Below are 288,358 nucleotides of genomic sequence, written 5' to 3'. Positions count from 1 at the left end.
CTTACTCTTGTACTGTGGCATTCAAGACACAGGACTTCGCTAGGAAATTCTTCCCTCCAGGGATGTATGCAGGAAGGCGAACTGATTAAAATACTGTGCCAATTGAAATTGTTTGGGAGAGTTTCTGAGGGGTCCTAAGGGCCTCCAGATTTTTGTGCTCAGTCCAGACTTAAAAGGGAGCACTTGGCTCCCTTTTAGGAAGTGCTGCCAGGTTAACAGTGCCCAACAGACTGCAAATGCCTCTTTTATTACACCGCCCGCTGTGTCGGTGAGTTTCCTGGAGGTGTAGGCATATGGTTGGAGGTTCCTTTTTTGTTCCTCTGCAGGATGGCCCACACAACTACATTACTGGTGTCTGCCTGAATGACAAATGGTTCCTTGGGGTTAGGGTGCTTTAGGACCAGTTCCTCCATGAATAACCATTTTAGCTTCTCAAATGCTCCCTGGCACTCCACGGTCCACTCTAATGGCTGGCTGGGTCATGGTTTGGCCCCCACTTTCCATGTCTTTAGCAGTTCAGTGATCGGCAGGGCTGTTTTGGCGAAAGAGGGGATGAACTGCTGGTAGAAGTTTGCGAACCCCAAAAAGTTTTGCAGTTCCTTGTGAGTTTGAGGGGGTTGCCACTCCAGGATGGCTTTGACTTTTCCTGGGTCCATTTCTACCCCCTCGCTTGATACTTGATAGCCTAGATCAGTGATGGCTAACTTTCTTGTCATTGCATACCAAAAGCGGGGGGAATGATGGAGGGTCCAGCGCATGCCCACACCCATAATTCTATGCACCCTGTCCCCCATGCATGTATGTGCTCCCCCCTGCTCTCCCCCCGCTTTTGGCACGCGATGGCACGGTGGGCCTGGTAGGCCTGTATTTTGGTCTCCCCAGGCTCCAGAGCAGCCTGGGGAGGGCAAAAATGGCCTTCCCCCCTCCCCCCCCCCGGAGGCCCTCAGGAGGCTGGAAATGGCCCGTTTAAGCGGCTCATTTAAATAGCTAATCCCCGTCTTTGGGGATTAGCTAGGTCCTTGGCAGTTGCTCTGATGCACCTCTCAGGAACTTGTTTCCTTTAGTTTCCGTTTGGTGCTGGACAGCTCCTTCCTCCTGGCTGCTTTGAGGAGGGAGATGGCCTCTTTTTAACCTAATTTTCCTCTCTCCCCTTTCCCACCAGATAGTCGGGACCCACTTGTCTAGCCAGGACAATCCCAGAATTACTGCCTTTGTCATTTTGGAGACTATTACAAATTGGATGATCTCTCAATGTTGGCCCATCTCTAACCACACTGGCTCAGTAAGGTGCATTACAAGGGAACCTCCCATCAGTGATTCATCGACCTGCTCGAACCTCATGGTTTGGGGCAGTTTCCTTGCTTGGATCCCTAGATTCAGCACCATCGGTAGGCTGATTAGGAACATAGTGCAGCCTAAGTCTATTAAGGTGTCCACCACTCCCTGAATTCCTGACTTGGCACAACTTTAGCGGGGATGGCAAAAGGCTGGATGGCTTCATTTACCATTTGGGTTGCCTTCAACCTTATCATCGCTGTCATAAGAGGCAGGCTGCTGGTCCCTCTTGGCTGGAGTTCCCACTCCCTTGCTGGAAGGGGAAAAGACATCGATGGCCTGACACACCAAACTTTACTTAGCCACCCTTCCATGCTGGCTTTTTTGGCTTTGACAATGTAGCCGGGGTCGCTTTTGGCTGGGGTGTGGGTGCCAGGCATCCAGCAGTTCAATGGCCCTGTTGGCTGCATCTGAAGCACTTGATGGGGTCTCAGGCCAGAGCAGGAGGGTCAGTGAGTGGAGTAGCAACAGGTCAGCGACTTGCATCCACTTGGGCTTTGATTCAGATGTGCTGCGCTTCTTGCACTGCTTAAGCTCGAGGTCCATCACTATGGCCATCCAGTACCAGTCATGAATCCGCTCAGGGACTCCCCAGTAAACGCAGGCTTGTAGTAGCTCTTGGTTCCGGCTCTCCTTAAAATAGTAGACTAGCAGTCGGTCTGGTCACTCTCTGAGTTTGCCAGCCACTCAGTGGAACTCCCAATCCTTTGCTGATTGGCCCCTCTGATTTTGGCTTCAGCTTGCAGGGCTTGAGATTCATCTTTAAATCTGGCTCTCAGGTCCCCCATGAAGGCTTCGACTTTCCCCAATTCTGGTGCATCTTCGTTGTGGAGTTTCATCACCCACTCTGCAGATTCCCCTTCTAGATTAGCATTCATGATATTCACCATTGCCAGGTCCAGTGGGTAGGCTAGGGCATAGTGGTCTAGATGGGCCCATACCTGGTTAAGGAAGAACGCCAACTTCTCCGGGTCATAATCAAATATGACTTTCATTGGAGGTGGGTCTTCTGCTGGCAGCGGAGGAGCGGATGCCCATTGTCCAGGGAACCAGCCAGGCCCCGGATAGTGTTCTGCCCCAGCTACGGACCTCAAAGAACGCAGCACACACAAACTCTATACAAAGCTTATTTTACTCAAATAACTCAGTCTTTATCAATCAAAGGCTGTTAATAAACTGTCTTAACAGCTGCACAGGCTGCTGACGCAGCACCACACCAACCTCCTCGTTGTCAGAATCAGCTACAATCTGCACAGGCCGCTCATGGGCCACAACAGATAGTAAGGCCACGGTGGATACCCATGACATCCAGGAGAAGGCTGAGGTTGTCCTGCTGGACTTGCTGCTCATTGCTGCCGGGAAGGCTCTGTCTTCGACTTGGTCTTGCCCCACTGGCTATGGTGGCAGGCTGGCTGCTTGGGCTGCCTGGGTTGCTCTTGGGCTCTGGCAGGTTAAAAGCGGCTGAGCTGCCCAAGCTGCTGTCACCACGGACAACCCGGCTCGGCACATCAGTTCCACTCCTTGGATCCGCATGTGGTTGAACATCTCCCTCAGCCATTCTACTGATGGGCTGTGAAGAGCGGTCAGATACTTCCATTCCCTGTGTTCATCCCACACAGCGGTCCTCTTCACCTTCCATCTCAGGACGAGAGTGGCTGGCTATCAAGGGGATCTCAGGGGAAACTCCACTTCAGCAGCCTTTGGCACACACTTGCATCCAGCCTCCCCCTCAGCTCGGTAGAGGTCCTTGGTGGCTAGGACATCCTCTCTTCTCACTGGCCCCTCAGTCCTTTCCATATGACCCTCTGTTTGGCTGCCAGTGGGAGGGCCACTTTGCTGGAGTGGCTTGCCTGCTGCATGGCTGCAGCAGAGGCAGAGCAAGGGTTAGTGGTCGCTCCCCCTGTCTTTTTTTATCTCCAATCTTTTCTGAGTCTTTTTCATTCCTCCCGTGTTGTCGGATGGGTGGCCTGGGGCAAGTTTAAGAGAATTGGTTTAATGTCAAAGCTCCAACTAGTGAACTCAAGCAAACCAGAACTCTGAGACTGAGCTTCTTTTCAAAGGTCTTCTTTGTTGAGTACATTGCATTGGCACAGCTTCAAAGGAAAACCAATTCTAAATTCTTCCTACGGTTTCAGTATAATTAAACTAGGAAATAACCCCATCCCCAAGTGTCACAGCTCACTCTGGCCAATTAGGTTAATTGGCAGGCTCTCCAGGCAGTCCTTCCTCAACCTTATCCATTGCCAGTAGAGATGACCTTGGTTCTCACGAGAAAGCTCTCTGTTGTGTCTAGTAATGCATTCCAACCTCCTTCCCCACTTCCCTTTCTGTGTGACAACTGAGAAACAGAAAAATGTCTGCTGCTAGGTTGGGTTTGAAGTTGACACTCATCTAATTTGGTTTTCAATGCGTTTTCAAGCAAATGTTTTTCCTTGGTACTCATTTTTCTCCTGGTACTCAATGCACAAGGTAGAACTTGCTGACATCGGCTGTTTCATGACTTGCTACTCCTTTTGGTTGAAATAAAGGGTCATGTGGTAAGTCATGGCTTGTTTGGTACTTGTTTTTAGTACTCATCGTACCTCCTGGAATTAATCCCAGATGAGTACTGAAGTACCACTGTATTTTGTTGCAGTCTAAGAATGAGCTCAGATTTTTTTTTCCAATAGAAAAATGTATATATGAAAGAGAACATGATAACTTTCCACTTGGATATTGTGAATATTTTTTGACTTAGAGTTTTGAGAAATATTAAAGAAGTGTTTAGTTGTATAAATCTATTCATTAATTTTGAGACAATATATTAAAGTTTTAAATATATTATTTAACTTTGCATTAAATTAAACAATCATGACAACTGGGATAGAAACCCAATAAATATATAGATAGTCTTAGCAAATCTTCTGTAATGAAAAATAATATTTTACATATTGTTTTAAAAAATCAAATTATTTTTTTTTATTGTAAAAGTTTTACAATTACATTTTCACCCCATTTTCGCCCCCCTAACCCACCCCAAACTCCCCAACCCCCCCTCCCTAATCCCCCTTAACCCTCCCCTCCCCCCCGGACTTCCATAAAATGTACCCCATCATTATCCCCTTTATGTAAAAAAACCTTGAGCTCTGAACCCCCCCAACCCCCATATCATTTTTCATCTTCACATAGTTCAAATATTTCTATCTTAATATAATATAATATAATACTATCAATAAAAAGCTATTTGATACTTCCTAGTTTGATATTTGTTCTGCACATAATCTATCCACTTTTTCCATTCACATTCATAAGTCTCTTGTGAGCGGTCTTTTAAATATGCTGAAATCTTCGCCATCTCAGCGAAACTGGCCATCTTCAAAATCCATTCTTGAACAGTAGGCAAAGCTTCATTTTTCCAATATTTACCTATCAACAATCTCGCTGCTGTAATCATATACAAAATCAACTTTGTTTCGTCCACTGTAAAACCCTTAGCTATACCCAATAGAAACAATTGTGGAGAAAATTGAATTTTTTTCTTCAAAACATTCTGCATGACCCACCAAATTTTTATCCAAAAAGCCTTAACTTTCTTACAGGTCCACCAAATATGATAATATGTAGCATCTGTACAATCACACCTCCAACATTTTGGCTGAACATTAGGGTACATACACGACAATTTCTTAGGGTCTAGATGCCATCTATAAAACATTTTGTAAAAATTTTCCCTCAAATTCTGCGACTGTGTAAATTTAACATTCTGAACCCAAATTTTTTCCCATGTTTCCAACATCACTGGTTCTTCAAAATTTTGTGCCCACTTAATCATACAGTCTTTAACTAGTTCAGTTTCTGAGTCCCTTTCTAACAAAACATTATAAAGTCTTTTAATATGCATTGGACCTTTCTCTTTTATATGTCTAACCAGTTCTTCCTCATGCAACATAATACCAATTTTTTGGTCCTCTTTCCATCTCAATTGTAGTTGATTATATTGAAACCAAGTTAAATTAATCCCTTCGTCCAACAGTGTCCGTAATGTCTTCAACTGCCATCTGCCCGCATCTGTAAAAAGAACCTCTTTGTATAAACCCCCCCCGAGTGACATTATATTTGTATTCCACATAATATGACCAAGATCCAGCCATAGCGGTATTTTATAATCCCATTTGAATCGGTGCTTCTTCCAAACTCTCATCAAAGAATCTCTAAGTATATGGCTTTTGAATACTTTATCCACTTTGTTATCATAGAATAAATAAGCATGCCATCCAAATTCAAGATCAAAACTTTCTATATTCAGTATTCCAGTCTTTTTCCTTCCAAACCAATCACTTGCTAAAGTCAAAGCTGCTGCTTCATAATATAACTGTAGGTTTGGAAGTTTAAGACCTCCCCTTTCTGGAACATCTTGCATGATTTTCAATTTCACTCTCGGTTTTTTCTCGTTCCAGACAAACTTATTCACTCCAGTTTGCCAGACTTTCAATTGTTTATCACTTTTAAGCACCGGAATCATTTGAAACAAAAAAAGAAATCTTGGCAAAATGTTCATCTTAACTGCTGCTATTCTCCCAAGTAAAGACAGCTGCAGTTTTTTCCACATCTCCATATCTTTCTGTACAACTCGCCACAGTACTTCGTAGTTATTTTGAAACAATTTAATGTTTGATTCTGCAACCTGAACTCCTAGATATTTAACCTTTGGTACAATCTCAAAACCTGCCTTGTTTTGAAATTCATGTCGTCGATCTTGTGTCATATTTTTAACTATCATCTTAGTTTTTTTCTGATTCAATCTAAAACCTGATACTGTACCATAATCTTGTATAATGTCTTTCATCTGGATTATTGATTCCATCGGCTGTGTTAGGGTAACAACCAGATCATCTGCAAATGCCCTTATTCTGTAATCCTCTTGCCTTATCACTATACCTTTCAAGTTATTCGAATCCCGTATTGTGTTCAACAAGACTTCTAGTGTTAAAATAAATAACAATGGGGATAACGGACAGCCTTGTCTGGTCCCTTTTTCAATATTAAACTCTGATGTCAAACTTCCATTAATAATAATCTGTGCCTTTTGTTCTTGGTAAATTGCTGAGACCGCCTGTATAAATTGGTCTCCAAATCCCATTTTTCTTAAAGTCTTTAGTAGAAAATTCCAGTCCACTCTATCAAAGGCCTTCTCCGCATCCAAGAAAACCAGCACTGCAGAGATCTGTTTATTCTTCTCAAGATATTCCAATAAATCTATAACTTGCCTTACATTGTCCTTCATGTATCTGCCCTCTATAAATCCCGCTTGGTCATCGTGAATCACCTCTTGGATTACTGGCATCAATCTGTTGGCTAATACTTTTGCATAAATTTTATAGTCATTATTTAAAAGAGATATTGGTCTATAATTTTCCGGTTTTTTAGGACCTACTTGTTCTTTTGGTATCAAAGTAATATATGCTGATTTCCATGATGGGGGTATTTTACCCCCTTGTTGTATATTGCAAAATAAATCTCTAAGTTGTTCCACCATTTCTGCTTGTAAAGTTTTATAATACACTGCAGTCAATCCATCTGTTCCAGGAGCTTTAGCTGTTTTCAATTGTTTAATTGCTGCGATTATTTCCTCAACTGTTATAGGATAGTTCATTCTTTCTTTTTGTTGGCTAGTAATTTTTGAGACTCTTTTCTCTTCTAGATATTTTTCTATAAGTCCATTCTGTATATCATCTTTAGCATATAATTTAGTGTAGTAGTCTACGAAGACTTCTTTAATCAGTTTTTGTTGAGAAATTTCTTTCCCTCCAATATCAATACTCTCAATAGTCCGTATACTCTGCTTCTTCCTTAAGGTGTAGGCCAACCATCTTCCCGGTTTATTAACATTACAAAACGTATTATGTTTCGCATATTGTAAGTTTGTTGCAGCTTGCTCCGCCAAGAGCATTTGAAATTGATCTTTCAAAAGTTTTATAGCACCAGATATTCTTTCATCTGTTGGGTTTTTAATGAGTAGCTGTTCCTTATTCTTTATTTCTACTTCCAATTCGAATCTTTTCTTTTGTCGATTCTGTTTGTGTTTAGAGTTCATATAAATGAGTACCCCTCTCATATACGCTTTACTCGCATCCCATACAATTTCAATTGGGGTGCCCTTATTCAAGTTCATCTCAAAAAATTCTTTCATCTGTTTTTTAAGTTCTGTTATGTTTTTTTCATATCTAAACAAATTTTCATTTAATCTCCATGACCTTCTCTCAGTCTTTCCCATCTCAATTTCTATCCATACAGAACTATGATCAGTTAAAGTTCTTGGAAATATCTTTGTTCTTTTTGTTTTAACAAGTAAATCGTCTGATAACAAGATAAAGTCAATCCTGGAAAAAGATCTATGTCTATCAGAGAAAAAAGTATAGTCCAATTCTTTTGGGTTATAAATTCTCCAGATATCTTTTAATTCCAAATCTTCTTTCATATCAAAAAAAGTCTGTGGTAGTCTGATCCTTACTTTCGCCAAACTCTTTTTATCTAGTTTAGAATCAATTACTCCATTCCAATCTCCCATTATTAAAATAGATCTGTAATCCCATTGCAATATTTTATTATGTAAAGTCTTATAAAAATGATCCTGTTGTTGGTTCGGAGCATAAATTCCAGTCAGAAGAATTTGACCGTTTGCTGTATGCAATTCAATTGCGATAAACCTACCACCTTCATCTGCTTCTATAATTTTAGCAGACAATCTTTTATTTACATAAATAACCACACCATTCTTTTTTTCCGAAGTTGAAGCTATAAAATGTGTTCCCAATTTAGAGTTTATCAGGTATTTATGATCTTGAGTTCGAATATGAGTTTCTTGTAGACAAATTATATCATTATTAAATTGTCTCAGATATGTAAATAACTTCTTCCTTTTTTGTGGTGAATTTAATCCGTTAACATTCCAAGATAAAAGCCTAATTGTCATCTTGACCTTTCTGAAGCGATGAGCTGCCTTGCCTCGCTTCTTCTGAGGTCTTCGGCCTTGCTCCCCCCATGGCTTCACTTTGTGTGGTGCTTTTAGCTCCCCTTTTATGTTGACTTTCTTGTTGTTGTTTTTCTTTTATTTGCTTGGAAATTGCACGAGTTATACGCTGGTCCTTAACTTCAGGCATCCGAGCTAGATCCAAAGCAGCATCTCTTGTTGACAAAATTGGTGAAGATTCTAACAGGGATTCCTCCATAAGGCCTCCTCCTCCAACAGCTCCCTGCATTTCCACTAATTCCATCTGCTTGGACTGTTGTTTCCTCTCATGCTGAGATTGCTTTTCCTTATCACTTTTTGTCTCCAACATTGTAGATGTACGTGGGGATGATGATCTTTCTTTAAGAATATTATAATAAAAATATTCCGCCTTCTGGAAAGTATTCAATCGGTGGCTCTTTCCATTATATTTCAAAATTATACCAGTTGGGGTATCCCACCGGAATGGTATTTCTTGCTTTTGCAATTCATTCACTAGAAACCTATATTCTTTTTGATCTTTTAACATCTTAGGTGGTAATTCCTTGTAGATTCCAATTTGAGCTCCCTCCACTTGCACAGAGGAAAGAAAGGATCTTTGCAAAATATCATTTCTTATTCTTCTGTCAGTAAAATATATCACCACATCTCTGGGCAATTTTCTTTGTCTAGCCACCCATGAATTCACTCTGTAAATTTTGTCTATTTTATAGACCACATCTGCTGGATCAATTTTTAACAATACAGCCAGGGCATCAGAACAAATCTGTCTCAAATCTTGCCTATCATTCTCTTTTATTCCTCGAAGCCTAATAGCAAATTCCATGGATCGAAACTGTATCATTGTAATTTCATTTTCAACTCTCTGCACTTTATTATCCACATCAACAATTTTAAAATCAGTATCCTTCATTTTAACATTAACTTCTGATTTGAATTCTTCCAGTTTGGAATCCACTTTGGTAATGGTTTCTGCCAAATCAGAAACCACATTTGACAATTTGTCAGACACCTTGTCATAATTCTCTTTCATTGCCTCTTTAAATTCATTAATTTCTTTCTTCATTTCCTGTTGTGATTTTTGAAATTTATCATCCAGAGCCTGGGTAATAAAGTCTTTCAAACTTTGAACATCAAAATCCTTTCCCTCACTCTGCTGACTGGGAGGGGGCTGCTGTTCCGGTTTGTGAGTGGGAGATCCCTCCCCTGCAGCCTTTCCTTCCTGTTTCTTTGAAGCCATTCTGCCACGTAAATTAACTTTTCTGAAAAAAGGAAGTCTTTTTTTTTCCCTTTGCACCTCCACAAAGTCCTTTGAAAAAGTCCCCCAGATTTGATCAAATTAGAAATTAAATAAGCTGAAGCAAGCTCAGGTTTATTTTAAAAAGGAATTTTTCTTCCACTCTTCTCTGTTCGCTTGCTACAAGCAGTGCTACAATGTAGCTTATTGAAATAGCTTTACGAGATCACTCTCCCTTTCAGCTCGTTAACACTGGAACGGCGCCATTTTTTCAAGCCGTTTCCGCTCGCTCTAACTTTTCCCAAATCAGAAGTTCAAAAACAAAGAAATACTTGCAGTTTCTTGGTTTAGGGGTTGAGGTTGTGTTATAGCAAAATTATTTTCCAATCAATTTAAATGTTTGCTGCAGCCGGCTTGCTCTGACAAGCAGAGTCGTCCCACGCCGTCCGGAGTCTCTGCAAGTTGAAAGGGAGCCACGCCCGTTTCCTCCCCAGTAGCAGACTTCTGGGGGTTCACGGGGGCTCGACCTGCCTCTTGCTTCCCTCTTCTCCTCAAATCCTCAGGATTTTGGAGTTTTCAAGCCGCTCCCCTCACTCGGAGCGGCTCTACAGGCGGCGGGGCTGGCGGTCCTTCAAAAGCGACCGTCTTCGCCTGTGGCAGACAAATCCGGAAGTCAAAAATCAAATTATTTTCATTATGCCTCTAATAATTTAAAATCTAAGGGAGAATTTTTATAAAATGTTTTATAGATGGCATTTAGTCCCAAAAAAATTAGTTTAGTTTAGTTTAGTTTATTTGATTTGTATACCGCCCTACTCCCGAAGGACTCAGGGCGGTGAACAGCCAAACAATAAAATACATAGATACAAAAAATTTAAAAACCAGATAAAATCAAATTAAATCATTTTGGCCCAGTACCCCAAACACCCCAATAATTTAAAAGCAGATTAAAATTTACATATTAAAAAGAGGGAAGAGATTAGGCCAAGCCCGCCTGGTGGAATAAAAAGGTCTTCATTAGCCTGTATGTATCCAAATTTACAACCTAAGTGTTGGTGATGTGAGTGTAAAGATGCTACATATTTTCATATATGGTGGGCATGTAAAAAAATTAAGGCTTTTTGGATAAAAATATGGTGGATTATTCAAAACATTTTAAAGAAAAACATTAAATTTACACCACAGTTCTTTTTGTTGGGAATAGTCATGGATTGTACTGTAATAGAGACTAAGTTGGTTTTGAACTTAATAATGGCTGCCAGGTTACTGGTGGCACAGTACTGGAAGAAGGAAGATCCACCCACCATTGAGGAATGGACATTAAAAGTTGTGCATTTGGCAGAAATGGCGAAAATTTCATCATATCTTAAAGACCATTCAAATGAAAGATATATATCGGAATGAAGAAGATGGATCGATTACATACAGAAGAAGTATGCAAATAAGAAGATTCATATAGCATATGAATGAAGTAACTTTAAGTAGTTTATGTTTGTTTTTTGAATTATAAGGAGTTAAGGATCTAGGGAGAAATATGAAATGTAACAATTTGTTAGCATCTTCTAGCTTTTGATTTGTGAATGCTATACCCTGTGCTTGTTCTGGGAAGTCTAGGGAGGGGGGTGGGGGGGAAGGAGGGAAAGGGGGGGGAAAGGGGAGGGAGGGGTTGAGGGGGGAAGGGTGGGGGGGGTGAAAATGTTTGTATTTTCTACAAAACTTTTTAATAAAAAAAAATAATTTAAAATGTATTTAAGTACCTCTATTTGAATTATATCAGATTTACTTTTGAATATACACATTTAGAATTGTAGTATTAGTTATGCTATACCATTATAGAGAATTCCTGCGAGCACGTGACCAAGATGGCGCCACCTCCCTGAGTTCCGATGCTGATGGGGGTGATTTCGGGCCATCTGAGGTCTTCGGGGGCTGTGCAGGTTGTCCTCACCCCCTGTCTGAGCTTCCCGCCGGCCAGCTGAGAGCTTTTCCGCTCTCCAGAATACCATGGCTGGGATGGGGCCGGCATTTTTTCCATGCCGCGAGGATGTCGGAACCAACGACGGTGTGATCAGAGACACCAACGGGGGCCGGATTATTACAGCTTGCGATCTTTTTGATGAGAGCGATGGCTGGGTTGCAGGCAGCACTGTGATGGTGACGACGGCTACGTCGACAGAGGGGAGGTCCTTGTCGCAGCCCTGGGAGTCTCCGGATACTTTTGGAGCCTCCATGGCAAGATCTCAGCACCAAGGACAGCGGCAGTGGTAACGGCCACAGAGGAGTGCTGCGCTGACCATTGGGCAACATTTTGAAAGCCAGCAGCAGCCTTGGCAGCCCTTAACAGATGCTGCAGGGATACCTTTTATAGTTCACCATCACAGAATCCCCCCTGGACTGCTATGAAGGGGCGGTTCTCATAATGACCTGTGATCCATATAAAGACCAGTTGAGATTTTTTTAAAAAAAAACATGACCTGGAGGACTTGGAAGGGCGAGCGGATGATTGTGAACGATAACCCCGGCCGCCTCATGTTATACCTCCCCCCTGGTCTGGTCTCAGAACACACATCGATCACTAACCACCTAACTTATTATCCCACAGCAAATAACATCTTCCTTGTATTCCATTGCTAATCCATCTCACCTTCCATCAACATCACCACCATCAGGATTCTATAGACCGGCCCTATACTCTATCAACTCTTTCAGTTGGACGGAGAGTTAACATCTAAGATGCGGTTGTTGCAGGAGTCAGTACATTGCTCTATTCACCACCAGAAGGATCGGCACATCAGATTCCATGGCCAGTTATACTCTAGCCAGCCATCATGAGAGGGTGGCCTTGGTCACTATTTCCCTGGTGCTCGTAAATGCTATAAGACTCCTCCTACTGTTGTGACTATAAGCTTACTCTACCAACACCTAGATCTACATCTTCCTTCTCTCCAGGACCTTCAGAATTTATGTCATCTTCTTGGCCATCCTAACATCACCCCTTGGCCCACTGGATGTACTCAGCGGCCGAGCTTCTTGCTCTGTGAGACTCTCCCCTCTCGCAGACCTGGCCCTCCACACTATCGAGGGCCTACCTTGATGATGGATTTTGCAATCCTAAGAGGTGGCATGTTGCAAAGAGGGGGTTGAGGATCTTTTTATCTAATTTCTTATCCAAAATTTTAAAGGTTTCTAAAAGAGGGGTAGGTGGGAGCGGGGTAGGTCATGTGGATTTGGGGGGCAACCCACAGAGGGAGAGCTTAGAGGACGACTTTTCAAAAGGGAGGCCAGATCCGGCACAAAGTTACATCATTGGAAGTGCGGAGCATACTTATATGGAAGAGGGCTGTTCCATCAAGGTCATGGTTGGGAGGGGCAGATATGGTGGGATCGGGGCCACATCATGTTAGGGGGGTACGCATCCGCTGTCTTCAAATGGTGGCACGCTCTGACCCCCAAGGTTCTTCTTGTTCCCTGGGTTGCTCAGAGTCTCAGGGCCCGAGCCTTAGGCTGATGTTATGCAACGTCAAGTCCGCGGTCAATAAAGCCCCCCTCATTTGTGAACTAATTCAGGGGGGAAAGCAGACCTGGCGGGTATTACAGAGACCTGGTTGGGCCATGAAGGGGGGGTCCCCCTTGTAGAGATGTGCCCACCAGGTTTCCGTGCATTCCATCAGCCAAGGGCACAGGGTAGGAGTGGAGGGGTGGCGATTATTATAAAGGAGAGTCTTGACCCTAGAGAGACCACTGTTCCTCAGACAGCCGGATGTGAGTCCCTCCTCGTGAAGTGGGGTCATGGGTTACAGATGGGCCTGCTGATTACGTACCTGGCTCCCTGCCACGTAGCAGCAGCCCTGCCTGAGCTCCTCAACGTAATAGCCAGGGTGGCGGTTGAGACTCCTAGGCTTCTGGTCATGGGAGATTTCAACCTGCCATCCATCGGTGAAACGTCTGAGGCATCTCGGGAGTTCATGGCTTCCATGATGGCCAGAGACGTGACCCAGTTAGTTCATGGCCCTATTCACACGGGGGGGGGGGCACACTCTGGACTTGGTCCGCATCTGACCAGTGGTTGAATGGCCTAGATATAGGGGATATAGTCATCGAACCCTTGTCATGGTCAGACCGTTCTCTCCTTAGGCTTGACTTTCTGGCCACTACACCACACTGCAGGGAGGTGGAACCGATTAAGTGGTTCTGCCCCAGGCACCTGATGGATCCTGACAGATTCCAGATGGAGCTTGGGCCATTTCCTGAGACTCTAGCTCACAACTTGACTGAAGACTTGGCGGCAGCCTGGGATAGGATGGCCACTGGTGCTTTGGATCGGGTTGTGCCTTTGCGGCCTCTGACCTGGCGTCGAAATCACCCAGCTCCTTGGTTTTCCGAGGAGCTGAGGGAAATGAAGCGCCGGAAAAGATGCCTGGAGAGCCAGTCGTTCCAAATCTGACTGAACACTGATGAGGTCTCATATTAAGACGTACTTAGTGGCGATGGCAGTGGCAAAATATAACTATTTTTCCGCTCTTTTTGCATCGGCAGAAAATCGCCCAGCCGCCTTGTTTAGGGTAACCTAAAGGTCGAGCTGAGGATTTTGCACAATATCTGCATGATAAAATCACTCAAATTCGGGAAGGTTTGGACTCTAACTGGGTGGGTTCAGACAGGGTGATAGAGGCAGGTCTTGAAGATGTTATTTGGGATGGGTTTGACCCTGTGATCCCTGAAGACGTGGACAGATTACTGGAGAAGTTGAATGCGACCACATGTTTATTGGACCCATGCCCCTCCTGGTTAGTACAGACTTCCCGAGAGGTCACACAAGGCTGGCTCCAGAGAATTATAAACGCTTCTTTGAGTGAGGGTTTTTTGCCTTCTGCCCTGAAAGAGGCGGTTGTGAGGCCTCTCCTCAAGAAGCCCTCTCTGGACCTGGCTGTGTTAGCAAACTACCGTCCAGTCTCCAACCTTCGCTTTTTGGCAAAGGTTGTTGAGAGTGTGGTAGCACAGCAACTCCCGCAGTATCTGGATGAAACTCTCTACCTAGATCCGTTCCAGTCCGGCTTCAGGCCTGGGTACAGCACTGAAACGGCATTGGTCGCATTGGTTGATGATCTCTGGAGAGCCCGGGATAGGGGTTGCTCCTCTATCCTGGTCCTATTAGATCTCTCAGCGGCTTTTGACACCATCGACCATGGTATCTTGCTGCACCGACTGGAGGGGCGGGAGTGGGAGGCACTATTCTATGATGGTTCTCTTCCTATCTCTCTGACCGGTCTCCATCTGTGTTGACAGGAAGGGTGAGGTCGACTTCAAGACACCTTATTTGCGGGGTGGCACAAGGGTCAGTCCTTTCGCCTCTTCTGTTCAACATTTATGTGAAGCCACTGGGTGAGCTCATCTGTGGTTTTGGGGTAGAGTGCCATCTTTACGCTGATGATACTCAGCTGTACATCTCCACCCCAGACCACCCCAATGATGCCCTTGCAGTGATGTCCCGGTGCCTCGAAGCCATGCGGATCTGGATGGGGAGAAATAGGCTCCAACTCAATCCTTCCAAGACCGAGTGGCTGTGGCTGCCAGCGTCCTGATATAGCCAGCTGATACCATCGTTGACTATTGGGGGCGAGTCATTGGCCCCCACAGAGAAGGCTCGCAACTTGGGTGTCCTCTTGGACACGCGGCTGTCTTTAGAAGAGCACATGACGGCCGTGGCCAGGGGAGCTTTCTATCAGGTTCGCCTGATTCACCAGTTGCGCCCCTTTCTAGATCGGGACTCTTTATGCACAGTCACTCATGTCCTCGTCACTTCCCGACTGGACTACTGTAATGCTCTCTACATGGGGCTACCCTTGAGGTGCACCCGGAGGCTCCAACTGGTCCAGAATGCAGCCGCATGGGTGATTATGGGAGCGACATGGCGCTCACATGTAACACCTCTCCTACGCGAGCTGCACTGGCTCCCGGTGGTCTTCTGAGTGCGCTTCAAGGTGTTGGTTCTTACCTTAAAGTGCTCCATGTCTTAGGACCTGGGTACCTACGAGACCACCTTCTGCAACCGATAACCTCCCACCAACCAGTACGCTCCCACAGAGTGGGCTCCTCAGGGTGCCGTCAGTAAAGCAATGTCGGCTGGTGGTTCCCAGGAGGAGAGCCTTCTCTGTGGGGGCATCTGCCCTATGGAACAGGATACCCCAAGGGATACGAATGATCCCAGATCTCCATACTTTCCGTTGTGCCTTGAAGACCTTTCAAGCCGGACTGGCATAAAGTTTCAGTTTATCTAAATTCTACACTGAGGATCTTAATTGATGAGCCAAATCGGTTTAATTATTTTAAATTATTTTTATTTCACATTATATGTATGTTATTCTGACTGTTCACCGCCCTGAGTCTTTCAAGAGAAGGGTGGTATAAAAATTAAATAAATAAATAAATAAATAAATAAATAAATAAATAAATAAATAAATAAATAAATAAATAAATAAATAAAATTAGTTATGCTGTTGTACAAAATTCAGTGAAACTAGTATATATTTATTTAAGCCTGTAGAAGAATTACTTTTGTCCAATTTTAACAGGATGAGGATGCAAATCTGCTGCTATTTTAGACCATGCTAACAAAAGTTATTCTGGCTAGAAACTGAGGCCTTAGCATTTTTTTTTTCCTTAATATGGGTCTGTGGTTTTTGTAACTGGTTCTACTGAATCCAGAGTTGTATTCATTCTCAGTGCTCCTTGATTGAATAATGCTGCTGGGAAATAATCTAATATAAAAAAATCCAAGTTTAATTTGATCTTTGGTTGTGTAGCCAATAGCCAAGTTTTAAAAACTCTTGTTAATTGATGCTATTCAATTCTTATTTGATCAATTACCTTTTAACAAATTGAAAAAGTTGTTATATGTTGGGTTCCAACCCAATACACTCTTTTTTTTAGAAACATACAGTACCTCATTTGGAACTGTGAGTTTTAGTTTGAACTAAATATAATAGATAAATTGATTTCTTTTAAAAGTACATAACAAATCTTCAAGTGGAAATCCAATTAATTCAAATAAATTAACTTGGAGTAAAAATAGTTCAAAGTATAAAAACGACTGACAACTTAATCCTAATGTGTAGTAGCAGATTTAGTTATAGATACTAATAAATCTAGAAATCAAATCAGTTTAGTATAGATTTTGAGATACACCATCTCCTTTTGAAAATTTTGAGTGGTTTCTGTTTGAAAAATAGTGGGTCACAAGTAGAGGTGAAAAGGGGAGGGTTTCAAAAGCATTTGGTCTTTAATGGAGGCACTGTTGTAGTGAAGCAGTGTGCAGAAATAATTATGATTAGACTTGGTCAATCAAGCTACAAAATCAGTTCTGGCCTCCTCCTATTCATGTTTAAAGAATGGGAGAAGTATCATTATTCCAAGCAAACATTTAGACATTTTCTATAAAAAGCTGATTTTTGATCATGCAGTTGAGTTTATTTATATTCTAGATATTATCAAATGTAAAAAAGATAAAATTAATTACTAGAAATCTGGATTCAAAGAAGAAATAATGTGTTAATTGGGGCAAGTAATGTTATTTATAAAAATTAAATGCCTATTAATTTCAGAAGAATTAGGTACACAATTTTATCCAGTGAGCCTAATGATACTGAGATGCTTAATATTGAGGTGCTTTATAATTAATTAAAAATACATATATAATTCAGCATCATATTGGCAGGTGCTATCAAATGTTGCTATTTTTTTTTTAAAAAGTCCTATTATATTTAGGAAAAAAGCAAACAAACAAACCCCAAACTGAACATATAAATATTTGAAGTATGTTTGATGTTGCCATTAATTATTAACTGAAACCCAACTTTACTAATATCTACAATGGCCATAGTTAACAAAGCAGATTAAAGATATTTCTTGTGTAAAATCATCTGCCTGTGCTTATTGTTAGCTTTCCAAACAATAAATACACTTTGAAGTAGATTATGTTAATATAGGGTAACATAGTGAATGAGCTTTTGTGAAGATTCAGAATATGAAGTGGGCTTGAAAGGAACAATTTGAGCATGCCAAATGTAATGGAAACGTTTTTTTGAGTTGATTTTTCTAGAATTCACATTCTGTTCTGTGACAGCAAAGTTACATTGTTTTTATAGATGTCATATTTTTCCATGGAGGGAAGTTTGAAAGGCATAATTGTTCTTGACCAAATGTGTCAAGGCAATGGCTTCAAAAGCAAAAAAAAAAAAAAAAAAAAAAGCAAAAATTATAAAACTGGGGCATCAACTTTGTATTTAAATGTGGTCATTTTTTCTTACTCATTCTGACTTCAGAGCATTTTCATTTTCCTGTGCTAAAAGGCTCCTTTGTCTCTAAACAGATTATTTCTAGATTTCCCATCATTTTTTTTTTTTTTTATCAGAATGAAGTTTGTGGCTAATTGTCAAATACTACAATAATTAGCTAGGTCAAAATAAAACAGTTCTTTAAGTTTTTTTTAAAACAGAAGTAAAAAAAATCAGAGGGGAACTTTTAGAGTTAACTAACTTCATATTTACACATTTCATAGTTATATAGATAATAGTTTTTGTAACAAGTTAAAATTAAACAGATCTAGTTTTGGAGACAGCTCAGCAGGTTTTCTTGCTTTTAAATACAGGGAAACATTTAACCCCCATTTTATTGCTATAGAGCTCTTGCTGATCACAGTGAAACTTGGGAGGTCCAGAGAGGATGCAGTTGACCATTTAAAAACAGCCTGTTTTGTACAACTTCCTAATGCAGACTAGCAGCAATTGGTTTCAGAAGCATAGAGCTTTCTCTATATATGAATTCTTTTGAAGACATCAACTGCAACTGCAGTCTGATATTCTGCTTATTAGTTTGTGCTGATTTTCTTCCAGCTCATCAACCTTGGTAAGTCTGCTGATGCAGAATTTGCAAAAATGTGAAAATAAATCAATTGACTGCAATACATTTACTATTTTTTCAGATTTGCTTATAAGAACCTTCTATTTTAATAAACCTTAACAGTAATAATGTATGGCCACAAAACTTATTTGTAAGTTTTCTGTTGTTTTTTTATGCAAAATGTTGTATATTGTTCTCTGATTTTGACTGTAACTGAAAAGGAAGAAATGAGGAAATATTGCAATTTTGATTGTTGTCCCTATCTCGTGTGTGTGTGTGTGTGTGTGTGTGTGTGTGTGAGCGCGCGCGCACGTGCAAAGATTTTAGGCAAGTAACCATTTTATTCTGTTGTAAGTTTGTTTAAAAATATTATGCATCTGGAAAGATATGCTGTTTTATCTGATTTAAGAAATGAAGCAATATATATACAAGAAATAAAACAATTCCTTTTTGCTTTTCTTACTAAAACCTCAATTTAAAAAGGCAGTATCACTTTGCTATATATTAAAAAAAATAACAGTAATAAATAACAAAGTGCAATATTATGAGAGTTTTATGCTCTTTTTAACCCAAACAAATGCACAAAGTGCCAGAGCATGCATTTATAACATTAGAGCAATTGAAATCTTAGTATATAGTGAAGCATTTTTAATTCAAATGGAAGAGATTTCCACAGAACTTGGCAGGTGGAACAGGGAACCATTTTTTTAGGCTGCAAATATATAAGGCTAGCAGAGTTCCCATTGGTGTTTTAGAACTAGTGAGATTGAACAGGTATACTTCTATCAAATATTATAACTTATAATATAAAAATGGAAAAATCAAACTAACCATTTTCTCTGCCATTGGCTACTCTGGTGATAAAGATGATTTCTTGGTAAAATTTCTTACACACTATAGATTTCTTACACACTATCTTTAAAAAAATAGTGTTAGCCATCTTTGCTTATGCAAGCCAAAATAAAATAAAAGTTTTTTTATTTTAATTTATTGTATGATTAGGGAAACTAACGCTCAGTAAGATGTATCTGTTCTTTGACTTTTCAAAAAAGATGTTGAATTTTAGAATATTATGACTAAAATTATGTATTTATCTTTGTTGATTACTTCAGTTGATTTGGTTTCAGTTTCAAACATAAAGATGCTCTTATATTATCTACTCCTAAAATATTTAGCTATAATTTTAAGTTAGGCAACAACTAAATGTAGTTTTCTTGCATACTCTAAACATGCTGCTTTTTTTAAATAAATAGCATTCTCAGATTGATCATGAAGATAATATCAGGAGTAGGTTATTTATTTTTAGGCTTATGATAAATATTGTTCCAACATTAGTTTCTGAAAGACATACATGTTCACAAATTTTTAGTCGACAGACTTATAGCTTTGTTCCTATGAGCATGTAACAACATTCAGTTAAAATATACAGGTTTTGACATTTTGTGGTTAGAGTTTAATTCATCATCATCACCATCATTTTAGCCATTGTCTATCCACTGCAGGATGAAGGCCTCTTCCACATGTTTCCAACCTATATGGTCTTGAGCTTTCTTTTGCCAGTTGGGCCTGCAATACTTGCTGATATCATTGATTCATCTTGTTTTAGGTCTCTTTCGTGGACGTTTTTTATCAAGTAGGAACCATTCTATGACTGCCTTGGTCCAGCTGCCATCAGTTCTTCTTGCTATGTGACCAGTTCATTTCCATTTCAATTCTTTTACTGTCTTGATGATATCATATACCTTCATTTGTTCTCTAATCCATGTGCAGGTCTTTCTATCTTGTCTTGTAATTCCAAACATATATCTTTCCACGGCTCTTTGCGATACTCATAGCTTTTGTATCTATTGTGACGTTAGTGTCCATATGTTAGAGCATATGTTAGAGCAGGTAGCAAATACTGATTGAAAAATTTTCTCTTTAGGCATAGGTTTAGATTTAGATTTTAGATTTTATTACACTTCTATATCGCCCTTCTCCCAAAGAACTCAGGGCAGTGTACAGCCATCTTAAAACACATATACAATTACAAAATTTAAAAACAATTTAAAAACAAATATATAAAAATTTGGCCCACAAAATTAAAAGCTAACAGACACCCAATTTAAAATTCCTATTAGGCCAGTCCGGCTTGTTGGAATAAAAGAGTCTTCAGGGTGCGGCGAAAGGTACTCAGGTCGGGGATCATATGAACATCTAGGGGCAGCTTATTCCAGAGGGCTGATGCCCCCACAGAGAAGGCTCTCCCCCTGGGTGTCGCCAGTCGACATTGTTTGGCAGACGGCACCCTGAGGAGCCCCTCTCTGTGGGAGCGTATTGGCTGGTGGGAGGCTATCGGTGGCAGAAGGCGATCTCGTATATACCCCGGTCCTAAGCCATGGAGCGCTTTAAAGGTGGTAACCAACACCTTGAATTGCACCCAGAAGACCACCGGGAGCCAGTGCAGCTTGTGCAGGAGAGGTGTTACATGGGTGTGCCATGTCGCCCCCATAATCACCCGCGCAGCCGCATTCTGGACCAGTTGGAGCCTCCAAGTGCTCTTCAAGGGGAGCCCCATGTAGAGAGTGTCCCAGACGTGATGAGTGACCGTGCGCAGTGCATCCCAATCCAGAAAGGGACACAACTGGAGTATCAGGCGAACCTGATAAAAAGCTCCCCTGGCCACGGCCGTCATATGATCTTCCAAAGACAGCCGTGCATCCAGGAGAACACCCAAGTTGCGAACCCTCTCTAAGGGGGCCAAGATCTTGCCCCCAATAGTCAGCGATGGAACCAGCTGACTATACCGGGACACCGGGAACCACAGCCACTCGGTCTTGGAAGAGTTGAGTCTGAGCTTGTTTCTCCCTATCCAGATCTGCATGGCTTCCAGGCACCAGGACATCACGTCAAGGGCATCATTGGGCTGGTCCGGGGTGGAGATGTACAGCTGGGTGTCATCAGCATACTGGTGGAACTTCACCCCGAAACCACGGATGATCTCACCCAGCGGCTTCACATAAATGTTGAACAGAAGGGGCAAGAGGACTGACCCTTGCGGTGCCTCGAGATCGACCTCTGTCCCCCGCCAACACAAACTGCGTATGGTCGGAGAGGAAGAAGGAGAACCACCGCAACATGGTGGCCCCCACTCCCAACCTCCAATCCTCCTAGCTCTTTTTCAGGTTTTTAACGCTAAATGGTTCTCCTGTTTAGAAAATAACATCATCTACAAATCTTAAGTGATTTAAATAGGTGCCATTGATTTTTATTCCATCTTTTGCCCAGTCTACTTTGTGAAATACTTTTCAAGGCAGGCTGAGAAAAAAGATAGGTAATATTATTATCACCTCATTCTATGTTGATTTCCACTTTAAGATAAGGCAAATTGTCACCATTGTTTTTTCATATATTGATTGTAGTAAGTTTATGTAAGCAGTGTCTATGCCTTGGTTGAGCAATGCATTAATTATTCTGGAATACTGAGTCAAATGCCTTTTCATAGTCAATGAAAGCCATGCACAGAGGGTATTTGCGGGACCGCCTTCTGCCGCCGATAGCCTCCCACCGACCAGTACGCTCCCACAGAGAGGGACTCCTCAGGGTGCCGTCGGCCAGGCAATGTCGGCTGGCGACCCCCAGGGGGAGGGCCTTCTCTGTGGCAGCTCCTGCCCTCTGGAACGATTTGCCCCCGGAGATAAGAAGGATATCGGATCTCCGGGTCTTTCGCCGTGCCCTGAAAACTCTTCTTTTCCAGCAAGCAGGGCTGGCGTGAACCCCACCCCCTTTTTTAGTTTTTAATTGTTTTAATTGTTTAGTTTTAATTTGTTAATGGGTTTTAATTCGCATTGTTTTAATTCGAGCCAAAGTATATAATTCTTTTAATTAATTTTAAATTTTGTATTGTTATGTATTTTAGTTCTGGCTGTGCACCGCCCTGAGTCTACTAGGAGAAGGGCAGTATATAAATTGAATAAAATAAATAAATGATGTACTTGTTGTGCCTTTCAATGACTTGCTGAACAACATGGATGTGATCCATTGTGCTGTAGCCACTTCTGAACCTTGCTTGCTCCTTTGGGTGTGCATCATTTAATATTCTCAATATTCTTTTTGCTATTATCTTGGTGAAATCCTTGTGGATGACTGAAAGAAGGCTTATTGGGTAATAGTTCTTTAAATAATCTTGGCCCCTTTCTTGTATATAAGAATCACTTCAGCATTTTTCCATGCATCAGGTTTTTTTCTTTTCTGAGGCATTATGAGTATAGTTTTGCTAGTATCTTGTGTAAATTGTGACCACCAGCTTTTGGCATTTCAGTCATAATACAATAATTTCCTGAAGCTTTTCCATTTTTCAGTTTAATTACTTAGCTAAATATCTCCAGTAAATAAAATAGAGAACCAACATAGTATCTCCCTTAATATAAAATATATTGGCTGTTTGCTATGGATATTTTAGTTCATTATACATTATATACAAGTAGTCCTTAATTTACAACTGAGTAGGGCCAGAAAATTTGTCATTAAGTGAAGCATCATATGACTGCACTCAATTTTGTGATCTTTGTTACCAGAATTATCACTACAGTTAAGTGAGAAATCACCATTAAGTGAGAAGTCACATGACTTGTGACTTTCCACTCCAGCTTCCCAATGGACTTTGCTTGTTGGAAACTGGCTAGGAAGATCACCAATAATGATCACGATTGTGGGATGCTGCAATAATCATCATAAAGGGGTGAATGTTACCAACCACCCAAATCATGATCATGTGACTGTAGGGTTGTAAGTATGAGAACTGGTCATAAGTATCTTTTCACCAAAAGAATGGTTATAAGACAAGGACTACGTGTGGTTTTTTTTACCATTCTGCTGCTTTCCTTAATTTCATTCATTCCATAGATTAAAATAGCTAAACTACCATAGAAAATTATTGGCTAAAATGTCGATTCAGATTTTATTGAATTCATTGCTGAATATATGAGCCTTACCAGTACCAGTACCTTACCAGTATCATCCAGATAAAATCAATTACACATTCAGTATGAATGCTTTCAAGAGAAAAAAGCATATTATTTAATGTGAATAAAACCTGGAAACAACGATGGCAGTAAAGTATATGCAGATAATATTATGTCTATTGATGTCACATGAGAAGATACATGATCATGGAAAATACAGATAGTCCTCGTCTTAGAACCACAACTGACCCAAAATTTCTGTTGCTAACTGAGATATTTGTTAAGTGAATGTTGCCACATTTTACAACCTTTCTTGCCAATGTTGTTAAGTGAATCACTGCTGTTGTTAAGTTAGTGACAAGATTATTAAGTGTAACTGGCTTCCCCATTGATTTTCTTGTCAGAAGGTTGTAAAACTTGATCATGTGACCCTGGGACACTGCAGTCATCATAAATTTGAGTCAATTGCCAAGCATCCAAATTTTGATCACATAACCATGGGGATGGTGCAACAGTCATAAGTGTGAAAATTGTCATAAGTCACTTTTTTCAGTGCTTTTGTAACTTTGAAAGGTCACTAAATGAACTGTTGTAAGTCAAGGACTACCTGTAGTATGTAAAGTACTTGTTCTCATAGTTATCCATACTGTTACTATGAAGGCCTTTAGGGGAATGTCATTTGAGTAATGCTGGCAGTAACAGAATTTATCCTATCAGTTATCATGTGCTAAATACTCCCAGTATAATAATACCTAATTAGGGCTTTACAGTAATCTGTTGAAAATATTGCATTAGGAATAGTTTTGCTAACTGGGACAGGTATATCATAATCAGGGAAGCACCAAAGCCAAGAGAACATAGTTCTCTTTCTGTGTAGTTTTCTTGTCAATATAGTATAAATAGTTGTCCTTATCTTCCTCTGGAAAGTTTTCAGTTTTCAGTACTCTAATTTTGGTATTCTGTTGAAGTTTCCCATCCTGCATATCTATTGCACCTAGATATCAGCCAGATGCTTCCACCTACTAAGACTAGCTTAATTATATTTTATTCAGTAAACCACAACTGGCTGATTGCATACAGCAGAATAACTATTAGGCTATAAGGGTGGGCTTATACAGCATATTAAACCATGACCAACAAGCCATATTGAATATTATAAGAGTGAGTTATTTTGATAATTTACTCCAGCATGTGTATCTTCATGCCTGATCCTGGGAGTTTTCCTTCTGAATAGTAAGTTTTAATGCAAATAAATCGTATAGTCTTAAATGTTTTAAGAACATAAACATTAAGAGTGGGAAAACCATTGTAACTCTTCACATTATTATTTTCTTTCAGATCCAGTTGCTTCTTGAAAACCAATACAAAATAGAGGATAAATTCCTTAATGCAAGAGCTTAAAGAAAGGTACACCTGTAGTATTTTAATTTTATCACAAGTGTGGATAGTTACTGGGGGATAATTTATAAATGAAATACAGTGAATTGAAAAATTACAGATTTGATGACATAGATGATATCTGAAATCACTACTAGTAAAATTCTGAACTTGAACTTACAATGAGATTAGCATCCCTGTGTGTATGTAAGTTAGTATTGACCTTCATATTATTATAAAATTATCAGCTGCTTATTCAATTACCGTATTTGTGATTTGGAAATATTTGTGCAGCAGAATAGAACAGTCATTCAGAATAGCATTATTGTCTCATAGCAATGGTGGGTTGCTACCGGTTCACTCCGGTTCAGGTGAACCGATAGCAGTGGCGGCGGGAGGCTCTGCCCACCTGCCCGGACATCATTAAATATGATCTGCACATGGGCAGAAGGTTCTGCACATGCGCAGACAGGAGACGCACACCAACCAGTAGTAAAGGTAAGTGAAACCCACCCCTGTCTCATAGATATAGGAAATATGGTTTTCTTCATGTTATCATGGTATCTGTGTAATTCTATTATATAAGAGCAGAGGAAACTTTTGTCAGAAAAAGTCTATAATGAAAAAGGAGAGAGAAATATAAGAAATTGTCTGATCTGGCTTCTTAGTATGATCACTCTTGTAAACAGTGTGATTCAGCTTCAAATCCATTATCAACATTAATGTGGTTACTGTTTTTGTTGATCTCTAGGGTCTGGCAGACAAATTCTTTATGCAGATTAGTTAAACAAGATAATAAAATTATTCAAAATATGCAGTTAAGATATGCCATTCCTCTTGAAATTTGCCTCAAAATAATATAAAATAACACTATGGTAAATGGAAAAAGAGCAGATATTAAGCAAGTTATGAAGATAAATACTTTTAAATAAAATAAACTTTTTAAAATATATTAAACACATCCCATAGCACTTTGTTAGCGTCAAGAGTTATTTACCCCTTAACTTTTAACTACTGCAGTATCTGCCACATGAGACTACCCTGGTATGAATGTGCTATTTGGGTTGCTAACTATTGTGTAACACAGGAATTACATGAGGCCATGTTGAAAGATCAGCAATTAGTTACCCCTTGCTTCTTAAGCACAATTTAGGGTGCTGTGTTAATCTGCAAGTAATTTAGTATTTACGATCTGAGAGACACTCCCTTATAATGAATCTTTTCCAGACTAAAAATTTACAGAGGATATTTCCTATATCATTCCAAAGTTATTGAATAGATTCACTTGTAGTTGCATTTAGCTCATTGTCTCTACCTTTCAAAGAACAAAGAATCTTTACTGTTGTTAGGAATTTGCATTTTCCTATTAGGAGGAGTATGAAAACCGATTTTCTCATATTGCTCTTTGGTTTGTGACTACATTGTAAGAGATATGACATGAACATTCATATAGAGTAAAAGTGCCCCAACAGCATCTTATCTTAGTGGCCCTCAAAGCTATTAAAACATACAGAAGTTACAAGAAATTTGAATATCTCCTCCAAATGTTCAAGGAATATTTGAAGATGGTTGTGAAAGTCTCCCACATCCACACATTCTGTATTTGTGAACAAAGGTTCTTCTTGTGTACTTAAGTGTAGGAGGTAATTCTGATCTGTAAATGTTCACACACACACACACACACACACACATGTGTACACAATGTGTGTACACACTCATACACACATGTACAAATAATTTATAAAGCAAGGCCAAATATCTGGATAGATCTATACTTTAATTTTTTTATATATAGTAAACTTGGACAAGGGGTCTGAATTTCTTGTTACTTCTTGTTTCATAAACAAGCATTTATAAGAGACTAATGACAACGAGTTTAAGATTTTATACATTCCAAGGCAAATTACACTACCTTTTCATCACATGTGATAACTAGAAGATTGGCTCTTGAGTTGGAAAGGAACTATTTGCTTTGTCAGTATAGTTCAGATAGGCATCTTACTTCTTAGAGAGCTGAAGTGGCAAGAAAAGAAAAGTCTTGAATATTGATTTGTGATAATATTCTCATCACATGAATTACCAGCTCAGCTGAGTTGTTTTCAAATGTTGTATTTTTATGTTGTATCTTTATTTATGCAGTTCTGTAAAATTAAGTTAGTTACAAAATTCATTGTTCTTTGTGTTCATGTGCATCAAACATATTATTCAAAAGATGAGTTTTTGTGGGACATACTCTCTACTTCACATTCCCACACTGAGAATTACATGAAATACATTAATTTCTTTTACTGCCACTACAGCAATTTGAATCTTTTTGTGGGTATTGTTGAAGAATTCTTTTAAGTCTATGGCTTCAAGATCAGTCTTTAAAAATGCACTGATTGTGTGAATAGTCTCCTTGCAACAGAGGAACACTCTGTGTCTCTTTTGTTCAGGCAAGGGCCTTCAGATTGAGTCTTGACATTTATTGTCAGAATTATACGCCATTAGCACCTGGAAGCTTGAGGTTCACTTTGGGAGCAGGCATTTCACACTAATAAATAATTGCTTCTTGTACTCAATTCTGAAGCCAAGCTCTTAAAAGCCTTTGTTTGGCTTCTATTCTGGGCCATTTTTTAATATAGCCAATGTTACTGCACTTCAAAAGAATGTGGCAACTTAAAGTAGTTTGGACTGCATACTCAGAGCAGATAAAGGAATCTGTTATTGCTACTGACCATTGATTCCAAACCACCCTTAACACTAGGTAGATCTGCTCCAATATTAAGTTTTAAAATAAATAAAATCTAAACACTTATCTATCATGCTAATTAATCAGAAGTATCTGATGTCTGTAGTATTATCTGTATCAATCTTCATCCTTGGTCGGGAAAGGCAGCAGCTCCTAACTCTGACCAGGGAGAACGGCTGTAAGGAGCTCTCCCAAAAGCAAATTAGGTTTTTCTTTTTAACGTTTTAAAGTATTTTTATATTTTTAACTCACTTTTAATCTATTTTTAATCTATACCGGACTCTTACAAAGCACATATAGTGTGGCTACTGTTTGTTTTAGACATATTTTAACAACACTACAACCTGCATTCCTGGCCTAGGCTACTCCTGTGACTCCTCCTTGCAAGGCCTGAAATTCGGATTACCGGATTTGTTGACAAACCTCACTGGAGGCCCCTAACTTCGGAGGGGATTTTGAGCTGTTTGTTTTTGGAACGAGTATAGTAAGGAACTGGCTGCAGATGTTCCCGGTAGGCCTGCCTTTAATGAAACCTTATCAGCTTTTTAGTCTCCTTCCCCCACATATTTCCCTGTGAAATAATTTAAACAATTTAAACATTTCTGAAAATAGATGATAGCAAAGAAGTAGGAGTAAAAGACAAGCCGTTGTTTGGAAAGGAGATTGGTTTTTACCTCTGTGGTGCCTCGGCTGAGACCATCATTAAGGCCTACCTTAACTACGATTGCCGAGGGAGGATAAATTATTGCGATATTTAATTTCGCTGGGAGATACTGGATCAACTATCTACCAGAATGGGAAAGAAAAGTAAGAGGCAGAGAGCTTGCTCTCTCTCCCCAAAATCTATGACAGAACTTAATTACTCCAAGCCTCTTAAACAGCTTAAATTGGATGACTTTATGGAGAGGTGTAATCCAGAACCCCAATCTGAACTTCGAACTTTGTCTCTGTCGACTGTATCATTGGGAGAGGGAGATACAGAAGGGGATTTTTCTTCCCGGATTTCAGATTCAAACTCGCCTGCTAGAATGGGTGATTTTTCAAGCTCTATCCCCTCTCCTACTTCTAGCTGCTTAAAAGAAGTTCCGACATATTCAGACCTCAGAGAGATGGTCTGTACTCAGAGTATGTTAACTGCGCACACAGTAGATTCAATATATGACTTACTGACATTGATCAAAAGAGACATCGAGAGGATCTTCCAATTCTTAAATGGCCCTCACTCTGCAGCTAAGGAGAATGAGATTGCACACCGTCCTGACGCGCGGAGAGAGTGGGAGGGTGTAAGACCTCAACCCAAACAACAAAGCATTGCAAGTACTGATGCTAACCCTCATCAAGGAAGAAGGTTGTTAAAGAAACAAATCGCTTTAAGGATAAGGAAAATCTGGACTTCCGCTGGCTCCGCGAGCCTCGAAAGACGTTCCTTTGAGAGCGTCTGCTCCCTGGTTCCGTTAAAGCCCCAGAACAGCCGACAAACGCTGTCTGGAGGCTTGAAATTCTCTCCCCGGGCAAAGGGGAGAGAGAAGAGCAGGCAGGTGGAGGTAGAACCCCCCCGAACGCCCTAGGAAAAATCCTGGGGTGCGAAGGGTGCGCGCTCCCTAAAAGCCTGTCAAGCCGCTCCAGACCAGGGACGTCTCTGCTAATTATAATTAGCGGAATTAGAAGCCGCGACCAATCTTGCTGAATGGAAATGAGGGAATTAACATCTTGAACTAACAGCAGGCGGAACGAGCAAGGAGAAATCAGACTGCAAGTATTTTTTACCTAACTCCAATGCCTAGAGCCTCCTTCGGAAGTAATCACTTAGTACTTTGCAACAATATGGCGATTGAAGCTTGAAAGGGCGGGGGAAACAGAAAGTTACAGGAAAAGTTTCGTTTTGCTGGCAGCCCTTCGCTTGGAAAAAAAAAAGCTTTTGTGCTGACAGAAGGAGGATTTTAAACGTTAATTAACATTGGGAAATCTTTTGAGGAACTCTTCTTTTTGACTCTGATTAAATATAAAGACTAATTTCAAACTGGAAATGGCCTCAAAGTCTGTAAAAACTGTTCCTACTAAAGGAACTGGGAGTGCTGGTAGCTCCCCAGCTCATATTCCTAGATTACAAGTTCCTGCTCCTCCAGCGGATCCACAGACCTTAACGTTGGAGATGTTGCAACAAGCTCTCCAAATCACCCAAAATAAAATTGTTGATGTAATTGATGAAAAAATTAAGGAAACTAATGAAAAAATTAAGGAAACTAATGAAAAGATACAGGCTGTGTCAGATGAGATTGCAATTCGCAATCAGGGGATTAGGGATGATATATTAATGGCATTTAAGTGTCTGGCAGGCAATATTGAGATGGTGGATGACAGAGTTGAGGAAATTAAACAATCTTCTGAAATTTTGGATAGTAAAATAGGAGAAGCTCAAAACAGAATTCAAAGGGCTGAAGACGATGTAATAATGGTACAATACAGAGATATGGAATTTGCTTTAAGATTCAGAGGGGTGAAGGAGAATAAACAAGAGAATTTGAGAGAAATGATGTCTGAGGCATTGGCACCGCTGGTGGGGGAGTCCAAAAATGATCTGGGCTGGCAGATGGACAAGCTGTACTGCGTTAATTCCTGGATTGCTAGACAGAAACATCTACCAAGAGACATTGTGATATATTTTACTACAAGGAGAGTACGCAACGAAATTTTACAGGCTACTTTTAAAAACAAGCTTCGGGTGGAAGGCCAGGAAGTAATGACAATGAAAGAAATCCCCCCTAAGATCTTGAGAGCTAGAAGGGAGTATGCCTTTCTGGTGGATGAACTGAGAAAACGTCAGATACAGTACAGATGGGAGGTGCCAACTGGACTAGTGGTGACTTATTCAGGAGAGAGATATCGGCTTAACACAATTTGGAAAGCAAGAGATTTTCATACTAATGTATTAAAGGCTGGCACACCCAAATCAACTAAATCACCAGAAGGCAAAAGAAAGAAAGAAGTAATGGAAGCTGAGACAGAAGAGCTCTTGACAGTAGTTCAGGGGGGAGCTTTGGCTGATCAAGAAGAAATTCAAATTCAAATGGCTACTCAAGAGTTGGCGCTGATTGATTTCTCGCAGTTACCAAAGGATCAAAGACAGACCAGATCAGTGACAGCTAGACTCAAGGAAGAATTAAGACAGCAACAATCCCAGATGGCAACTCAAGAAATGATTCAAGATACTACTAGAACAGGAGCAGTGGGGGGAGCAAGACCTAAAACTCAAATGAGATCAGAGCATCAGGACTTGCTTCAGAGGCTCCAAAGGCCCAGAGATGGGAACTAGATTTTTGACTTGGAACGTTAATGGCTTGAATTCTCCACAGAAAAGAAGAAAAATATTTCACTATCTTAAGCAATTTAAGAATGAAGTAATTTGCTTACAAGAGACTCATATAAGAATACAAGATCAAAAATATCTGATTAATGCAAGACTTGGTACATCTTACATAGCAGCAGCACCAGAAAAGAAAAATGGTATAGTTATATATTTGAAAAGAGACTTAGTTGCTAAATTAATTGAAGCAGACGATCAAGGAAGATTTTTAGCGATAGAACTTTTAGTAAAAGGAGAAAAAATACTTGTAATCGGAGTTTATGCCCCGAATCAACAACAAGAAAACTTTTATAATTTACTACACTCAAAATTGACACACTGGGCATATAAAACTTGTATCCTGTTAGGCGATTGGAATGGTGTTTTGGATGTTAAAAAAGACAAGATGGGACCTAAACAAAATGTGTCAACAAGAGCAAAATTGCCCAAAGCGTTTTGGGAAATGATGGATGACTGGGAGTTGAGAGATATCTGGCGTGAAAGAAACCTGGAAGAAAAAGATTTTACTTTTTTTTCAGATAGACATCAATCCTTTTCAAGGATTGATTTCATATTAATTACTAACGATCTTTTATCTAGGGTGAAAAATACGAAGATTTGTTCAAGAACATTGACAGATCATAGTCCAGTTTGGCTGGAATTGGAGTATGAGAAAGGGCCTAGGAGGTCCTGGAGGTTAAATGATAATTTGTTTAGGTACAAAGAAAATGTAAAAGAGTGTAAAAAATTTATGAAAGAATTTTTTGTTATGAATATGCAAAAGGACACATCGATGGAAATGGTATGGGATGCAAGTAAGGCATATATGCGAGGAATTTTGATATATTTGAATAATAAATATAGAAAGAAACGGGGGACAAAAAGAAAAGAATTAGAAGATGAGATTAGTAAACAGGAACGGGCTTTAGTAGCTAATCCAACAGATAAGAAAATTAAAGAGGCAATCAATTTATTGAAAGGTCAATTTAATATGTTAATAGCAGATCAAGTGGCAACTAATCTAAGATATGCAAAACATAATACTTTTTACAATGCCAATAAACCAGGCAGGTGGTTAGCATATTTGTTAAGGAAAAAGCAAAAATCAAGGACAATAGAGAGAATAAAATATAAGGGTAAAGAGGTTTATGAGCAACAATTGATTAAAAAATCTTTTTTAGAGTTTTATTCGAGGCTGTATACTGGTGATAAAATTAAAGATATAGATATAGATAGATATTTGCAGAAAGAGAATATTTATACAATTTCAAATGAGCAGAGGGATAGTTTAAATCAATCGATAACTTCTGAGGAAATTGCGTTAGCAATTAAGCAGCTGAAAGTGGGTAAAGCTCCTGGGACGGACGGTTTGATGGCTATTTACTATAAAACCTTACAGGAGGAAATGATAGAACCGCTGAAAGAATTATTTAACAATATACAACAGGGAAGAGAGGTACCTCCAACTTGGAAGACAGCATTTATTTTGTTGATCCCAAAAGAAGGGCATGACGATACAGATCCTAAAAATTATAGGCCAATTTCATTATTAAATATAGACTATAAGATATTTGCAAAAATTTTGGCAAATAGATTAATGACAGTCATGCAGCAAATGATTCACCATGATCAAACTGGTTTTATAAATGGTAGACAAATGAAGGGTAATGTAAGGCAAATTGTTAACTTATTAGAGTATTTGGGAAGGAACAACCAGGTCCCCGCAGTGCTTGTGTTCTTGGATGCTGAGAAAGCCTTTGATAGATTGAATTGGCAATTTTTATTAAAATTAATAGAAAGGATGCAATTTGGAGAACAATTTGTACAATCTATTAAGGCAATATATCAAAAACAAACAGCGCAAATAATAGTTAATGGTGGTTTAACAGATGTTTTTAACATAGAAAAAGGAACAAGGCAAGGCTGTCCTTTGTCCCCGTTATTGTTTATTTTGACGCTGGAAATTTTATTAAACAAGATACGCGAGATGAATACAATTAAGGGAATTAAAATTAGACAGCATGAATACAAGGTACGAGCATTTGCGGATGACCTGGTTGTTACCTTAACCCAACCGGTACAATCGATTACAGCCTTGATGGATATAACCTGCTTATATGGACAAGTATCTGGTTTTAAAATAAATGCAGCTAAAACAAAAATAATAGCTAAAAATATGGTTAGGAGCCAAAAAGAAGAGATAGAAAAGTTAACAGGATTTGAAGTAGTTAAGAAGGTTAAATATCTGGGGGTCTATATTATGACTGCAAATACGAAATTATATCAGTATAACTATGAACCATTATGGCACAAAATACAGAAAGAGTTGGACAACTGGAAAAAATTACAACTGTCTTTGCTGGGAAGGATAGCTGCTGTAAAAATGAATGTTTTACCAAAATTTCTATTTCTTTTCCAAATGATACCTATACTTAAAAAAGATGAGAACTTAAAGGAATGGCAGAAGGGCATAAATAAATTTGTGTGGGCAGGGAAGAAACCACGAGTCAAACAAAAGATATTGCAAGATACTAGAGAAAGAGGTGGTCTTAAGATGCCCAATTTAAGATTGTATTATGAAGCTGCTGCCCTCTCAGCAATCACAGATTGGATAAACTTAACGGAGGAAAAGATATTGAATATTGAAGGATATGGTTTGGTTTATGGCTGGCATGCTTACTTAGTGTATGATAAGAAAGTAGATAAGACTTTTAAAAGTCATATATTAAGAAATGCTCTATTGCGTGTCTAGAAAAAGTATAAATATAAACTAAATGATAGGTTACCAATATGGACAGTACCCAGACACGCGATAGAGAATATAAATTTAGAGCAAAAGCAAGATAAGATTACATATAAGGAACTCCTTTATAAGGAAGGAGTCAGACTACAGTTAAAATCCATGGAACAATTAAAAGAAGAAGGGATTATTAAGACTTGGTTTCAATATGGACAGCTGCTGGCCAGATGGAGAGAAGATCAAAAAATTGGTATTTTGCAGCAGGATGAGAATCTGATAAAGCAAATAAGAGATGAAGGTCAAATGCACATAAAAAGGTTGTACAATGCATTATTGGAAATAGATTCAGAAACAGACTTAGTCAAGGATTGTATGATAAAATGGGCACAAAATGTAGGTGAACCAATAATGATGGAAACATGGGAAAAGATATGGGTTAGAAATGTAAGATTTACACAAGCACAAAATTTAAGGGAGAATTTTTACAAAATGTTTTATAGATGGCATTTAGACCCCAAAAAATTAGCTTGTATGTATCCAAATTTACAACCCAAGTGTTGGCGATGTGAGTGTGAAGACGCTACATATTTTCATATATGGTGGACATGTAAAAAGATTAAGGCTTTTTGGATAAAAATATGGTGGATTATTCAAAATATTTTGAAGAAAAAAATTAAATTTACACCACAGTTTTTTCTGTTGGGAATAGTTACGGATTGTACTGTAATAGAGACTAAGCTGGTTTTGAACTTAATAACAGCTGCCAGGTTACTGGTGGCACAGTACTGGAAGAAGGAAGATCCACCTACTATTGAGGAATGGACATTAAAAGTTGTGCATTTGGCGGAAATGGCAAAAATTTCATCATACCTTAAAGACCATTCAAATGAGAGATATATATCGGAATGGAGAAAATGGATTGATTACATACAGAAGAAGTATCCGAATAAGAAGATTCATATAGCTTATGAATGAAATAATATTAAGTAGTTTATGTTTGTTTTTTCTGAGTTATAAGGAGTTAAGGACCTAGGGAGAATATGAAATGTAATAATTTGTTAGCACATTTTAGTTTTTGGTTTGTGAATGCTATACCCTGTGCTCGTTCTGGGAAGTCTAGGGAGGGGGATGGGGGGAGGGAGGGGAAGGGAGGGTGGGAAGGGGAGGGGGGTTGAGGGGGGAAGGGTGGGGGGTGAAAATGTTTGTATTTTTCATAAAACTTTTCAATAAAAAAAAAAGAAAAAAAAATAAGGATAAGGAAAATCCCATGCAATAGAGGACAATGGACTTCAAAGGAAAGGATAACCCTCTCACTTGCACAGCTATTGAAATCTGATCCTTTATTAATAGATCTACTCAGATATGAAAAACTTCCCCAGCATAGCAATTGTGTTCGACTAATACTGCATTTTGACAGCAATACTATACCGAACGTTGTAATGAAAAGAAAAGGATCCCTGCTCAGATTTGAAGTCATTCCTACAAGAGTCTTCTTGAGTGGGCCTATTAAACCGCTTTTACAAGGACTTAACCAAACATCAAAAATGGTACCTAAGAACCACTCTGCTACCTCCAGGGTCTTTCCTCCAGAATCTGGAGAAACTATGGAGGCAGGCCAGATCAGGGAGGTCCCACATATGAAGGCAAGCACCGACAAATCAGAGGATGTTATAATCAGCGAATTTGTCTCCTTGTCTCCAAAGAAGCAAAGGTCGATGTTAATTGAATTTGATTTATTAAGATCTTCGCTAGCAGAAGCCTGTAGTTCAACGAGAAGGCTATCCAAGTCGGAAGAACGGGGAAAGCATGTGCAGACAAGGCCTAAAGTCGTTAAGTCCGTCCAGCAGGATAGAAGGGAAGGCAAAAGTCTTTTCAAAGAAACAAAGACCATGAACGTAGTGGCAGAAGTTCACCCTCCCCCAACAGTGCAACTGCCCTCACCTGTTTCATCTTCCTTAAGAACGGAGGAGGCACTTCCGCAACAAACAGAGGCCACTTTTGACTCCTTTGGCACTCCAGAGTAGGCGGTGGTAGTAATTCCGGAAGAGACACAAGGAGTAGTGCCTCGGGGTGACTGACTAGACAACAAATGGCCAACAACCAGGGTATCTTATATCCCTAGCCTTTCCCTCCTGTCCTGGAATATAGCGGGCTGGAAAGGCATTGCAAACCGGATGGATTTTATAAAATTGATTTCAACACATCATCTCATCCTCCTTCAAGAAACCTGGCTGACTACTAATGATCCACAGATCAGCTTACCGGGTTTTGCCTCATGGCATAAACCGGCAGGCAAAGTCAATTTAAGAGGGAGGGCAATTGGGGGCTTAACCACGTTGGTCAAAAGGGATACGGGATGGAAGGGTGAAGAAATTTCTTTAGATCCTCAATTCCAATATATTCTGCCTATTAGATGTATGTCAGGGGGATGGACTTAATCTTAATTAATGTATATATCGCTCCATTTTCATTCCACCTTCTAGGAAGGGATTTGTGGGATGAATTAGATTCAGTATTAGCTACCTTAAAGGGACGCTTTCCCCAAGCAAAAATTATATTAGCTGGAGATACTAATGCAAGACTAGGTCCCTCAATGAAGAGCTATGCTAACCAAGGCCTGGTACCAACTGGTTATTTTTATAATGAGTTCACTTGGTCCTCAATGGACAAGAGGACCAATAAATATGCCCAGAGGTTAATTTCCCTGCTGTTTATGAATGATATGCAAGTACTTAGTGGCTCGAGTGATGAGTATATATATCCCTATACTTTCTCGTCCAACAAAACCTCAACCTCTATCGATTATATCTGCACTTCCTCTAGTTTGGTACACCATTTTTCAGAAGTAAGAGCTATATTTAGAGAGGAAAGTGACCACTTTCCCATCACGGCTCTGGTTTCACTCTCTTCAGAAGTTAGGCCTCATTCAAGAGAGGAAATTGACACCTTAGCAAACGCCCGGGTTTATAACTATAAAAGATTGTATTGGCACAGACTTGATGTCAAATCTGTCACCACTTATTTGGGCTCAGACGAAGCCAGACACCTAGCAAGGGAAATCTCCCAATCTAAGCCCGGAGACAACACCCCAATGCCAGTTTATACAGAACTAACTTCTACTCTTAGGAACTTAATGATCCAGAACAATAGAAAAGTAGATGGGATCTCTAGAAAGTAGTTTGATGATGATTGCCATAACTTGAGGTCAAATCTAAGAGCTGCAGTTAAAAAAGTTAACCGATCCTGGCTTCCGGTTTTGCTTCTGTTGCTGTCAGACGGTCCCTTGGGACCGCCAGCCCCGTCGCCTGTAAAGAGCCGCCTTTACAGCTGAAAGGTGGCTCGAAAAACTCCATTTCCATAAGGAAATGTGAGATAGGGCAGGTAGAGCCCTCTGCGAAGTCCCAAGAGTTTTTGTTTTACTCTTGAGGACGAAGCAGGATGAGGCTCCCTATTTTCTTCGCCACTGCTCCGGGCTTCGGGAGAACTCTGCTTTTTGCAGAGCCAGGCAATGAGACCAAGCCTTTCAATGAAAATCAACAGATTGTTTAATTAAAGAGGATGAGATCTGGACTTGGGACCCTAAATCGCAAGTATTTTTAATGATTTATAAGCGATCTTAAAAGTGAAGGAAAAAAAAGTTTAAAATGGCGACCGCTGAAGCTTGAGAAGAAGAAAGCCGAAAGCGAAAGTCCTTCCGTCTGAATAGTTTAACAAGCTACAAAGTAGCAGAATAAACAGCGCTGGCTAGAATTGAGAAGAAAAATTTCTATTTTATGTTTCTTTCCTCTTGGAGATTTGATATTGACTTTGTTTGGAGAGAAGTCTTCTTTCTTTAAAAAGAGTTTGTCTGTGTGGCAGGATGGCGTTAAAATTAACAAAGCCGGACAAACAAGCAGCGGGGGGGGGGGTTCCCCCATTTACAAACTATGTGAACAAGTTTCGAACTTGCAGACTCAGAAGAATGGCTTTAACCTAAAAGAATTTGTTCTGGAGGAGATGGCAAGACATGACGAGATTGTGAACCAGAATCTTGAAAAATTCAGGCAGGAAATTAAAGAATTGATACAACTAAAATATGATAATTTGCAACGAAAGATTGTAACAGTGACTAATGCTTTTTCAGAAATAGTTATAAAGATGGATAAAAATATCAAGTTATTAGAGACTAAAATGGAGGAAGTTGATGATAAGATTTATAATTTGGATAATAAAATACAAAGAATTGAAAATGATTTGATAAATATTCAAGATAATAGCTCAGAAGTAAAGTCTAAAAAGGAAGCTGATCACAAGACTTACAATGCAGAAAATATAAAACAAGGGATTGAAAAAGAAGTTACAATGATGCAATACAGGCTCACGGAATTTGCGGTTAGAATGAGAGGCTTACAGGAAAATAATAGAGATGATTTAAGAAAAATATCTGCTGAAGTTCTGGCTGGGATTTTAAAGGTTCATCCTGAGGAGGTATCTTGTAAGATTGACAAGGCCTATAGAGTAAATTCTTGGATTGCAAAGCAAAGGCAATTGCCTAGAGATGTGGTGATTTACTTTACAGATAAAGGAATAAGAAATGATATTGTGCAAAAATCCTTTAATTCTACTCTACAACTGAATGGAAGAAAGATCTGGATATATAAAGAGTTGCCGCCCAAGATGTTAAAAGACAGAAAGAAATTTTGATTTTTGGTGACTGAGCTAAAGAAACAAAACATCTCATTCAGGTGGGATGCTCCAGTTGGTATATCTCCTTGAGATATCAAGGAGAAAGATATCAACTAAATACTGTTGAAAAAGCGGAAGAATTTTACTATAAGATTCTCAAAATGGGTTCAACATCTCCATGTATAATACATGAGTGGAATAAAGAAAAGCAAAATCAACAAGAGATAGAAATTCAGGATAAGCAGATGGAGGTGGAAGTAATGGAAAAACAACAAGTTACAGAGGTCTTTGGAGATGAGCCGCTTCTGGATTCTCCTTCAGAAGTCTCAGCTGGACTATTTACAAATACAAGAGAGGCGGCTTTGGATTCTAATGTGATGACTTATCAAGTTACAGACCAGCATGGAAATCAATCAGTTGATATACAACTCATAGAAAAGAAACCAGAATGGAGATTTAAGCCACAAAAGCAAAACCAACAAGATTAAGTTATAGATCAGCATGGAAACCAAACAGTTGATATACAACTTATAGAAAGGAAACCAGGATGGAGATCTAACCCACAAAAAGTCAAGAAAAGAAGAAGCAGGTCCTACAAAAATAAAAACTTTTAGACTAAACAACAGTGTAATGCCAGTTATCTAAGAGATGATTGAATACATGAAAATATAGCTGAGGCAAAGTATTGGTTTATATTATCTTGAGGAGAGTGACAGACCTCTGCAGTGCTGTACTTTTGGGATGTGAAAATGGCCTTAAACTGAATGGATTGGAACTATCTATTTTGGATTCTTTGATAAATGTATTACATTTATGCTGAGCTACAAGGCAAGAGAGTTATGGGATTGGGGCACGCAGAAGATCTGGTTGTTACCCTATTACGGTGGTTGGAATTAACAATTTAGATGAAAGACATTACAATAGATACTATATGGAATACAAATATAAAGTCACTCGGGTGGTTTTTTTATATATGAAGACATCTACTATTGATGGGGGCAGATGGTAATTGAAGATACCGAATATACTGTGGGAATTAGGATGTGATGTTACCCTAACATGGGTGATGGAGTTAACAATCCAGCTGAAAGACATTACAGAAGATATCATATGGATTACAAACTTAAAGTCATTTGAGGATTTTATTTATATAAGGGAATACTTCTTAGTGGTGTGGGCAGAAGAATAAAGATATTAAAAATTATTATGTATGGTAGTCCTGTAGGAAAGTGGGTGGAGACAGGTTAGCTTATTAATTGTTTAGTTTAAGAAAAGGGATATTATGTTTAGATATGAATACATGTAAAAGATTTGAGTTAAGAGATATATGTATGGGGGTGGAGGAAATGGGCAGACTATGAGTTGAATAAATGTCAAATTAGGATTTATTATATAGTTTTATAGTTGAAGGCTGCTTTGAAATGTTATACTAATATATATAAAAGATTTGAATTAAGAGATATATGTATGGGGAGGAGGAAAAGGGTAGATTATGAGTAGAAATTGCTAAACTGGGGGATATAATAATATTATTATGCTAAATTAGGAGTTATTATATAATGTTACAGTTGAATGTTATTTTGAAATGTATAGTATAAGGGGGATATAATAATATTATTAGAAAGAAAGGGTCAGCGTATGGGGGGTGGAGTTAAGGGATGGTAAAGTATTATATAATCTGTTATGAATTTGGGTTTTATTTTGTAGAAGCCACAGGGGGAGGGGAGGGGGGGGGTTAGGGAGGAGGGGGGGAAAAAGGGGGAAAAATTTGTATTTGAAAAACTTTTTCAATAAAAAAAAGTTAACAGGATGGTGATTATTCAAATATGGTTCAACTCAGGAGAGCATACAAATCCCTACTGAAAAACAAGAAAAGTAGCTATAACACCAGGATGTGGAAAGAGGTAGAAATGGCAGCGAAATCCCAATTCCCTACGATCTTTTGGCATAAGATAGCCGGTATATTAAAACAACGTTCCCCATTTATGGACACTGATATATCACCAGTAAAATGGGAGAAGCACTATCTTGCTTTATTTGATGGTAACAATACAACAAATGTCTTGCAATTGGATATCCTCCAGCAAGAATTAAGGAAATGTCCGGAATGGACACCAGTTACCCCTACCGAAGTTAAGCATATAATTCAATCCTTAAAGGCCGGGAAGGCCCCTGGAGAGGACTTGTTGCCTCCTGAACTCTTTAGGTCCAACATTGACTTTTGGGTACTGGTGCTGGTAGCACTGTTTACTTATATCGATAAAGTAGGGATAATCCCTGAAGGGTGGAGGTTAGCTATAGTTTTTCCAATTTTTAAGAAAGGTGACAGAGCTGCCCCATCCAACTACCGACCCATCAGTCTTCTTAATATAATTTCAAAAATGTATACGAAACATCTCCTAAATAAAATAGAGGACTGGTGCTTGGATAAGGAAATTCTGGCAAATGAGCAGGCAGGTTTTAGATCAGGTAGGTCTACCATAGACAATTGTTTTGTCCTTTCCCACTTAATTAATAAATACAAGACCCAGGGGAAAAAGCTGTATACCGCCTTTATTGACCTTACTGCTGCTTTTGATTCTATAGATAGGAACCACTTGTGGAGGAAACTACAAGTTATGGGGATGGACCCCAGACTTATTTTGTTGATCAGGATTCTCTATACTAATACGGCAATTAGAGTCAGATATGCAGCAAATGGGGCCTCAACAAACAGCATACCGACAACTAGAGGAGTGAGGCAGGGCTGCCTGCTGGGCCCTACTCTTTTTAACCTTTATATAAATGATATCCCAGTGCAGCTGGATGATCTCCTGATGCACAGCCCCCAAATAGGCTCTAGATTTATTAACATATTAATGTATGCTGATGACTTAGTGTTGTTTTCTAGAACCCAAATAGGAATGAGGAGACTTCTTGACAAGCTCACACGTTACTGTACTGCAAACCACTTGACTATAAATGTAGCTAAATCAAAAGTTTTAGTCTTTGGCAATAAGAATAAAAAGCACAATTGGCAGATTAATGACACAAAAATTGAGCAAGTTACCCAATATACTTATCTTGGAATTGTTTTTTCCAGTGTAGGACGTTGGACTCCGCACCATCAATACCTTTCTCAAAAGGAGAAAGGAGCAAGCCTTGTATCCAAATTAAGTAAACAAATCCAACCAACCTCCATTTTACCTCTTCGTAAAGTCTTTCAGGCTAAACTTGTTCTGATCATGCTCTATGGTGCTGAAATTTGGGGTCTTACAGAGGCCCCCATATTAGAGAGAACTCAAAATAATTTGTTAAGGAGGATGCTTGGGGTAAACAATTCCACTTCAGCTGCAGCCGTCAGAGCTGAATTGGGACATTTCTCACTGTACACCTATACAATCACTAGGGCGGTAGCCTACTGGCTAAAAATGACCCAGATGGATGCCAGCAGACTCCCTAAAATATGTCTAGAGGAACAGTAGATTTCAAATCCTCAAAGGTATTCCTGGCTAACCCGGCTGTCAGAAATATTGAACCGATATGGCGTAGGGTTCCTGTTGTGTGACACACTGAACCAAGTTAAACAACGGATTAAAGATATACATGGGCAAATGGACATGGCAACCCTTTCAACTAATCATTCCCTTAAACTGCTGACAGCAGTTAAAACAACTTTCACTCTGGAAAAGTATTTACATTTAGAAATGCCATCAGTGGAGAGACAGTTATTTGTTTAGATTCGAACTTCTAGATACCAACGTTAGATTCGGCCGTTATCGGAAAATCCCGTATGACAAAAGAATATGCATATGTGGGGTAAACGTCGTGGAGGACACGGCGCATATAATATTCGAATGTAGTCTCTATCAAGAAGTAAGAAAACAATATCTGTCCCCAATTATAAATAAATTTCCCCACTGGAATATAAGCCAAAAATTAGCATTTCTGTTGAGGGCTGACTCTCCTCCCCTGGTAAGAGCGATCACTCGATACCTTAAAAGAATGACGGCAATACGAGCCAGTTATATCAAAAAAAATTTATCAATTGTAGGGAAGATGAGCTCAGTTAGAGAGGAGCTATCCTATTTGGGTTATCTAGTCTTGGCAACTTAGCTATTGAAATTTGATATTGTAAAATTTTAATGTCATCTATCATATATTTTTAGATTGCTATTTTTGTAACTGTTTTATTTTTTTCCCTTTTTCTTTTCTGTTTTGTTTGAAAAGGCCTTCGGGCTATTCAATAAACTATACTATACTATACTATACTCATCCTTGGTCCCCCAACTTTTTTTTTTATCCTATTCAGTGTCCCAGGTTATAAATGCAGGCTCAGTTTGAAATTGAAAATTGAAATTATTTGTATTCTTAGTCCCACCATCTTTCTTACATGGAGTTGCTGATATATAATGAGCTTGGTATTTCTCTTTGCTTCTCATACCTTTTCCTTTGGCTTTAAAAAAAGCCGCTTGTTATTGTGTTATTGTCACATCAAATCTATCAAGCTACAGCATACGTTTGGTCCAAAGTCACGGTACTCCCTGAAAAACAGCATTGAAAAGAACAAATGAATGAGAAATTTAGAAGCAAACCAAGGTCAGTTCCAGAAACATTTTGAAGCAAGGAATTAGGCAAATTACATCCTCACTGACCAATATTATTCCAGGAACTTTGCCATACCCAGGTTGCTTCCTAAATATGAGAAGTTCGTGACTTCTCCCCAAGTATAGCTTGTGCTAATGAGACTTATTTCTTGATTAAACTTGCTGCATTGTACTGTCCAACAAAACAATAGGTCCTGCATTTTCTTCTAACATTTTATCTTCATATGACGAAGTTACTGAGGGCTGACTGAAGTGAAAAAGTTCTGTGAAGTTCTGTGCCACACTTTTCTGTGCCCGGGAAGAGAAGATGCGGTCTATTGTTGGTGATACTCTTAGTGACTATCTGTCAATCATCCTGACAATTTTTAGTCTTTCCAAAGCTTGAATAGGCAACTTTATTTTCTATACTGTTTCTTTATCTATGAAATTAGTGTTGCTCCCAAGTCTGGAAGAGCAGAAAGTTCAACCTTCTGCCTGAAGTCTAAAGTAACACTAACAGGATAATTCAGTATGTTTGCCTGCAGTCACCTGAGCATTTATCACATGGTGGAAATCCTCCTTTTGGAACTCCTGAGCGGGGGCCCAGAAAAATTTCCTTATTATGCTGCTTCAAAGTAAGCTGGTTACTTGTGGGCTACGTGCTCTGTTGATTTACAAGTTCTGCATCTAATTACTGTGTCCAACATTAGCGCTTTTACTGGGAATTCCCTTGTTATGTGTCCAGAGGCCCTGTAGTAAAATCACAGTCCTCGATCCCTTCTTTGCTTCTCTACTGAATCTCTTAGCTGCTCTGATTTGCATGGGTTCTTCCACACTAGATTCTGAGAAGACTATTGGGCAGGATGGTATGAGGGAACATAGGCTATAGGTTCTTTTTCCTTACCCTTTTCTTCCTGTCTTAACTCTTCTAGGGGCATCTATTATTACACAACATTGGTACAGCTCTTTCAGAGATTTGGGGGTACCATGCCTCACCAGCTTGTCTCTTAGGTCTTCACCCAGCCCCTTTTGAAACTAGACTATTTGTGCTAAGATAGTCCTCCCTACATTGCCAGCTTCCCAACCTCTAAATTGTGATTTTCTGTATGGGTTCCCAGAAGTATCCTTTGAATTTATATGTGAAGTTCTGATCATTGTCTAGCATCAGTTTGTTCCCCTCAATGAACTGCATTGCTCACTTGGCAGCTTCTTCCTCTAGCAAATTCAGCAGAAAAGTCACTTTAGTAAAGTTGGTGGGAATTTCCATTGCCACCATAAAGATTTCATATTAAACAGTGAATGTCTGGAATTGATCCTGACCCTCTCCAAACTTCTCTCTTGAGCTCTCTCATGGTAATGTGGAAGGGTTGGCTGAATCATAATTTGTTGCGCTGCAGGTTGGGGGAAATTGTGCCACGTTGTAGTAGTAGTTGTATTAGTGCCTTCTGAAAATTGGTTATTGGTTGTGATAGATAATGCCCATGGAGGAGGAGCTGAGTGGTGGACTACAGTGGAACAGCAGTTTCCCAGGAAAGAAGTATAACTATTCTTCTGAGCATGCGCGAAGATGGCGGCTCGTAGGTGAAGCTCCGATGCCTGTTGAGGACACTCGGGGGGCCGAATATCAGCTGTTGGCCCCGGCCCAGCAAGAGGAATGTGTGGGCGGCCTGTTGCGAGCTCTTGAGTTCCCCCGAACGATCGGCGTGGCCGGCTGAAGCCAAAAAATGCCGCGAGGTTATGGCAGTGAACGGGAGGCTGGAGCAAGGTCGGGGCGCCGCCAGTTTGCCTTGGCGCCCCCCCAGTGGTGGCCGGAGCAGGGAGGGGTGTGGGGAGACAGCGGCTCATTGGAGCGTCGCTGGACACCCCCCCCAGAAAAGCACCCTGAAATGGCTCCCGGCTGTCAGCAGCGGCGGTGACGGTTGGAGCGGCGGCTGCGGCGGCTGGGGATGAAACGACGGAAGCTGGGGTGGTGCTGGGTGGAACGGCGCTACCCTGGCTGTTTTCAGACCGACTTTAGACTTTTTTACCAGCGTCGGTTATTTACTGCAGAGGGGAGGAAGGGAAGAACGCAGTCTGATTGGTTGCTGACTCCTGAAGACCCCTGAAGACCGGGGACTTAAAGGGGATTAGAAGACCTTATGGAGACTGGGGGTTTGGCAAAGTTGGGTGACTGGCCTGCCTCCTCCTGGTCTGTATCCATTTTTCCCTTTCCTGCTGCGGCCTGGTTATGGGCGTGGTTGGGGCTGTGGCCATTTGATCTGGACCTTATCTGCACCGGCATTGGACTGCATTTGGACTTATTGGACCCCTGACCTGACCTGACTATAATTGACCCCCGGTTTCCAGCTATATCATCAGTCCCAGTCACATTTATAATGCCTTGCTGTGAGGAGAGGCTTAAGCCTGGGTGTGGTCACCGAGGGAGTCACCTTGCTGTTACTGCCACCGAATTAGACCTGTCGATACCAGCCGCCGTGAGAGGGTGGCTTGGTCATTGCTTTTCGGGGCATCGGCTTGAGACTCCTCCACTGACATGAGAGGACAGTGGAGCACCGGATTTGATCTGCGCCGAAATGGTGGACTGTCTCTCCTGGACCTTTAAATGCACCATCATTGAATCCTTAGCCTTATTCCATTTCCCCAGGCGGACTTGTAGGAAAGTATTCACCGGCTAAGCTCTTTGCCTTGCGAGACTCCCCCCTCTCGCAAGCCTGGCCTTCCACCCTACGGAAGGCCTACCTCGATGAAGGGCTTTGGAACCCAGAGAGGTGGCATGTCGCGAAGAGGGGGTTGAGGGGTTTTTTATATAAAGTTTTAGCGAATTTCTTAAGGGGTTCCGGGGGGGGAAGGGTTGGATCAGAAGTAGGGCCGTGGGTATGGGGGATAACCCACTAAGGGGAAGGCTGGATATGGCTGTGGAGCACGGCACGGGGGGTGGGGGGCCTGGGGTCGAGGCGGGGCTAAAGTTCATCCAGATAAAGTTTTTACCATCAGTACTGTGGGTGGGAGGGGTAGATATGGCGGGAGTAGGGGGCCACATCATGTTAGGGGAGCACGCGCCCGCTGTCTTGAGCGGTGGCACGCTCCAGCCCCCAAAGCTCCACTCGTTCTCCAGGTTGCACAGATCCTCAGGGCCCTGGCCTCCGTCTGATGTTATGCAATGCCAGGTCTGTAGTAAATAAAGCCCCCCTCATTTGTGATCTTGTTCAGGAGGGGGGAGCGGACCTGGCAGGTATTACGGAAACCTGGTTGGGCCAAGAGGGGGGGGTCCCTCTCGTTGAAATGTGCCCACCAGGTTTCCGCAATTCCATCGGCCGAGGTTGCAGGGTAGGGGCGGGGGGGATAGCGGTTATTATTAATGAAGGTCTGAGACCGAGGGAGGCCACTGTTTCTCAGACAGCCGGCTGTGAATCCCTCCTTGTGAAATGGGGTCACGGGGTTCAGATGGGTTTGCTGATCACGTACCTGGCTCCCTGCCGTGTGGCAGCAGCCCTACTCAAGCTACTCGGCGTCATCGCCGCGGTGGTGGTTGAGACCCCTAGGCTTATGGTCATGGGGGACTTCAACTTGCCGTCCGTGGGTGAGGCATCTGAGGTGGCTTGGAAGTTCATGGCTTCCATGACAGCCATGGACCTGACCCAGTTAATTCATGGCCCTACCCACATGGGGGAAACACGCTGGATCTGGTTTTTGTCTCTGGACAGTGGTTGAGTGATCTTGAGATAGGGGATATAGTTACCGAGCCCTTGTCATGGTCAGATCACTCTCTCCTTCGTCTTGACCTTCGAACCGCTGCACCCCGCCGCAGGGAGGCGGAGCCGGTAAGATGGTTCCGCCCCAGGCACCTGATGGAACCTGATATGTTCCAGATGGAGCTTGGGTCATTTCCAGAGGCTCTGGCACACGCCTCGGCTGGAGACCTAGTGGCCGCCTGGGATAGGGCGGCTGCTGGAGCTCTGGACTGGGTCGTGCCTTTGCGGCCTCTGACCCGGCGCCGATCTCATTTGGCTCCTTGTTTTACTGAGGAGCTAAGGGAGTTGAAGCCCGGAAAAAACACCTAGAGAGTAGTTGGAGGGCCAGTCTTTCTGAATCGGACCGGACACTGGTAAGATCTCATATTAGGAATTACCTAGTGGCGATAAAAGCAGTGAAATGTAGCTATTTTGCTGCTCTTATTGTGTCATCAGATAACTGCCCGGCCGCCCTGTTTAGGGTGACCTGCTCCCTGCTCCACCAGGAAGTGCGGGACGACCCCTTGGAGGGTAGAGCCGAGGATTTTGTTCAGTATCTGTATGACAAAATCACTCAGATCCGGGAAGATTTGGACTCCGACTGGGTAGTCGCAGGGGGAGGGACTGGAGCAGGTCTTGAGAATGTTATCTGGGATGAGTTTGATCCTGTGACCCCTGAGGACGTGGACAGGATTCTGGGTAGACTGAACGCGACCACTTGTTTATTGGACCCGTGCCCCTCCTGGTTAGTGCTGGCTTCCCGGGAGGTGACGCGAGGCTGGCTCCAGGGGATTATAAATGCTTCGTTGGGTGAGGTTGGCTTCGCCGCCGCCTTGAAAGAGGCGGTGGTGAGGCCTCTCCTCAAGAAGCCTTCCCTGGACCCAGCAGTGTTGTCTAATTATCGTCCGGTCTTCAACCTTTGTTTTGTGGTGAAGGTTGTTGAGAGTGTGGTTGCGCGACAGCTCCCCCAGCACCTGGATGAAACGACGTATCTGGATCCGTTCCAGTCGGGCTTCAGGCCTGGGTACAGCATGGAAACGGCATTGGTCGCGTTGGTCGATGATCTCTGGAGGGCTTGGGACAGAGGTTGCTCCTCTGTCCTAGTCCTATTAAATCTCTCAGCGGCTTTTGATACCATCGACCATGGTATCATGCTGCACCAGCTGGAAGAGTTAGTGGTGGGGGGCACTGTTCTACGGTGGTTCTCCTTCTTTCTCTCTGACCGGTTGCAGTCTGTGTTGGCAGGGGGGCAGAGGTCGACCCCAAGGCCCCTTGTATGTGGGGTGCCACAAGGGTCGGTCCTCTCACCCCTTCTGTTCAACATTTATGTAAAGCCGCTGGGCAAGATCATCCGTGGTTTTGGGGTGAAGTTCCATCAGTACACTGATGATACTCAGTTGTACATCTCCACCCCGGACCACCCCAACGATGCCCTTGAAGTGATGTCCCGGTGTCAGGAGACTGTGCGGATCTGGATGGGGAGGAACAGGCTCAGGCTCAACCCATCCAAGACCGAATGGCTGTGGTTTCCGACATCCCGATATAGTCAGTTGACGCCATCGCTGACTATTGGGGGCAAATCACTGCCCCCCACGGAGAGGGCTCACAACTTGGGTGTCCTCCTGGATTCACGGCTATCTTTAGAAGAGCACTTGATGGCCATGACCGGGAGGATTCGCCTGATTCGCCAGTTGCGTCCCTTTCTGGATCGGGACTCCCTACACACAGTCGCTTATGCCCTCGTCACCTCCCGCCTGGACTATTGTAATGCTCTCTACATGGGGCTCCCCTTGAGGAGCACACGGAGGCTCCAACTGGCGCAGAGTGCGGCCGCGTGGGTGGTTATGGGAGCAACATGGCGCTCCCGTGTAACACCTCTCCTGCGTGAGCTGCACTGGCTCCCAGTGGTCTTCCGGGTGCGCTTCAAGGTTTTGGTTACCACCTTTAAAGCGCTCCATGTCTTAGGACCTGGTTATTTACGGGACCGCCTACTACCACAAATAGCCTCCCACCGGCCGGTACGCTCTCATAGAGAGGGGCTCCTCCGGGTGCCATCAGCCAAGCAGTGTCGACTGGTGGCCCGCAGGGGGAGGGCCTTCTCTGTGGGGGCACCCACTATCTCGAACGAGCTCCCCCCGGAGATACGGAAGATCCCAGATCTGTGCACTTTCCGCCGTGCTCTTAAGACCCTCTTATTCCAGCAAGCCGGCCTGGCCTAATTTTTCTCCCCTTTCTTTTAAATTTTAAATTGAAATTTTAATTTGTTTTAAATTTATTGGGATTTTAATTGTCGTGGGCTAAATTATTTAATTTGGTTTTAAATTGTTTTTAACTTTTGTATTTCTGTATTTTATCCTGTGCCTGTTCACCGCCCTGAGTCCTTCAGGAGTAGGGCGGTATACAAATTTAATAAAACTAAACTAAACTAAAAACTAAGTAATCCCCTATGTACAAACATTCATTTACCGAATTCGAAGAACGAATTTTTCAGAAAGGGTATTTATGTTAGAAATTCAAAACTGCGATCCAAAAGAGACCTCTGTAGCCATGAGACTTGAATTCAGTCACTGCTGCAGTGGTGGCCATTTTTAACTCTGTGACTTGCCTATGCCATTTGGGGTTATGATATGCAATTTCCTGAAGCTGGCAGTATTTTTGTTTTGTTTTTTGTTCCTGGTCACATGGCCAAACAAGAACAAAAATAAACTTGGCACTGCACTGGCTGCAAAAATCAGTGATTTGCAGCCAGTGCAGTGCCAAGTTTGTTTTTGTTCTTTTGGGTGCTGCATGGGCTTGAGGACTAGTGCCATAATTGAGTGCTAGAATTGCTTCTATACGTATTTTAACATATTCTTTTTTGTTATTCTATAGTACTGTACTGTTTGTTTGTAAGCACTTTAGGAAATGCTCTGCTTTTTAAGTACTATACTTTGCAAACTATTGTGTTTGTAACTACAGTACTTTGCAAAGATAAAGTTTGTTTGCATTTGCCTTGAAACTGCTTATAGAAATGCTAGCCAGCATCTACATAAAGCATTCTATAATGTTGTGTTTCCTTGCTTTTATTTTGGAGATTAGTGTATATTACTATAGTTTGTAGGTTTTAAATTTAAATTGCCTCCAGAAGTTGTGGGTGCCCCATCACTGGAAGCCTTTAAGAAGAGACTGGATAGGCATTTATCAGAAATACTCTCTTATGAGAGCAGTGGGTTAGACTAGATGACTTCAAGGTCCCTTCCATCTTTGTTGCTGTTGCAAGCCAAGAGTTCTGTAAATCCCTCCTCCATCTCCCTCTGGGTGCCCGGCTGGAGACTCTTAAACTAATTAGTGGCAAGTGGTTTTTTTTTAAGCAACTGCAGTTGGAGAGTTCTGTAAATTATCACCCCACCCCCCTCTGGGCAGCTGTCTGAAGACACTTGAGCTGACTACCAGCAAATAGGGTTTTTCTTTTCAAAGCAACTGCAATTAGAGAGTTCTGTGAGCCTGCTTGGAGGCAATTTAGTTCCTCAGCAGAAGGCTGAACCGGAAATAACTGATGGGTGACTGGCGGGAAAGCCTCTCAGTTAAGTTAATAATGCCAGTGATCAGTTAATGAATCGGAGGAAATAATAAGTCAGATCTTAATTCATTTAATGAGCCATTTGATTCAATTAATTAATTTGATTTTAAAAATTTGTAAAATTGATTCATTTGATGAGTTTTTTTTACTTACAAACCTAATGGGCAGGCTCCATTAGGTTTGTACCTCGAGGACTACCTGTACATTTCAGAAAGGGGAAGGAAACAAGATTGCACAACCAGAACTGGATAGAAGACAGAGAAAGAAAGTGAAGATAGCCACTCCCTAGAATTTCCAAAGGTATATCTGTAGGTTAGAAGTAGCAAGAATTTAATCTGACAATATTCTGTCTGCTATATGTAAGCAAATGAAGAACTGAACTCTGGTTAAATTGTTCCATGTTCTTCTTGGGCTTAGCCTGACAGCAGTCCATCCACTTGATGTTGTGTTGCAATAACATTGCTGCCAGATGCTTGGTAGATACCAGAATTCCTTGAGGATCAGAGGCCATTACTGAAACTGCTTTCCTTGGAAAAAAATATGGGACTTGCAGGATTGATGTAAGCCTTATCAGGTAGACCAGATGGGAAACATGACAGATACCATATTTTTCGGAGTATAACACGCACCGGAGTATAAGACGCACCTACTTTTTTTGTTTTGTTTTGTTTTATAAAAAGTTTTTTTTTTATTTTTTAGACAAACACATGCAAACATACAATGTATTTTCTTTGAACAGAGTATTTGGCTGGTTCACACATTTAAACTGTGTTTAGTCATTTCAATTAAATTTACAATTTCTATATTTCCTTTTTGCCATATTTATTCCTCATCTATTTTTTTAAAAAAACCAATATTACCCTTCATCTTCATCTCTAATCTTAATCAATTTTTCCCTTCTATTCTATATTATACCCCTTCCCATTGTCATCTATTTTTATATCCATCCTCACATTGGTTAATTATGTAATATTACAATTACATAATTCAACATTTTAATATAACTCAATTAGTTATATAACTATCTTTTTTTGTATATTAATCATGAACATGAATATTCCAATTATTTCCATGCAATCCAATTTCTTACAAATCAATTATATTTACCAATAATAATAAACCAAATAATTTCCCCCATATATTCCTCCAAACCATAATTTAACCATTTCTGCTTTCAACACAATATACAATTAATAGTATCTCAATTATTACAATGCCCTAGTTAAATAGAGCTTTCCCCTTATGTTACTCATTTTCACATCTTAAACTCTTCCAATAACCCAAATAGTTTTGCCCATATAATCCTCCAAATCACAACTTAATCATTTCTACTTTCATCACAATATATAATTAAAAATATTTCAATTGTTACAATTTCCCTAATTAAATTTAAAAATGTTCCAACTGTTATCCAAGCTACAACTTAATCCTTTTTACTTTCATCACCATATACCATTAAAGGTATTTCAATTGTTACAGATTCATATTTCTAAAAAAAATTAAAAAAAAACAACTTATCATTGTCTAGATTTCAAAAATACAAAGACAAATATTCCAATTATTATTCATTTCATTTTTACAGTCATGATTTCCCATTTATTTCTTACTATTATTCATATTTCAATTCTAAATATGTATAACATCTTTCTCTTTCATTTCTTTTTTTCCCTTCCCATTATTATTTTTGCCTTTTTCTTTTTCCTTTTTTCCTTTTGTATTTTAAAACCTTGAACTCTCCTCTTTTGCCCTAAATTTCACATTGTTTGCACCTATCTTTTTTGGTGAGGAAAAAGAAGAAAACGAAATCTCCCTCTGCCTCTGCCTAATTTTTCCTCGTTGCAGCAAACAGCAAACAGCCTGCTTTACTTTCAGTTTCACTTTCAGCATAGCTTGATTAGCACAAGGGAAAAAAAATCTGCTCCAGCAATTTACTTACTGTTTTGCCCTGCGCAAAACAGCTGAGAGCAAATCAGCTGAGAGTCGGGAGGCCGATCTAATCAACTTGTGCTAATTAGCCTATGCTGAAGCTGAAAGGAGCTGTTTTTTCTTGCTGTTTGCTTGCAAGGAGGTAACTGCTGCGAGGCAGAGGCCAAAGGGTGGGGGCCAGTGGGTGCATGGGGCTACATTTGGTGTATAAGACGCACCTAAATTTTCAGCCCCTTTTTGGGCTATGACTGGGTTGCCGACAATGCTGCGGCGGTGGCGGCGACTACGTTGGCGGCGAGGCGGTCCTTTTGGAGGCACTGGAAGTCTCCTGACACATTTAGAGCCTCCATGACGAGATTACAACACTCAGAGCAGCGGCAGTGGTGGCAGCGACGGAGGAGTCCTCCTGATCTGTCCCCGTACCCACACACACACCCACACAGCCAGTCGAGGGTTAAGGAAACACTTTGGAACGCACCCAGGTCTTATCTCCGACTTGGCAGCGATAGACACACCGTCTGCCAAGGGTCTTTATTTTCACAAACAGACAGATAAGATACGAACGTTCAAGAAAGTCCAAACAGAAATAATATTCCTCCCAGCAGTTCCGGACGAGGCTTTAGTGACTCCAAGGTTTTGCTTTGTTCGTCACAAGGATCCTTTGACCACTACCCTCTATTATATAGTCTCTGGGGTGTGGTCCAGTGACTCAGTTCTAATCCCTAGCACGCCTCCCAAGCTGCTGCAAACGTTTATCACGCCTTCGGAGGCGTGCGTCCAGGAATGATGTTTCATTATCACTTTGACTCGAATCAGCTGTTTCCTCTCCCTCAGCCGGCACTTGAAACAATGCCAGAGGGGAGGGGCCTGGAGAGGGAGGCCTGGCTGACTCCTCTTCCTCATGCTCGGAGCTTTCTTCCTCCGATGGGACAGGCTCAGAGGGCGGGGCCACAACACTATCCCCCACCGCAGGGCCCTTCCCCCGGGTCTGACGGTCGGGATGGGGTCGGGACGGGAACTGTTCGTGGAAAGCCCGCACCAGGTCAGGGGCCTGAACGGCAGATGCGTCCACCCAGGTGAAATCCTCGGGCCCGTACCCCTTCCAGGCAATGAGGTATTGGAAGCGCCCCTTCAGCCAACGGGAGTCCCGGATACTGTCCACCTCGTACGTCGAGGCATCGTCCTCGTCGGCTGCGGCTGGGGGGGCAGGCGTCGGCGGGCGGCGGAGATGGCTCGCGGGGGCCTCAGGGACCAGGAGGGACCGATGAAAAACAGGGTGGAGCCGCATGGAGCGGGGTAGAGTCAACCGGTAGTCCACCGGATTGATGACCGCCTCGATAGGGAAGGGACCGATAAAGCGTTGGGCCAGTTTCCTCACCAGCCGGTCCGTGGGGAGGTGTTTCGTGGACAACCACACCCGATCTCCTACTTCCAGCGGTGGCGTCGCCCGGCGGGCACGATCGGCGAACCGTTTATAATCCTCTTTCGCCCGGATCAGCTGCCGCCGCACCAGTTGCTGCACTGCCTGCAGCTCCGAGAGGAAGTCCCGGGTCTCGGGAACAGGGGAGTCCATGATGGTCAACGGGAAAAGCCGTGGATGGTATCCGACGTTGGCATGGAACGGGGTCATCTGGGTGGAGGTGCGTTGGGAGTTATTAAAAGCGAACTCCGCCAGGGGAAGGTACTCGGCCCAGTTGTCCTGCTGCTGGTTGACAAAACAGCGGAGGTACTGCTCCAGTATGCCGATGACCTTCTCCGTGCCCCCGTCAGTCTCCGGATGGTGCGACGATGACAGGCACACCTGCACCTCCAGCGCGGCCATCAGGCTTTTCCAGAAGCGAGCCGTGAACTGGGCCCCGCGGTCCGAAACCACCCGGTCCGGCAGGCCGTGGAGGCGGAAGATATGTTGCAGGAACAGGCGAGCCGTGGTGCGGGCCGAGGGCAGGCCGCGGCACGGGATGAAATGTGCCATCTTCGTGAGCGCATCCACCACCACGAGGACGGTCGTGTACGTAGCGGACAGGGGCAGGTCTGTCAGGAAGTCCATGGAGATGGCTCCCCAAGGTCTCTCCGGTGTCGGTAGCGGCTGGAGGAGTCCGGGAGGGGGGCCGGACGCGGCTTTGGCCTGTCGGCACGTCACACAGGACGTCACGTAGGCGTGCACGTCGTGCCGTACCCGAGGCCACCAAAAAGTCCGCGTCACCAGGTTCAAAGTCTTAAAGAAGCCGAAGTGCCCCGCCGCAGGGTTGTCATGACACTGGTTCATGACGAGGGCTCGGAGCGGACTCGTGGGCACGTACAGCCGACCCCGATGTCTGAGCAAGCCCTCCTCCACGGTCCATGGGGACGCGGGGCCGACGTCCGCTCTCCGCTGCTGCGACCAGTCGTCCCGTCGCTGCGCTTCCAGCACCCGAGCCCGCAGGTCCACCGGTTCCTGGACCGCGGCCAAGGAGTCCGCTGGCAGCACCGTCCGGGGGGGAAGGGAGTCCTTGGGGCAAAAGTATTCCGGCTTACGGGATAGCGCGTCCGCCCTCTGGTTGAGGTTGCTCGGAATGTAGGTGACGTGGAAGTTGAACCGGGCGAAAAACAACGACCACCGGATCTGCCGCTGGTTCAACTTCCGTGCCGTGGTGAGGTGCTCCAGGTTCTGATGGTCCGTCCGCACCTCCACCTGGTGTCGGGCCCCCTCGAGGTGATGTCGCCAAGCCTCGAACGCGGCCTTGATGGCCAGCAACTCCTTTTCCCAGATGGTGTAGTTGCGCTCGGAAGGGTTGAGTTTCCGGGAGTAGTATGCGCAGGGAAAAAGAGTGCCGCCATCCACCAGAGCCTGTAGCAGCACCGCCCCAATCGCCACGTTGGACGCGTCCGTCTCCACCACGAACGGACGGTGTGGATTGGGGTGCCTCAGGACTGGCTCCGTGAGGAAGGCCTGCTTGAGGACCTCGAAGGCCTGCTGCTGCGGGGGCCCCCACTGGAACGGGACCTTCTTCCGAAGGAGCTGGGTCAACGGCAAGGTCAGGGTGGCGAAGCCCGGGATGAAGGTCCGATAGTAGTTGGCGAATCCCAACAGACGCTGGACGTCCTTCACCCGACGCGGGGGTTCCCAACTGCGCAAGGCCTCCACCTTGTGCGGGTCCATCGCGATGCCCTCGGGGGTGATGATGTGCCCGAGGAACTCTATGGAAGTCTGGAAGAAGTAGCATTTCTCCAACTTCGCATAGAGCTGGTGCTCCCGCAGGCGCTGCAGGACCTGGCGGACATGCTGGAGGTGACTTTCCGGGGTCCGGGAATAGATCAAAATGTCATCCAAGTAGATCACCACGAACCGATCCAGCATGTCCCGGAACACATCGTTCATCAAGTGCTGGAAGACCGCGGGGGCGTTGGTCAACCCGAACGGCATGACGGTATACTCGAAGTGTCCGTACCGCGTGCCGAACGCCGTCTTCCACTCGTCCCCCTCTCTCACGCGCACCAGGTTGTAAGCCCCTCGGAGATCGAGCTTAGTGAAGATCGAGGCCTCCCGCAACCTCTCCATCAGCTCCGGGATCAGCGGCAGGGGGTAGCGATTTCACACTGTGATGGCGTTCAAGCGCCGGTAGTCGCAACACAGGCGCAAGTCCCCCGTCTTCTTTTTAACGAAGAGGACCGGGGCCGAGAGCGGGGAGGTCGAAGGCCGGATGAACCCACGGGCCAGGTTCTTTTCCAGAAAGTCCCGTAAGGCGGCCAGCTCGGGCTCCGACATGGAGTACAGGCGTCCCGAGGGCAGGGGCGCGTTGGGCATTAGGTCCACCGCACAGTCGTAGGGTCGGTGCGGGGGCAAGCGGTCCGCCTCCTTCTCGCTGAACACGTCGGCGAAGGGCGTCAGCTCCGGAGGCAAGGAGACGTTTGGGGCAGAGATGTCCTGGCCGGCGCAGGTGTGGCGAAGGTGGTCGACACACTGCAGGCTCGGGAACGAGATGGCGTTTCTCGACCACGCCACCTGAGGGTCGTGCGCCCGAAGCCAGGCCATCCCCAGGACCAAGGGAAAGTGCAGATCCGCCGTTACGTAAAACTGGATCGCCTCCTCGTGGTTTCCAATGGCGAGGCGCAAGGGCTGGGTAGCGGTTTTGATGGGTCCCGCCACGAGTTCCCACCCATCTATAGTTTCAACCCTCAACGGAGGGTCCACTGGAACCAAGGGGACTTTGTAATGGGCCACAGAGGCCTGGTCCATAAAGTTCGTGGTGGCCCCCGAGTCCACCAGCGCGTGCGCCTGGAGCCCCTCCGACCGGTTAGCCAACAACACCCGGGTGTTCAAAATCAGGTGCCGAGGGGGCTCACAGTCCACAGCCGCCGACTCCGGCGGGGCATGGTCACGTGCCTGACCCAGAGTTTCCCCTAGGCCAGGCCTGGCCCGTTTCCCGGCAGGTCACGCCGAGACTCCGGAACAGGCTTGAGCGGTCCACTCCGCTTCCGGGGACACGAGGCGGCAAAATGTCCCGCCTCGCCGCAATAGAGGCACAACCCCCCTTGACGTCTCCGCATCCGCTCCTGGGCCGTCAGTTGAGGTCTGGCTGCTCCGAGCTCCATAGGCTCCTCAGCCGTCGCCACAAAACGCTGTGCGGTCCGGAGCGCTGTCGGTGCGAAACGCGGGGGTGCCGACGCTGTCGATGGTTCCGGAAGAGCCCGACGGGGCCGTCGCCGTTGCAAGCGGGCGTCGATGCGCAGGCATTGGGTCACCAGCGCGTCGAGGGTCGGTGGCGCCTCCACACGAACCAGCTCGTCCTGCATCTCGTCAGAAAGGCCGTCCTGGAAAGCGTCCATCAGCGCCACCTCATTCCAAGCCGAATCCTGGCCTAGCAGTCGGAACTCTGCAATATAGTCCTGCAGGGGGCGCTTGCCTTGGCGGAGGTCCTTGATGCGCCTCGCTGCCGTCTGCACCCGGAGGGGGTCCTCAAACATGGTGCGCAGGTGTTGTAAAAAGCCCTGAAAGTCCAGGAGCAAGGGGCTATCTTGCAACAACAGGGGCGTGGCCCATCGGGCGGCAGTGCCCGAGAGGGAGCTGATAACAAATGCCACCCGAGCCTGGTCATCCGGAAAATCCTCCGGCCTCATTGCCATAAACAGTTGGCATTGTCCCAAGAAGGCCGGAAACATCTCCTGCTGCCCAGAAAACCTATCTGGCACATTCACTGGGCATCTCGGACGGGGAGGGGGAGGAGGTGGAGCTGCAGGAGCATTTCCCAAAGCAAGTTGGGCAGTTAGCTGTGCTACTTGCTGTTGCAGAAGCTGATTGGCCTCCAGCATCTGCTGTATCTGCTGCTGCAGCTGTTGGTCCATCGTGGGTTAACGATGGAGTATGGGGTGACGAACAAGATGATCTGTCCCCGTACCCACACACACACCCACACAGCCAGTCGAGGGTTAAGGAAACACTTTGGAACGCACCCAGGTCTTATCTCCGACTTGGCAGCGATAGACACACCGTCTGCCAAGGGTCTTTATTTTCACAAACAGACAGATAAGATACGAACGTTCAAGAAAGTCCAAACAGAAATAATATTCCTCCCAGCAGTTCCGGACGAGGCTTTAGTGACTCCAAGGTTTTGCTTTGTTCATCACAAGGATCCTTTGACCACTACCCTCTATTATATAGTCTCTGGGGTGTGGTCCAGTGACTCAGTTCTAATCCCTAGCACGCCTCCCAAGCTGCTGCAAACGTTTATCACGCCTTCGGAGGCGTGCGTCCAGGAATGATGTTTCATTATCACTTTGACTCGAATCAGCTGTTTCCTCTCCCTCAGCCGGCACTTGAAACAATGCCAGAGGGGAGGGGCCTGGAGAGGGAGGCCTGGCTGACTCCTCTTCCTCATGCTCGGAGCTTTCTTCCTCCGATGGGACAGGCTCAGAAGGCGGGGCCACAACACCTCCACTGACCTTTGGGCAACATTTTGAAAACCAGTAGCAGCCTTGGCAGCCCTGGATACATGCTGCTGGGATATCTTTCTATCTGTCTATACTTTTTTTTTAATTTGATTTATATGCCGCCCTTCTCCGGAGACTCAGGGCGGCTTACAATGCGCTAAGCAATAGCCTTCATCCTTTTGTATATTTAAAGTCAGCTTATTGCCCCCACAACTGGGTCCTCAATTTACCTACCTTAGAAAGGATGGAAGGCTGAGTCAACCTTGAGCCTGGCGAGATTCGAACCTGCAGTAATTGCAGGCAGCTGGTCTTAATAACAGGGTGCTTTAGACCACTGTACTACCGAGGCTCTATAATTTACCATCACTGAACCCCCCGGACTGTTACAGGATACTTGGTTTTACTTGAAGGGGCGGTTCCCATAATGACCTGTGATCCATATAAAGACCAGTTAAAGTTGGGGCGGGGTGGGAAAACAAAACACGACCCTGAAAATTTGAAACGGCACGCGGACGATTGTGGAATTGTAATCCCGGCCGCCTCATATTACACACACACCCTGGTCTGGTTTTAGAAGAGTCATCGATCACTGACCATCTAACTGATTATCCCACAGCAAATTACATCTTCCTTGTATTCCATTGCTAATCCATCTCATCTTCTCATAACATCACCACCAGCAGGATCCTATAGACCGGCCCTATACTCTATCAACTTTTTCAGTCGGACGGAGAGTTAATAGCTAGGATACGGATATTGCAGGAGTCGGTACATTGCTCTATTCACCACCCGAAAGATTAGCATATCAGATTCCATGGCCAGTTATACTCTAGCCAGCCACTGTAAGAGGATGGCCTTGGACATTATTTCCTTGGTGTTCTTAAATAACATAAGACTCCTTCTTCTGTTATGAGAGGACAATAGAGCTTACTCTACCAACATCTAGATCTACATCTTCCTTCTCTCCAGGACCTTCAGAACTTATGTCATCTTCTTGGCCATTCTAAGATCACCCCTTGGTCACTGGATGTACTCAGCGGCTGAGCTTCTTGCTCTGCGAGACTCCCCCCTCTCGCAGACCTGGTCCTCCACACTATCGAGAGCCTATCTTGATGACGGATTTTGGAATCCCGAGAGGTGGCATGTTGCAAAGAGGGGGTTGAGGGTCTTTTCATCTAATTTCCTATCCAAAATTTTAAAAATTTCTAAAAGGCGGGTAGGTGGGAGCGGGGTGGGTCATGTGGATTTGGGGGACAACCCACAGAGGGAGGGGTTAGAAGATGATTTTTTTAAAGAGGAGGCCAGATCCGGCACAGAGTTATACCATAGGATGTGCAGAGCTGGGAATGGAGGGGCTTAATACTTGTATGGAAAGGGGTTGCTCCATCAAGGTCATGGTTGGGAGGGGCAGGTATGGTGGGAGCAGGGGGCCACATAATGTTAGGGGGGTACGCACCCGCTGTCTTCAAGTGGTGGCATGCTCCGACCCCCAAGGCTCTTCTCGTTCCCTGGGTTGCTCAGAATCTCAGGGCCCGAGCCTTAGGCTGATGTTATGCAATGTCAGGTCCTCGGCTAATAAAGCCCCCATCATTTGTGAACTAATTCAGGAGGGGAAAGCAGACCTGGCGGGTATTACAGAGACCTGGTTGGGCCATGAAGGGGGGGTCCCCCTCGTAGAGATGTGCCCACCAGGTTTCCATGCATTCCATCAGCCAAGGGCACAGGGTAGGAGTGGAGGGGTGGCGATTATTATAAAGGAGAGTCTTGACCCTAGAGAGACCACTGTTCCTCAGACAGCCAGATGTGAGTCCCTCCTCGTGAAGTGGGGTCATGGGTTACAGATGGGCCTGCTGATTAAGTACCTGGCTCCCTGCCACGTAGCAGCAGCCCTGCCTGAGCTCCTCAACGTAATAGCCGGGGTGGCGGTTGAGACTCCTAGGCTTCTGGTCATGGGAGATTTCAACCTGCCGTCCATCGGTGAAACGTCTGAGGCAGCTCGGGAGTTCATGGCTTCCATGACGGCCATGGACCTGACCCGTGGCCCAGTGCCCTGCCTTCATTACTCATAATGCTTTGAACAACTCGGCAAATGTTCCCTATGAGCTGCTTTAACTGCTCTGACTGCTTTGATGTATATGGGCTGACCTCCGTTGAAGCCTTACCCATATGATTTGTTTCTAACCAGAGGACCCTATAAACCAGGGATTGTTTTAATCTACTATCAGAACGTTAACCTGCTTTGGGCCTTATTACTACCCAATATCCTCCACCAAGAGATCAACTGGCTGCCCTGATATGAGTCCACACAAACGTCGTTGTTCCTTGCCCCCGAGGGACCCCTGTGTGGAGACCTCCCTTGAAAACACAATGCCTAAGATCAAAAAGACTGACATCATGAAATTGAACCAAGATTCAAACATATCAATTACTTCCTTGGACGAATTCTTCCAAAATTTAATATCTCTGGAGTCTCTGCCCACCACTCCTTTGGAAGAATCGGAATCCCCGGCTGCCTCACTCTGCAACACACCTTCTTTGCTGGACTGTCCGACACCACCAGATGCTAGTTCTGTCTTGCCCTGTTTCACTGCTTTGCCGTCCCCTATCGACTCAGTTCAGCCCTCAGATATCTGGCTTTTGCAACAGTTCTGTCTCCATCTGGCCGACTCTATTACCCTTTTGACATCCTCTGTTGGAGTGCTGGAGGGCAAAGTGGAATCCCTTAGTAAGACGGCCTCAGCATCACATTCATGTAGAACCAACAGACATGCACTGGGCCCGTCCCGAATGGATAGCCATCTCCCTCCACGACTGACTCTGTTAGTGAATCTCCAATTGCTCTCAGCCAACCTATGTCTGAACCTGGCCCATTCTCACTTTAACAAGCAAGACTGGACCAACCGTAAAACCATATTAGACACATTGAGGCTCTTATCCAATTCTCACATCCTGAACAATGAGCTGCTTTCTATGGAATGGCTTCCTAGCACATCCCACCACAAACGCCTGATTCTCAAATTCAGCTCATCCAAGCCCCCCTTGCTTTTATGTGGTCTTCGCAACCATCTGACCCACTTTGGAGTCTTCCCTCACAGATGCTTTATAAATACCCATCTATCCTCCCTTGGGAGGAAGCCGATCAACGTGGACACTTGTCGTCAGATGGGGACAGAGTGCAAGGACCTTCATACGGAAGCTGGTAGCCTTTTGAGGGATTCAACTACCAGTTCCACAAATCCGCTGGCGACCCAGCAACAACAGGAGGACGACCTCCGGACTAGAAATCTTGCGCTCCCAGATCAATCCCTCTCTATCTCTGATTCTGAAGGCCTATCAGGACTCGGCCCCTTATCTCTGACCACTTGTTCCCCTTCTGCTTCGAGAATCTCGCCTCCCGAAATGCCACACTCTCAGTCCCCGCAACTGGCTGGTTTGATCTTTCAGACTCCTCAGGCTCCCCCTCTTTCCCTGTCTATCATCATCACCAAATCACATAACGGCTGCATTTCTTTTGATGACAACAACACCATATAGTTGTCTCCCCCGACAGTTCTACCGGTACGACATTCAAGCCACTACCGAGATCAGGACGACAACCTCAGTCCAAATCTGGCTTCCCTTCAGAATTCTCCAAGAACTAATAATGATCCTAAAACTAAGCAAGGAAACCAAGGCAAGATAACAGATTTTTTCGGTCTAACTGTCCCCCGGTCCCCCCACCAGCCCCCTATTGCTTCTAAATGACAGTCAAAGATCCACTCTCCAACTCTTCTTGGTCCATCATGAGTTGGAACATCGTAGGGCAGGCGTCCAAAAAAGCCGACCCGGACTTTTTGAACTACCTCAAAAACTTTCAAATTCTCATATTTCAGGAAACGTGGGAGGTCAACGACATTTTGCTATGTGGTTTTGAAATCATATCCCTGCCAGCCCGTCCCTCACTGCTTGGTGGTCGTTCAAAGGGCGGCCTTGCAACAGGTATCTCCCTGAATTTGCACGCAAACGTGGCTCTTGTGGACTCTCTTCCCCCTTATGCCCAGGCAAATTTGATATTCGTCGGGAAGCTCTCGCTCCTGGTGTTTAATGTCCTCCCAGGGGCTCTCACCGGGACTTGGATGAGCTGTGGGCCGGACTGGAAGACTTTCTCGTTACCATCATACTTAGATTCCCTCATTCTCTGGTTCTTCTGGTGGGGGATCTAAACGCCCGCATTGTGGGGATTGGGAAACCCTAGTTGCCTCTCGCTGGTGTACAGGCCCGGCCACAGATGACCATCCCCTGGATACCCTGAAAGGGAGAGTTTCCAAGGATCGGAAAGTTGACAAAGCGGGGACCTGTCTAGCTCTCCTTACCGTCAAACTAGATCTCTTCCCCCTTAATGGCAGATGTGCCCCGGATGTCCCTGGGGAATTTACCCACTTGGCCAAAAATGGCAACAGCACAATAGACTATACTTTGGTTTCGAGAGCCTTTTTGCCATACATTTCTTCCTTCAAAGTAGACAGGATTTTCAGTGACCACCTTCCTCTCATTACGGTTGCACGGCTATATAGACCTCAAGGCCATCCTGCTCACGTTGTCTCAATAGACTCTAATCCTAGAGGCTCCCCGATGTTGCCGAAATGGTCAAAGTCTCTGGCCCTTTTCCACGCACGCTTTTATCATCAAGAAGGAGCCAATACCTTGTCAGCCTTAATCGGCACCAAGGCCACACCTGATGTGCTACTGACCACCTTCACTGAGTGTCTAAGCGGTCTTATAGACTCTTTTCAGTCCCCCACCCTTATCCCTGGTAAAGTTTCCCGGAGGAAGGGAGCCCCTTGGTTTAACTCACAGTGCAAACAAGCCAGGAACCATATGAAATTTATATATTCTGCCCACAAATGAACAGGTTCATCGATGCCCCCCCCCACTTATTTCGAGGCCAAGAAAGCGTACAAGCTAGCCCTTTCAAGAGCTAAGCAAGACTGGCACCGGCTAAGGTGGAACGCATTACTAGAGGCCGTGAAATCCAGCAACCCTTGAGATTTCTGGAGTCTGTTAAACAGGAGGCCAACTAGTAGGCTCACTCACTCCATCTCTGCCACTACATGGGAACTCTTTCTACGTCGAGTCTTTTACGACACTGACGTGCCAGTTTCTTCGATCTCAGGCTCTCTTCCTAACCACCTTCCCAAATGGCCTCCTGTCAAACCATCCACGATTGCCAAGCTAATCAGACAACTCAAACTTCGAAAAGCCCCCGTCCCGGATCTCATCCCAGCCGAAGCCATCTTAGCCCATAAGGACTGGTGGATCCCGGTTCTTACCGAGGTATTCAATGCGATCAACCAAACGGGACTTATCCCCAAGCTCTGGAAGGATGCCATAATCATCCCAAGAAAGGCGCCCACTCCAATCCTGGCAACTTCCGTAACATCAGTCTTCTTTAAATTTTGGGGAAACTCTATGCCCACTATCTCCTGTCCAAACTGGAGTGCTGGGCTGAAGAGGCCGACCTGCTCAGTTATGAGCAGGCGGGGTTCCATCCAGACCACTCTACAATTGACCATGCTTTGATCCTCCACCATCTTGCCGTAAAATATTCTACCCCCAGGAAGGGTCGTCTCTGCATTGCCCTTATAGATCTAAAGGCTGCCTTCGACAGCATCCCTAGAGCTAAGTTGTGGGCCAAACTTTCCGCCTGGGGTATTAACAAAAGATTACTCTGGTTTATCTCCCAATTGCACGATGGAACAGAAGCAAAAGTACACCTTACCCCGCAGGGGGATCTTTCTAATGCTATCCCAGTTAACAAGGGTGTTAGGCAGGGGTGTATACTGGCACCCTTTCTCTTTAATTTATATATCAGTGACTGGAGAAAGGCACTTTCGGATCACATGGTCTACATCCATGCCCCTAGATTAGCTGATTATAGATGTCCGCTCCTGCTCTACACTGACGATGCCGCAATATTTCATTTTCCCGGGTGGACCTATGTAGAGCCTTAAAAATCCTTTGTGCTTATTGCTCTGCTAACCAACTGCATATAAACCACTCTAAGTCTAAAATCATGGTTTTTGCAAGAAGCAGGAAAATTTATCATTGGAACCTTGATGGCATCCCAGTGGAACAGGTCCACAGATTTCAATATCTAGGTATCCTCTTTCAATCCAATACCAAGTGGCCTGCGCAGGTTAAGTCTCTCTGTAATAAGGCTAAGATTTCCACCCATGCTCTCGTGCACTTTTTTCATACTGAGGGAGCTCATCACATCCCCTCAGCAATAAAAGTCTACAGGGCAAAGGTGATAGCTGCTATCACCTATGGCACCCCCCTATGGGTCCAATCCAACATCTCCTCTCTTGAGTCTGTCCACAGCCAGTTCCTACGCCATTTGATGGGAGTCCCTCCCTGCATAAGTAACGCCGCAATTCGTTTGGAACTGGGCATATCCTCACTTGGTACAATCTTGTGAAAACGTGCAATTGGCTATTGGTTGTCCCTGTGGAATAGACTTCCAGGCTATTACCTAGGCCAATGCCTATGGCGGGACCCTTTTCATAGTCCCTGGGCCCATAATATCCATACAAAACTTTTGAAGATCGGGATTTCCCCCATTGAAGCTTTTACTTTAGGCCCTGATACTGCCAAATCGTTGATTTTTCAATGGCTGGATGACATTGATAGACAATTAAATCTGGCAAATGGATCGGGAACATGCTCACCGTTTTCCCTTGGTATTGTTCCCTTGCCTCACCCTCCACCTTATCTCTCCATGTTACACTCTATCAAACATAGGCTCGCATTTATGAAGGCACGATTTAACATGATCCCCTCAAGTGTCCTCAACAGTAGGCTCTCGGGGGGAGTAAAATCCATCTATTGTACATGTGATGGCCGATCCCCGGAATCTCTGTTCCACATTACATTTGTATGTCCCCACTACCGAGACATAAGATCAAGATTCATTTCTCCTATTTCCCAGAGATTCCCTGGTCCACCTGATCTGTTCAGCCTTTATTTCCTACTCCAGGACACAGACCCCAATATAACTCCAAAGGTGGCAAATTTTTTTGCTGCAGTCATGGCTGAAAAAAAACAGGGGAAGAGATGGGTAACCCCTACGGTAGAGGATCACTAGTATTGTTAGTACAGAGTGTATCTAAGGCAGTTGATGGTGTACTGTCACATGATCTATCTATATTTGTAAAATTATACTCCCCTTCTGTGTGTATTTTAATTTGGTCTTTGACTGCAATAAAAGCTTACTTACTTACATGGACCTGACCCAGTTAGTTCATGGCCCTACTCACACGGGGGGACACACTCTGGACTTGGTCCACATTTGACCAGTGGTTGAATGGCCTAGATATAGGGGATATAGTCATCGAACCCTTGTCATGGTCAGACCATTCTCTCCATAGGCTTGACTTTCTGTCTGCTACACCCCACTGCAGGAGGCGGAACCGATTAAGTGGTTCCGCCCCAGGCACCTGATGGATCCTGATAGATTCCAGATGAAGCTTGGGCCATTTCCTGAGACTCTAGCTCACAACTCGATTGAAGACCTGGCGGCAGCCTGGGATAGGATGGACACTGGTGCTTTGGATCGGGTTGTGCCTTTGGGGCCTCTGACCTGGCGTCGAAGTCACCCGGCTCCTTGGTTTTCTGAGGAGCTGAGGGAAATGAAGCACCGGAAAAGATGCCTGGAGAGTAGTTGGAGAGCCAGTCGTTCCGAATCTGACCAAACACTGGTGAGGTCCTATATTAAGACCTACTTAGTGGTGATAGCAGCAGCAAAATATAACTATTTTTCTGCTATTATTGCATCGGCAGATAATTGCCCAGCTGCCTTTTTTAGGGTGACTCGCTCCCTCCTCCACCTGGGAGCACGGGAAGACCCCTTACAAGGTCGAGCTGAGGATTTTGCACAATATCTGCATGATAAAATCGCTCAAATTCGGGAAGGCTTAGACTCTGACTGGGTAGGTTCAGACAGAGTGATGGAGGCGGGTCTTGAGGATGTTATTTGGGATGAGTTTGACCCTGTGACCCCTGAAGACGTGGACAGGTTACTGGGGAAGTTGAACGCGACCACATGTTTATTGGACCCTCCTGGTTGGTACTGGCTTCCCGAGAGGTTACACAAGGCTGGCTCCAGAGGATTATAAATGCTTCTCTGAGTGAGGGTTTCTTGCCTTCTGCTTTGAAAGAGGTGGTGGTGAGGCCCCTCCTCAAGGAGCCCTCTCTGGACCCAGCTGTTCTAGCAAACTACCGTCCTGTCTCCAACCTTCGCTTTGTGGCTAAGGTTGTTGAGAGTGTGGTGGCACAGCAACTCCTGCAGTACCTGGATGAAACTGTCTATCTAGATCCATTCCAGCCTGGCTTCAGGCCTGGTTACAGCACTGAAACGGCATTGGTCACATTGGATGATGATCTCTGGAGAGCTCGAGATAGGGGCTGCTCCTCTATCCTGGTTCTATTAGATCTCTCAGCGGCTTTTGACACTCTCGACCATGGTATCTTGCTGCGCCGACTGGAGGGGCTGGGAGTGGGAGGCACTGTTCTACAGTGGTTCTCCTCCTATCTCTCCGACCGGTCGCAGTCTGTGTTGGCAGGAGGGCAGAGGTCAACTTCAAGACACCTTATTTGTGGGGTGCCGCAGGGGTCGGTCCTTTCACCTCTTCTGTTCAACATTTATGTGAAGCCGCTGGGTGAGCTTATCCATGGTTTTGGGGCGCAATGCCATCTTTACGCTGATGATACTCAGCTGTACATCTCCACTCCAGACCACCCCAATGATGCCCTTGCAGTGATGTCCCAGTGCCTGGAGGCCGTGCGGATCTGGATGGGGAGAAGCAGGCTCTGACTCAACCCTTCCAAGGCCGAGTGGCTGTGGCTGCCGGCGTCCCAATATAGCCAGCTGATACCATCGTTGACTATTGGGGGCGAGACATTGGCCCCCATGGAGAGGGCTCGCAACTTGGGTGTCCTCCTGGACACGCGGCTGTCTTTAGAAGAGCATATGACAGTTGTGGCCAGGGGAGCTTTCTATCAGGTTCGCCTGATTCGCCAGTTGCGACCCTTTCTAGATCGGAACTCCTTATGCACAGTCACTCATGCCCTTGTCACTTCTCAACTGGACTACTGTAATGCTTTCTACATGGGGCTCCCCTTGAGGTGGTTCCCAGGGGGAGAGCCTTCTCTGTGGGGGCACCTACCCTTTGGAACAGGATACCCCCAGGGATACGAATGATCCCAGATCTCCATACTTTCCGGCGTGCACTTAAGACCTTTCTGTTTCACCAAGCCGGGCTGGCATAAATTGTTTTCTAATTGTCTAAATTTTATGCTGAAGATCTTAACTTAACTGATGAGCCAAATTGGCTTAATTATTTTAAATTGCTTTTATTTCACATTTTTATATGTATGTTATTTTGACTGTTCACCGCCCTGAGTCCTGCGGGAGAAGGGCGGTATAAAAATTAAATAAATAAAATAAAATAAATAAAATAAAAAGGTGTGTCTTATACTCCAAAAAATACAGTAATTTTGTTTTATTGTAAAGCTGCATTAATACTGGGTTAAGCTGGGTTAAAAAAATTTTTTTAATTGGTGAATTTTATGGGTAACGGGGTTTTAAATTGGAGAAGCCTAAGATAATTTAATTTTGTTTTAATGTATTTTAATATTTGTATTGTGTGTTTTTAATTTTGGCTGTTCACCGCCCCGAGTCCTTCGGGAGAGGGGGCGGTATAAAAATTTAATAAATAAATAAATAAATAAATAAATAAATAAATAAATAAATAAATAAATAAATACAATGTTGAAACTCTAGAAAGAGTGCAGAAGAGAGCAACAAATATGACTAGGGAACTCGAGGCTAAAATTTACGAAGAACAGTTGCAGGAATTCGGTATTTAATTTAATGAACAGAAGGACTAAGTATGACATGATAGCAGTGTTCCAATCTCTAAGGGACTGCCACAAAGAAGAGGGAGCTGTTTCTCCAAAACAGCTGAAGGCAGGACAAGAACCAGTGGATGGAAACTAAGCAAGGAGAGAACCAACCAGAACTAAGGATAAATTTCTTAATAGTTAGAATGATTAATCAGTGGAATGACTTGCCTCTAGAAGTTGTGGGGGTTCCAATGCTGGAGGCTTTTAAGAGGCGATTGGACAATCATTTGTCTGAAATAGTATAGAGTTTTCTGCTTGAGCAAGGAATTGGACTAGAAGACCTCCAAGGTCACTTCTAACTCTATTATTCTGTTAAGTCTGAAAGTACAATTCACCTGCCTATACAGCCTGAGAAACCAGAGTGGGTTGCTTCTGACCACTTGCCTCACCTCCTGTTCAGTTGTAGGCTGTTTATTTTTATTTATTTTATTAGTCATATTTCTATGCCGCCCACTCTCCAAGGACTCTGGGCGGTTTACACCAAAGTCAGTATACTAAATAGCATATTGCCCCTTAACAATCTGGGTCCTCATTTTACCCACCTCGGAAGGATGGAAGGCTGAGTCAACCTTGAGCCGGTGAGATTTGATCCGCTGATCTGCTGAACTAGCAGTCAGCTGAAGTAGCTGCAGTACTGCACTCTTAACCACTGCGCCACCTCGGCTCTTGCAATAATTTTGTCTCTTATCTGACCATTCCCTAGGAGGCATCTCTTTGTTCTATCTCCCAAGGTCTTTCTCACATGTCCTCACATAACACCACATAATCATGTCCTATACTTAGTCAAATTCATAGTGGAATTTACAACTCCTGCGCTTTAGCCATCTGTCATTTTATCTGAATATTCCCCATTACTAAGGGTTATGTAGGTTATATATATATGAGGACACATATTCTGGGAAATGTAAATAGTGTGTGTGTGTATGTGCGCACACACAAACTTTAGCTAACAAGCTATATTTACCAGAATATGTATACCGTTAGAGAATGTTTAAAACTAAGCAAATTCATGACTACTTGACTTGGCAATTTCATCTGACATTAGTAACTTTACTTTTTACTAGCTCAGTGTTTTGTTTTGTGTTTGCATTGTATGTGGTCTAATAACATTGAAGAGCTTTGGTGTTCTATGAGAATGTTGACTGGCAGCAGTTTTTAAAGCCTGCTGAAATAATGGATAGTGCCAAGGTAACAAAAGGATAAATACTCAAATAATGATACTGGGTTGTTTCCAAAATGATGGCCATTTGTGTAGTTTTCACAATTTTGGGATGAATTATTTGTTATTCAACTTTTTAATATTTTGTATTCAGGAAACATTTTCAGCATAGTATAATGCAATACTAACTTGAAGTTTTCCGTTAGAACACTCATTAGAATACAAAGTATTATGTATAGACTTAGATGACTAAAAACTTAATATGTATCTTCTGTCAAAACAAATATTTAAAATAAATGTACAATTTAAAGACAAAGTACATAAATGCTTAATGAACTAAAATGTATGAAAAGACCTATTCCATTGATAAGAATTAAGAAACTGTATGTTAATACTAAGTAGGATTTCAACGTATTTCATTGTCTCTTATTCACATTTTATCTTGGAAATGCAAGATGTGTATCTTAAACTTTTTTTTAATTTAGGTAAGTATCATAAATTTAACAGTCTAGAAAACAGAAATAAATAATTAATATGTAACAAAGCATAACATTTATATTATTTTATAATCGGGAAGGAAAAAGAAACTAAACAAAACTTCATCTGTAACATTCTCACAGAGGAACCAGAATAAAGAGTTTTCAGAGAAAAAACATCCTACAGAGTTTCTGTAAATCCTGGAACATACAGTACAGTACTGGATGATCTCTCTATGTAATCCTGACATTAAATGAACTTTCCATACCAAAATTAATTCTTTCCTAGATGCATACACAAAAAAGTAATCCTATACGGCTTTTCAGTAACACCAAAGAGCTAATTGAAAATGACTACCTATTTGATGTGCTGCCATGAATGGTGTCTTTCACTGCAGCAGCATAAAAATACGATAGACCAATCAATAAATAAAATTGTATAAATTAGTTGATGCTTTATATATTTTTTCAGTTGTAGAAGTTATGCATATTGTATGCAATTGTTCTGCATATTGTAGAGTATATTGTTTAGTGACCTTTACAGAAAAATAATGTATAATTATAATTTTCTTTATTTAGCAAATAAAAACTGAAAGTAAAACAACTTATTATGTTGCAACTTATTCCATTACAGTACAATGGCTTATACTGGAAGGGGCAATGTCAGCCCCAGTACAGGTAGGCTTCAACTTACAACCACAATTGAGCCCAAAATTTTATGTTGCTAAGTGAGAAATTTGTTAAGTAAGTTTTGCCCCATTTTATGATTTTTCTTGCCACATTTGTTAATTGAATCATTGCAGTTGTTAAATTAGTAATACAGTTGTTAAGTGAATCTGGTTTCCCCATTGACTTTACCTGTCAAAAGGTTGCAAAAAGTGTTCACATGACCCCGGGACACTGCAACCATCATAAATGTGAGTCAATTGTCAGGCATCCAAATGTAAATCACATGACCATGGGGGTGCTGCAACAGTCATAAGTGTGAAAAATTGTTACTTTTTTTCAGTGCTGTTGTAACTTCGAACAATCTCTAAGCAAACTGTTGTACGTTGAGGACTACCTTTATTTTGGATTGCCTTTGCTCTTCATAGCTATCCTTGCAGGTAAGGCTGCACTACCCAGCGTTTTATAGACTAAACATGATAGTCCTCATGTCTCCACTCAGCATTCAGTGACATCTAAACAATATCAACTCATATTCCTGCTTTAGTAAATCTCTGATCTCAGGATCCCAATGATATTCATGCTTTCCCTTTCCAGATAATTACTTCATAAATGCGCCTTCTTTTCCTATTTTTGAACAACTTCTTTTTACAATTTAATATCTACTTTTCTTCTACTTTCAAATCTGGCTGAAATTCCGAACATTTTTAAAAATATTAATCTCCTCAGCGTGCATTTACAATGGGGATTTTATAATTGTCTATTAGAAGAAGCCTTTACTGAGTTCTGCTTTCTGAATTAAATACATTGATTTCCTATAAAATTCTTGTTCTAGAATCAGCTTGCATAAAGATTTTATGAATCCAAAACTGAAAACAGATCTTACTGAGGAAATATGTGGCTGTTCAGAAATATTAGTGGTACAATACATTTTCAAATAGATAGTCAGTTTTGTGTAGTGATTAAAGCATCAAGCTGGAAATCAGAAGATCTTGAGTTCTAGTCCCACCTGAGGCATGAAGTTACCTGGGTGATCTTGGGCCAGTCACTTTCTCTCAACCCTACAAAGGAAACAAATTTCTCCAGACAGTATCTGAGGATCCGACACAATTGAGGCAGTGGTGGGTTGCTCCTGGTTCGCACCAGTTCGCAAGAACCAGTAGTAAAAATTTTTAGTACTTCAGAGAACTGGTAATAACATTGGTTGGCCACGCTCCCGAACCAGTCCCCGGCCTGGTCGCTGCTCGCTTACAGTGCCCACCTCATCAGAGGCTCTTTTTTTATTATTTTAAAGGTATTTTTTCTACAACCTCTTCGGCTGAAAAAATGCTTTTAAAAGTTAAAAAAAAAGCCTCTGATGATCGCGCAGCTCAGCTGGGATCTCAGAAGCTTCTAAAAAGTCCAAAGAGGTTGTAGGGGAAAAAAATGCCTTTAAAAGCCTCTGGCAATCCCAGCTGACTTGCCTGATCGTCAGAAGCTTCTAAAACAGCAGTTCTCAACCTGTGGGTCGCGACCCCTTTGGGGGTCAAACAACCCTTTCACAGGGGTCGCCTAAGACCATCAGAAAACACATATTTTCGATGGTCTTAGGAACTGAGACACTGCTCATCTATCTGTCTCAGATCAGCTGGCCTTAACATTTTAGTGCACATGGTACCGGCCATGCCGTCATTGCCTGCATGCAGCCCTGGGACTCCACCCTTTGCCAGCCAGGAGCGCTGCCGCCAGTCGCCCCCGTGCACCCGGCTGCCTGCCTGCCTCATCACCGCCACCATGAGGAAAGGTCCTGAAGTTGCACTGCCTGGGATCCATGTGAGCTGCTGCAGGGAGAGGCCAGGTATGGCTGGCTGGATGCTGCCCGGAGCTGAGCTCGAGGCTGGCAGGAGGAGGAACGTTAGCTCTTAGCTGGCTTGAATTGTCTGCTGCCGCAGCCTGCCACCATCCCCTCTCCACTGCCAGTTGCTCCTGCCACTGCCAGGGAAGCGGCTGTGTGAGAACCGCTGCTGCTAAGGGCGAGGGGGCGGTGGTGGCAAGGATGGGCAGTCCGGGGCTTCCTTGTCTCTTTGCCCGAGCAGACTTCTGGCATAGCCCCAGGCCTCCGGAGGGAAGGAGGGAAGCCCTGGACTGCTGCTCCTGCTGCCGCCACCCCCTTGCAAGAGCAGTTCTTGTGCTGCCGCTTCTCCAGCAGCTCAGGAGCAACTGCTGGGGCAGAGAGCGGGGCAGGCTGTGGTGGCAGACCGTTCTCGCCGGGTAACAGACAGGCTGTTCCTGGAGCAGGCAGGAGAAGGAGAAGCCACCAGCGGGGAGGTGAGCTGCCCCAGGAGGACTGGAGGAGAACGCAGCTCCTCATTCATGGAGATCTATCAGCAGAGAAGTGGTCACAGAAAGCGGTAAGAAATGCATGAGCCAGGAAGTGGTCATGCTTCCTGGCAGGAGAGGGTTGCACGTTCACTCCAGCAAAGATTTGTGCAACCCTCTCCGGCCAGGGAGCATGACCGCTTCCTGGCCAATGCACCTCTTACTGCGCCCACTTCCCCACTGGTAGATCTCCATGAGTGAGAAGCTGCACTCTCCTCAGGTCCTCCTGGGGCGGCTCAACTCCCCGCTGGCAACTTCTCCTTCTCCTGGCTGCTCCAGGAGCAGCCTGAGACTCTGCTTGCCTTGGCAAAGTGCTTCATCATTGCAGCGCAGGGGACACGCACTGCGCCAGGGGATCCGTGCAGCTACTATCCCACCTCTCGGCCATGCCGCGAGGCTCGAACTCAAGGAGGAGAAGATGGAGGAAGAGGGGGTGGGAAGTCTAAACTGCAGCTACCTTGAGCAAGCCACAGCGCTATTATGTAGGGCTCCGAGTGGTTGGAGAAGTGGCAGAAACAGCAGCCAGGGTTGCGCTTTCAGCGGGTAAGCAACGCTACCTCTGCCGCGAGGAACTTTGGAGAGAGAGGGCGAGGGCAGGCTGTGGCCATTCTCGCCAGCTAAGAGACAGGCTGTTCCCACAGCCTGCCCCTGCCCTCTCTCTCCAAAGTTCCTCACGGCAGAGGCAGTGTTGCTTACCCGCTGAAAGCGCAGCCCTGAGTGCTGTTTCTGCCTCTTCTCCAACCACTCGGAGCCCTGCATAATAGTGCTGCGGCTTGCTCGAAGTAGTTTGGACTTCCCCCACCCCCCTCTTCCTCCTTGAGTTGGAGCCTTGCAGCGTGACCGAAGCTGAGAAGGGGTGGGATAGTAGCTGCACGGATCCCCCGGCGCCGCCAGTGTCCCCTGCCCTGCAATAATGAAGCGCTTTGCCAAGGAAAGAAGAGTCTCTCGGCCAGGCGGGAGGCGAGATCTGGCATCGCAGGCATCGGAGACTGTGACAGCCTGGCAAACCCATTCTCTCTTGGCTGCTTGGAAAAAACAGCGAGAAAGCAGAGGATGAGGAAGTTGGGAAGCCATGAAACAGGATTGAGGGAAGGGAGGGATCGGATAATTCAAGCAGTATATTGGTCTTTCCATACAATGGAAGGAGCAGCAGACTGGGGCTTCAATCCCTTCCCCCGGAGGCCTGGGCCTCTCTCGGCACACTCAGCCTTGTATGCGTGTTTTCCTTCTGCTTCGGAAAATATGATACCCCCCTTTTCTAGCAGCTGCTAAGTCATGTCCCAAAGTTGCTTTTTTTCCCCAAGAGGCAACTGGAGTTTCTTGTTTTTTCTTTGAAGACGTTTTGGCTTCTCATCCACCAAGAAACTCCGACTAGAGATGGTGGGGAATGGAAGGATTTATATTCATTGCAAGGCCTCAAAACCAGAGCTGTGTTCATAGATGACACAAGAAGGATGGGTTGTTATACAAACTGTGCCATATTATCCCCTGCAAAAATCTCTATTGACTAATAATATGCTGAGTAATAGGTTCTTTCAGATAATAATGGGGGACAATATAAATAAGGTAAGCAGAAAAATTATGAGCAACTCACTCCTACCAATGCATGCTGACCTTCCTCATTTATTACATATAGTTTTTGTGATTAATCACTATGCTTTAATTATATTCAATTTGTAACAATGAAAATACATCCTGCATATCAGATATTTACATTACAATTCATAACAGTAGCAAAATTACAGTTATGAAGTAGCAACGAAAATAATTTTATGGTTGGGGGTCACCACAACATGAGGAACTGTATTAAAGGTCACGGCATTAGGAAGGTTGAGAACTACTGTTCTAAAAGCATTTTAGGGAAAAAATGCCTTTAAAAGCCTCTGGCGATCCCAGCTGATTTGCCTGATCGTCAGAGGCTTCTAAAAGCATTTTTTTCTGCAACCTCTTAAGTTTGTAGAAAAAATGCTTTTAAAAGTAAAACAAAAAAAAGTTGGCCATGCCCACCCAGTTACATTGCCCCCCACAAGCCATGCCCACAAAATAAGCCACGCCCACAGAACCAGTAGTAAAAATTTTTAGAACCCACCACTGAATTGAAGAGAAGAAGAAAGATCAAATTTGTATTGGATTGAAATGTTGCCTGGCAGGACTTCCAGTTTGTTGCTCGTCGCTGCCAGACGGTCCCTCGGGACCGCCAGCCCCATTGTCTGTAAAGAGCCACCTTTACATCCGAAAGGCGGCTCGAAAAACTCCATTTCCATTAAGAAATGTGAGACAGAGCCGGCGGGGGCAGGTAGAGCTCTCTGCGAAGCCCCAAAAGTTTTTTTTTTACTTTTGGGGACGAAGCAGATGAGGCTCCCTATTTCCCCTGCCGCCGCTCCGGACTTTGGGAGACCTCTGCCTTTTTGCAGAGCTAGGCGACAAGAACAAGCCTATTAAAGAAAACTAACAGATCAATTAAAGAGGATGAGAGTTGGACCTGTGACCCTGAAACGCAAGTATTTTCATTTATTTTATAAAAGTTACTGAAGAAGGAAAAAAGAGTTTTTAAAATGGCGACTGCCGGGCTTGAGAAAGGGCTGAAAGGGAAAGTCCTTCCGTCTCCTATTAAGATACAAAGTAGCGGAATAAATACTCCTGGCTACAATTGAAGATAAAGCTCCACTTTTGTGTTTTCTTTCCTGGAGATTTGGTATCGATCTTGTTTGGAAAGAAGCTTTTTTCTTTTTACTTTGCTTTTTTTTTCTTTTCTAAAAAAGTTTGTGTGGAAATATGGCGTTTAGGCTTGCAAAGCCGGACAAACAAGCAGTGGGGGGGGATTCCCCCATCCACAAATTATATGAACAAGTTTTTAACCTACAGTCTCAGAAAACTGATTTTAATATAATTGAATTTCTTCTGGAGGAGATTGTAAGAAGGGATGAGATTATGAATCAGAACTTTGAGAAATTTAAGCAGGAAATTAAAGAAGTGGTGCAATTAAAGTTTGATATTTTGCAACAAAAGATTACAAAAATGGCTAATGGTTTCTCAGAATTTATGATCAAGTTGGATACAAATATTAATTTATTAGAGTCTAAAATGGAGGAAATTGTGGACAATTTGGACAATAAAATACAAAAAATTGAAAATGATTTGATAAACACTCAAGACAATAGCTTAGAAGAAAAACCTAAAATGGAAGCTGATCCAAAGATTTGTAATGCAGAAAACATACAACAACGGATTGAAAAGGAAGTTTTAATGATGCAATATAATTTTACTGAATATGCGATTAGACTGAGAGGATTACAGGAAAATAACAGAGATGACTTAAGGAAAATATCTTCTGAAGTTCTGGCTGGGATCTTAAAGGTTCAACCTGAGGAGGTATTTTGTAGGATTGATAGAGTTTATAGAATAAACTCCTGGATTGCAAAGCAAAGGCAATTGCCTAGAGATGTGGTGATTTATTTTACAGATAAAGAAATAAGAAATAATATTGTGCAAAAATCTTTTAATTCTACTTTGCAATTGTTTGGAAGAAAGATTTGGATATATAAAGAACTACCGCCTAAGATGTTATTGGAAAGAAAGAAATTTGGTTTTCTGGTGACTGAGCTTAAAAAACGAAATATCTTATTCAGATGGAATGCTCCAGTTGGTATAATATTGAGATATCAAGGAGAAAGATACCAATTAAATACTGTTGAAAAAGCAGAAGAATTTTATCAAAAAAATTTAAAAATGAACTTAACATCTTTATGCACAACACAAGACAAGCAGAAGGAGTTGGAAATAAAGGAAAAATATCGAGTTACAGAGGCCTCTGTAGATGAATTGCCTTTGGATTCTTCAGACACCTCAGCTGGATTATCTATAAATAAGAGAGAAGTGGCATCGGATTCTAATGTGATGATTCATCAAGTCACAGACAAGCATGGAAATCAATTAGTTGATACACAACTCATAGAAAAGAAATATGAGTCACAAAAGCAAAACCAACAAGATCAAGTCATAAATCAGAATGAAAACCGATCAGTTGATATACAACTTGCAGAAAGGAAATTAGGATGGAGATCAAACCCACAAAAAGAAAGGAAAAAAAGAAACAGGTCTCACAAAAATAAAAACTTCTAAATTAAGCAACAGTGAAGCCAGTTATTTTTTAAAAAATACATGACTGAATACATGAAAAGATAATTGAGGCGAAGTAGTGGTTAATATTATCCTGAGGAGAGTGACAGACCTTTGCAATGCCATATTTTTGGGATGTGAAAAGGGCCTCAAACTGTTGGATTGGAATTATCTATTTTGGTTTTCTTTTCATTGATCAATTTATTATATTTATGCTGAGCTATAAGGCAAGAGAGCTACGCTGGGGCATGCAGAAGATCTGGTTGTTACCCCATTATGACGGTGGGAATTAATAATCCTGAAGAAAGCCACTATTACAGATATTATATGGAATATAATTATAAAGTCACTCGGGTGGTTGTTTTCTTTTTTTATATATACGAAGATATCATTATTGATGGGGGCAGATGATAACTGAGGATTTTGAACATTCTGTTGCAACCAGGATGTTATGTTACCCTAATATGGGTGATGGAGTCACCAATCCAGTGGAAAGACATCAAAGAAGACATTATATGGATTATAAATTTAAAGTCATTGATGTTATTTATATAAGGGAATATCTTTTTAGTAGGGTGGGCAGAAGAACAAAGATATTAAGAATTGTTGTGTATGGTAATTTGGTAGGAAAGTGGGTGGAGACAGGCTAGTTTATTGACTGTATAGGTTAAGAAAAGGGATGCTTAAGAGATATATTTATGGGAGTGGAGGAAATGGATAGAGTTGAATAAATGTAAAATTAGAATTTAGAGTGAAAGCTGCTTTGAAATGTTATATTAATATATACAAAAGATTAAATGTTAAAGTAGGATTTATTAAGATTGTTCTGAAATGTTATATTAATATACAGACATAAGTATGGGGGAGGAGAAAAAAGGGCAGATTATTGCTACATTGGGAGTCATAATAATATTGTGCTAAATCAGAAGTTATTATACAATGTTATAGTAGAATGTTATCTTGAAGTGTATGGTAAAAGGGGGAAGTAATAATATTAATAATATCATTAGCAAGTAAGGGTCAGTATTTGGAGGAGGGAGTAAGGGGATGGTAAAATATTATATAATCTGTTATGTATTAGGTTTTTATTTTGAAGAAGTCACAGGGGGGATGGGTGGTGAGGGGGGGTTAGGGAGGAGGGGGGAGAAAAAAGGGGGGGAAATTTGTATTTGAAAACTTTTTCAATAAAAAAAAAAAAGAAATGTTGCCTGGCAGATAGAGGATCTGTTTCAAAAAATATGATTTTTCTTAAAAGCATACTTAATTGCATGTAGATTCTGCTTTCTGTCCAGTTTATGGAAGTATATCTTTTTCTTTCCTCCTCCAATTTTAATTATATGAATGTCACAACTTTCTAGAAAAGCAGAAAAAGAGTGAAGACCCAGATATTCTGCAGAGCTAGAGCCAGGGTATTAATGGGGCCACCATAGTTTGCTTAATGTAGGTAGGAATATTAATAGTACGAAGGATATAACGTGCTGTTCATAAATCATATAAAGTATACATACACTATGGTTAATATGATTTTGGAGGAGAAATAATGTTTAAGGATGGTAATGTAGAGACTGATCAATATGATTATAACATGATGTAAAAAAATGAGAACCTTTTACATATTAATCCAGTATTCTGATCTATGTTTTATTGTTTGGAGAATGCCTTTGTTCTTTTCTTCTGTATTCTATTACAGTTATATCATTTTGTCTTTTTATTTCCCTTTCTGAATAATATTTTTTAAAAGGAACAAAAAGTGTGAAAATAAAGAAATATAATATTCTTAGAAAATAAAAGATACCCTGATGGACCCTATGAAATAGAAAACTTCATTCCTGTAAGTAGGCATATTTACATAGTTTGGGTTGGGGCTTTTTTTTTTTTGGTATACTGTCAAATAGAAGCAACTTGTGTTGTCTAGTCATTCTTAATACCATGTCATTGTTAAACAAAGTATTAATTATTTATAAACTGGTCCTCTGAGTAAATGTAAATGAGACAGAAATGATGATGCCTAAAATAATAACAGAGTAAAACCTATAAAAAATTCAATTTCATACTCAGAAATAATTCCTAAATATTTTGTCTTCTTTTTGAAGAGGACTCAAAATTTCTGTCTCCATTTAGGAAAGAGCTGGGGACTAATTCCCTGAACCAAAGCCATCCCTCATGTAGTGTTCTGTCTGGGACATGGGAATGTGTATTTTTTTTCAGCTAATAAGAAGGAAAATTAAGTTAATTTTTAGAAGGTTCCTTGCTGTTTTCCAGAATGCTGTTCTGATAATCTATGCATGAGTCATCACTTGTCTATTTGCCAGAGACTGAGTGTAGATTTTTTTCAAAGTGTTTAGCCACGCCTCCTTCCTTGTTGAGCTTCAGTCTTTTTCACTCAGTCTGCTATAGAGACGTGATTTGCTTTCTCTGACACTTAAGACTGTTAGATACCTTGCATTGGATTATTCAGGACTTTTGTTTTTTTTGGTTCATTCTCTTTGGAAGCCCCCCCCCCCCCCCCCCCCGCAAATCCGGATAGAGGCTGTGTTACAGAGTTGTGTTCCTTTCTAGGGCATCTCCACTATTTGAATTTGCCGCTGGTGGATGAGCTGGTTTCCCAGTCTGCCGGCACAACCGCCACCACCATCACCGCTCCGATATCATAAGGTGGCTCCGGAGTCACTGCATGGGGACCCGTGGCAAACTCTGAAAACCAGGATTGAGCTTCGCAGCACTGGGAGGGCTAAGATTAGCTTTCATGCCATTTATTCTTTGCAGCAAGCCGCGGCGGTGCAGGAGAGCATTTTTCACACTCGCGCCCGCCATTTTGTTTCTTGTATCAACTACGGTGGCTCTTGGAGAGGCCCTGCTGTCTCGCGCTTCGAGCTGCACACAGGAGTGGTTTTGTTGGCGAAGCGGCGCTTAAGGGGTCAGGTTTGATTCCTGCACCTGGTTCCTGGTATTACTGTGGCCTGAGCTGGTGCTGGAAGAGCTTGTGAGACATTGCATCGCCATTCCCAGCAGTTTGGACATAGCATTGAGGAGAACATCTTTCAACTCGTCACTGCCAGGCCTGTATTACTTGCTTCTGAGTCCAGTATCTGTCCCAGTACTGGCAATTGTGAAACTGGTCTTTCTGGGGGCAGCTTTAATGCTTCCTTAGCGAGGACCTTTTGCCAAAAGGCTTTCTGGCCTTTTGTTGAACTGAAGTGCTTCATTGCCTTCTACCCTTAGGCCTGTCAGCAGCCTTATTACACCTGTGGATATCATGGCTGATTCGGCTCTGTCTTCTGACATTGAGCAACCTGCTAGCCCTCACAAGGCCCATAGATCAAAATACTCTGGATCCAAAAGGGCTAAGGTGATCACCAGGAGTAAATCAGCTAAGCCTAGGCCCTCTTCATCTGGGTCTTCTAAAAGACCTGCTGTGATGGACAAGGATGCACTTAGGTGTCACAAAGCTTTAGAAAGGCAATTTGATAAGGCACATCGCACTGCCCAAGCTGCAGAGCGTAAGCGAGTTTCTCCCACTGATGCCAATTTGTCTGATTAGACTGATAATGTCCCTTTAACACAAGGCATGACTGAAGGGCTCCAAGTCTTAGCTCTGACTGAGGCTGGCATTTGCCCACAGCCTCTGATTGAAGTCTCATACAGGGACCCATTTGCAGCCCAGAGCATGGCGACACAGGAGTTCCATCGACAGCCAGCAGCCAGGCGGCAGGTTCCAGAAGCTACATTCACCCCAACCGCAGCGGGCTCCGTGCAGGGGAGGGGCAGGCGCTTGCCCAGCCAATGGACATTCAGGTTCTGATTTCTGAGACCCTTTCCAAGATGTTGGTGGCTGGTATTCAGCAGGGTAGCCAGATACCACTCATGGCTCCCAATCTAAGGCTACAAATGTCAGCACATTTGGCTGACAGGACTGATTCTCTCTCTCTCAGCAGGATTCCTCACACAGTGACAATTCCGTGCTGGAAGATGATTATCCAGAGGATTTGGAATTTTCTGAGAATGAGGGATTGCTGCCAGATAGGCCAGTGTTTACAGGCCTCTTCCGTCCCTCGGTCTTCAAACCCCTGCTCCATAAAGCTAAACTGACTATCAATATTGGAGTGGTTGAGGGTTCTATTGAACAACTTCAAGGATCTATGAATCCTCATGATGATCTGTTTAGGATACCAAAATCTGACCAGGAGTTTATTCATTGTCCAAAGCTGTTTTCTGAGGTGGTTCAAAGGCCATGGGTTCAGCCTGGTTCCCTGGCCGCCCCTAGCGGACATGATAAAAAACTTTATTGCCCTGCTCCAGACCTGGAGGAGCTGTTGCAATTGCCCTCTGTAGATGCCCCAATGGCTAGTCTCACATCCTCCACTGTCCTTTCCAACACATAATGGACAGTCTTAAGACTGAGGTCAGGAAGGCTGAACTTTCCTTTTGAAAGACACACCAAGCAGCCGCTTGGGTCATTAGGGCCACAACATCACCCTTTTAACTGGGCGTCCCTGATATGGCTTCGCCAATTACAGGAGCGGCTACCACTGGAGGATACTAGGCTACACTAGGACATTAAGAAGCTGGTAGCTGCCACCGAGTATTTGGCTGACACATCCTTGGATGCGGCGAAATTTGCCTCTTGGGCCTTAGATTCTACCGTAACTTCTCACCATCTCCTATGGCTATGCAATTGGAGAGTAAATATGAAGTCGAAGTGGAAACTCGCTTCGGCTCCTTACAAGGGGTCGGTGCTTTTTGGAGAGGTACTAGATCCGATACTCATTGAGAACAAGGACAAATGGAAGGTTTTACCCTCCTCTTACAGGAGACCAGATCGCAGATATTCTCTGTACTCGCAAAGGCAGCCCTGATTTAGGACCCAGCAGGTCCTATTCCCAGCGTCCCTATTCTCAGGGATTTGATCAGCTTACTGACAGACAGACCTTCAGGGATCATAGCAGATGCCAGCCTTCAGCAAAGAGGCCCTTTCAAGGTACTTGTTACCAGTCCTTCCGAAGGGGCAAGTGACTCCCGGACGGCTATTCTCATTGATGGTCATCTTCATTTGTTCCATCCTTAATGGGAGCTATCTACAACCGATGCTTGGGTTCTCCAGACGGTGGGGTTCGGCCTCACCTTGGAATTGTGCTCCAGCCCTCCCGACCATTACCTCCAGTGCCCGGTCTCTCAGAACCTTTTAAAAAAAGAACTCATGGATGCCGAGATTCGACATCTCTTGGACATTCGAACTATTGAGGTGGTACCACTCAGCCAAGAAAGAACCGGGTTCTAGTCCATCCTGTTCCTGGTACCCAAGAGTTTGGGGGGCTGGAGACAGATCTTAAATCTCAAACAACTCAATTGTTACATCTTGTACAGGCAATTCAAGATGCAATCCCTGCGATCAATCTTGGGATGCATCAGGCAGGGCGACCTCTTGCAATTGGTGGACCTCAAGGAAGCTTACTTGCATGTTCTGATCCACCCAACACATTTCAAGTATCTCCGCTTCACGTATGCCAATCACCATTTCCAATATCGGGCCATGCCCTTCGGTCTCTTGTCGGCCCCGAGGACATTCACCAAATTGTTAGCGGCAGTGGCGGTGACTGTCAAAACGATTCCAGTATGCATACTTTGCTACTTGGATGACATTTTGATTCTGTCGTCCTCCCAGTCGCAGGCAGTTCAGGACAGCGAAACAGTGATTCACACTCTTCAAAACACGAGTTCTCCCTCAACTTGAAGAAGAGCCACCTGCAACCAATGACCTGCATTCTTCACCTGGGGGTGGTGATCGACTTGATCGAGGGCCAAGTGTATCAGTCACCCAATCGCCAATTCAGTCTCAGACAGTTGGTGACATAAATTACATCCCAACGGATGGTTCCCTTGCTCCTGCTGTTGCAGTTGCTCAGGAAAATGATTTTGTGTATTTAAATCGTGCCCTGGGCACGACAGCATGCTCGCCCACTACAATGTTTTTTACTGCCATTCCAGAGATTGGGGCTCAGCAACTCCAAGGCCAAAGTGACCATTCCGCCAAAGGTCTGCCTTTCCTTGAGATGGTGGACGTCTGTGGCCCTCCAAAAAGGGTGTGTGTTCCAGGAACCTGAATGTGTCACGGTGACCTTGGATGCGAGCCTTTTTGGCTGGGATGCGCACCTATGCTCTCAGGTGGCTCAGGGACAGTGGTCCCCAGCGAAGCATAAGAACAGCCTAAATTGGCTAGAGTTGAAGGCGGTCCACCTTGCTCTCAGATGCTTTCAGGCCACAGTGACAGATCAGCATTTATTGATCCTAATACATTTCGTGGACAATATGGCCACGAAAGCACACATCAGCAGTGAATGGGGCATTTGATCCAGGTCCCTCATGGACGAGGCAGAGAGACTGATGAGCTGGGCAGAGAGGTATACACTTTCTCTGAAAGCAGAACACATCTCCGGCAATTTAAACATTCAAGCGGATTGGCTAAGCAGATCGCAACTCGATCCTTCCGAATGGCACCTCCATCCGCAGCTCTTTCAGGACCGGGTGATGAGGTTCGGCCTGCCCAGCATGATTTGTTTGCCTGACCGGACAACAAACAGGTTCCACGTTTTTTCTCCCGATTTCCAAGCCCGGGGGTGGAGGGTTGCAACACACTCAGGTGTCCTTGGCCACAGGGACTGCTTTATGCATCCCCCCATCCTGCTCATTCCGAAGGTAATTCGGAAACTGTTACTAGAAAGGGCGGAGGTTCTTCTGATGGCACCTTATTGGCCACACCGTCCCTGGTTCGCTGACCTAATGAGTCTCTCCGTGTCCCGGACCTGGAGGATTCCTCGGGACAGGATCACTCTCAGCCAGGGGGTTGTATTCCATCCGGAGCCCCAGTGGCTCCAGTTGACCATCTGGCACTTGAGAAGATCCTCCTGAGAAAAGATAACCTTTCAGGGAAGGTGATACAAACCATCCAGGCATCCAGGAGGGAGTCAACGAACCATATTTACAATGCTTCTTGGTGATCTTTCTGCCTGTGGTGTTTCACTCAGTACATAGACCCAACTTCTGCATCTGTACCCGAGGTTCTTGAATTCTTGCAAGCGGGTATGCACAAGGGATTGGCCCCCACGACTTTATGTAGGCAGGTGGCAGCCTTGTCTATTGTGCTTATCTGTGAATCTCACAGGACTCTATCTAAACATCTGAGAGTTCAGTGTTTCCTCCAACGGGCTACCAACCTTCGACCCTCGGTGGTACATCGCTACCCAACGTGGGATCTCCCTTTGGTACGTCAAGCTCTGATGTCTTCACCATTTGAACCACTGGGTTCCACTTCCCTCTGATTCTTTTTTTTTTGAAAATTTATTTATTTATTTTTAAACATAAAACATAAAACAGCATCTTTTTAGAGCAAGGGTTTGATCCGGTATAAAATAAGTATAAATTCCAAATTTCATCAGTTAACATCTTAAAAGAAAAAAAGAACAAATCTAAACCCAATTTTTATCATTCAATCTAACATCTTATTCTAACATTTAATATTTTATTATGTAATCACCCTAAATCTTAAACTTCAAATCTAAACAGCTCTTTATAATATTCATTTATCATTTTAACAAGCAGTATTTCATATATTTTCCTTATTTCAAAGACCCAAATCAAGTCAATATTTCTTTTAACTCACATCTAATAATCAACATAAAGTATTTTATTCCTCTCTTAAGAACATTTCAAAATCAGTAACTGTTCTTCAAAAATATCTCCTTCACTCCTCCTAGGTTTATTTTTAGCTGGATTACAGCTTAATTAGCTAGTTTCCAGGGATGCTTTCCTCCACTCCTAACCTTATTTGTTGGTTGGATCACAATTTAGTTTTAACTGCTTTCCAACATTTTCTCCTTCACTCCTCCTAGTTTATTTTTGACTGGATAACAGCTTTTCAGCTATTTTCCAGGGATGCTTCCCTCCACTCCTAACCTATATTTCGCTGGTTCACAGTTTAGCTTTAACTGGTCCCCAGCATTGTCTCCTCCACTCCTCCTAAGTTTATTTTTGGCTGGTTGACAGTTTAATTAGCTGTTTTCCAGGGGTGCGTTCCTCCACTCCTTGCCTTATATTTAACTGGTTTACAGTTTAGCTTTAACTGGTCCCCAGCATTGTCTCCTCCACTCCTCCTAAGTTTATTTTTGGCTGGTTCACAGCCTAATCAGCTGTTCTCCAGAAATGCTTTCCTCCGCTCCTAACCTTATATTTGACTAATTCACAATTTAGCTTTAATCATCTGATCCCCAAAATCATACTTCTTTGCCAATTTAAACTAATAATGTGTTTTAGTATATATCTTCTCTCCTACTCTCTCCTGAACTATTAATTTTCTTTAAATTTCTCCCATTTCTTATTTGTTTCTTGTTTTTCTATGTAAAACAACATTTTAAACCGTTTTAAAAACCCATTTACCATAGTTATAAAATCTATAAACAAGTCTTTTTAATATTCAAAAATTCATCCCCATTCTCTTATTTACTGTAGAAAAACAACATTTTAAACCACTTTCAAATCCATTTTCTGTAACCATTGGAACGCTTATTAATATTTTTTAAAGAAATTCTTTCAAAATATCCACATTTTTTGTAGTTTTTCTATAATGACATTTCTCACTTTAAAATAGTCATAGAGTCTATAAACAATTCTTGGTAATATTCAAAGCTTCATTCACGTTTTCTTATTTTCTATAAAGAACAATATTTTAAACCATTTTAAAGAAACAATTTTCTGTAGTCGTTGAATCTATCAACAATTCTTATTAATAATCAAAAATTCATTCATAGTCTTCATATTTCTTGTAGTTTTTCGATAATCACATTTCCCCACCTTGAAAATCACTTCTCTTAATAATAGTAATGAAAGGTAGATGTAGGAAAGAGAAAGGGAGAAGAAAAAAGGAATAAAAGTATAGCAGAAAAAACCAAAAAGAAAGATTCAAAAAGAGAAAGGGGGAAAAAAAGGAAAACAAAAAGAGAGGAATATAATAAGAAGATATTTTAAAAAGGAAAGAAAAAGTAGAAAAGAGAGAGGAAGAAGCAGGAGGAACGCTCCTCCTTACATTATTTAGACATCAATTACATAGAAAGTATTTACATCCATTTTAATCAAACTGTGGTACTTTTCTCATCTTGCTACCCAGTATATGATGCCCTTGCTGTAATGTCCTGTTGCCTGGAGGCCGTGCGGATCTGGATGGGGAGAAACAAGCTCAGACTCAACCCCTCCAAGACCGAGTGGCTGTGGCTTCCGGCGTCCCGGTATAGTCAGCTGGTACCATCACTGACAATTGGGGATGAGATCTTGCTCCCCACAGAGAGGGCCCGCAACTTGGGTGTCCTCCTGGATTCACGGCTATCTTTAGAAGATCATTTGACGGCCGTGGCCAGGGGTGCCTTTTATCAGCTTCTCCTGATTCACCAGTTGCGGCCCTTTCTGGATCGGGACGCCTTGCGCACGGTCACTCATGCCCTAGTCACCTCCCGTATGGACTACTGTAATGCTCTCTACATGGGGCTCCCCTTGAAAAGCACCTGGAGGCTCCAACTGGTCCAGAACGTAGCCGCGCAGGTGATTATGGGCGCAGCTCGTTGCGCCCATGTAACACCTCTCCTACGCGAGCTGCACTGGCTCCCGGTGGTCTTCCGGGTGCGATTCAAGGTGTTAGTTATCACCTTTAAAGCGCTCCATGGCTTAGGACCTGGGACCTCACAGGGAGGGACTACTCAGGGTACCGTCAGTCAAATTATGCCGACTGGCAACTCCCAGGGGGAGGGCCTTCTCTCTGAGGCCTCCAACCCTTTGGAATGAACTGCCCCCTGAGATACGAAATATCCCTGATCTCCGTGCTTTCCGCCATGCCCTCAAAACCCTGATGTTCCAACAAGCGGGGCTAAACATATGAACATGTGAATGTTTTTAAAATGTTACCTAATTTTAGGTTCTATTTAATTGGGCCAAACTATGTTATAATAATACTTTTAATTAGCAATTTTATGATGTTTGCGTATCTATATTTTTCTTGACTGTACACCGCCTTGAGTCCTATGGGAGAAAGGTGGTATAGAAATATAATAAATAAATAAATAAATATTCCAGTTTTCTTTCTCCAATCTGTCATACTTTCTTTCTTTCTTTTTTCTTTTCAGTTCCAATATCAATAAAGTTATAAAGACTAAAGAATTTAGTTCTTTTGTATTCCATATATGGTATCATCATGTCTTCTTGTGGGGCTCCGCCCTTCCCTTATGTTAGAACACCATTAATCAGCGATTTTAATTGTTCCAACTAATTTCTTCTTTCCAACTATCCATAAGTAGTCCAAAGACAGTTTAAGTACATCTAAAATCAAGCCTCCTTAATTTTTCCTCAAAATAATCCAATTCTGGAAGGAAGAGACAAAGTTTCTTCTTTAAACAGCAAACTTTCCACAGTTGCAGTTTGCACTTTCACTCTCTCAGCCATTTTAACTTCCTCCGCTTGTTATTCTCATAGCTTTAAAAAACATTCTGCTTGTTTCCTCTTCTCCTTCTTCCCCTTCCAAGCTAATCCATTCTCATTAAAGACCAAGAAAATATCAAATTTTAAATCCATCCAAAGGGAGGTTAAATTCCAAAAACAGTCAATTTGGTGCTATTGTCCTTTAATGGGTCTTTTCCTTGTTAATTGTTTAAATTCTTTGCCCAAATAGTTCTTAGCTGCTGTTAGAGCCAGGGCATTATTAGTATTTAAATGTTTGAAGACTGTTCTCGCCTGGGCTAATCCTATTCACCCGGCATTCAAACATCTTGCTCCTGTGTCTCCTCCTGACTTTGCTTGTCCTGGCTGCCGAAGCTTTGGGGCAGCCACCATGGCTGCCTCTCCCACCACCGCCGGTGCAGAGGGCAATCCTCCAGCCCCAAGGAACCTGCCCGTTCCTCTCGGCCATCCAAGGGGTCCCTCTCTAATCCCCTGTCCCTCCAGGGTAGGCCCGCAGACCTGCCGGCGGTGGCTTAAAAGACGGGGTTTTCACGGGGCTCCAAAGAGCCCCGCTATTTTCCCGTCCGCTCGCCGCAGCGCCAACCGGAAGTGTCTCTGATTCTTGAAGTCGCCTTCCTCCTGGCAATTACATTGGCCAGGAGAATCTCTGAACTGGTGGCCCTGTCCATTAGAAAGGACCTCTGTTTTTTCCATTCAAACAGAGTTGTACTGCAATTGGATCCCTCCTTTCTGCCCAAGGTGAACTCTTGGTTTCACCATGCCCAAGAGCTCATTCTCCCGAATTTCTGTCCAGCTCCTCACCATCCGCTGCAAGAACAATGACACACCTTGGATGTGAGGAGGGGCCTCTGCAAGTACATTAAGATGATGTCTTCATTTTGACATACAGAAGCCCTTTTTGTATCCTTTCACCCTTCATCAATGGGCAGGAAAGTTTCTTCTTCTACGGTGGGCAGATGGCATGTATTTCAAAGGCATATGAACTCAAGGCTAAACCTTTGCCTGGATGGATTTTGCCACATTCTACTCGCAGCGCTGCAACCTCTGCTGCATGGGCTACCCAGGCTTCCATCAGCAACATTTATAGGGCGGGCACTTGGTCGTTGTTATCACCATTCATATGACACTACAAAATAGACAGGTGTGCCTCGGCTGAGGCGTCCTTTGGCCGACGGGTGTTGCAGAGTGTACACTCCACCCAGGACCTAGGAATCAGCCAACCTCCCGCCCAGGGTCCTTCAGCTTGGGTATGTTCCATGCATGGATTATCCGAACAGCACTCTGGAAAATGGGTGTTGTCTTACCTGAACGTCCATTTTCGGGACACTGTGAAGATAATCCATCCCACCCTTTAGGCATCCTGATCTTGGCCAAGGTAGGTTTTCTTTGTCTCCTTTCTGCAGATTCTCTGGTGGACCGCTCCTTCGTGGAAAAAGACTAAAGTTCAACGAGCAAGGAGGCGTGGCTAAACACTTTGAAAAAAATCTAAACTCAGTCTCTGGCAAATAGACAAGTGATGACCCATGCATGGATTATCCTCACAGCACCCCGAAAATGGACATTCAGGTAAGACAATGTCCGTTTTGCTATATTGTTATCAAAGAATGACTTCATATACTGTATTTTTTGGAGTATAAGACACACTTTCCCCCCTCCCCTAAAAGAAGGTGAAAATTTGGGTGCATCTTATACACCGAATGTAGCACCGCCCACCCGCCAGCCCCCACCCACCAGCCCCCACCCGCCAGCCCCCACCCTTCAGCCTCTCAAAAAGCTTTTGGAGCTTTTGGAGGCTGCAAATGCAGCCTCCCAACAGAGAGCCTCTCAAGCAGCCTCCAAAAGCTCCGTTTGCAAAGGAATTTGTTAAGGATATTGTTGGGTTACCAACCAGCAGAGTAAGTGCACAGAGAAACGGTACTGAGAGCAATGAATACAATACATACAAACTGGTTTAACAAAGCTTTTACTTTGTAGTGAAAAACAATTGCATAGTCTTTTAGTCAATCCAAGTCTTTAGCCATTCAAATCAGTCCAGAGTTACAGATATCTTCTTACCATACAAAAAGCAGTAGGTAATAAACAGTAATTCAACGCTGGTAACAAATCACGATGGTAGCAGATCCACCCACTTCTTCACACACAACGGTAACAGTTCCAACCGACAAGTCAAGCAGCAAGTCAAGAAACAATGATTATAGCTCGGCTCTCTCTTTATATACAGTTTACACTAGTAATTATCCACTTAAGATAAGTGGAGTCAGCAGTGCAATAACTCAACAGTACAATTAGGATAATTGCAGTCAGCAGTCAGTCAGCAGTCAATTACAATGACTCATCAGTACAATTACTCAGCATTACATCTTAAAGTTACAGAATACATTTAAAGTTATAGCACACATATATTGCCTGGACAACTTGTTAGGCTTACACCATATCCTAACAGAACTTCTCTTTGCAAAGGCAGCCTCTCAGACCGAGCTTTCGGAGGGTGAAAAAGCAAGGCACAGAGGCCAACATGGCAACCCAGAACAGCTGCTCCCTTGCTGAACCGGTTCCGTGCTTCCCCTGCTGTACACACTGGAGCACTCTGCAACAATTAGCTGCATTTTTGAAGCTGCATATCTGCTCCAACGAGGCTCCTGCGTGCTCACAACTAGTTAGTTAGTTAGTTAGTTTATTATATTTATATACTGCCCCCTCTCCCGAGGGACTCGGGGCGGTGAACAGCCAGCAAATAAAATACACAGATTCAAAATTTAAAACAATATTAAAATCCAATTAAATAAATTTGGCCCATAGTTAAAAACCCTATATTAAAACCCCTAATTTTTAAAACGATTCTTTTTAAAAAGAATAGGTCAGGCCAGCCCGGCTTGATGAAACAAAAATGTCTTTAGGGCAGTTTGGAAAGCACGAAGGTCAGGGATCCGCCGTATCTCTGGGGGCAACTCGTTCCAGAGGGTAGGTGCCCCCATAGAGAATGCTCTCCCCCTGGGGGCCACCAGCCGGCATTGTCTAGCTGACGGCACCCTGAGGAGGCCCTCTCTGTGGGAGCGTACTGGTCGGTGGGAGGCTACCGGTGGCAGAAGACGGTCTTGTAAGTACCCGGGTCCTAAGCCATGGAGCGCTCTAAAGGTGGTAACCAATACCTTGAAGCGCACCTGGAAGACCACCAGGAGCCAGTGCAGCTCGCGCAGGAGAGGTGTTACATGGGAACGCCGAGTCGCCCCCATAACCACCCACATGGCCGGATTCTGAACCAGTTGGAGCCTCCGGGTCCTCCTCAAGGGTAGCCCCATGTAGAGAGCATTACAGTAGTTCAGGTGGGACGTGACGAGGGCATGAGTGACTGTGCGTAAGGCATCCCGATCCAGAAAGGGCCGCAACTGGTGAATCAGGCAAACCTGATAGAAGGCCCCCCTGGCCACAGCCGTCATATGTTCTTCTAAGGACAGCCGTGAATCCAGGAGGACACCCAAGTTGCGAGCCCTCTCTGTGGGGGCCAGCAATTCGCCCCCAAAAGTCAATGCTGGTACCAACTGACTATATCGGGATGCCGGAAGCCACAGCCACTTGGTCTTGGACGGGTTGAGCCTGAGCCTGTTTCTCCCCATCCAGTGAACCTGTTGCTAAAGTTCACCTCTGGGAACAGCTGATTGGGGTTATTCCGGGAGGCAATCCACCCGCCAATCAGCTGCTCGTGCTGAATCAGGCTAATGTGCTGAAGCTGACCTTGCTCTTTGCTGCAAGGCTGCTAGCTAGATGAATACCAATGGATGCTAGTAGGCAGAGGCAGATTTTTTTTTCTTATTTTCCTCCCCCCAAAATAAGGTGCGTCTTATACTCCAAAAAATATGGTATTTCAGATTTGCCATCAGAATTTCTGCGTTCAAATTTTGATACCTCTTTTATGTAAAAGGTAAATACTGTATTAGAATTGTATTTGGAGTTCCTGCATTTTACATGTTATATTCCATATGTTTATATTTGCTTATTTTTATGACAGATGAAACAGCCATAATATAGAATCATACTAATTAGTAATTCAAGATAATTACAGCATTCACTTCTCTTTTTCTGTTTGACATTGCTTCTTTTCTAGGTTGCACAACTTTATACAAAATAAATAAAAATATTCCAGCAATCTTAAAGAACAGAAAGTTGAGCTTGTAATACTCTAGAGTGAGTTTCATGGTCCATCTTTGAATAAGAATGGATATTCACAGCATCTCTGGAAAACAAATACATTTGGTTCTTTTCTTATGCCAAATTATTACTGCATTGGATGTACCTCTTGATTGTAAGTACTAACAATTCACTATTTATGGAAAGATGCTGATTGAACAGATTGTTGTAAACAAATATCTTGATAACCTAGAATAAATCTATATAACAATATAGCATTGCAAAAAATGTGTGTGTACATACTCAAACACACATTTTCATTCCCCTTAGTTGCAGGAAATTCTTGTTCATTATAAAAGTTTATTTTTCCTTTTCACCCCAAATGTTCCATTAATAAATTACCTTGTTAACATTTGCTATCTCAGCATGTAGAATATATCCAAAATAAACAATTAGCATTTTGATTACCTTAGCACTCATAACCTAGGGTCATGGAAGGCCCCCATATTTAGTGACTTAACAGTGAAAATTTATTTATTTATTTAGCGTATGGTTGATCACACACAGTATTAAAACACTTCATTTTTACAGGTTAAAAACAATTAAAACAATAAAAAAGCAGTAAAAAACAGTGAAAAGAAGTTTATTTAACAGAGTACAATTGAAAATATTTGAAAGGCAATAATTACTGAGATTAGAAAAAAAGGCTATATTCTAAAAATAATCAACAATACACACCAACTAGAACAAGAACAGAAATAGAGCCATTAAAATCTACTTTGGTTTTACATGCAGTTCATATAATTATCTAAAGTACTTATAACCCACTGTTTAGAGTATTTAGAATCCACTGTTCTATTTCAAAGGCTATCAGAAGAGAGTAGTAAAATGTACAATTTTGGCTGAAGTTTATATTTTTATCACCTTAGCAAGAATTTATTTTTTAAGCCTATGACTTAAATATAGAATTATAATTTCCAGTGTAACATGAACTAATAGTTCTCGCTAAAATATTAATGAGGAATTCCTGTATTCAAACAGATGGTAATGAAATGGCACAATTAACAACAGGGCATTCCATCTCTGTTACTTATTCTTCCATTTAGTTCTGTATATTGATTGCTTTTTGTTTGCAGTGGACAAATTATGCCATCCACTAATTCCATTTCCATATCAGCCAAGGGCATATGTAACAATGCTAATTATTCCATATAGGTTAGGAATAATATTTATAATTGACAATGCAACATTAAACAAAAGTTCCAAATGCTTTGTGCGAAAACTATGTGATTCTTCGCTGATAAAGTGACTTTGGTATCTGTTGTCAGAAAAGATCTATAGTATGAATGCCTGTACTTTCCCTGTATCTTTTCTTTCTAGAATTTCATTACTTCTATCTTACTAACAAATAATTTTCTTTAATTCATGTTTACAATTCACTTCCTGAATCTGATACATGGAAAAAAGCAAAACTTCTTGAAGAATGTAAGTTCTGCCCATAAGCCTACACCTACACCAAAAATTCTGTGTGACTTAATACAATTTTTAAGTGCTGAAACAATTTTATTGTGTTTTTTAATATTCTGTACAGATGATAGCTTATAGAAACTATACACAAGAAAAAAATTGGCATGAATTTAAATATTGTTCAAATATTTATTTTTAATATTTAAAAGATACCATGTTTTCCCGAAAATACAACCTACCCTGAAAACAAGCTCTAGCCCGATTTTTACATCTGCACCTAAAATAAGCCCTCCCCCCAAAATAAGGCCTAGTTAAGTCCTACTGACCATTTGGTTGTACAAGGTGGGGCAAGGCACAGCTGTAAAAACCAAGCTAGGGTCAGGGTGGGGGGGGGATGTAGGATGAAAGGAGGTGGTGGCAGCATGGTAGCTTCTGGTGCTAATATGGCTGCCACATGCACTCCGCACCGGCTTATCTGAGGGCCCCGCAACCAGGCCATCAATGTCCTGACAACTACCTGGTCTCATGGCGATGGCTCCATCTAGGATCCCACATGGCCGCCGGCCCGCTTCTCCTTGCTCACATCCGCAATGGAGCAGGAGGCTGAGTGACACATATGAGGAGGAGGAGCGGGGAGAAGAGAGGGAGAGAGAGAGAGAGAGAGAGAGAGAGAGAGAGAGAGAGAGAGAGAGAGAGAGAGAGAGAGAGAGAATGGTGACTGGTATAAACTGTTACCTTAGTTAAATTGTCTTAAATTTTATATGTAGAAAAAATAGTTTTACATGCATTAGAATGCAGTTCTACAGTCATATAATCAGTGGTGGATTTCAAAAAAATTTTACTATCAGTTCTGTGAGTGTGGCTTGGTGGGCATGGCATGGCTTGGTGGGTGTGGCTTGGTGGGCATGGCAGGGGAAGGATACTGTAAAATCTCCATTCCCATCCCACTCCAGGGGAAGGATACTGTAAAAGCTCCATTCCTCCCTACTCCAGGGGAAGGTTACTGCAAAATCCCCATTTCCTCCTGATCAGCTGGGACTTGGGAGGCAGAGAATAGATGGGGGCAGGATTAGTCAGAATTTTTACTACCGGTTCTCAGAACTATTCAAAATTTCCGCTACCAGTTCTCCAGAACTAGTCAAAACCTGTTGAAACCCCCCTCTGCATGTAATGATTTTGTTCTTTTGAGAAGAGCTTCCCTTGTGGGTTTAAGTATGATTTCAATATATTAAATGTTTGTAATTAACTTTACTATTATTTAACCAGTTTAGAGATATAGTTAATTCGTAGGATTAAGATTGAGGGGATTCAGGTTCAAGCCCATCTTTAGCTTCCTAGGTAACTTTGGCCTAGTCACTTTCTCTCAACCAACTCACATCACAGGGTTGTTCTTGTGGATATAGCTAGGGAAGGAAGTATTCTGTTTGCCACCTTGAGCTCTTGAAGGGAAAGAGGAATTTAAAACCAGTGAATAAAAATGTATTTTTTCATTTTCTTTTTGATCACTTTCTCTAAAAAGTGTCACAGCCTCCAACAATAACACAGCAGTCTCCAAAAGATTATATTGTTGACCCAAGAGAGAATATTGTAATACAGTGTGAAGCAAAAGGAAAACCATCTCCTACGTAAGTCCTAGATTTGTATTCATTCATTGGTTTGTATAATATATCATACAGCCAAAGAAAAACATTATTGTTAAGTGATTACTGGATTGATTGTCTTGTATACATAAGTTTATTGTTTTTTTTATAATGCAATCTTACATATGCCTGAAAAAGGTAGGTTTGGATAATCAGGTTTTCTCTCATTCTCATAACTGCAGCCTTAATATCTAAATTTTATGAAGGTGATCCAATAATTTACAGACACAAAGATGTTGTAGGAAAATCACGGGACCAGACCAAGCACTTCAATGCAGGAAAGGTTTATTATGCATAAGGTTCAAACAGCAGTTAACACAGCAAATTGTCTGAACCCCGAAGGGGTTGACCTGTTTCAAAGATAAGTTTGATTCCAGATCAAAATACATCATGTAAATACTTAACTGGTGTTTTTAAATGGTTCTTTCAGAAGCTTGTCTCTGAAATTATTTCATTTTGATATTACTTCCTTTAAAAATATTTCCTACATTTCACTTTGCCTATGCCACAAAGAGCTATTAGGCTCTCTCCTTTGCTGTCATCTTCTGCTGTGCTTTCAAGAGGGGCGGGCAGGGGAAAGGAAAGGAACAATAACATTGTTGGAATACTATGGAAAATGTGTGTGTGTGTGTGTGTGTGCATGTGCGCATGTGCATGCATCCGTGTGTGTGTGTGTGTGTGTGTGTACAAGAACTCCCTTTATATGTTCAAAGCCTAGCTCCCGTCAGATTCAGAAGTACTATGCAATGTTCAGGGTACTTGTTTCTTAATGATTTGTATTTTAAATAATTAACCTTCGTAACCAGAACCGTTGCTAAGAAGCTCCTTATTTATACCCAGATCTAAGTGGCCAAAGTAGTTGTGGTCTAACTAAATACATTAATGGGATATTGTATCTGCTGAATTCTTATATTCCATTTTCAGAAGGGGAGGGGATGGTTGAACTTATCATTTGATTCAATAGGTTGGACTAAGCTTGATCAAATTTGGTGGTATCACTATATGTATCATCCTGCTCTGATTGAATGTGCTGTTAACTCATCTAAAATTTATCTCTGCTCAATCATATCTGGGATTCCAGCATTGAGAACATGCTTTTTTAAGTTGTGCTATAATTTAGAGCAAATAAGCATAAACCCAAGTACATCTTAATGATTTGGCTGCTGTATATGGAGAAAGCAGTTAATCAGGTCATACTGTATACTGTCCTATATATCAAAATAATTACACAACATGAGCAGTATTTTTAATTTTACTTTGTTAAAAATATAGTGTGCAAAAAAAAAAAATTCAAAGGTTTTCCATTTCACAATCTATAAATAGCAGACAGTAAGGAGTGATTCTACTTACTTTAAAAATAAAGGAGTTAAGAAAATATAACTTCCTAATTAGAGTGGATACATTACAAATGTCAATGGAGAAGACAAAGAAGTTCTGAAAGGAACATATGAATTCCAGGAAAAAAGATTGATACCTTAGTAGAAAATCACAAAGTTTCTGAAGAGGCAAACTATTGTAATAATAATAAGAATATAACACATTTCTTAAGAATTTTTACTCTAACTATTTCTGATATATATGAACCAGTTTATAAGCCTTCAATATATGGAAATCTGTGCATGGCCCATAATTGACTTTTTTGTTACTGGAGAAAATTAAAAGAAAATTAAAAAGGATTTAATAAAAAATTAAAATAGAGATAAGTGTTTTAAGAAAATTTGCTTGTCACATTTTTAACTGGCTCTCCAAATACTACTACTACTACTACTACTACTACTACTACTACTACTACTACTACTATAACGTTTATGTTTATACTATTATAACTTGTACATTTGCTTAAAACAAGTGTTTTTTTTAATAAAAAAAGAATTTTTTCAGTGTTTTTATTTTATTGATAGCTTTTCATGGACACGTAATGGAACTCATTTTGAAATAGATAAAGATCCACGAATAAGAATGAAGCCTCATTCAGGAACTCTTTTAATAAATATTATTAATGAAGAAAATGGAGGAAAAGCAGAATTATATGAAGGTGTTTATCAGTGTACAGCAAGGAATGTGCTTGGAGCAGCAATTTCCAATAATATTGTTATAAGAGCATCCCGTAAGTTTAATATTAATGAAACTTTAATTTCTTCTCAGTTCTTGCAAATAGTTTTCCCTCTATGTTTGAAATCCTTGCTTTTGTGTAACAGGTTATATCACTCAGCAAAATCAAATTCCTACATAAGAAAGAATATTGTTCTGTTTGTTAACTTGTATTTAAAAATTAAATATAATTTTCATTTTGTCTGATATTTATGCTATATTATAGTATTTTCCTTTCCTGGTTGTTTCTTTTAAGTCTAAGACTAAATGACAGTATTTTTTTCCATGTAGGATCTCCTTTGTGGACTAAAGAAAAGCTAGTTCCAGTAAGAGTTATTGAAGGTCAATATGCAATTCTTCCCTGCAGGCCACCAGTAGGGTTACCACCACCTATAATATTTTGGATGGATAACTGTAAGTTACATTTGAAACCCATATGCAACTACAAAACTATAATTATATTTTCAGTTTTTTTATTTCTGATGATCCATGGATTATAGCAATAAGATGTATGGGAGAGGTTTCTTTTATTATTTTACACATCAGTTGCAATTCAGATTCATTGGGAATTCAATTTGTCGCAGGCTTATAATAACTTGGACTGCAAAATAATTGTTAAGTCCTGATCCTTCAACAAAGGGAAATCTTATATTGTGGGTGTAAGGGTCTACCTCTACTCTCCGTTCAAGAAAGCAGAACTCTTGAAACAATTAACATTTCAAAAGGAACCCTTTATTGAAAGAAAGGGATTGCAAGACAGAAGAAGCAGGATCTGAGGTTTCCCCATGCAATTCAATTAGGATAAAGCAGTTAGAAACCCCTCCCCTCATTTCGATGTTGAATGAGCCAATCCACAGGTGTGAAGTTGTTTTTAGAATCTCAGACTGAGAAGATGATAAGAAGCTGTTCTCAGGGGTCTCTTGTGGAAGTTTTGGAACTGAGACAAAACAGATGGCCCTCCCCCCTTACATTCCCAAGAAGGTAAATCAAAGTACAGGATACATAGACATCAGGAAAAAGGCTATAAATGAAGGAATGCACCCAGGCCCCCTCCCCACCAGAATGGCAATGTCCCAATAGGGATCTATGGGACCTGACATGTTGCCTCCCTAGGAATAGGAGAAATCCACCTGAAAAATAAGCATAAAGAGAAAACAGAGCAGTGAGTTATTTGGGTTTCTCGGGATACTGTAAATGGAACTTTCTCAGTAAGTTGAGGGCTCTAACATGTTTTTTAGCAATCCACTCATTCTGAGAGGGGGGCAGGTGTTTCCAAGTAACTAAGTATTGTGTGGTGTCATGGTGTGTGCGTGAATCCAGGATATCCTTAATTTCGAAGTGTTGCTCACCCTCAATCATGATAGGAGTAGGTGGAATGTCTACTGGTGATCTCAGTGTGGAGGTAATTTTGGGTTTTAATAGACTGCAATGAAATACTGGGTGGAGGGTTTTGAGCAGACCTGAGGGTTTTAGGGAGCAGTAATTCAACCGTTACGGGGTTGATGATTTGAGTGATAGGAAAGGGTCCTATGAACTTTGGTCCCAACTTTTTAGAGAGCTGCAAGGATAGTAGGAATCCAGTGGATAAGTACACCCTATCCCCTACTTTAAATGGCTTGGGCTCCATCCTCTTTTTACCCACTTGTGATTAAAAGTGGCTCTAGCATCGCTTAGAGCTTTTCTTACCACTGGCCAGGTGTTTTGTAGTTGATGTATTCACTCCTTAAGTAAATGAAAGTATGCACCCAGGCCCCCTCCCCACCAGAATGGCAACATCCCAATAGGGATCTATGGGATCTGACAGTGGAAGTATTAAAAAGTGGACAGCTCTACCAGTCATACAAATGAGGGGTCCTGAGCTTGCTTGTTTGCTGCAGATGTTTCATTATCCAAACTAGGAAACATCATTAGTGCTAGTAAGGAATGCTGTTTTTGGCCTGTGTATGTTCTTATGGCTTGCCCTGTCAGTGTGGTGGTGGGGTGATCTGAGAAATTCTTGGTTGGGCTGTTTACTGTTGGCTCTTTGGCAGTTTCTTGATTGGGATATTGTTTAGTTGATTTTTGGTCTGATGTTAATCTTGGAGTTAATCTATGCTGATCTGGGTACTAATTGCTGATGGAGAGGTCCTTGGGTCTTTTTGTTCTTTTTTTTGGGCTGGGTGATAGTCTCTTTTGCATAGTCTATAGATCAGGGACCTGCAGCCTTAAACACTCAAAGAGCCATTTGGATCCGTTTCCCACAGAAAAGAAAACACTTGTAGCCACAAAACCTGGTGGACGTGGCCAACCCGACATCACTCACTCCCACCCAGTCACATGACACCCCCCAGCTATACCTACCCAGGTTTTGTGGCTCCCGGTCTTTTCTGTGTGAAACAGGTATCTCTCTCTCTCTCTGTGCCTCTCTCTGTGTATGTCTCTCTGTCTCTGTCTCTGTCTCTGTCTCTGTCTCTGTCTCTGTCTCTCTCTCTCTCTCTCTCTCTCTGTCTCTGTCTCTCTCTGTCTCTCTCTCTCTCTCTCTCTCTCTCTCTCTCGTGTGTGTGTGTGTGTGTGTGTGTGTGTGTGTGTGTTCCCTCTTGAACCATTTCCAAGAACAGGCAAGGGTTGGGTTTTTTCTTTTTTTGTTGATGTTGTTCTTTCTTCTTCTTTGGGTGCTTTTTACCATATGATCCAAATCAAGAGTCATTTCAGGTTCCCAGATAAATGAATCTCTTTGGCCCCCCCTGCTTTAACTCCCTGTTGGCTGAACCCACGACTGGCTGGCCCCGCCTCTCGCCCTCCCCTTCCAGTCACTCTTCGCCTGGCCTGAGAAGGTAAGGGTGATGGTGGGGGTGGGGAGACTCGCTCCATATTCCAGAGTGGGAGCGAAGCACCCCTGTACTTGCTGCAATTTGTTCTCCGCCCCGAGACACTGGCCTGGCCTGGCTGTGGCCAATGCCGCTGCTGTTGCCACCTCCATAGCCTGTCCGCTGCTCTTGCAGCATCTTGCGCAGCACAGTTAAATTTAGCACACTTCACAATGGGGGAGACGGCATTGCCTCTTCCTCCTGGAGCCCAGTACGATGCAGAGCATCATTGCAGGCAGTGTCTCAGTGTGGAGGGCAAGTCACGTGTCTCCCCGAGAAACCCAGGTGCATGCAGCACCAACAAGGACCGGAAGAAGCACCCACGAGATGAGGCAAGTACAGGGGCGCTTTGCTCAGATTCTGGAATATGGAGCGAGGGGTGGGGCCAGCCAGTGGTGTGACAGGTAGCCAAAGCAAGCGGACGAAAGAGCCACATGCAGCTCCGAAGCTGTGGGTTGCCAACACCCGGTATAGATGTTATTAATGTCTATGTATCTATTGATGGCTGATTTGTCAGAGTGCCAGGCTTCCTAAGAATTCCCTGACATTTTTGGACTTGGCTTGGTCTAGAATAGTCACATTTTCCCAATTGAAACTATGGTTAAATCTGTCTACATGTTGTAAAATTAAAGAATTTTCATCTTGTCTTCTGACTGCTAGTTGATGTTTGTGGATGCATTCTGCCAGTCTTCTGACTGTTTGTCCTACATAGTGGTTGTTGGAGTCCTTACATTGTATGTTGTAGAATAAATGATACCTGTTTTTTCTTCTGGGGTTGTTGGGTCTTTTGGTGTGCTTAGGTCAGGATGTTTTGAAGGGCTTTAGTTGGCTTGTGTGCTATGCTGATTCCATGTGGTTGTAGGAGTCGACTGGGGATTTCTGAGATATTCTTGATGTATGGCAGTGTAATTCTTTTTATAATTTGTTTTGGTTGTGCTGTATTGGGTTGAGTGATCAGGGACTTGTTGATAAAGTTGTGTGGGTATTAATTTTGTTGGAATATGTTATATAGATACTGTCTTTCCTTTTTCTGTTGTTCCGTGTTCCTGCAGTGTGTTTGGGCTCATTTAAATAAAGTCCTTAGGTAGCTTCTCTTGTGGGAGGTTGGGTTGTTGCTTTGGTAGTGGAGCACTGGTTAGTATGGGTGGTTTTTCTGTAGACTTGCATTTCTAGTTTGCCATTGTGACCTCTGCTGATCAGGATATCCAGGAAGGGTAGCAAGTTCTTGTATTCTTTTTCTCTAGTAAACTGGATTCCTTTAAAAATGTTGTTGATGGTTCTGTGGGTGTTCTCTAATTGGTCTTTTTTTATTATGGTGAAGGTGTCATCTACATATCTGATCCATATTTATGGTTTTATTTGTGGAGGTGCTATGGCTTCTTGACATTGCATGATGACCCCCGCTATAAGTTCTAAAAGCGGTGATCCCATAGGTGTCCCTTTAATTTATTGGTAAATTTGTCCATCAAATTGGAAATACATAGTTAAGCAGAGGTTTATGAGATCCATAATCCTGGGTGTTTCAATCTTCGTGTATTTGGTTAAGTCAGATGTGCTGTGGAGCAATGCTGTCATGGATTCTTTGGCTAATTCTTTATTATCCATCTTTAGACATGAACAGGGCTGTGACATCAAATGAGACCATGATTTCATCCTCATTTATAGTCACATCCCTGATTGTTTGAAGACACTGTGGTGGAGAGTTAATGGAACATTTGCTTCCTCTTGTGAGGTGCCCAAGCTTTTTTGTTAATTCTTTGCAATGTTGTATGTAGTGGTCCCTGGCAGTGATATGATTGGATGGAGGAGTATTGTTGTGGCCCGCCAACGGCCTGCACGGATTGTGGCTGATCCCGACAAAGAGGAGGCTGGTGTGGTGTCGCGCCAGCAGCCTGTGCAGCCGGCGCTCGAGTCGGACAGCGAGGAGGCTAAAGAGGATGTGGTGCCAGAGGCAGAGACTCAGTCAGGGCCTTCAGAACCTCCAGAGGCTCCTTCAAGTGGAGATAGCGAAGTGGAGGAGCCTCTCCTCAATGCTCGAGCACGCAGGGTTGCCAAAAGGCAGGAGTGGCTACTCAGGAGGAGGTCTCCTCGAGAGTAAAGTTTGGGGCTAATTGGCCACTCCCTTTGCCTATTTAAGTTTGCTCACAGATAGCAAACGCTGTTGGAAACAACGTTTAATTACTATGCAGAGCATTTTGAGAGTGAGTTTCTTGTTACATCGTGGTTTCTGGGATGGTTGCCAACCCTTGTCAGACTTCGTTTATTCTCTGTAATTCATGGCAGGCTGATAAGGATATTTGCACTGAAAGCCTGCATTTTGAAAGGGGTCTGTTTGTATTAAACAGAGTTTTTGGAGCTTTCTATGTGTCACACTCCTTGGGATCCGGAGCTGGGGCAGAACAGGTATGTGTATTTTGGGGCATCTGTAGAAGATTGGGAGAATCTTGATGTGGTTGTTTAGTTTTGTATTCGGATAGTGTTGACTGGGATGTAGGTTTCTTTGTCCTCCAGTATTTCTTTTGCTTTTTGCAGGTATTGTGCTCTGTCCATAATAACATGGTCAGCCTTTGTCTTCAGATAGGATGATGATGGTCTGGTCCTTTTTTTAGGTTTCTGAGGCTGCTTTGTCTTCTCTTGTAAGTTGATTCTCTTCTTGTCTTCTTCTGATCTGTGGAATGATGCTTTGTCTAATGTTTTCTTGGATTTCTGTAGTGAGTTTAGTGATTTTAAATGCCCTAGTTGAGTAATTTTTGTAGGATCCTTTGTTCTGCAGTGGATAGTGGGTGACTGGACATGTTGACCACCTATTCAGGCTCTGGTATTTCTTTGGTTCTGGAACTGAGTTTAAGGAGTTTGTTTTAATTTAAATTTAATTTAATATTTAAAGTTGTATACCGCCCTTTTCCTGAAAGACTCAGGGCGGTGAACAGCCAGAAGTAAAAAACATCAAATACAAAATATAAAAACAATTTAAAAATGAATTAGATAATTTGGCCCGACAGTTAAAATCCCCCATTAAAAATCCAAATTAAAATACACATTTGGAGAGATTAGGCCAGCCCAACTTGATGAAATAAAAAGATTTTGAGGGCCCGACGGAAAGTACGTAAGTCTGGAATTGTCCATATCTCTGGGGGGAGCTCGTTCCAGAGGGCAGGTGCTCCCACAGAGAAAGCTCTCCCCCTGGGGGCCGCCAGTCAGCATTGTTTGGCCGACGGCACCCAGAGGAGCCCTTCTCTGTGGGAGCATACTGGCCGGCGGGAGGCTCTCAGTGGCAGAAGGCAGAAGGTCCCGTAAATATCCCAGCCCTAAGCCATGGAGCGCTCTAAAGGTGGTGACCAACACCTTGAATCGCACCCGGAGGACCACCGGGAGCCAGTGCAGCTAACGCAGGAGAGGTGTTACATGGGAGCGCCATGACGCTCCCATAATCACCCGTGCGGCCACATTCTGGACCAGTTGGAGCCTCTGGGTACTCTTCAAGGGGAGCCCCATGTAGAGAGCATTACAGTAGTCCAGGCAGGAAGTGACGGGGGCATGACTCATCGTGCGTAAGGAGTCCCAATCCAGAAAGGATTGAAACTGGCGAATCAGGCGAACCTGATAAAAGCCCCCCTGGCCACAGCCATCACATGCTCTTCTAAAGACAGCCGTGCATCCAGGAGAACACCCAAGTTGCGAGCCCTCTCTGTGGGGGCCAACGACTCGCCCCCAATAGTTAGAGATGGCACCAACTGACTATATTGGGACGCCAGAAGCCAGAGCCACTCGGTCTTGGATGGGTTGAGCTTGAGCCTGTTTCTCCCCATCCAGATTCGTACGGCCTCCAGACACTGGGACATCACGTCAAGGACATCATTGGGGTGGTCCGGGGTGGAGATGTACAGCTGAGTGTCATCAGCGTACTGATGGTACTTCACCCCGAAACCACGGATGATCTCACCCAGCAGCTTCACATAAATGTTGAACAGAAGGGGCGAGAGGACCGACCCCTGTGGCACCCCACATACAAGGCGCCTCTGGGTCGACCTCTGGCCCCCCATCAACACAAACTGCGACCGATCAGAGAGGAAGAAGGAGAACCACCACAACACAGTGCCCCCCACCCCTAACCCCTCCAATTGGCGCAGCATGATACCATGGTTGATTGTATCAAAAGCCGCTGAGAGATATAACAGGACCAGAACAGAGGAACAACCCCTGTCCCGAGCCCTCCAGAGATCATCAACCAATGTGACCAATGCTGTTTCGTTGCTGTGCCTAGGCCTGAAGCCCAACTGGAACGGATCGAGATACACCGCTTCATCCAGGTACTGGGGGAACTGTCGCGCCACCACACTATCAACAACCTTGGCCACAAAGCGAAGGTTGGAGACTGGACAATAATTTGCTAAAACAGCCAGGTCCAAGGAGGGCTTCTTGAGGGGAGGCCTCACCACCGCCTCTTTCAAGGCGGCGGGGAAGTAGCCCCCTCTCAAAGAAGCGTTAACAACTCCTTGGAGCCAGCCTCGTGTAACCTCCCGGGAAGCCAGCACCAACCAGGAGGGACATGGATCCAATAAACATGTGGCCGCGCTAAATCTACCCAGAATCCTGTCCACGTCTTCAGGGGTCACTGGTTCAAACTCCTCCCAGATAACGCTCTCAAGACCTGTCTCCGTCACCCCGCCTGTATCTACCCAGTCAGAGTCCAGGCCTTCCCGAATTTGAGTGACTTTGTCATGCAGATACTGCACAAAATCCTCAGCCGTGCCCTCCAAGGGGTCCTCCCGCGCTCCCGGATGGAGCAGGGAGCGGGTCATCCTGAACAGGGCGGCTGGGCGGTTATCTGCAGATGTGATAATGGAAAAATAATTAAGCTTTGCCATTTTTATCGCCACTAGGTAGGTCTTAATATGAGACCTTACCAGTGTCTGGTCGGATTCGGAAAAGCTAGCCCTCCAACTGCTCTCCAAGCGTCTTTTCCGGTGCTTCATCTCCCTCAGCTCCTCGGAGAACCAGGGAGCTAAGTGAGATCAGTGGCACGTCAGAGGCCGCAAAGGCACGACACAGTCCAAAGCTCCAGCGGCCACCCTATCCCAGGCAGCCACCAGGTCTTCAGCCAGGTTGTGAGCCAGAGCCTCAGGGAATGGCCCAAGCTCCATCTGGAACCTATCAGGCTCCATCAGGCATCTGGGGCAGAACCACCTAGTCAGTTCTGCCTCCCTGCAGCGGGGTGTAGTGGTTTGAAGGTCAAGTTGAAGGAGAGAATGGACCATGACAAGGGTTTAATCACTACATCCCCTATATCTAAACCATTTAGCCACTGGCCAGAAATGAAAACCAAGTCCAGAGTGTGTCCCCCTATGTGTGTAGGTCCATGAACTAACTGGGTCAGGTCCATGAACGTCATGGAAGCCATGAACTCCCAAGCTGCCTCAGACGTTTCACCAACAGACGGCAGGTTGAAATCCCCCATAACCATAAGTCTGGGGGTATCAACCGCCATCCCAGCTATCACATTGAGCAGCTCAGGCAGGGCCGTTGCCATGTGGCAGGGAGCCAGGTACATGATCAGCAGGCCCACCTGCACCCCATGACCACAAAGAGGGACTCACATCCAGCTGTCTGAGGACAGTGGCCTCCTTCGGACCAAGACCTTCCTTTATAACAACCGCTAACCCCCCCCTGCCCCGCCCCTGAACCCTCGGCTGATGGAATGCTCGGAAGCCTGGTGGGCACATTTCAACAAGGGGAACCCCCCTTCCTGGCCCAACCAGGTCTCCGTAATACCCGCCAGGTCCGCTCCCCCCTCTTGAACAAAATCACAAATGAGGGGGGGCTTTATTTACAACGGCGTTGCACAACATCAGCCAAAGGCCCGGGCCCTGAGGATCTGCACAGCCCGGGGAACGACAGGAGCATTGGGGGCCGGAGCGCGCCACCGCTCGAAGACAGCAGGTGCACGCCCCCATAACCAGTTTTGTAGTCTGGATTTTCTTTTCCCAGCATGTCTATGGAATATATTCATGATGGTAGTGGCCAGACTCTCCATGTGCTCTGATGTGACAGTCTGTTCCAACTGTTCTTTGAGGTTTGCTATGGTGTGCTGATAATTGTTCAATCTGAAGTGTGCATCTGTGATCATGAACCATATCAGTTTTCGCTCACTTTTCATGGGCTATTTTCCATCCAGATGTGCAATTGATTGGAGGCTTATATCTAACACTAGTAGGTAGAGCATGCTGTCATAGACATTCATGCAGGAAGAAAAGCTGTTCTTTTGTGGAAGTGTGCCTGCAGGCAAATTTTTCCCGTTTCGTGCTGTCTGAAACGTTTGACACCCATATGTGGTACTAATAAAGGACAATATTTGTAACTCAGGGTTGACATGAGAGGTCCTTAGTGCTCTCTGAGCTTATTTGTTTTCTTGCAGATGTTTCATTGCCCAAACTAGATAACATTTTCAGTGCTAGTGAGAAGTGCTACTTGCTGTCAGTTTATATTCTGGTGGCTTGATTTTTACAATCAAGTAAACTATATCCCAATCAAGAAACTACGAAAGAGCCAACAGTTAACCAGCCCAACCAAAGAATCTTTAAGATCACCTCCACCACATAAGGCAAGCCATGAGAATATACACTGACCACAACCAGCATTCTTTACTAGCACAGATGATGTTACCAAGTTTGGATAATGAAACATCTGCAAGAAAACAAGCAAGCTCAGAAAGTACCAAGAACCCCTCATGTCAACCCTGAGCTACAAATATTCTCCTTTATTAGTCATACAAATCCCAGAAGAATAGCTGTAGCCCAGAATATACCTATACCTTAGTAGTGGGTTTCAAATTCTGTCGCTACCGGTTTCCTTGTGCATGCACGCTTGTGTGTGTGCGATGTTTCTCCTGTGCACTGCTTAGACAGTCCAAGCAATGGATTATCCCCATCTGATTGGCCAGAGACTGAGTTGACATTTGCTTAAACACACCTCCTCTTCCTGTATAGCTCCAGTTTGTTAACTCAGTCGGCCTTAAGAGACTTTTTTTCTTGTAGCTCCATTGCTTGGACTTTCTAACATTGCATTTCTGGAGAATTTCAAACTGTTTTATTACTGTGGCTCCTGCTGGAGGTTTGCTGAGAAGGTGGTGGCTTGTAGCTTCGCGCTCAGCCGAGCGCCACTCAGCTGAGCCGCTTCTTTGGTGGCGTTTCTGACTCCATTTCAGCAAGATCGGCATATCGCCGCATGGATTTGACAGCCTTATCTGATCAGACTGGAACAGCCAACTGTGAGTCTACTAAGGAGCGCGGGGGAAGCCGTGCTGCCGGCTTCGCACTTAGGGGATTGAGCCAAGCTCCATGGTGTCGGAGCTGAGCTCTCTCCTACCTAGCCCTTGCTCTTTGGTGCCTTGGGAGCTGTGCTGCCGGCTCCATGCCATTTTGGGGCATTTGTTCTGACACTTGGGAGCTGTGTTGTTGGCTCCACGCCATTCTGTGGCAGAGATAAAAGGCGCCTGAGGAGCTATTTTGTCAGCTTCGCGCCATTTTGGGACATATTTCGGGTGCTTCAGGAGCTGTGTTGTCAACTTCGTGCCATTTTGAGACAATTGTTTTGGGCACTTCAGGAGCTGTTCCGTCGGCTCTGCGCCACCTTTAAATGACCTTGCGGCAGCGCATTGCCTCCAAACAAGCCATATCATCGGTTTGAGGCTGCCATAAGACTGTTACACCAATTCGGTGCCTCATCAGCATCATTGGGGGAGACCTCATTGCAAAATGGCGGATCGCAGCCGCTCTCCTTCCTGCACGTCTAAATCCTCTCCTCCTCCTCCTAGACCAGGGGTCTGCAACCTTAAACACTCAAATTCGCCTTTGGGCCTTTTTCCTTGCAGAAAACAAAACACGGGGAGCCACAAAACCTGGGTGGGCATGGCCAACTCAACGTCACTCACTCCCATCCAGTCACATGACACCCCCCCCAGCATGCCTTCCCAGGTTTTGTGACTCCCCATGTTTGCAATGGGAAATAGGTATCTCCCTCTCTTTCCCTCCCTCTCATCTTTCTCCCTCTCTCTCATTTCTCTTTCTCTATGTCCCTCTCCTTCTCATCTTTCTCTTTCTCACATGTCTTTCTTTTTCTCTCTATCTCCCTCTCTATCACCCTCTCTCTCTATCTTCCTCTCCTCCCTCTCTCATTTCTCTTTCTCTCTGTCTCTTTCACTTTGTCATATTTCTTTTTCTGTCTCCCTCTCATCTCTCTTTTTCTCTCTATTTCCCTCATCCCTCTCTCCTCATCTCTCTCTCTCATTCTTTCTTTCCCTCTCTTGCTTTCTCCGCCCCCTCTGTGTATGTGTGTGTGTGTGTGTGTGTGTGTGTGTGTATCTCGCTCCCCATCTCTGTGTCCCTTCTCACTCTCTTGGAAAGTCCTGTGTGCTCTCCTTGGGGCTTTTTGTTACCCGTTTTTCTTTCTTCTTTTTGGAAATCCTGGCTGCTGAGGAGCGAACAAACCCTCAGCAGAGACTTCCCTCCTCCTCCTCCCCCTCCTCCTCCTCTCGCGACTCCCTGGCCAGCTGTGGCAGGGCTGAGAGGGTGTGCATGAAGGGGGGAGGGGGAGGAGGAGTGAAGCCTCCATCACGGGTTCGTTTGTTGCTCAGCCAGCCTGGATTTCCAAAAGGAAGAAAGAAAAACAGGTAACAAAAAGCCCCAAGGAAAGCACATACTCTTTCTGAGAGTGAGAAGGGACACAGACGGGCAGCGAGAGAGATACACACACACACACACACACAGAGAGAGACAGAGAGAGAGAGAGAGAGAGAGAGAGAGAGAGAGAGAGAGAGAGAGAGAGCGAGCTACCAGGGGCGAGTGGGGCAGGGAATGGGCTCCAGGAGGAGGACGGGATCCAATCTCCCTCATTTTGAAACATGCTTTCGCTGTGCTGCAAGGTGCTGTGAGAACAGCAGGCAGGCCATGGAAGGGATATTGGGTCTTCCCCCCACCCCAGGCCAAAGGAAAGCCAGCCAGGGCTTCTCCTTCCCTCCCCCCTTCCATCCACTCAATCCTACTTCAGGACAGAGGAGTGCATGCTGGAAACGCGAGTTGGGGCGACTTTGGAGCACATCTTCTGATCCTCTGGCACTCGCCCATAACTCTCCGTGCTCCTCCAGGCCTGGCTTGCTGAGGGGAGGAAAGCCCTGATGCCTCTGCTGCCCCCAGCCCACGGCCCCAGCCATTGCTGCCCGGTGAAGGCACAGGAAAAGAAACTAAGCAGAAACATAGCTCGCGCTGGGGTGAAAGAGCAGAGATTTGGGGAAGAAGGGCAACGCATTTCAAAGGCGGCGAAGAGCGTCCTGCTGTGAGAGCCGGACCATGCCTCTCCGCCATCCAACTCATAATGGGGGCGCTTCTGCCGGGCCATCTCCCCCCCACCCCACTGGGCTGTTGAGCTCGGTGCTTGGCGGAGGGAACCGTTTCCTCACGCCACCCCCTTCTTTTTCTTCTCCCCACCGACAAGGGAGGAAGAAGGCCAGACTTGGGGGATGGCCCCCACCCTGCAAGATCCGCCCCCACTGTTCTCTCCCAGCCCTCTTTGCTGGCGGCAACAGCAAATTTACCACAACAGAGGCAGAATGCTGTTGCCACGCAAAGACAAGTGCAGGGGCGTTTCGCTTCCGCACTAAGGCTCCAACCATGCCACTGTCGTGACAGGGTGGCAGGGAGGCACAGCAAGGGGCCCAAAGAGTGTCAGGGTGGCAATTAATCCCATTCCGCTTTGGGTAATTGCACCTTGATTAGAGACGGGACCGTGGCTTTTTCCTTGAAGTATACTTTAAGAAAATAAACCTGAGATACATTCTAAGAAACACATTTTATTATAAAGAAGTAAAAACATCTTACTAGCTAATTAATTACATCTTGGCAGCGTTCCTGCCTTGCCTCTTGGCAGGTGAACAAAGAAAGTTAGAAGAAAGTGAAAGAATGTGAAAGAATGTGGACATGTGCAGTGGCTTCTGAGATAAGAGTCAAATCAGTCTACCATAAGTCTCGGAATGGGAGCCCAGCTGACAAATACAAAAAAATGCAGTGACAATCCCCTTCTTTGTCAGCTGAGCGAACATCAGGTACATCATCAAATAAGGCACATCTTCTTACGCAGATACTCGTGTTGAGCTGCTGGAAGTGGTTTGTTGAGCATGTCTGCAATTTGACCATGTGTAGATACATACTGCAATTTAACAAAACCTTGCTTCGCTAATTGTTTTATGTTTTGATAACGGATGTCAATGTGTCTGGACCTAGAACCTGTGAAATGTGATTCAGAAATATAAACCACCGATTCATTGTCTTCCATCATGGTGATTGGTCGGATCGGGTGTGTCGAGATATCTGTGACCAAAGCATCAAACCATGTTAGAGAATTACACGCATCTGAAACACAAGCATATTCAGCTTCAGTAGATGAACAAGAAACAAAATTCTGTTTACGCACTTGCCAATAAATCCATTTAAGAACATCATATAACCTGAAGTACTTTTACGTGATTTCTTATCACTTGCCCAATCAGAATCTGCATAACAACATAATTCTTCATAATCAGTATGTGTTGGTTCTAACAATAACTTCATATGTTTAGTGTGTTTTAGATATCTCAATAATTTCATAACGCATGTTTGCCTTACCTACGTGTCGAGATAGGAGATTAACACTAAATGCCTGGTTTAGCTCAACAGACAGAAGCACTGTAATTTAACACCAGCTGTCTGCAATTAAAGTAAGATCGAATCTCACCAGGCTCAAGGTTGACTCAGCCTTCCATCCTTTCTAAGGTAGGTAAATTGAGGACCCAGTTTGTGGGGGCAATAAGCTGACTTTGTATAAATATACAAAAGTATGAAGGCTATTGCTTAACGCATTGTAAGCCGCCCTGAGTCTCCAGAGAAGGGTGGCATATAAATCAAATTTAAAAAAAAAGTGCAATGTCGGGTCTGGTCCAACTACTAATGTACAACAGTGACCCAATAACTGAACGATAAAGTGTTTCATCCTCGAACTCAGGACTTGCTTCATGTGTCAAGTTGTGAAAATCTGTTTGCATGGGTGTGTTTGCTGTGTTAGCATCCTTCATGTTGCAATGATGCAAAATTTGTTCAATTTTATCTTCTTGTGAAAAACTAAACCCCTTCTGTGTTTTTTTCAATCTGAACACCTAACTAAGTGCTAACATGACCTAAAGATTTCAATGTGAAATATTTCTGCAAAGCTTTGGCAAAAATTTCACTCATTTGCTTATTTGGACCAATGTAAACAATATCATCAACATAAACAAGAACTATCTCATATGTATTGTTAGACCTTTTTGTGAACATGCACTCATCAGTTTCAGACTTAATAAAGCCCATTGAATTTAGTTTATCAGTAAGACATAAGTACCACATTAAACCAGACTGTTTCAGACCATAAAGACTTTTGTTTAGAAACCAGGTATCCCCTTCTTGCTGTTGGAACCCTGGAGGACCTCTCACGTAGATCTCTTCATCTAGGTCAGCATGTAGATAAGCCGTGTCAACATCGAACTGGAAAACTTCTAAACCAAGGATAGTTGCAGTTGTTAAAGCAATTTTTACACTCTCAGTTTGGACTGTCGGTGAATAGGTATTTGTGTAGTCCTCAGAATAACGTTGAGCGAAACCCTGAGCTACAAGTCTGGCCTTGTACAATGACTCACCATTTGGCTTCTTTTTGATTCTGTAGACCCATCGAGTGCCAATGACCCTTTTATTTGCTGGAGGTTTTGCAGGTGTAAACACTTTAAGTTTCTTTAGACTGTCCATTTCAGCCTGCATTGCCTCATACCATTTGTCTTGCTCTGAATCAAGAAGATGTTTGATTTGTATGAACATATCAGGTGGAAGTGTAACACTGCAAATCAAAGGCAAGGGTGATTTTGTCAGTTGCCATGAATATCGTTGTGGAGGGATTCCCTTTGTGACCCTCTTGGAACGTCTCGGAACAACAGTCCATTCTTCTTCTGCTTCGTCCTCGTCCTCACATTCGTTGCTAGCGTCAGCATCTGCGGCTTGCGAAGATGGAACATCAGGTTGAGAAGAACCAGTGGAATCTTTATCATCAGGCTGTGTGGCATCAGCAGTATAATCTCTACGAAAATAAACTTCAGGATCATTGGAATGAATCCTGGACCAGTCAACATCTTCCTCAAAATTAGCAGATTGGGAAATCACAATTACATGTTTGGAGTTGATAAATTTGCTCCATTTTGAGTTATCATCAATGCCCATAAATCTCAGTCTCTTTGCTGCTGGACCTCCTTTTCTTCTTTGAGCTAAGGGAATGTTCACCATAGCATATGAACCAAAAATATGGAGGTTTTTGAGATCGGGCTTGTACCCGTACATCATGAAGAAAGGAGTCTGATTTATTACACTACTCCAAGTACAGTTGACAATGTAATTTGCATATTTGATAACTTCACCCCAGTATGGGTTACTAAGGTTGGCGTCTTCTAGGAGACAACGCATCATGGTTTGCAGTACCCCTTGTCGTCGTTCTACGACTCCGTTGTGAGCCAGTGTGTAAGGAGCTGATGTCTGATGAAGAATTCCATTCTTACGCATCCAGTCCTGGAAGCGCTGAGACATGAATTCAGCACCACTATCACTCTGGATTCTGGCGATGCGAACTTGGTGTTGGGTAGAAACAAGAGCTGCAAAGTCTTTAAATATCTGAAAGATCCTTCTTTCATAGGATATACATATCCATATCTAGATTAATTATCAACAATTGTTAGGAAATATTTTCTACCACCAAGTGTTGACGGAAAAAGACCAACTATGTCAGTATGAACCAAATCAAAAATGCGTGTTGACAGGCGGGTAGCGCGTTCGGGAATTGCTGCTGCTTTGGATTTGGCTTTCTTGCAGACAGCACAATCCAAAAACACCTTACACCCCTTTAGATCCAAACCTTTTGCGAACTCCGGCATCTTTCTAAGAACACGGAAACTGGCATGCCCCAATCTTCTATGCCATTTATGGATACACCTGGAATGCAAAGGTTTACCAGTTAGTGAATTCTCAACTTTAACATTTTTATGAGGAACCTCAGGCTTGCTCTGAGCAACCTGTTTCCTTGTTTTCTTTTTGTTGGCTTTAAGAGCCTTTGGAGTAGCAACAGGATCTCTCTCTGGAACATCTCTCTCTGGGCCTGTGCTCTCCCCTTTTGGAGTCTGTATTCTTGCCTGTGCTTGTGATTTAGGCTTTGGCTTTAGGTAATGAACACCACCAATTAACATGGTTTCAGCAATAATATCTCCATCTTTAACTATGTAACTTGCTTTTTCGAGGTGGTGAACCTGGAACTTTAACATTCTAGATAAGTGACTCTGACTAAGCAAATTACTATTTGCTGTTGGTATATAATAAACATCAGGAATGAATGCATCGAGCTCTTCAACATAAACAGTTCCTTTTCCTTTGACCTGACAAGGATGATTTAAAAAAAGAATAAAGTTCACGTAGTTCAGGTTCGGGCTCGTGCATCTCTGTGAAAAGTTCCTTTCTGTAGGTAACATGCAATGCTGCACCACTGTCCAAAGTCCATAGGAGTCATCTGTCGTACTCTGGATGAGGCTGTGGATCGTTGGTTAATGCCAATGTGGCAAGTGGAGCTTGTGGATCATGCCTGGGACCACGGCGACCTTGTCTTCCGCCTCTGCCTCTGCCTCCTCTGGAATCTGTTCCTCTGGGCTGGTACGAGATAGGAGCTGGAACTCGTTGGGGACAATCCCGGGTGGCATGTCCCACATGATTACAAATGTAGCATCTTGGCATCCTTGGAACGTAGGCTCTTCCTCGGAAGGGACGTCTCACTGGAGCTCTTGATGCGGGTGGTCCTCTCAAATGTGGAGTGGCTAACATGAATGCTTCTTCTTCAATTAAAAGTCTGCATATATGATCCACTGTGCGTTGAGCAATAGGTACTAGATTAATCTTTGTAATGGCATCTTTCCATTCATAATTCAGTGAGTTAATAATAATGCTGATCGTTTGAATATCATCAATAGGGTAGCCTCTTTCTCTCAATTCTCTCAATTCTCTTCTGATTTCTTTCAGTTTAGTTAAATGTCCTCCAATTTGTTCACCAGGTTTCAATCTCGAACCATGGAACTCAGACATGAGCAAACATGAAGATTCAATTGAAACAGGCCTGTAGTAATTTTCCAATTGGACCCAAATTTGTTGGGCTGTTGCATCAGGCGGAAAGGTGACCTGCAGTTCAGTATCCATGGACATCAATAATGTTGTGCAAGCTTTAGTCTCTAAGTCTCTTATTGCAGGAGTCCATGGCTGAGCAGGAGGATTAAAAACCATACAGTGAGTACCTTCTCTACGAAGTAACAATCCAATCTCACTGACCCAGGCCTTATAATTCTGTCCTGACATCTTTAATTTTGACTCACCAGCTAGTGGAGCAACAGAAAAGGCCTGTTGAGGAACATGCATTTGGTATGCTGGCTGTGCCGGTAAAAATATCTGTGGTATTTGCTGTGCTTGTTGTGGACCAACAAATGGTCCTGGTTGCATGGCTGGAGGCATTTGTGCACGCACTTGAAAATGTGGTTGCTGTATAGGAATTTGCTGTGCTCCAGCTGCCATTTGAGCTTAAGCTTGGGGTTGTTGCATTTGAGCTTTCTCTAGTAAATTACTTTTGCCAGCAGATGGTGCTGCACCTTTAGTTTCGGGCAGCTCAGATAATTTTTCTGCCTTCGTGGCATGATATGTAAGTTGATCAGAGAGAACGTCATGTGACAATTGTGACGTGTACACAGCTCTCTGTTCTGATTTACCTGACACAATATCCTCTAGGTGGTGTGTCTTAGGCTTTGAAGAAGCAGCTAAGATGGCGGTTTCAGGAATTTTAAAAGCACGAGACTCTCTCTTATCTGACTCGAGCATAGATAAAGCCATTTTTGCCTGGGATAGCTCATGTTCAAAAAATTTTATATGGTCATGATAGCTTCTTATAGCTTTCTCACGCTGGGTGAGCTCAGAGCTTTGAGGAGAATAATAGATTACTTCTTTTTCTGTGTGGGGGGGAAAAATGCTCAGCAGTTTGTGAAAACTTTGGCCTTGCACCAAGCGTTTCAAATTCAAAAGGTTCTTGGAAGACTGTTTGAGAGCATGCATATTCAGAAGGAGACGTCACTGACCTTAACTGCAGCACGTTGCCTTCAAAAGCAGCTTTTTGTTATCTTCCTCCTGAAGCCTCTGTAAGAGTATTTCATCCGTTTCTCCTCCCACGGCTCCTTGTTCCAGGCGTGTGGCTGAAGCAAGCGGTGTTTGGAAGTCTGAAAACCTTCTTTCTGCCTTCTCTTCATTGGAAAGATCAATCAAATCATTTGTGGGGAATGCTCTGAATTTCATTTTCATTTTCCCTTTTTTTCTTTTTCGGCATTGTTACAGACAATTAATCAGCATTCCGCAGTCACAAAAATAATCATCTGTCTAAACTAGCGTAGAGGTCTAATCATCAAAGTAACAAGCAAGGAAAAAGCCATAATTTAATCCAAGCCAACCTCCTGCTACCACGTGTCAGGGTGGCAATTAATCCCATTCCGCTTTGGGTAATTGCACCTTGATTAGAGACGGGACCGTGGCTTTTTCCTTGAAGTATACTTTAAGAAAATAAACCTGAGATACATTCTAAGAAACACATTTTATTATAAAGAAGTAAAAACATCTTACTAGCTAATTAATTACATCTTGGCAGCGTTCCTGCCTTGCCCTTGGCAGGCGAACAAAGAAAGTTAGAAGAAAGTGAAAGAATGTGAAAGAATGTGGACATGCACAGTGGCTTCTGAGATAAGAGTCAAATCAGTCTACCGTAAGTCTCAGAATGGGAGCCCAGCTGACAAATACAAAAAAACGCAGTGACAAAGAGCTTCATGCGGCTCCGGAGCCACAGGCTGTCAACCCCCGTCCTAGACAGAGAGGCAGATCAGGAACCAAGGGCCATTCCACCAGGGCCAAGCCCTCTGCTACTGCATCCTCTTCCTCTGCAGCAGAGAAAGATGCCAGGAGGAGGCACCTTTCCTTAAACAAGCAGTTTGAAAAGACTCAGAAGAGGGCAGAGACTTGCAAGGTCCCTACTCCATCTGAGACTGGGGTGCGTCCTATCTCAGCCCAAAGAAATGACATTTCCCTCAGATCTGCCAGGACCAGTCAGCCTAGTCTCCCAATACTTCTACTGAAGGGCATGATAACCAGGCGGTGGTCAGGGAAGTTTTTTCTGAGCAACCCAATTCCATCTTGGGACCGTCCCATCATCCACGTTCAGCCAAACCACCTGCCACCTTCACTCCTACCATGGTGGGGCTCCACCCAGAGGAGACCCTCAGTTCTGGCATGCCACAGAAGATGTGTGATTTAATTGCACAAACTGTTGCCAGGGGTATCGATGCTGTGCTCACACAAAGAGGCATTTTGGCCCCATTATCATCAACTGCACATGACCATCGAGCCCCTCATGCATCAGACCACATGGACAGTGATTCCTTGCGGATTGCCCATTCCCCTTCCCCTTCGCATCATAGCGACCTGTCATTGATGGGCAAGGATGAGATTTTGGACTACAACCTTTCTGGAGATGAGGTCACACTGGACAGGCCCCATACCATTGGTCTATTCCGCCATGATCTTTTCAAAACCTTATTGCATAAGGCAAAGGTCACGGCAAATATGGGAGCCACGATGGAGCACTCAAAGGGATCTTCAGATCCTCACGATTCTACCAACCTCCTTTTCACCGAAGCTGTCACTGAGCAAGAGGCCATTCCATCGCCCAAGCTCTTCATTGATATGGTCCAGCATCAGTAGACCCACCCAGGTTCCATATCGACTCCAAGTGGTCTAGTGCTCAAAGACCTCCTCAAGCTCCCAGCAGTTGATGTTCCTCTGGCTAGTCTGACCTCACCCAGCATCCTCCCCTCCGATGCAGCCTCCGAACTGAAGACAAGAGGGCTGAAATTTCAGCCCGCAAGACCCATCAAGCTGCCGCGTGGGCTATCAGATTGGCCACAGTGGCGGCCTTCACCAGGATGTCACTGATATGGCTCCGTCAGATGCAGTCCAGAGTGTCGCCAGAGGATTCCTGCCTGCATCAGGACATCAATAAATTGATTGCTGCTGCCAAATTTTCTGCTGATGCAACACTCAATTCAGCGAAATTTGCTTCACGAGCCGTGGCATCCAACATCACTTTCAGGCGACTCCTATGGCTGCGGCATTGGCAAGCGGACATGAGGACTAAATGGCGATTGGCCGCAATGCCATTTAAGGTCAGTTCCCTCTTCAGAGAGGCTCTGGACCCGATCCTAGTTGAAGGTAGGGACAAGAGGAAGATCCTCCCGTATGTCTCCAGAAGGCCCGACAGGCGATCCACCTTTCCTTACCACAGGCAGTCCTTTTGGTCTTCGGATCCCGGTTTCAATCCCCGGCCTACCAAAGGTCCTTCCACCAGCCTGCGGACAGGGTTCATGACAGACAGCCCTTCAGGGAGCGAACCCGGCAGCCTCAGTCTAAGTGACCCTTCCGGGGTTCCAGTTTTCGCCCCTACCATAGGAACAAGTGACTGCTCTGCCCAGGATCCCATTGGAGGTCATCTCATCAATTTTGCTAACACCTGGCAAAGTATGACCCCCGATGCCTGGGCTATTGAGACAGTTTCCCTTGGGGTCACCCTTGAGTTCAGTTCCGAACCCCCACAGAGGTTCATCCAATGTTTGGTGTCCCGGGGCCCCTCCAAGAGAGCGCTGATGGAAGCCAAAATTCAGCATCTTCTGGCCAATCAGGCCATAGAACCAGTACCATCGGGGTTCCGGCTTCTATTCAATTCTCTTCTTGGTGCAAAAGAAGTTGGAGGGCAGCAGAGCCATACTGGATCTGAAGCACGTAAATGTACGCATATGATATAGATGGCTTCAAGATGCAGTCACTGCATACCATCTTGGGCTGCATCAGGCACGGAGATCTCTTAACATCCATAGATCTTCGTGAGGCTTATCTTCATGTTCCCATCAGACCATCTCACAGAAGATTCCTCAGGTTCTGCTACACAGGGGACCATTTTCAATACAGGGCCTTGCCCTTCGGACTTTCCTCCGCTCCCCGCACATTCACCAAACTTCTGGACATGGTGGCGGCCCACTTACGGGCCGCACTGATCAGATTACAATGTTACCTGGATGTTATTTTGATTCAATCTTCCTCCCTTCAATAGGAACGGGACATCCAGGTAACGATCCAAACGCTCCAAAAACATGGATTCTCCGTGAATTGGGAAAAGAGTCACCTCACACCTTCCACCAATATTGTTCACCTGGGGGCATGCATCAACACTCTTAACAGCTCAGGTCTTCCTTTTGCAGGAATGACTAACCAGTATCTGGACCACGGTGGAGCAGGTGAAAGCCCTCAGAACTGTTCCTCTGGTGTTACTTTCCCAATTATTGGGCCAGATGATTTCATGTTTGGCAATCATTCCTTGGGCAAGATTGCAGTCCCGGCCCCTTCAGTGGCTTCTCTTACCGAGCCAAAAAGTGGGTAGCAGCAACACCAATACTCGGATCAAGGTCCCCCCGAGAGTACTCAAGTCACTGCAATGGTGGAGGGCGGCAGCCCTGGAGAATGGCTGCTCCTTCCAGGAGCCCCAGCACCTAGTCCTCACCATAGACACCAGCTTTTTCAGATGGGGCGCCCATTGGCAAACCCATGTGACCCAGGGTCGATGGTCGTCATGGGACCTGCAGAATGACGTCAACTGGTTGGAACTGTGTGCCGCTCACCTGGCACTCTGACACTTTAAGCATCAACTGTTGGGCCACCACGTGTTAATGCGGACAGACAACGTAACAGCAAAGGCTCACATGAACAGGCAAGAGGCACTCGCTCCAGGGTCCTGATGTGCGAACCTGCAGAATTAGGGCTGTGGGCGGAGAGACATCTGCTCTCCCTGCAAGCAGAACACATCTCCGCAGTGGTGGGATTCAATTTTTTTAACAACCGGTTCTGTGGGTGTGGCTTAGTTGGGGGATGGCTTGGTGGTCATGTGACTGGGTGGGTGTGGCTAGCTGGTCATGTGACTAAGTAGGCGTGGCTAGCTGGTCATGTGACCGGGTGGGCATGGCTATGTGCATAGGGATTACTCAGAGGGTTGAAAAAACAGGGGGTTGGACTAGATGGCTTCTAAGGTCCCTTCCAGCCCTAGATTGCTGTCCTGTTTCAAAGTGTCTTCTGAAGCCACATCTAATGCCAGGGTTTGTGGTCCTTCCTTCCTCTTCTCTCTCTCTCTCTCTCCCCCTTCCTTCCTCTTTCTTTCTCTTTCTTCTTTCTTTCTCTCTTTCTCTCTCACCCTTCCTCTTTCTTTGTCTTTTTTTCTTTGTCTCTCTTTTCTCTCTCTCTCCTTTTCTTTCTTTCTTTTTCTCTTTCTCTCTCTTTGTCTCTTTGTCTCTCTCTTTTCTTTCTCTCTCCCTCTTTCCTTCTTTTTCTTTCTTTCTTTGTCTCTTCTTTTGTCTCTCTTTCTATTTTTCTCTCTCTCTCCCTCCTTCCCCTTCCTTCTGAAATGCCAGCAATACCCACCATTTTGCTCCTAAAGTGGTCTAGGGCAGGGGTCACCAACCTTGGCAACTTTTAGTCTTGTGGACTTCAACTCCCAGAGTTCCTCAGCCAACCTTTAACATGTCCCGCTTCCCTCCCCAAACCTTGGGAGGCGGCGTCCTCCACGCCACAAAGCCCTCGAGGTGGCTGCAGGAGGGGGGAAAAGAAAAGAAAAGCCTCTGAAGCCTCTTGAAGGCTTTGAAGATATGTGTGTTTGGCAGCGCTGAAGTGAGCCACACGATCGGCCCCTTGCCTTCCACTGCTGCTGCCACCTGTGCCTCTTCCTTCTCTCTGCCAACAGAAGTCGGAGAGGAAAAGGCAGTTGCTTTGCTGAGCATTTCTCCGTGTTTCCAGTGAGGGCGGCTGACTTGGGATAAAATGCGGAGAAACGCTCGGCAAAGCAACTGCCTTTTCCTCTCCGACTTCTGTTGGCACAGAGAAGGAAGAGGCAGAGGTGGAGGCGGCAGTGGAAGGCAAGGGGCCGATCGCAGCCAGCATGGTTACCCAGCGGGCTCCCTTCACGTGGCTCACTTCCGTGCCGCCAAACACACACACACCTTCGAAGCCTTCAGAGCCAAGGGTTTTTTTTTTCCTTTCCCCCCTCCTGCAGCTGCTTTGAGGGCTTTGCGGCGTGGAGGACGCTGCCTCCCAAGGTTTGGGGAGAGAAGCAGGGCGCGTTAAAGAAAGGTAAAAGGGAAGCGGGGTAGGGGTGGATGGCAAGCTGGCTATGGGGATGCCGGGAAGGCAGCGTGGAAAGCAGGCAAGCATGGCAGGGCTTTGGGGAAGTAAGTAAGCTGCTAGCTCTCTTCCCCACAGCCAGGTGGCCCTGCCATGCTTACCTGCCTTCCCGGTGGTCCCCGTAGCCAGGCCCGCTTGCCTGCCTTCACAAGCTGGTCTTGGGGACACTGGGAAGGCTGCGTGGAAGGCAGGGAAGCATGGCAGGGCTACGGGCTGTGGGGAAGGGAGTAGGGGAGGCAGGCTGGGATGGTAGGGGTGGGGGGGCAGGGGCAGCTAGGTAGGCTGCGACTCGCAGGCTTACCTGGCAGGCGCAGTACTTCAGGCAGGCAAGCTGCAAGCGAGGATCCACACAGTAAAAGTGAGGAGTGACTGGGTGGAGGGGGCGGGGCGAGCAAGTGTCGGGCGGCTGGGGCGAGCGAGTGGGACCAGTTCGGGGGCATGGCCAGCCAGCAGCAACCCACCACTGCTGCGAGGCCAATAAATTACAAAAAAACACCGAACCGTTTGTTAAATTACTGGCTCGCCCACCCCTCGCCCCACCCTGCCCCCACTATTTATTGGCAAGGCGCGGGGCGAGCCAGCAATTTAACAAACTGTTTGGCCAAACCGCCTAGAACCGGCAGAATCCCACCACTGCATCTCCGGCGTCTCCAACACTCGAGCGGATTGGCTGAGTGTCAGGTTTCGATGCTATCTCAAAATAAATGAATTTCCAAACTGTTGATCTTTAAGGAAATTTTCTCTTTATTCGACCACAGCGATCTGATCCTGGCTCTTTCGCGGTCAGTACTGACCTTTGCCCCCCAATCCCTCCCTTTCCGATCCCCAATTCTCTGCTTCTCATTGGCTATCTTCCAAGTCACTTTCCTGATCTCTTCTTCGTCAGATCACAGGAATGTCTCCCCCCTCTCCCATCTCCGAGGAGACAGAATCTTCAAAGGGATTTAGTAGGCAAAAGTTCAAGCTTCTCCTCTCTTTATATATGTCAGTGCTGGGACGCTGACATTGAGCAGAACTACCATTGATCAATCGGAGTGGCATCTGCAACCTGATCTTTTCCTGCAAATCACAGCCAAATTTGGTCATCCTCAGATAGACCTGTTTGTCAGTCCAACAATTGTGAACCTTCCGCAATTCTTCACCAGGTTTTGGATGCCAGGAGCCGAGGGGACCAATGCCCTCTGTTGTCGGTGCCCTTCGGACCTCCTCTGCGCCTTTCCTCCAACCCCCTTGATACCAAGAGTAATCCGGAAGATCCTGGAGGAGGGGCCGGAAGTCATTCTCATCGCTCCTTACTGGCCCCGCCAAACCTGGTTCACAGACCTCATAAGCCTGTCACTCACTCATCCCTGGAGAATTCTTCCAGACCGGATCTCCCTCCGCCAGGGGGCCATCTACCACCCGGATCCTCAGTGATTCCAACTGGCCGCCTGGCACTTGAAAGGGAGATCCTGAGGAAGGACCGATTCTCATCCAGGGTGATATCTACGCTCCTGGCTTCTTGCCACCCATCTATGACCTGCATATACAATGCAACGTGGTCTTCATTCCATCGCTGATGTCACAAGACTGGGACTGCCCCTATATCAGCATCCATTTTAGATTTCCTTCAGGAGGGTTTAGATGTGGGTCTAGCCGTTAACACTCTCCGCCGGCAGGTAGCTGCCCTGGCAACTGTGCTGCCATGTGATGGGGCTGCAATGCTTTCTCAACATCTCCGGATTCATTGTTTCCTGAAGGGGGCATCCAACCTTCGCCCTCCTCCAGTCCACAGATATCCCTCTTGGGATCTCAGCCTAGTTCTGCAGTCATTGATGGCCTTACCCTTCGAGCCACTGGGCTCTGCCAATCTCAAGCTCCTGACCTTCAAAGTAGCCTTTTTGGTAGTGATAACTTCCGCTCGTCGCATTTCAGAACTGGCTGCCCTTTCAGTTTGTAAGGACTTGTGCATTTTTCATTCTGACCGAGTCATTCTACGTCTGGACCCTACCTTTCTCCCTAAAATCAACACCTGGTTTTACAGGGCCCAGGAAGTCATTCTACCCGATTTTTATCCTAAGCCCAGACACCCCAGTGAATGTCGCTGGCACTCCCTGGATGTCTGCAGAGCTCTGCGCAAGTACATCGACAGGATGGCTCCGTTCCGGAAGTCAGAATCGTTGTTCATTTCTTTTCAGCCCAGTTCCCTGGGCACAAAAGGGTCACCCTGCACTATCGGTCGATGGCTCAAGGCTTGTATTGCCATTGCCTACGATCAGCAGAAAAAGCTTCAACCTGGCCATATTGCAGCCCACTCGACGAGAAGCGCGGCCACAATCGCGGCTTGGGCCACTCAGGCTTCTCTCCTTGAAATCTGCAGGCCGGCCACTCAGGCCTCCCCTACACCCTTTATTCAAAACTACAAACTGGACAAGTTTGCCTTGGCCAAGGCAGCCTTTGGTCGCAGGGTGCTCCAATAGTTTCTTCCCGCTGAACGGGCATCTGAATCTTCTTCTTCCCACCCTAGGGATATTTATCTTGGATAAATCCCATTGCTTGGACTCTTTAAGCAGTGCACAGGAGAAGAACATTGGACTTACCTGAGCGTTCCTTCTATGTACACTGTGTTAGAGTCCAAACCCTCCCTATATCTGTGGGGTCCCGGCTTGTATTAACTGTGTTTCCGTTTAAGGTTTTGTCTTCTTCAGATCCGGACCCTCATTAACAAATTGGAGCTAGACAGGAAGAGGAGGTGTGTTTAAGCAAATGTCAACTCAGTCTCTGGCCAATCAGATGAGGATAACCCATTGTTTGGACTCTCACGTAGCGCACATAGAAGGAACGCTCACCTAAGTCCAACGTTCCTTCTGCACATGTGCAGAAGCATCCGGGTGGGTGGGTGGACCCTCCCGCTGCCGCTACCAGTTCGCCCAATCCAGGGCGAACCGTTAGCAATCCACCACTTCTATAACTTCAGGACCACTTATTCCCATTAGTATTGACCAGATCAATTAGACATACCAAATTGAAACAGGTGCAGGTCCCATACTTCTGCAAAGTTTGGGGAACTGAGATAAGACTGTGCTATTTTCTGTTGTAGCACCAGCATTATGGAACTACCTCTGCATGGCGATCAGATTGGTTTCTTCTTTGTTGGTCTTTTGGAAACTTGAATTATTTTGGAGAGCTTTCCCCTGATATGAATTGTTGTCATCTTTAGTTTTATTTATTTATAGTTTATATTGTATGGTCCTTATTCTTCTGTTGTTTTTGTAGTTTTATCCTTTACAGTGGATGGTTTAGTTTGTAAATGTTCTATGTGAACCTCCAAGAGTCTTTTTTATTTTATAGAAATATTTTAAATGCACACATTCAGTGCTATGGGAATGAGTTCAAGTTGTGCAGCAGGACAAGCAACAAAAGTTTGCAGTGTAGTGCAAACACCAATCTTTTTGTATATGTGCTGCACTGTTGCACACAAATATGTATATGGCAACACTTCTATCACAAAAGCATAATTCAAGTTTCATCATTATGACAAAATGTAGCTTGCTACAGAATGTTGTGGTTCAACTAATTAGAAATTTATGACTTTCATGGCAATCAGAGGCTTATAACAGGTAATCTTTGGCCTAGCATGTTAGATTTAGTCTCCAATTTAGAACAGTTATTTGATAATCTGAAAATATAGGTAGTCCTCGACTTATTACCATAATGAAGCCAACTCATTACAGTCATGGTGGTCATAAAAGCAGGTCATTAGGTAACAGACCTAATTTTATGACCTTTTTGTGGTAGTCATTAAGCAAATCACCATGGTCATTAAGTAAATGCACAATTTTAAGAAATTGTTCACTATGGGACATTTTTGCCAAAAACAGAAAGCAAATACCAGTTTTGAGCAAAAAATGTTATAAATTGTGGTCACATGACGATGGACCACTGCAAACAGCTGAATATGCAGATTGTTCTGTGACTGAAATGCGGTCACATGACCATGGAAGGCAGCCATGAGAACTTCAGCAGAGAATTATAAGTACATTTTGGAGTATCCATTGTAACTTTGATAGGGCATTAAGCAACCAGTTGTTAGTCAAAGAGTTCCTCTCTAGAGCCTTTTTTGTTAGTCCTTGACTGTGATCACCTTCTGGTTTGTCAGAGCTTAGTTGCCACCTTTAATCTCCACAGGTAGGAGAAGTCATTAGGTTGATGTTAACTATATAATATATTTCTGAATGAATTTGTAAGGCCCTGCCTCTCCTCTCTGCTCAAGAAAGTAGAACTCTTTTTATTTTTCTATTTTTTATTATATAAAATACAAAAAAGAAAAGAAAATAGAAAATAAGGGAGGGAAAAGGGAATGGGAAAAAGGGGGTGTGAAATACAAGGGGGAAGAGAAAAAGGAAAAAAAGGGGACATTGACTTCCAACACTTCTTAGCATAGTGCAAGATAAACACACTCAAACCTCAAATTTTTGCTTTTACACACTATATAACTAGCCATTTCTATAACACCAAATCTTTCTAATCAACAAAACCAAGGTCAAAGTTTCATTTTTTTTCTTCACAAGCACAAATTCCATAAGTGATATCCAAATAAGAACATATTTTCCTCTTTAAATAAAGTAATCAGTTTAACCATTCCTGCTTTTTCTTCCTTGCTATGGAAATAATGTATATTTCTATTTGCACCTAGTAATCTTTGTGAACTGTCACCATTTTTATTTACAAAATTTATTGTATTCTTTCAAATTCTTTGGCCTTATTGAAAAAAAGTCCTTCAAAGTACTAAACTTTTTAAAAACAAAAAAGCACTTTTTTAAAAAAAAATCAAAAATTTCTAATACATCTTATTCTTTGACTTCTTAACAGACAAGCTTTAAATATCAATATTGCATTTAGCTCCCTCCCTCCAAACTACCCTTATAGATTTTGTTTTCCTTTTATAAACATCATTTTAACATACAGAATTTTTGTTTAAACTGGTATATCATTTTCTTTAACTTTCTCTTAATACGGGTACTCTCAGATACCCATATACACTTTCAATAGCTTTTGCTTACTGTAAGAGTTACTTAAGCATTATATATATATGTAAAAAAGTTTTTTTCAAATTTTGGGTCAAACCTTTCTTTCAGTTATACATATCAAGCAGAGAAAAATGTATTCTGATTCCAGTCACACCTTCCAGTTTATCTTCATGGAGTAAAATATTTTTCTTCTCTGAAGGTATCAAAAACTTGTAGATCTTTCTTTTTATCACGAGATCCTCAACCTTGTTAATGTCCTTAATGAAAAAGTCCCAGTTTTTTATTTTTTTTCAACACTCTTCTTTCAGTTGTGTTGAGAGGTTTATATTTGAACCCTAGTAAAGGTGAAAATGAAAGTTATTATCCGGTTCTTCCAAGTTTGTGATACACTCCTCTGCATTTTCAGCTACTTGTGAAGTTGCCTCTGCAGTTTGGTAACATTCTCCACATGTTGCATCTCAGTAGTACTTTGAAAGGATTTTTTTATCATCAGAAAACAACTGGTCAACAAATTAGCATATTTTATTTAGAGACCTTTCAAATATATCTCTAATACTTTGCTCTACCATCTTGGCTTCCTCTTTTAGTCAGAATCTGAAGATTTTAGCCACCCACAGCTGAGAAGATCAAGCTACCAATTACTACAATAGTAAATTAAAACCACAGCTTTCAATCTTTATCTTTCTCCATCAGCCTTTTTTTCCCCATCAGCACACTTCCTTATTTGGCTTGCCTTAGCAGCCTTCTTCCCTGTTCTTTAAGACAAAAGAAATCCCTAAAATGGCACTGGACTTAAGATAGAATAATAATCATTTAAGGTGATTAAAAAAAGGAAGGCATAACTTACTATCCGTTTGAAAGGTGAATTTCAAAATGATGGCTTCTTCAACCCCCAAACAGATTGCAGCCCCTCCCCTCCCAGCTTTTGGCATGCAGATAGCTTTGGAGTTCAACTCCAGAAACAGTTTGCCAGTTTACAGCTGTATTGAAGGATTCCGAGTGGAAGTTCTTCGACACCCCCTGAACGTGTGGATCATAAAGGCTGATGGGAAACCAGTCCCCTCAGTTAGAAGGCAGAAGAGCAGCACCCCAGGGAGAAATCCTTCGGAGATTTCTCCCTATGCATGTGTTCAGTTAGCCATGTTCCCAGGAAGTCAAGAAAGTAGAACTCTTTGGACACATTGATGCAAAATCTTTGGGATACAATGAAAGCTTATACCAGAGGTCTGATAATAGATTATACAAAGAAAAGAAATATTAAGAAAAGACAAGCTTATAAAGCACTAGAGGATGATTACAAGAAACTCGAAAAGGAACCTCAGAAGTTTCCACAAAAGAAGGATATTAAAATAAAAATGGATATAACTAAACATAAAATGGGGTTAATAGAAAAAGAAGACTTCGCACAAAAAATCAGAAGTGCTAAACAGAACTATTTTGAAGATGCCAACAAACCAGGTAGATGGTTAGAATATAAATTGAAAAAAGAGAGAGAATCAAGAAAAATAACACAACTAATAGATGACCAAGGACAAATTAGATTTGGGAATAAAGAGAAAAAAGAAATTATACAAGAATACTATAGAAAACTGTATGAGCAAGAAAATATAGAGGAGGAAAATGTTAAACGATACTTGCAAAAGGCGAATTTACCCCAGATTCCTAAAGACATTGAAATGATGTTAGAAGAAAATATAACAATGATGGAACTAACAGAAGCACTTAAAAAACAAAAGAATGGGAAGGCACCAGGCCTGGACGGATTGCCAGCCTAATATTATAAGACATTACAGGAATCGTTGAGTCTCCCATTGTTAGAAGTTATGAATGTAAGCTATGTTAAAGAGGAAAATGGTCAGAAGCATACATTACACTTGTTCCAAAAGGGGATACTGACCCACAACAAATCAAAAATTATAGGCCTATTTCCCTGCTAAATTCAGATTATAAAATTTTTGCTTCAATATTGGCAGAAAGACTTAAAAGATATTTAAATAATTTCATACATTCTGACCAAAACGGGTCGCTGCCAAAAAGACAGATTAGAGACAATATGAGGATAATTCTGGATATTTTGGAATATTATGAGGCACATCCTGAAAAGCAAATGGCTCTGATATTTCTAGATGCACAGAAGCCTTTGATAATGTCAATTGGCGATTTATGTTACTTCAATTGGAGCAGATGGGCTTTGGTAGAAAATTCACTCAAGCAATAGAAGCCATACACTATAAACAAACAGCAAAAGTAATGATAAATAGAGAATTGACAGAGTCTATTGAGATAAAAAAAGGAACGAGACAAGGCTGTCCACTGTCCCCTCTGTTGTTTGTATTAACATTAGAAGTGCTAAATAAAAATATTAGAGAAGAAAAAGATATAAAAGGAATGAAAATTCGAAAGGAAGAATATAAATTGCAAGTGTTCGCAGATGACCTGGTTTTTATTCTTGAAGATCCTTTAGAGTCAATAATTACATTGATAGACAAAATAGGAGAGTTTGGAAAAGTAGCAGGTTTGAAAATGAATAAAGATAAAACAAAGATCTTGACAAAAAATATGTTAATAAAACAAAAAGAAGAATTGGCGGAAATATCAGTGATGCAGGTCATAAATAAGGTTAAATATTTGGGGATATATTTGACAGCAAGATGTAGCACACTTAAAGAGAATAACTATAATAAACTCAAACAACAGATTGGGACAGACTTGGCAAAATGGGAAAATTTACAACTATCATTGATAGGGAGAATATCGACAATTAAAATGAATATACTACCTAGAATTCTATATTTGTTCCAGACAATTCTAATTAGACTGGGAAAAGATTATTTTGATGATTTGAATAAAATAATGTTAAAATATATTTGGCAGAGTAAAAAGGCGAGGATAAAATTGAAATTGTTGCAAGATGCCAGAATAAGAGGAGGTTTTGGTTTGCCTAACTGGGAACTTTATTATCAAGTGACAAGTTTGATGTGGATTAAAGAATGGATAATGCTAAGAAACATTAGGTTATTGACTTTAGAAGGACATGACTTGTTGGGATGGCACGATTTTTATGGTATAAGGGAACAAAAACACAGGGGTATTTTACAAGACATTATATACGAGAGGCTTCGTTACTAAACTGGGAGAAGCTTAAAAAACAACACTATTTAAAAATTCCAGTCTGGTTATCGACGATTTAAGCATTTTCATACTCAATAATATTTAGAAGAGAACAAATTGTTAGATATAGTGTATAACTGAATAAAAAGGGTGAACTTAAATCGAAGCAAGAATTGGAGGAACAAGGTTTAAAAATGAACTGGTTTTCTTATATGCAAGTACATTCTAGATATAATAAAGATTGTAAAACAGAAGGTTTTTATAAATTTAGATAAAATTTTAACAGGTTCTGATGAACATATAATTAAAAAACTGTATGGTTATTTATTAGAGGTAAAGTTGGAAGAAGAACAAGTTAAAAAAACAATGATTGCATGGGGGAAAAATTTTGGTTATGGAATTGATTTAGAGAAATGGCAAAAATTGTGGTTGCAAAATTACAAAATGACAATGTCAACAGCTTATAAGGAAAATTTGTATAAGATGTTTTATAGGTGGCATCGACCCCTGACGAGAATAGCCAGAATGTTCAAGAACAAATCTGAAAAGTGTTGGAAATGTCATCATACACCGGGCTCATATTACCATATGCAGGGCCGGATTTAGATTGAAAGAGGCCCTAGGCTATTCCACTTATGAGGCCCTTTCACCAGTGGTGGAATTCAATTTTTTAACAACAGGTTCTGTGGGCATGGCTTAGTTGGAGGTGTGGCTTGGCAATCATGTGACTGAGTGGGCGTGGGTAGCTGGTCACGTGACTGTGTAGGCGTGGGTAGTTCGTCATGTGACCGGGTGGGCGTGGCTATGTGCATAGACTTTATTCAGAGGGCTGAAAAAAGTCATTTCTGACTGGGCCTCGCACTTTTGACCGGTCCTCACACTTATGACCATCCTCACATTTATGCCCGTGCAGCTTTCTTAACAACCATGTCACTCATTTCACAACTGCTTTTCTTCACCATGGTGACAAGATAGGGCAAAAACGTAAAATGTGAGGACAGTCGTAAGTTCGAGGACTGGTCAAAAGTGCGAGGACCAGTCAAAAATAACTTTTTCAGCCCTCTGAGTAGTCCATATGCACAAAAGGACTACCCAGAGGGCTGAAAAAAGTCATTTCTGACTGGGCCTCGCACTTTTGACCGGTTCTCACACTTATGACCATCCTCACATTTATGCCCGTGCAGCTTTCTTAACAACCATATCACTCATTTCACAACTGCTTCTCTTCACCATGGTGACAAGATAGGGCAAAAATGTAAAATGTGAGGACAGTCGTAAGTTCGAGGACTGATCAAAAGTGCGAGGACCAGTCAGAAATAACTTTTTCAGCCCTCTGAGTAGTCCATATGCATAAAAGGATACAGCAATAGAGAGGGATGAAGGAAGGGAAGGGAAATTAGAGAAGGAGAGAGAGGGAGGAAGAGAGGAGGAGAAGGAGAAAGGAAGAGGAAGTAGGGAGGAGAAGAAGAGGGGGAGGAAGAGAAAGTAAGAAGGAAAGAAAAGAGAGGTGGTAGGTTTGACGAGAAAGATTGCTGTACAATAAAAAAGATGAAAGGGAAGAAAGCCAACCCCAAACAAATATAAAGATATTAAGATAAAGAATGAATTGTTAAATTTTAAAGAATAAAAGAGAACAAATATGAATAAATAACAATAATTAGAAACACACATACAAACAAACAATGTATTTTCTTTGAACAGAGTATTTGGACGGTTCACAAATTTAAACAGTGTTTAGTCATTTCAATTAAATTTACAATTTCTATATTTCCTTTTTGCCATATTTATTCCTCATCTATTTTTGTAAAAAACCAATATTACCCTCATCCTCATCTCTAATCTTAATCAAATTCAATTTTTCCCTTCTATTCTATATTATACCCCTTCCCATTGTCATCTATTTTTATATCCATCCTCACATTGGTTAATTATGTAATATTAGTTGTTTAATATAAATTCAACATTTTAATATAAATCAATTAGTTATATAACTACCTTTTTTGTATATTAATCAATATGAACATGAATATTCCAATTATTTCCATGCAATCCAATTTCTTACAAATCCATTAATTATATTTACCAATAATAATAAACCAAATAATTTCCTCCATATATTCCTCCAAACCACAACTTAACCATTTCTGCTTTCAGAAATATACAATTAATAGTATCTCAATTATTACAATTCCCTAGTTAAATAGAGCTTTTTTTTCTTTTGTGTTTTAAAATCCTGAACTCTCCTCTTTTTCCCTAAATTTTCCATTGTTTGTACCTACCTTTTTTGGTGAGGAAAAAGAAAAGAATTCTGCCTGCCTAATTTTCCAACCTTGCAGCAACAGCAAAGCAGATTCTCTTTCGTTTTTCAGTATAGCTAGGGGAAAAAAAACTGCACTCTTTCCAAGCAAGCAAAAGAGCCCTGAGCAAATCAGCTGGGGGTCGGGAGCCGATCTAAGCAAGGGCTAATTAGCCTCTGCTGAAGCTCCGTGGGCCAATAAAATTACAAAAAAATCACCGAACCCTTTGTTAAATTGCTGGCTCCCCCGCCCCTCGCCCACCACTATTTATTGGCAATAAATAATGGTGCGGAGGGGCGGGGCAAGGCAGCAATTTAACAAAGGGTTCGGCTGCACCACTGGCTCTAGGGCTGCCCTTTGAAGCCCCACGGCAAGAATTTGAAGTTTTTTTTCCCTCCAGCCATCGGAGGCATCAATAGATGGGGAGTGGGCGGGATAAGCGAACGGCCGCCGATCCAACAGAGCAGAGAGTGAGGGTGAGTGAAGGCGTGGAAGCTGCTTTCTCCAGCCTGCTCTCTTGCGTCCGGCAGCCCACGTGGATCCCAGGCAGCGGAACTCAGGCTAGGGAAGGGGTGGGCAATTGTGGCTCTTTTACAACCTGTGGCCTTCAACTTCCAGAATTCCTGAGACAGCTTGGCTGTCTACCTGGCTACGGTAGGCTGGCGCCGCGCGGGTGGGAGGCGAGGGGCGGGCGAGCCAGCAATTTAACAAAGGGCTCGGCCGAACCCCCTAGAACCCCCAGAATCCCACCACTGTGTAGGCCCCTCTTGATCTTGAGGCCCTAGGCTGAAGCCTAGTTAGCCTATAGGAAAATCCGGCCCTGACCATATGTGGTGGACATGTGTAGAAGCTAAAAGATACTGGATTAAAATCCACACATCGTTGGAAAAAATGATAAAAAAACACATAGACTTTAAGACAGAGATTTTTTTACTAGGGATTGTGCCAGAAATATATAATAGAGAATTGAGATATTTGATTGTGAACGTTTTAACAGCGGCTAGAATTGTGTTTGCTAAAAACTGGAAAAATGAGAAAATACCAACGCAAGATGAAGTTATTAAGAAAATCATGGAATGTGCTGAAATGAGTAAATTGGAAATAAGAGAACAAGAAGATAAACAATATTATAAGATACGGGATTTATTTTATGGCTAGATAATAAAACATGGAAATGAAATATGAAACATGAAATGAATGTTATAAATATAATACTCAAAAATAATTTTTATGAAGCGATAAAGCCATAGTTAAAGCCCCTCATTTGTGATCTTGTTCAGGACGGGGGAGCGGACCTGGCAGGTATTATAGAGACCTGGTTGGGCCAGGAGGGGGGGTTCCCCTCGTTGAAATGTGCCCACCAGGTTTCCACACATTCCATCAGCCGAGGTCACAGGGGAGGGGCGGGGGGGGTAGCGGTTATTATTAAAGAAGGTCTTAGACCGAGGGAGGCCACTGTTCCTCAGACCGCCGGCTGTGAGCACCTCCTTGTGAAGTGGGGTCATGGGGTACAGATGGGTTTGCTGATCACGTACCTGGCTCCCTGCCACGTGGCAGCAGCCCTGCCCGAGCTCCTCAACATTATCACAGCGGTGGCGGTTGACACCCCTAGACTCATGGTCATGGGGGATTTCAACCTGCCGTCCGTGGGTGAGACGTCTGAGGTGGCTCAGGAGTTCATAGTTTCCATGGCAGCTATGGACCTGACCCAGCTAATTCATGACCCTCCCACATGGGGGGAAATACGCTGGACCTGGTTTTTGTCTCTGGACAGTGGTTGAGTGATCTTGAGATAGGGGATATAGTCACCGAGCCCGTGTCATGGTCGGATCACTCTCTCCTTCGCCTTGACCTTCGAACCGCTGCACCTCACCGCAGGGAGGCGGAGCCGGTAATATGGTTCCGCCCCAGGCGCCTGATGGAGCCTGAGAGGTTCCAGATAGAGCTTGGGCCATTCTCTGAGGCTCTGGCTCACGCCTCGACTGGAGACCTAGTGGCCGCCTGGGACAGGGCGGCCGCTGGAGCTCTGGATTGGGTCATGCCTTTGCGGCCTCTGACCCGGCACCGATCTCATCTGGCTCCTTGGTTCACTGAGGAGCTAAGGGAGATGAAATGCCGGAAAAGATGCCTAGAGAGTAGCTGGAGGGTCAGTCTTTCTGAATCTGACCGGACACTGGTAAGATCTCATATTAAGAATTACCTAGTGGCAATAAAAGCAGCAAAATGTAATTATTTTGCTGCTCTTATTGCGTCATCAGAGAACCGCCCGGCCTGTTTAGGGTGACCCGCTCCTTGCTCCACCAGGGAGCGCGGGAGAACCCCTTGGAGGGGTAGAGCCAAGGACTTTGTACAGTACCTGCATGACAAAATCACTCAGATACAGGAAGGTCTGGACTCCGACTGGGTAGTTTCAGGGGGGATGACGGAGGCAGGTCTTGAGAATGTTATCTGGGATGAGTTTGATCCTGTGACTCCTGACGACATGGACAGGATTCTGGGTAGACTGAACGCGACCATATTTTTGTTGGACCCATGTCCCTCCTGGTTAGTGCTGGCTTCTCGGGAGGTGACGCGAGGCTGGCTCCAGGGGATTATAAATGCTTCATTGGGTGAGGGTGACTTCCCCGCCGCCTTGAAAGAGGCGGTGGTGAGGCCTCTCCTCAAGAAGCCTTCCCTGGACCCAGCAGTGTTGTCTAATTATCGTCCGGTCTCCAATCTTCGCTTTGTGGTGAAGGTTGTTGAGAGTGTGGTTGCGCGACAGCTCCCCCAGCACCTGGATGAAACGACGTATCTGGATCTGTTCCAGTTGGGCTTCAGGCCTGGGGACAGCACGGAAACGGCATTGGTCGCATTGGTTGATGATCTCTGGAGGGCTCGGGACAGAGGTTGCTCCTCTGTCCTAGTCCTATTAGATCTCTCAGCGGCTTTTGATACCATCGACCATGGTATCATGCTGCACCCGTTGAAAGAGTTAGGGGTGGGGGTGCACTGTATTGCAGTGGTTCTCCTCCTTTCTCTCCGACTGGTTGCAGTCTGTGTTGGCAGGGGGGCAGAGGTTGACCCCGAGGCGCCTCATATGTGGGGTGCCACAAGGGTCGGTCCTCTCGCCCCTTCTGTTCAACATTTATGTAAAGCCGCTGGGCGAGATCATCCGTGGTTTCGGGGTGAAGTACCATCAGTACACTGATGATACTCAGCTGTACATCTCCACCCCGGATCACCCCAATGATGCCCTTGAAGTGATGTCCTGGTGCCTGGAGGCTGTGCGGATCTGGATGGGGAGAAATAGGCTCAGGCTCAATCCATCCAAGACCGAGTGGCTGTGGTTTCCGACGTCCCGATATAGTCAGTTGGTGCCATCACTGACTATTGGGGGCGAATCGCTGGCCCCCATGGAGAAGGCTCGCAACTTGGGCGACCTCCTGGATTCAGGCTGTCTTTAGAAGAGCATCTGATGGCCGTGACCGGGAGGATTTTTCATCAGGTTCGCCTGATTCGCCAGTTGCGTCCCTTTCTGGATGGGACTCGTTACGCACGGTCACTCATGCCCTCATCACTTCCCGCCTGAATTACTGTAACACTCTCTACATGGGGCTCCCCTTGAGGAGCACCCGGAGGCTCCAACTGGCGCAGAGTGCGGCCACGCGGGTGGTTATGGGAGCGACATGGCGTTCCCATGTAACACCTCTCCTGCGTGAGCTGCACTGGCTCCCAATGGTCTTCCGTGTGCGCTTCAAGGTCTTGGTTACCACCTTTAGAGCTCTCCATGGCTTAGGACCTGGTTATCTACGAGACCGCCTGCTGCCACCAGTAGCCTCCCACCGGCCGGTATGCTCTCATAGAGAGGGGCTCCTCCAAGTGCCGTCGGCCAAACAATGTCGACTGGCGGCCCCCAGGGGAAGAGCCTTCTCTGTGGGGGCACCTACTATCTGGAATGAGCTCCCCCCGGAGATACGGAGGATCCCGGATCTACGCACCATCCGCAGCGCTCTTAAAACCTTTTTATTCTATCAGGCTGGCCTAGCCTAATTTTTCCCTTTTTTTCCCCTTTTAAAATACAAATTTTAAATTGGTTTTAATTTATTGGGGTGTTTTAAATCTGTCTTCAGCCAAATTATTTAATTCGGTTTTATCCTGTTTTTAAATTTTGTACTTATGTGTTTTTATCTTGTGGCTCTTCACTGCCCTGAGTCCTTCGGGAGTAGGGCGGTATACAAATCAAATAAAACATAAAACATAAACATAGTTAAATAAATGATAAATGAGGATGTTTATTTGTTTGACAATATGAGAAATTAGATAATTAGTAGACTTTGAATGTGGGGATGAAGCACAAAAGACTTGTAACCGACCGACACACTGTTTGCAATTGTAATGGATGATGGATTTATGTTTTATGTTTTGTTTAAAAATAAAAAAAAATTCAAAAAAAGAAACAAAGAAAGTAGAACTCTTGAAAAGATTGGTATTTCAAAAGGAAACTTTTATTGAGAAGCAAGTGATAGCAAGACAAAGAAAGCAGGACCTGAAGATTCCCATGCAATTCCGTTTGGTTAAAACAGAGACCCCTCCCCTCAGTCCAGTGTCGAGTAAGCCAATCCGCAGGTGCAAAGATGTTTTGAGAATCACAGGCTGAGTCTACTAATTTAGTCACTATGTTGAAGAATGAAATAAGATTGTTTTGGCATGATATATTTTTAACAAACCCATGCTAACTGCTAGTTATTACTTTACTCGTTTCTAGGTGTTGGCAGATCTGTTTTTTTATTTTTTCCAGTATCTTTTCCAGTATCTTCCTGGGTTTGATGTTAGGCTGATTGGTCTGTAGTTTCCTGGTCTGTTTTTTTTTTCCTTTTTTGAAGATGGCACACCAACACCTGACCCATCACAAGACCTACTGACCACACCAAGCCCTTATACACAGAAAAACACTGACACTCTCTAAACTACATTGAAGATGTTACCTAGCCTTGTAATGAAACGTTTGGAAACCAACCCACAAGTTTGGTTGGTTTAGAGAATGAACCTTCACCCTCAATTACTAAAAAATTATTGGTTCTTTTCTTAGCAATGGTACTTAGACAATAGATTTTCAAGAAATATTTGCTTATACTGTTTTAAATACATTTCATATCTTTATTTTTGTCTAATAGTGTATTTTGTCTAATACACATAATAGTGATTGTAGTAATAGTGATTAGTGGAGAATGTTTTCATAGGTTATCTACAGTTAGATATCTCTTTTATAACTTCTGTTGCTGAACATGATCTAATGTAGTCATATTATTGGAATTAATATTCTTTATTAGAATGTCTTACTTCTTTTTAACATTCTGTCTCACTTTAACTATTGTAATTAGATTTTCAATTTTGAATACATAATAAAAATCCTGAAACAAATAAAGTATATCTCCCATGCGTGGAATGAGTTATACCAGGGGTGTCCAACTCACTTTCATTGAAGGCCGCATCAGGGTTGTATTTGACCTTGGGGGCTGGGGTAGGCATGGCCAAGATGGGCGTGGCCAGGTTAATGTCACTCGTGTTGGTGCCTATGGCAGCCCGAGCGCTCTGCCAGCGAAAACGAGCTGGGACTCGTTTTCTGGGACACCCTCCTGCAACCATTTTCGCTGGCAGAGGCACTGCGGGCCAATCCTTCGCTCTTTTCAGGGTGGCCCCACGGGCCTTGAGTTTGACACCCCTGAGTTATACAAACCATAGTATGAACTGGAACATAGTTCTGAAACTGCCATTGTGATAGAAGTTGTTGTGGAATATATCAGTTTAAAAAAATGTCTCTTAAAGTTAAAAATTCAAGTTGAACTGGATTCCTTGTGGCTATAGAACAGAAGTGTCTTGCCGGAAGAAAATGTTGGTAATTTACATATATGCTTAAAATAATTCTATATTGTGAGCTGGCACTATAGATGTTTCATTTCTTATTTTTATAGCTTTTCAAAAGCTGCCTCAAAATAATAGAGTTTCACAAAGCCTAAATGGAGATCTTTATTTTTCTAATATAATACAAGAAGATAGCCGTGAAGATTATATATGTTATGCAAGATTTAACCACACTCAAACTATTCAACAGAAGCAACCTATTTCATTAAAAGTTCAACCAGGTAGGTATGAATTTCTAAACTGGTTTGTAGACATTATATTTAGCCAAAATATAATTTATATTGGTATAGTAGAAAACATTTTCTTGCAAAATTGTGCCTTCTTGCAACATATCAAAATGAAATATTTAGAAAGGAGTCAAAATAATTTGCAATATATCGTTATTACCACTATAACAGTATATGTTGCTATTCTTAAATAGTTTCAGTACTTTTGACATCAGTAGGATTAAGTAATTGCTTAGCAAAATTTCAAGTTTCATTTGAAAACAGTTTGATAAGTTTTTAGGTATGATACCAATTCAGATCCTATTTGCAAGTGAAGTTTCAAGTGATAATCACATCAAAAAAACAAAAAACAAATTGTAGATCAGAAGAGCAACTTATAGCTTCTGTAGCCTGGAAAGATTAAATAATTATATTTCATATTTGTGCCAATTACAACCCTGACCTCTTTGAGAAACTTTCTTGGATGAGGCGGATGGATTTTCCTCAATATTTGGGAATTTCTTGTATAGGGGAACTAACTCTGAAGGAATCAAACATGCTCCTCAGCCAGAGAGGACTATTTCCTATCTTGAGCATGACAAATCAAAATATATCTATACATGTTGGACACTAAGAAGGGTCACTGATTGTGTTCCAAATTCCTTTGTGCTTGAGGTTAAAAGTATTGGTGTAGTGATAACAGGATTAATTTCTGACTCCCACATTTAATTTTGTTGGCTGCATTCTTCATGATATTCTATTTATTTCAGTGGATTCATTGAATGAAACATTAACTGCTAATATGAGTGACACTGATTTTTATGGTGGTGAGTTTTAGAGATGAATATTATTCCATTCATATAGAATGTAGTCAACTAACATTAATTCATGGCTGATTTGCTCATACTACATTAATTTAGATCTCATTAGAACTGGAGATATGTTAAATAATTTACATAATATTATTAAATTTAGATAATTAGGAAATAACAACAAAATATTTGCATGAATAACATGTTTCATTTTGACCCAAGAATCAACCTAACAATATTTATTTTCATTTTTTTATTTTCTGATGATTCATTATTCCTGGAACTACACAATAGTGCATACTTATTCTAAATAATTAATTTGTTAAAAAGCAATGAAAAACTAGTTGTTCTGTTTAATACCTTACTAAATGTATTGTTAAACTACTTAACAATTTGCATTTGCTACATATTTAAAATTATTCATTCTAATGTGACATTTTGTTTATTTATTTCAGTCCTTTATGAAGGTGGAAAGCTATGGTTCTCATTATAATTATTCTTTCTATAAATATCCACTTTAGTTTTTTTTAAAAGCAATGAATAAAAAGACAAACCAGCTTGTAATATGTCTATTATATTACCAGCTTTTTAATAAATTTATTAAGCTATGCTTATATAGGTATAATATATATTTAGACCATAGGATGGATGCAAATATATAGATATATTTCACACACATACATGCATGTCTGTCTGTCTGTCTGTCTTTCTGTCTGTCTGTCTGATATAATAGGCTCCCTTTACTTCACTTTACTTACCTTCAAGTGCAATTTGTTTCCTTTTCAGTTGCCCTTGCCCATGACTACTTAAGGAATAGAAACATGTAGACTACTATTTGTCTTCTACTTTTTCATAAAACAGCATTAAAATTAGAACATTTTTGTACTGGCTGATTTGCAATTTTTGTTAGATACAGTGCTTGATAATTTCCCCTTTCCCCTTAAAACAGTAGGTAACTTATTTTCTTTGAATGCATAAAGCTCATATGCAAAAAACAGGGCAGGGCAATCTGCTCATTCTGGATTTCTGGAACATACTATTTTTTATAGCATCTTTCTCCCTGGATATACCTTTATTCCATTATTAAAAGTAATCCCCAAGTTAAGAAACTAAGTATGGGCAGATGTTAGTAATCCCTTAAAAATAAAATTATATCAAATTACAGTTCTAGTATTTTCTTAAGAGAAGTTGTGGAACTGCCAAGCCTCTTAGGAACCAAGAAATACATATGAAGTTATTTCTGAATAGTTTCCTTTATTGTTCCTTACTTATAGACAGAAATCATGCTAAACTAAGAAACTACTTGCCTCAATATAGATATACTCTGGAAATTGTTAGGCAGGAGCATCCCTCTTACTGTTTTCCTCCCAACAAAATATTTCATGCTTCATTGCCTCTTTGCTTATGGAGTGCAGCCCCTCCTTCCTGGGAATCCAGACTACATTCCACCACAGGAACTAAAGCTGGATTGAGCTACTGTACATAAGGACTTTATGTCCTCTTTGCATATAACTATTCAAAATTCCATTAATGAGAGCAAGAGTTTGAATATACATGCAAGATAATTAAATTAAATTGTATAACAATTAAAATTAATATATAATTCAAAATCAAAGATTTTCTGTGGAAAATCATTATAACTCAGTGCCTTGTATTTTCATTGTTGTGTTTTATTTATCCTAAGAGTTTTTATACTAGAGTTAAACAATGAATTTTCTAAGGAAAAGTTGCTTTTGCAATCTGTGGTCAAATTTGCAGTTTTAAAAAAATGATAGGAAAAGCAAAACCTTTATCTCTGTCAAAATTATCTCTTGCCAAAATGATTAGGTAATCGAACAAGTATAGAACCCTAGGTAAAACACTTATTTTTTATATAATTAACTGAATGTATAAATACATTCATGCATGCATTGCACTGGATACAAAGAATTAGTTTTAGTGTAGATTTTGTTTCCATTTAAATGATATATAATCTTATTTCTTTTTTTTTTTAGTCAGATTTTATTCAGAAAGACAGCCAACTCTTCTAACACCTCCTGGAAATTCAAGTAGCAAAATTGAACTAAGAGGAAAAACTCTCATGCTGGAATGTATTGCAGAAGGATTGTGAGTTGTCATTTTAATCAAGGAAAATAAGAATAATGATACCATTATAAAGCTGGGGATACCTACTATACAACTGGGGGCTATACTGTCTTTTATCTGATCATTCCCCTGGCAGCATCTCTTTGTTCAGCCTCCCAAGGTTTTTCCCACATACCATTATATTTATTATACTTGATCAAATTATACCAAGTGGCAAAACTGCCTTTCAGCCTTGTCCAATTAAGATAACACATAATATATAGGCAATAGAGCCAATAAAATTTAAATACTATGTAATAAGTAGAATAGAATATTTTTATTGGCCAAGTGTGATTGGACACACAAGGAATTTGTCTTGTTGCATATGCTCTCAGTGTATATAAAAGAAAAGATACGTTCATCAAGACTCATAAGGTACAACAATTAATGATAGTCATAGGTTACAAATAAGCAATCAGGAAACAATATCAATATAAATCGTAAGGATACCAGCAACAAGGTTATAGTCATACATTCATATGTGAGAGGAGATGGGTGATGGGAACGATGAGAAGATGAGAAGATTAATAGTAGTCAGGGGTGAAATGCTCCTGGTTCGGACCGGATCGCCCGATCTGGTAGCGATGGCGGTGGGTGGTTCGGTTTTGAGTGTGTTCCATTCCAGATTGTTCCAGTCACACCACGAGGCTAGTTGTTCAACCTCCCGTCTGTATGCGGATTCATCATTGTCTCAAATGAGACCGATCACTGTTGTGTTATCTGCGAACTTCAGTAGTTTAACAGATGGATCATTAGAGATGCAATCATTGGGATATAGAGAGAAGTGGGGAGAGCACCCAGCCTTTGGGGGGGGGGCTGTGTTAATTGTACAGGTATCTGATGCGATTCTGCTTAGCTTCACCTGCTGTTTGTTAGGAAGCTTATGATCCACTTACAAGTGTATTCAGGTACCTGTAACTGGTTTAGCTTAGTTAGAAGTGTGTCTGGAGTGATGGTATTGAATGCTGAACTAAAGTCTACAAAGAGCACCCTTGCATAGGTCTTTGGAGATTTGAGATGTTGTAGGATGTAGTGCAGAGCCATATTAACAGCATAATCTGTTGATCTATTTGCTCGGTATGCAAATTGCAAGGGGTCTAACAGCAGATCCGTGATGGTTTTCAAGTGGGACAGCACTAGTCTTTCAAAGGTTTTCATGACTACAGAAGTTAGAGCAACTGGTCTAACTGAACTAGCCATTCAGTTCCTTGATGGTGGGCTTCTTCGGCACTGGGATGATAGTAGAGCGTTTGAAGTAAGAAGGAACATAGCACATCTCTAGTGATTTATTAAGATACGGGTGAAGATGGGGGCCAATTGGTCAGCACAGACTTTTAAATAAGAAGGAGTTACCTTGTCTGGGCCTGGAGCTTTTCCTGGCTTTTGTCTGTGAAATAGGTCTTGCAGGTCCTTTTCTGTGATCACTAGGGGTTGTGAACCCAATGGGATGGGGTCAGTTGTAGGAGGCTTGGCTGTTGTTGGTGTGTCTGAGATGGGGGTTTTGGAGATAGGTGGCTGTAGTTTCCTTTCAAACCTGCAGTAAAATACGTTCAGGTTATCTGCCAGTTGTTGATTTCCTTCAGCCTGGGAAGGAGGTTTGCTCTAGCCAGTGATATTTTTAAGAGTTCAGCCTTCAGCGGCACCATCTTGGATAAAAAAAAATATATAATAAGTATTTAGTACCTTTTACAAAACATAGAATAAATGATTATATGTCTGGATTTAAAACCATTATTAAATTAGTTTAATAAACACTCCTAAATGTACTTTACTTAAACATTGTAATCTCAACTGTTTTTAATGATATTTTCTTCTATTAGACCTACACCATTAATCCGTTGGAACAAAGAGGGTGGTGATCTTCCTGTCAACAGGACTTTCTTTGAAAATTTTCATAAAACCCTCAAAATTATAGATGTTTCTCAAGCTGATTCAGGAAAATACAAATGTATGGCAACAAATCATTTGGGTTCTGCTTATCATGTTATTACAGTCAGCGTCAAAGGTAAAATTACTGTTGTCTTGTTCAGCATTTAAAAGTTAACATGTATATTCTGTAAACATTTTTGAATTCACATTCATGCCAGATCAGAAATACATCCTTTAATAAAAATAAAAGTGGACAATTTGCATATGATTAATTGGAACTTCATAGAAACTTTTTATTTTCTTAGTGTCTTATAATTCTTTTTGATAATTCATAATAAACATGGGAAGAAGGAAGACCTTCAAATATATAAAATGTAATCTATTTGAATCTGATGGACTATTGTAGTCAACTTTTCAGTTCCTGAAGGTTGCAGTTATACTTTTCTTTCATCTAAGTTTACATTTTAATTCCATGATATTACAATGGGTGAAGTAGTAAATAATAGAACCAATGACAGGAAAGAAATGTTAAAAGAAAATAAAAAGATTTGTAAAAGTTGTAAACTGCCACATGTCAGTGCAGCAAGGAGAGCGCACGAGGGATGATAGAAGTATCACAATTGCATGCTGTTTCTGGCCTCTAAATTTATTTATTTATTTATTTATTTATTTATTTATTTATTTATTTATTTATATACTGCCCTTCTCCTGAAGGACTCAGGGTGGTGAACAGCCAAGATCAAATACATAAATATAAAAGTTAAAAACAATTTAAAACCAGATTAAATACTTTGGCCCACAATTAAAAACATCCCATTAAAATCCAATTTAAAATTTAAAACCATTAAAATTAGGCTAGCCCAGCTTGCTGGAATAACAAAATCTTCAGGGCACGGCGGAAGGTGCGCAAGTCTGGGATCCTCCGTACCTCTGGGGGCAGCTCGTTCCAGAGGACAGGAGCCCCCACTGAGAAGGCTCTCCCCCAGGGGATTGCCAGATGACATTGTCTGACTGACAGCACCCCGAGGAGCCCCGCCCTGTGGGAGCGTACTGGCCGGTGGGAGGCTGTCGGTAACAGAAGGCGGTCCTGTAAGTACCCAGGTCCTAAGCCATGGAGCGCTTTAAAGATGTTAATCAACACCTTGAATCACACCTGGAAGACCACTGGGAGCCAGTGCAGCTCGTGCAGAAGAGGTGTTACATGGGAGCGCCCCGCCGCTCCCATAATCATCCGCACGGCCGCATTTTGGACCAGCTGGAGCCTCCGGATGCACTTCAAGGGGAGCCCCATGTAGAGTGCATTGCAGTAGTCCAGTCGGGAAGTGACGAGGGCATGAGTGAACGTGCGCAGGGAGTCCCGATCCAGAAAGGGATGCAACTGGTGGATCAGGCCTCCCTTCCCATGGTCGTCATATGCTCTTCTAAAGACAGCCGCGCATCCAGGAGGACACCCAAGTTGCGAAACCTCTCTGTGGGGGCCAATGACTCACCCCCAATAGCCAGCGATGGCACCAGCTGGCTATATCAGGATGCCGGGAGCCACAGCCACTCAGTCTTGGAGGGGTTGAGTCAGAGTCTGTTTCTCCCCATCCAGACCCGCACGGCCTCCAGGCAGCAGGACATCACTTCAAGGCCAGGCCTGAAACCGGACTGGAATGGGTCTAGATAGAAAGTGTCATTCAGGTGCTGGGGAAGCTGTCGCGCAACCACACTCTCAACAACCTTCTACACAAAGTGAAGGTTGGAGACTGGATGGTAATTCGCCAAAACAGCCGGATCCAGAGAAGGCTTCTTGAGGAGGGGCCTCACCACCGCCTCTTTCAAGGCGGAAGGCAAGAAACCCACACTCAACGAAGCATTGATGATCCTCTGGAGCCAGCCTCATGTAACCTCCTGGGAAGCCAGCACCAACCAGGAGGGACACAGGTCCAATAAACATGTGGCCACGCTAAGCCTCCCCAGAATCCTGTCCACATCCTCGGGAGCCACAGGGTCAAACTCCTCCCAGATAATATTCTCAAAACCCGCCTCCATCATCCCGTCTGGATCCACCCAGTCAGAGTCCAAGCCTTCCCGAATTTGAGTGATTTTGTCATGCAGATACTGCGCAAAATTCTCAGCTCAACCCTGCAAGGGGTCTTCCCGCGCTCCCAGATGGAGGAGGGAGCAGGTCACCGTAAACAGGGCGGCTGGGCGGTTATCTGCAGACGCAATAAGAGCGGAAAAATAATTAAATTTTGCTGTTTTTATCGCCACTAGATAGGTCTTAATATGAGACCTCACCAGTGTCCGGTCAAATTTGGAATGGCTGGCCCTCCAACCGCTCTCCAGGCGTCTTTTCTGGCGCTTCATCTCCCTCAGCTCCTCAGAAAACCAAGGAGCCAAGTGAGTTCGGCGCCGGGTCAGAGGCCGCAAAGGCACAACACGGTCCAAAGCCCCAGCAGCCGCCCTATCCTAGGCGGCCACCAGGTCTTCAGTCGGGCCGTGAGCCAGAGCCTCAGGGAATGGCCCAAGCTCCATCTGGAACCTGTCAGGATCCATCAGGTGCCTGGGGCAGAACCACCTAATTGGTTCCGCCTCCCTGTGGCAGGGTGTAACGGTTAGAAAGTCAAGCCGGAGGAGAGAATGATCTGACCATGACAAAGGCTCAATAACTATATCCCATATATCTAGATCATTCTTCCACTGACCAGAGACAAAAACCAAGTCCAAGGTGTGTCCCCCCCTGTGTGAGTAGGGCCATGAACTAACTGGGTCAGGTCCATGGCTGTCATGGAGGCCATGAACTCCCGAGCTGCCTCAGATGTTTCCATGATGGATGGCAAGTTGAAGTCCCCCATGACCAAGAGCCTGGGGGTATCAACCGCCACCTCGGCGATAACGTTAAGCAGTTCGGGCAGGGCCGCCATCACAATCAAGGGGAGGCCCATCAGCAGGCCCATCTGTGCCCTATGACCCCACTTCACAAACAGGGACTCGCATCCAGCTATCTGAGGTACAGTGGTCTCCCTCGGAGCAAGTCCTTCCTTTACAAGAACCACCAGCCCCCCGCCCCTACCCTGGGACCTCGGTTGATGGAATGCGTGGAAGCCTGGTGGGCACATTTCAATGAGGGGGACCCCCCTCTTGGCCCAACCAGGTCTCCGTAATCCCCGCCAGGTCCGCTCCCCCATCCTGAACAAGATCACAAATGAGGGGGGCTTTATTTGGCACGGACCTGGCGTTGCATAACATCAACCGAAGGCCCGGGCCCTGAGGGTCTATGCAACCTGGGGAACGGGAAGAGCATTGTGGGCCGGAGCACATCACCGCTCGAAGACAGCGAGTGCGCGCCCCCACCACCAGATATGGCCCCCTGCTCCCACCAAATCTGCGCCTCCCACCCACAGTACTGATGGAAGAGCTCTCATAGGTATGAGCTATAGCACCCTCCTTGACCCCGAGCCCTGCATCTGCCATACCATGACTCCCCGCCGGACCCAGCCCCCCCACGGGTTATCCCCCAAACCCACACAACCCACCGCCCTCCCAGAACCCTTTAAAATCTTATCTAAAAACTTCCCCAAAAAACCCCACAACCCCCTCCTCGCAACATGCCACCTCTTGGGATTCCAAAATCCGTCATCAAGGTAGGCCCTCGATAATGAAGAGGGCCAAGCCTGCGAGAGGGGAGAGTCTTGCAGCGCAAGAAGGTCAGCAGCCGTAAACATCACAAAAAACAGAGGTGGAAGGAAACTGGTCAGGGCTTCACCAGATAATCCAATAATTGCTTAGATTTGGCATTTCTGGGTACATCTTAAACTTGATTATCAGGAATTCTTTGAGAGCAGGATCAGAAATTTGCTACACAAAACTTTGAATAACAGGATCTTATAACACACACAAAAAAAGAGGCGCTTAGTTTCATGGTTACTGCACTAGGCTAGAAATCCGAAGGCAGTGAGTTCTAGTTGTGCCTTGGGTACATAAGCTGGCTGGGTGACTTTGAGCCAGTTACTGTCTCTCAGCCAAAGTCACTTGGTTGTTGTGAGGAAAATAGGAGCAGGAAGGACTATTAGGTATGTCTACTACCTTGAATTATTTATAAAAATAATAAAGTCAAGTTTAAAACATTTTTTAAAAAATATGATGGTAATGCCTCTGTTTGTTAGACAAGGATTCACCCCAATCCAAGCCATTCCTGGCTTGGTCCCTTCCAGTCTTCAGCCTAGTAAGGTAAAGACTGCTTCCTCTTGAATTCCCCGCAGCTGCCTCACATCTCTCCCCGTTTGGCTGCTTGCCAATCTACTGCCACCAAGCTGCCTCTGCTGCCTGCTAATTGCTGCAAGATATATTACGACATACTTGACACAGCCTTCTTTCATGCTGTCTTCTTTCGTCCTAGCTGCAAATGAAGATGCTGGCTGGCACGCAAACAGAGATCGTGGCCATGGCAGAGAAAAACCCCAGCTGCACTGGTGTGAAAAAAGTGGCACTAAAGAGGGCCCAGCTGGTTCAGTAGTGGCACACAATGTGGCAGGCACAGCTGTGGTGAGGGGCAAGACCAGGTAGCAGGGGCAGCTGGTAGCAGCTGGTAGGCAAATGGCAGTTGTAAATGCAGATGGTCCCAAGTGGGCTCAAATTTTATTCATGTGACTGCAAGAGCACTGCAATGGCCAGAATTTGGCCAGATCATACGTCCCTTCATTCAACACTAACTTCAAACAGTCCTCGAAGAAATGAATGTTGAGCAAGAACTATCCATAGTTGTATTTTCAGCTATTTTTCTCATTCTTCAGTCTCTCAACTCACTATTCCTCTGACATAAGAAGATTTTTAGAGATTGGAAAAGAGTTTACCACACAGTTTATATACTATTGAATGTAAAAGCTCTTAGTATAAAAAGATGATTTATGCATCTTTTTAGAATCACAATGAAGATGAAGATGATTGAAGTGAGCTGTAGGTAATGAAAGTTTATACCTTTAATAAAATTTCTTAGTTTGAAAAAGTGCTACCAAACTTTTGATTATTAACCAAACAATTTATTCTATTCTTAATAAATGCATTTTTGTTCTGTATACATTTGGAGTTTTGACATTAATTATATTAATATATGTAACATAATATACTGCTACCACTGCAAAAACTAGTTGTTGAATGTTTTTGCTTCTTTTTTAAAAAACTCAGCTGCCCCTTATTGGATAAGAGAACCTTCAAACCTTGTATTATCTCCCGGAGAAGATGGCTCCTTGATTTGTAGAACGAATGGCAATCCTAAACCCAGCATAAACTGGTTAGCAAATGGAATTCCAGTTGAAAGTATGGGCTGTTTTCACTTTTATGTCATGTTAAATTCTTGCTTGATGTTAGTGGTTTTGTTAATATAAGTTTTTGAACAAGTAGTCAAAGTTTTGTTAAGAATGAGCAAAACATTTCCCACATTTGTAGAGCTTCCATGGTATAGTTTAATGTAAGTAGAATAATGGACATTATTCTCTAAAGATTACACAGAGAGAATAACAATTAAATCTAAAATTGAAAATTATGAATTCACCATTTATGTATTTAAGAAGAAATGAATGATATTTTGTCTTACAAAGTAAGAGCTTTTGAATCTGCAAAGTAGTCTGATCATTAGCTAAAAAGTTGAAGAAAGGAATCTAAAACCAATTCTATCAAGTGCTTCAGTGTGAAATAGTAGTTCCTTGATGTTGCTAAACCAGGCTACCACTCAACCCTTTCTGAAGTTTATTTTTTTCTTTCCCATTAAGTTGCTATGCACATTGATTCAGGGACTCTGGAAAAGAGCATTTCAAATTATACCTGACAAAGAGAGAGCCAGCATCTCATATGAAGCAATTAATTAGAGGAAAGGGATAAGAAAGCCCTAGATTGCTGAACTCATATAGTGGAGAAGCACTTTAAGAAGATTTTTAATACTGTATTTATTTTTATAAATGATGATTCATGCTTTTTATCCACTAGGATGCTCAATTGGTATATAGCTGATTATACATTTAATTGTACAATTGATTTTACACTTATTTTTATACTTAATTGTACACTCCTAAAAAGAATTCCAAGCAGACTGAAGATGTTCCAAACAAGATGGGAAGCAGAACTGAGAGTAACAAAAATAAATGGGGAGGAAGAGTATAAAATTGCCTTCCTAATTATATTAGGAGCATTTGCTATGTTTTAATCTTTTGAGAAAAAAATACCCTATTCTGTTTGCATATAATCCAAAAGTAAGCCTATGAACCTCTGCTGCTATAGCTGCCAGCTTTCTTCACTACTGATCTTTCTGCTGGGAATTATAGAAATATTTATAGTGGCACAACTGCCTTCTTAATCTGTTGAAGAAGAGAAGAGAAACGACAACTAAGTAGTGTATTTTTTGCATGAAGAAAATTCCAGTGTAATTTCCATCTCCAGTTGTAAATGCATCTCAAATAATATTAAGAAATACCGAGCCTATATATAAAATCAAAAGCTAGCTTGCAGGAATGTTCATATTAACATTAGTGGAGTTCATCTTTGCTGATACAAATGAGCCATTGGCTTGAGATATAATTATCATATGGACTACTAATATTAAACTATTAAACTAATTCTGAGTTAGAATAAGATTGGTGCATGACAGAGTGAAGGAATAAATGTGGAATATATATATATATATGTGTGTGTGTATATATGTGTGTGTGTGTGTGTGTGTGTGTGTGTATGTATGTATATGTATATGTATATGTATATGTATATGTATATGTATATGTATATGCAAAAAATTAAAATCTCGGGTGTTTTCCCGCGTCATGTTAAATAAGTTAGTTAAAATGTTTAAAATTCTGGTTAAAATCCTAGCTCAAAATCTTCCAAAAATCCTTACAGAGCACTCTGCAAGGTCCTTTAAAACTTTAGCTAAAATCCTACCAGTATCTTAAAAGTTTTTCTTTCTAGCAACGTTTCGACAGGCTCACAACCCTGTCATCTTCAGGCTCTTGTTTAATGTAGAAGCTATGGGTGTGTTGCGAGGTCGGAGCTGTCGCTTTTCTATGTTTGCTCCTGCTGACGTATGCTGGTTAGCCTGTAACTCTGTTTTTCTTCCTGCTTCCTCATCCTGGCTGTTTGGCTATGTGTTTGGCTACCAGGATTCAGAGTATCTTGGTGATGTTTCGACGAGGTCCCACTCGTCATCTTCAGGCTGGTGTCTTCGGCTTCGTGCTTGTGCGAGGAAAGTGTGATCGGAGCTGCCGTCTCTCTATAAATACTGGTGAGGAGGTGTGGGGTGCTGGCCCGGGATGTGGCATCACAGCCATCTGCTCAGGACATTACATCAAAAAATTCAGGATATCACAACACTAGAACTCAGGATGTTAACATCCAGCCATTAAAACACAAAAGACTAATGGGCACACATCAAGGACCTCACCCACACAGGATGTTACGAAACAGGCAACATCACAGATGTAACAACACAGGCAACCAACCCGCTCACAGCAACAAAGCCAGCACCCCACACCTCCCCACCAGTATTTATAGAGAGACAGCAGCTCCGATCACGCTTTCCTCGCACAGGCACGAAGCCAGAGACACCAGCCTGAAGATGACGAGTGGGACCTCGTCGAAACGTCGCCAAGATCCTCTCAATTTTACATGGGAAAAGACCCAAATACACCAAAACTTGCATACCTCTACCCTTGAAAATCTACGAAAACATATATATATATATATATATATATATATATATATATATATATATATATATATATATATATTTGTGTGTGTGTGTGTGTGTGTGTGTGTGTGTGTGTGTGTGTGTGTTTTCTAAGCCTAGAAACTAGTGGATAGGGATTTCACTGAACTAGGGCTGCATAAAAATCTTGGTTTACGTAGGAAGAACCTGGCTAAAGAGAAATACATATATATATGAAAATAATTTGAAGGAAGGTCAGAAATATTGTATATACACATATTATACAATATTTCTGACCCTCCTTCAAATTATTTTCTTACAATCCAAGAACAATTTTTTCAGTGTTGAATAATTTAATCTATCCTGTGTTTTAACAGTTGCTCCTGAAGATTCAAGTAGAAAAGTTGATGGTGATACAATTATTTTCACTAATGTGCAAGAAAGATCAAGTGCTGTATACCAGTGTAATGCCTCTAATGAATATGGATATCTATTAGCAAATGCATTTGTGAATATTTTAGGTAAGACAGTTGGTGCTTTTTAAAAATAAAAAAATCCAATAATAATGGTGCTTTATTACTCATTAGTAGACAGTACATGCTACAATATTGATTCATTGGTAACTAGTATTTATTGGACTTGTCTTTTCAGCATCTCAGTTATGTTACTATATTAATATAAATGTAATTACATTAAAATACATAAAGCAGTATAGTTAATGAATAAAAAAAGCATATAATGAATGTCAGATTTGATATCTCAGCATCAAATGTCATCCCCAATAAAGTCTTAATACAATCCTATTCATCTTTATTAGGGAGATTAGTAGGCTAGACCCTATAAAAGTAAAGATTTCCCCTATCTGACTCTCAGGAATGGTGCTTCTTAGCTGAGGGAGCCAGAGTTGTCCACAGACATTTCTGTGGTCACGTGGCTAGCATGTGTATATGCCAAGGTGCACAAAATGCTGTTACCTTGCCACTGAAGTGGTACCTATTTATCTAGTCTCACGATTTTGAACTGCTAGGTGGGCAGAAGCTGGGGCAAATAATGGGAGCTCATCCCATTGTGTGGCACTTGGGTCTTGAACATGAGCTATCAGCTTTTCATTTGACAAGCTAAGCATCATTTAACCACTGAGCTATCATATGCAATCCTATCCATCTTTATTTGGGGGATCATTAGGCTAGGTGCTATGTAATTTGCATAAGAAAATTATTTGGATTACTCAACTTTTTAAGATACGTGTGCCTTCAAATCAGTCTTGACCCCTGGTGACTGCTTACACAAGTCCCTGCAGTTGTCTTGGCAACATTTTTGGAAGTGGTTTGCTCTTGCCCTTTTTCTACAATTGAGAGTATATGGCCCAAAGCCATCCACTGGATTTGTGCCTAAAGTCAGACTAGAACTTAAATTCTTTTGATTTCTAGCCTGCTACTTTATCTGCTATACCAAACTGGATTACAGGTGGTCCCTGGGTTAAGAATGTCTGACTTAAAAACAATCCCTAAATATTTTGTTCTTAGATGGTTACTAGTCTTGTTCAATTTTTTACATCAGATATAAGGCAGAGAACTGTCTTGGAAAATTAAAAAATCATAATAAATTTATTATTGAGACCTCAAATATTGCATTTACTGGAACGAAAGACTTTTTTCCCAATGTCACATATCTGTAACAGCAGAGAGTTCTACTTAATTCACTTAGGGTATGATAATGGCAACATTATTATTACATGATATTGGGGCATTTAATTGCCCAAAGTAGGTAACATCATCAACGCTAGACATATACACTTATATAAATAAGCTAGATATATAAACTTTCCTACACAAATGCATTCAAAATATTCACACCGTTTGAAAAGATATTTTTATTTTCAGCTGAACCACCAAGAATCCTTACTCCATACAATAAACTTTATCAAGTCATTGAAAATAAGCCTGCATTGCTAGATTGTGCTTTTTTTGGTTCACCTATGCCTGAAGCTGAATGGTAAGTCGCTCACAATGGGGGGGGGGTGTTCATTAATGCTTAATGCACATTAAACTAATGAATATTGTGGGAATCTGGAAAGTTAAATAGAGATCTATACCTTTTTGTGTACTTCAACTGTTTGTCTTCCATTTCATATGAAGGGAATCTTGATTAATTTATTTAATTTTCAATATTATACATAATTAGTCTTACACTACTTAGCAAACATCTGATGACAAATTACATCCATGACTTTCTAATCATTTTCTTTTAAATAACTGCCAGCAAGAGAGGAGTCAATTAGGTTTCGGATTACATGGGGTAAGCAATTCCCCTACCAAGTGCTCTCATCAATAGAATCGCCTACACAGCAATTTCAGAGCATGGAGTGGAGAGAATGAAAATGTTAGCCTTGTGTGATATGCTGTAGTCCCAAAATTTATTGGGGACATTATATTAAAAAAAAAATAGGCATGTTAAATCCAATCATTTATTTAACATTTTGTGTGAGTTGGGTCTTTTTTTTGTTGTGTATGTATATAATCATCTTTCTACAGTTTATCAAATATTATTACATCTATTGGGGTTTAGGGATGCAGTAGACATCTTGCCTCCAAATAAAGTTTAAATTAATGCATAATTTGGATAATCTCTTTCCAATACATAGGTTTCAAGGAATGAAAAGTAGCATTCTCCAGGGCAAGCAGTATGTTTTCCATAAAAATGGGACCTTGGAAATTCTGAAAGTCCAGAAGGACAGCAGTGGCACATACACCTGCATAGCAAGAAATAAACTAGGAAAAGCACAAAATAATGTTCAGTTAGAAATCAAGGGTAAGAAACCCTGGCTCTGAAATAAAAGCCTCCTAACTGTTTGCCAATTTGTAACTTGTAAGTATCATAGTAATTATTTTATGTTTCAGAACCCACATTGATTATTAAGCAGCCTGAATACAAAGTAGTACAAAGGATGGAGCAGGTTTTCTTTGAATGTGTAATTAAATATGATGCAACATTAATACCTACAGTTATATGGTTGAAGGAAAATGATGAATTGCCAGATGATGGACGGTATGTATTCCTAACCCGAGCCCCACTTTTTTGCAAGTTAATAAAACACCAACAAGGGGATTTAATACAGATTTCCAGATATAATTTAATAGTATATCCTGCTGCAGATAAAATATTACTATTTTTTTAAGATAGTGATTTCTGCAATGCACCAATTATGATTTCTCTCCACCAGGCATGTATGCTATAATAAGATTCAATATAGGTAACCTCTCTGGGTAACGTCATACTGCATCTTTTGATATAGTCACCAAGTATCTTTTCCTAGGATCATACTTCAGCTGCAAAGAGAAAAGAAAACCAGAATGATGTAATGATTAACACATTACACTAAACTAATGTTACTAAAATAATAACAGGTTCTGATGCTTTCATCAAAATGATAAAAGCAGCATCATTCCACTAGGATGCAAATTTCACTTATTTCATACACGTGTATGATATGATGACACACATACAAAAGGAGTGGAGCTTGTATTACATTACTCTCTTAATTTCTTTGCTTTGACACACAACCCCAGCAGATGCCTCTGTTATTTGTCCATAATGCATGTCATTTCTTAGTGCTTTGAGCAATGTCTGTGGAATGCGTATTTCAACATACACTTGTGGTGAATTTATTTTGCAATATTTAAACTTCTCATTCTAAATTCATCAGAAAGTTATTAAATGGCCAACAAATCATTGTAATAAATAAAATTATTCACATATTGTTGTTCTGCCATTGTTCTAACTGATCCCATAATCCCACTGTATCTTCTTTCATTTTTTGTAATGGACTCTAGCCGTCCAATTTGGTTTCTCCTTTGGATCCCTTCTTGAACGGCTGTCAAGTAACAAGTACATCTGTATTAAGATGCTATTGTTATTTACTACAACTAATAAATTATGTATTTAGAACTGTTTGCAATGGAATAATTAAATGTATCGTAATTACAGGTTTATTGTAGGTAAATACAGCTTGACCATTATGAATGTCACTGATAAGGATGGTGGAGAATATACTTGCCTAGCTAATACTACATTGGATAGTGTTTCTGCAAATGCTGTACTCACAGTTGTGGGTAAGATATCTCATAATGTAGAATTAAAGCAAAAGCAAATCTGTTATCTTTTTGTGAAAATATTAACTGGTTTTAAGCTATTCTGATATTACAGTTTTGGAATATACTAAAAGTAAGAATATATTTTGATCCTATAAATTCAACCAAAATAATTTTTCAGTTGCTACTATAATGCTATCTTAGGTTTGAACCCAAAGTGTTATAAAAAAAACAACCAGACAAGACAGGATAATTTCTTATATACTTGCCTGAAACTATGGTAGCCTTTAGAATATCCATCATTTGGACCTGATCTGAGAAAATATAGTTCTGAGTTTTCTCTGTACAGATTTTCTTTCCATACCAGAATCTTAATATTTAGGGTTCTGTATGCATTATAATTATCATGTATCTTTGTTTATAATGTGATTTCATAAATTAGCTTCCTGTTTTTCCTATGTCTGATAGGAAAATATTTTAAAATATCTTAATTCCTTGGAATTTATATTTGGTAAGGTAAACATAATTAAATTAACCTTGTTTTAAAACTCCATATCCAATTAGAAAGTATTTTTGTAGAAAGATCTTCTATATAGCATCTGGAGGTTTAATGGAAAAGTACAGTTTTTCAGTAGCAGGGAAGTAATACACAAATACCTAATTGCCTTATATGACAGATTTCAAAAGAGCTTGGAGTGCACATACTGTTATTAAAATGAGAGAAACAAAATATTATTTATTTATTTATTTATTTATTTATTTATTTATTTATTTATTTATTTATTTTTCAGATTTCTATACTGCCCTTCTCCTTTCGGACTCAGGGCGGTGAACAGCCAAGATAAAAACATTTATACACAAAAGTTAAAAATAGATTTAAAATAATTAAATAAATTTGGCCCGTAATTTAAAACTTTTCAATTAAAATCCATATCAAATTTTAAAACCAACCATAAAATCAGGACAGCCCAGCTAACTGAAAAAAAATAGTTTTTAGGGCCTGACGAAAAGTCTGGAGGTTGGATATCACTCGTATCTCTGGGGGTAGATTGTACCAGAGGGTAGGTGCCACCACAGAGAAGGCTCTCCCCCTGGGGGTCGCCAGCTGACATTGTCTGGCCAACGGCACCCTGAAGAGGCCCTCTTTGTGGGAGTGAACTGGCCGGTGGGAGGCAATTGGTGGCAGAAGGTGGTCCCGTAAATACCCCGGCCCTAAGCCATGGAGCGCTTTAAAGGTGATCACCAACACCTTGAAGCGCACCCGGAAGTCTACCGGAAGCCAATGCAGCTCGCACAGGAGAGGAGTCACATGGGAGCGCCCCGTCGCTCCCATAATCCCCCACGCGGCCACATTCTGCACCAGTTGGAGCCTCCGGGTGTACCCCAAGGGGAGCCCCATGTAGAGAGCGTTACAATAGTCCAGATGAGAAGTGACGAGTGCTTGAGTGACCGTGCGTAGGGAGTCCCAATCCAGAAAGGGGCGCAACTGGCGTATCAGGCGAACCTGATAAAAAGCCCCCCTGGCCACGGCCGTCATATGCTCTTCTAAAGACAGCCGTGCATCCAGGAGGACACCCAAGTTGCGAGCCCTTTCCGTGGGGGCCAATGATTCGCCCCCAATAACCAGCGATGGCACCAGCTGGCTATACCGGGATGTCGGCAGCCACAGCCACTCGGTCTTGGAAGGGTTGAGTCGAAGCCTGTTTCTCCCCATCCAGACCCGCACGGCCTCCAGGCACTGGGACATCACTTCCAAGGCATCGTTGGGATGGTCTGGGGTGGAGATATACAGCTGAGTATCATCAGCGTACTGATGGAACTCCACCCCAAAACCACGGATGATCTCACCCAGCGGCTTCACATAAATGTTGAACAGGAGGGGTGAGAGGACCGACCCTTGTGGCATCCCACAAACAAGGCACCTTGGGGTCAACCGCTGCCCCCCTGTCAACACAGATTGCGACCGGTCGGAGAGATAGGAGGAGAACCACCACAAAACGGTGCCCCCCACTCCCAGTCCCTCCAGCCGGCGCAACATGATACTATCATCGATGGTATCAAAAGCCACTGAGAGATCTAACAGTACCAGGATAGAGGAGTAACCCCTATCCCGAGCCCTCCAGAGATCATCCACCAACGCGACCAATGCCGTTTCCGTGCTGTACCCAGGTCTGAAGCCGGACTATTAGTATGCTCTAAAGAAATATTTGTTATGGTTCAGTATTTGTCAATTGTTGGATTATCCTGAAGGAGATTAAAATATTCAGAATTTACCAAATTTGCCAATATTTTCATTAATAACTGGTTGAAGTTAAGGCAATGCTTATCAAATTGTAGATTTACATAGTAGAAAAGCTAATTCCAGTAATGTTAATGGGGAATAAAGCCTTTTAACAGTGAAAACATTTCAATGCTGGGACCAGTACCCAAAGATATTGAACACTACTTCCTTGCCAGTGTTTGGATGAATGCTAGACAGACTTCTGTCGAGAATGCTTAGAGTTCCTGCAGTGTGCAGGCAATTGGCTTACATAGCCTAAATCTGTGATGGTGAACCTATGGCACGGGTACCCAAAGTGGCACGCAGAGCCATGTCGCCTGGCATGCACGGTGTTGCCCGTTCCTCTTCCGGGTTTCTGGCACACATGCACATGCAATGATCAGCTGGCCTTTGGGTGTGCTGCAGTGCCGGAAACCAGAAGAGCTGGTCTTCCATTTTCCGGCGTGAGCATGTGTGCTGGCCAGCTGATCGTCGCATGCACATGCACGGCAATAACTGGAAGGCTTACTGGCCGGCTCGCATGCGCACACCGGAAACCGGAAGTACCTTATCCGGCGTGTGCATGCCCCCTGGGCAGCTTCTCTTCCTGGTCGCTGCCCTGACAAGTGCAAGTGTGCGCGCGAAGTGCTCCCTTTTCAGCACTTGGTGCCACATGTGCATCCTTCCTTCGCCATCACTGGCTTAAATGAACCCTTTCAATATGATGAGCCTATAGTTTGACAATTGTCTGCAGGGCTATTCAGGACTCAGATAAAAGAGGCTTTTGTTGTTGTTTTCATTCAATGCGTATTATGCACATTTTTGCAAATAAAATAATAACATTTTATAACATAGAAAGTCATATTAATAATAAATAATGTTGCTTCATTCTGACTACTAACACAAGTTTTATAGTTTATATTAATATCCTTTTTTTCAGCTCCTCCAACAGTTCCACCTATTGTTTACGGTAAACTAATAATAAGTCTTGCTTGGATTATATACCAAACCTTCCTAAACTTTCTGCTTTTTTCAGACTTTCTCTTTTTATTTTTGTTTGGTTATATATTTATGTTAAATCTGATGAGAATCATATTACTATTTTTATTTATGACTGAAATGCTAAACTGTTTCATTATTATAATTAAATCAAACTAGTCTTCAGTATAAATTTCTCACATAATTGCCTGAACGAGTTATTAAAACCTGTGTAAAATTCAGCTGCTTTTTATCATTTGTTAAGCATAGTTTAATATTATTTTTAAAAATGACTTCCAATTTCACTGTGACATAATCTTCAGCCTATATAAACCTTTTTATGGGCTGTTAGTAGTTTATTGCTACTGAATGTAAGATTTTAAAAATGGATATTTTTTCTGCCCAAAATTAAGTCTACATATGGTACTATATTAAATGTACTAAGCTATGCCAAACCTGGATTCCTCATTGCCCTCTTTATTCTTTAAGATTTGTACACTTAATATATATTCTTCTTGCAACTATTTCCTCCTAATTAAGAAACAAAAGTTTTATTATAAATTCATTAAGCATTTTAGTCATGGACACATAATTCTTGAGCAAGATTTTACCAGTTTAGAATTAGTTTGGGGTAATTTTTGTTATAGGTGCCATATGTCAGTTTGACTGTGGGATATGATAGGAAAACAATTTTTCACCTTATCGGTTGCTGATATATTCTCCATAACTATCAGAGTATACATTTTTATAAAGACACCAGGGCCTGAATTTAATTTTAGGGCATCTGTCTTTTAAAGTATTATTTAATTAATTAATCTTTAGTTTCCCATGTTTGGAAGATAATTATGAGTGGCAGACATTCTTATTCAACCATTTTTATACTTAAATAACATTTACAGTAACTGGAACATCTATCCTTTATTTTCTTTACAACTTTGTTTACAACATTCATACATACATACATTATATATATTTAAAAATCTAACAAGGAATTCATGACTTTAAAAACTTATTGTCTTTCCTGGACCTGAATTCTATGATAGGTTGTCACTATTTATCAGAATTAGATAGGGCAAAGAATGTAAATAATATTTCCCCTTTTCTGTTGGGTCTTAAAGACTCATTGGCAGTGCTGACACAGCCTTAGACCTGTTTCTTCTCTAAAAAACCACCATGTTTATATTGTATTGGATTTCCTGGCTCCTTCACACTTTAAGCAAAAAGCAATTTCTGACTGTGAAAGAGTTAGAAAAAAAGCCTGTTTCTCATTAAGTTACAAACATCAAGTCTGTGTGAGCCTAGATAAGTTCATGCCAATATAGAGGCTCCAATAAAGATATAATTCTGAAACAGTTTTTTTGTAGTTATTGAATGTATTTTTATTTTCTTTTAGTGTAAAGAAATGTTTGTTTTACACAAAATAGTGCTATAATGATCATTATCACAACTCATAAACTGAAACTGCTGGTGAACCATGACAAAAATGTTGTCATATTGTTACTTTGTAATACAAAACAAATGTTGTTACAAGAATTTATGTAATAATCTGCCTTTGTTCTGCGTTGTTTCCCAGCAAAGCCAGTTGTTCATTTTCATTGCAATTGCATGCCAGTGGTTACACAATCATATTGTAAACAAGCTTGTTCAGAATTTTTCCTAGAATATAAAACAGTTGTTTAATTCCCTTTTCAGATCATCCTGATCCACCTTATGATTTGGAATTAACAGATCATTTAGAAAGAAGTGCTCAACTCACTTGGATACCGGGCAATGAAAACAATAGCCCCATTACAAGTATGATTGTTCTATTTATTTGGGAAATCATTTAGCATTCTATTTTGCAATAAACAGCATTTATTTGATTGTTTTCATTTAAATGACTGTGTTAAAATAGGCTTCTGTAAAGTGCCTCTGCATAAGCACTGAACTGTGGTGCAAAATAGCAATGTAACTGACCTGTTTTTTATTACTTATTAATATAAACTACCTATTCAGTAGCAGTATCCTCTATTTTTCTGTATCAAAATACATGAGATGTTACTTCTTTGATTCAGTTTTCCACTTAATGTTGTTCAGAAATATTGTGCCATGCTTTTATTATAATACATGTCAAGTTCCAATCCTGCAAAGTCTGATTGCTTTCAAGTAAAATTTGACCTTCAGAATCTTCAATTTTCAAGCATTTACAATGCTCTTGATATAATAACACTCTTCTCAAAAATATGTATTTGGCTAATCATATAAGAAGAAAATAAGGCTTTATAAAGCAAAATTTAACTTTATTTACAGGGTATATTATTGAATATGAAGATGCTTTGCATGAACCAGGAATATGGCATTACCAAATGGAAGTCCCTAGTGTGTTTACAACTGTAAAGTTAAAGTTATCACCATATGTGAATTATTCATTTCGTGTAATAGCTCTCAATGAAATTGGAAGGAGCCAACCAAGTGAATCTTCTGAAAAGTACTTTACAAAACCTGCAAGTAAATAAACATCTCTATCTGCTTAGTATATAAATAACATTCAACTATAGTGGTCTATATTTTACTTAAATATAAAAAATTAAATTTTTAGAACCAGATGACAATCCTATTAATGTTCACGGGATTGGAACGGAACCTAATAATTTGGTGATCACTTGGAAGGTAAGCTTTTTGAAAAAATAAAATACTGAAGACAGTATGACTAGTATTCACTTTTCCCAAATGTGTAGCAAAAAGCTCAGAAAAACAGCAAAACATTTTTAAAGATTGACTTGCTGTTGTATTAAAAAAAAACCATTGAAATGCCATTAATATCATTCAACCTGTGCTACTTGAATTATCTGATGACACTGCTATATAATTTGCTATAAAGCAAAGTAGTATACAGTTAGGACCAAATATGGGACTTGAAATTAGTGTGGTTCCATAACTAATTTCAAGTGATAATGCTAAAACAAAGGACCAACTTTATTGTTGGCACCCATGAGTAAGTTACAGCTTATATGATGTACCATACTTTTCAGAGTAGAAGACGCACTTTTCCCCTCCCTAAACAAGAGTGGAAATGTTGGTGTGTCTTATACACCAAATACAACCATATTTGGTCTCCCAAAGCCCTGCCCTGCTTGTCCCGTTTTTCTGCGAAAAATGGGCCCATTTTTCACAGAAACAGGGCACACAGAGGCTTTGGAATGCCTGCAGAGTGCTCCTGTGGGCTGGGGAGGGCAAAAACACCCCCATTTTTGCAAAAAACGGGACCATTTTTCACAAAAATGGGGTGCACAGAGGGTTTGGGAGGCCTGCAGAGTGCTCCTGGTGTCTGGGGAGGGCAAAAATGCCCCCATTTTTGCAAAAAACGGGCCCACTTTTTGCAAAAACACGGTGTACAGAAGGTTTGGGAGGCCTGCAGAGTGCTCCAGGGGGCTGGGGAGGGCAAAAACACCCCCATTTTTGCAAAAAATGGGCCTGTTTTTCACAAAAATGGGGTGCACAGAGGGTTTGGGAGGCCTGCAGAGTGCTCCTGGGGGCTGGGGAGGGCAAAAATGCCCCTGTTTTTGCAAAAATTGGGTCCATTTGTGGCATCCCAAAACCCCCATGCATCGCGATTTTGCCCTCCCCAGTCCCCAGGAGCACTCTGCAGGCCTCCCAAACCCTCTGCTTGCCCCGTTTTTGCGAAAAACAGGACGCACAGAGGGTTTGGGAGGCCTGCAGAGTGCTCCTGGGGATCGGGGAGGGCAAAACCTTTTTTCTTCTTGCTTACGTCTTCGAAATCTTGGTGCGTCTTATACACTGGTGTGTCTTATAGTCCGAAAAATACGGTATATAAGCAATAGATGCATAAGCAATATGATTTCTTGTCATTCCACAATGCAACTGTATCAGAAATAGATTGTTCAGTTAGGGTACTTCTATTTTCATTATGCGACCCATGAAGTACAAGATTATAGAAGGAAGTGATTTTTTAGTTTGTCATTTTCCCTCTCTTCTTTTTTAGTCCTTTCCAGTCCCATTTCTTTTAATAGCATATTTTTTAGACTGGATGACAGAAGGGATTTTGCCTATTGTTGCCACCTGTGAGCACCACTTGAGATTTTATTTTAGAACAAGGAAAAGAGTCATTAAATTAGTAGGAATCCTTAACCTGTATGCCACACGTGAATATGAAAAAAATTCTGGTTAAATCACCACTTTCTAGCAATCATTAGAACAAAAACATTAACCTTATATTATCTTCATCCTCTTTTATATGGCTAATTAAAAATCATACCTTTGTTATTTTTCATTTTAGCCTTTAACGGATTTTCAGTCCAATGGTCCAGGTCTTCAGTACAAAGTCAGTTGGCAGCAGAATGATGGTGAAGATGAATGGACATCTGTTACAGTTGCAAATGTATCTAAATATATTGTAGCTGATACACCAACTTTTGTTCCATATGAGATAAAAGTACAAGCATTAAATGACTTAGGACCTGCACCTGATCCTTTAACAATAATTGGACATTCTGGAGAAGACTGTAAGTTTCTTACTTTTTAGTATAATTTTTGCTTTAGCTGACTTTTCTGAGTATCGTGGTACAAATATAGAATTCAAAATTAATTTTCTACATTTATGAAATTCAAAGTATGGTGTTTCCTCGAAAATACGACCTACCCCCAAAACAAGCCCTAGCCCGATTTTCATGCCTGCATATAATAAGCCCTACCACAAAAATAAGGCCTAGTTAAGCCCCACCCATCATCTGGTTGTACGAGGTAGGGCGAGGCACAAGTGTAAAAATCAATCTAGTTTGGGGGGTGGAGCTGCCCCACATGCCTCGCACCCACTTACCTTAGGATCACCACAGCCAAACCTCCAATGCCCCAACATCTGTTGCACTGCTGCCCGACTTCTTCTGCAGCCACTTGGGGCCGCTTATGGCCAGGCGCCGCAAATCTCATTGTCGCTCTCGTCAGGATGCCGTGAGGCTTATTGCACCAGTGGAGCCACTCAGGGCAGGAGTGGCTCCACTGGCATCCCAAGCCTGACAGCGTCCTGCTGCGAGTGACTCCACTGGCGCAATGAGCTGCACAGCATTCTGCACAACAAAACCACCAGCAGCAGCAGGGCCAGCAGGCAGGGTAGGGCAGAGGCCGGGGCATGCTGAGAGTTTGGTTCATTGCGGCTGCAGGCAAGTAGATGGAACAGAGGGTGGGGCCAGGGGTAGCAGCACTTCCACTCCCATCAGCCCCCACATTCGCCACCTCCTGCATGTCAAAAAAGTGAGACCTCCCCGCAAATAAGCCCGAGTGCTTATTTCGGGGCCCAAAAGAAAATAAGCCTGGGTCTTATTTTCGGGAAAACATGGTGCCTTATAAACACATGCAAATGGTTCTAAACTTGGATTTGTTGCATTTGTCCTTGTCAGTGCCAATGATTGCTCCAGGCAATTTACAAGTACAAGTTGTAAACAGTACAATAGTGAAAGTGCAGTGGGATCCAGTTCCATTGAAGTTTGTCCGGGGTCATCTTCAGGGATACAAAGTAAGTTAACCATAGATATTTCTTAAACAGCATTTAGTATAAAAATATCCACAAATGTATTTGAGTGTGAGTTTTCCTTATTTGTTTATTTTACTTCTTGAGATCCTAGACCAGAGTAACTACTATTTTGTGTTTCTTGGTCTATAAGAATGGCTATTTGATGTTTGTCAGAAACAGTTTTTAGTCTAAGTACTGTTATTATTTACACTTAAGTGTTCCTTGTAACATGTGTAACATACTTTTTTTATTCTGTCATACCAGTATTTAGTCTTGGGTTGAATGCAGTGGTGGGATTCAGCCAGTTCGTACCACTTCGGGAGAACCGGTTGTTAACTTTCTGAACAGTTTGGCAAACTGGTTGTTGGAAGAAATCATTAGGGCAGAGAACCGGTTATTAAATTACTTGAATCCCACCACTGGTTGAATGTGTATATACAAAATCAGTAAAACTTATATCATGTTTATGTATTTAAATTATACTAGCCATTTTCTAAAGAATCCTATAATAATCTATCTCTAATTGTTCACAACCGTATGAAATAGACTATGCTAAGAACTATCTAAATCAGAGTCAGATAATAACTTCCATATCTTAGTACAGATTTGAAGGCAGTTTATCTGCTTCAAATACTGATAGACTAATGTGCTAATATATTACATATGTTAAGGATTTGATATGCCTTTGCACTGATAATTTAAACTCACTCAACTGGATAGTCATCGCTAGAGAAGAAATCAATGGATTTCCTTTAACTAAGTTATTTTAAATGCTTTTTTAAAAAATATTATTGTTTATTATTTAGCACACTAAATTGCTTGTCTCAAAATTCATTTGGGCTGTATAATATAATGCAGTCTGAGAACATCATAAATTAACGTTTAAAATATCCATGCACATATATTTAGATTTACTATTGGAAAGTCAAACATTTATCTGGAAAAATTAAGCAACATGTGGAAAAAAGGATGTTGACTTTCAGTGGAAATAGAACGCATGGAATGGTGCCGGGACTAGAGCCTTTTAGTTCTTATAAACTGAATGTAAGAGTGTTTAATGGGAAAGGAGAAGGACCAGCAAGCCAAGATGAAACATTTAAGACTCCAGAAGGAGGTACGTAATTGAATAACTCAGATATTTATGTTTCACGTTGTGAGTTAAGTATTACCAGGCCATTTTCATTATTATTAAATGATTATTTAAAATAATAAATGTTTCTGATTTTTAACATACTTATTTGGAAGACAATGAAACATGAGCAAATATAAGATAAAATTAATCTATGGGAAAGTGGTATGTAAGCTTTTATAGATAACAGCTACATTATTGAAGTTGTACTGGGGCAGCATATGAGTAGTGCTAAGGCATATTAGACAAAGAGTATATTCATGTCTGTCACATGTAATATCTGATGTACTAAGGAATGGAAATATGAAGGGAGAAATTAACAGTAAAGTTAGTCATATAACAAATAAAGCATTATTAGTTGATTTTGACAGCATAACAACATATTTGCAGAATTCAGACACATATTAGCAGTAATGAGTAACTTTCCAAAGAGTTCCAGAAACTGCATCCTAATTTTAGAAAATCCACATGTAACCTTGGTATTGTATTAAATAAAATGTGATGATAATTTAAAAGGAACATTTAAAATATTTTATATAATATTTGAGTTTTATTAAAATTAACTTTATGTTGTGGTGTGTGTGTGTGGTGTTTGTGTGTGTGTGTTTTAAAGTTCCCAGTGCACCCTCTTTTTTAAAGATTACCAATCAAAATCTGGACTCTCTTACTTTGGAATGGGGACCACCTTCTCATCCAAATGGAGTTCTGCTGGGATACACATTAAAGTTTCAACCAAGTAAGTAAAACTTTAACAAAAAATGAATCCACAAAGCGTATCTTTATTGAATAATTAATATTTTATTTATTTTATTTATTTATTTGTTAAGCATATATAAGATAACAGGTAAAAGTATAAACATAATTTGAATACATGAAAAGAGTAAGAGTAAAAAGGAATATTAGGACAGGGACGGTAAGACACTACGCCCCTTACAGACCTCTTAGGAATGGGGTGAGGTCAACAGTAGACAGTTTAAGTGTCACCTGTAAATGCGTCACCCACACAAGCAGGTAAACATGGCCTAGGATTGCAAGGGTTAATCCACACAATCCATACATCCACTTCCTCCCTAGACCACTCCTTACCTCAGACTCCGCCTCCCAGGTACTTAAGGTTGCTCCATGCTGCTCCAAATGTTCTTGCTGATGATTGCTGTAATGAGAAGATCAATGTTGTGTCTATATTTTTCTTGACTGTACACCGCCTTGAGTCCTACGGGAGAAAGGCGGTATAGAAATATAATAAATAAATAAATAAATAAATAAAATGTTAATAAAAGGCTACCTGATTAAATATTAATGAGTCTATGTCTGTTATTGGGTCGATCCTTGAGATTAGTAACAAAATGGTAGCAGAGGATGGTTTAATGAGAAGATATGCCAGAAGGACAATCACATCTGAAGAAAAGAAGAAGCCAAACACCTGAGCCAAACCAAAAGGATGGCGGCATAGCTGTCCCCTCATGGCAACCTCCCAGTGGAAACACCAGAGAGATCCGACGCCAAGGCCGGCGCCGAAACCACAACGATGGACAACAGAAAGGGGACCGGAGACCAGATCAGCCAAGAAACTGACGCACAAGGAAACAACAAACTCCGACTCGACATACTGAGACTGCTGAGATCGCCTACGGCCGATGAGGACCTCATCACGAACCTCCAGAGCCTGATCCAGGACCATGGAGCAGCAAGAGGAGACCACGACCAAAGGCCAGAACCTGATGACCACGGCTCGGTAAGAAACTCACCCCCAGCCGAAACCCTAACCAACAACGAAGAACCCGATCTCGCGCCAAATTTTGAATGGCAGCCATCTTTGTCCGAGCAGCCTGCCAAGATGGCTGACCACCGACCAATCGAAGGCCGAGATTCAAAATGGCTGGCGTGAAAAGCATGCACCCCTCAAACCAGCGAGGAAGAAGAGCCCTGTGAGGATGAGGGATCTGACCCGGGCCACGAAACGTCCCCAACCGAGCAGCAGATCGAACAGGCCATAAGGACCCTCACCGCCGCCTTCAGCTCAGATCTAAAAATCCCTAACAACAAACCAAAAGTGCAAAAGGGGACAAGGGATGAAGTGGGGGAAGTGCTGAGCCACCCACACAAGGGATGCGGACGCCGATGCCAGCCCACCAACGTTGCTGCACCCCCCAAGGACGTGACACCATCCATCGCAGAGGCCATGATCGCCAGAGCACAGAGGCCGGAACAGATACTCACCGCAGATGGAGGACCACCCGAGCAGGCTGGATCTTCGTCCGGACGACATCACAACGACCCGATCACCTTCGACTCACCGCTGGACATACAAGGTCGAAACCAAGGCCTACCCGACCGAGAGAGACCTCTACGCAGGAGCTGCAGCAACGAGAACCTCTGACGACGACTGCAGAGCTGAAATGGACTTCGCGCATGCACAATTCCACCTAGAAGAAGAAAGAGAAAAAAAAGTGCAGAGAGGACCTTTTAAACTCCCAGCAAGTATCCCCATGCCGTATTGCGGCTATATGCACATTCAGAACCATGGAGAGCCGCCTGCTGTAAGTAACTTAACAAATAATACAGGGAATTTGCCAAATGATTTCCCAAAGTTAAAAATGGATGGGTCTAACCTCCTGGGGTGGAGCCAACAGCTCCAGGTTGTTTTTTTGAGGGAAAATATATTGTTCTTTATTACTAACCCCCCAGAAAGGCCATGGACTTTTGAACTGGACTGCCTACACCACAAGGCTTTTTGCCTACTAATCTCCAGTATTTCCCCCACCGTATACCCCAGTATCAAATACTACTTAACGGTATCAGAATTAATGCAAAAAATGTTTGGGCTTTTCTATAGTGAGAGCGTGGCAACCACAACCAGGATTTCTAAAGAATTCTATTCTGCTAGAATTAGGCCAGGGGCTTCTATGAGCAAACACCTGCTAGGGTTAAATGCTACCAGGGCTGAGTTACACCTAAGAGGGGAAATTGTGTCAGATCAGACCATGAAGAGTGTGATAGTTAATTCCTTAGACCCCACCTGGCATAACTTTATCACACACTTAGATTCACTGAACCTGGGACACCTATCCATTGACAGCCTAACCAATAGGTTGATAGCGGAAGATAACCTGAGGAAGAGCCACCCCATGTCACACAGAGAGCATAGGCCCATAAAGAAAGTAGACTTTCAGGACAGGCAACAGGACACAGCAGAATGCTACAATTGTGGGTCCAGAAGCCACTACAAAAGGGACTGCCCCAGAAACTTCAGGGAAAGGGACAGGCATGAGCACAGGGCCAGACATCTGGAGAGACAATCAACAGACAATAGATATAGGCGTAGGGACTCTCCCAATCCAAGGGATAGAAGGGGAAACAGGGACAGTTCCAGAGACAGCCGAACAGGGTCACTATATGGGATAGGGAAACACACCCTAATAACACATCAAGACAGGGAGGACTCCATGTGGCTTATAGATTCAGGAGCCACCAATCACACCACATATAACAGGCAACTACTCTCTTCATTCACAGAAGAGGATTTCCTAGTCAAGGTAGCCAACCAGAGTGATGTCTGGGTAACAGGGAAGGGAAACGCTTACCTACCAGGGATAGGAAAAATAGAGGGGGTATTGCTGGTCCCAGAGATACCTCACAACATTCTAGCTGCACTGAAGCTCAGCAAAGAATCAGGGATAGAGGTAACCTTCAAGGGAGGAAGGGTCCTCATGAATAGGAACAGGAAGGACATAGAAGAGGTAATAGTTAGAGGAGGGCTACCATACCTACATACCGAGAGCAACAATGTACATAGTATAAACGCCAACATGGGGATAGAGATAGATGAGACAAACACTGAACCAGAAGAAGGCAAAACCGACAGCTAGATGAAGGGGGCCCACCTGTTACACCGAAAGTTGGAGCACGTTAGCTTCCCTATTATTCAAAAAATGACCAAATGTACTGAAAGTATCAAAGTAAAGGACTGTGAAAATTATCTCGAGTGTTCGGTCTGTAAATGCTCAAAGTTAAAAACCAAACCTAGGCCCAAGAAGACAACACGCACCACCAGTCACATTTTTAACCTAGTACACATGGACTTAGTGGGGCCCCTAAGGCCATCCATAAAATACAAGAAAACTACAGTCACTACGGTTTCGTGTACACACTAAACCACAAAAGCGAAGTGTATCAGAAATTTAAAGAGTTCTACAAGAGGGTAGAAATCCAACATAACACTCAGATAAAACAAATAATGACTGACAGGGAGTCAGAGTTCCTCTCGAGGGATTTCACACACTGGCTCAAGTCTAAGGGGATACTGCACTACACGTCCTCACCGTTTTCGGCCTTCCAGAATGGAGTGGAAGAATGAAGGAATTCCACCCTATAAACCATGTTTAGGTGCGCATTAGAAGATGCGGGAATTGGCCAACATTTTTGGTCAGAGGCCTTAGTGTACTCCAACTACACGCTAAACAGACTATGGTCTAGCGTGATTGACAAAACCCCGTACGAGTTGATGTACAATAGGAAGCCACAAATAGGACACCTACATGTGTTTGGAGTAACGGCTGATGTACACCACAACAACTATTCTACAAGGAGGACAAGGTATCCAGAAGGCTTAGATTTATGGGTTACGAACCAGGCACCAAGGGATTCAGGTTTGTAGATAGCAACAACAGGTTCATTGTGTCCAGGACAGCTGTGTTCCATGAACAAGCGAACTGGTCCAAAATACACCTCAACAAAATACTCCTCAGACAGGAGATAAATCAGAATACGCAGGAACAGGCCAAAGAAACCACAATAGATAGCGAGAGAGAAAGGAGACCCAAACCCATTCACCAGAAAGTAAAGATTAGCGAATGGAAGGGAGAACACTCCAAGATAAAGATAGACACACTCACACAGAGAGAAGCAAGATACTTACATGACACCGAATCGAGCCCAAACAGACCGGTTAGGGCAAGCAGGAACCAGTTGCCCAAAAGGCTTGAGGACTATGTATTCCACATACACGCCAACCCAATCACCCCAAACTCGTACGAGGAGGTGCTGAAACTCACCCAGGAAAAAAAATTAAAAAATTAAAATGGGAGTCAGCCATGGAAAAAGAAATGAGCAGTCTCAAAGAGTTACATGTGTTCACACCTGCCAAAGTCCCGAAGATAAGTCCCCAATAGGAACCAGATGGATCTTTAAGATCAAAACGCTAGAAGGTGGCAAGACGGGGTATTTACGAGACCGCCTTCTGCTACCAATAGCCTCTCACCGACCAGTACGCTCCCATAGAGAGGGGCTCCTCAGGGTGCCGTCGGCCAAACAGTGTCGACTGGCGGCCCCCAGGGGGAGAGCCTTCTCTGTGGGGGCACCTACCATCTGGAACGAGCTCCCCCCAGAGATACGGAAGATCCCGGACCTGCGCACGTTTCGCCGTGCTCTCAAAACTTTTCTATTTCAGCAAGCTGGCCTGGCCTAACTCCCATCTTTTAAATTTTTAAATTTTTTAAATTTTTTAATTCGTGATTTTATAAATTGGGTGTTTTAATCTGTGTTTCGGCCAAAATATTTAATAATTTTAAGGGATTTTTTAAATATTTGTATTATCTGTATTTTATCTTGGCTGTTCACCGCCCTGAGTCCTTCGGGAGTAGGGCGGTATAGAAATTTGATTAATAAATAATAAATAAATAATAAAGACACTGTACAAGGCCCGGTTGGTGACTCAAGGATTTGCCCAAAAATACCCGGAGGACTATACCGAGACCTACTCACCTACCGTGAGGGCAGAGAGTGTTAAAAGTGCATTAGTAATTGTGTCCATCCTAGGTCTGGAAGTACATCAGTTCGATGTGCAGACTGCATACCTGCATGCCAAACTGGACAAGGAGATCTACGTTAAGGCACCACACAGCAGGGACACACGCAAGGGTGACACATGGCTACTCAACAAGAGCTTGTACGGGTTGAAGCAGTCTGGGAAACGGTGGTATGAGTGCCTGGTCAAGGTGCTCGAAACAATGGGTTTCACTGCAACTCCAGCAGACAACTGCTTCTTCGTCAGAAAAGTTGGCGGTTCCCTAGAATACGTGCTCATCTACATGGATGATATACTGTACATTGGCAAATACAAAGAAAAATGTAACTCCTTCGCTAGCAAGCTAGGTGAACATTTCTCGCTAAAGTCTCTAGGGAAGATAAACAAATATCTGGGTGTACAAATCAACGAAACACCCAAGGGGTTTCGCTTGTCTCAAAAGGAAAAAATCATTGAACTCCTACACAAGTGTAACATGGCAGATGCCAAACAAAGTGAAACCCTCATGCAACCAGACTTTGTAAAGAACATGTACGGCGAAGCACCTGAATTCAAGGACAGTACACTCTACAGGTCAACCATAGGGTCACTTTTGTACATTGCCAATTGGTCCAGGCCCGACATCACCCTATCTGTCAACTTACTATCCAGACACGTGGGCAAACCCACTGTATACCACTGGGAAGCAGTCAAGAGGGTACTCAGATACCTGAAGTGCAGCGCAGACACGTGTCTATGCCTAGAGCCGGATGCACTCGATGGACCAATCCTCACCTGCTATGCGGATGCCGATTGGGCAGGAGATGTAAAGAGCAGGAAGAGCACTTCAGGTTATGTGTTCTTCCTCAACAACAGCCCTGTACATTGGTACATGGGCAAGCAAAATCTCGTAGCCACATGAACCACCGAGGCAGAGTACATATGCTTATCCAAGGCAGCCAATAACCTGATGTGGTTCGATGACCTACTCACCAGCATCTGAGCCGAACCTGCCTACCCCATAATCATCCACAAGGATAACAAGGCAGCTATTGAAATATCCGGGGCGAATGCCATAGGCCAAAGATCCAGGCACATAGATATAAATAATAATAATAATAATAATAATAATAATAATAATAATAATAATTATTATTATTATTATTATTATTATTATTATTATTATTATTATTATTATTATTATTTTATTTCTATACCGCCCTTCCCCAAAGGACTCAGGGCGGTGTACAGCCTATTTAAAAACACAAGACAAAACATCGATTAAAAATTTAAAATAATTAAATAAATTTGGCTCAATTTAAAACCCCACAAATTTAAAATACCCCAACTTAAAATTATTATGTTGATAGCCCAGCCTGGCGGAACAACAGGGACTTCAGTGCGCAGCGAAACACCCGGAGGTCGGAGATCTTATGCATTTCTGGGGGCAGTTCATTCCACAGGGCTGGGGCTCCCACAGAGAAGGCCCTCCCCCTGGGTGTTGCCAGCCTACATAACTTGGCTGATGGCACCCTGAGGAGACCCTCTCTGTGGGAGCGAACTGGCCAGTGGGAGGCTATTGGTGGCAGAAGTTGGTCTCAAAGGTACCCAGGTCCTGTGTCATGGAGCGCTTTAAAGGTGGTGACCAACACCTTGAATCGCACCTGGAAGACCACTGGGAGCCAGTGCAGCTCGTGCAGGAGGGGTGTCACGCGGGCACAACGAGTTGCGCCCATAATCACCCGCGCGGCCGCAGTCTGGACCAGTTGGAGCCTCCAAGTGCTCTTCAGGGGGAGCCCCATGTAGAGAGCATTACAATAGTCCAGCCGGGAGGTGACAAGGGCGTGAGTGACCGTGCACAAGGCATCCCGATCCAGAAAGGGCTGCAACTGGCGAATCAGGCGAACCTGATAAAAGGCCCCCCTGGCCACGGCCGTCATATGCTCTTCTAAAGACAGCCATGCATCCAGGAGGACACCCAGATTGCGAGCCCTCTCTGTGGGGGACAAAGATTCACCCCCAATAGTCAGCGATGGCACCTGCTGACTATATCGGGATGCCGGTAGCCACAGTCACTCGGTCTTGGACGGGTTGAGTCTGAGCCTGTTCCTCCCCATCCAGACCCGCACGGCCTCCAGGCAGCGAGACATCACATCAAGGGCATCGTTGGGGTGGTCGGGTGGAGATGTACAGCTGAGTATCATCAGCGTACAGATGACACTTCACCCCAAAACCACGGATGATCTCATCCAGCGGCTTCAAATAAATGTTGAACAGAAGGGGCGAGAGGACCAACCCTTGTGGCACTCCCCATGCGAGGTGCCTCGAGGTCGACCTCTGCCCCCCTGCCAACACAAACTGTGAGCGGTCGGAGAGGAAGGAGGAGAACCACCGCAGAACGGTGCCCCCTATTCCTAACCCCCTCAACTGCTGCAGCATGATACCATGGTCGATGATATCAAAAGCCGCTGAGAGATCTAATAGGACTAGGACAGAGGAGCAACCCCTGTCCCGAGCCCTCCAGAGATCATCCACCAATGCAACCAATGCCGTTTCTGTGCTGTACCCCTGCCTGAAGCCCGACTGGCACGGGTCCAGATAGATAGATAAAGCACAAACATGTGAGACAACTATCGAAAATAGGGTTCATCAAAGCCACATATTGTGACACCGAAGAACAAACAGTGGATATATTAACGAAACCTCTGCAGGGCAAGCAACACGCATACCTAGTATCCAAACTATGCGTTCTCCTCTCCTCTCTTCCCCAAACGCAAAGCACACACATGCAGGTTAGGCATTTAGAGGGGGATTTGTCACGTGTAAATGCCTCACCCACACAAGCAGGTAAACATGGCCTAGGACTGCAAGGGTTAATCTACACAATCCATACATCCACCTCCTCCCTAGACCACTCCTTACCTCAGACTCTGCCTCCCGGGTACTTAAGGTTGCTCCACGCTGCTCCAGATATTCTTGCTGATGATTGCTGTAATGAGAAGATAAATGTTAATAAAAGGCTACCTGATTAAATATTAATGAGTCTATGTCTGTTATTGGGTCTGATCCTTGAGATTAGTAACATTAAGGTTAAAGTTTTGGGGGTTTGGGGAAGAAACCACAGAGTCAGGTAGTGCATTCCAGGCATTGACCACTCTGTTACTGAAATCATATTTTCTGCAATCAAGTTTGGAGCGGTTTACCTTGAGTTTGTATCTATTACTTGCTCGTGTATTGTTGTGGTTGAAGTAGTCATTGACAGGTAGGACATTGTGGCAGATAATTTTATTTTAGGTTGATTGGTTAATACTTTTCTATATGAATCAGTTTTTAAGAATTGGAAATGAACAGTGTTAAATTTTACAAAATTATTATGTAAAGGGGGTAACACAGTATTTCCTTGTAAAAACTATACAATGACCTTTCTCTGCTTCAGAGAAAAGTATGCATTACGCCTTGGGGACAAAAGTTGCGGAGAATGCAGACAGCACAAAGTTGCTTAGTGAGAATTTATATATGGTGCTGCTGACCTGCATTGTGTATCTTAAGAAGATGTAATAGCATCTTCTTAACCAGATGTTAGGAAGCTAATTAAGTGAACATGTAAGCTGTACACATTACTTTCAAAATTACAACTTTGTAGGCCTTTGAAATCTATACATGCAGGAAGCTACAGCACAACTTCACAAACAAAAATTGTTCTAAATTATAAGCAGGATTATATTTATATTTTAATAAATATATGTTCTTTAAAATATATTTAAATATATTAAATTAAATTATAAATATATATATATATATATAATATTTAAATTATATATATATATATATATATATATATATATATATATATATATATATATATATATATATATATATATATTATATTTATATATTTATACTCTCTGAATAGTGCTAATGCAGTATGTCAATACAAGTTTCAGCATGTTACGTAAATGCTTGGCTTCAGTAGTTAAGTACAAAATTAATTGTATTTTGTATTCTATATAACAACAGTTAATAGTACTCATGAATTACGTCACTTGGAAGAGATCAATATTCCTGCCAATGAGACCAGCTTGATTTTAAGCAGCCTGAATTATAGCACTCGATACAAGTTCTATTTTTATGCACAAACATCAGTTGGATCCGGAAGTCAAATAACAGAAGAAGCAGTAATAATTATGAATGAAGGTAAGATGGATATGTGCAAGGAGTATCAATTTAAATTAATTATTTGTGTAAATCTCATCTTTACTTGTGTAACTCAAGATAGTATACAGAATGTTCCTGCTTCCTGATTTTTCCATAAGATCTCGGTGGGGTGGGAATGGGTGAGGTGGATTGAGAAAGTGACTTGTCCAAAATCACCCAGCTAACTTCCATGTCTAAGGGAAAACTTCAAGTTCAAATTGAAGTTACTGTGTATAGATTTTTTAAGAATGTAACTATATATATTGGAGAATAATCTATACATTTTTGCAGATTTTTTTCTACCCTTAAAGTATTAGTATATCCTAATTTTTATATTTAGAAAAGCTGTTTAACCTAAAAGAAATACAGATATTAACATACTAGCATATATTTGGGGTTACTGTGTGAAATTATATTTTAGTATTTTATTGAGCTTTCAAAAATACTATTTGACTATAGAAATAGGAAACTCGTGAAAATGTTCTAATCGTCTTAGAGCTACTATATAAAGAATACAGATATATGTTAGATGAAAGCAGTTTTCTAATCTGAATGCCTAGAGTAAACAATCTATTATGACATATTCTAGGATTCTGCAGCATTGTTGATTCAAAGGCTGAATGGTGCTTTAGAGCTCATGGGAATAAATATGTGGTATCTGTCTGAAAGTTGTTAAACCCCTGTAATGTAACTGCTAATTGTATACAACCAATGGATGAATAAATTGATTAAAGGAATAAATTATTAATAAATTTAAGAATTTTAAAGTAAATTAATTAAACTAAACAAATACATCTGTTGAGATATTCACTAATCTTGTATCACACAATAGGTATTAAAACCAAAATCAGTCTTTAAGATCCTAAACAATAGCAGGTAAGCATTCCATGAAAAGACTTAAATAAAATATTTTTGCAATATCACATATGTAGTAGAAAGTGCATGATTCAAAAACCTAATCACATTAGCAAATGCAAACAAAGAGGCTTTGATATTCAATTAAGACCAAATTAAATAGATAGTTGGGTGTAATATTCCTTACTCTGGTATAGTGTTTGCACATTGTTTGCTAGGATATTATTATTTTGTACAATAAGATCTTACTTATGATTTGTCCATGTAAGTTCCATTACCTGCAGTTTGAGGGAATGTTTCCACTAATTATATATATGTAAATTGTAAGACTGAGTACTTAATGCTTAAGAAATGCTTTATTGAAAAAAATTAAATCTGTTAAAGAGTAGTAGTTTAAAGTAAATTCATGCCTACTAACTTTGTTTTTTGTTTCTAACATCACTATTGTAAATCAATGAGTTGTTTAATTTCTTATTCTCTAATTCCAATACCTTTTCATTTAACTGCTTCCTTTCATGCTTTAATATCAATGAATACATTAGTACTATAATAGTCTTTTTGTATTTTTTCTGTGTAACTAGTAATGTAGTTATCTAGTGTTCTCTTATTTTTATTTATTTGTTTAGACTTATATGCCGCCCTTTCTCCGAGAGGACTCAGGGCAGCTCACAACAATAAAACAGAAAAAATAAAACAAAAACTCCGGGTTAAAAGTACACATAAAATCCCTAAAATCAATTAAAATCCATTTTAAAAAACCCATCAGTCCAGGCCGGCCAGGCGAAATAGCCACGTTTTTAGTTCGCGGCGGAAAGAGTGAAGATCGGGGGCCATCCCGGAGCTCCAGAGAGAGCTGATTCCAGAGGGTAGGTGTGCTCACAGAGAAGGCTCGCTCCCTAGGGATCGCCAGCCGACACTGTCTGGCCGACAGCACCCCGAGTAGGCCCTCTCTGTGGGAACGCACCGGACGATGGGGAGCTATTGCTGGCCACAGAAGGTCTGCCAAATATCCCGGTCCTAAGCCATGTAGGGCTTTATAGGTAATCACCAGCACCTTGAATCTGACACAGAGGGTAACAGGTAACTAATGCAGGTCGCACAGGAGGGGTGTAACATGAGAGCATCAGGACACTCCCATCACTACCCGCGCGGCCGCATTCTCCACCAGCTGAAGCCTCCGAGTGGTCTTCAGGGGCAGCCCCATATAGAGAGTGTTGCAGTAGTCAATACGGGAGGTGACCAGCGCATGAGTGAACGTGCGTAGGGCATCTTGGTCCAGGTGGCGCAATTGGCACACCAGATGAATCTGGGAAAATGCCCCCGTGGTCATGGTCATAACATGATCTTCCAGAGACAACCGTGAATCCAGGAGGACACCTAAGTTGCACACCCTGTCAACAGGGGGCAACACCTCACCCCCTATAACCAGCGGTGGAGCATCCCTATGGAAGCAAGATGCCGGTACCCACAGCCACTCCATCTTGGCAGGGTTGAGCCGAAGCCTGTTCCTCCCCATCCAGAGCCGCACCTCTTCCAGGCACCGGGACATCACGTCGAGGGCATCGCTGGGCTGATTCGGGGTGGATAGAAAAAGTTGGGTATCATCAGCATACTGATGATACCCCACCCCAAAACCATGGATGATCTCCCCCAGCGGCTTCATATAGATGTTGAACAAAAGGGGAGAGAGGACCGACCCCTGGGGCACCCCACACATAAGGGGCCTCGGGGCCGACCTCTGTCCCCCCGCCAACACCGCTTGTGAACAACCCGTGAGGTAGGATGAGAACCACCGTAAAACAGTGCCTCCCACCCCTAACCCCTTGAGGCGTCGCAGTAGGATACCTCTACTCATATTCCTATTCCTTGAATATAATTGCAAGTAAAAATAAACATCGATTGTGTGGATTTTCCCCCCAGTTTTCTATATTTTTTAAAAAAGTTGGTGATAAGAGGAAACAGTAGAGTTCCATAAATAAGGTCCTAAGAAGATACTATTTATGAAGGAGCTATCTATTGCCTTAACGAAGTTTTTCGCTTGCTGGTTCAAAAAACCAGAGCAGTATATGCTGCCTCATTCTTTATCTCCATTATATATCATGGAGGTATATATGTTTTTGTAGTGGTTATAATTTTTATGGGTTGCCAGCCCAATCCCTAAACCTTGTTCTTTCTCATCCGGGCTTGGGAACAGCAATGGCTGATATGCTACATAGCATAGGAAGAGCTAGTATTAATGATAAATTTACCAAAATAATTTAATTGATAACTTGAACAAAACCAAATTGTGCTGTTGATTGCTACATAAAAACTGAAAGTGCAAATTCATTTATATTTAAGTCATTTATAGTCACACTGCTACCTACCACTGCTAGCTGTAAAAGCACAATTCACATTGTGCAGGATATGTAGTATCACCTATCTTTTGAGTATGCTGTACAAAACAATTTCAGTTTACTGGAAAGGACTAAGTGACATTAACTGTTTTGTTTCCCTTTGCTCTGGTTAACTGATTGGATAGGTTGGGATGGGCTATTTGTTCTAAGATTATGGAACGTCTAGATTAACCAAGGAAGAGCAGTTGCTACAAGCAGTGTTTTCTTATTTATGTAATGGAAGGATAGTAAACATGATCCTCCAGGGTTGTTGACCTGTAATTAATATTGTTGAATATGAGTGCTGGAAGTTTTTTTTTTTTTATTGAAAAAGTTTTCAATTACAAATTTTTCCCCCCTTTTTACCCCCCCTCCTCCCCAACCCCTCCTCACCACCCCCTCCCCCCTCCCCCCATGACTTCTGCAAAATAAGAACCTAATACATAACAGATTATATAGTATTTTACCATCCCCTTACTCCCTCCTCCAAATACTGACCCTTACTCCTAGTGATATTATTAATATTATTACTTCCCCCTCTTGCCATACACTTCAAAATAACATTCCATTATAACACTATATAATAACTTCTGATTTAACACAGTAATATTATTATAACTCCCAATTTATCGATAATCTGCCCTTTTTTTTCTCCTCCCCCATACTTATGTCTGTATATTAATATAACATTTCAAAATGACCTTCCACTTTAAAACTATATAATAAATCCTACTTTAACATTTAATCTTTTGTGTATATTAATATGACATTTCAAAGCAGCCTTCCCCATATATTCTAGTTTTACATTTGTTCTACACTAGCCATTTCCTCCACTCCCATAAATATATCTCTTAAGCATCCCTTTTCTTAATCTGTATAATCAAATCACTAACCTATCTCCACCCACTTTCCTACAAAATTACCATACACAACAATTCTTAATATCTTTGTTCTTCTGCCCATCCTACTAAAAAATATTCCCTTATATAAACAAAATCAATGACTTTAAACTTATAATCCATACAATATCTTCTTTAATATCTTTCCACTGGATTGCTGACTCCATCATCCGAATTAGGGTAACATAACATCCCAGTTTCAACAGTGCTGGAAGTTTTAATTCTTTATCAGTGGGCCACATATCCTCATGTCATTATTGACCTCCTCAAAGTACTGTACTAATAAAATACTGATGTAGGATTATTATTTGTAGCACACATTACTGTTCCAAAGAGCACTAAGCTGCTCAGTAATTTAATATAATTTTTCTTACTGTTTCATTAATCAATGTCATACATACTAAAGCTTATTTGCTGAAATATTTCACTAAGATGTAGCGTATTTTTCAGAGTATAAGACACACCAGAGTATAAGACGCAGCTTAGTTTTTGGGGAGGAAAATAGGGGGGGGAAATCTGCCTACCAGGTATTCATCTGGCTAGCATCCTTAGTTTGGTCAGCTTCAGCACATTGCTGGTTTTGAGCCCGCGCACACACTTTTTATCCCCTGCTAAAGCACAGCTGAGAGGGAGCAGCAATGAGAAAAGCAGGCAAAGTTCGGAAGGCAAATCACTTCACTTGCTAGCACTTCATTAGGGCTGAAAAAAAGCTTTTAAATCACATCTGAGAGTCGGAGGGAGCAGGCAAAGCTTGGAAGATCGCTTCACTTGCTAGCGCCTCATTAGGGCTGAAAAAAAGCTTAGAAAAACCTACAGTTGGAGTATAAGATGCACCCAAATTTTCAGCCTCTTTTAGGGCGGGGAAACGTGTGTCTTATACTCCGAAAAATATGGTAAGTACCAATAAAAAGTATGGTAATACCTTGCTGAATATTATTTCATTTTTTTTTCTAGCTAATAGTTAATAGCATTTTATCCTTCTCTCTTAAATAGTAATGAAATAAAAGAAAGCATCAAACCTATTCAGTTAATCTTTTCCATTGATGGAACTGCTGTTTCTTCTAGCTCTTTCTGTAGGCCCAAAAATAGTTCTTAATTATAAGGATACATTTCAGAGCAGATTCAGGGAACAATAGATAGGTACAGGGAAAAGAGGAAAGGAATATGTGTATAAATAAAATATTTTCTAGAAAGGAAACCTAATAAAAATATTCTGATTGCTTCATATATTTCCATCATCTTCAGTGGTTTCTAAGGTATTTTTCTAGCTTCATTGCTCATATATTCCTACATACCTGACTTGTTCCACCTCAGAGATTAAAACTGGATGCTAAATTTCTGCAGAGCAGTCAAGCAGTCAAGAGCCTTGGTAGTACAGGGGTTTAAGGCACCCTGTTATTAAGCTGGTTATTAAGCCTAGCTGCCTGCAATTACTGCAGGGTTCGAATCTCGCCAAGGCTCAAGGTTGACTCAGCCTTCCATCCTTTCTAAGGTAGGTGAAATGAGGACCCAGTTTGTGGGGGCAATAAGCTGACTTTGTATAAATATACAAAAGGATGAAGGCTATTGCTGAGCACATTGTAAGCCGCCCTGAGTCTTCGGAGAAGGGCGGCATATAAATCAAATTAAAAAAAAAAAAGCAATATGCTGCTACCTGGTAGCTAGAAAATGTTTTCTAAACCATATCAATATCATTTTACCTGTTTATTCAGTATTAATTATTTCATTGGCATTTTGTTGTGGATATATAGTTTAATAACTGAAAGTTCAAAAATGATCCTAACATTTCATGACACCTATAATTTATTCGGAATTTCTTCTCTTGCTAATGTACTATTATACAATAAGGAAAGCAATAAGTTTTAAAATAAAGCCATGAATAAATTATTTTATTTCTATTTCACGCAGACTCCCAATAGCAAAGTCAATTTAGTTCAGGATGCTGTTAGACAACAGGATAGCTGGCACACAAATATTTTTTTTCTTTTTAGTTTTTTTTTATTCCCACCTTTATTATTTTTATCAGTAATTCAAGACAGTTGAATTGAATAAGTTAAATTATATGTATCTACGTTTACAACATTTTCAGTAGAATTTAATTTTACTATTGTAGCTATTTAGTTTTTCATCACTGTAAAAGCAGGTTTAACTGAAACCTGTTATATTTCAAAGTTATATTAAAGGAATATTTTCAGAAGCAAAACAAAAAACGTTTTCAAGTTTCCCAGTCAGATAGGTACAGTTGGGGAGAAACTTGTATGCTTTCTAAATACATTTTCACATTTTAACTGTTTGCTTTTCTAGGGCCATCCTCAGCCGTCTCAGTAATTAAACTGTAATTCAAGTGTAGCAATACAGGTAATTCTCAATGTATGAGTACAATTGAGCCCAAAATTTCTGTTGCTAAACGAAACATTTGTTAAGTGAATTTTGCCTCATTTTACAACCTTTCTTGTCACAGTTGTTAAATGAATCCCTGCAGTTGTTAAGTTAGTAACATGTAAGTGTGAAAAAAAAGAACATGGTGGCTCAGTGGCTAAGACGCTGATCTTGTCGATCAGAAGGTCGGCAGTTCAGCGGTTGGAATCCCTAGTGCCGTGTAATGGAGTGAGCTCCCGTTACTTGTCCCAGCTTCTGCCAACCTAGCACGTAAAAAATGCAAGTAGAAAAATAGGGACCACTTTGGTGGGAAGGTAACAGCGCTCTGTAGGCCGACTACATGACCATGGAGATGTCTTCGGATAGCGGTGGCTCTTTGGCTGACAAACAGAGATATTGGATATTCAAAAAACCCTTTTGAAACCTCATCTGTCATGCATACTGCACCTTCAACATTTTATAAGGGTATTACTATTTATTTTATCAAAATAACTTTCCATAGAATACAGTAGTGGCCAAAATTGTGGAAACCTTTTGGGAAAAGTATTTTCTAAAACTAGCTAATGACACCACTTTTTTTTGGAGGGGGAGTAGTACCATAAAATTATATATCAATGGAAAGATAATTTAATCAAGAATGTAATGCAATAACTTTTATGAAGGATTTGCTATTAGAATAGCCGTTTCAATATAAAGTAGAAAAGTGAAACACATAGAAAAAATGAGATAAAAAGTATCAACATAGAAAAAATGAGATAAACAAAAATTATCATGTCAGTTAATACTTGGTTGGGTAACCTTTAGCATGAATTACAGCCTTACAATGTCTTCCCATGGAGACGTTGTAAGGCTGTAATTCTTTTAGTTCTGCAGCTGTTATAATGTGAAACCAAGATTGAATGATTGCTTCTATTAACTGGGTATTATTGCTGGGTCGCTTCTGACTAACAAGTTTCTTTAGTCGGCTCTATAGATTTTCAATTGGGTTAAGGTCTGGGCTATTCCCAGGCCATTCCAGCAGTGGAATATGATTATCTTGAAACTCCAAAAAAAGTGGTGTTATTAGCCATCAAACCTCAAAAATATACTTTTCCCAAAAGGTTTCCACAATCTTGGCCACTACTGTAGATGGAATGTACCATTCTAAAAGGAAATTTTGAAATCTACAAAATTGCATGAGATTAGAAAAATATGTGCACATTTTTTCATTACATGTAGAATCTTCCATTTTGGGATATTGTTTTAGAAACATTTGATTGGATATTAGAATAAATAAACATGCAGTTCAATCTGTGCTTAATTATCTGGCAGTATCTTACTAAGCATATTTACAGATGTTGTATTGAAGATGTTAGTTATATTTAATTATAATTTGATTATTTCATATTATATATGCTATGTCAACTAATCTTACAGTCACTAATTCTCCAGCAGTTCAGAATGGAACAGGTCTTAAATAATTACCTTTTCTTAGCTACCAAATATGGTCTTCTTATTAAAGCAGCTGAAATTAAAGACCATGTCTTTTATTTCCAAAAGCTTCTGCTTGGTTAATATTCCTTCCTTCCTTCCTGTCGAGCCCTGCCGGAGCTCGCCATTGCTGGGGGGTCTGGGAGGCCATAAAGACGTCACCCGTATGGAATGGGGAGCAAAACAGCAGATGGCAGTTTTGATGCGCGAGACGGCATGGCACACACAGCGATCCCTGAACCCATCAACTTCCCACTCGGTTCCTGGTCGGCAATGTTCGATGACGTCGGAACTAACACGACCACTAAACAGCTGATCAGGGGGGAATGGTTGGGATAGTAAGTGCTGAATGCTGATTTCGGAGTTAAGTTTGGGATAAATAGCGCCGTGCGGCAGTTGCGCACAGTGCTGACTTTGAACCAACCATCCGACTTGTGCTTTGCTTTTGGCTGTGAATCTACAATACCCTTAGTAAAACTTGCAATCTCATCTCTGCTTGTGGTGATTTGTTACATTCGCAGCTCGAGACGAAAGACAAGTCGAGACTTCCTTCCTTTATATTTCTCATAAGTTCATTGTCAGGGTTCCAAGTAATACACTCATAACAAGCAGAACTCTGAGGCAAGTAGTTTTCTCAAAGAACAAGTTTATTGGATATACCATATTGGCACAGACTGGTGAAAACTGACTCTAAAGGTTCCCGCGGTTTTCACCTAATTAAAAGTAAAAGTTTTTCCCCCTTGCCCAACTAATCAGTCACGTGGTCCAATCAAGGTGCTATCCGATTGCTTGGAAACTTCACTCCTCTCTTCAGCCACCTGTGGGAATGTCCTTGGTTCACAGAGGAAACTATTTTGTTTTGGCTACAAAACCCCAGCTAGCTCTATTCCCCCCTCCCTATCCCTCAGCACCATTGTGGCAGCACTGAAGCCTCCAAAACAGCCTCAATCAGGCTAGCTTCAGAATTGACAGGTGCCCCCACCCACCCTTAATGGAAAAGTACTTCTTGCAAGGGAAAAGGAAAAATCTCAAAGAGGTTACTTGGGACCCAATTTAACCCCTCTACCTCCCCCGGTGGTCCTTTAGGCTTCTGTGGGTATCTCGTGAAATTGCTTAACCAACCTATCAGCTTTCACATCCCAACTCTTGAGCCAGGTAGCTTTTGATACTGGGTACCATTTCCATTGTACTAAATACTGCAACCTCCTGTTGTACACTTGAGAGTGTACATAGTGTATCTCTCCCTGTACTACAATTGGTTTTGGGGCTGCCCAATCTACCGGCCTGAGCTGGGAGCTTACCGCTGGTTTTAACAAGCTGCTGTGTAAAACCAGATACACTTTCCCCAGTAGGCAGGGGAGCTTAAGCTGCACGGTAACAGGGTTAATCATTTTCACTATCGGAAAAGGTCCAATAAATTTGGACCCTAACTTCTTACAAGGGAGCTTTAGCTTCAAATACTTCATTGAGAGATAAACCTTACTTTCCAGTTGGAAAAGCACATGGGAAGGTAGACGCTTGTTGCCTTGCACTTTATGGGTTTTTTCTGCTTGTCAAAGGGCTTGCTTAGTATTCTCCCATCCTTTCTTCAGGGACTCCATCCATTCAGTCAATGACATGGATGAGGGTGGCTCCCTAGGGAGTTCAGGCATGGGGACGAACTCCACACCACTGGTGACTTGGAAAGGGGTCAACCCAGTGCTACTATGCACCATGTTGTTGTATGCCAGTTCAGCAAACAGCAGCAGTTCTGTCCAATTAGTTTGTTGATAGTTGACATAGCATCTCAAGTATTGCTGTAACATTGCGTTCGCTCTCATCACGGCCCATTGGTACTCAGATGAAATGCCGAGCTAAGCCCCTGCAAGGACCCAATGGACCTTATGAACTCCCTCCAGAACTTGGTGAATTGGACCCCCCTCTCAGAGATAATCCTGCAGGGAACCCTGTGCAGCCTATAGATATTCAAACAATTTGGCCAGCTTATTTACAGACGGGAGACTAGGGCAAGCTATGAAGTGGGCTTGTTTTGAGAACAGGTCTATTACGGTCCAAATGACCGTGTTTCCCCCACTATCAGGTAGTTCTACGATGAAATCCATGACAATCTCCTCCCAGGGCCAAGATGGGTCTGCCACTTGTTTTTCATGACTGTACATGTGGCGCAGGTCTTCACATAGTCCTCAACATCCTTCTACATCTTTGACCACCAAAATTGCCTCCTGGCCAGGTGTAAGGTTTTTAAATAGCCAAAATGTCCCGCTTGCTTGGAGTTGTGACTTTTCTGGAGTACTTGGACCCGTAGGTTGTTGGGCAAATACAGTTTTGAGTCCTTCCATGCTATTCCATTCTTGAGGGTCAGCACCCTCTTGTTGTCCTTGTTACCACTGGTCATTTGGCAGTTCATGTTTTAGCCTTTGGGTCATCCCCCCCATCTGCGTTTCTTTGTTGCTTCATCTGTGGCTTGTGCTGCCAGTTGGGAGGGGGGAGCATAGTGTGGACCACCTCCTCACATTTGCTGTCATATTGTGGTTTATGTGACAGCGCATCAGCCAGGGGGATTTTCCCCCCTGGGATGTATTTTAGCTCAAAGTTAAACTATTTAAAGTACTGCGCCCATCTGGCTTGTTTTGGGGAGAGTCTTCAGGGGTTTTTGAGTGCCTCCAGGTTCTTGTGATCAGTCCACACCTCAAAAGGTATTTGGCTACCCTCTAGAAAGTGTCGCCACATTAGTAGGGCCCATCAGACTGCGTAGGCTTCCTTCTCCCACACTGCCCACCTCCTCTCAGGTTCTGTCAATTTTTTGGAGGTGTATGCACAGGGTTACAGGTTGCCTTCTTTATTCCTTTGAAGGAGGATCACTGTGACGGCCACATCACTGAACCATGAAGAGTTGTTCTGGATTGGGATATTTTGAGTATTGGCTCCTTGGCAAACAGCTTTTTGAGCTCCTAGATCGCCCATTGGCACTCTAAGCTCCATTTTAGGGGTTGGCTTAGTTGTTGTGAGCCTTCCCCCATTTTTAACAGTTCCATGATGGGCAAGGTGATTTCAGCAAAAGAGGGGATGAACTGTTGGTAGAAATTTGTGAACCCCAGGAAGCTTTACAGCTGCTTTCGGGTATAAAGGGGCTTTAACTTTTGCTGGGTCCATTTCTATGCCTTTGTTTGACACTCGGTAGCCTGGGTAGTCTAGACTGGACTTGTAGAATTCACATTTTGACAGCTTTGCATATAGTTTAGCTGCGAGCAGTTTCTTTAGTACTTGGCATACTAATTTGATGTGTTCCTCAAGGGTCTCAGTGAAGATGAGAATGTCATCTAGGTACACTAGGACTCCTTTGTATAGGTGCTCATGCAGCACCTCATTGATCAGCTGCATGAAGATCCTGGGGGCTCCTTGTAAGCCAAAGGGCATCATTTTGAATTGGAACCTGCCTAATGGGCAGTTAAAGGCAGTTTCCCGCTCATCTCCTTCTTTAATTCGTACTCTATAGTAAGCCTCTTGTAGGTCCAGTTTTGTGAACACCTTTCCCTTTGCCAGGTGGGCTAGTAGGTCCTTCATGAGGGGGAATGGGTATGTATTTTCTAGGCATATGGCGTTTATTTCTCTAAAATCAATGCAGAGCCTCTCTCGGCCAGTCCACCCAACTACACTGAAAACAAGCCACCACCAGAACGGAATAAAGCAGTTGCAATCCTTTAATTAGGTTCAGCACAGCAAACACAGGCAGGAGAAAGGCACAAGCCGGAAACAAGGTTTAAAGTTAGCACTACACGCAATCGCAGTGTAGCGCCTTTTATATACGCAGCAATAAATCAAGTGGCAATTAAACAGTTAACAAATCAAGTGGCAATCAAACAGTCAACATCATCCCTCCTTCCCCTAGCTGGCCTGTAGGAGGAGCGTGCCTCTGTTACATCACAAGGCAGCGTCATCTGCAAACTCCATGCCCCCCTTATCTCCGATGAAAGAGTTTGCTTCGTTTTGTGCGCAAGTGGTAAAGACTTCTCAAACAGCTGATGACACGCCCCTGGAGAGTCCAGCAGCTTGCCCCCTCCTCGTCGTCCTCCCCAGTGATGGCAAGCCCCAACCGAGGCTCGACAGGCGGCTCCTCTCTACCAGGAGTCCACCTGCAGGAAACAAAATAAAGATGTTAGTATAGCAACCGTTCTACCCACTGGGACCTGGTTTATTTGGATATTTACGATGATACCGACAGAGCAACCGGTCGGCATGAATGTCTGGAGCTGCCACCCAAGATGCTTGTGCTAGTGGGTAACCCTTCCACCGTACTAAGTACTGTAACCTGCCTCTACGTAGACGTGAATCCAATACTTTATCTATCTCATATTGATCTGAATGACTCAGTCCCGGGGAAACAGGCTGATGTGTGGGCCTTTCCTCTTTGACAGGTTTAAGGAGGTTGCTATGAAAAACAGGATGTATTTTTCCTAACAGTGAAGGTAGCTTAAGCATGACAGTGACAGGGTTGATCACACGTGTTATAGGAAAAGGACCTATGTATTTGGGACCTAGTTTCCTACTAGGTAATCGTAATTTCAAGTATTTTGTAGATAGATACACGTGATCCCCTACAGAAAACGGTTTTGGGTCGGCTCTTTTTTTATCATTTGTATTCATTTGCTGCTTTTTGAAGCGCCGTTTTTACCGCTGGCCACGTTTGTCGGATCTTGTCGGCCCAACCGGAATGCGTAGATACACCTGTAGCTGGAGGTTCTACCTCAGGTAGGGCAGGGAATTCTCTTCCATAGATGATCTGGAAAGGAGAAAATCCCGTGCTACGGTGGCTGATATTGTTGTACGCGACTTCAGCAAACGGGAGTAAGGCAGACCAATCAGTTTGCTGATACGAAACGTAGCAACGTAGATATCGTTCCACAGCGGCATTAGCTCGTTCGGCTGCTCCATTTGTACTGGGATGGAAGGCTGAACTTAATCCTTGAGTAGACCCTATCCTATGAATGAAAGACCTCCAAAACTGGGCAGTGAACTGGACACCCCGATCTGATATAATACGCTTCGGAACCCCATGAAGGCGGTAGATATGTTGTATAAACATGCCTGTCAATCGTCGGGCAGATGGTAAACCCCGACAGGGTATAAAATGCTTTGAAAATAGGTCTACTACTGTCCAAATAATGGTATGTCCATTGCTGGGTGGAAAGTCCACTATAAAATCCATCACCACCTCCTCCCACGGACGACTAGGATCAGCCACCGATTGTAATCGACCGAGTGGTTTCCCTGACCATGGTTTTGCTGCCGCGCATGTTGGGCACGGTTTTACGTAACGTTCAATTTCACCACGCATTCATGGCCACCAAAATTCAGGTGAAGTGTTTTAAGGAAACCATAGTGACCTGCTGGTTTGGCATCATGGCACCGTCTTAAAACTGTAGCTCGAAGTGGTTCTGGAATGTATAAACGATCCCCATTCCACCCTAATCCATCTCGTAGGATTACTGACGTTTGGTTTTGATTTACCCACGTGTCCTGGCTGATAGCTATCCGAAGATTCCTTAAAAAGGACGCTTCTTTCCGTAACACCGCCGCAACCGCATGCCCACTCTCAATAGGTGGTATAAGAGATTCCACTACTTCCTCGCGCTTAGTGTTATATTGTCGCATACGAGAAAGTGCATCGGCGAGGAAGTTCTTTCCTGCTGGCACATATTTGAGTCTGAAATTGAATCTTCGAAAATATTGTGCCCAGCGTAGTTGTTTTGGGGACAGACGTCTAGGCGTTTGTAATGCCTCTAAATTTTTATGGTCTGTCCATACCTCAAACGGGATAGTAGCCCCTTCCAGGATGTGACGCTATGTAAGTAGAGCCCAACGGACAGCGAAGGCCTCCTTTTCCCAGATCGCCCACCCTCGCTCTGTGGTGTTTAATTTGCGTGAGGTATAAGCACAAGGGCGTATCCTATCCTGTTCATCTTTTTGCAGCAACACAGCTCCCACAGCAACGTCACTAGCATCGGCTTGAACGATGAATTCACAAGACAGATCAGGATGTTTAAGTACCGGTTCTCTGGTGAAAAGATATTTCAACTGTTCAAATGCACTTTGACATTGCAATAACTGGTTTGGTCTTGGTTTTATCACAGGGGATTTAGTGCGTAACAGGTCTGTTAACGGTAGTGCTATAGCGGCAAATGCGGGGACGAATTGGCGATAGAAATTCGCGAAACCAAGGAAACTTTGGAGTTGTTTCCTGGTTTTCGGCGCTTGCCACTCAACTATAGCTTGGACTTTACGTGGATCCATTTCTATCCCATCGCTTGAGGTCCTGTACCCGAGGTAATCTATTTTTGATTTATGGAACTCACATTTCGAAAGTTTTATAAACAGTTTAGCAGCTAACAACTTCTCTAAAACCTGACGGACTAACACAACGTGTTCTTCCAAGGTGCGCGTATATATTAGAATGTCGTCTAAATAAACAAGAACTCCTCTATACAAATATTCATGCAAAACTTCATTGATAAGCTGCATGAACACCGCTGGAGCGCCTTGAAGTCCAAATGGCATAACTCTATATTGGTAGCTACCAAGAGGGCAGTTGAAAGTGGTCTTCCATTCATCACCCTGTTTGATTCATACTCGGTAGTATGCTTCCCGTAAATCGAGTTTTGTAAATACCCGTCGTGTAGATAGCGCAGCTAACAAATCCTTCATAAGGGGTATAGATGTTCTATACATACTCCATTCAAATCTCGGAAGTCAACACATAACCGAACCCCACCGTCCTTCTTCTCCCTGAAGAAGACTGGGGCAGCCAGATCTACTAGGGATGATGAAACCTCTAGCTAAATTTTTATCGATATATTGTCGTAACTCGGATAATTCTTGTTGGGTCATGGAATACATTCGAGGTTTCGGTAACTTAGCCCCAGGCACCAACTCGATAGCGCAATCCGTAGTCTGATGGGGGGGTAGTACTTCGCATTCCTTTTCACTAAAGACGGCTGAAAGGTCTTGGTAAACAATAGGAAAGTCCGGTGTAAGCAACACCTCTGTGGAGGCACAGCTATTGTCCTGTCCCTCACTCGACTGTCCCACTGAAGAAGCAGGGGACGGGACAGCAGGTCCCAAAGGGATTCTAAGCTTACGATAACCCCCCTCACACCAGATGTGAGGTTGCCATTTATCTAACCATGTGAGACCCAGAATAACTGGCTCTATCATTTTTTCAACCACAATAAACTGGATGGACTCTTGATGTTCACCTATCGCCAACAACACTTGTTCAGTTACGTGGTTAGCAGGCATCCCCCCCCCCAATAAGGACCCATCCATCTGTTCGAACTTCACAGGAACTTTTAGCTTTTTTATCTGTAGGCCCAGAGCATCCACCACACTTCTCCGCACCAGACAACGGGTACATCCAGTGTCTATTAAAGCACCATACTGAAAACCCGTTGTGCTTCGGGGATTCCTCAGCACCACAGGTATGACAAAAGGGAACACAGTTTTGCTCACCATAGGGTCCTCCGGCTCGTCGTCATCACTGTCGCCCAACACCACTGGGAATTTCCCCGCCACAGTGGTTGGTGTAATATCACGAGCCTGATGGTCTACGACGGACTTTGGTCCTTGAAGTGCTTGGGTACGCTCTTGTGGCTGCCGTGGTCGGCCTCTGGTCGCTACCCCCGTAGCCGGCTTTTGGGCCTGTACTCGTAACGGAGGTTCAGGGCATTCAGCCGCTCTGTGTCCTATCTGATTGCAGCGAAAACAACGAAACACCGGTCGCTGAGACCTTTCAGGTGGGACGCTGCTGGGCAGAGGTACTTGAACCTGCGTGGTTGGCGGCTTTTCTGAGGCCCTCTCCGTGGGAACCCGTCTCTGTCCCACATTAACTTCCGACCGAGGCCTAAACTCCCAGAGGGTAATGTCCAGTTCAATAGTGGCTTTAAACCAAACAGCCAGGCGCGGAGCCAGGCCTCGGTATGCACAGGCTTGACGTAACTCACGATCCAACCCCATCCGAAATTGCTGGACTAGCATCCGTTCGGGCCAGTCCCTTAAGCGACTAGCAATTTTCTGGAAATCACGTACATAGTCTTTTGCAGGAACACCCCACTGTTTGAGGGCTACAAGAGCTCCTTCTGCGATTTGTACACTGGAGTCATCCTCAAAAGCAGACCGGAGAGCTTCCAAGAACCTACCCACATTCACCAGTTCTCTAGCATGGTTGCGATGTAATCCCGCCACCCAATCTGCTGCATTGCCGGTTAACACAGCCGTAATGGCTACCACCATGGCCCATTGTGATGGATACCAGCGACCATACTGGTCTAGATGACTAACCACCTGGCTTAAGAACAACGCCACACGGTCTGGGCTCCCGTCAAAGGTGGCTTGCAGTGCAGGAGGGCCCGAGATTGGAGGTGGTGCCCACATCCCACGAACCGGGATCCATGCTGGGGGTGGTACAGGCGGTCTGTTCTCCCCATCTCTCCTCAGGTCTCCAACGGGCCTCCGTTCCCCCACAGGACGTTGTGCCCTCCTTCCAGCTCCTACCTCTCTTCTGGTCGATGGTTGTTCGGAACCCCTGGTGCTATCCTCCCTCTTAGGCGGGTGGTAGTCTCGGTCTTCGATTTGGCCCTATCCTTTTCCTGTTTCCTGTTCCCTTCGGAATTTGGGGCTAGCAATGCGAAACTGAACCTCTGACCTGGAAAGGCCCTCATCCTGCCAAGACTTGCCTTGTAACGGCTCCGCCCCAGTGGCCCAGGGTTGCCAAGATGGGGCGTCCCGGAAACTCCCTTCTCCAAACCGATCTCTTATGGCATCCATAGCACTGAGTTCAGGCCCTGTAGTATCATAGCCCCAGTCCGCCTCTTCGTCGTCTGTCCAACGTCTCTCCCGCCAACCTCTAAATGACGGACCCAACGGGGGGTAGATGGCCATTGGGGCTCGATATGAGTAGAACTAGGCCACCAGCCCCCACCGGAAACCTGTCCCGAAGGGTCTAGCCCTTGACTCTGCGCACCAGCCGTCTCCACACAGTCCTCCTCACGGGGCTGGCGCAGCTTGGGTCTGACCACCGGTTGGTGAGGGGTTGCTGTTTGTAGCTTCTCCTCTTCCACAACCACCTCCTCCACGTCAGCCTCTAGAGGGACCTCCAACTCCGAATCACCTAGCGCCGTCCCTTCTGCCATCACTGACAGCCTTTCTCGCCGGACCGCAGCTAGGGAACGTAGGCAGTTGAAATTGGTGGGTGGGGTAGCGCTAACTTTCTCTTGGCCAGTCCACCCAACTGCACTGGAAACAAGCCACCACCAGAACGGAATAAAGCAGTTGCAATCCTTTAATTAGGTTCAGCACAGCAAACACAGGCAGGAGAAAGGCACAAGCCAGAAACAAGGTTTAAAGTTAGCGCTACACGCAATTGCAGCGTAGCGCCTTTTATATACGCAGCAATAAATCAAGTGGCAATTAAACAGTTAACAAATCAAGTGGCAATCAAACAGTCAACATCTTCCCTCCTTCCCCTAGCTGGCCTGTAGGAGGAGCATGCCTCTGTTATATCACAAGGCAGCGTCATCTGCAAACTCCATGCCCCCCCATCTCCGATGAAAGAGTTTTGTGCGCGAGTGGTAAAGACTTCTCAAACAGCTGATGACACGCCCCCGGAGAGTCCAGCAGCTTGCCCCCTCCTCGTCGTCCTCCCCAGTGATGGCGAGCCCCAACCGAGGCTCGACAGCCTCATTGACCCATCTTTTTTCTCTTTAAAGAGGACCGGGGTGGGCACCCTGGATTTGGCAGGCTGTATTAATCTGCAGGCTTGGGTGGTGTCGATGTACTCTCTCAGCTCTGTCATTCCTTTAGGGGTCATGGAGTATATTTTTGGTTTAGGCAGTTTAGCCCCCAGTATGAATTCTATCACACAGTCCGTGGGGCGGGGAGGCAGCGCATTGCATTCTTTCTTGCTGAACACCTCGGCTAGGTCTCAGTATTCCTTGGGGACCTGGGAGGTGCCTGGGAGTGGCGTTGAGGTGGCTGAGGCAATTTTGGTTCACTTAGTGTCACTCAGACACTGGGCGGCTCCTCTTGCAGTGTCACTGGGAGGGGGAGAGCCTATTCCCAGTCTCAGTTTTCTACAGCCACCTTCCCAGGAGATAGGGAAGGTGCCTATCAATGAGCCATCGACTTGCTCAAATCATATGGGGTGGGTCAGGGGTAGGCTGATCAGGCAACGGGTACAACCTGTGTCTATGATTGCTTCCACTTCTTCCCCCTGCTCCCCTGTCTTGGACACCAGTAGCTTTGACTGGATGGTGAACGGACAGATGGCTTCACTTACCATTGGGTCGTCCTTGCCTTCGTCATCGCTGTTGTAGACCATCAGCCGTTGGGCTTCCTGGGCTGGAGTTCCCTCTTGCCCAGATAGGGGAGTGGAGACCTCAATAGCTTGGCAGGAAAACTCTCCCCTCTCCGTAGCCTTCCATGGCATTTTTTTAGGATTTTTATTTATTTATTTATATGCATGCATGCATGTATGTATGTATGTATGTATGTATGTATGTATGTATGTATGTAATTTATATGCCACCCTTCTCCCGAAGGACTCAGGGCAGCTTACAAAGAGACATTCAACAAATTCGAAAATTACATAAAAATTAAAATCCAATTAAAAATTACTTAAAATTATTTCAATGTAAAAATCCCCCAACGGTCAGCCCATTTGATGAAAGAGCCACGTCTTCAGTTTGCGTCGGAAGGAGAGGAGGTCAGGGGCTGTCCTAAGCCCAGTGGGCAACCCGTTCCAGAGGTTGGGGGCTGCCAGCCGACATTGTCTGGCTGATGACACCCTGAGAAGGCCCGCTCTGTGGGAGCACACAAGACGATGGGAGGATGGCAGGAGATGATCCTGCAAGTACCCTGGGCCTAAACCATGTAGGGCTTTATAGGTAAGCACCAGCACTTTGAACGAATCCAAAGGATCACCGGCAGCCAGTGCAGCTCGCGCAGGAGAGGTGTCACACAGGAGTAACGAGAAGCTCCCATAACAACCCGTGCGGCTGCATTCTGAACTAGCTGTAGCCTTCAGGTGCATCCCAAGACAGCCCCATGTAGAGGGCGTTACAGTAGTCCAACCGAGAAGTAACAAGGGCATGGGTGACCGTGGCAAGGGCATCCCGGTCTAGGAAAGGGTGCAACTAGCGCACCAGGCATACCTGTGCGAAGGCCCCTCTGGTCACAGCCGTCAGATGATCTTCTAAAGATAGCTGTGAATCCAGGAGGACACCCAGATTGCGAACCCTTTCTGATTTGCTGCTTCTGGGCTCTTCGTCTTTGGTATAGAGGCTGGAGCCAGGCTCTCAGCCATTCGGTGGCCCTGCTGGCTGCATCGGAAGCACTTGATTGGCTGCACTGAGGTTCCCCTTGGTTGTTCATCAGCTTGCTGAGGACTGAACCGCCAGCTGAGTTGCTGCCGCTCAGGTTGGCTCTTTGGCTTCTTTTCGGTCAGTCCCTTCTTCTTATGGCGGTGAAGCTCGGGATCCATGGCCGCTGCCACCCAGTGCCACTTGTGGATGCATCAGGAACCCCTCGGAAGACACGGGTTTTCATCGATTGATCATTTGGGTAGTTGGGGCCATATTCATCGATGTGGGCCCACACTCAGTTTAGGAAGAATGCCAGTTTGTCTGGATCCCCATTGAAGGCAGCTTTAAACTGTGGCAGGGCAGCAGGCCGGGCCGGAGGTGGAGGTGCTGCTGGGGACAGCGGGGGCAGGGTCCATTGGGCTTGGACTGAGCATTGTCTGAGATAGTAAGGTCAACCGGGAGGCACCTGCCAACCAGGTGGAAGTTAGGGCTGTTGAGGTGGACTAGTGGCTCTTCGGTGCCTCGGTGGACTCCAACATGGTCCTGGGATGGACTGCACCAACAAAGGTGGTGGTGGGGCTAGCTGTCCAGGTCATTGCAGTGACAATCTGTTCCCACAGGGGAGGGATGGTCAGGGTCAGCTGGCTCAGAGACACCCTCATGCTCTCAAGTCGGCATGACTGCCCCAGGCTTCCAAGGTTCAGCTGGTCGAACCTCTCCGGTAATCCCTCCAGGTTCTGGCTACGAACTGCTGTTTGGTACCTCCAGTCCCCGAAGTTGTCCAGGTCTAGTGGTCCCTTTTCCCTCCGCTCAAGGATTGTGGTCACCAACTCCCTGGTTGGGGTTACTGGACAATACCTCACTGGTTCTTGGGATGAGTCTTGGCATCTGAAGTCCTCCTCTGCTCGGTACAGTTCCCTGGTGGCCAGCCACTTGGTGTGGACATTTGGCTGGGTGCCTATCTGGCGCGCAATCTCTGCCACTGATTCCGCCATCTGCTGGGTCTCCAAGGGGCTCTGCAGGCTCTCCAGGACCCTGCCACTAACGCCCAATGCACCTTCTCCTTTCTTTTCCATTACACCATCTTCCCTGAATCTTTCTGCTGCCTGGGTAGACCGGGCAAGCGGCCGAGCCCCTGGAAAGCTGCACCGGTTGGAGCGGAGACTTTAGTTGTATCAGGGTTCCAAGTAATACAGTTAATATCAGGGTTCCAAGTAATACACCCATAACAAAGCAAGCAGTTTCCTCAAATAACAGGTTTATTGGCTATATCATATTGGCACAAGCTGGTGAAAACCAACTCTAAAGGTTCCCGCGGTTTTCACCTAATTAAAAGTAAAACGTTTTCCCCCTTTCCTAAACACTCAGTCACATGGTCCAATCAAGGTGCTTTCCAGTTGCTTGGAAACTTCATTCCTCCTCTCTTCAACTACCTGTGGAAATGTCCTTGGTTCATAGGGGAAACTATTTTGTTTTGGCTACAAACCCCCAGATATCCCTATTCTCCCCTCCCTATTCCTCAGCACCATTGTGGCAGCACTGAAGCCTCCAAAATGTCCTTGATCAGGCTGGCGTCAGAGTTGACATTAACAGTATAAGACTGTCCTTCCTATTGCAATTTTCAATAATAAGACTATAATCTGGGATTCTGCTTGTTTGTTTTTTACAATTTATATGTCACTTAATCCAAAAAGACTCATATCTGTATTTATATAAGATTGTATTTTATTGTTTGATTAAGATAAAAATAAACCTGTCAGTTTTTATTGTGAACACAATAGCACACATTAAAAATGAAATTCTGTTGCCTGTTCTCAAAAGAAAATATATATCTACCCATACACATACATAACACACATTTACACATGCTATATACATTATATACGTACATATATATACCTACACTAGTGGTGGGATTCAATTTTTTAAACAACTGGTTCTGTGGGCATGGCTTAGTTGGTGGTCATGTGACTGGGTGGGCATGGCTAGCTGGTCGTGTGACTGGGTGGGCGTAGCTAGCTGGTCATGTGACCGGGTGGGCATGGCTATTATTTATTATTATTATTTTATTAAATTTCTATACCGCCCTTCTCCCGAAGGACTCAGGGCGGTGAACAGCCAAAAGATAAAACACAGAAATACAAAATTTAAAATAGATTAAAACAGATTAAACAATTTGGCTAAATTTTAAAAATATCCCATAATTAAACAAATTAAAATTAGTGTTTAAAATTTAAATTTTAAAATTTTAAAAAGAAGAAGATTTAGGCCAGGCCAGCTTGATGAAATAAAAACGTTTTAAGCGCGCGGCGGAAGGTGTGCAGATCCGGGATCCTCCGTATCTCTGGGGGGAGCTCGTTCCAGATCGTAGGTGCCCCACAGAGAAGGCTCTCCCCCTAGGGGCCGCCAGTCGACATTGTGTGGCCGATGGCACCTGGAGGAGCCCCTCTCTATGGGAGCGTACTGGCCGGTGGGAGGCTATTGGTGGTAGCAGGCGGTCCTGTAGATAACCAGGTCCTAAGCCATGGAGCGCTTTAAAGGTGGTAACCAGAACCTTGAAGCGCACCCGGAAGACCACCGGGAGCCAGTGCAGCTCGCGCAGGAGCGCATATGGGACTACTCAGAGGGCTGAAAAAAGTCATTTCTGACTGGTCCTCACACTTTTGACCGGACCTCACATTTATGCCCATTGCAGCATTCTTAACAATCATGTCAGTCATTTCACCACTACTTCTCTTCACCACAATGACAAGATAGGGCGCAAAATGTAAAATGTGAGGACAGTCGTAAGTTCAAGGACTGGTCAAAAGTGCGAGGACCAGTCAAAAATAACTTTTTCAGCCCTCTGACTAGTCCATATACACATAGGGACTATTCAGAGGGCTGAAAAAAGTCATTTCTGACTGGTCCTCACATTTTTGACCGGTCCTCGCACTTATGACCTTCCTCACATTTATGCCCGTTGCAGCATTCTTAACAACTGTGTCAGTCATTTCACCACTACTTCTCTTCACCACGGTGACAAGATAGGGCGCAAAATGTAAAATGTGAAGACAGTCGTAAGTTCAAGGACTGGTCAAAAGTGCGAGGACCGGTCAAAAATAACTTTTTCAGCCTTCTGAGTAGTCCATATGCACATAGGAACTAGCAGAGGGCTGAAAAAAGTGATTTTTGACAGGTCCTCGCACTTCTGACCAGTCATCATTTATGCCCATTGCAGCATTCTTAATTAAATTAATTAAATAAAAATGACCTGCTGGAGCAATCGGAGGCAGTCCAAGGCGGGCATTCGGGCTGGCTGCAGAGCAAGGTGATACCACCAGGTTAGGTAGGCCGCTGCTGCCCAGGTGGGAGATGGGCGCAGGCCTACAGGGCTGGCTGCAGGGTGAAGCGATCGGATGTCTGCAACCTTAAATACTTAATCTTAAACACATGTAAACACTTAAACACAACCTTAAACCTGAGTGGGCATTGCCAACTCCATATCACTTACTCCCACCCAGGTTTTGTGGCTCCGAGTATTTTTTTTTAAACAGGTATCTCTGGGTGTCTCATCTCTCTCATCTTTCTTTCTCCCCTTCATCTCTCTTTCTCCCCCCCTTTCTCTCCTTCATTTCTTTTTCTCTCCATCTCTTTCTCCCTCCCCCTTTCTCCCCTTCATCTCTTTCCCCCTTCTCTCCTTCATTTCTCTTTCTCCCCCATTTCTCTCCTTCATTTCTTTTTCTCCCCATCTCTTTCTCCTCTCCCTCTTTCTCCCCTTCATCTTTCCCCCTTTCTCTCCTTCATTTCACTTTCTCCCCCCCATTTCTCTCTTTCATTTCTCTTTCTCTCCATCTCTTTCTGCTCTCCTGTCTCGGCAGCGGCGGCAGCGAACCTATCGCACCATCGAGTCGCCCCTCGGCTTGGAGGCAGCACCTTAAATCTGCTTCCCACTGCATGTGCGCCCACCCAGCTGTGCCTGCAGCCAGCTCTTGTTGCTCTTACTGAGCTTCGCAATGGGGCAGACGGCGCCCCTCCTCCTCCTGGAGCCTATTACGATGCGGAGCTTCGGCTGCAGCCTGGGCAACCAGTCAGGGGTGGGTTCTAAATTTTTTTACTACCAGTTCTGTGGGCGTGGCTTATTATGTGGGCATGGCTTGATGGTCATGTGACAATTCTTTAGTATTTAGTAGAGGTATTGGTCTACCAAGCTTTTAACTGGTAGACCAGTAGCCCCAGACCCCTTGGGATCAACCTGCAGCCCTCCCCTGCCTCCTAAGGCGGTGGAGCATGTGGGGGGGGATGCTTTTCAAGAAGTCACAAGGAGGGCTGAGAGCTGGTTTCTGTCCCACAAGTAAGATTTGGTCCAGAACCAACCCCAACATGAAGGTCTTTTATTTGCTCCTTGTAGTCCTTGTCTTTGCATTTTTAACAGGTAATAAATTAAATTTCTGATGACGTAAAAATAGCTCATAACTCACCTTTCTTGATAGCTATTATCATGTCTAAAAGCAAGATACTCTTCTCCACCTTTTGTCTGGAGTACCATTTAATCCAGAGCCTTTTAATTCCAGAAGTCCAAGTTTAAAGAATGGACTTCTGGAATTAAAGCTCCATTTTTTAGCTAAAACTTAATTCACACCTGTTAGTTTTGTTTGAGCAGCGTGAACAATTGACAGTGTGATCCTCCAAAGGTCTGAAAAATATATCATTGATTTTTCTTTGGCATTTAAACTAGATAACTAATGTGAAAAAGTGCATCAAGGAAGGACTGGAAAGCCAATTCATACTGAACTGTATTGGGTTTTCTGTTGTTATTTGAATAAAATGAAAAGAAATCAAATAGTGGTACCTAGTGCGGAAAAAGAGACAAAATAATGGGTCATTCTCAATATTTGAATTCTCTACACTTAAAATATCAAAAATTATTATGGTTAAGTGAGCTTTGCCCCATTTTACGATTTTTCTTGCCATAGTTCAAATCAAAGTTCAAATCAAAGATTTGATAGTTCAAATCAGAGATTTGATAGTTCAAATCAAAGATTTCTGAGACCAATGTTGAATACTTAAATTTCAGTAGTCACCAATCCCAGTCTTAAAATGAGTTTAGAATCAGTGGGAGTCACTGATAACAATGAACTAACTAGCTACTGATAATGAGTCCAGTCCTGCCTTTCTTTTCCTTCTGTCCAACTTTTGCAAGTACTTTTTCCAGGTATATGTTTTATTCCAAAGTATACAAACCATTATTGTTAGGGAAAAAATGGGTCTTCCAAGCAATTTTAAAAGACACTGTCAGAATGACTCTGCTCTCAGCCCCCCTTGTGACTCCTTGAAAAGCATCGCCCCCACCCCCCACATATGTAAATGAAAAGAATAAGCTTAAAAATCCTAGCCTTTTAAAATTGAAAATATGGAGAATTGGGAGGATGAATATGAGACACTAAGGGAGATGTTTCAAAAAGTAAGGGAGGCATTTAAGGGAAATAAAGAAGCAGAGAATTGGTTAGCTTGCAAAAAGAAAAACGAAAGAGAAAAGATGAATGAGAAGCAAGAGAAACAAGGAGATAATATTGAAAAGGAAATAATTGAAAAAAGATAAAGATGATTACACTGGGTTCAATAGAAAAAAATGGAATAAGATGAAATATACTGCTAATAATTAAAAAGATGAGGGGAAACTTTGAGAAATATACTTGATAAATGAAAGAAAGACCAGGGTTGCCTGAACTCCATAATGGAAAATATAAAATTGAAAATGAATACAACAATAGAGAGGGATGAAGGAAGGAGAAGAGAGATGGAAGAAGGAAGGAGAGAGAGGGAAGGAAGAGAAAGGAGGAAGGAAGGAAAAGGAAATTAGATAGGAGTGAGGGTAAGAGAGGGAGGAAGAGAGAAGGAGAAAGGAAGAGGAAGTAGGGAGGAGAAGAAGGGGGGAAGAGAAAGTAAGAAGGAAAAAAAAGAGAGAGGTGGTAGGTTTGAGGAGAAAGATTGCTGTACAATAAAAAAGATGAAAGGGAAGAAAACCAACCCCAAACAAATACTGTATAAAGATATTAAGATAAAGAATGAATTGTTAAACTTTAAAGAATAAAAGAGAACAAATATGAATAAATAGCAATAATTAGAAACACACATACAAACATACAATGTATTTTCTTTGAACAGAGTATTTGGCCGGTTCATAAATTTAAACAGTGTTTAGTCATTTCAATTAAATTTACAATTTCTATATTTCCTTTTTGCCATATTTATTCCTCATCTATTTTTTTAAAAAAAACCAATATTACCCTTCATCCTCATCTCTAATCTTAATCAAATTCAATTTTTCCCTTCTATTCTATATTATACCCCTTCCCATTGTCATCTATTTTTATATCCATCCTCACATTGGTTAATTATGTAATATTACAGTTGTTTAATACAAATTCAACATTTTAATATAAATCAATTAGTTATATAACTATCTTTTTTGTATATTAATCAATATGAACATGAATATTCCAATTATTTCCATGCCATCCAATTTCTTACAAATCAATTAATTATATTTACCAATAATAACAAACCAAATAATTTCCCCCATATATTCCTCCAAACCACAACTTAATCATTTCTGCTTTCAACACAATATAATTAATAGTATCTCAATTATTACAATTCCCTAGTTAAATAGAGCTTTTTTTCTTTTGTGTTTTAAAATCTTGAACGCTCCTCTTTTTCCCTAAATTTCCCATTGTTTGCACCTACCTTTTTTGGTGAGGAAAAAGAAAAGAAATCTGCCTCTGCCTAATTTTCCAACGTTGCAGCAAACAGCAAAGCCAACAGCCTGCTTTACTTTTAAGTTTCGTTTTCAGCTTGATTTGCACAAGGAGAAAAAAAAATCTGCTCCAGCAATTTAGCTCTTTGCAGCAAGCAGCAGACCCTGCGCAAAACAGCTGAGAGCAAATCAGCTGAGAGTCGGGAGGCCGATCTAATCAAGGGGCTAATTAGCCTATGCTGAAGCTGAAAGGAGTTGTTTTTTCTTGCTGTTTGCTTGCAAGGAGGTAACTGCACAGGTCAAAGGGTGGGGGCCACACTCCTTGCCACTTAGCGCCCCCCTGCCACCCCCTTTTGCCTCTAGCGCCCCCCTTGCCTCTTACCGCCCCCCTAAGGCATTCCACCGCCCCCCCAGGGGGTGGTACCACCCACTTTGGGAACCACTGGTCTACTCATTTGTTTTCTTTTAACACTGAGGGCGGCCCTTTGAAACCCCGTGGCAAGAGTTTAAACAGTTTTTTCCCCTCTAGCCGATCAGCTGGGACTCAGGAGGCAGCAATAGATTGGGGGTGGGGCCAAATTAAAGGTAAGAATAATGCGGCAGGGGGGCGGGGGGCCAGAACCGGTTTGGTGATGTCATATCATCACTACTACCAGCTCCGCGGAACCAGGCCGAACTGGGAGGAACCCACCACTGCTGCGAGGCCAATAAAATTACAAAAAAACACTGAACCATTTGTTAAATTGCTGGCTCGCCCGCCCCTCGCCCACCACTATTTATTGGCAATAAATAGTGGTGCGGAGGGGCAGGGCAAGGGGTGGGGCGAGCCAGCAATTTAACAAACGGTTTGGCCGAACCGCCTAGAACCTGCAGAATCCCACCACTGACCTACACCCATACACATATATACATAATACATATATTAATCACTGTCCATTTTGAATACATAGTGGAAAGAAGAAACTTGAGAGTTCACAAGGTTGATACTATATGGCACCTATGGCTAACCTTTTCTGGACCGAGTGCCCAAAACGCGAATGCGCACGTGCACGCCCAAACCCCCAAAATGCAATGTGTGTGCGCCCTCGCATGCGCCCTGCTCCCCCACATGCATGCACCCCCACGCATGCACCCCCACGCATGAATGTGTGGCCCCCCCAATGTGCGCTCTGCCCCTGTGCATGCGTGGCAGAGACCCAGCAGGAGGCGCACACGACTGCGCGGCGGATCTGAGCTAGGGCGATGGCTCGCGTGCCCACAGAGAGGGTGTTGCGTGCCACCTCTAGTACACATGCCATAGGTTTGCCATCATAGCTATATGGAAAAGGACTGTGACTGAATCTAGATGTTCTGCTTTGGATACCATGAAGCCTCCTCCCAGAAGGTAACAAAACAGGTCATGAATAGGATGTGTAGCATCCCTGACAATACTGCAGATCCTGCTCAAGCATCGCTTGCTTATATGCTATGTCCTGGATAGAAGGAAGTAAACTACCAATAATATTTTCTTCCATCCTCACCACTCTCCGTACTATCTTCCTGTCTGAAACAGTAATGCTGTCAAACCAGATAGTAATGCAATATGACAGGATGCTTTCAATCGTCTCTCTATTAAAGTAGTAAGGATAGAGGAAGGAAGATGTACTTTTCTCATGCGATGCAGAAAATGCAGACGCTGATGTGCCCGCTTTACCAGTGTCTCACTGTTGAGCAACCAAGCTAGCCTACTCATTAGCTGCATACCCAGAAACTTAATGCTGCTAACCACCTCCAAAGGTGAATCATTAATATACAGAGGTATGTGGCTGTGCCTGCCTTTTCTGAAATCAACAATGATAATTACAATGACAATTACACCAGTTCACCAAACCATCTACCTTCTTGTGGTAAGCACCCTCGTTGTCATCCTGAATAAGACCCACTACTGTTGTATCATTCACATACTTCACAATATAGTTGGTGGCAAACCTTGCACAACAATCAATTTCACAACGATGTTAGGCAGTCAAATTATTTGATTATGTATAAGATTGCATACCTTTCTTACAGGCTAGTCCATCCTAGTTCACTGGAAAAAAATAAATTTTGGATATTGAATATTCCATTGTCAGCCAGTAAATACAAATACAATTCCAGAGTCAACCAGTAAGTACACATACATGTTCATAAAATCATATGCACATGTGCACGAACACCATCACACACAAACATAACATTCACATAATTTCAGATTATGTTAGGCTTATTCCATCTATAAGATCATTTTAGAGCTGAAAGAAAGTTTGTCTCCTTGATGCTGTTTGCACCATGTTTGGACCATGTTTGGTAAAACTAAAATGAGATAGAAAGTATTAATTATATTTAAGCAGAATTTCTAAACATAAGAATTCACAATAAATTGTTTTTCCCATTCTGTTTTGTGAAATTCAAATAATTGAAGTTGGACAGTATTGAATACATGCAGCCTTTAATAATTTGCTCTTTTTTTTCTTGTATATTCAGTGCAACCAGTGTATCCAAGGATCAAAAATGTTATGGCAGCAGCTGCTGAAACTTATGCCAATATCAGTTGGGAATATGAGGGTCCAGTTCATGAGAACATTTATGTTGAATATGGTGTGGCAGGCAGTAAGAAGACATTTCATTGAATTCTTTTAAATGTATTGTAATAATAGAAAAAGAACCAGTATTGATTTGCTTTTCTAAAGTTATTTCTGCTTTTTTAGGACACAGATTTAAGGGTCAGATTTTGTGGAAGTAATTTGTGTTTAATTCGATACATAGAACATTGGCTTCTTGTATTATCTTAGGATTTCTGCCAAGAGCAATTACCGTACTAAAACTTTTAACACACTTGTTTGACATAGCATGCCTGTCCCCAAAGTGACAAGTCACTTTGATGGTAAAGAAACAATAAAACAGACTGAATTAGTTCTTTCTTTCTCTCAGGAAGTAAATTAGCAGATAATTAGCCCCATGAAAGACATACATAGGTTTTGGATTGTGAAAGGAATGCTCCTTCCTTTTAAACTAGTATTTTTCTATTCAAATAAATATATATGGAACATATCAATAGAGTTTTCCTAGCATGGTTTGATTAGCAATATACAAAGTTGCTCACTGTGGAGTACATTTAGTCTTTCAAATCTCTTCATATTAGTTTTGCCATTGCTGTCTTCTTGAAATAACTTAGTATTATTTTTTTAGACCACACAAATGTAAAGCAATGTATATTTTAAACTACATTTAACTATGGCATGCTTTCATTATCTGTAGTTTGATCTTCCTTCAGTTGTGATATTCTGAGGAAGTTTTATATAATTGCTTATTTTATCTGCCAGTTTCCATGTGAGGAAATGGTGCCTAGTGGGTCAACTTTGCATAAAGCATCAGCTTTTTAGCAGTTCCAAATAAGATGTAGTAAGCCAATCTGAATAGAAGTTTGTTTTTGTGGTTAATAAAGAAAAGGAAGAACCTGGTCAAACTTATAGTTTATAAAAGTTCATTGAGAATCTGTCCTTTTAATTGTGATTCCTTTCCTTTCACTTCTTGGTAAGCATAATTGATGTAAAGTATAACAAAATAAATGGAAATGCTGTTTATTATAATACACAAAAGATGCTTTAAAATTATTATCCCATGCAATTGCCTTCTTCATGGCAATTTTGAGCAGAATAGCATGAAGAATAAAATAATACTTAGAATATAGTTCTCTCAATGCTCTGTCTTAAGAAAAAATATTTTAAAGATCAGAATCTGAAAGTGACAAAATATCTCACCATGAATGAATGAATACAAATGCTGTGTTCCTAAAAATTTTATAGGCAAAGAAGAATTGAAAAAAGAAAATGCTAATGGTTCTCGGAGCTTCTTTCTCTTAAAAGGATTAACACCAGGAACATCATATAAAGTCCGGGTTGGTGCTGAGGGTCTTTCTGGTTTTAGGAGCTCAGAGGCTGTATTTGAGACAGGTCCAGGTGAGGCACACCATGCAATTCTGCCTTCCATTCAGAATTGTGATGTGTTAAGTGCTGGCATTTCAAAATAGTGTCATGTTCTCTTCACATATTTTAATGTCTTTTTTTCACCTCCTTAAAAGGTATAACTCAGAACTACATCAACTCATTTTTGTTCATACAATGGGTATCCATGCCATTCATTTAGAAAAAAGATATAGTTCTCATGTCTCCTTTTCAAATATGCTTTCTAATCCTCACATTATTTTTTCTATGTAGTATGCTTTTTATTAATGATGAAATACAACAATGTTTGAAAATAGTCAAGTCTAAATAAATTAAACATTACTAGCAGTTTTTTCTAATGGTAGGGTATTCAAAACCTCTACAAAACGTAATATTCATTGAATATAAATAGTGTATATACTATTGAATATTTTATTTAAAGTCTTTACTGTGTCAATTTGTAAATCAGTTTTTTACATACTGTATGTTGGAACATAATATTTAGAGACTCTCATAGGTTCTTTGAGAAATATTTCAGTAGCATTTGTTCAATTTGTTCACATATTTTTATAAAGCATTAGGGAGCAATCTTTTTCTATCATATGACCTATGGAGTAATTTGCAGGACTTTATGTTAATAGTCACAAGCTATGGATGGAACCAGTGGTAAAAGGGTGGCAGATTATCCACCTATTCAATTTTATTATTTTTGATACCTGACCCTTTCTTCTTTCTGTCTGGCTCTTGCTCTGTCCCTAAATTGCAGGTTAGGATAATTGCTAGAAAGCTGAATTAAGAGCATGCATCATCTGGCAAGTTGCCCACCTGTGCTGAAAAACATGGTGTTGAAATATTTTCACTCACTCACTATTGCACAGCGTCATACTGCATGGACACTGATTTTTATAAATGGAATTATATCTCAAACTTAAATTTGTAAAATAAAGTAACCTGTCAGGAATGGTCCAATACCCTGAATTTAAATGATATTTTAGATCAGTAGCTTCATGTGCTCATAGCAGTGTATGTTGGTTGTTTGATATGTAAAGAGAAGTACAGAATGCTGTTCTGCAATTAATGTTTCTTCTGTTTGCAATAAAAGAACTGACATGAGAAAAGCCCTTGCATTCAACATCTAAATATTATTTCAAATAATGGATTAGATTCAAAGCTTATAGTTTATAGATAACTTTATCAGCTGAAACATATCATTGTAGGTAAAAGGGTCTGAACCCTCTTTATCTCACAGCATTTTTATGCCTGAAACACTATTTAATACGGTTGGGTACCTTTTTCTGCATGACAGTACAACTCTCCAAACTCTTTGTGCCCTGTCAACACTGTTACAGATGTCCATCTTACAGGATGGAAAATAGAGAGAATATTTGAAAGAGTGGCTGGGTGACAAATATCAATAAGCCAACATTGGAATTAATATGGCCGTATTCTTCTAAACATTTGAATAGACTTGGCACATTTTTAAAAAATTTATTTTTCCTTAAATCCATCAAAAATCTATGTCTTGGAAGGCTACAATAGTATCTCAGCTATACAAAAGCTTTAGATTCTGTCAGTTCTCTGTGCATCAAATTCTATAAAATCCAAGCTCCTTTAAATTAAATAATTTGGATAACAAGTTTTTTTGTTGTTGAATGGGACTAACTTACATCTTGCTAAACCCACTGGAGTTTGGAAAGCATTTTTTAAGTTTTCATTTGAAATTTATAGATGCATTTCAAGACTAAAGAAAGCTCAACAATAAAATAGAAGTTCAAGAATCTTCCTGACTTCCTTAAAGACACATCATTTCTCTGAAAATTGAATTTTTTCCAAAGTTTTATTATTGGAAAGTGGAAGCGGCAGGAATATTTTATGGGCTATTCCTTCTCTAGTCAAACCATATTATAAGGAAGATAAACTGTTGCAGAAGAGGTTGATTAATATGAAAGAATCAATAGGAATCAGTCCTATTTCTCTTGGGTGGTAGAATTTTTTCATTCAACATTCAACTCTGATTCTGGATCTAAACCAACAGCTATTTCCTTAACTCTCCAACTGGAGAGTTCTCTAACTGGAAGTAAACAGGAAAAAGATCTAAAAGTTGCTTAGTTGCTCAAGAACCATTCTACAGGTTCTGAAAAGATTTCTGTTTAACATTTACTTTAGTTATGATTTGATTTTAAGTAAGTACAGTAGAATAAATTCGTATGACTTGCCTGTATTAGCAATGTTTGTATTTTTTAGAGAGAAAAATACACTTGAAGCAGACTATATATGTAGTGGAATTATACATAATTATGCAATTTAAATAAACAGTAGTGGCTTATAGAACTCTATATGCTTTTACCAGAACATACAGAAATAAAATACTGGAAACTCTGTAAGTTGTTATCGTAGTTTATATATTTAAATGATTTTTTAAATGTTATCTAATTCTGGGTTTTATTTAATTGACCAAACTAAGTAACAATTTTAATTAGCAATTTTATGATGTTTGTGTGTCTATATTTTTCTTGACTGTACACCGCCTTGAGTCCTACGGGAGAAAGGCGGTATAGAAATATAATAAATAAATAAATAAATAAATATATATGTGTTAAGCATGTACTGTTTTGCAGAGTTGGCATGGCATTCCATACTGAATTTTAATGTAAAATGTACATGTTTTCCTTTAATACTTGACACTGTATTTTTAATATCAAATAACTGCATGTTTGGAAAAGCTTAAATTGCTTTAACCTATTAAACATTATTTGTTTATATTATCCTATTTAAAGTTAGCTTTTTAAAAGACATTTTTTTTCTCAAAAAAACATTTTGTTCTTTTTATATTCTATAAAGATATGCTATCCTTTTCCAAATGTATAAATTTGAACAAATCATATATATTATAACTATATTAGAAATTCTATTGCATTCTTTTACATGAACATAAATTCAAGTGTAACTGGTTCTTCTAAATGAACTAAAGTGCCCCTAAACCATAGACTTCTGAGGAGATATGTAGTGCACAGAGAGATCTCCTTTAAAAATCTGTGAGAAATGTTTCCAGGGTAATTATTTGTACATTCAACTGTGGGTCAAAGGACAATTCCCAAACCACTGCCACAAATGTTTTTATTAGAAGAGTAGGGCAAGTATAAGGGGAGAGAATACTTGTTTTTACACATTTAGTATTTTAAAATGCAAATATCAACAATACTGTCAAATGTTTTTAAAAGACCAAAATATATTATTTCTAATTGTGATGTAAATTAATTCATAAGAATGCAAAACTGGTATGAATTAACACCTCTTTTTCATTCTTAGCAAAGGCAAGTCGGCAGATTGACATTGCCACTCAAGGATGGTTCATTGGTCTTATGTGTGCAGTTGCTCTTCTCATCTTGATTTTGCTCATTATTTGTTTCATAAGGAGAAATAAAGGTGGAAAATATCCAGGTAAGTTTTGGATCTACTGATTTAATCTTTAAAAAAGAAAATGTTTTTTTTTATTTAAATATAATATTTCTACCACTGCTGCTAAGATTCAAAATAAAAGAAGTAAATCTTTAAGTATTTGCTACCAGTAGTCCTCAGGCTACAACTATTCATTCAACAACTGATTAAAGTTATAATGGCAGTTAAAAAGGGGGACTTAAGACAGTTTCTTGGAGTTCTGGCCATCACAGTCAAGTGATTGTGATTCTGAACAAAGCAATGGTAAGCCAGTAGGAAGTCAGAAGTCATAATCACATGAAGTCACTTATGTGAAGCTATGTGAAGATTATGTGAAGTCACCCACATAATCCTCATTTAACAATGATAACCCGGACTGCTGTAATTTCATTTCTAAGCCATAATGTGACATAATGCTTTACAACCTTGTTACTTAGCAACAGAGTTCTAGGTTCCAATTGCTGTCATAACTAGAGAATTACCTGTATATAGTTAATTTGTTTTGGCTAAGATTAATATCCAATTTTTTCCAATATGGTTTCAAAGTTACAACTATTCTATTGTTTATCTGACTGGCTATAACATTTTAGAACGCTACCAAGAAAAGGATCAACACACAGTGGGATAAAAAAAAAGAATATCTGAAGTACTCACTCTGAACAACTATAGCCAACTATTGCCCCAATTTCCAGTAGGACTGTAAAAATTGTGAAAGTTACGAATGCCTAATTTAATGTGCTAGCAATACAATTGCTATTTGCTGTATGTATGGAGCTATGGAGATAACCTTGAAGAAGCAGTTCAGAAAGTGTTAAGACAACAGCAGGTACAGAAGCGTGCTTTGAGCCAAAGGTGAAGGGAAAGTATTACAGAGAGACTTAGTCTGACTTTCCTTGTATCTCCCTGGTTATATGGAAAAGGAAAGGGCAAGCAGTACTGGAGTGGCAAGATTCTGTTATAGCTTTATTTTTTACTAAGACTAGTTTTGGTCTTTTTGTGGAATATGTTTCCTGGTATGAAAACCTTTTAGAACTGAGACAGGCAGACATATATGTATATTCTCCACGAGCTGCACTGGCTCCCTATTGGTCTCTGGTCACAATTCAAGGTGTTGGTTATTACCTTTAAAGCCCTACATGGCTCAGGGCCAGTTTATCTTCGAGACCGCCTTCTGCCGCATAGCTCCCAGTGACCGGTAAGATCCCACAGAGTTGGTCTCCTCCGGGTCCCGTCAGCTAAATAATGCCGGCTGGCGGGCCCGCGTGGGAGGGCCTTTTCTGTGGCTGCCCCAGCTCTCTGGAACTAGTTACCTCCTGAGGTCCAGACCATCCCCACCCTATTGGCCTTCCGAAAAGCAGTGAAGGCCTGGCTTTTCCAGCAGGCCTGGGGCCATTGATCTCGCTCTTGTGATCTGGCGAGATCCGGCCATGAATGGCGTGAATGAGTTTTTTAATGTTTTTAATTTTTCAATGTTTTTTTATAATGATTTTTTATAATGTATTGTGAGCCGCCCTGAGTCTTCGGAGAGGGGCGGCATATAAATTTAATTAATTAAATTAAATTAAATTAAATCTTCAGTCTTTCAGTTTTCTTTGCCAATTTGTAATTTAGTCATGTGTAATAAATGAAGCCAAGGTTACATTGTCTCATAGATTGCAGAGCGTTGATCTAATGGGTGTTTAAATTCTATGAATGACATCTCAAAAGTCCAATTTTACATATTTTAGTGAAAGAAAAAGAAGATGCACATGGTGATCCAGAAATACAACCTATGAAAGAAGATGATGGAACTCTTGGTGAATATAGGTATTACTATTTTTCTTATTAATCATACTATTTGGATTTGAAGATAATATTTTTCAGACTTTCTATTCCCATGATGGTGAACATATGGCACATGTGCCACAGGTGGCATGCAGAGCCCTCTCTGCGGCCACGCCAGCCGTCGCCCCAGCCCAGCTCCACCGCTCATGCACGTACGCCTTCCACTGGCCAGCTGGTCTTTGGGTCTTTGCCATGCATGTGCAGGGGGTGGGGAGCATGTGGAGAACGTGCGCATGCATGCATGGGGTGGGTGGGCATATGCGTGTGGGGGTGCAGTTTGGTGCAGGGGGTTTTCCAGGCCAGAACGAAGCATGGGGGGGCCTTGCGCTGTGCCCCTGCACCCTGTTTTGGGCCTGGAAAGCCTCCTACACTAACTTAGAAGCCAAAACGGGGCACAGGGGGGCTGTGTGAGGCCCCCTGCACCCCATTTTGGGCCTGGAAAGCCACCTGCACCAACCTGGTAGCCAAAACGGGGCACAGGGGGCTGGGGCGCATGTGCGAGGGCATTGGGGCACATGCATGGGGAATGCGTGTGGGAGGGGGCGCATGCACGGGGAATACGCTTGCATTGCATTTTGGGGTTTGGGCACGCATGTGTGCATTTGCATACTTTGGGTACTTGGCACAAAAAAGGTTAACCATCACTGTTCTATTCAAATCATTTAACTTAGAGTATACTTTCACCCACCATCTTCAGATATGATGCTATATGAACATTTTAGATGCTGTTTTACTAAACGACTTTTCAATTCAGATACAGTATATATAAATCAATATGTTAAATTATCAGACATTTAATAATTCAATTAATTCTAGCAAATATTTCAGATTGCATGACATGGCATAGATCATAGGAATACACTTGAGTATTACTATTAATATATGTTAATTATTGTATTTTATCCTATAACTATTGTATTTTACCCTACTCTTATTTTAAATTGTTTTTATAGGATTTTATTGATAATACGTGTTTGAACCTTGTACGTTGATATGGCCTATAGGCTAATCAATAAATAAATAATAAACATATTGCTGACTATTAATATACAAATTTATCCAAATGAATAGAAGTACATAGTAGAGCTTTGCATTTGCATTTGCATGCGTAGTAGAGCTTTGCATCATGTATTTATGCAGAAATATATTCTATTCATCCTGGCCTTATCTGTTGTGGCCCGTCAGCGGCCTGTGCAGCTTTGCATCATGTATTTATGCAGAAATATATTCTATTCATCCTGGCCTTATCTGTTGTGGCCTGTCAGTGGCCTGTGCAGATTGTAGCTGATTCCGACAACGAGGAGGCTGGTGTGCTGCGTCAGCAGCCTGTGCAGCTGGCGCTCGAATCGGACAGTGAGGAGGCTGTAGAAGATGTGGTGCCAGAGGCAGGGATTCAGCCAGGGCCTTCAGAACCTCCAGAAGCTCCTTTAAGTGAAGAGGAGGAGCCTCTTCTCAATGTACGGGCGCACAGAGTTGCCAAAAGACAGGAGACCTCAGGAGGAGGTCTCAAGAGAGTAAAGCTTAGCCTATTTAAGAAGGAACGCCCCTTGCAACAAGCTGTAGAGAACAACTTTAGTTCACTCTCCTTCATGTCTGCAAAATTGCTTCTGGGCTTTCTGCCAACTCTAGTAAGACTGTGATTACCTTATCTTAAAATTCTGGTAGGCTGTTAAGACAGTTTATTAACAGCCTTTGGTTGATAAAGACTGCATTATTTGAGTTAAATAAGCTTTGTATAGAGTTTGTGTGCACTGCGTTCTTTGGGGTCCGTAGTTGGGGCAGAACATTATCCTTCCATAAAAGATGACTGAGAAATCTTGATCATATATATTATAATCATAAAATGAAGATCCAAATTATTGCACTGAAAATCCAATACTTAAACAAATTTGGTTTCAGCATTTTACTTCATTCATATATTTGGCAAATGTGCTTTCAGCATGACTTTGAGCAGAAATTAATAGATGCATAAAGAACAAAATATGAAAGTTATCTAAATGTCCTGAACTAAATTTATACTTTGTAGTAAAAAAGTAGACTTTACTGTTTGCCTTGGAATAAGCATGTATTTTGTTTGAAAATAATAAAAGTTAACATGTCATGTATGTCACACAACATATATGAAAGTCATCAGTCTAGATGAAATTTGTTGTCTGTCTTCAAATCTAATATATCAAAAACAAAATAAATAAATAAATACATGCCTTCTCCATAAATTCACTGAGGGAAGCTTCTTATAGTATTACCGTAATAATATACAATTTAATTTGCAGAACACTTCAACTCTTCAAAATAGCAAGTTTAGTTAAAAAACATTAAGTAGTTTTATTATTTTGGTATTTAATTTTTCTGCGGCGCAATTAAAATGTTTACCTTTTATTTATAATTCAGTGTATCTTTTTCAGCTTTAAATCAATAGTTATTTGATAATATACATTGTATATTGATTAGTTGGGAACGCCAAGCATCTGGCTGACCTTGACTGATTCTTTAAAGCAGTGTCAGTCTTTAGTATTTGGATGACCTATCAATAGGAAACCCCAGAATTGTAGATTAAATTGGAAAATTAACTTTGACTGAAAAAAAAATATTTTTATTTTCTTACAAATTTCCGCAAGAGTTCCAGTATTTTGAACTTTTTTCCATTACTTAAGATCATTTCCCATACAATTAAACATGCTATATTTATTGAAGCAGACCCTGTTTTTGCCAAAGCAATGTCTAAATGGTCTAATGGGGAAGACAGACTTCCTTAGATTACTAAAATTGAAATTCCTTCTCTTTTTTAAATGGTCAGAGGAGAAATAGCTTGATTGATAGTCTGTGTAAGGTCCTGTTTCTCCCACCTGTTCAAGAAAGCATGGACGTTCAAAACTTTCAAAAACATTTCAAAAGAAAACTTTTATTGAAAGGAAGTGAATGCAAGACAATGCAAAGCAGGTCTGAGTTCTCCCCAGGCAATTCCGTTAGGATAAAGTGGTTAGAAACCCCTCCTCTCAGTTTGATGTTGAATGAGCCAATCCACAGGTGTGAAGATGTTGTGGAAACGTTCGTCCTGAGAAAGAGATAAGGGGTTGTTCCCATGCGCTTCTTCTGTGAGGCTTCCAAACTGAGAGAAAACAGATGGCCCTCCCCCCTTGTAAATCCCCCAAGGTAAATCAAACAACAGGGCAGAATAGATGACAGGGTAAAAGTTATAAACTAGGGAATTACAAGATACATAGGAAACAGGATTAGAGCAATAAGTGAGTAAAAGAATCTGGGGTCCTCTCCCCACTTGAATGGCAGTATCACGATAGGGATCTGACAGTCTGAGACTAGTAACATAAACTTCATCACAGTCATAGATCAGCTTTTATACATAAAAATATATCAATTTCCCCATAATACATGAAAACCATAATAACAGGAGGAAAGAAAGAAGAAGAAGAAATCTTAGGGTTATGGATAGATTGCATTTGTGTTGGACAACATTTGCTGTTTGTCATAGCAGCTATTGGTATATGCTATTATAGCACAGTAAGAGTGCTGTTGTAATCTGCCAGGAAAAGGAGGAGGATCATTATCTCTGTCTCAGTTTGTTTTATAAGGACCTTAATTAACATACCACATAATCTCCTTAGAAACTCTAATGTAATAGGATATGCCATGTATCCTCTGTGATGCAGAAGTCACATGGGCAAAGACAGCCGTGGAAAGAAATCTTTTCATATTTGCTCTCAGTAACTGTGAGACCAACGCATCAAAGCAAATTAAAGTAAATGTTCTGAAGGTAATAAAAACTTATGAAGCAATTCAGGGAAAATCTATATATACAAAAAAAAGGACCTATGTATGTATGTATGTATGTATGTATGTATGTATGTATGTATGTATATATGTGAGCCAGCATAACTCTGGAATGGCTCAAGCAATTTCAACCAAATCTGGTACGCAGATGACTTACTCTCTGGAAACAAATTCTGTGGGGGTAGGACACCTCTGGAGGGGGGGGGTGTCTGTGTGTCTGTGTCTGTGTGTTCCAGCATAACTTTGGAACAGCTCGAGCAATTTCAACCAAACTTGGTACACAGATGACTTACTCTCTGGAAAAAAATACTGTGGGGGTAAGACACCCCTAACACCCCTCGGAGGGTGTGTGTGGGGTGTCTGTGGGTGTGGGTGTGGGTGTGCTCCAGCATAACTCTAGAATGCCTCTAGCAATTTAACCAAACTTGCTACATAGATTACTTATTCTCTAGAAAAAAATACTGTGGGGGTAAGATACCCTTGGTATCTGTGTGTGTGTGTGTGTGTGTGTGTATGTGTGTGTGTGTGTGTGCGTGTGTGTGTGTGTGTGCGTGTGTGTGTGTTCCAGCATAACTCTGGAATGGCTTGAGCAATTTCAATCAAACTTGGTACACAGTTGACTTACTCTCTGGAAAAAAATACTGTGGGGCTAAGACACCCCTGGTGTGTGTCTGTGTGTGTGTGTCTGTGCCTGTGTGTGTGTGTGTGTGTGTGTGTTCCACCATCACTCACTGTGGTGAGAATTAGAGACCTAATTGTCCTGGCCAACAGCCTGGGAAAAATTCTACAGGTGATTATATGCATTAGCAGACACCTCCCCCTACAACTTGCCCTCTCTGCTTGAAGCTGAGGGCCTAGCGGGGTTTTGTTTGTTTGTTTGTTTGTTTGTTTGTTTGTTTGTTTGTTTGTTTAAGAACCAATTCCCTTTAGCAGAGGGAGCCCCCTTGTGGAGTATTGTGAAGCCGTTACCATGGCAACTCCATTGTGATGTACATTATTTTATTTATTTTTTTGCTTTAATTTATATGCCACCCTTCTCCGGAGACTCAGGGTGGCTTACAATGCATTAAGCAATAGCCTTCATACTTTTGTATATTTATACAAAGTCAGCTTATTGCCCCCACAATCTGGGTCCTCATTTTACCTACCTTTGAAAGGATGGAAGGCTGAGTCAACCTTGAGCCTGGTGAGATTTGAACTTGCAGTAATTGCAAGCAGCAGATGTTAATAACAGTGCTTTAGTCCACTGTACTATCAGGCTCATTAGAAGCCATTTTAAGGCACAACAGGCTGTATCTTAACAGAACTTGAATACAAAATGCACACTACCACTGTCAAAAGTACTGTGATTTGACACTATAGATATAATTCATTCTTTTTCATTTCAGCAGCCCAGGCATTCCAGAGTTATGCTGGAACACACACACACACACACACACACACACACACACACACACACACACCAAAGGGGTGTTAGGGGTATGTTATCCGCACAGTATTTTTTTTTCAGAGAGTAAGTCATCTGTGTACCAAGTTTGGCTGAAATTGCTTGAGCCGTTCCAGAGTTATGCTGGAACACACACACACACACACACACACACCAGGGGTGTCTTACCCCCACAGTATTTGTTTCCAGAGAGTAAATCATCTGTGTACCAAATTTGGTTGAAATTGCTCAAGCCAATACATACATACATACAAACATACATACATAGGTCCTTTTATAGATAGATAGATAGATAGATAGATAGATAGATAGATAGATAGATAGAGATAGATAGATAGATAGATAGATAGATAGATAGATAGATAGATAGATAGAGATAGATAGATAGATATGTATAAGAATATTATTACACTTACATAAGTATGATTTAAATAGTAAATCACAAGAAGGCTAAAACTAGTTTTTATAATAACCCAGCCTGAAAACTGACTAAAAAGAGTCTGGAAAACTAGCCAGTTTTCAGGCTGAGTTATAATAATCTAGAGAATAAGGAGGATGGAGGTAGGTGACAACGGAAAAACATAGCTTGAGTGTACAACAAACAGAAAATCTACAGAAGGGGATCAAACATTTCCCTGATTCATATGAATATGAGATGGGTAGATACAGCCCCTTTCAATAAAAGACTAGTTTTAGCCTTCTTGTGCAGTTGATTCCCTGTCTGATCTATCTGATAAGTTTGACACATACCAAGACAGCATTGGTTGCATTTGTGGATGATCTTTGGAGGACTTAAAAATAAGACCAGCTCCAGTCAGTGTTGCTAGCAACCTCAAGCCTCTTCTTATAAAGTGCGTCGGAGCTTGATTCTATCCCCAATTCTGTTTAACATCTACATGAAACCACTGGTCAAATTATCCATTAGCAACTGAATTATAAAAGTGCATATATGACTCTTTGACTTTTTAATGTTTAATTACATCAGCCTATCCCTGAGGTAAAAAGAATATTAGCAAGTAATAAAATATAATTGGAAAGATATGGTAAAGTTTAATTTGAATTTGTTAAATATGTTAATGAACTTTATTTATACATTTTTTTCAAATATTTTAGTTCTAGTTTACTTACGCTTTCCATAAGGTAATTCTTGATTTAGGATTGTAATGATTTATGACCAGAAATCTGGTTTCAGTTGCAGTCTTAAGTCAAGGACTACCTATAAAGTATCTAAAGTTTGCTGTTGTGGACCGCCAGCGGCCTGTGCGGATCGTGGCTGATCCCGACGACGAGGAGGCTGGTGTGGGGTCGGGCCAGCAGCCTGCGCAGCTGGCGCTCGCGTCGGATAGCGAGGAGGCTAAAGAGGATGTGGTCAGAGGCAGAGACTCAGCCAGGGCCTTCAGTACCTCCAGAGGCTCCTTCAAGTGGGGAGAGCGGAGGAGCCTCTCCTCAATGCTCGAGCACGCAGGGCTGCCAAAAGGCAGGAGTGGCTACTCAGGAGGAGGAGGTCTCCTCGAGAGTAAGGTTTGAGGATAATTGGCCACTCCCTTAGCCTATTTAAGTCGCACGCAGTTAGTAATTTCTTGCTGGAAACAACATGTAATTATTAAAGAGCGGTTTGGATAGTGAGTGTTTTATCGTATCTTGTTTTCTGGGCTGGTTGCCAACCTTTGCTGGACTTTGTTTATTCTTGGTATGTTATAACTTTGATAAGGACCGTTGGTGTATGTCATAATTCTTGGGAATCCGGAGCTGGGGCAGAACAGTTTGCTATTTATTTTATGAAACCCAGAGAAATAAAAAAAACATAAGAATAATTTAACCAGGGGACATATATGACATATCATTTTTCCTATATGAGATAAGTGTTTAACAATAATGTTAGTTTAATCGAAACTGGTTTTATACTTGCAAACAGCAAATACTTGATTGAATTTCCCATTATGATTTTTTCATCTTACAAAAAAATATATGTGCGTATGTAGAAAAAATCCCGTATATATTTTACTTGTAGTTATTTTGATAATTTTTAATTATGTGGATAGGGAGAGAAGGATTCAAAACATTCTAAATTTTAAAGGATGTTTTTAAATATTGAACTTAGTTTTAAACTTTCAGAATGCATTAGCTATAGAAGAAATAAGGATATGTTAATAGATATTTTAATTTTATAATTTTACTTCAGAAAAGATTCCAAAATGATTAAAGCAAGATGAATAAAAGTACTTATTAATGTAGTAAAAACTCCAGTGTTATAAAGTATTATTATAAATGATAAGAAATATTTCGTATTTTAATGTATTATTCCTTAAAATCTGTGTTCTATATCTTAACAACAGTGAAGATATTCTTTACAATTCAGAAAAACAGTTAAATAAATGACATAGAAGTGTATAAGTGTCCTTTTGAAATGATCAAAGTGGCACTTTTAATGCACTAATTTAATCTTTCCTTTGGAATATTTTGTAGAGAAATTTATTTAATTACTCAAGCAGAATGGATACACTTCTTACATAAGGCATTTTAATGATGTTTTTTATTTGGTTATGGGTTTTAGCTTTTGGTTTTTGCCTATGCCATTTAAAACTGCATTGTATTTCAGAATTATTTCACAAAACAATTATAAAACAAATTAGTAAATTTAAATATTACATTAACTCTCAAGTAGGTATAAGTAAATGAGGAAGTTTCATTTTGCTCAGTGGACTCATTCCAAGTATTTTTAAGTATGTATTAACTATATTTAGTCCTGTTCATAGTCAGAATACCGTTCCAAATTTACTGGGACTGGCTTAACATGGACTTAATCTTAACTTGATTAAGGCCTCTCCCCCTTATTCAAGAAAGTAAAGACTCTTGAAACTTGGCATTTCAAAAGGAACCTTTTATTGAATAGAGGTGATAGCAGGATGAAAAGAAAGCAGGCTCTGAGGGCCCTCAGGCCATGCAGTTAGAATAAAGGAATTGGAAACGCCTCCCAACAGTCTGATGTGGATTCAGCCAATCCACGGGTGCAAAGTTGTTATTGTATCGGCTGCTCTGAGAAAGTGATAAGGGGACTTTCTCAGGGTCATCCTTCTGCCGGCTCTCAAGCAGTGGAATCCAGATGGCCCGCCTTCCCCTTACATTCCCCAAAAGGTGAGAAAACGCCAGGCCGCTTAGGCGCCAGGCTAGAAGTTATAAATCAGTAAATTGCAGGTTTCAGGATATATTGGGGAGAAAGCCATAAAGTATGAATGTAATAATAAATGCATGAGTCCCCCTCTTCCGCCTTGAGAAGTGGCAGATTCATGGATCTGACACTTGATCTTCTAGAAGCTGAAGCAGTATCACTGATTTCTGCATTACCAGGAATCAGGAGATACAGGTAGTCCTCGATTTACAACCACAACTGAGCCCAAAATTTTTGTCGTTAAGTGAGATTTGTTAAGTGAGTTTTGCCCCATTTAACGACCTTTTTTGCCACCATTGTTAAGTGAATCACTGCAGTTGATAAATTAGTAACCTGGTTGTTAAGTGAATTTGGCTTCCCCATTGACTTTGCTTGACAGAAAGTCCCAAAAGGTGATCACATGATCTTGAGATACAGCAATAAATATGAACCAGTTGCCAAGCATCTGAATTTTGATCACATGATGATAAGAATGTGGCAAAGGTCATGACTGTGAAAAATGGTCATAAGTCACTTTTTTCAGTCCCGTTGTAACTTTGAATTGTCATTAAATGACCTTCTGTTTAGTCAAGGACTACCTGTACTCAACACAATATAAAAAGAAGTGTTCCCTTTTTTTTTTCGGTCAAATTTTATTTATTTATATATAAATATTTTGAATACAATGTATTGTCCAGGTATATCATTTTTTGAAAGACAAGAAAGAAAAAATAACACATATACTGATAATAATAATAATACAACAGAATAATTCTAACCATATTTATAATTATATTTGCTTATTTATGTGCCTATTAATTATATTAGCATACTTATAAGTATAAACAACATTCATATTTTACTTAATCATAACAATGCTCTTTCTTCATCTAATTTCTACCTCTTATCTCTAACCATTGATAAAACCTATTCCACGTTAAATAGTATTCTGTGTCTCCTTTATCTTTTATTTTCAATGTCAATCTATCCATCTCTGCACAATCCAATATTTTACAGATTATGTTTTCATCTGGTGGGATGTTCTCATTTTTCCAATATTGTGCAAATACAATTCTTGCTGCTGTCAATACATGTAACATTAAATATATAATCCCTTTGTCATAACTTTCTGGTATTATACCTAACAACAATATTTCTGGTTTTAAGTCTATATGTTGCTTAGTCATCTTCTCCAGCCATGTGTGTATTTTTGTCTAATATTTTCATGCCTTCATACGTGTCCACTACATCTGATAATAAGTACCTGGAGTCTGATTGCATTTCCAACATTTGGCGGACATATTGTTAAACATTTTTGCTATTCTTGCTGGTGGCAAATGCTACCTATAAAACATTTTATAGAGATTTTCTTTATATGTAGTAGCCATTGTCAGTTTATAATTTCTATCCCAAAGTTTTTGCCATTTATCTAATTCTATGGTATATCCAAAGTTTTTTGCCCATACTATCATTGTTTCTTTTATTTGTTCATCTTCCATTTTAAAATTTAATAAGTAGTTATATATTTTCCTTATCAATTTTTCATCTGTCCCTAATAACATCTTATCAAGTATTGTTGGTTCTTTATAAAAACCTCAAGTTTTCACATCTTTCTTGTATCTTGATGGTATTTGCAGGTGTAGCCACCCATTTTCATTTAAAATGTTTTTATAGGATACAATTTTTTCCAGGTTGACAACATTTGGATGCATCAATGCTTCCATTGTAGAAAGCCAGACTGGTATTTTCATATAGTTTTGTGATTTAATTTTTCCTGATTCCTAGTAAAGCATTCCTCACATAGTGTCTTTGAAAATATATGTGTACCGCACTCCTTCCATACCATAGAAAGGAATGCCCATCCTAATTGGAGATCATCTCCCTCCAATAATAATAGTCTTCTATGCCTCAAATTTATCCATTCTTTTACCCATGTAAGTACAGATGCCTGATAGTATAGCTCCCAGTCCAGTAGTCCAAAAGCCCCATTCCCTTTGGACTCTTGTAACTTTTTAATTTTATTTTTGCTTTTTTCCCTTGCCAAGTGTATTTCGAAATCTTTTTATTTAATTCTTCAAAATATTTTTTCTCTAGTTTTATTAGTGTTGTTTCAAATAAGAAAAGTAACTTTGGTAGTTATGTTCATTTTTATGGTAGCTATTCTCCCTTTCATTGAGAGTTCTTCCATTTCTCAAGGTCCAATTTAATTCGTTGCATTAACTTTGTATAGTTATCATCTTTGATTGTTACACATCTTGCTATTAAATAGATTCCTAAATATTTTACTTGCTTTACTATCTGAAGGTCTATCTTCTTTGCCAATTTGCTTTTCTGTAAGATTTTTAACTATTATTTTAGTTTTTTCTTTATTTGTTTTCAATCCTGCAACTTCTCCATACTCCTCGATTTTCCCTATCAATCTAGTGCCGGTTTCTAATGGTTCTTTTAATATAAAAACTAAGTCATCTGCAAATGCTTGTAGTTTATACTTTTCTTTTTTTATTTCCATTCCTTTTATTTCTGGATCCTGTCTAATATTTCTAGTTAACACTTCCAATGTTAATATAAATAACAGTGGGGATAATGGACATCCTTGTCTCGTGCCTTTTTTTATAAGGAAATTTTCTGTCACTCAGTTCTTGTTTAGTTTTGAGTTCCCCCTTTTTATTCAAAATATCTTTATATCTAACGATATTTCCCATGTTAATAACATTTGGGTGAATCAGTGCTTCCATTGTTGAAAGCCAAACTGGTATCCTCAAATAATGTTGCTCTCTAATTTTCTCCCATACTAACATTAATGCATTTCTTATGTAATGTCTTTGAAAGTAACCATGTATCCTATTTTTCCTATACCACAAAAAAGCATGCCAACCCAGTTGGCATGTTCCTCCAAAGTCAATAATCTTGTATGCCTCAATACAATCCATTCTTTCATCCGTGTCAATACTGCAGCCTGGTAATACAATTCCCAATTTGGTATTCCAAAACCTCCTCTACTTCTTGAATCCTGCAACATTTTAAAGCTAATTCTTGCTTTCTTCCCTTGCCAGATATATTTTAATATTGTTAAGTTCCTCAAAGTATTTTTTTCCCAATTTCATCGGAATTGTTTGAAATAAGTACAATAATCTCGGCAATATATTCATTTTAATTGTAGCTATTCTTCCTATCAACGATAATTGCAAACTTTTTCATTTTTCAGATCTATTTTAATTTGTTGCAACAGTTTGTAATAATTATCTTCCTTAATTGTTACACATCTTGCTGTCAGCTGAATCCCTAAATATTTTACTTTCTTCATAATCTGAATATCTATTCTCTTCATTAGCTCTTTTTTCTATTTATCTGTAAGGTTTTTCATTAAAATCTTAGTTTTCTCTTTATTTATTTTCAGACCTGCCACTTCGCTATAGTCTTCTAATTTTTTTTATTAGTTTAGGCCCTGTTTCTTGTGGATCTTCAGAAATAAAAACTAAATCATCTGCAAATGAGCCTTGGTACTACAGTGGTTTAAAGCACCCTGTTATTAACACAGCTGCCTGCAATTTACTGCTGGTTCGAATCTCTCCAAGGCTCAAGGTTGACTCAGCCTTCCATCCTTTCTAAGGTAGGTTAAATGAGGACCCAGTTTGTGGGGGCAATAAGCTGACTTTGTATAAATATACAAAAGTATGAAGGCTATTGCTTAACGCACTGTAAGCCGCCCTGAGTCTCCGGAGAAGGGCGGCATATAAATCAAATTAAAAAAAAAAAATGCCTGTAATTTATACTTTTCCTTTTTTATTTCCAGGCCTTTTATCTTGTCTTAATATTTCTATTTAATACTTCCAATGTCAATACAAATAATAAGGGAGACAAGGGGCATCCTTGTCTTGTACCTTTCTTAATGCTAACCTTCTCAGTCATATCTCCATTTACCATCACCTTTGCAGTTGTTTATAATATATTGCCTTAATCATATTAATAAATCTTTCCCCAAAGTCCATATCTTTTAGTTGTGCTAGCATGAATTGCCAGTTCACATTATCAAATGCTTTCTGTGCATCTAGGAAAATCAATGCCATTTACTTCTCTGGATGCGCTTCATAGTACTCCAATGTATTTAAAATTATTCTCATGTTGTCTTTAATTTGTCTCTTAGGTAAAAAACCATTTTGATCTGGATGTAGAAATTGATTTAAAAATCTTTTTAATCTTTCTGCAATTATTGAAGAGAATATTTTATAATGAGCATTCAGTAAATATATCGGTCTATAGTTTTTTATCCGTTGTAGGTCGGCATCTTCTTTCGGTATGAGAGTAATATATGCTTCCATCCATGAATTTGGTACTTTGGCTTCTAACAAAAATTTGTTGAATGCTTCCAACATTGGAATACTTAAAATACTTTGTAAGTCTTTATATAGTTCTGCTGGTAATCCATCCGTACCTGGTGTTTTGCCATTCTTTTGCCTCTTGATTGCTTGTGTTAATTCCATCATTGATATATGTTCATCTAGCATTGCTTTTAGTTTTTCAGATACTTTAGATAGTTCCGCTTTTTCTAAATATTGTTTTATTTTATCTTCTGAAATTGACTCTTGATCATATAGTTTTTCATAGTAATTTTGAATCACTTTCAATTTATCATCATTTTAATGGTGAAGAGTTCCTTCATCATCCACTAGTTGGTGTATCAATTTCTTTTCTTTCTTCTTTTTCAATTTATATGCCAGCCATCTTCCTGGTTTTTTGCGTTTTCAAATAAATTTTGTTTAGCGCTTTTAATTTTTTGTGCTAGTTCTTCTTTATCTATTAGATTCAGTTTATGTTTCGTTAATCCATTTGGTTTTTTATATTCTTTTTTTGTGGATCTTTTTATAATTCTATCTCTAGTCTCTTATATTTTTCTTCTAGTATCTTTTTATTTTGTCTCTTCTTTTTGTTGTTCTTTCCCATATATGATATAGATAATAATAATAATAATAGTAGTAGTAGTAATAATAATAATAATAATAATAATAATAATAATAATAATAATAATAATTGACTGGACCCAGATGGAGTTAGACAATTTGGACAGAAAAACAAGGAAGCTTATGACAATGAATCATGCCTTGCACCCTAAAAGTGATGTTGACCGATTATATTTACCAAAAGCAGAGGGTGGTCGAGGACTCCTACAAGTAAAGCAGACTGTGGAAGAAGAAAAATGCAGCTTGAATGATTACATCCAGAAAAGTGAAGAACCAATGATTAAGGAAGTAAATAAAGGAGGCCTTTTAAAGACAACTAAAACAAAAGCAGAATATAAGAAAGAAGTAATTGAGCAGCGAGCTGAAAATTGGAAACACAAAGCTCTGCATGGCCAATACTTGAAAAGTATTGAAGGGAAAGCTGACCAGAAACTAACTTGGAACTGGTTAAGATCAGGAGTACTGAAAAAAGAAACAGAAAGCTTTATTTTGGCAGCTCAAGAACAAGCCCTAGCCACAAACTGTATGAAGGCAAAAATTCAACATGTTACCACCAACAGCAAATGCCGCCTCTGCAATGAAAAAGAAGAGACAGTTGACCACCTGATCAGTGGGTGCAGCAAAATTTCACAAACTGACTACCTACAACGCCATGACCGTGTTGCTAAAATCATTCACTGGAAATTGTGCCAGAAGTTTGGATTTGAGTACAGCAAAAACCACTGGGAACATCAGGTTGAGAAAGTTTTAGAGAATGAGAAACTCAAGATCTTGTGGGACTTTAGGATTCAGACTGACAGGCACTTGGTCCACAACACACCTGACATAACAATAGTTGAAAAGAAAAAAGTATGGTTCATTGACATTGCAATACCTGGTGATGCACGAATTGAAGATAAGCAGCAAGAAAAAATCACAAAGTACCGGGACTTACAAATTGAAGTTGAGCGACTGTGGAAAAAGAAATCGTGTGTTGTCCCGATTGTAATTGGAGCCCTCGGAGCAATACCCAAAGGACTACCCCGCTATTTAGAAATTCTAAATTTGCCAGACTTGAACATTTTGACTCTACAAAAAACCACCTTACTCGGAACAGCTTACATCCTCCGACGATACCTTAACAGTTCCTAGGTCCTTGGTTAGGACTCGAGCTGCTGAGCTATTAACCAGCCTCAAAGGCTGTGAATCTCACTAAAGATTAACCAATAAATAATAATAATAATAATAATAATAATAATAATAATAATAATAATAATAATAATAATAACTTTATTGTCATTGTATGTGTATACACAGTACACCCATACAATGAAATTCATTTAACACCCAAAGACCAGGTCCAACACACATAACAATCCCCAAACACCCCCCACCCACCACAAATTCCCCACCCCTAAACCACCCAAACATCCACACAACAGACCAAGTAATGCTTAATCCAGTCATACCACTTCTCCCATATTGCATAATAGTCTGAATCTATTTTGTAATGCCGTTTCCTCTTTTCAGTTCTTTTTAAAGAAAAAGTCCAGTTCTCTTTCCATAAATTGAATAAATTCCTTTTCTTTTAGTATTGATTGATTCCACGTCCATCTTAATTTCCTTTTTTGACCCTTCCATATAACTTTATCGGATTGTGATCCGCCTAATTACTTGCTTCTATTTTTATTTCTCGTATATTAGATTTTAATTCTGCTGACATCCATATCATATCTATTCTTGACCAAGACATATGTCTATTTGAGTAAAATGAGTATTGGTTTTCCTTGGGATGTATCTCTCACCATGCATCTTGGAGGCCTAGTTCTTCTCCCATTTTGAAGAAAGCCTGAGGAAGTGTTTTCCTGGCTTTTTTATTTACCTTTCTGGTTTTGTAATCTAATTCTGCACCCACAATTGCATTAAAGTCTCCTACTATACATATGTTTTCATACTCCACTTCTATTATTTTCTTATGAAGTTTACTATAAAAATCAACTTAATATTTGGTGTGTATATTACTACTAAGTGTATCTGTTTATAGTCCATTGGTATCTCCACTATCAAAATCCTCCCTTCCTCATCCATAAAGATTTGTTTAACGTTTATTGTCTCTTTTACATAAAGGGATATTCCCCTCTTCTTTTGTTGTGATAGAGAAGTATATAACTTCCCAATTTTGGGATATTCCAATATTTTATTGTGTTGTTTTTTAATGTGAACTTCTTGTAAGCAGATTATGTCTAACTTTAATTTTTCTAATTTACTAAAAATCCTTTTCCTTTTTATTGCCAAATTCAGTCCATTTATGTAAAGGTAAAGGTAAAGGTTCCTCTCACACATATGTGCTAGTCTTTCCTGACTCTAGGGGGTGGTGCTCATTTCTGTTTCAAAGCTGAAGAGCCAGTGCTGTCCAAAGACGTCTCCGTGGTCATGTGGCTGGCATGACTAAACACCAAAGGTGCACGGAACGCTGTTACCTTCCCACCAAAGGTGGTCCCTATTTTTCTACTTACATTTTGTAGGTGCTTTCAAACTGCTAGGTTGGCAGAAGCTGGGACAAGTAACGGGAGCTCACCCCGTTACACGGCACTAGGGATTCAAACTGCTGAACTGCCAACCTTTCGATCGACAGCATCTTAGCCACTGAGCCACCGCTTCCCATCTCCATTTATGTTAATTAACATTAATTTTATTTCTTCTTCCATAATTTATTTATAGATGGGTTTTATCGCTCTTATCTCTCTCGGTCCTTTTGCCTTTGCTTCTTCTCTTTTTGCTATTTCCTCCAAATCTCTTTCATCTTTCCTCTCTTTGCTTGTTCTCTTCTTTTTCTCTTTTTCTCATTTCCTCTTATGGTCCAAAATAATGCACATAAAATTGTTTTGCTTTTTCTATGGAATCCAATCTATGTCTTTGCTCCATCGAAGTCACCAATATTCCCCCCAGTATCAGCCATCTGAAATTCACTCCATTTTTAGTTAGTTGTTTTGTCAGGAATTGATATTCCTTCCTTATTTCTCTAACTCTTCTCAGAATCTGTTTTAAGACTATTATTTCTTTCCCTTTGTATTTTAAAGGATCATCTCTCACTCTTTGTAGAATCTCTGCTTTCATTGCTTTTTTAGTGAATCTCACATGTACCTCTCTAGGAAGTCTGTTTCTTGTCACATATCTGGTATTAACTCTAAATATTTTATCAATCTCTGCAAGAATTTTTTCTTTGGTCACCTCTAAGGCATCCGCCAGCAGCTCTGCCAATATCTCCGCTAAATTTTCTCCCTTTTCTTCCTCAATATTCTGGAACCGCAAGTAATAATCAGCTCTATCCATCTCTAATGATATTATTGTTCTTTCTTTATTTTTATCTGCCAGCTTAAGTCTATAATCAACTTCTTCCACTCTTTTTTCCGTTTGTTCAACTTTCTCTTCTACTTTCTGCATATGTTGTTCACTATTTGCCATCATTTATTGAACATTCTCTAATTTGTCCACTACTTTCCCTATTCTTTCCTTGAAGTTGTCATTCAGGGCTTGAATCATCTCTTTTAATTCTGCCTGCATCACATTCATTTTCTCTTACTGTAACATAGCATCCAAAGTCCTCTGTCCTAATGGGCTAGATGTTGCTGATGATAATGCTGAAAATGGTGCAGATGGTGTTTTCCTCATTTTAAAATATTTTAGTATTTGTAATACACGAAAAGCAAAAAAACAAAAACAAAAAAAAAAAGATTATAATCCAAAGGTTCTCAACTTTTTAATCCCATCCTTCTTGTTATTTTCTTCAGGTTCTTCAGACCCTAATCCTTTCTTATCCAAAAAAGATAGATAATAAATTGATAAATTGTAATCCACTTAGGCCCACCAAGCCCTAAAATTCAACCACCAGTTATTTTATATCCACAAATAGAGAGTTCACAGAGCAGAAGAAAAATAAGGGAAAAGGAAGTATTTTGCTGTTTATATTTCCATTTGAGTTCCAAGAGCTACACTGTTTAAAAATAACAGATCTCAGTGTTTCGTTCTCTATCTCAATTATTCAGTCTAAACAACTTATAGCACAATTTTTTTTCTTTAGCAGTCAGTTCTTATCTTCAGTCTCACAGTCTCTCAAGTTTATGTATTTTATATATTTTTTCCTCTTTCTCCCTTGCAGCTCCCAGCTTCCACTTCCACTTCTGCCTGTAGGTGGCAGTAGCTACAGAGCTACTGTAGCTCTGCTTCTCTCTTTCTCTTTTTCTTTCTCCTTTTATACAGTATACTCCGGTTCAAATTTTATAGAAATAGGATAAAAAAGAAAGTTCTGTATATCCAAGTTTTGCAGTTACCTGGCATGAGAAAAGATATAGACTGGACACAGTGGACAAAGCAATGGAATTTTATGATCATCACTTCAATAGGGAAGAGGGTTAGGAAGTGAGTGGAGAAATAGAATATAAAGGACAGGAAGTGTCAACTACAGAATAAAAGTGTACACAACAAGATGAAAGTGAAGCTGTGAAAAAAAAACGAGCAGAGCGAGAAGGAGCAAGAACAAAGGAACAGAGAGAAATAAGAGCAACCAGGAGCATAAGACCTGGGGTGGGTGATAAGGAGGGTGTGGATGATGTCATGGTGATACGATGCGTCTCACAGGGTTCTGTAGATCGTGCCAAAATCCAAACTGCCAGGAGGTCCAGATGGACCAAAAATCGCCTCGGAGGAGCGATGAATAAAGAGACCACACTCGGCTGACCTCAGGGAGCCAGCAATCTCCCTGATCGATCTGGAGAAGGCTCTCAAACCCGAAGGAAATGAATAGACGGCCATTACGTGCCGGACCAAAGCTGTGACAGCCACCAGAAAGGAAGCATGGAAGATTGAATGACAGTGTGATCGATCTGGGTGAGAGATTTCCAACTTTGAATTTTTAACTTTAATGGAAGGAAAAGCCCCCTGGAAAACATCTGGGTGAAAGTGGGATCCAAAAGGAGGAGGTGGAACTGTTTTTTTCTCCACCTCCTGAGAAAAGTGGTGAGGAAAGCCTAAAAGCCATTTTTAAAACAGGAAATTAAGCTAGAGAACTTTTTAGAAAAAAGAGTGAAAACACTTTGCAATTAGAAAGCCGGACTGGGTAATATTGAATAATTTAGAAGCTTTTGGATATTCCTTCAGGTATCAGCCATCTAAAGTTTACATTGTATTTAATCAACATTGTAGTCAAAATTTGGTATTGTTTCCATAGGTCTCTTACTCTCCTAGGGACCTGTTTCAAGACTACAAATTGTTTCCGCTTGTGTTGTAATGATTTGTCTCTTGCCTTGCTAAGTATTTTATCTCTTGTCGATTTTTTCATAAGTCTCACATGTTCTTCTCTTGGAAGGTTGTGTCTCCTTGCGTAGTTTGTGTGTATTCTAAAAATTTCTCTGCCTTTATTTCCTGCTTATCAATCCCTAGTCTTTGCCAATAGCTCTTTCATTATGTCTGGTAGGTCTTCCCCTTTCTCCTCTACTATATTCTGAAATCTGATAGTGGGCTGCTTTTTCTGTTTCTAACATTATCACAGTGTTTTCTAATTCTTTGTTTGCTTGTGATAATCTATAATTTGTGTCAACAACTTTTTTCTCTGTTTCTTCTGATTTCTTCTCTAATTTCTAAATCCTTTGCTCATTTTTCATCCATATTTTGATTTTTTTTTCTTTCATCTGTCCCATATCATTTCTCACTTCCTATATCTTTCTTTATCTCGCTATGATTTTTTTATCATGGCCTCCTCAGTGACTGAAACATTGCCTGCATTTCCTTTTGGAATGTATTTGATTTCTCCAGCTGTAGCATACTCTCTATTGACCTGATTAGATGGACATGAGGATGCTGATGATGGTATAGAAGATGGCTTCTTCCCTATTTTAGTTAAATTTGAGGTGCTTGTTATCTCCACTGCTAATATTTATTTCTTCTTTCTCTTCTTTCCTCTATTTGTAAACTAGCAGCAGGTAGGCCCACCTACCCTACTAACAGCCAAAGGCTATCAGCCAAGGCTAACCACAAAACAGCACCCAACACTTCAATATCCCATGTGTCAAATCAAAAGAAAAACCATATCACAGATCCAATTTCCTCCAATTCAATCAATCTTCAATATCTCAGTATCTCCATCAATTAAGTTTACCATCCACATGGCCCACTGTATCCCCAATCTTTAGTACTCCAATATTTCAGTAGTCCACAAGATCAATCCAATGTCAATCCACACAGGCCATTTTTTATGGAGAAAATCAAAGAGTAGAAAAGAAAAAAGGAAGAATATTTATCCTTGGAAATGTCTTTTATACTGTCCTGTCTTCTATCAATTAGCATTTGTAGTTCATAAGGCCCACTGTGTCCCCAGTCTTTATTTTTAAAACAAAAACATAAAACACACATTTTCAAAACAAAACTTTTGCTCCAGTCACATATTAAAGCAAAACATTAACAAATCTTATTTTTCAATTAACACAACTAAATATTTTAAAACAAGTATTTCCCTCAAATCTATCTATATAACTATGCCATTATCCCCAAAAACCTGTTACTTAAATCTTATATCCTAGTCAATCCATTTTCTCTTTCATTTGCTTAGATGGATATATTTTAACAATATAAATCATACAATTATATTAAACATTCCAAAAAAATTTAATTTCAACATACCCATTTTTTTCTAACCATTAAATTCAAAATTTATACTCTTTATTTCTATTATTAAACCTATCTTATTCATTTTATCTTAACTATCACTCTCAACATACATCCCCTCACTTTAATTATCCCACCTCATTTTATATTTTCTAAAAAAAACCCCAACATTATTATCTTTATCTTTGTTGTTAAACCAACCATTTTTATTTCTTGGTTATTAAACATAGCATAACCATTTATTTTGGCTGTTGAACATAGCATATCCTTTTTTATTTTTTGGCTGTTACACAGCATGCCCTTTGTTTGGCTGTTAAACACAGCATATTAATTTTTGTTTTTTGGCTGTTACACGGCATATTCAGTTTGGTTTGGCTGTTACACAGCATAATCATTTTGTTTGGCTGTTCAACACAGCATATTATAACTTTTTGGCTATTAAACACAGCATATTCATAGTTGGTTTAACTATCAATCTCTACTTAAACCTTTCTTTCCAGCAGGCAGATCCTGCCACCAATCAGCTGCTCGTGCTAAATCAGGTTGTGCTGAGGCTGACCAGGCTGTTAGCTGCAAGGAGGCAAGTTGCTGGGAGGCAGAGGCCAAAGTGTGGGAGCCAGTGGGTGGGCGGGGCTCTGGCAACAGTCGCTGTATAAGACGCACAGACATTTCCACCCATTTTGGGGGGGTGGGTAATTGCATTTTATACACCGAAATATACAGTATATATTAATCCTAAAGATTTCAAGGAAGAAATGCTAATTCAGGCCTGCCTCCATTCAAAACCCGAGAAAGAAATCCCCCAATTCCATTGAATTAGAGAAGAAGTACTTTTACTAAGTTTGAAATGATAGCAGGAAAAGCAAGGCAAGATCTACGCAAAGGTTACACATTGAAAGACACCCCAAATCCCTCCCCACCAGAGTCCAGCAGTGAGAGTCCAATCAACATCCAGTATGATGTTATGGGAAAGCTCCTCTTCAGGTATTTCGTGCATCTGGAGTCTCTGGATGGTTAACCTTGACAGAGTATAAACAACTCCACACAGCAGCGCCATAATTCATGAGTACAAACCTGTCTTCCAATTCTCATGGGACTGCTACACACAAGCTCATTTCCCCATCCCAAATTCTGAAGCCCTTCCTCCCCATTTCTATGGCAGCGGATAACAAGCACTCTGCAGAAATCCATACTGGAGAATCCAAGGCTGACATTCGGCTCTCCTTCAGCAGAAGCATTAGGCCTATAAAAGAAGAAAAAGTATAATACAAATGAACACAAATAGCACAACAGGATTCAAGACAATTAATGAACATTAAGGTTTATCACGATATTTCCAATGAAACACCTGAAGGAGTTTGGGAGCCCTAATGTTTTGAGCGCCCACCATTCAGATTGTGAAGGAGAGAAATGTTTCCAAGCTACCAAATATTGCAGGTTTTTTTCCATTTTCTAGAATTAAGGACTTCTTTAACTTCAAAGTGTTGCTGTCCTTCTATAAGGAGGGGTACCGGAGGGGCAGGCTGGGCAAACCAAAGGGGAAACACTTTCTCAACTTTGAATAAGCTAACATGAAATACAGGGTGGATCCATCTTACAGTTTTGTGGTAGATCCAATTGTACAGTAACTGGGTTAATGATTCTCATAGTTGGAAAGGGCCCACATACTTTGGTCCCAATTTCTTCGATTTTTGGGTAGTTTGTAAGTACTTAGTGGACAGATACACTTTATCTCCCACTTGGAATTCTTTCGGTTTAGCCCTCTTTTTATCAGCCTGTTTCTTATGGGCTTCATGTGCCTCATCCAGTGCTTTACATGTGACTGGCTGAGAGCGTTGCAATTGTTCAATCCACTCCACTAAGCAGGGGATCAGAGGCTTCTCTTGTGGACTAGAAGCAACTTTGAATGGGGTGAAGCCGATACTACTATGTACTGAGTTATTATAAGCGACCTCTGCAAAGAGCAGCAGATCGGCTCAATTGTCCTGCTGGTAATTCATGTAGCATCTAAGGCAGTGGTTCTCAACCTTCCTAATGCCGCGACCCTTTAATACAGTTCCTCATGTTGTGGTGACCCCCAACCAGGGGTGGGTTCTAAATTTTTTTACTACCGGTTCTGTGGGCGTGGCTTATTTTGTGGGCGTGGCTTGGAGGTCATGTGACTGGGTGGGCGTGGTAGCTGGTCATGTGACCGGGTGGCCATGGCTATATGTATAGGGACTACTCAGAGGGCTGAAAAAAGTCATTTCTGACAGGTCCTTGCACTTTTGACTGGTCCTCACACTTATGACCATCCTCACATTTATGCCCGTGCAGCATTCTTAACAACCATGTCACTCATTTCACAACTGCTTCTCTTCACCATGGTGACAAGATAGGGCAAAAACGTAAAATGTGAGGACAGTCGTAAGTTCGAGGACTGGTCAAAAGTGCGAGGACCAGTCAAAAATAACTTTTTCAGCCCTCTGAGTAGTCCATATGCACAAAAGGACTACCCAGAGGGCTGAAAAAAGTGATTTGTGACAAGTCCTCGCACTTTTGACCGGTCTTCGCACTTATGACTGGTCATCATTTATGCCCATTGTAGCATTCTTAACAACCGTGTCACTCATTTCACAACTGCTTCTCTTCACCATGGTGACAAGATAGGGCAAAAACGTAAAATGTGAGGACAGTCGTAAGTTCGAAGATTGGTCAAAAGTGTGAGGACCAGTCAGAAATAACTTTTTCAGCCCTCTGAGTAGTCCATATGCATAAAAGGATACAGCAATAGAGAGGGATGAAGGAAGGGAAGAGAAATTAGAGTAGGAGTGAGGGTAAGAGAGGGAGGAAGAGAGGAGGAGAAGGAGAAAGGAAGAGGAAGTAGGGAGGAGAAGAAGAGGGTGAGGAAGAGAAAGTAAGAAGGAAAGAAAAGAGAGAGGTGGTAGGTTTGAGGAGAAAGATTGCTGTACAATAAAAAAGATGAAAGGGAAGAAAGCCAACCCCAAACAAATATAAAGATATTAAGATAAAGAATGAATTGTTAAATTTTAAAGAATAAAAAAGAACAAATATGAATAAATAACAATAATTAGAAACACACATACAAACATACAATGTATTTTCTTTGAACAGAGTATTTGGCCGGTTCACAAATTTAACCAGTGTTTAGTCATTTCAATTAAATTTACAATTTCTATATTTCCTTTTTGCCATATTTATTCCTCATCTATTTTTGTAAAAAACCAATATTACCCTTCATCCTCATCTCTAATCTTAATCAAATTCAATTTTTCCCTTCTATTCTATATTATACCCCTTCCCATTGTCATCTATTTTTATATCCATCCTCACATTGGTTAATTATGTAATATTACAGTTGTTTAATATAAATTCAACATTTTAATATAAATCAATTAGTTATATAACTACCTTTTTTGTATATTAATCAATATGAACATGAATATGTTTCGGCCAAAATATTTAATAATTTTAAGGGATTTTTAATATTTGTATTATCTGTATTTTATCTTGGCTGTTCACCGCCCTGAGTCCTTCGGGAGTAGGGCGGTATAGAAATTTGATTAAATAAAATAAATAAATAAATAAATAAAATATTCCAATTATTTCCATGCAATCCAATTTCTTACAAATCAATTAATTATATTTACCAATAATAATAAACCAAATAATTTCCCCCATATATTCCTCCAAACCACAACTTAACCATTTCTGCTTTCAACACAATATACAATTAATAGTATCTCAATTATTACAATTCCCTAGTTAAATAGAGCATTTTTTCTTTTGTGTTTTAAAATCTCCTCTTTTTCCCTAAATTTCCCGTTGTTTGTACCTACCTTTTTTGGTGAGGAAAAAGAAAAGAAATCTGCCTGCCTAATTTTCCAAGTTGCAGCAACAGCAAAGCAGTTTCAGTTTTGTTTTTCAGCATAGATAGGGGAAAAAAAATCTGCTCGAGCAAGCAGCAGAGCCCTGAGCAAAACAGCTAAGAGCAAATCAGCTGGGGGTCGGGAGCCAATCTAATCAAGGGCTAATTAGCCTATGCTGAAGCTCCGCGGGCCAATAAAATTACAAAAAAACACCGAACCATTTGTTAAATAGCTGGCTCGCCCGCCCCTCGCCCACCACTATTTATTGGCAATAAATAGTGGTGCGGAGGGGCGGGGCAAACCAGCAATTTATAGCCAGTGGTTCGGCTGCACCACTGGCTATAGGGCGGCCCTTTGAAGCCCCGCAGCAAGAATTTAAACCATTTTTTTCCTCTAGCCATCGGAGGCAGCAATAGATTGGGAGTGGGCGGGGTAAACGAACGGCCGGCGATCCAACAGAGCAGAGAGTGAGGGTGAGTGAAGGCGTGGGGGGGCGAGAGAGGGCTTTGGCGACCCCTGTGAAATGGCCGTTCGACCCCCAAAGGGGTCGCGACCCCCAGGTTGAGAACCGCTGATCTAAGGTACTGTTTCAGAACTGAGTTGGTCCATTCACAAACTCCATTAGTTTGAGGGTAGTGGGCAGAGCTTAATCCCTGGGCAGAGCCTAACAGTTTAAGGAATTCCAGCCAAAATTGGGAGCTGAATTCCACCTCCCTGTCTGAGATAATGTGATCAGGAACTCCATACACATGTTGAACAGTTAGAGAGCCCTTTAGCTGAAGGTATTTTAGGGCATGGGACAAAATGCACCTGCTTGGAAAATAAATCTGTAAACTCTAACGACTGTATTTCCCCCACTCTCAGGCAATTCTACAATAAAATCCATAGATATTTCTTTCCACAGGGCCCTAGGATTGGCAACACTCTGGCAGAGCCCAGCAGGCTTTTACAGAGGCCATTTGGCAGCAGTATTGATAGGACAGCTGGCAACATAAGCCTCAATGTCCTTTTTCAATGAAGGCCTCTAAAACTGCAGCTTGATCAGGTGTAAAGCCTTCATGAAACCAAAATGGCCGGCAGTTTTCAAATCATGGGTCCACTGTAAAACAGTCACCCTCAAACTGATGGGTATGTATAATTTGGCACCAATCCATCTAGACCATCAAGAAAGAAAAACCCCAACTCCATTGAATTAAAGGAGAGGTAATTTTACTAAGTTTGAAATGATAGCAGCAAAAGCAAGGCAAGATCTGAGTCAAAACACGTGAAAGTTACACGTGTTTGAAAGACACCCCAAATCCCTCTCCCCAGGGCCCAGCACTGAGAGCCCAATCAACGTTCAGCATGATGATGTGGGAGAGTTCCTCTTCAGGTATTTTGTGCATATGGAGTCATGGTTGACCTTGACAGAGTATAAACAACTCCACTCAGCAGTTGCCATAATTCATGAGTACAAACCTCCCTTCCAGTTCTCATGGGACTACTACACACCAGTTCATTTCTCCATCCCAAATGCCCAAGCCCCGCTCCCCATTTCTGTGGGAGCCGATAGCAAGCACGCTGCAGAAACCCATGCTGGAGAATCTATAGCTGACAGTTATCAGGTAAAAAAAGATAGTCCTACCATAGACCATAGTGTGTAATTTTTTACAGAAATAGAACAAAAATGAAGGTATAAAGTTTTGGCAAAACCACTAAAATATTCACCATATTTATTTGATACACTTAGAATTGATTCATTACCAGATAGTGTTGAAGTTTGTGTCTCTATAGTAGCATAAACAGAAAAAAATCCATGACGTACTGATTTGTAAAATAAATTCACCAATATATCTAGCTCGGTATATAAAATAGCAAGGAATCCATTTCTATATAAATGAATTCTACATTGTTAAGATAGTGTACAATTGTAACTTTGTTAAAATAACGTAACCAAGGTAGCACTGTTCCCGCAAAACATATTTCTTTTGCATTGCTTGCTTTGGAGTAAGGTAAGAACAGGTGCCCGAATGACACATTATTAGCAATGTTTGCATAGCTAACTATTAAAATTGGGACATGCAATGTTTATGCATTTTTATTTGTTATTTCAGCAGAACAGCAAAATATATATTTTTATATAATTGTGCACTTTCTCCAGTGGCATTACATAATATCTGTGACTTTATCCAAACCTGGCAACAACTATTTATAAAAATATTTATTCATTCTGTGGAAATATTTAATGTGATTGCGTTCTGGTTCTGGTTCAATTAATTACTGATCATTGTCGGGGTATAGAGTCTGCTTTTCTTCTTAGGTTATTTTCATTTGTTTCTTCTGTACCCTTTTATTGAAATATATAACTCTCTTAAAAGGTAAGGTTAAATATTTCAACCCTGATATGTGTAAAATATCAAATAGAACATATTATTATATTTTCATAATGAAGGAATCAGTGTTTTCATATAATCAAATTCATTTCTCATTCATATGAAGGAATTGAAAATTAAGAAATTTAACAAACTAATTTCAATACACACCATAATTTTATATTTGAAGACCGAAAAGCCATATCTAATGCTTGCAATTTTTTTGTTCTGGTGCAAAATTTGAAGCCGAAACCCATATACAATGGTAAAAAATGGTGTTCTGCTACTGGAAGCTTCTTGTGTTTAAACCATGATTATACCATGTATTCATGCCAATTGCACTCTATTAATTTGTGTTTGTCATGTAATATCAGTTAACTATAGAAAATATATTTGCTGTACTTGTTTCTAAAAAATGGCTCCTTTATTTTTTTTCAGTGACGTGGATGATCACAAGCCTCTGAAAAAAGGAAGCAGGTCACCTTCAGACAGGACTGTGAAAAAGGAAGACAGTGATGATAGTTTAGTAGATTATGGAGAAGGAGTAAATGGTCAGTTCAATGAGGATGGGTCCTTTATTGGACAATACAGTGGGAAAAAAGAGAAAGAACCTGCAGAAGGAAATGAAAGTTCTGAAGCTCCTTCCCCAGTTAATGCAATGAATTCATTTGTCTAATTAAAGAAACTGTTCCATATCAACATCTACATCACACTTATTCCCCTAATTACAGATAAGAAAAGAAACAAATATTCTAACCAATGAAAAAAAATTCTGTAAGTATAGAATTTATAACAAAAATCTAAATCAGAATGTAAAACTTGAAGCATTTTACATAGCATTTGTTTATAAAAGATTTTAAGGTGAGGAACATCAGTTAATATTGCAAATGCAGTATAACGCATGCAAAGTGTTGCATATATCTAAAAAAATCAGTTATGCTAGTGAAAATGATTTTTCATAATTTGTTAAACAGTCTTTAACTAAATCCTTCAAGTCCATTCTCATTGTCAGAGTGTTATAGTAGTATATAGAACTTCAATGTCTTTGTGGACATTGCTGTGAAATTGGTGACAATGTCTAGCTTAATGTCATTATATCTCTTGCAAGACAGTTAGGAACAGGATGTACAGTATATGATTGAAAATGACTAAGTATGACACATTTTCTGATGCTAACTGAGATTCTGATACCTGCTTTTCGCTTCTCTTATTTTATAGGCTTTTTAATTATGAAATATTATTGCATCACAGTGTTCTATTTTTTGAAATATAGTACACATTGGGTTTTATGTTTTCTTTCGTTTTAATTCATTTTGGAGTTGTACACTTATGGATGTAAATTTTTCAAATTATAAAAAGTTAGACCACAAATATACATGGCAAAATATATTCAGTATCTTCAAATAATGTGCATTTCATTATGTTCTATAACTGGCATCATCCACCAGGAAGTTTTCTGAACATGGTAAACATGGTGGTATTTAAGCAAACACCAAACAAATGCAGAAAGAGTACTGGCAGGAATGTTCCCAATGTATTTTGTCCAACTCAGTTGACTTTAACAGTGTGTGATTAATTGCCAAAGTAATTCAATCACTTTCAAATACCCAGATATGTTGGTTTGATTAGGAATGGCTTGTATTTAAGCTACATTACAACTCATTGAGATTTCTTTATTTATGGAGATGAACTATAAAATACAACTTGCATTTTCATGATCTTATGTAACTTGTACAAAAATGTTGCATTATTTTGCTAATGTAAATACAGCTATTCTCAAAATAATATGCTAATAGAGCATCCTCACAATAGCATATTTATCTCTCAGTCAGAAAATCAGAATATAGCTTTTAGTAGAGTGCTTGGCATATAACAGGGTATAGAATCCTACAAAAGAGTTAAATCATTTAATAAATGCTAAGTTTAATTTTATTTAAATGGCCTCATATTGATTGCAAACTCCCTCATAAACACACACATGCACACACACACAAATTATCATTGAAAAGGTTTACCTCCAAATATAAAATGTTATATAACAACCTATGGTTGAAGGAATGCCCAGTTTCATTTGCCAATAAATTGGTTTTTCATAACTTGCATCAAGTTTAATTTTAAGTAAGCTTTTATATGTAGATATTTTGTTGAATTTGTACATATACTTAAAGTGTAGATGCTATATGCTATTAGGTGTTATAAATAAACATGTTTTGGTTGTACTGTGTAAAATGTACTTTAACCAATAAGGGGCTTGGTATTTTAAAGCATCTATCAAAATGCATATAAATTCAATCTGGGACAATAAAAAATTACTTTTCCTATTGCAGTTTTTCAGGTCAAGTGGTAAGGTTTATTACTGTGTGATGCTTCTGTTTAATCACAAGGATGATGAACGCCTTATTTAGAAATTGCACTGACACAGCATTAGTGTGCGACCAAGTGCATCTAATATTTGAGATCACAATATATTTGCAACTTCGATGCATATACTGTGTATGTAAAGCACAATTTGCAATGCCCATCTCATTAGCTATAAATAAAGTAGCTATAGAGTACTTATTGAAAAAGCACAAAAGGGAAAATTTCTACCAAAATTTTCCAACAGTATTGGAAATCAGTATAAGCTTACAATTAAATGGAGATGTGAAGATTATCCATGCATGTGAAGATAGACAGTTAAGGTTACTTCTGTAATGATGCAACACATTTTGTATTAAAATAAATGTGGTTTTAAAATTTCACTTGCTCTCAGTATATTGTTTGCCTGTAGAACTCAGGAGATACGTTTTACCATATCAAAATATCATTAAATAAAACTAAATAAAAGTAAGGCCATTTGATCATTTTCTGCATTAGCATATAAGAGATACACAGAGATAAAATTACCGATACTAGTTTAATTCTGAATTTAGATCACATCATACACTCTTCTTGCATAATTATAAAACTATTTCCTTTTGGTATAGATAAGGTTAGGCAATAGTATATTATGTAGTGTTTTACTATTTTAATGCAATGAAGTAGTAAAACAAAGCAATGAGATTAAGAGAGAGAAAGAAACCTTTTTTATTCCTTTAAGCTTCTCACATTCAGAATGTTATTTTATACCGCTTTATGTTATTCCGCTTGCTAATTTGCTCTACCTTTATTGGTTTTATGTTTTAAACTTCTTTTATTCTCTGTATATGACCAAATGAAACATTTGTTTCTTTCATAGTGCTCATTCATTTTTCTATTCAGTTCAATTATATACAATTGTATTTAATACCTGGGCAATTCACTCTAGTTTCTTTAGTACTACTCCAATAATCTATACTATATTCAGCACACTTTTACGTTTTCCCTGACATTCAGTTTTCATTACTGAATCACAAAGTGGGCACAAGTATACATTCAACTTTGCTTTTTCCAATATTTATTTCATGCAATAAATCAATTTATTTGCTATTTTTCTACCAGGATTTGCAATTACCTTATTAAAATTTACTCATATGTATTGTATCTCATTTATTTCCCTATTTTTAGTACACATCCTACTATAGTGTACAAATTCACCTACTTGTCAAGTTTTTCATCATTTATGTATAACTTTTTCTTAACAAACTTTCATTGTCTTAAGCATTCCTTTTATATTTATCCATGAATAGATTAAAAACCAATGGGACACCACACATTTGTTAAGCTTTTATTTTATTCTTGCATATATGCTTTACTTTTATCAGTTGCTTGTCATATTGATTATGTTTGTAACAATGGATGTATAATCCATAAGTAATATTACCATATTCTGGCATTTATGAGCCGAGGTGGCGCAGTGGTTAGAGTACAGTACTGCAGCTACTTCAGCTGACTGCTAGTTCGGCAGATCAGCGGATCAAATCTCACCGGCTCAAGGTTAACTCAGCCTTCCATCCTTCCGAGGTGGTTAAAATGAGGACCCGGATTGTTGGGGGCAATATGCTATTTAGTATACTGTCTTTGGTGTAAGCCGCCCAGAGTCCTCAGAGAGTGGGCGGCATAGAAATATGACTAATAAAATAAATTTATTCTAGATATTTGCAGCTGAACTGCTTTTGGCAATAAAATTGTATTTCTCTCTAGGGGTTATATATTTTAGGAGATTTTTATTAATGATAATGTCTATGATTATAAAGGTGATTATTGCAGGGGTGTCAAACTCAAGGCTTGGATCTGGTCCACAGGGCCGCCCTGGAAACAGTGAAGGATCGGCCTGCAGTGCCTCTGCCATCAAAAACAGAGCTTGGGGGGGGGTGTGCAAAGCATTCAGATTCTCAGCCAATAATATCCTCCCAGGCTCTGTTTTCAGCCATGCCAGCCTCCTGCAGCCCTCTGCCAGCGAAAACGGAGCTTGGGAGGACCGCACACTCCATTTTCGCTGGCAGAGGGCTAGCAAAACAAACTAAAACCAAAGCAAAAGGAGAAATGTTTCCCCTTTTGCACTTGAACATCCAAGAAGGAACAGGAAAGGGAAAGAGGATGGTGATCTCCTATACTATCGCTGAGGATGCTTTGGTTACACAGCCAGATCTCCTTGCGTGGAGAGAGAGTGGGCCTCCCTCTGACCCACACACTTTGCCCTCCTGCACACACCATGAGCAACCTGGCCAAGGAGAGTGAGAACAGCAGCAGCAGTCTCGAGGAGGAGGTAAGCGCAGCCGGGCACCCCACTGGGAAGTAGGGCTAGGCTGTGGGGTCCAGGTGCCCTGGGAGCTTGAGGGCCGGGCTGGGCGCTTGGCCTCCTCTGCCTGTGCTGCCATCCAGGGGTCCTCTGTGTGGCCTAAGGGATGGCGAGGCTCCACTGGAGGACAAGGGTTCGGCACTCTCCCTATCTTGCCTTCCTCCACTGGAGACAAGATCCTCCCCAGCCCTGATTGGCCGACCACAGGTTTCCCCAGCCCCGCCCGGGCCACTACATGAGTGACATCGAGCTGGCCATGCCTACCCTGGCCGCACCCACCCCAGCCATGCTGCCTACCCTACGCTGCTCACTCCCAAGGTCAAACACAACCCTGATGTGGTCCTCAATGAAATCAAGTTTGACCCCTTGATGTATTGTTATTTTGGGCTCTAATATATTATAGGTTATAATACATTTTTATTTACTCTTTCATATTCCTTCATCCATATTGATCCCACTACATAAGAGCATCCTAGGGTGGAAGGCAAAAGAGCAAGATGCAATCGTACTATTGAAGCTTTGTCCCTTTTGTAGGTATGACACCGGCATGTACAAAAGAGCAGGTCTTTTGTTGCACTGCCATGACTGCCTATCTTGAATTTTTTTGATTCTTGCTCACCCACTCACCCACTCCCATGGGCATAACAGCTTAATACAAAGCTTCACTTGGGTTGAAACTGAAGTTCAAAGTTTATTCTTGAAAAATAGCATTTAAAGCAGTGTTGTCTTTAAGAAAAATATTTTCTGTTTCTTATGGTAAACAACTACACAAATTCTGCTTAAAACTTAAAAAATGTTTTAAAGTTTTAAGAACTTAAAATGACAGGAAGAACTAGCAGTTATGGAAGAAATGTTCCAAAATCAGTATGAATTCCTGAGTATTAAATACTTTAATATTCAGATATGACTTTGACAATCAAAGTGATTGCAATACTTTTAGCAAACACTGTCTCATATATAAAAAGATTACCAATGTTTCTTTGTATGTTATCTTTTTTGAAAGGAATCCAGCACTATAAACAGGATTAGCCCTTTTGAGGAATTTACTGTAGTTTAACATTTTAAAGTTAAAAATCATGTAACTTTAGATTATCTCCTTCTCTTCAAGTACAATAACAATATTTCTTATTGGTCCATCCTATTGTCAGAGGAATTAAAGCTTGGAGAAAGTTCTAGGTCAATGGACCAGACAAGGTTTCTTTTATATAGGCCATATTTATCCAAATTACCTGAAATTCCTGATTTAGCAATTTAGAAGCATGATGGGAACATTAAATAATTTGTTGGAAAACTGTAAGCTAGCAATATTTTAATTCTATCTAATTACTCTTCAGAATTACGTTAAATAATTACGTAGTCTCAGCAGTATTGTGAGAAAACAATAACTGTAAAGTACACAACTATTCCATACAAAGTATTGATAGAAGTATTCATTGAATCACATTTTTTACCTTAAATCCATGGCAGTAGATTATACCAACTCTCTTAGAAAAAAGAAGCAAGTCAAGAGTTAATTTTTTGGAGATGCTATTCTATATATTATGGTAAGAAAATAGTTTTTGATAAATAGCAATCCTATTAAAATTCTGAAAATTAGATGGGCTAAGTTATTCCTAACAGATTGAAAACGACTTTCCAATAAAAAATAATTCTCTAATCAAGGAAATACCAAGGAGAAAATCATACCTGCAACACTGGCAGGGCAAGTTACTCTCTATAAACAGGGAGCACACCCCACACCTACTAGCACTGATGATATTATCTAGCCAGGTAATGAAAAGTCTCCAAACAAACAACCATGATCAAAGTGCACCAAGAGGATTGGAGTATTGACATTTCGATGAAACAATATTTTTTGTTTCATTTTACATGAATGATAACTTCTTTTTTTTAAAGATAATTTTTATTCAACATTTACATCTTTAACATCCTTGTTACATTTTTACAGCTTTCCGATACTGGCATCTGTAATAATATCTACAACCAACTATATACACATACATTTTATGTATTACTTACATAATTTCTATATTCACTACCATTTATACCTATCTATTACACAATCTTCTCTTACGTTTATACATTAATTTTGGATTGTTTCTCCAACCAGTTATATCATCTATTCCATGTCTCATAATAAATCGTTTCCTCTCGGTCTTTAAATTTCATTGTTAATTTATCTGCTTCTGCACATTCTAGCACCTTTTTTATGATCATCATATTTGATGGAGCAAATCTTTGTTTCCAATTTTGTGCAAATGAAATTCTGGCGGCCGTAATTATGTGAAGTATAAGATAATAAATTTCTTTCCTAATCTTCTCTTTTATAATTCCCAATAAAAATAGTTCGAGTTTCATAGCAATTTTTTCCCCTGTCTTTCCTCTAACCATTTTTGGATTTTTAACCAATATGCCTTTGCTTTGGGGCATGTCCACCACATGTGGAAATATGTCCCATGTTGATGATTGCATTTCCAGCAATTTGGTGCATTTTTTGGGGATATCTTGGCCAATCTCACCAGGGGTAAATGCCACCTATAAAACATTTTGTAAATATTTTCTTTATAGGCGGCCGACGTCATTTTATAATTTGTTCCCCATATTTTTTCCCAATACTCTAATTCAATATTATACCGAAAGTTTTTCGCCCAAATTATCATCGTTTCTTTTACTGTTTCCTCCTCCATTTTGAATTGAAGGAGGCATTTATATATTTTAGTAATTATTTTCTCATCGGTCCCAGTTAATATTTTGTCCATTTCTTTTGATCAGTTTGAAATCCATATACTTCTAAATCTTTATTATATTTTGTTTGTATTTGTAAATAGGGCCACCAATAAATTTTAATTCCTTCATCCAATAATTTTTGTCTAGATTTCAAATTCCCTAATCCATCTAACAATTCCTTATATGTTACTATTTTGTTAAGATCAATTAAATTAGGGTAGACCAAGGCTTCCATTGTCAACACCCATCTTGGGATTTTTGGATAAAAGTTTTAATTTTAATCCAAGTTTCTAATAGCCTCTGGAAATACTTATTGGATTTGTCTTTTCCATCCCAAATAAAGGCATGCCAACCTTTCTGCAAGTCATGGCCCTCAATTGTTAAAATTCTTCCATTCTTTAGATTTATCCATTCCCTGAGCCATGACATTACTGCTGCCTGATGGTACAGTTCCCAGTCTGGAAGGCCAAAGCCACCCTTACTTCTGGCATCTTGTAACATATTAATTTTAATTCTTGGCTTTTTCCCTAGCCATATGAATTTACTAATAATTTTATTTAATTTGTCAAAAAAGATTTTCCCCAATTTTATAGGTACAGTTTGGAACAAATATAAAATTTTAGGTAAGATATTCATCTTTATCGTGGCGATTTTCCCAATCAAAGAAATTTGTAGTTTTGCCCAATTTTCTAAATCTTTTTGAATTTGTTGCAATAATTTTGAGTAGTTGTCTTCCTTTATTGAAGATGTTCTTGCCGTGAGCCAAATGCCCAGGCTTTTTTGACAATTTGGCTTTTTTGACAATTTGAATTCCTAGTTTTTCCTCTAATTTCTTGTTTTGGCCTTGCATGAGATTCTTGGTAATTATCTTTGTTTTATTTTTATTTATTTTCAGGCCTGCTGCTATTCCAAATTTCTCTATTTCTAGTAGGATTTTTTCTCCTGTTTCCAAAGGATCCTCTAATATAAATGCCACGTCGTCTGCAAAGGCCTGTGTTTTGTATTCTTCTCTTTTAATTTTTAACCCTTTTATTTCCTTATTTCCCCTTACCTGTGCCAATAATATTTCCAATGAAAGGATGCATAAGAGGGGGGACAATGAACAGCCTTGTCTAACCCCTTTGTTTATATCGACTTTTTCTGTAAGATCTCCATTGACCATAATTTTTGCTGTTTGCTTAGAATAAATTGTCTTAATCATTTCTATAACTTTTTTGCCAAATTTCATCCCGATTAATTGATTAATTAAAAACTGCCAATTCAAGTTGTCGAATGATAACTTTTAAACCAAGAGTACAAGTTATGATATTACTGCAACTGAAACAATCAAGCTGAGTTCAAAGAAAAAAAAATCTCCATTATTTCTGCTAGGTCAAGCACTTGACTCATTGATCATCTTAGGTATTAACAATGCAGACATAAGAGATATTTGGTAGAAATCAACTATTATTTAATCTGAACCAAATTTATTAGGTCTATTTAAATTTGTTTTAAAGACAGCTACAAGTGTTATTTAGATTTCAGCATAGTCTATTTAGCTGTTATAAATGGCAAGTGACCTAACATCCTGTAATATATATTATTGCATTGATAGGACAAAACAATGTAGTAAGTATATGTTGTACTTTAATTGTGAAATAACTTTCCAATATATCTTTGTAAAATTATAAATTACAGTTCTTCCAACAAAATTTACTGCAGATATATAAAAATAAAGGATAAACTTTTACATTGGTTATGTTTATATTGGCAAATATTAAATTATAGCAAAAATGCTCCCATTTATTGCATATTCAGGTGGTACCAGTGGTGGGATTCAGCCAGTTCTGTTCGGTTCGCCCTAACCGGTATCGCTGCACACCCAGCCACGCCCCTTGCCCCTCCCAGCCACACCGGCACTTCTTGTAGAACTGAGCTGTTTGCCTTTTTAAATCCAGTGCTGCTTCTCTGGCTGCTGAGCCCAAGCACTCTTGAAATCCAAGATTTCAAAATAAAAGCCAAGGAGTTCAGTGCTACAAGGAGAAGAAGTTCCAGGAAGCCACCGTTGCTGGAGCTGAACAGCCGGGCTTTAAAGCATTTTAAAATAGCCTGGAGTAAGAATCCCTCTCCCCCCCCCCCCGCCCCCCTGCACCTATCCCATTTGGAAGTTATTGAAAAAAAATGCCTCTCTGCCGATCAGGGAACTCAGCTGGGATTCTCAGAGACTTTTCAAAGCATTTTTTTTACCACCTCTTCGGCCAAGAGGTTGCAGAAAAAAATGCTTTGAAAAACCTCTGATGATCCCAGCTGAGCTGCGGGATCATCAGAGGCTTTTTTTTTTTTTACTTTTAAAAGCATTTTTTCATCAGAAGAGGTTGTAGAAAAATGCTTTTAAAAGTAAAAAAAAAAAAAAAACCTCTGATGATCATGCGGCTCAGCTGGGCATGAGGGGGGGGCAGGGGTTTTTGCTACCAATTCTCCGAACCACCCGTCGTCATCGCTACCGGATCGGGTGATCCGGTCCAAACCGGGAGCATTTCACCCCTGAATTAAACCAAATACCTATCTCTAAATTTAAGACAGCACTAACCCTTTTAATGGACTAGGAACAGCCATCCTGGAAGAGATATTTGGGTGGGGGGGACCTTTATTCTTTAAAGCTGTGTCCTTGTGATAAGGGGCAGTTTATAATACATTTTGATAGATTAATCCACCAGTAGAAAATAGGTAACATCCAATTGAGGTCAATCCTTGCATTTAGTGAGGAGGAGGAGGCAATATTAAATCAGAGCCCCCCAAAATGGTACAAGGGGCAATCCAGTAGAAGTCCCTTGATGGTTCAGTATCTTTACAGTTGGTAATTCTTTCATGTTACTGACTTGGGAGTAATCAAATGATCAGGTCTCATGCTGCCTGGGGAATTCTGGGAATTGAAGTCCACATGTCTTAAAGTTGCTAAGCTTGAAAAACACTCAGAAGTACAACTGCTTGTGAGCCTGGATTATTCTCCTACATTTTGGGAATAAGGAAATTATCCTATTGTGCCTGGTGCAGAAATGCAGCTGAAATCTAGTTAGATGCTAATTGGAAGGTTAATTGGAAGTTACATTATATTCAAAGTTACAAAGCATTGAAAAAAGTTACTTATGACTGATCCTCTCACTTATGACTGTTGCAGCATCTCCATGGTCACGTGATCAAAATTCTGGCGCTTGGCAACCAGCATGTATTTACGATGATTGCAACATCCTGGGGTCACATGATTGCTATTTGCAACCTTCCCAGCTGACGTCTGACAGGCAAAGTCAATGAGGGAAGCCAGATTCGCTTAACAACTGCATGATTCACTTAACTGCGGGGATTGCTTAGCAGCTATGTTGTAAAATCGTGTGTGGTTCACTTAACAACTTGTTTGCCTTGTTTAGCAATGGAAATTCTGGTCCCAATTTTGGTCATAAGTTAAGGCCTACCTGTCATTTAGACGTTTAACACCATCCTTTGGGATGCCTGGATGATTTATGGTTCACCAAAACCTCCAATTACTTTTGTTAATCAAGCATAGTAAGAATATATTTACATGTAGTTTGCTGAGGATTACCAGATTAGCAGCAAAGGCTTAATGCAGAAGCCAAATGTTTGCAAGTTTCTGATGATAAGATTTTGAAATAGTTCCACCAGGTTTAGTCGCTGTCAGGACAGGGAAAGACAAATTTTCCTTGGCTGTTCATTTCAGTGTTTACATATAATTTTCCTTTCCTGAAGGCCAACTCTATCAAATGCACCCTCACCACACGTATATAATGATTATATATTTTTCTGGCTTTATGGTCTGTGGTTAAATGAGGGTAAAATGATTTGGAACAGAAGTTGCTCTGCTGCTTCCAAACTAAATGATGGTTAATAAAGCCTCTGAATAGTTAAGGCAGGCAGTCTTTGTCATCAAGCATGGAGAAATATATATGCAATTAATAATAATATTTTGTTAAATGTGTATGCCACTTGACCCCAGCAGCTCAAGAAAATCTGTTTCATCTAAGGCCACGCCCACCCGATCACATGACCATCCAGCCACACCCACCCAGTCACACACCCAGTCAACCCAGCTATGCCCACACATTCACATGACCGCCAAGCCATGCCCACCAAGCCACGCCCACAGAACCAGTAGTAAAAAATTTTGAATTCCACCACTGGGTGGTACTCATTTAGCATCTGCAGTTGAGACTGGCAACTGACCACTAAGTGAAACATCTTATGTTCTTACTTCAGGTTGTAAATGTGGGGAATGGTTGCAAAGTTGTTTTTTCATCACCATCGTAACTGAAAATGGTCGCTGTCCAATGGTGGGATTCAGCTGATTCGCACCAGTTCAGTAAAACCGATACCTATTTTTTTGCTGAGATCAGCAAACCAGTTAGATGTATTCCGGAAAATCTGTGTTTTCTGGAACACGTCTGATTTCCGTTCAACTTCCTTCCAAGTGAGAAAAAAAAAACCCCTCCTGAAAAGTCCAAGAAAGGAGCGATGGAAACCTTCAATCATGTCACTCAACAGACAGTTTTCAACAGACAGTTGAAAACTGTCTCAGGCGGTGGGACTGGGACCTGCACATAAGGCAGCAGCCCAGGGCCAAAGGCGCCAGAGGAGCACCAGAAGGTCAGGGAGGGTGCTGAAGCGAGCGGACATCCTGCCTGCAGCACCATGCTGGCTGCCCCTTCCTGGCCAGAGCTGGAATGCTGCCGTATTTAAGTGCCAGTAGATGCCGACCTTCCCTCTGTTGGGCCTGTGCAGCTGTTGGAGAGAGATGGCCCCATTTCAGCACCTGGTGCCCAGATGCTCTCACTTTCCCCAAGCATTTCCTTGCCTACCTGATTTCTAGCTCCATTGTGTTTCTCCATCACATTTCTTGCTGTTGTGTTAAGGGAAACAAAAGTTTGTGGGATTAAAAAAAAAGTTCAATCAATCAATTTCAACATCTCGTGAAAAAAAAGATCTCTTGATTGAATTCTTTTTTTTTTTTTTTGTCCCACAAACTTGTTTCCCTGCACACGATTGCAAGAAACGCAACGGAGAAATGCGACAGACCTGGAAATCAGGTAGGCAAAGAAATGCTTGGGGGAAGTGAGGACATCTGGACGGTGGTGGGTGGGGTAAGCTCCACGGCACAGCACTGTGCTGCAATGGAGAAATGGGCAACAGAGTAGCAGGCATTAGGGAAGGAGGAGGCTGCTTTCCCTCTTTCTTCTCCCTGCTCCTCCTCCTTCCCTCATGCCAGACACTCCATTTCCAATTTCTCCATTGCAGAGCAGTGCCCAGGATCCACTTTGATAGTGGGGGGGGTGGAATTTAATAACCAATTTACCCAGGGTCAGGTTAGCCATCACAGGAGGTTCGTCCCGCATGTGTGGTGGAGCTGGAGGATGAGGATGGGCCACGCCTCCCACGACAGCCAACCTGACCTTGGGTGAACCGGTTGTTAAATTATTTGAATCCCACCACTGTTGCTGTCCAGTCACTAAATAAAGACTATCTATATTATAAATATTAGTTACTGAACTGTTCTTGACAATAAGGTACTATCACTCTTTGGCATTGTTTCTTACATCATTTTTTCTTATTTGGTGCCTGGCATTTAGTAGAATTACAGGATTAAAATCTTGTCCTTTGTCTCAAACATTGGATTATTCAGTTGGAAGTTTGGGAAGAATTGTTGATTCAAAAAAGGACTAGGTTGTGGAACACTGATTTATATGAACAAATTATATCATGATTCCAGAATTATAGGATAATGTTACATGCAAGTGGAATGTCAAATATAGACATGAAGTTCTTCATCATATCCCCTAATCAAGATTCTGTCAAAATCTATCACACAAAGTTTAGAATGGAATTCATATTTTCAGTATGACCTGCATTTTTAGTGCTGTACAGGCTTTAAAATTATTTGGAAGAAATACTTCATTAAGGAATTCTTTAAGCAGAAATGTTATTCTACTTTTTCAAGCTTCGAGCATAAGCCTCAATAAGACAGGCTGCTTGATGACTAATAGAGAGGTGCTTCGCTGTCGTGGAATCTGAAGTACTTCTTTCTAATCTTTTTCAAAGAATGCACTGCCCTACAAAATATCCCCAGAAGGGCTTATCTTTATCATTATCATATTTTTCTTCAAAGTCATATAGTTTTACAACTTCCAACCCATTTTGCTGCATATAAAGAGCCCAGGACAATAGTCATCTAGGGAAAAGCTAATTTCACTGCTAAGGGAGCAGGTAATGTATCAACTTTATCTCCTTCTCCTCTTCTTCCTCTTCTTCCTCCTTTTTCTTCTTCTTCATCATCATCAATTTCCTAGTAACATGAAAATTTAGTAACTGCCAACAAAATATGATAAAGTAATTGCATAATATGTTTATAGTCATATATATTTTTATATTGGAAAAATCATTTGATTGCTTGTATTAATAAGGATCCACATCTTACATATGAAGCATTAGAACAAAAATACACAGGCAGAGAACTGATATGTTGCCAAGGGAGATTCCTCTGTTGCTGTGGAAACAACTTAAATGTAGCAATATTAGAAGCAGCTGATTCAAATGCAATATATCTATAGTTTTATTCTTTGTCCAAGAGTTATAGATACAGATATATAGATATGAGAGAGAGACAGAATATATAAAATCACACATATATAATTGATTTATTAAATAAGTCATGTGTGTGTGAGTGTAGGTAGGTAGGTAGGTAGGTAGGTAGGTAGGTAGGTAGATAGATAGATAGATAGATAGATAGATAGATAGATAGATAGATAGATAGATAGAAGGAGGGATGTGTGTGTGTGTGTATATATATATAATTTATTAATTTATTAAATAAATTTATATTGCCAGCTAGCTCACAGTCCCCTCTCTCTCCCCCCTCACACAGTATATATATGATGGAGATTCTTGAGATCTGTAATTTGTTTGGCATAATTTGGAAAAATATGATTATTAATGAATGCCAAGATCTAATAAACTGCAGTTTATTCACCTAAATCATTATGTTCATATAATAACTTTTAATGCATGTGACATAAATATAGCTACATTTCTTACTTATTGATCCATTCATTGGATTGGTATCTGACTTTTCTCCAGGGGGAACACATTGTGAGATGAATTGAGGTATGAGATATTGACTGGCCTAAAGTGACCCTATGAAAAGATTAAACTTGAATGTCAGTCTCCTGATTCTACTTTAGCATTCTAACTACTACACACACTGAATTGTAGTTTCCAACATCAACATTATTTTTATAGAGTTACAGAAAATGTTTGGTACTGTGTGACATAGCACTACATATTTATGCTTACCCCAAACCAAACAAATACATTATGGTATAGCATCAGTGGTGAAATTTGAACCGGTTTACTACCAGTTCACTGGCTATGCATGCACGCCATGCGCCTAATGCACACTGCACATGCACATGCGCAGTGTGCACCAAATGCAAGCTGCGTGCACACACGCGCAGTGCGCACCAAAAGATTACTGAGATATTTTACTGAGAGAAAGAGAAAGAAACCCCAGGAATGTGTGGGAGAAAGAGCAGATAACCAGCAGTTCGCACATCTTAAGACTTAAAACATCTTCACGCCAACAAACATTGGAAAGAAAGCAGATTAGATAAATGCAACTTTGGGAAAAGAACGCCAACGGCACAACGAATACTAGCTACGTCACGGTAACTCCATTTGCATCCCTGGGGATACTTTTTCACCTCAGAGACTGTATATTCATTGGCCATCAAAAGGAAGGGAACAGCCTCGAGCCCTCTGAAGTCAAAAAGATTATAAGACTTGAATCTGAGACTCTTGGTTTCTAATCTGAGTCATGGAGTCATGGGGACGAATTTGCAATCTAGCTCCCGGTTGCCTGTGCTCCCCTGGGTCCTAGAGCCCTTCCCACCATCTAAGGTTGTTTGTCACCTCATCGCCTCAGCTCTACCAGGGTGGGCTAGCTAAGGCAGCTCTGGGAGGAAGAAGCCAATGTCTGGAACAACTGTAAGCCTGGATGACCTTTAACCTATGGACAAGCTCAGTTGTGGTTTACTTGAAGAGTGCTTGCCCGGCCATGCTCCGTTGTGTAGGGGTTAAAAGAACAGTCGCTTACCATCTCGCAACCTATGGATACAGTTGTCATGGGCAGAAGAGACGGGATCAGTTCAAAAGGATTCTTTTATTAAGCAGAAGTGATGGCCAAGAGATATTTGGAGGGAAAAACACCTGGAAGATAGAAAGTACACATATTTCTCCGCCAGGCACTCATCTTGGTCGCGGATAGATGCGGTTTGGATGTCAGGGGAACTGAGGCAGGGAACACAGAAAGTAGAAATAGGCATTAATGAGTGGGCAGACCATAATCCACTATGGATAACATGGGGAGGCTTGAAAACAAGGCCCAGGTGGAGAATGGATGTAAGGGTCCTCAAAGATGAACAATTCTTAAGTTATTTAAAGAAGGAGATGGGTTTTTTCTTTCAGGAAAATAATAAGGAAGATGTGAACTTTTTAAATGTTTGGGAAACAGCTAAAGCAGTGTTTCGGGGTTTAGTGATTAATTATATAGCTGGGAAACGGAAGAAGGAGAGGGCTAAACGAGATAAATTATTAGAAGACTTGACCAAAAGTGAGGCTATGCTGCAACAGGACCCAAACAATAGAGAACTCAATATGAATTTGAAATTAGAACGACATCAAATTAACTTATTAGACCAAGAGGACTTGGAAAAAAAAATTAGGTGGATGAAACAGCGGCAATTTGAAAATGCAAACAAACAGGGAAGATGGCTTACATACCGATTAAAAAAAGAAAAGGAAAGGAGTAGAATTCATAACTTGAGAGATGGGAATGGTGAATGGATTACAGGGGAAGAAGGGAAGAAAAGAATAGCGCAGGAATTTTATTCCAATCTATATAGAAAAGAGGATAAATCTGAGCAGGAAATAAAGAAATATTTAGAAGAATCTGATCTACCCAAAATATCAGACATGTCTAGGGAAATACTGGACAGGGAGATAACCGAAGGGGAAATTGAAAGGGTTATAGGAAAGCAAAAAACAGGAAAGACTGTTTTTTGCATCGGTACAGTCATCGGTACAGATGGCCTCCCAATAGAATACTACAAGGCACTTTGGGAAGTCTTAAATCCTTATATGACAGACCTATTTAATGGGATAATCTGGGAGGGACAGATTCCGAATTCCTGGTCAGAAGCATTAATAACCCTCTTGCCGAAGGAAAGCAGTGACCTATCCCTGATCCAGAATTATAGACCTATTTCGCTTCTTAATGCAGATTACAAATTATTTGCGACAGTGCTAGCAGAAAGGCTAAAAGGTTTCCTAAATCACTTTATACATGAAGATCAAAATGGTTTCCTTCCTTGTAGGCAGATTAGAGATAACGTGAGAATAATTATGAACGTCTTGGAACATTATGAAACCCATATTGATAAACAATTGGCTTTGGTCTTTGTGGATGCGCAAAAGGCCTTTGATCGAGTGAGTTGGAGTTTTTTAGTGGGTTTATTACAATATATGCAATTCGGGGAAAGGTTTATTCAGGCAATTCGTTCAATTTATTCGAAACAGTCTGCTAAGATTCTAATTAATGGAGATGTTTCTGAACAAATCTGTATTGAGAAAGGAACTAGACAGGGGTGCCCGCTTTCTCCGTTACTATTTATTTTAACATTAGAACCTTTATTGAGGGAAATTAGGCGTAATTCGGGGATAAAAGGATTGCATATTAAAAACCAACAATATAAGGTACAAGCATACGCTGATGACCTAGTATTTATATTGGAAGACCCCATTTTATTGGGTCCAAATTTGATTAATGAATTAGGAAAATATGGAAATGTAGCGGGTTTAAAAGTAAATAAGGAAAAAACTAAGGTTATTACTAAAAATTTGACAATAATGCAGGGGAAGGAATTAGAAACGAATTTGGGATTCCAAATTGTCAATAAATTACGATACCTAGGTATTATATTATCAGTTAAATGCACAACAATTAAAGAAGATAATTATTTGAAATTACTCCAGCGAACAGAACAGGATTTAGAGAAATGGAAGAACCTTCAGACATCTTTACTAGGTAGGATCGCGATTATAAAATCCTATATCCTCCCAAAATGGACATATTTATTTTATACAGCACCAGCTAGATTAGACAATATTTTTTTCAAAAAGTTAAATCAATGTGTTCTCAAATTTATCTGGCAAAATAAAAAGCCCAGAATTAAACTTAAAATGCTTCAAGAGGTGAAAGAAAGAGAGGGATTTGGCTTACCAAAATGGGAATATTATTATCAGGCTGCAAATTTAGTTTGGGTAAGGGAATGGATTCTACTGAGAAGAAGACGGTTGTTGATTCTGAAAGGTTCGGGGTTACAACAGGGTTGGCACTATTTTCTTTGGCAAGATAAGGTTAAAAAACATATAAGTTTTGCAGGACATTATGTAAGGAATATTCTAATTGATACATGGAGGAAAGTTAAGGGTAAACTCTACTTTTCAACTCCTTCTTGGTTGGTCCCGTTAGAAGCTACAACATATAGTTCGCTTTATAATAGAGAAAAACACCTATCCTATCGGGAACTGTTGGATGCCCAAGGCTGCTTAAAAACAAGAACTGAGTTAGAGCTTCAAGGAATAAAACTGGATTGGTGGTCTTATGCCCAGATTAGCTCTAAATATAAGAAAGACAAGGAAAAAAGTGGTATAGATATGACCCAGCAAGAAATAGATAGTATTATATTAGGAAAGGAGGAAAGTATACTATCTAAGATCTATAAATTCTTAATAACTTATTGGATAGGGGATGAGATTGTTAAAGACTCAATGATTGCCTGGGGGAGAAATATTGGTTACTCAATTGAATTGATAAAATGGGAAGAAATTTGGACAAAACAATTGAAATTTCTGATGGCAACTACTTATAAAGAAAACTTGTATAAAATGGTGTATAGATGGCATCTCCCTCCCGCTCGATTAGCCAAAATGTTTCCAGGACTCTCCCCAAATTGGTGGAAGTGTGGGGAGATAGGTACTTATTATCATGTATGGTGGACCTATCCTAAGGCAATCGAATTTTGGAGATCTATACAGAGGTGGATATTAGAAATCATGGGATATAAATTACAATTGAAACCTGAATACTATCTATTAAATATTAGGCCAGATAAGATAGGCACGAATATATGGTGTTTGACTACATATATCACAACCGCAGCAAGAATATGTTTTGCTCAACATTGGAAGGGGAAAGACCTACCGGCTGAAGACCTGATTCTGGGGAAAATTATCGAATATGCGGAAGCTGACAGGTTAACAAAAATTTTGAGAGATCAAAAGGACTCCGTATATTTTCAGTGCTGGGACCAATGGTATACTTGGTTGAATAATAGAATAAAAAAAGGATAAGGTTAGTGTAGATTTTTTTTTTTATTTGTATATCTTGACTGAAGTTAATATATTCTGTAAAGCTCCCGTCGCGATCTGTGTGCGAATAAATATTTTGTTGTAAAGAAATAAATAAAAATTAAAAAAAAAGAAAAAGAAAAAAAATCCTTTTGAACAACCTCGTTTCAAGAGTTCGTACTTTCTTAAGTTGGAAGGAGTGGCAATCCTTACAACCGCATCAACTGTAGTAATTGTGCAAGCAATTATGTAGGGGAAACAGCCAAGCAGCTACAGACCAGAGTACAAGAACATGAATTGGCTGTCCGACGCAAGGAACAGCGCTCCCAGATCTGGACGCATATGAAGGAATACAACCATACATTCGATTTTCAAGAAGCTGAAGTTATTGCCCATGATAGGACTAAAGGAGGAGGGCTACTAAAAGAAGCCTGGTTCTCCAATAACAATTCCATCAACAAGCATATCGAACTGCCACTGGCCTACCAGGCTTTGAGACACCAGGAAAGACCCTACAGGATGATCAGAGATGGCTTTCCATCAGGGAGCAGAGCACCCTCCCCCCACCTCTGAGCATGCAGACTCAATCTGTGAAGGCATAGTCAGTCCTGACCAAACACAGAGCAACCCGGGCTGCCTCAAACTATAACAGATAGGATTAATGAGAAACAAACCGGGCTGACCACAAGGTCACGGACAAGACAGCAAATTGTGATGGTTGACAGGCTAACATCATCCCCCACAGATAAGCAGGCTAGGAGGGAGGAATCAATAGGAATTAAGCCTTCATCAACCAGCATGATGACAGCAAAAACAACACAGCTAATTACAAGTGGTAGATGGCTGGAAGGCCCTATTACGCGTGCAATGGCCAAATTGATTAATTGCATATAAAGACAGAGATCTCTGTAATGGTAGTTTAATACTCTGACGATGTCAGCAGATGGCTGACGAAAGTTTAATAGAATAAAATGTTAATTATTTTAGTTCCAGACCTACCAGGATGTCTGTTTCTTTCTTTACACATACATATATATATACATATACACATACATACATATACATATACATATACATATACATATACATATACATATACATATACATATACATATACATATACATATACATATACATATACATATACATATATTTCTGCCTGCCCCTGGTCATTGTTCGTGACAGTCTCCCCTCTCTCCTTGGCCTTGACTGGTTTGCAGCCCTCCGCCTCCATCTCTCTGGTATTCACACCACTAGCTCTGATGTTGCTGCTGACATTATGTGAGAATTTGCTGATGTATTTGATGGCCATCTCGGCAAATACAATGGCCTCCCTATTTCTTTCAATTTAGACCTCCAGGTGGTACCCATTCGACTGAAACCGCAGAGGGTGCCCCTTGCTCTGAGGCCCAGGGTTGACAGAGAGTTGGATAAGCTCATCGCCCAGGGGGTCCTTCAACCTGTAGAGCACTCCAAATGGGTGACCCTGATAGTAATTTCCCTCAAGCGGGATGGCACCATTAGAATTTGCGCCAAGGCGACCCTAAACAAGGCGCTCCAAGCCAACCATTACCCGGTGCCCATTGTCCAGCAGTTACTGCACTGCACTCCCTAGGCCGGGGAAAAGTCTTTGCAAAACTTGACTTAGCCCAGGCTTATCAACAACTCCCTGTTGATAGCGAGACGGCCCTGGCCCAGATGATTATTACACACAGGGGTGTGTTTAAATGCACCCAGCTGCAGTTTGGTATTAGCATGGCCCCGGGGATCTTTCAAAGCCTTATGGAGCGGCTGCTCCATGGGTTGCAGGGGGTGGTCCCTTATTTTGATGACATCCTGATCGCGGCCACAGATCAGGAAGACCTCGTCAATAAGCTTAGAGCTATCCTAGCACATTTTAGGAAGGCGGGGTTAAAGTTAAAAAAAGAAAAGTGTCGCAATGGGGTGCCACGGGTGGAGTTTTTGGGGTTCCTTATTGATGCTTCCAGCATCCGGCCCGCCCCAGCCAAGGTGGAGGCAATTAAACACGCCCCTGCTCCCACCTCCAAGCCCCAACTCCAAGCCTTCCTTGGCCTTCTCAATTTTTATTCTATTTTCTTGCCCCACAAGGCTTCCCTGGCTGAGCCTCTCCATCGGCTCCTTGATTCTAAATCCCCATGGCGCTGGGACCAGCGCGCTGCTGACTCTTTTAGGATGCCGTTAAGGACATCCTCTCCTCTGACGCTGTCCTGGTGCAGTATGACAACTCTTTGCCTCTCTCATTAACTTGTGACGCCTTCCCCCTGAGAAGGGCTGTCCTGAGCCACATTTTGCCTACCGGCGCTGAGGCTCCAGTCGCTTACTACTCCAGGACTTTGTCGGCTGCTGAGAGGAACTACAGTCAGATAGATCGTGAGGCATTGGCCGCCGTAGCTGGAATCAAGAGATTCCACAACTACCTCTATGGCAGGTTTTTCTACGTGGTCACTGATCACAAGTCCCTTCTGGGCTTGCTGGCCGGTGACAGGCAGACCCCCCCAAATTTTATCCCTGCGCATGTCGCGCTGGGTGGAATTTTTGTTGGCTTACTCCTACCAATTGCTGTATAAGCCAGGTAAAGCTATTGGGCATTCTGATGCCCTCAGCCGCTGCCCACTCTCTTTGCCTGTCCATGGCAAATTTTTGCCACGGCAGCCGTCCTTTTAGTGGACGAACTGCCCTCCTTAGTGATGGCGGTGGACGTTAGTGCCTGCTCGGTGGTGGATCCAATCCTGTCCAAAGTTTTGGACTGGGTGCGCAGGGGATGGCCGACCTCACTGGGCTCCGCGAAGTTTCTCCCTTTTTTCCACAGGCGCCATGAGTTGTCAGTGTTACAGGGATGCCTCCTTTGGGGTAACCGGGTGGTCGTGCCCCCAGATCTTAGGGGACAGGTCCTGGCTGGCTTCCACACTGCTCACCCAGGGGTAGTTTGCATTAAAGCCCTCGGCCGCAGTTACGTGTGGTGGCCGAAGTTTGACCAGCAGGTTGAGGACTGGGTTGCCCGTTGCCGACAATGTCAACACACACGTCCCGCTCCCCCATCAGTGCCCATACAGGATTGGGAACCTCCCGGGGCGCCGTGGGCAAGGGTCCACCTAGATTTAGCAGGGCCCTTTCTAGGCCAAACCTTTCTAATCGTCGTTGATGCCCACTCTAAATGGGTGGAGCTTGCTATCATGCAATCGACTACTACCAACGCCGTCATTAGAGTATTAGAGGGATGGTTTGCCACTCATGGGTTGCCTGATATAATAATCACCGATAATGGGCCACAGTTCACTTCAGCACCCTTCCAGCTGTTTCTGGCCTGGCTGGGCATCTGCCATGCCCAAACAGCACCGCTACATCCAGCGGCTAACGGGCAGGTGGAGAGGGCTGTGCGTTCCGCCAAAGAGGCGTTGTGCCGTTTAGGGTCCACCGATTGGCACCACAAACTTCACCAGTACATACTAGCCCAGCACACGACCCCTTGCACTTCTATTAAACAAAGCCCCACTGAGCTCCTCATGGGCAGGTGGCTCCAGACAACCCTTGACCGCCTGCACCCTAACTACGCTCACAAACAACCTCCCGGGACGAGCATTCCACCACGGGTCTTCAGTGTGGGAGACCTGGTACATGCACTGAACTTTGATAAAGACATACGGTGGCTGCCAGGACAAATAATCCAAATAACTGGACCCTATTCTTATAGGGTCCAACTCGCCAATGGTAGGATTTGGAGTTGGCATGTAAATCAGCTGAGATGGCAGACCGCGAACCTCGAGCCTCAGCCTTTGGGTGATCCTCCAGCACCAACAACAGAAGGCCACCCTGACGAACCACTCCCTGGCTCCAGCCCCACCCGGCCTCCCATAACCAAAGTGTTCTCGCCGGAGCACTTACCTGACATCCAAGGTCCGGCGGTGAGTTCGAGTCCTCCACCATCAATCGATGCTCCTCTTCCCTTGGTGCCGGATGAAGAAGGCGGGGCTCCGACTGAGGCATCCGCCACGCCTGCTGTCAGATGGTCTGGGAGGCGCCATCGTCGTCCCGCGTACTTGGAGGACTACGAGTGCGCGAGCCAGGTGTGAAGGGGTGTTGAGTCCTCACTGTTACGACTCTCCGTGCCTTGGCTGTTGCCAGGCTAAATTGATTGGTTCTAACGTGAGCAGCTGAAGTGGAGGAAAATTGCTGCTCGCTCATTGGTTCTCGTGTTTTGACAGCTCACTATTTAAGCGGTTGTCAGCTCTCGTTTGGAAGTTCTGTTGCTTGCCTTGTTTAGTGTTCTTGTTCCTGTGGCTTGTTAATAAAGTTGGGTTCGATCAACTAAGCCTCAGCCTGTATTTGCCCACTGAACATTACACTTGCCTCTTCCTCCAGCGATTTGTTTTCTTCGTTAGCCATAGGAATGGCAAACCCATCGTCCCAATCGAGTTCAGCCAGCACCAAAGTGGCGGAACTGATGATGGGACTGCTGCTCCTGCCATCATCGCCTTCACCATCGCCTTCATTGCTCATGGCACCTCTACCTCAGTTTGGCCATCATGGCTGCCAGGCCACCATTGGTTGCCTTAGCAACAGCCAGAATGCATTGCCTCTGCAACTGCAATGCGTGGAACTTCGAATTCTGGTCCACCCATCTTGTTCACGCACTTCCCCCCTCCCTTCCCAGCCTATTTGCTGGTTGCAGCCACTGTCACTCACCACTGGGGTTGTCAAGGTTGATGAGAATTGTAGTGTTCGGGCTTAACAGGTAGCAGCACCTGGTAGATTTTGTCTGAGCTGGGGATGACAGGGTTGCAACTTAAGACGAATCCAGATACAGAGGCTGGGAGGCCAGGCGAGGAGTGACTGGGAAGGGAGGCAAGGCAGGGCTATTTAGCCAGTTCACCAAACTGCACAAAACATTAGCTATTGGTTCTCTCAAACTGGTGCGAACTAGCTGAATCCCACACAGTTGTTAGCTGAGGAAAGCAATTTACTCAAGGCTGAGCAGATAACAGCAAGCAAGGGAAGAAATGTAAATAAACAGTCTCTCTTTACAACAGAATAGTAGTCAAAATCCTGTCCAGAGTTCAGAAAGCGAGGTCAGGTTTGTCAGCCAGTCAGTTTCATGAACAAGATTCACAGAAATAACAGAGCAGGAGACCAGCAGTTGTTTCCAACAGAGTAACACAGCTCACAACTGCTTCTTAAATCAGCCTGTAGTCAGCTGCCTTTAATTAACAGAGTTTTCCCATGCTTGGTAAGGAGTCTCATTCAGTATCTTTGATCTGTTCTCTACTCTACTGTCCAAATATGAGGACTTGGAAGGCATGTGTCATCATCTGACTGCTCCAGCTGTTCTGATGGTACCTGCCTCCTGGCTTGGCTTGGAAGTCCTGAGGCTGACATTCTATGAGTTCTGCTGGAACAGCTTTTTCAGAGTCAGAATTTGAGTTCTGGGAACTAATGAGAAGTCAGAATAACAGGCAACAAATGTATTACAAACAAATTTAAAAGCAAACAGATTTTAGTCAACAAAACCAATGGATAATTGTAGTATTAAAATGCAGACAAAAGAAAGAAAAAGGAAGTAGCATTTTAAAATGTTGGATGTATCGTGTTTCCCCAAAAATAAGACTCTGTCTTATATTTTTTTGAACCCCTAAATAAGGGCTTGGACTTATTATTGGGGGGGGGGTGTCTTATTATTTTGGGGGTGCAGGAGACAGCGAGTGTGGCCACCTATTGGCTTCTGCTGTGTTGTGCTGCTATGGCAGCACAACACAGCCACTCGTCAGCTGTTCGCTGGGGCAACCAAAGGTGGGAATCTCCCCAGCGTTCTTGGCTCTTGCCCACCTCCCATCCATCCATCCATCCCCCTCGTCTGCAAACTCCCGCCCTGCTCCCACCTCTCTACCAGGTGACCCCCAGCAGCCCCAGATGCCCAAAGCCTGCGCCCGCCTGGCTCTCTTTTCCACAGCACCCGGCTTTTTATTGAGGGGGGTGGTATGTGGGGCGGGGGAAAAGCAAGATGCATGGAGCAAGACGGGGCTCGCTCTTCTTGCCGTCTCTTCTCCCCCCCCCTCACCAGGGGCCGGGGAGACGCAAGACACACATCTTACCTGTCTTGCAGCTCTGTCGCATGTCTCACTGTTGTCTGCAGGCAAACCCATAGGGTAAAACCAAACTTCTTGCAAGTTCAAGAAGTTTGATTGAACTCGCGAGGTTCTTTTTACCCTACAACGTCTGCAGACAACAGCGAGACACACAATGGAGCTGCAAGGCAGGTAAGACAGCTTCATGCACCCCAATGGTACCGTAACAGCAGCCTGGCTTCTGCCTTTTCCCACTGCCTTTTGTCGAGGGGATGGCAGGTAGGGCGGGGAAGAAGCAAGATGTGTGGAGCGTGATGGGGCTCCTTTTGCTGTCTCTTCTCCCCCTCTCACCGGGCATGGCAGGGCTTCCTGCCCCTGCCCAAATCGGATGCAATTTGGGGGTGGCAGGTGGGGAGGGATGGGGCTGGGGAGACACAAGACATGCATCTTACCTGCCTTGCAGCTCTGTCATGTGTCTTGCCATTGTCTGCAGGCAAACACATTGTAGGGTAAAACCAAACTTCTCATGAGTTTGAGAAGTTTGATTGAACTGGTGAGGTTTCTTTTACCTTACAACAGTTTGCCTGCAGACAACGGCGAGACACACGATCGAGCTACAAGGCAGGTAAGACACATTTCACATCTCCCCAGTCCCACCCCTCCCCACTTACCTCCCCCAAATTACATCCAATTTGGGCAGGGACAGGAAGCCCTGCCATGCCTGGCAAGAGGGGGAGAAGAGACGGCAAGAAGAGTGAGCCCTGTCTCGTTCCATGTGTCTCACTTCTCCCCCACCCCTCAATAAAGAGCCAGGCACTGTGGAAAAGGGAGCCAGGCGGGCACAGGCTTTGGGCGTCTGGGGCTGCCAGGAGTCGCCCGGCAGAGAGGCGGGAGCAGGGCGGGAGTTTGCAAGTGATCGCTTCCCCTTTGCCTTCTCTCCCAAAAGCGCTTCTCGGGCGCAGCCACTTCTGCAGCAGGAGACTCATACCTCACGCCAGCCTTCCAAAGGGTACCATAGCAGCAGCTATCCACAATTTGTTAACACTTATTTTGTCCTGACCCACGTGGCCCAGTACGGTCAGGACGAAATAAGGGTAAAAATATTGTGGATAGCTGCTGCTATAGTACCCTTTGGAAGGCTGCCACGAGGCACATGGGGCACATCACTTGGTCTCCTGCTGCAGAAGTGGCTGCAATCCATGGCAAAAACAGCCGCGCTTGCTGGAGGGCTTATTTTTGGGGCAGGGCGTATATTTATGTCCACCCCAAAAATCAGACTTGGCCTTATTTTCGGGACATGTCCTATTTTTGGGGAAACACGGTAGTTACTTTTTGTATTTCATAATTGCAAAGGAACTGTCATGCAATAACTTGTTTTCAGCAGAGATGCAAATTGAATACATATACTAATAAATAAAAGCTTATTAAATATATAGGAGCAGCAAACTTGCCACAATCTTTTTTTTTTTTTTTAATTTGATTTATATGCCACCCTTCTCCGGAGACTCAGGGCGGCTTACAATGTGCTAAGCAATAGCCTTCATCCTTTTGTATATTTATACAAAGTCAGCTTATTGCCCCCACAACTGGGTCCTCAATTTACCTACCTTAGAAAGGATGGAAGGTTGAGTCAACCTTGAGCCTGGCGAGATTCGAACCTGCAGTAATAGCAGGCAGCTGGTCTTAATAACAGGGTGCTTTAGACCTCTGTACTACCAAGGCTCCTAATTATTTATAATAATTGATGAAACTGAATTGGAAACATGGAGCGTTCCCCTAAGAATTGGAATGATTTAACTGTAATAGTTTGGGTCAATTACAGTTTGAGATCTAAGGGTCTACTATAACTACTATAACTTGCTGGGGAAGGATTAGAAAAAAAATACTTGAAGACAAACCTCAAGGAAACCAATCGGCAATTAAATCACATGATTCTCATGTAATATGTTTATTGTCTTGTAATGGAGCATCCCTTTGATCTATGGAATTTATCATGAAATTATTTGAGTTCTAATAATGTGATTAAGCTTCTATTGATGCCTGCTGCTTGCTGCCATAGAAAAGGTGGGGGAGGGATCAGTGGAGAATTTTTCATTGCAGCTTTGCAATTACGGTCTGGATTTTGCCTATCTCTCCAAAGCCATTTCTGTTAGCTCTGGTATGCAGTAGCCTCTGGTTGCCTAACTACAAGGGGGTTGGGCTGTACAGTTTGTTTTAAGTTGCTGTTTTTGCACACTTTGCCTCAGAGCTTGCCTGGAATTTCTTGCTTTCAGTTTGTTCCTAATAATTTTCTCTAAATCTATGAAGCCAAGAATTTTTCTTTCCTAGGAAATGGACAGAGGCAGCCCTGACATTAGACAAGCTCTGCTTTAATGGTTAACCTGGAGACAGCAGTATACCATGGGGACCAAGCATCCAATGTCCAGCCACAGGAGTGAACTAGAGGAAACTAGAGCTATGGCCAGCTCCCCCACTAGACCACACCATGCTCAACGAGTTCAACTTCTTCAACGACTTCAACGAGAAGCCCATCAGGCTCAGATGGGTGAGGGGCATGGAGCAAAGGAAAGACACCCCCCCTCCAGAGGGAAGCCCAGAGGAAGCCATGCTGAACCAGGCCCTGTTCCTGATACAACAGGTTAGGGGGAGTTGAATAGCCAAAGAGCCTCTTGCACAGACGGCTACTCAAGGTTCCTGGGCTACCCCAGACCAAGCTGCTCAAGCCACTCCAGCTGCAGGTACCGCTCCTCAAAGGCGCCGGGCCCCAAAGATCCCAACCTTGGGGGTTAAGTATGGGGGAGACCCTGAGCAATTGGGGTTCTTCCTGGTGCAAGTCTGGAACTACATGCAGGAGTATGGAGCCGAACTGGAGATGGGAGAATCCCGAATAAGATGGGTAACTATGGCTCTGGAAAGGGCGGTGGCTGAATGGATTATTTCTCCACAATAACAATGCCCCCCAACTGGACTTCCTGTGGTGCCGCAAACGCCGATGGCAGCTCCTTTTGGAGCTCCAGCCCTGAGATTTTGTTAGCTGCTAGAACAGCGAAAAACTCTCCCCCTGGGGAAAAGGGGAGAGAAGAGCAGAAGGGTTTGGGTAGAGCTCCCCTAGATCCCCAGGCTTTCTTTTTTTTTTAAGTCTGGGGGTTGCAGGGTGAGAGCTCCCTGGAAGCCCTTCAGTGCTCCGGATCTGGGACGTATCTGCCTCAGGCAGAACGGGGCGTCGCAACCACACCAGCAGCAAAAGATTAAAGATTTAAAGATTTCTTCCTTGAGATTTAAAGACACTTTAATTCTGGATGCTGGCAGAGCAGAATCAGGAGAGCAGAACATGCAAGTATAAAAGCTTTAACTCCATTCAAAAAGGGGGGAAAATGGCTCTGAAGAAAATAAAACTTATCAGTGAAAGTGCTTGTTAACGCCTGCAACATTGTTAAAGGTATTGGATTATATAGAGAAGAAAAATAAAAAGATTTAAAGTGGAAGTGGAATGGAAAAGAATATTTATTTATTTATTTATTTATTATATTTCTATACCGCCTTTCTCCCGTAGGACTCAAGGCGGTGTACAGTCAAGAAAAATATAGACACACAAACATCATAAAATTGCTAATTAAAATTGTTACTTAGTTTGGTCAATTAAATAAAACCCAGAATTAGATAACATTTAAAAAATCATTTGCATGTTTGTATGTTTAGCCCTGCCTGTTGGAACATCAGGGTCTTGAGGGCACGGCGGAAAGCACGGAGATCAGGGATATTCCGTATCTCCGGGGGCAGTTCATTCCAAAGGGTTGGAGCCCCCACAGAGAAGGCCCTCCCCCTGGGAGTCGCCAGTCGACATAATTTGACTGACGGTACCCTGAGTAGTCCCTCCCTGTGAGAACGAACTGGTCGGTGGGAGGCTATTGGTGGCAAAAGACGGTCTCGTAGGTACCCAGGTCCTAAGCCATGGAGCGCTTTAAAGGTGATAACTAACACCTTTAATCGCACCCGGAAGACCACCGGGAGCCAGTGCAGCTCGCGTAGGAGAGGTGTTACATGGGCGTAATGAGCTGCGCCCATAATCACCCGCGCGGCTACGTTCTGGACCAGTTGGAGCCTCCGGGTGCTTTTCAAGGGGAGCCCCATGTAGAGAGCATTACAGTAGTCCATACGGGAGGTAACTAGGGCATGAGTGACCGTGCGCAAGGCGTCCCGATCCAGAAAGGGACGCAACTGGCGGATCAGGCGAACCTGATAAAAGGCACCCCTGGCCACGGCCGTCAAATGATCTTCTAAAGATAACCGTGAATCCAGGAGGACACCCAAGTTGCGGGCCCTCTCTGTGGGGAGCAAGATCTCATCCCCTATTGTCAGTGATGGTACCAGCTGACTATACCGGGACGCCGGAAGCCACAGCCACTCGGTCTTGGAGGGGTTGAGTCTGAGCTTGTTTCTCCCCATCCAGATCCGCACGGCCTCCAGGCAACGGGACATCACAGCAAGGGCATCATTGGGGTGGTCTGGGGTGGAGATGTATAGCTGTGTGTCATCAGCATACTGATGAACACTCACCCCAAAACCACGGATGATCTCACCTAGCGGTTTTACATAAATGTTGAACAGAAGGGGTGAGAGGACTGACCCTTGCGGCACCCCACAAATAAGGTGCCTCGAGGTCGACCTCTGCCCCCCTGCCAACACAAACTGCGAACGGTCAGAGAGGAAGGAGGAGAACCACCGAAGAACAGTGCCCCCTATTCCTAACCCCTCCAGCCGGTGCAGTAAGATACCATGGTCGATGGTATCAAAAGCCGCTGAGAGATCTAATAGGACCAGGATAGAGGAGCAACCTCTGTCCCGAGCCCTCCAGAGATCATCCACCAATGCGACCAATGCCGTTTCCGTGCTGTATCGTGACCTGAAGCCCGACTGGAACGGATCCAGATAGACAACTTCATCCAGGTATCGGGGTAGTTGTCGCGCCACCACACTCTCAACAACCTTCGCAACAAAGCGAAGATTGGAGACTGGACGATAATTTGATAATATAGCCGGGTCCAGGGAAGGCTTCTTGAGGAGGGGCTTCACAACCGCCTCTTTCAAGGCGGCGGGAAAGACACCCTCACTCAGAGAAGCATTTATAATCCCCTGGAGCCAGCCTCGTGTAACCTCCCGGGAGGCCAGTACCAACCAGGAGGGACACGGGTCCAATAAACATGTGGCAGCGTTAAGCTTGCCCAGAATCCTGTCCACGTCCTCAGGAGCCACAGAGTCAAACTCTTCCCAGATAACGCTCTCAAGACCTGCCCCCGTCTCCTCCCCTGGATCTACCCAATCGGAGTCCAGGCCTTCCCGAATCTGAGCGACTTTATCATGCAGGAATTGTACAAAATCCTCAGCTCGACCCTTTAAGGGATCTTCCCGTACCCCCACCTGAAGTAGGGAGCGGGTCACCCTAAACAGCGCAGCTGGGCGGTTCTCTGCAGATGCAATAAGAGCGGAGAAGTAGCTAGACTTCGCCGCTCTTATCGCCACTAGGTAGATCTTAATATAAGATCTCACCTGTGTTCGGTCAGATTCAGATCGGCTTGTCCTCCAATCACTCTCCAGGCGTCTTTTCCGATGCTTCATCTCTCTCAGCTCCTCGGAAAACCAAGGAGCTAGACGAGATCGGCATCGGGTCAGAGGCCGCAAAGGCACGACGCGGTCCAAGGCCCCAGGAGCCGCCCTGTCCCAGGCGACCACCAGGTCCTCAGTTGAGTCGTGAGCCAGAGTCTCAGGAAATGGCCCAAGCTCCATCAGGAACCTTTCGGGGTCCATCAGGCGCCTGGGACGGAACCATTTGGTTGGTTCCGTCTCCCTGCGGTGGGTGGAAGTGACTTGAAAGTCCATGTGAAGGAGAGAATGATCAGACCATGACAAGGGCTTGATGTCTATATCTCTTATTCTTAGATCATTCAGCCACTGATCAGAGATAAAAATCAAGTCCAGAGTGTGATTCCCCAAGTGGGTGGGGCCTTGAACTACCTGGGTCAGGCCCATGGCCGTCATGGAAGCCATGAACTCCCGAGCCGTCTCCGACATCTCACCAGCAGATGGCAGGTTAAAATCCCCCATAACAATAAGTCTGGGGGTTTCCACCGCCACCCCGGCTATAATGTTGAGCAGCTCAGGCAGGACCGCTGTTACGTGGCAGGGAGCCAGGTACGCAATCAGTAGGCCCATCTGAATCCCCTGACCCCACTTCACAAGGAGGGACTCACATCCGGCTATCTGAGGAACAGTGGCCTCCCTCGGGCAAAGACTTTCTCTAAAGATTGCTGCCACTCCCCCACCCCTTCCCTGAGCCCTTGGCTGATGGAATGCACGGAAACCTGGCGGGCACATTTCCACAAGGGGAACTCCTCCCTCCTGGCCTAACCAGGTCTCCGTAATCCCTGCCAGGTCAGCACCCCCCTCTGAAATAAGATCATGAATGAGGGGGGCTTTATTTACCACTGACCTGGCATTACATAACATCAGCCGTAGACCCAGGGTCTGAGACTCTGAACAACCCGGGAAACGAGCAGTGCTTTGGGGGTCGGAGTGGGCAATCGCTCGTAAACATCGAGTGCGCACTCCTGAAACATAATATGGCCCCCTGCAGCCGTCATATCTGCCCCTCCCACTTACTATACTAATGCCCATTGCTTCATCCCCCTGCATCCTTGTCAGATTTCTGTCCCCATCCTCCCCACCATGATTATCAGACCCATTACCCCTTTCAGTGGATTTATGGATCCCCCCAGATCCATTCCCACAATCCCTCCCAGAACCCCTTAAAATAGAACTTAAAGATTTATCTAAAAACCCCCAAAGCCGTCGGTTTTTTGCAAACCACCTCTCAGGGTTCCAAAACCCGTCCTCAAGGGCGGCCCTTGATAACTGAGAGGGCCAGACATGCGAGAGGGGGGAATCTCGCAGTGCAAGGAGCTCCGCAGTTGAATACATCAAAGATAGGAGCGAGTTGAAGGAGATGAAGGATCATTTTCTTCTAAGAGTGTTAGAGATGGTTAAGACAGGTAATTTAAAATAAGGGAGGAAATAGATGTAAAAGGGAGATCAGTAAGTTACAAATGTCAATACATCGGAACATCATCGCCCTCTCACGACGATGGGAAGTCTTGTGGTTGTAGTAAGTCCATCCAAAGGAGGTGGGGGTAGAGGTCTCAAAAGGTCGTCCTCTCACAGCGACCAAACCATTTGAAACAAACAAAGAGAAGGTGGTCTATCTCCCCATAATCCAAGACTCTCGATGTCTGTATCTCCTCCAGTCCTGATACCAGCGATGGCCGAGGATTAGATCAAAAAAGTAAGGCAGAGCCACTGGACAAAGTATTTAGGGTTAAATAATCAGGGTAATCTTGGGGGAACAGGTGGTAAATAAAGCTGCAGATCGATCTAAGATTGCAAGTTAACGCTGAGTGGTCGTAATAGATCTAGATCTGATAAAGGAGAGAGGGACAGTTGAGGGGGAGAGTAAGTCATCATCTCCAGTTTGTAATCCTCAGTCCCTATCCATCACCTTGCTCAGGCTACTTAGTTCAATTAGTTTAATAAGTCCTCAGAGTTTCAAGAAAGAGGAGTGCAACAGATCCCTAGAGGTTGAAGGGATCCTAACATTTATAGCCTTTGCAGCATTGCCCTCTCCTCTATTAACAACAAGGGCTTCCTTGCAGCCTCCTGGTGTTGCCGTCGCCGTCGCTGTCATTAGCGCCATTCCCCTCGCCATTGTAACCCTCCTTGCCATAGACATCATCGCCGCCATGTTGCTACAAGCAGTGCCTATTAGCCCAGGCATCATTATCAACACCCTATCTGGAGTCGCTGTTGCCACCGTCTCGCCAACCATTTCACCAGCTATATTAGACTCAGTGGTTGACCCGGTCATGGCAGCCAGCCATGTTGACATCCTCCCCACCGCCCTCAGTCTTTTTACTGACAAACAGCTGATCTTCGGGCTCGGCTCGGGTTTTATCCTTGGGCTCCATCCACAGCTCTATTGAGCCGAAAATACCTCAGCTTGCTGGGAGGGGGGTCTGTGGATGGTTAATTGACCCCCACACTCTTGAAAATGTCAAAACATCTCCCTCCTAGCCTCGGAGTTTCAGCTCTGAGCTGCCATTTTGTTTTGCAACTGTCAACGGAATATGGTATGGACCTCAATTAATGTACATTGTTAAAGTGTGTGGAAAATAATTGGACTTACTGATCTGATAGCTGAATAAATATAAAGTTAAAACTGAAATATGGCTGCCATTAAGGAAGGAGGATATGAGTCAGCAGATTCACAAGTTCTGACTGTAAAGGTTTTACAAGAACTTTTAAATGATTTTACTTCTGATATACTGGATTCAGCTAAAAGAATTATTCAAGATTGTAAATTGGAGTATTACAATGATTTGCTGGCTGGAAAAGAGGAAGAAATCAAGCAGGCTAATGTGATTTTGGAGGACAAAGAAGAGGCTGACAGGATTAAGATGGAGTTTAGCACACTGGAAACAGAGGTTTTGGTGGAGGCTTCCACACAATTAACTGAAAAGTATCAAGGAGATTTATCACTGCAGATTGAAAAATATTTTGACAATTTTTGGCTTTACAGACAGAGTCAATACTTAAAGAATGAAGTGACTGATTATACAAGCAGGAAGAGCAGAGATGGGGGCTCCAAAGTGAAAGAAATAATTTTGAAAGGAGAACAAATTTCTAAGATACATCAGTTACAAATCCAATTTCAAAAATTTTGAAAATAAAAGCAGGGGGACGAGCAACACCGAAGAAGAAAGTGTTAATGAAGAAGAAGGACTGGAAAAAATACAGAAAGATAGGAAGAATGTGAGGTTAAATTTTTGAAGGAATATTTGGAAGACTATTGATGCCTAATTAAAATGTTTAACTAAAAATGGATAGTTCTTTAAGAATTACTGAGGTATTAAAAGGGTCAATCAAAAATTTAAGGGGTAGCTTTTTGAAAGTTTTGGAATCTATGTAATACTTTTAGGGTCATATTTGAACAATGCTTTTGTTAGGTTCAGCTTGCAGCTTACTCCTAACTTGTTGGTCAGGCAATATCTGTTTCTTTAAGAAACAACTGAGCCACGTAATCAGGGTTTGCTGAACCCTGTAATTAGGCTACAGTGCATAAATAAGCAGCACAGAGAAGCGTTCCTTCTTCCTGCTTCTTCCGGATTGATACCTGATTGTATCCTGTTGCTTACTGCATATGGTACTGTATACCAAGAGTTACTAAAGTCTGTTTGCTTTGGTAAGGGAAGATACTTACTGGACTGATATTACTGTTTATGACCTTGGACTGTTTTACACTGAGACTGCTTGTTATCTATAAAGTATTTTTCTCACACGAGCTGTACGTTTATCTCCTTCCCTGTGTGTTTCTGCTCTGCTCGTTGCACAAGCAACAAATACTTTTTACACACACCCTAACATTGGTTATGGGCCCAGAACGTTCCAGGGCTCTTTAATTTGTTTTTGTGGAAGTGAGAAGTGCAGGCAGTGGGTGTAGTAGTCAAGATGATGGCTTTTGAGCAAGGTACAAGTTATTCTACTATAACCCGGTTGGATGGAACAAACTATGTTACCTGGTCCACAAAATGCTGTCTACTTTTGCGAAAAGAAGGACTGTGGGACATGGTTAATAATCCACCGGACATAACTGCATTGAATGCTGCTGATGAAGAAGATGCCAAAAAGATAGCGAAGTTTCACAGGGACAACGAGCGTGCTTTATGCATCATTGGCCTGACACTGGGAGACCAGCAACTTGTCCATTTCCAGGGCGAAGAGTCTGCTGCGAGGTGTTGGTCAAAGCTAAAGAAGCTCTACGTTCGTGACTCTGTGGGTGTCCATATCTACCTGACACGGAAATTATTTCGCTTACATCTTCAGAAAGGAGGAGACATGATGGCTCACCTGGACTCCATGACAGGGCTTTTCCAGGAGCTACATGAGAAAGACCTTGTGTTTACTGAACTGCAGCAAGTTTATATTATTCTTTCATCGTTGGATGACAGTTATGACTCTTTTGTTTCATCATTAGAAGTATTGTCTAGAGATGAACTAACATTGGCCAGTATAACTGGTAGGTTACTGGATGAGGCCAAACGTAGGCAAGAACGAGACCAGTTAAGGATGCAACAGCAACCAAAAGTGGAAGCTGTATATGAGAATGTCAATATTGTTAAACGCTGTTATGCATGTGGGGCTAAGGGGCACATTGCAAAATATTGTAGTAATAAGAAAGTGACTGCTAGAAACTCTGCTAAACCCAGGAAAGGGTGTAATTTAGCAACCAGTTCATCTATTAATATAAGAGATGATTGGTGGGTGATTGACAGTGGTGCCTCTCAATCAATAACAAAAAACAGAAAACTGTTTCTAAATATGAAGAAAAGTACTAAAAAGGTCAAATTAGCTAATGGCTGGAATGTGACTGTAGCTGGGGAGGGACTTGTTCAATGTTCTATTAGTAAGCACCCTTTACCCATGCTTTATATCCCTAGTTTGAAATATAACCTTTTATCTGTAAAGTCATTACTACATTCTGGGTTTACAGTAACTTTTAAAAACAACAGATGTTTGCTGGAATGTGAAGGCACTGTAGTTACTGCAGAATTAGAAAACGACTTATTTGTTATTAGGGATAACTCATTACTGTTAGTTCAGTCAAAAGCTAAATTTGGAAATGTAAAGCCTCATGATGAATGCGTACATTTATTACATAGAAGGCTTGGTCATCTGAATTTCAGGTTGTTGAATTTGACTGTTAAGCAGTCTAATGGCATTAAGTTAAGGGCTTGCAGCAAATACCTGAACTGTAATACTTGTAACCAGCATAAAAGTAAAGTTACACCTGCAAACCGCTGCAATGGGTTTAAAACAACTAAACCTTTGGAGGTAGTCTTTTTAGACTTAATAGGGCCAAAGAAACCCAGTTTAGGGGGAGCATGCTATATTTTGAGTATAGTTGATCACTTTACTAGATATGGTTTTTGCTACCTTATGAAGTCCAAAAGTGATACGTTCCAATGTATCACAAATTGGCTTCGTTTTGTAGAAAGGAAGCAGAGGTTTAAGGTGAAATGCGTTGTTACTGACAATGGAACTGAGTTTACTAACCATCAGTTGGCTAAGTTTTTGAAGGATGCTGGGATACAGCATAAACGTTCTGCCCCTTTTCGGCCAGAACATAATGCATATATTGAACGAAGAGGCCAGACCCTACAAGCTATGACTAGGACTATGCTGGCTGATGCTTGTTTACCTGATAAATTGTGGGGAGAAGCAATACTATGTGCCAATCATATTTTAAATAATGTGGTGCACTCCTCTACAGGAAAAATTCCTTTTACTTTATGGCATGGGAGGAAGCCGGATTTAAGTTATATACATACTTTTGGTGCACCAGCCTGGGTGCATATACCGGTTAGTCAGAGAAGGAAGGACCAACAGAGAGCAAAGAAAATGATTTTTGTTGGCTATGAGGCTAACCATAGGTCCTATAGGTTCTGGGAAAACGGAACAACAAAAGTTTTGTGTAGCGCAAATGCTAAATTCCTAGAACATGAAGGCTGGGACAGGTTAGAAAAAGCAGACTATGGTTTTACAGATGTAGATGTTAAGGTAGACCATATTCCTGATGATAGTTCATCTGAGATGGATGATAAACCATCTATTAAGGTTGAAGAACAGGAACAGGAATTAGGGTTAGGGGAGGATGAACCCAATATACCTGATGTTAATCCTGTTATGCCTAGACGATCTTCCAGGGACCGGCATCCACCAGATCGCTATAAAGCCACAGTGGTTTGCCAAGTAGATATCGAACCATCCAGTTATCATGATATAAAATTATATCCAGAAAAGGAGCAAAAAGCCTGGCAAGAGGCAATGGATAGAGAAATTGATTCTTTGAAGAGGCTTGGTGTCTATGAAGTTGTAAGAATACCACCAAATGAGAAACTTATAGGCTGTAGGTGGGTCTATAAGGTAAAGAAAAGTGTAGATGGGGTAGTAACCCATAAAGCTCGGCTTGTTGCACAAGGGTTCTCACAGACAGATAGAGACTATGATGAAGTTTTTGCTCCAAGTCTACGAGCGAGCACTTTGAGAACGATGCTTGTTTGGGCAGCTAGAAATAAATGCTCTATTACTCATATAGATGTCGAGACAGCTTACTTGAACGCTCCGTTGAAGCATACAATATATATGAAGAAACCTCCTGGTTATGATACACAGGATAGAACTGAATGTTGGAGGCTACAAAAAAGCCTATATGGTTTAAGGCAATCAGGTTACGAGTGGAACCAATGTATAGTGCAGGAATTACATAACATTGGGTTCTATGAGGGCGTAGCAGATAAATGTCTGTTTAAAAAAGAACAGGATGGATGTGTTTCATTCTTGTTACTCTTTACAGACGACATTGCCATAATTACCAGAACTGACGCTGAGGCCAGAGAGATTATCGGTCAGTTGCAAACAAAATTTAAACTTAGAAATCTAGGACATATACGGCATTATCTAGGGCTGGATATCCTGAAAACATCTAGAGGATTTAAAATATCACAATCTAATAAGATCTGCAAATTGTTGAAAAAATATGGGATGGAATTATGTAAACCTGCCAAGACTCCTATGGCACAAGAATTTCAGCAGGATAGTTTGCAGAGTCCACATTTCAGTAAAGAACTTTATCAATCATTAATAGGCAGTTTGTCGTATTTGAGCAACTGGACACGGCCTGATATAGCTTTTAGTGTTAATCAACTAGCACAATATAGTTCAGAGCCTACTGATAGGCATTGGCAGGCTGCTAAACGTGTTCTTAGGTATCTTAAAAGAACATTGCATTTTGCTATGTATTTAGAACCAAATGCCAATATGATATTAAAGGCATATGCTGATGCCAGTTTTGCCAGAAAATCTACGTCTGGAATAGCAATCATGTTGGATAACTGCCTGATTGGATGGAAATCAATTCGCCAGAAACACATAAGTTTGTCTACCATGGAAGCGGAGTTTTCTTGTCTATCACTTACATGTACTGAACTGATTTATTATAAACAGTTGATGGAAGATATTGGATTCAAAATGGAGTATCCTATTACGGTTTATGAAGATAACCAGGCAGCCATTAAAATGGCAACGAATCTTGCTGTAAAGACAAGGACTAAATACACTGATATACGTTATCTGAATGTTCGGCAATGTGTTAAGGATAACATGATTACATTGGAATATTGCGCATCAGAGGACAATATTGCCGACAACTTTACCAAAGCGCAAGGTGCCATTAAACACACCAATTGTTGTGAAAGAGTTGGATTAAGAATCTGAAATGTGACTGATACCACTGTACGATGTATGATTTGGATGTGTATTTTTGTTTCTGTATCTATTGTGTATATTGTCCTGCCCAATGGGGAGAATGTTAGGTTCAGCTTGCAGCTTACTCCTAACTTGTTGGTCAGGCAATATCTGTTTCTTTAAGAAACAACTGAGCCACGTAATCAGGGTTTGCTGAACCCTATAATTAGGCTACAGTGCATAAATAAGCAGCACAGAGAAGCGTTCCTTCTTCCTGCTTCTTCCGGATTGATACCTGATTGTATCCTGTTGCTTACTGCATATGGTACTGTATACCAAGAGTTACTAAAGTCTGTTTGCTTTGGTAAGGGAAGATACTTACTGGACTGATATTACTGTTTATGACCTTGGACTGTTTTACACTGAGACTGCTTGTTATCTATAAAGTATTTTTCTCACACGAGCTGTACGTTTATCTCCTTCCCTGTGTGTTTCTGCTCTGCTCGTTGCACAAGCAACAAATACTTTTTACACACACCCTAACAGCTTTATTGAAACAAAAGGTTTAATTAAAGTTGGATAGCTTTTTGAAATGTATTGCAGTTTTAAAGTGGTTAACCTAAAACTTAATGGATAGTTTTTTCTTTTTCAAAAGTCTGGAAATTTAGATCATGAAGAATGTCTTACTGAAACATGAAGAAGTATTACGATATTTTAAAATGTTTAACTTGAGATTATAGAACTTTTAAAAGGCATATATAATTAAATGTTTATGTTTGATGTTACTTAACTTAATGGTTAAAAATGCTACTCTAAAGATATGTTTTAAAGAAAGTTCTACAATGTTTAATTGTTTAATTAGAAAAAAAATTTTTGTCAGAAAGTGGCAAGTGGTTTATGAAGGATTAAAGAGGATAAATGTTTAATTTAGAATTTTATTAGGGAGGAATGCTGAAAAATGGAAAGGAAAGGATTTTATGTATGGAAAGGATTTTAGTAATAAATGTAAAATGTGATGAGAGAATTTATAGAAGGAATATTGAAGAATTTTAAAAGGGGAGTTAAAGAGTGGGAGGGATTTTTGAATTTATGTTTAGCTTAGGTTTGCTAAATGTTATATCCTGTTTTTGCCCTGGGAAGTTGTAAAAATTGATTTTACTGCCATGCAGAAAGATATTCAAATCATCTGGTTGACTCATCTGATATATTCAGTTATGGGGAATGATTGGATTGAAACCTATTGCAACTATTGCTTTTGAGCCATAATTGGATCTGCCGCTCACCAAAACATTAGCAAGGTGTGCAGAGGAGGAAGCACCGAGACTATCACAAATATAGAGATATTGTTTTACTTTAAATTCAAACTAAATGTGCATTTTAGACTGCACCAACAATAGCATAAACTTAGCTAAGAGCAGAAACTCCATAACAGTTCATGACATGTATCCAGATATTTTTATACATTCATACAGATTTGCTTATATTTACACAATAATAAAATATACCGTATTTTCCGGCGTATAAGATGACTTTTTAACACATGAAAATCTTCTCAAAAGTCGGGGGTCGTCTTATACGCTGGGTGTCGTTCTCCTGTAACCAGGCAGACCAGCCCGAAAGGCTCTGACGAGCCTTAAATGGCTCTGACGATCCAAGCTCTGACGATCTGCTAATCAAGCAACTCAGTTGGGATCGCCAGAGCCATGGAGAAGGAAAAAACTTTTCTCCTTTCACATGGCTCTGACAATCCAAGCCCTGACGATCTGCTAATCAGGCAACTCAGTTGGGATCGCCAGAGCCATGGAGAAGGAAAAAATTTTTCTTCTTTCACATGGCTCTGACGATCCAAGCCCTGACGATCTGCTAATCAGGCAACTCAGCTGGGATCACCAGAGCCATGGAGAAGGAAAAAAGTTTTCCCCCTCCAGCTTGCTTACCTTAACTGCTTGCCTTGCTTCGCTTGCCTGAATCCATTCCATCAGCAAGCAACTCCCTGCCTGCAATCAAGCAGGCAGGGAGTTGAAGTCTACAAGTCTTAAAGTTGCCAAGGCTGGAGACCCCTGTTCTATTGGGTAAGTTTTTTTCCCCTTTGGGATCTTTAAAAAAAATAGTTAATTGGGGTTTTTTTTAGTTGTTCTTTTTTAGACCTAGCCATTTAAAGTTTAGGAAGTTTTAAATTTAGCTTTCATATAAAAATAAAAATAAAATAAAATAATATTTGTGCAGCTTTCTGAGATTTAGTATGTTTTTGTAGTGTTTCACTCTAACTGCACAAACACACAAAATCTCACAAAGCTGTATGTGGAATTTTGTGTGTGTAAAGTGTGAAAGTTGGGTTTTTGGGCTTTTTGTGGCTGTGTGAGGTTCCTGCTTGTTTCAGGGGCCATTTTGGGTCTAGCACAGCTGCTTTTACATTGTGGGTGAGCCAGTTGTGTTGTGTTGTGTGTGTGTAAAGTGTGAAAGTTGTTTTTTGGGGCTTTTTGTGGCTGTGTGAGGTTCCTGCCTGTTGCAGGGGCCATTTTGGGTCTAGCACAGCTGCTTTTACATTGTGGGTGAGCCAGTTGATGTTTTTTAATTTTTATTTCGTGTGCGTTGGAAGAGGGGTAGTCTTATACGGCAAGTATAGCCCATACCCTATATTTTAACAGGAAAATTCGGGGGTCGTCTTATATGCCCAGTCGTCTTATACGCCAGAAAATATGGTACCTTGTTTCTGCAAAAATAAGACCCAGCCTTCTTTTCTCTTGGGCTCCAAAATAAGCACCAGTTCTTATTTTCATGGGATGTCTTACCTGCTTACCTTATGACCATTGCAGCTAGGCATCACACCCCAAAACCTGTCGGACTGCTGCCTGACTTCTTCTGCAGCTGCTCACAGCCGCTCATGTCCAGACACCACATGGTACATCGCGCAGTGCTGCCGCTCATGGCCAGACACCATGTGGTACATTGTGCCAGTGCTCCCACTTGTGGGAGGAAGCCATGTGGTGCGTTGTGTGTGCAAGTGGCAGCACCGCTGTGACGCACCACATGGTGTCCTGCTGCAAGCGGTGGCACTGGCTCAATGTACCACATGGCTTCTAGCCGTAAGCGATGGCACCAACATTGCTCTCAAACTTGCCAGAAACATGGGAGCATTTGGGAAACTCCTCGTCTGCCTGAGAAGAGAAGGGCAATGGCAGCAGATGGAGACTCATTCTGTATTCCAGAGTGGGAGTAAAGCGCCCCTCTTTTTCTGGCCCTTTTTGGTGCTGTGCACACCTTGGCCGCTGGGGGATATCCATGACTTTCTCTGGCTGAGCCAGCTCCAGTCGATGCTCTGCATCATAATGGGCTGCAGGAGGAGGAGGAAGGGACACCCTTTCCCCCATTGTGAAGCACTCTAAATTTTATACTAAGTTTTATAGTGTGCTGCACAAGGCTCTGCAAGAGCAGCAAGCGGCCTTGGAGGTGGCGAGAGGAATATGGGAAGTTGCATGACTTTCTCTCTGCCCTGAGACACCAGCTGAGGTGCATCTCCCCATATTCCTCTCACCGCCCCCATGGCTGCTCACTGCTCTTGCAGAGCCTCGCACAGCACACTTAAACTTAGCGCACTTCACAATGGGGGAGATGGCATTCCCTCCTCCTCTTGGAGCCCATTATGATGCTGATGCCAGCTCAGCCAGTGTTTCGGGTGGAGAAAAGTTGTATGTCTCCCAACAAGGGCTGGAAAATGAGACAAGTAGAGGGGCACTTTACTTCTGCTCTGGAATACAGAATGAGTCTCCATCCATCGCCATCACCCTTCTCTTCTCAGGGCAGGTGAGGAGTGACTTGGAGAGGAGGGCGGGGGGGGGGGGGCAGCCAGCTGAGAGGGAGTCACAGCGGGGGACAAAAGAGCTTCATTTATCTGGGAACCTGAAAAGACTCTTGATTTAAATCATATGGTAAAAAGCACCCAAAGAAGAAGAAAGAACATCAGCAAAAACAAAAAACAAAAACCCAACCCTTGCCTCTTTTTGGAAATGGTTCAAGAGGGAACATGCATGCATGAGCGCGCGCACACACATACACACACACACAAAAGAGGGAGAGAGAGATGAGAGAGAAAGAGAGAGAGAGATGAGACAGTGAGATGAGACAGAGAGAGGGGGGAGAAAGAAAGAGAGATGAGAGAAATTAGAAAGATGGGGAAAAAGAAAAAGAGATGGGAGAGGGAGAGGGAGAAAGAAATGAGAGAGAAAGAGATAGATGAGAGAGAGGTAGGGAGATGAGAGACAGAGAGATGAGAAAGGGAGAGGGAGCAAGAAAAAGAGAGAGACGAGAGTGAAAGATGAGAAAGAGAGACAGGGAGAAAGAAATATGAGACAGAAATGAGAGATAGGGAGAAAGAAAAAGGAGAGAGATGAGAGAGGGAGAAAGAGATATGAGAAACACAGAGAGAGAAGAGAGATGAGAGAAAGAGAGATAGGGAGATAGGGAGAAAGAAAGAGAGAAGAGAGGGAGAGACATGAGAAACAGAGGAAGAAAGAAAGAAAGATGAGAGATGAGAGGAGCGAGACAGAGATGAGACAGAGAGAGAGAAAGAGAGACAGATGTGTGAAAGAAGATGAGAGAGAGAAAGAGAGGGAGAGAGATGAGAGAGGAAGAGAGGGGGAGAAAGAAAAAGATGCGAGAGATAGGTGAGAGGAAATGAGAGAGAGAAAGAGAGATGAGAGAGAAAGAGAGAGGGAGAAAGAGATGAGAGAGAGCAATGAGAGAGAAAGAGAGAGAGAGAAAGAGAGACACACACAGAAATACCTGTTTAAAAGAAAATACTGGGAGCCACAAAACCTGGGTAGGCATGGGGTGTGTGTGTGTGTGTCATGTGACTGGGTGGGAGTGAGTGATGGGCATGCCGACCCAGGTTTTGTGGCTCCTGGTGTTTTCTTTTCTGTGGGAAACGGGTCCAAATGACTCTAAGTGTTTAAGGTTGCAGACCCCTTGTATAAAGGTATGCTGATGTCTTTTATTATTGTTTTAACTTTTTAAAAAGCTTAGAAGATACGCCTTCTATTCATTATTTTTGTTATGGTATTGGAATATCCTGTTTTTCTTTTTTCTTGAAAAACTGTAAGAGCAATAATAATAACAATGAATATATGATTGCCATTTATTAATTTACATTGAAAATATGGTTCAGAACATGCACTATATTTAGAATTCATAAGCAATAATGTGAAATATTCTACTTAGTCCCAGAAAATAGAAAGCGGATGAGAGGAGTTGAGACAATTATAGACAGCAGTAGCACTTAGACTTCATAGTGCTTTATAGCCCTCTCTAATTAGTTTACAAAGTCAGCATATTGCCCCCAACAATCTGGGTCCTCATTTTACTGACCTCAGAAGGATGGAAGGCGGAGTCCTGAGCTGGTCAGGATCAATCTCCTGGCAGTGAGCAGAGTCTTCCTGCAATACTGCATTCTAACCACTGCACCACCATGTTTCTTGATAATGTTACTTACTTGTGTAATGAAATATCTGCAAGCAAACAAGTTCAGAGAGCACTAGAGACTCCACAAATTAGCATTTGTCAGAAACTTCAGCCTCAGTTGTTTTTCTTCTGTTCAGCTGTGTCCAATTCTCAGAGACTGCCTGGAGAAATCCCTGAAATTTTCTTGGCAAGGTTTTTCAGAAATGGGTTGCCATTGCCTCTTTTTTAGGGATGAGAGGCTTTGTGCCAAAGGGTAAACTAGTCTCCCAGTTTCTAGCCTGATGTCTTAAACACAACACCAAACTGGCTTTTCAGCCTGACTGGTGACAGCTTATTATAACTATCTATTATTATAAAAGATATAAAATTCTTATGAATTCTGCAAGTAAAGATTATCTTTTTTACCAGTTTCAGTACTTCATCTTAAAGCACCAAAAGCTCCAATGGAAGAATTAAAACTGACATACTTTAAATGCATCTAATCTCTCAGTCTGTGTACATCAGAATCTATGCATTTTAAAAAAAAAACAAAATGATCACTGATGAAATGTCAACTCGCGAAGCTTTCCTGACCTGCTCCGGAGTTGCCATAGGCAAGGGGATGGGAATCGTGCCTCGCAGCTGCACCAAGGAATTCACACCTCAGTCAAAACAAGACACAGCCTAGCTGACTGAAGTCAAGGCCATCTCCACAGAGATCCGCAATGGCTGGAGGGAGTGACTTCTACGACCCACAAAATTGTGTTGTAGCAGAATGTGACTGGTGACACATTCTGGGGGAAGGGGGAAACAGGGTCAGAGGCAAGGCATGAATTGGGTGAAGACAGAGCTGGCTTTACCTAGGTAGTGATGACATGACATGCCTAATAAACAACTGGATTTTTCTTGCTAAATTGCTTGAGACTCTTAATTTTATTAGGGCATTGGTCAGAACTCTGACATCAAGCCAGCTCTTCCAAAACTAACTGGGGCGGGGCTGCTGCTGCTGCTGGAGCATTTTTGCAGCAGCTCCTCTCGGTTTTATTTTATTTTATCAATTTTTAGTATACCCATTGGAGCCTTTTAATTTAAATAATATTTTTTGGAGATGATAACAGCATAAACCACAACACAGACAAAGTTTTGGCTGATGAGGACTAATAAAGCATGGGGAAAAGAAAGAAGCGCCATGGCACCAACCTAGGAACTCTCCCACTAATGAAGAATTCAAAACAACCAAAAATTGACGAGCACTTTGCTGATGAGATTTGTAAGTAAAAATATCCCCCACTCCATTTCCAACAATCTGGAGAGGTTAGAACAGGATCGGCAAAGAGATTTGACAAAACAGCAGATACTAGACTTTCCCGATCTGGGGGGAGGGGAGCAAAATGACAGCCAGCTGTTTTCACAAACAATGAGTCCAGCTACAGCCTTTATGGAGACTGAGATAAAGTCAAAAAAGTTTAACAACACACTAATCCAGAGTGTGGAGAGCTTACCGTGGGAGAATACAACAGAGTTTATGGCAAAGCAATGCATTCTTACAGCACAAATGGTTGTTTCAATATTTGAGCAACTAATAACCATCCAACATGATGTAGAGACACTGAAAAAAGATATAGCTGTTTTTCTGCAAGCACAATATCGGGCTACAGGCACCCCACAAAAGTCCATACAGCAGACTTGGATAAATCCCAAACTCAGGATAAGGAAGCGGAAAAAGAGCAAAGACCCAGGGAAACAGTTAAAGAGCCTGCCAAAAAGTGGCAGCCCACTCGGAAAAACAGTCCTTCTCCAGACAAGGCATCAAGAGGAGGAGGTATTAATAGAGGTATTAATAGAAAAGTTTCATTGGAAGACAGTAAAGCATCTCCCCTATAATTACAGCAATCACACTGCTCACTACAAATACATCAGGTTGCACTTAGAATCCATATGAACAGAATTAATCACGGACACTGGATTACCAAGAGTGCGATACTAAATTCCCTAAGCCAGCTTCTTCACTGTCACTGGGGGCAGATTGATCTCCGTGCTGCGGAATGGCTTCCTGAGGCCCCAAATTGGAAGTGGATACTTCTGTCTTTCAAACAGCCAACCATACCACTGATGCTATTCAAGATGAAGGCACATCTAGCCTCCTTTCAAAACTTTCCCATCTGAGTTTTCTGTGATGAAAGGGTTAAACCCTTAATTGTTAACATGTGAGCTCCCAAAGTTGCTGTCTCTTCCACAGTCTCAACCTTGGAAAAGAGAGAGGAAGAAAGTGGGAGTAAGCCAGCCTTGTCCAGCAAAGATGTACTTAACAGCACAAAAATTGGGACTTCCGGTGGCACCGCAGGCGCCGAAGACGCTCCTTTTGCAAGCGCCAGCCCCGCGATCTCGTAAAGCCGCTAGAACAGTGCAAATCAGCTGTCTAGCGGCTTGAAAACTTTCTCCCCAGGAAAAGGGGAGGAAGAGAGCAGACGGGCATAGGTAGAGCTCCCCAAGGAGCCCCAGGAACAAATCTGGGGCTCGAAGGGTGAGAGCTCCCTGGAAGCCCGATAGAGCTCCGGATCCGGGACGTTTCTACTTTAAGCAGAAGAAGACGCCGTCACCACCCCTGCAAACAATGCTTGGAATAAACATCATTCGGAAGCAGGCTGAACAAACTCAGGAGAGATCAGATTTGCAAGTACTGAACTTTAACTCCAAAATGTGTATTACTTCCTTCTGACTCATTAAGGGGAGAAAGTGAAACCAAGATGGTGATTGAGCTTTAATGGGGCATGAAAGCAAAAGTTAAAAAGGAAAGTTTCATTTAGTGCTGGTAGCCCCTGTTCAAAAGTAGAGATTTTTGGTTTAAAAAAAAAAGAAGAAGATTAAAGGCTAAAAAGACTACAGTAGTGATTTTTTTTAAAAAAAGGATTGATATTATTTAAAGACTGGGAATTTTTGGATTTGGTGGATCTATTGTTCTGGCTGCTGAATAAATTCAAATTGGAAACTAAAAATGGCTTCAAAACAAATAAAGACTATTGTCCCCAAAAGTGCTGGGAGCTCGCCAGCTCAAACATCCAAATTGCAATCTCTCTCTGTTCCAACGGAACCACCAATATTAACACTTGAAATGTTGCAAGAAGCCCTTAAAACACAAGCCTCTGTTACAGAAAAAAAAATTACTTCGGTGTTTGAGGATAAAATTTGAGATGTTGCTGAGGAGATAGTTCAAATTAAAGAGATTATTCAAAAACAAAATCAAGAAATTAGAGAAGATATTATCATGACAGTTCAAGGTCTGGCAGGCAATAGATGAAAAAGTGGAAGAAATTAAGCAGTCTAATGATAACTTGGAAAATAAAATGGGAGAGGTCCAGAATAAGGCGGAAATAGCAGAGGCCGATGTGATAATGATACAATATAGAGATATGGAATTTGCTTTGAGGATAAGAGGCCTCAAAGAAAATAAGCAAGAGAATTTGAGAGAGATATTTTCAGAAACATTTGCACAGATAATGGGAGATCAAAAAGCAAATCTTGAATGGCAAATTGACAAAATTTACCATGTCAATTCATGGGTTGCCAGACAGAAACATCTACCAAGAGACATTGTAGTCTATTTTACAACAAGGAGAATATGCAATGAAATCTTACAAGTCACTTTTAAAAATAAACTTCAAGTGCAGGGGCAGGAGGTTTTAATACTGAAAGAAATCCCCCCCAAAATGTTGAGAGCCAGAAGGGATTATGCCTTTCTGGTGGAAGAACTGAGAAACTGTCAGATACAGTACAGATGGGAGGTTCCATCTGGACTAGTGGTGAACTATTCAGGAGAAAGATATTGTCTTAACTCAGTGTGGAAGGCAAGAGATTTTTACACCAATGTACTAAAGGCTGGATGCCCACAGTCCCCAGAAGCTAGAAGGAGGACGGAAGCAGAGGGGGCAAGAAAGGGGGAGAAGGAAGAATCGCTGGCACAGGCCCAAAGGGGAGCTCTGATTACTCAAGAAGATTTAATACAACTTTCAACTACTGCTCAAGCTTTGGAAGTATTTGACAAAATAGAAGAACCTAAGGATCAAAGACAGACCCGAGCAGCAGCCAAGCGTCAAGAAGAATTAAGATTGCAGCAACCACAGATGATTCAAGAAACTACAAAAACAGAAGCAGTGGGAGGAGCAAGACAAAAAGTAAAATGCATGGAGATTTCCAGCAGATGCTCCAAAAGCTTCAGGCAGCCAAGAATGGCAACTAGATTTCTGACTTGGAATGTTAATGGCTTAAATTCACCACAAAAGAGGAGAAAAATGTTTCATTATTTGAAACAGTTTAAAAATGATGTAATCTGTTTACAAGAGACTCATATTAGAAGTAAAGATAAAAAATATTTAATAAATGCAAGGTTAGGTATACATTTTGTTGCATCTGTTCCCGAGAAGAAGAATGGTATAGTTATATACCTAAAAAAAGACTTAATTGCCAAATCAATTGAAGCAGATGATCAAGGAAGATTTATAGCAATTGAACTTTTAATAAAAGGAGAAAAATACTTTTAATTGGAGTATATGCACCAAACCAACAACAGGAAAATTTTTATAAGCTTTTACATTCCAAGTTACTACAATGGGATTACAAATCATGCATTTTATTGGGCGATTGGAATGGAGTTTTGGACACTAAAAAAGATCAGAAGGGGCTCTTGCAAAATATCTCAACGCGTGGTAGATTGCCAAAATCGTTTTTTGAAATGATGGATGATATGGAGTTGAGAGATATCTGGAGAGAGAGGAACTCTGAAGAAAAAAGACTTTACTTTTTTCTCTGATAGACATCAATCTTTCTCTAGGATTGATTTCATATTAATTACTAATGATCTTTTTTCTAGGGTGAAGAAGATGAAGATCTGCCCCAAGAGTTTTAATGGATCATAGTCCAGTTTGGATGGAATTAGAGTATGGAATGGGATTTAAGAGGCCTTGGAGGTTAAATGAAAATCTGTTTAGATATGAGGAAAATGTAAAAGAATGTAAAAAATTTATGAAATATTTTTTTATTATAAATATGCATAAGGGTACATCTATGGAAATGGTTTGGGTTGCAAGTAAAGCATATATGAGAGGCATTTTGATATATTTGAATAATAAACATAGACGTAAACAGGGGAAAAAAAGGAAGGACTTAAAAGAGGAAATTTAAAAAAAAGAACAAGCTTTGATATTGAACCCAGCAGACAAGAAAATAAAAGAGGCAATTAACTTACTGCGAGGGCAATTTAATATGCTAATGGCAGATCAGGTTGCAACTAATTTGCAATATGCTAAACATAATACTTTTTGCAATGCTAATAAACCAGGGAGATGGTTAGCATATCTGTTAAGGAAAAAACAAAAGTCACAGACCATAGAGAAAAACATGATTAAGAAAGCATTTTTAGAATTTTATACGAGGTTGTATGCTAGTGATAAAATTCAAAGTATAGATGTAGATAGATACTTACAGAAAGAGAATATTCCTATAATTACAAGAGAGCAAAGGGAGGGTTTAAATCAACCAATAACTTCTGAAGAGATCATGCTTGCAATTAAGCAGTTGAAAGTGGGTAAAGCCCCTGGGACGGATGGTTTGACAGCTGCTTATTATAAACACTTGCAGTTAGAAATGGTGGGACCACTCAAAGAGTTGTTTACCAACATACAATCTGGAGGAGATGTACCCCCATCCTGGAGGACAGCTTTTATTTCTCTGATTCCAAAGGAGGAGCAAGACACACTAAGCCAAAAAATTATAGGCCTATATCACTTTTAAATACAGATTACAAGATTTTTGCTAAAATACTAGTAAATAGGTTAATGACAGTCATGCAACAAATGATTCATAATGATCAAACTGGTTTTATAAATGGTAGACAAATGAAGAGTAATGTAAGGCAAGTGGTTAACCTATTAGAGTATTTGGGGAAGAACAACCAAATCCCTGCGGTGCTAATATTTCTTGATGCGGAGAAAGCATTTGATCGATTGAATTGGCATTTCTTATTGAAAATAATAGAAAAGATGCAGTTTGGAGAATATTTTACACAATCTATTAAGGCAATATATCAGAAACAAACAGCGCAAATAATAATTAATGGTAGTTTAACAGATACTTTTAATATAGAAAAAGGAACAAGACAAAGATGTCCCTTGTCTCCATTATTGTTCATCTTGACTTTGGAATTTTTGTTGAGTAAGATATGTGGGTCGGACAAAATAAATGGAATTAAAATTAGGCAGTATGATTACAGAGTATGAGCATTCGCAGATTATTTGGTTGTTACTTTAACCCAACCATTACAGTCGGTTGTAGGTTTAATGGATATAATTAAGCAATATGGGCAAGTATCTGGATTTAAAATAAATGCAGGGAAAACGAAGATAAAACTAAAAACATGACTACAAATCAAGATGAATTAGAAAGATTAACAGGATTTGAAATAATAAAAAAAGTTCAGTATTTGGGGGTTTTATGACATCAAATGCAAAATTATTCACGCATAACTATGATCCGTTGTGGCAAAAAATACAGAGAGAGATGGAAAATTGGAGAAAATTACAATTATCCTTGTTAGGAAGAATAGCAGCAGTAAAAATGAATGTTTTGCCTAAGTTTTTGTTTCTTTTTCAAATGATACCAATACTTAAAAAAGATGAAAATTTGAAGATATGGAAGAAGGGTATTAATAATTTTGTCTGGGCAGGGAAGAGACCGAGAATAAAACAAAAAATAATGCAGGATATACGTGAAAGAGGAGGTCTCAAAATGCCCATTTTAAGACTATATTATGAGGCAGCTGCCTTATCAGCAATAAGTGATTGGATGAACTCAACAGAAGAAAGAATATTGTATATTGAGGGATATGATTTGGTTTATGGGTGGCATGCTTATTTACTATATGCTAAGAAAGTGGATAAGACTTTTAAAAGTCACATATTAAGGAATGCTTTATTGCATGTCTGGAAAAAGTATAAGTATAAATTAAACAAGAAGTTACCAATGTGGGCAATACCCAGACATGCGATAGAGAATATAAGTGTAGAGCAAAAACAAGATGTGATTACATACAAAGAGCTTCTTAACAAGGAAAGAAGTATTCTACAACTAAAATCTCTGAATCAACTAAGAGAAGAAAGGATAATTCAAACATGGTTTCAATATGTACAGTTGCAAGCTAGATGGAGAGAAGATCAGAAAATTGGTATTTTGCAAAATGAGGAGAACTTGGTAAAACAGATTAGAGATCAAAGTCAAATGCATATAAAAAGATTGTATAACACACTGGTAGAAATAGATTCAGAAACGGAGTTAGTTAAGGACTGTATGATAAAGTGGACACAAAATATTGAAGAATAATGATGGAAATGATGGAAATAATGATGGAAACGTGGGAAAAAATATGGGTTAGAAATGTGAAGTTTACGTAAGCCCAAAATTTAAGAGAGAATTTTTATAAAATGTTTTATAGATGGCATTTAGATCCTAAAAAGCTAGCCTGTATGTATCCAAGTGTGCAACCCAAGTGTTGGAGATGTGAATGTGATGATGCCACGTATTATCATATATGGTGGACATGTAAAAAAATTAAGGCATTTTGTATAAAAATATGGTGGATTATTCAAAGTATTCTCAAAAAGAAGATAAAATTTACTCCACAGTTTTTCTTGTTAGGTATAATTACAGATTGTACTGTTATAGAGACTAAATTGATTTTAAATTTAATAACAGCAGCCAGACTTTTGGTGGTGCAGTATTGGAAGAAGGAAGACTTGCCTACTATTGAAGAATGGACACTAAAAGTAGATCATCAGGGAATTTAGCAGAGATGGCCAAAATTTCAGCCTATTTGAAGGACCATTCAAATGAAAGATATACATCGGAATGGAGAAGATGGATTGACTATATTCAAAACAAATATCGGACTAAAAAGCTTCAAATAGCTTATGAATGAAATCAACGTTTTCTTTTTGAATTAAGTTTTGTTAGTTGAAAGGGGAGCTAGAGAGCAAGAGGGAATTAAGAGCCTACAGAAAGTTAGCATATTTTAGTTTATGTTTGTTAAATGTTATACCCTGTATTTGCTCTGGGAAGTCTGGGGTGAGGGGAGGGGGGGTTGGAGGGAGAGGGGGGATGGGGGATGGGTGGTGGGTGGAAGGGGGGGAGGAGGGACGGGGAAAAATTGTTGTAATATTTGATAAAACTTTTTAATATAAAATTAAAAAATTGCACAAAAATTGGTCTCATTAATGCTATTGGCGCTCTGCCAAGGAAAGAACAAGATAACATACTATTCAAGTTAGAAAACTTAAAGAAATTCTTATTGGACATAATCAACACAGCTGAACTGCTTATTGATCTGGTTTCCCCTATACTTGAGCCTCTTATTTCTCCCCCAGGGGGCAAGGGTTTGCATGAATATGAGATCATGGAAAACAGAAGCTAAGACACACAGGGACCATTAGACGCCCCAGTAGAGAAGGAGATGTTAGCATCCTTATGTGATTATCTTATGATACCTTTAGCACCATATCAGGAAATCGAGAGAGGACCCACATCAGTGCTCAAAGCCGAATGGAACGCAACTGAATAACCCCCTGCTCTACACCTAGAGAAGAGGCATCGGAATGGCAAGCCTTGTTAGCTGGTGCTAAATCCTCTTACCCTGAACAACTTTACCAGGAGTCGACACAGAATTCAGATTGGGCACCCCTCCTTTTAGAAAAGGCCAATTTCGTGCGTGACGACACCTCAAGCCATTGCAACAACCATACAACTTCCCATTGTATAAATCAAATTTCCTGAGGAGCTGCAAAAGAGGATCCCCTCTCCATTGTAACCTGGAATATAGTGGGTTGGACTGTTCCATCAAAAGATCAACTTTTTTTGGACTATATATCACAATTTGACATTCTCTTCTTACAGGAAACCTGGGCCTCCACAGAGATACAGTTAGATGGTTATTGGATTATCTCTATCCCAGCTGTCCCAAGTAAGGTGGGGGGGAGAGCTAAAGGGGGTATTGTGACATTACTGAATACATCCTTGCAATTTAAATGTGTATCACTTCCATCTTTGCAGCCATGGGTTGTGACTACCTTACTCTTGTTTAAACAGGTGGAGATTTTACTTTTTAATATCTACATTCCCCCACTCAATAAGAATAATTTGATCAACAAGATTTGGGATGGCATAGACTTCCGGTTTGCCTGCCGCCGACGAAAGACGGTCCCGTTCTTGGACCGCCAGCCCCGCTGCCTGTAGAGCCGCTTCGATTCAAAGAAGCGGCTTGAAAATTCCCAAATTTGGAGGATTTGAGGAAGAGAGTGGGCAAGGAGCAGGTTGAGCCCCTGTGAGCCCCCAGAAAGTCACTACTGGGGAGGAAACAGGCGCGGCTTCCTTTCAACTTGCTGAGACTCCGGACGGCGTGGGACGACTCTGCCCAGCGCAGAGCAAGTCAGCTGCAGCAACCTTTCAGTTTAAATGAAATCAACTCCAATAACCATCGGGAGATAATAACTTGAACCTCCAAACCTTGAAACTGCAAGTATTATTATTTCTGTGACTTTTTGACTCAAAGTATAAGCGTGACTGAGCGGAAGCGGCTTGAAAAATGGCACCCGGCTTCAGCGTTACAAGCTGAAAGTGAGAGTGGATTTCTAATGTTACTTCAACTAGCTACAAAGTTGCGCTGTCTGTAACAAGGAGGAAAAAGAAAAGAGAAATTTTTTTAAAAAAATAAGCCTGAGCTTGCTTCAATTTAAATCCTATCCCCAACTTGATTAAACCTGGGGGATTTTTTTAGAGGACTTTGTGGTGGTGGAAAAGGAAAAAGGATCTCCTTTTTCAGAAAAGCCAGTCTACGTGGCAGAATGGCTTCCAAGCCTAAACAGGAAGGAAAGGCAGCAGGGGGGGGGATCCCCCACACGTAAACCTGAGCAGCAGCAGCCTCCCAGCCAGCAGAGTCAGAAAAAAGATTTTGATGTTGAAAGTTTAAAAGATTTCATTACTCAGGCTCTGGATGATAAATTTCAAAAGTCACAACAGGAAATTAAGCAGGAAATTAATGAAATTAAAAAGGTGGTGCAAGAGAAATATGACAAGGTGACTAATAAATTAATGACTGTGGTGTCTGGTCTATCAAAAGCAATTATCCGAACGGATTCTAAGTTGGAAGAATTTAAATCAGAAATGAATGTTAAAATGAAGGATACTGATTATAAAATTTCTGATGCTGATAATAAAATGCAGAGAGTTGAAAACGAAATTACGATGATGCAGTTCAGGTCCATGGAATTTGTCATAAGGCTTAGAGGTATTAAAGAGAATGATAGACAAGACTTGAGACAGATTTGTGCTGATGCTCTGGCTGTGCTGTTAAAAATTACCTCTGAGGAGATTTTTTATAAAATAGACAAAATTTACAGAGTGAATTCGTGGGTGGCCAGACA

General features: G+C 41.7%; 1 protein-coding gene across 12 annotated transcripts; it reads left to right on the top strand.

The window, feature by feature from the left end:
• The first annotated feature begins 96,335 nt into the window (after positions 1-96,335).
• Positions 96,336-234,831, top strand: NRCAM (neuronal cell adhesion molecule). Of its 12 annotated transcripts, XM_070946887.1 has the most exons (26): positions 96,336-96,498; positions 96,774-96,896; positions 136,081-136,251; positions 137,007-137,063; positions 139,043-139,154; positions 140,993-141,177; positions 146,211-146,342; positions 149,094-149,237; positions 150,600-150,711; positions 151,361-151,527; positions 151,617-151,764; positions 152,704-152,828; positions 156,008-156,037; positions 157,738-157,839; positions 158,335-158,532; positions 158,624-158,694; positions 160,322-160,547; positions 161,439-161,554; positions 162,461-162,665; positions 163,294-163,416; positions 172,483-172,659; positions 201,233-201,358; positions 202,555-202,707; positions 206,002-206,133; positions 207,858-207,936; positions 234,594-234,831. In XM_070946887.1, exons 1-26 carry the CDS (start codon positions 96,351-96,353, stop codon positions 234,829-234,831), a joined length of 3,600 nt encoding a protein of 1,199 aa, XP_070802988.1. In that variant the 5' UTR covers positions 96,336-96,350. The 12 variants fall into 12 exon arrangements, with proteins under 12 accessions (XP_070802988.1, XP_070802990.1, XP_070803000.1 ...); XM_070946889.1 differs by lacking the exon at positions 137,007-137,063; XM_070946899.1 differs by lacking the exons at positions 156,008-156,037; positions 201,233-201,358; positions 202,555-202,707 and adding an exon at positions 228,808-228,819.
• The last annotated feature ends 53,527 nt before the right edge of the window (positions 234,832-288,358 follow it).

The sequence above is a fragment of the Pituophis catenifer genome, unplaced genomic scaffold (assembly GCF_029215685.1).
Source record: "Pituophis catenifer annectens isolate HBS135680 unplaced genomic scaffold, rPitCat1.0.hap2 SCAF_7, whole genome shotgun sequence".
Lineage (NCBI taxonomy): Eukaryota > Metazoa > Chordata > Lepidosauria > Squamata > Colubridae > Pituophis > Pituophis catenifer.
The sequence above is the reverse complement of the archived record's forward strand: the minus strand, read 5'-3'. Positions and strand labels throughout refer to the sequence as shown.

What these genes read in the sequence shown, in the direction of transcription:
- NRCAM (XM_070946887.1), top strand. Translation starts at nt 96,351, where the DNA reads ATGAAGCCTCATTCAGGAACTCTTTTAATAAATATTATTAATGAAGAA. An exon ending in TGAATATGGTGTGGCAGGCA is followed by an intron (nt 201,359 to 202,554) that starts GTAAGAAGACAT and finishes AAAATTTTATAG; the next exon opens with GCAAAGAAGAATTGAAAAAA. An exon ending in GGAACTCTTGGTGAATATAG is followed by an intron (nt 207,937 to 234,593) that starts GTATTACTATTT and finishes ATTTTTTTTCAG; the next exon opens with TGACGTGGATGATCACAAGC.